We start from the raw sequence: 227981 nt of genomic DNA, 5'->3' as shown, positions 1-227981 counted from the left end.
TCATTGTAGTTCATCATTCTTTAAATCCTTCCAGCCAGTCTTGCAAATAAACACTAAAACGAAAACAAAAACAAACAAACAAAACCCCAGTCCTTAAATGTTTTATTAGTTTGCCCCTCCCTAAGGCCACATAATATATGCAAGTGAGAGACCATGAAATCAATAAAACATTCTAGTTTCCTACGGGTCCTTCCGAATGGCTACTGGATCTGAGCACAGAAGTGCACAAGGACCGGTGAGGTGGCTTTGGTGCTATTTGGTTTGCATGAGCTTAAATTCAAAACTCAACGGGAAGCAGTATTTAGCTGGAGATGATAGCAGATCATTGGGGGTTTGGATTTGTTTGTTTGTCTTGGTTTTCAGGAAGACCAGTCCCGGTGACAGCCACAGTCCACAGAATGGATTTGACTGGCCCATTCTTTTTTAATAAATAAATGACATTAAAGAGTCAGGCAATTCGGAGAGGCAGGGTTTGATGAGCTAATCACACCCCTGGGGGGAATTTGGTTGTGTGTAGTGTAGTCTCACCCTAGGGGTGTGATTACGGTATGGTAACCACACCCACCCGTCATGCTTTATTTCTTAACTAATAAGTCACTACAAATGATGTCATCTGCCCAGCCATATATCTCAGACCTCTCCTTGCACACACAGATAGCCCCCTCCGGTGAAGCCAATGGAGAAAAGTGATGTTCTCTGAATCGATATTTCCCAGCTTGCTCTTTGTGATAAAAATTCTAGAACAGAAGTGTGTTTTAGGTCCACCTATTCTTCCTGTCTTCTCTCAGGACATTCAAAAGAGGCACTGACTCCTTCTTGCCAGTTGAGATCCTATCGGATGAGGAAATCCCTTCAATCCCCCCAGAAGAGAGACCAATCTGGTATTTGGTGGACTCTACTAGATTTAAACATGAGTCTTTCCTTGGAATTCTCATTATTTGTGATCCCAGTGAACGGGAGCAGGCTTTGTGGCCTTGCTTTTTATCAGGGCTTTGCTGGACTGGCACACGTGCTTTTAAAGGTCTTTCCGCATAATCAGTGTCACTCCCATTGTACTTTATTCCTCCAGCCTCTCCCATACCATGTTCCATCTTCCTCAGCAAAGCATTCATTTGGTTTAGCTCCACCTTGTCTAACTGACAGGATCTATTGTCTGCCTACAACTTTTGTTCTTCTGGTCTTTATCCTCCAAAGTAGGAATGCTATGCCCATCCTTTTTTTTTTTTTTTTTTTTTTTAAGATTTCTAGGGCTGGTTCCACACAGGGCAGCATTCTACAAAAAAGGCAATGGTAAACCCAGGACACAGAAACTTACACATCCCAGAAGCCATGCTGGAGCTGGGCACCAACCAGAAAAAAGGCCTACCCATCTGAGGCCTGGCAAAGGTCAAGAAAATACAGCTATGAATTTACAGAGTAATCTTCCTGGGTTTTGCAAAGGGAAGAAAAACATATTTAAATAAGGACATAACTGGTTCTTTATCCACTTGAGACAAATTTTGAGAACTTGCTACCAAAATCTGGGGCAGGAACTATACTGGGGAGGGGGATTCTACCTCCAATATCAGCCCTGAGAGGAAGGAATAATCCTCCCCACCTTAGTGGCCAGGAAATCTGGAAGGTTTGCCTCTTAATATCCAGAATTGCCCTGGCAGTTCTGACCTGGGCTTCCAATCCCAACCTCTAGGCCACGGTTCTGATCCCACGGCCCATGAGATGCAGCGCCTGTTGCATTTGGGCTTGAGGGGTCAGGAGAAGGGTCCGTGAACCGTCACTGGAAGGTAATGAAAAGGGCTCTCCGTATTTTACAGTTATCTAGAGAATCTGATCTCCACTTCTCAAGATGACTTGATATTAGTGACATGTCATCTTCTCGTGGTTGAATTTGGAGCCAAGGGATGTCCATTAGCTTGACTAGTAAAATTTTAATAGTTAATGGATTCTACTAGACATTCTAATTTAGACTTATTCTCTGTTTTATTCTGCACCCTTATACTAAAAATAAATAAATAAATAGTAAAAGGGGGGGAGGATAGATGGAGGATAGTTTGCGAGTTTGGGATTGACACGTACACACTGTTATATTTAAAATAGATAACCAACGAGGACCTACTGTAATACTGTAAAAGAAAGAAAGAAAGATAAGAGTATTAAAAAAAATACACCCTTATTAAGTACAAAAAATTTACCAAACCATTCTCAGCCTCAGAACATACATCTCTGTCCAACAGTAATTTTCATCAAGGAAGTTTTATCTGAGAGCTGCCTGCCATGCTGATTAATTCTCTTCCTCAGCTTCCACAGAGAAGCAATGCAGTCAAGCAGTGTTCTGTGGACCAGTTCTTTTTTTCCATTCAACCTAGGAGGGTACTTCATGCTGACATGCTTCCCCCATGTCTGGAAAAGTGAGCCAGTAAATGCACATTTATCATTCTCTCTAGTTTAACTCCTCCTCAAGTTACATGTCTCCTAAACGCTTTACATTTTCCCTACAATTCACCTCTTTGACTCTCCTCCACCTTTTATATTAAAGTCTAGTTTGTTGGTGATTGGTGCCCAGTGGTAGCAGTGGGCTCACTTCTTGAGGCTGATAGTGTTTACATGTGGCAGCAGAAAGAGCACTGGATCTGGAAATGCAGGACCTGGCTTTGAGCTCCAGCTTCACACATTCTCACTGTGGACAGAGTAGAAGAGGAAGAAATCTCTTATGCAACCTTCTGATTTTTTAAAATATTTATTTATTTATTTGGTCTTAGTTGCGGTACACAAACTCTTAGTTGCAGCACGTGGGATCTAGTTCCCCGACCAGGGATCAAACACGGGCCCCCTGCAGTGGGAGTGCAGAGCCTTAGCCACTGGACCACCAGGGAAGTCTCGTGCAACATTTTGATTTAATTAGGCTGGTTTGGAATCTGAGCCTCGGTACTTTTTACAACTCACTTAGGCATTCTTATGGGCATCAAAGTTTAAGAAACGCTGCTCACACCTTAAGCTTACAAAATGTTATATGTCAATTACATCTAAATAAAACTGGGTTGGGTGGCAGGTGGGGGAGAACCTCTGCTCTATACGGATGCATTGACAGAACACTTGGAGGTCCGGGAAACTACAAGGTCAGGACCCGAAGGGTAAGAAAGCCAGTGGTGGGGCATCTGACTTGGGCTTTTACTTTGTTATACACTTTAAAGAAAAAAAAAATCCTCTTTATGATACTGTTCACGTTTATCATGCACAGTGCCTAGGAACATCCGCTAGAAGAGGAGAAAACGTACATGAGCTGATGTCCAAGTTCTTTTTTTTTTAAATTTTTATTGGAGTATAGTTGATTTACAACGTTATGTTAGTTTCTGCTGTACAGCAAAGTGAATCAGTTATACATATACATATCTCCACTCTTTTTTAGATTCTATTCCCATATAGGTCATTACAGAGTATTGAGTAGAGTTCCCTGTGCTACACAGTAGGTCCTTATTAGTTATCTATTTTACACATAGTATTGTGTATATATCAATACCAATCTCCTAATTTATCCCTCCCCCCCTCAAGTCCGGGTTCTAATATTGCTGCTATGTGACCTTGGACAAGTCACTTTATTTCTCTTGGACCTCAGTTTTCAAAATCTGGCAATGTGGAGATGACAATCTCCAGTGCACAGGATGTTGGAAGACCAAACTACCATAATAACAGCTGCCATTCATCATGGTCTTGCTCTGATGCTCAGGCAGCATCCAAGTGCTTTGTGTGAATTATCTCATCTGACTCTTGCAAAATCCCATCTGAGGAAGGTCTTGTGGGGAGACAGTGCACTGAAAAGTGCTTTGTCATTGGGGAAGCTTTATGAATATATATGTTCATGCTCCGCATGGTTGAAAAAGACATAGAGATCTGATTTGACTGTATTTCTTCCTTATGCCTTAAATTATGAGCCCTTCGTAGTTTTCTAAAATTCTCTGACATATATATTGCTCGAGGCTATATAACTGCAAAGTAGAGACACTAGAATTTACATTTGCCTCTTTTAACACTGAGATCATTGATCTTTCCACTCTACTCGACTAGTTCCTGGTTCATTGCCAAGTACAGCACATTTGAACCCAACTGCCCCTTAGTTCTGCGTTACACAAGGTGCGCTCCACGGACGTACAGCATCAGCTTCACCAAAATCTAGAGAAAGTTCAAAGTTAAAAATGTTTCATTTCAGGACTTCCCTGGTGGTCCAGTGGTTAGGGCTCGGCGCTTTCATTCCCGGGGCCGGGTTCAATCCCCGGTCAGGAACTAAGATCCCACAAGCCACTCAGTGCGGCCCAAAAAAAAAAAAAAAGTGTTTAGTTTCATTTTGTCACTAAGTATAGTTCCTATATTCTGGCAGTGGGGCACATCTGTCCTAGGCCTAAATGTCAATTCTGGGCATATGAAATAGGACCATTTATTTGGATGTGAAGTCTTTCAGATTTGCCAAAATGTGCACTAGTAATCCTGAACTTAAGGATGTACTTCCTATCTGAGAAGTTTACAGATGTTCTGCTTTTACAGCTGCTGTTTTTCTCACCACATCTGAGAGGAGGCAGGAGACGCTAGACACTCTTTGATGAACACGTACATACTATGTACTTGAGGCCTAATTGTCCCACTCATTGTCACTAGTTCTCTTGCTTTTGAATCCTGTTCTGCACAGTGAGTTTTGCTGTGGTCCATTTCACTTCGTAGGGTATGCTTGGCGGCTCATTTATCTGCCCAGCTTTGGGACTGGATTGTAGATTAGTACTTCCTCTTGCTTTCTTGTCTCTTGATCATCCATCTATCAGAGGGTAAGAACAATGACCAATTCTGCTATGTGGCTGTAAGTCTAGTAAATGGTTTATTGAAACTGAAACTAACTTAAAATGTGTGTTTTTTTTTTTTTTTTAATTACAGATTTTATTTATTCTTGTTATTTCTGTCCTTGGTTTTAATGAGTGGACTGCCCCCTGGTGGACAAGAACGGTCAGCTCACATAAAATCTAGTGCTTTTGCTATTTCAGGTCTGAACTATTTTTCTTTAAGTGGTATGAGTTATATTCACACGAACAGTGGAAATTGAATCCATAATGTGTCAAATTCAAAAATATACAGAGCTCTACTATTCCTCCAGATATTCTGGAGACATCCTCAAGTACAAGGACAGGGTCTTTCTTAATCTTTGTACAGCAAATTTCCATTTTCCTGGAGCGATTAAGGAGTTGTGAATTCTAATTAGTAGGTTATCTCACTATCACTGTTACAGCTTACATAGATTAATCATTTGCAAAAAAATTAGTACACCATATGTAATGGAATACATGGACTGTTAAATGTCAACTTCAGTATTGATGGTAATAGCTAATACCTATATAACTTATACTAAGTGCTTAAGATATTTTAATTCCTTTAACTTTCCCTTTCCTAAAAGATAGGTATGGCTGCTGTCCCTCTTGAGCAAGTGAAGGAACAGAACTGCCACGCAGCAAGGAAATGATGGGGCTGGAATTGAAACCCTGGCAATCGGGCTCCAGGGAGCATGGTCTTAACCCGATGCTAAATGGCCTTGCTCAGGAAACGCAGCACACCGCAGGATGCCGCAGGATCTCTCTTCTGAGCAGTGCTGCCAGTACTGTGCGGCCAATGTAGACGTCGTAGAGGTTAAAATTAACCTATGGCAGAGCCGTCCCCCTTTCCCTTCCTGTACTTTCCACTACCCTCACCACTGTGACACCTAGCTTAGCACTGTACGTATTAAGGGTACAATAAATATCCTTATCGATGAGCTTAGATTATTCAAAGTCCTTTTGCCAAAACTGCAGCTCTCAGCTTATTTGTCATTCATTTCTTTTTTTCTTTTTTTTTTTTTAATTTATTTATTTATTTATTTATTTTGGCTGCATTGGGTCTTCGTTGCTACACGTGGGCTTTCTCTAGTTGCGGCAAGCGGGGCTACTCTTCGTTGCGATGCGCGGGCTTCTCATTGCAGTGGCTTCTCCTGTTGTGGAGCATGGGCTCTAGGTGCATGGGCTTCAGTAGTTGTGCCACGTGGGCTCAGTAGTTGTGGCTCGCAGGCTCTAGAGCGCAGGCTCAGTAGTTGTGGCACACGGGCTTAGTTGCTCCATGGCATGTGGGATCTTCCCGGACCAGGGCTCGAACCCGTGTCCCCTGCATTGGCAGGCGGATTCTTAACCACTGCGCCACCAGGGAAGCCCCTGTCATTCATTTCTTTTTCACAAAACCATGGTGGATCCTACATAACCAAAACCTGGCTATTTGACTATCTAATTCAAGATAACGTATTCAATTCTTCACACACATTAGAATCACATGTAGCATACCCAGACCAAAACGGGCCTTACCCAAGTTGGTAAGGAAGGTTTCATCCTCTCCAGGCAATTTCTCTTGTTCAAGTTAGATGAACCCTGTCCACATTTCTTCACATAATACTTTAAAGACGATCTTTGACCTTCATGAAACTCATGAAAAGATTTATTGAAAATTACTGAACTCCAGAATGAGATCTATACAACAAACTCTAATATCCTGCAGGTTCATCCTTCCAAGAATGGCTGTGGAGCATGCCCTGTTCTGAAGCACTCCTTTTCTGGGTGACTCATGCTATTCCTGTCAAAATTTTTTTGTTTTTTTGCCAACTGTGTGCATTTTTAAGTTTTTTAAGTTTTTTAATTTTTTTTTTAAAGAGATTTATCTGAGCTTTCTGGGGTTTTTTTGGTTTTTTTTATTTTTATTTATTTATTTATTTATGGCTGTGTTGGGTCTTTGTTTCTGTGCTAGGGCTTTCTCCAGTTGCGGCAAGTGGGGGCCACTCTTCATCGCGGTGCACGGGCCTCTCACTATCGTGGCCTCTCCCGTTGCGGAGCACAGGCTCCAGACATGCAGGCTCAATAGTTGTGGCGCACGGGCCTAGTTGCTCCGCAGCATGTGGGATCTTCCCAGACCAGGGCTTGAACCCGTGTCCCCTGCGTTGGCAGACAGATTCCCAACAACTGTGCCACCAGGGAAGTCCTGTCAAAATATTAATTCTGGTTTCAGGCTGTTATGAACTTGCTTGTCCACCCAGAGCATGGCAGGCTGGGGCTGCAGCTCTCTGCCTCTCCCACCTGACTGCTTCGTGGCCTTGATCTTCAAAGAGGTTTGATGTCCCTTTTGGTAGCAAGGGCCACTTCCTGTTCAAAGAACCAAAAACATCTCCCTTACCCAGAAACATGGAGCTGGCATCTCCCATGCCACACTATTTAATCACTTTGTGTCTGACACTGGGTGGGTTTCCCTGTACACTGCTCAGTATGCAATATGCATTCATAAATGATGTTGGCTGTTGCACATATCTGGGAGAACTCCACAGACCAATTTTGTGTTTGAACAACTGTTTTCCTAGGAATCAATCAGGCTCTTGGAAACTGCCTCAGGACTCTATATACAATCATATACTTCACAGATATATCTGAAGATACAAGGAGGAGGAGGCTATCTCAGTGGCCTAAGAAGAAGAACGTGGTTTCAAAATACAGTCTAATATATCTAGTAACACAGCATGTTATTTTGTGTTTAAATTAAATATTGATGGGACCAGAAAACTTTCTGCTTATCCCTGCTTCTAATAAAGCTCATTTTATATGGTATTTGGTTGGTTTTTACTAAATCTAGAAAGGGAAAACAGTTTGGTTTCTTTCATTATAACTTTAAAACTTTGCATTTTATGCTCATGTAAAAATGAAGTTCTTATAATCTCAAGCCTGGAGTATTGAGGTAATTAATATTGGCTTTAATTAAGTTTCCTTTTTTCCCCCTAAAAAAAAAAAGTACCATCTGCATTCACCCAGAAGCACATGCATGGTTGAAATCAGACTGTCTGGGTGTTTTGGATACAAAAGGAACCTTTGAAAACTCTGATTTGAGCATATGAGTGTCAAGGATCCCACAACAGAGCCAATCCAAAACGTGCTACAGTGTTTCCATTCAGAGAGCATCAATGTGCCTCTTTAATGGTTTTTCAGAATCCCAGGAAATTGTGATTACATGGCATTAGCTTTTCATTTTCTAAAGACTGGGTGAAAAGCATGAAAGTCCTCTTAACAATGTGAAGAAAAGTATTTTTGGTTCTGGTAAACTTCTGCTGTTCTCTGATAAAAACTACACAGAAATGCCTTTAAGATACCACACAATTATACATACAATTGTAGCTCAGTAGTGCGGGTGCTGAAGAGACGACCACCTTATCTTAGCCTGAAAAAGACCCCCAAATGGCTATTGTTCTCCCCACAGAGTCACTTAGTCAAGGATACTATTCATTCTAGTGATATCATGAATTTATTTTCCTTTCTCTATTAGATGCTCTCATTTTTCCATGGATTTGGGGAAGAAAATATTTCCAAGTAAATCACTGTATGTTTTGGTAGCAATTTACTTCATCTAGTTGATTCTATACTTGCTATACAGAGGAGGGAAGTATTCAATACTCTATTATGTGTACAAATTGTGGAAATAACATTGACTTGGCTATATTGCATATGTATTAGTGGTATTTACCGAATATCAACAAAAAACACCAAGAATAGGACCAGATCGTCAGTGGATTCTAAGCATATTTATATGAACCCAAAGATTCCTTCAAGATTTAGGTAAGAAACCAATGCTGAAATCACAGAATATTTTAGGGCAAGGTAAGGATTGGGGCTACCACCATCACACCGTTATCAATTTAATGTATTGTGAGATCATCACAATACACAATGCAATGTCTTATCAGAGACCTCAAAGTCTCTAAACTCATACTCGTTGAACTTTAATGTGTGTAACAATTGCTTGGATAGGGGTTTCCTTATTAAAGATTCAGATTCACAGGCCCCCTGCAAAGATTGTGATTCATTATACCCGGGGTGGAACCCGGGAGCCAGCATTTGACTAAACATCCCAGATGATTCTGATGCAGTGGTCTATGGTGGATTCAAAGAAATGTAACGTAACCCTTTCGATCCACTTTTAATATTCGCCTCATCTGATGGTCCCCAACTGTCCAAGTGCTCTTACTCATCTTGCTGTGATTAATTTTGTCACCAGGTTTGGATAAGTAATTCATATTTCCTTTCTACGTAGTAATAAACGGCCACTCCATTGTCACCTGGTGGGGGGAGGCTAAGGAAATACATTATGGAGAAACTCTTCCACAGCCACTGATACCTTGAAACAATGCAAGTTAGAGTGGGCTTGCCTAGGCCTGGACATCTGTTTATTTTTCGATATTGAAGAAGAAGTTATATGCCTTTTTTCCCCTCCTCACCCGTGTTGTATATCCTGGCTGCTGAAAGTGGGATCCATGGGCCAGCAGGATCAGCATCAACTGGGAGTTTATTAGAAATGCAGAATCTCAGGCCTCATCCACACCTACTGAGTCAGAATCTGCATTTGACCAAGACCCTGGATGATCCCTATGCACGTGAAAGATGCATATGATGAACAGCCATTTTTGCAAAAGTATGGGTTTCCTGGCACAAAAATAAACATGCCCTAAGTTATATCTCATCACAATAGGATCAAAGAAGTTCTACGGACTAGGTGAACATTTTTTTTTTTTCTTTCCAAGATCACCTATTTGACATGATTGCAAACAGTCAGTCTGAACTCCACCTCCCAACTTTTTGGCCCCTGAAGCCTGAGACAGCCCTAAGAGGTGGATAACCTCAGGAATTCTCCTTGCTGGGGCAGGATTTTACTGCAGTGTACCTCCCCCCAGATCCCTCCAGATGCCAGATCTCACTTCAGCGGACTTGACCAGCCTCTCCTATAAGCAAGGAGTGCAAAAGAGAACCAAGAAGGCCTCTGTTCTCTAGAAGACTGTGATGGTAATAACTAACGGGGCTGTGGTCCAGTGGTTAGGACTCGACGCTTTCACTGCTGAGGGCCCGGGTTCAATCCCTGGTGGGGGAACTAAGATCCCACAAGCCACACGACGTGGCCAAAAAAAACCCCAAAAAAACAAACAAAAAAAACAACTAACGGGGCAAAGGGCACCAGGCCCTGTTGTTGGCACCTCACAACTATTAGCACAACCCCGTGAGGTATGTGACAAGTCACTCGTCAAACACAGCACAACCGGGAAAGGACAGAGGGCTGGCTGCAGAGCCTGGATGGAGCCCCATACAAGAAAAAGGCAGCAGAGCTGAGGGGAGATAGCTGGGGAATTGGGGGCACGTTGAGCTCCTCTGAAACCCCGTCTTCATAATGAAATCGACGATGTCCCAGTCTCACGTAAAGTGTGAAGCAGACACAGCGCCAGCCTCCAAGCTCCCACCTTACCTCGTCTTTCCTTCACTAATTCCTCCTCAAAGGAGGTTCTGGAGTTTCTACTGGACTTTGGGTGTGTTTACAAACCACAACACTGCAAGGTGGATAAGCGCCCTGGAAGGTAAGCAGAGCCCTGTAGGAGCATCCAGAGCGAGAGAGTAGTAGTTCCCGTGAGGGGGTCAGGCTGCAGTGACGCTCCTTTGCAAATTAACTTCTAGGTTTCCTGGAGGAAGTGGCATTGGAGTCAGACCGTGTGGGTCACACAGGTGGCAGCTGAGGGGCAGAAGGCCTTCCAGCTCAGGTCACAGCATGGGACAGGACAACGCTAAGGGCCTCTGAAGGCATGAGCTGTGTTTAGCTGGTGGGGGGAGCAGTAGGAAGGGTTGCCCTTTCCTCAGAGCTGCCTCGTATTGCCCTGTTATGTGGTAAAGAGAGCAAAGTCTCAAGCCCATTCCTAGCTCACGTGCTTGTTCATCAGGGCCTGGTGGCGCCATCAGTGGTTTAGCCAGTAAGGGAGATATTTACCATTGCATCGGAACCCCCTTCCTTGGTCAGAGGCATCTGACCTACCTTTTGAGGCAGAACCTGCCCAGGAATCTGAAAGTATCAGTTACTCACTTTCCCAGCCTCCCTTGCAGCTCAGGCCAGGCCTGCGATGGCATCATGGTCAGAAAAAAAGTGCTGAAAGATGCAGAATCTGAGGAGAATCCTGCGGAAGAGAGTGGCAGCGGGTGGCAGATACGCCCAGTGCGAAACGCTGTCAGTGCCTGTGGTTTTAGCGCAGGCGTTCTGTGCTCTGTGTGGGGCGTGGAGGTGGTTCCAGTGGTGGTATCTGGGCCCAGCATGGCAGCAGTGGTGGCCTCTTGGGACCAATTCCAGAGCATGATCTGGGACATTGTTCCAGCTGTTTAGTCTCTAAGCTTTGACCTTCAGGTGAACTGTTCAATATCTTTTAATAAATTGCCTTTCTTCTTAAAACAGCCGGATTTGATTCCTCTTGCTTTCAATTAAAAATCTTGACCCTTTTCAGTATGTTGGAGGTTGGAGGGAATGCCTACAAGAATTTCAGAATTAACATCACTAATCATTAGAGAAATGCAAATCAAAACTACAATGAGGTATCATCTCACACCAGTCAGAATGGCCATCATCAAAAAATCTACAAACAATAAATGCTGGAGAGAGTGTGGAGAAAAGGGAACCCTCCTGCGCTGTTGGCGGGAATGTAAATTGATACAGCCACTATGCAGAACAGTATGGAGGTTCCTTAAAAAACTAAAAATAGAACTACCATATGACCCAGCAATCCCACTACTGGGCATATACCCTGAGAAAACCATAATTCAAAAAGAGACATGTACCACCATGTTCACTGCAGCTCTATTTACAATAGCCAGGACATGGAAGCAACCTAAGTGTCCATCGACAGGTGAATGGATAAAGAAGATGTGGCACATATATACAATGGAATATTACTCAGCCATAAAAAGAAATGAAATTGAATTACTTGTAGTGAGGTGGATGAACCTAGAGACTCATACAGAGTGAAGTAAGTCAGAAGGAGAAAAACAAATAACATATGCTAACACATATATATATGGTTCTGAAGAACCTAGGGGCAGGACAGGAATAAAGCCGCAGATGTAGAGAATGGACTTGAGGACATGGGGAGGGGGAAGGGTAAGCTGGGACGAAGTGAAACAGTGGCATGGACATATATCACTACCAAATGTAAAATAGATAGCTAGTGGGAAGCAGCCGCATAGCACAGGGAGATCAGCTTGGTGCTTTGTGTCCACCTAGAGGGGTGGGATAGGGAGGGTGGGAGGGAGACGCAAGAGGGAGGAGATATGGTAATATATGTGTATGTATAGCTGATTCACTTTGTTATACAGCAGAAACTAATGCAACAATGTAAAACAATTGTTTTATGCTCCAACACTCCAATAAAGACGTTAAAAAAAAAATAACGTGGTCAGATACAGATGGCCAACAGGTACATGAAAAGATGCTCAACATCACTAATTATTAGAGAAATGCAAATCAAAACTACGATGAGATATCACCTCACACTGGTCAGAATGGCCATCATCAAAAAGTCTACAAATAATAAATGCTGGAGAGGGTGTAGAGAAAAGGGAACCTTCCTACACTCTTGGTGGGAATGTAAATTGGTGCAGCCACTATGGAGAACAGTGTGGAGGTTCCTTAAAAAACAAAAACAGAGTCACCATATGACCCAACAATCCTACTCCTGGACATATACCCAGAGAAAACCATAATTTGAAAAGATATATTCACTGTAATGTTCATAACAGCATTATGTACAATATCCAAGACATGGAAACAACCTAAATGTCCATCAACAGAGGAATGGATAAAGAAGATGTGGTGTATATATATAATGGAATATTACTCAGCTATGGAAAAGAATGAAATAATGCCATTCTCAGCATCACGAATGGATCTAGAGATTATCACACTAAGTGAAGTAAGTCAGACAGAGAAAGACAAATATATGACATCATTTATATGTGGAATCTAAAAAAAGATACAAACGAACTTATTTACAAAACAGAAATAGACTCACAGACATAGAAAACAAACTTATGGTTACCAAAGAGAAAAGGGGGGGGGTGTGTAGAAGAATAAATTAGGAATTAGGAATTTGGGATTAACAGATACACACTGCTATATATAAAATAGATAAACAACAAGGACTAACTATAGTACAGGGAATTATATTCAATATCTTGTAATAACTTATAGTGGAAAAGAATATGAAAAAGTATATATGTATATACGTATGTCTGTGTGTATATATGCATAACTGAATTACTTTGCTGACACCTGAAACATTGCAAGTCAACTATACTTCAAAAATATATATTTTTAAAATAACTTGTTCTGTCAAGAGGCCATTCCTGTCCACCCTAGTTCTGTAGATGATATTAAAAGGTAGATTTGGCAGGAATATTAATTAAGAAATCCATGTCAAGTTCACACATTCTTGGACCAGCTGACTCCTGGTCACCAAATCAAAGGCTGAAAGGTCAATAAAAGTTGGGGAAAAGTTTTAATTTGCTTTGATATATTTCTTCATGAGGTGAAAGAGGATATAGATAAGTATTAAAGAGTAAAATAATTATACCTAAAATCTGCTTGCTTTTTCTGAAAGGTATTAAACCTTCATTTTAGGGGACTTTCCTGGCGATCCAGTGGTTAGGACTTGGCACTTTCACTGCCTGGCCAGGTTCGATCCCTGGTCGGGGAAATAAGATCTCGCAAGCAGCATGGCGTGACAAAAACAAAAACAAAAACAAAAAAACCCCCCTGCATTTTACAAAGAAGGATGTTGACCTCTAGCTCCAAGGGTCTATCTAGTCGCTAATCAGTCTCTTTCTATGAGAATACACAGAGATTGTATTGTCTAGACATGCACTATATCGTATGGTAGTCACTAGTTCTTTGTGGCTACTGAGCACTTGAAATGTGACTAGTCCAAACTAAGATGTGCTCTACGTGTGCTCTAACACACACCAGATTTTGAAGACTTATTTGAGAAAGAGAATGTAAAATATCTCATTAATATCTTGTTATACTGATTACATGATAAAATGATAACATTTTGGATATAGTGGTTAAATAAAATATATTAAAACTAATTTCACGCATCACTTTTTACTTTAGCAGAATTTTTTTTTTTAATTTTATTTTTGGCTGCGTTGGGTCTTTGATGCTGCGCGCGGACTTTCTCTAGCTGTGACGAGCGGGTACTACTCTTCCATGTGGTGCGCGGGCTTCTCATTGTGGTGGCTTCTCTTTTGCAGAGCACGGGATCTAGGCACATGGGCTTCAGTAGTTGTGGTACGTGGGCTTCAGTAGTTGTGGCACGTGGGTTCAGTAGCTCCGTGGCATGTGGGATCTTCCCAAACCAGGGCTCGAACCCATGTACCCTGCATTGGCAGGCGGATTCTTAACCACTGTGCCACCAGGGAAGCCCTAGCAGAATATTTTAAATTATATACATGGCTTGCATTATATTTCTGTTGGTCTGTTCTGATCTATAACCTATTTTAAAGTACTTCAGTAAAGACAACATGATTACACGTGTGTTTATTAGTTTTAATGACACCCTACAAATGGATATTTGAAAGCCAACATTCTAGAGATGTATCTTACAAACATTTCAAATATCTTTATCTCTAATCAACCCCTGAGGGCTTATGAGGTAGACTGTATTATTGTGTCAAATATGTACAGCCATGTTTGGAGTCCTTCACTATTGGAGAACTCTACTTCCCACCTGATTAGCTTCAGGCTTGGTCATGTGACTTGCCTTGACCAATAAAATGTGAGTGGCAATGACATATACCACTCTGAGCAGGTGCTTTAAAAGCCATCTCATGATCTATCAGTTCTCTTTTCCCTGTGCTACAAGATCACATGCTCCTTCAGCCTGGGTGCCAGAATGATGACACCACAGAACAGAGCCACAGCGCTCCCTTGAGGGACATGTAACCTGAATGAGAAGAAAATTTTCCCCCAGAAGGTGGCCAAAAACTAGGGATAGATGTCCCTCCTGCCCCAGAACCGAGTTTAATCTCCTCCAATTTGGCAGGTGAGGGCCAGAAGTTGATGCAACTCTTCAGGAGAGATGCTGTGAAACTCTAGGTAGGAATTCTATGAGGCAACCTGTGTCTGATTTTCTCACTGCTTGTGTTCTCAGCAACAAACAGCACCTGACACATAGTAGGTATACTACAAATATTTGTTGCATAAATGAATGAAGACCAGGTTTTGAGGGACCTGAAGCATATACATATTTGGGGACATTCTCTAAGGAAAAAACCCCACATTACTAATATAAAGTTAGGTTACACAGGGACTTTCCTGGTGGTCCAGTGGTTGGGAGTCTGCCTTCCAATTCAGGGGATGCGAGTTCGATCACTGATTGGGGGAACTGGGATCCCACCTGCTGCAGGGCAGCTGGGCCCACGCACCACAACTAGAGAGCCCAAGTGCCACAACTAGAGAAGCCTGAACACCACAACGAAAGATCCCGCATCTGCATGTCGCAATGAAGATCCCACGTGCCACAACTGAGACCTGACGCAGCCAAATAAATAAATATTAACAAAATAATAAAGTTAGGTTACACAAATGAAAATTTATTTAGAACGTGAAAAAAACTCAAAATATTACAAGACTTTAGGACTAACAAATACCACAAGTATCATTAAAAAAATCTAAGGAAATAACATAGTATGTTTTTTAATTAATTACCTCATACACCTTTCTAATAATTTTTTCCATACATGTTTTGACTGTAAAATCTCTGATATCCTCTTCACAAGAAAACAGTTTTGCAATCTTATTTTCTGCAGCGAGATGAGAAAGATCATTCAGTCTTTCCTTTAGCATGATTGATTGAAAAAAATTGTTACTGATAATTTAGGAAATTTCCTTTCAGATTCATATGACATTCCTGGTAATTAAATTTTTAGAATTATGGTCAAATCTGAGAAAACTGCAATCAAGTTTCTTTCATGTATGAACTATAAGAATATACGAAGGTCTTTCAAATAAGTGTTCTTATGTAGTGAATCCATGATCCTTGAATAGATGAAACTCATGGTAGTTGGACATTATTGAAACTGTGCAACTCAGATTGGGACTTGAACCCTCGGTCTTTTAATTGAGATCACACACCTGGTCTCAGGACTTAATGAAGCTCAGGTTCTTGATGTCTCATCGTAAAAAGAATTCAGTGAGAGACAAAGTGATAGGAGAGAAGTGGAATTATTTAGAGAGAAACGCACTCCACAGACAGAGTATAGGCCATCTCAGAAGGCGAGAGGCCCCAGCATATGCGGTGGTTAGTTTTTATGGGCTGGGTAATTTCATAGGCTAATGAGCAGGAGGATTATTCCAACTATTTTGGGGAAGGGGTGGATATTTCCAGGAATTGGGCTACTGCCCACTTTTTGATCTTTGATGGTTGGCCTTGGAACTGTCCTGGCGCTGGAGGGTGTGTCATTTAGCATGCTAATGGATTACAATCAGCGTATAATGAGGCTCAAGGTCTACTGGAAGTTGACTCGTCTACCATCTTGGACCTAGTTGATTTTAACCAGTTTTTGTCATGTCCTATGGCTATGTCATTCTTTTAAAGGTTGTGCCCTGCCCCCTTCCCTCCTGTTTCATTATGAGTTTTGTGTTATCTTCATTGACAGCAGTATTGCATGTCCAAACAGCAAGAAATTTAAATTTAAATATTTTTCCAAAATATCCATATGATTTACTCCTCTTCATTAATTAGCTTATCAAGTAATCTGTGGTGGCACATTTTTAGTTGCATTAGCTGCATTATCAAGTGTGCTGCTGACAGGAGAGAAATTCCATTTCAACTAAGTCTTGATGAAAACCCAATCATTCACTTACACTTTTGCATGTCAGATGACTGGAAGAATTTTCCATAGAACAACAGAGAATAGTTCTGAAACAGGAGGGAAGGGAGCAGGGCACAACCTTTGAAAGAATGACATAGCCTGAGGACATGACATAAACTGATTAGAGCCAAATGGGTCCAAGATGGTGGACAAGTCAACTTCCACTAGACCTTGAGCCTCAGTATATGGTCACTGTAACACATTAGCAAGCTAAATGACACACCCACAGGCACCATGACAGTTCCAAGGTCAACCATAAAGGTCAAAAAGTGGGCGGTGGCCCAATTCCTGGAAATCCCCTTCCCTTCCCAAAATAGCTGGAATGCTCCTCCCACTCATTAGCCTATGAAATTACCCACTCCTATAAAAACTGACAACCCCATACCCTGGTGCCTTTCTCCTCTTCTGAGATGGCCTACACTCTGTCTGTGGAGTGCGTTTCTCTCTAAATAAATCCACTTCTTACTTATCACTTTGTCTCTCACTGAATTCTTTTTATGATGAGACATCAAGAACCTGAGCTTCATTAAGTCCTAAAACCAGGTGTGTGATCTCGGAAGACCTTGGGTTTTGGCTGGGTTCAAGACCCAGCCACATGGGTTCGAGTCCCAATCAGGGTTTAGGCTGGGTTCGAGTCCCAATCTGAGGTGCACGGTTTCAGTTCCACATATTTTGGTCTTTCTTTTACTGCAAGATGCTGTAAGTCATGTTCAGATCACCTCTACTCTTGCACCTTCATATCACAGCACTAGTAAGTCCACGCAGTGGTAGGAATATTCTTGGAAGCCATTCTTAAGCCTGAATGTCTTAACATAACTAAATACCTATACATCAAGGTGACTAGGGACCACCTAACTATATCCCACTAAACCTAAACTAAGTGTGTTTGCAAATCAACTTTCCTTTTGCTGGATTCTCAAAATTCCTACAGCCACTGGGGCCCTTTGACACAAGGGAGATAAAAAGCTAGAATAGAAAGAGATAGTAGTCTTAATTGTAAACACAGCACAGGGTCTTGGAAAGAGCCCACACAAGTAAAGGAAACTGAAGCATAAGCTTCTTTAACTTCACAGTAAATCCACTTCTGATGAAGACAGAGCTGCTTTGCAAAACCCAATGACCACATGTAATCCAAAGCGGGCACTTTTCCCCACCTCTGTTCACGACAGAGTACTGGCATGTGAGCACCGGAAGGTTGGGAAGGACTGGCGGCTTAGCTGGACAATGCCCTTTGGCATGGACATTGAAGTTTGCATTAAGGACAGTGCCCAAGGCAGAGCTTTGCCAAAGAGGCTTTCAGGCAGAGGATTAGGATTACCGCAGCTGCTGTAAGGCAGAAATTCAGCCATGTGATGACTGAAGCTGATAGACTGGTTTGATAATAACGCTAATGATAATAGATATTGTTGAGTGTTTGTTTTTACTTTCCCCCACTTGGCAAACAAGGAAACTCAGTTCTAAAAAGGGAATTCCTGGGACTTCCGTGGTGGCATAGTGGTTAAGACTCTGTGCTCCCGACGCAGGGGGCCCAGGTTCGCTCCCTGGTCAGGGAACTAGATCCCACATGCATGCTGCAACTAAGAGTTCGAATGCCACAACTAAGGACCCTGTCTGCTGCAACCAAGACCTGGTGCAACCAAATAAATAAGTAAATAAATATTTTTTAAAAAGGGAATTCCCTGGCAGTCCAGTGGTTAGGACTCAGCCCTGTTACTGCCAGGGGAACTAAGAACTCACACGATGTGTGCCGTGGCCAAAATAAATAAATAAATAAAATGGATAAAATGTTTTTTCAAGTATAAGTGAGGTGTTCTTGGAGGACTTCCAGGCAGAACTGGTGAACATATTAAAAGCAAGAGTTTTAGGTTACATGTGATACATGTGCATAGAATAAAATTCTGGGACTATCTCTAGATAGGTTATGGTAGCTCTTTTTTTTTTTTTTTTTTTTTTTTGGCCACTCCGCGTGGCTCGCAAGATCTCAGTTCCCTAACCAGGGACTGAACCTGGGCCATGGCATTGAAAGCCCAGAATCCTAACCACTAGGCCACCAGGGAACTCCCTATGGTAGCTTTTAATAATTATTATTATTGCTTACCTATTATGCTGAAATTTTTTGCAAACAAAATGTATCCCTTTTGTAGATTACTTTCAGAAACATGCTAATTGTTGTACATCTAAAAAGAAATGCATGGGTTTCTCCCAAAATTTTAGGTAGTGCCTGTGGAAAGCTGAACTGGGAGATGTACCCAGAAATAGCATTGTGTGGGAAGATCCAGACCAAAGACCTAGAATCTGCCCCTCATTTACAGAAGTGGAAAACCATTTATGCCTTGTTAAGGCAATGCTGTCAGGTTTCAGCCTCCTGTGGCAGCTCAACTAGAATACAGGGGCATTATTAGACTCAGGAGGTGCTGCTAAACCGCTTGGGGCCAGAGTAAGCCAATATGATTGACCCTTCCCTAGCTTACTGTGGGACAAGGTGAGACTATGGATCACAGGAATTTATCCGTGGCATAACACCTAATAGTTAAAGGTTTCCTTTTTCTTTAATAAAATTTCATTTTGCAGGAAGAGATGTTCTTATTAGTCTACAAGCTATGCAGAACAATAGATTTCCCAGGTTTGGTTAACAGCCCAGAAAGGTAACCTGGAACCCTTGCAGTAAGGATGTCTTAGATTTAATTAACCACTTTCTGGTTTGTTCTCTCTCCCATGCATGCATTTGGCTTGTCTTTGGGTTTTTTGTTTTTTTAATTTATTTATTTTTGACTGCGTTGGGTCTTTGTTGCTGCATGTGAGCTTTCTCTAGTTACGGTGAGCCAGAGCTACTCTTCATTGCGGTGCGTGGGCTTCTCATTGCAGTGGCTTCTCTTGTTGCGGAGCACAGGCTCTAGGTGCGTGGGCTTCAGTAGTTGTGCCACACGGGCTCAGTAGTTGTAGCACACGGGCTCTAGGGCACAGGCTTAGTAGTTGTGGCACACGGGCTTAGTTGCTCCGCAGCATGCAGGATCTTCCCAGACCAGGGCTCAAACCTGTGTCCCCTGCATTGGCAGGCGGATTCTTAACCACTGATCCACCAGGGAAGCCCTGTCTTTTGGGCTTTAATTCTTGCTCTTCTTTTACACATATTCCACACATTAGCCAGTGAACTACCACTAGTTCCCGTGCATGCTCACAATATGCCCTCAGCCTGGAATGCTCACCTACCCAATCTCTGTAAGTTCAAATCTAAATATCTCTCAAGTGCTTGCTCAAATGTCATCCATGAAATCCTCCCTGAGCTGTCATTCCTATGAAACTTCCAAAAGCACTCGATTGGTAATTTTTTATAGCACATGTTCCTTTCTTATTTGCATTAGTTTCTGTATCACACATTGCCTACTAAAAACAAAGTTAAGCATTTTTTGTTACCCCCTCAATACCTAGTTCTGTAAATAGATTAGGTGCTCAACAAATAACTTTTAAGGCTCAAAGGCCTAAGTGTAAGAGCTAAAATTATAAAACTCTTAGAAGAAAACATAGGGGGAAAGCTTCATGACATTGGATTTGGTAATGGTTTCTCAGATATGACATCAAAAGCACATGTAACAAAAGAAAAAATAGATAAATTGGACTTCATTAAAATTAAAAACTTTTGTGCATCAAAGGATACTATCAACAGAGTGAAAAGGCAACCCACTGAATGGGAGAAAAATGTTTGCAAATCATATATCTAATAAGAGATTAATATGTAGGATATATAAAATAACTCTGACAACTCAAAAACAAAAAATCAAACAACCCAATTTAAAAAATGGACAAAGGACTTACATATTAATTTTCCAGAGCTGCCATAACAAATACCACAGGCTAGGTAGCTTAAACAACAGAAATTTATTTTCTCACAGTGCTGGAGGCTGGAAGTCCAGGATCAAGGTGTCTGCAATTTTGGTTTCTCCCAAGGCCTCTCTCTTTGGTTTGCAGATGGCACCTCCTCCCTGTGTTCTTTTCTCTGTGCCCAAACATCCCTGATATCTACCTGGTGTCTTCAAATCTCCTCTTCTTATAAGGATACCAGTCAGATTAGATTAGGGCCCACTCTAATGGCTTCGTTTTAACTTAGTTACCTTTTTAAAGGCTCTATTTACAAATACAGTCACATTCTTAGGAGCTAAGGGTAAGGTTTTCGACATATGAATTTTTTTTTTTTGGTGGGGGGGACACACTTCAGGCCATAACAGACTTGAGTAGACGTTTTTCCAAAGAAGATATATAAATGGCCAATAAGCACATGAAAAGATGCTTGACACCACTAATCATTAAGAAAATGTAAATCAAAGCCAAAATGAGATACCACTTCACATCCGTTAGGATGTTTACTATTAAAAACAAAACAAAACAGAAAACAACAAGTGTTGGAAAGGATAGGGAGAAATTGGAACCCATATGCACTGCTGGTGGGAATGAAAAATGGTGCAGCCACTATGGAAAATAGTATGACATTTCCTCAAAAAATTAAACATAGAATTACTGTATAATCCTACAATTTCATTTCTGGGTATATATCTGAAAGAATTAAAAGCAGGGACTCAGGGCTTCCCTGGTGGCGCAGTGGTTGAGAATCTGCCTGCCAATGCAGGGGACACGGGTTCGAGCACTGGTCTGGGAAGATCCCACATGCCGCAGAGCAACTGGGCCCGTGAGCCACAACTACTGAGCCTGCGCGTCTGGAGCCTGTGCTCCGCAACAAGAGAGGCCGCGATAGTGAGAGGCCCGCGCACCGCGATGAAGAGTGGCCCCCACTCGCCGCGACTAGAGAAAGCCCTCGCACAGAAACGAAGACCCAACACAGCCAAAAATAAATAAATAAATTTATTAAAAAAAAAAAAAAAAAAAGATTTGTTTAAAAAAAAAAAAAAAAAAAAAAAGCAGGGACTCAAACAGATATTTGTACACCACTGTTCATGGTGGTGTCATTCACCATAGCCAAAAGATTGACACAGTCCAAATGTCCATTGATGGGTGAATAGATAAAATGGGGTATATATGCACAATGCAATATATAGCCTTAAAAAGGAATGAAATTCTGATACATGCTACAACATGGATGAACCTTGAAGCATTATGCTAAATGAAACATATCAGATACAAAAGGACAAATAGTGTATTATTCCTTTTATTTTTTTATTAATTTTTTGGGGATCAGTATTTTTTTGTGGTTGTTTTACAATGTTGTGTTAGTTTCTGCTGTACAGCAAAGTGAATCAGTTACACATATAAATATATCCACTCTTTTTTAGATTCCTTTCCCATTTAGGTGACCACAGAGCATTGAGTAGAGTTCCCTGTGCTATACAGTAGGTTCTCATTAGTTACCTATTTTATATATAGTAGTGTATATATGTCAGTCCCAATCTCCCAATTCATCCCACCCTCCTCCCCCTTGGTAACTATAAGTTTGTTTTCTACATCTGTGACTCTATTTCTGTTTTGCAAATAAGTTCATCTGTACCATTTTTCTAGATTCCACATATAAGCAATGTTATATGATATTTGCCTTTCTCTTTCTGACTTAATCACTCTGTATGACAATCTCTAGGTCCATCCGTGTCCCTGCAAATGGCATTATTTCGTTCCTTTTAATGGCTGAGTAATATTCCATTGTAAATATGTACCGCATATTCTTTATCCATTCCTCTGTCAATGGACATTTAGGTTGCTTCCATGTCCTGGCTATTGTAAATAGTGCTGCAATGAACATTGGGGTGTATGCATCTTTTCAAATTATGGTTTTCTCTGGATATATGCCCTGGAGTGGGATTGCTGGATTATATGGTAGCTCTACTTTTAGTTTTTTAAGGAACCTCCATACTGTTCTCCATAGTGGCTGTACCAATAGGATTCCTTTTATATAAGGTACATAGAATAGTCAAATTCATAGAGACAGAAAGAAGAATGATGGTTGCCAGTGGCTGAGGAGGAGGAATAGGGAGTTATTGTTTAGTGGGTACAGAGTTTCAGTTTGGGAAGGTGAAGAATTTCTGGAGATGGATGGTGGTAATGGTTACACAACAATGTGAATGTATTTAATGCCACTGAAATGTACACTTAAAAATGGTAAATTTGGGACTTCCCTGGTGGTGCAGTGGTTAAGAATCTGGCTGCCAATGCAGGGGACATGGGTTCAAGCCCTGGTCCGGGAAGATCCCACATGCCACGGAACAACTAAGCCCGTGCGCCACAACTACTGAGCCTGAGCTCTAGAGGCTGTGAGCCACAACTACTGAGCCTGCATGCCACAACTACTGAAGTCCACACGCCTAGAGCCTGTGCTCCTCAGCAAGAGAAGCCACTGCAACGAGAAGCCCGCGCACCACAACAAAGAGTAGCCACCGCTTGCCGCAACTAGAGAAAGCCCGTGCACAGCAACAAAGACCGAACGCAGCCAAAAAAAATAGATAAATAAATAAATTTATTTTTAAAAAACGGTGAATTTTATGTCACGTATATTTTACCACAGTAAAAAAATTTTTTTGATTAGAGAGAATCATGAAGACAGGGCCTTGGATAGAGCCTCTCTGATTCACACCCCTCACCTTCAGGGGGAGTAAACTTGAGCAATCCTTAAAAACCAGGATTTATCTGGTTCATGAAAATTTGCCAGATGAGCATCTGTTGCCTTTGTTAACCCAGGATATTCTTCTAGAGAGCTAACTTGAATTCTTCACAAATAGTTTCGTTTATTTCCTCCTTCCTTTTCCTTCCTTTCAAAAGGTATTTATTGAGGACCTGTCCTGTGTATGGCACTATTTGGGAGATACGGAGAAAGAATGGCAGTATAGATAGTAAATACACAGACTCCGGATTTAAATGCCAGTTTTGCCCCCCCCCATTATCTAATGGGCACATTACTGTGGGTACCTCAGTTCCCACATCCGTAAAATGGGCACAATAACACTACCCATTTCATAGGGTTTGTGCTGAATATCTTCTCTTTGTCCCTCCAGATCCACTCTCTACCTTTCTCTGCTCAGTTCTTAGCCCTGGGAAGCTGATTACATGAGCTGCATCAATGGTCACCCTTGTTCTTTAGCTTCAATTTGGATTTGGCCAATGCGGATCCCTGGTAGAAGATCAGAGGGAGGTAGGAACAGAGTTGTGTTTTTTTTTTTCTTTTAAATCCCTGGCTTTCTCCCTGTGGGGTTGCTGCAGAATGGCTGCCTCTTAGACCAAAGGTTATAGCTGCTGCCAAGACAGCCCTCTCCACATGGCTTTCTTTTCCTGAGCTTCCATAAACATTACCTCCCTTTACAACGTCAAGTCTAGGAGTAGGAGTGGTCATGTTCATATTAACTAGCTACCACAGAGGACATGAGTGCCAAGAGAGGGGCAGTGCCTTTTGAGTAACTCAGCACAGTGTTCTGATTCTTCATCATTAGCAGCCAGATCCCAGAGGGCATTGAATATGCCATAATAAATAGTTTGAAGACGACCCAGCCAGCCCTAGAATGAAAGCTATAAGAGGACAGGGCCCTCATCTCTTTTATTAACTATCCTCTCTCCAATGTCTGGTACCTAGTTAGTGATCCTTCAATATTCAATGAATAAATGAATGAATATTGAAAAAACAGCTCTGAATAAAATGGAAGGAACTAGTGCTTGAAACTGACTTCCATTTTATTTTTGTATTATATGCTCAGTGCCTATTTTTTTTTCCTGTATTATTATTATTATTATTATTATTATTATTTTGGCTGTGTTGGGTCTTCGTTTCTGTGCGAGGGCTTTCTCCAGTTGCAGCGAGCGGGGGCCACTCTTCATCGCGGTGCGCGGGCCTCTCACTATCGCGGCCTCTCATTGCGGAGCACAGGCTCCAGACGCGCAGGCTCAGTAGTTGTGGCTCACGGGCCCAGTTGCTCCACGGCATGTGGGATCCTCCCAGACCAGGGCTCGAACCCGTGTCCCCTGCATTGGCAGGCAGACTCTCAACCACTGTGCCACCAGGGAGGCCCTCAGTGCCTACTTTTACAAGCTGCTCTTACTAAGCTTATGGTCAGTGATCAATATATGTCTATTGTTATACAGTATGGGTAACAATGATACTGATGTCAAGGAGAAGGAGAATTTCTTATTGTCTTTAAAACTGTAGATGAATTCATGGACAAATAGTCTAGTGATTTGCTTTGAGTTTTAAAGGTTTTTTTAACTTTTTTTATTTTTTGGCTGCATTGGGTCTTCGTTGCTGTGTGCGGGCTTTCTCTAGTTGGGCGAGCAGTGGCTTCTCTTGTTGCGGAGCACGGGCTCTAGGCACGCGGGCTTAGTAGTTGTGGCTCAAAGCCTCTAGAGCGCAGGCTCAGTAGTTGTGGCGCCCGGGCTTAGTTGCTCCACAGCATGTGGGATCTTCCCGGGCCAGGGCTCGAACCCATGTCCCCTGCATTGGCAGGCAGATTCTTAACCACTGCGCCACCAGGGAAGTCCCTGTTTGTTTGTTTTGTTTTTAAGGTTCTACTGCAGAATTTTTTCAATTAAAAAAAAAAAATCTGAATTTTATATTTTGAAAATGTTAACTACAGAATTTTGTTCTTCTTATATGAATTATTTAATTATCAAGCAGTAATTAAAAAATGAATAAATATCTTTTAAGCCACCATAACAGTCAAATTCCTATTATAGCCATAAAGATAACAAATATAACAATATTACTTAAACTATGGAATACCTAGCTGGTGAAATAGTATAGCCAATAAAACTTAAGTAACAATGACATAGGATTGCTTATTGTATTATGTGAAAAGAATAATATAAAAAAATTTTTATATGGATGAATATTACAATGTAAGAGAAAAGTCCAACAAACACTTAGGCATTAATAAAAGCTAATGGTTGTCTGGATGGTTGTACTGTAAATAACTTTTCCTCTTACTTAAAAAATTTTTTTTCCAGTATAAGCATATGTTATTTTCATAATGAAAAAATATTAAAGCATAGTAGGTCTATCACCTAAAATACAAACTATTTTCGTTACTAATGGAGAGAAGATATGCAAATTAAAAAGAAATAAAAATTATTCCTTTGGACTCTGATCAAAAGGATAAATACACTTAAATACCATTTAGAACACAAACTGACTTTTTCAGGTTTCTAACAAGCCTACAAATTCCATTATGTGATACTCATTTTACTATTATTATCATCATCATCATTTATTCTTCATTTTTATTTTACTGAAATTTTGTTATAATTAAAGCACAGATGGGTAGTACAATCTTAATCTATAGAGCTACTGTCTAGTTCCTCTGCATCAAAGTAGCAAATGAAAAGGATTTGGGTTGGTAATGTTAGCCTAAAACAATAAAACAGCCAGTTATTTGACCAGCAAAATAGGTTTATGCAGGAGCAGCAAAGAATTGTTATTTGGGACATGCAACTATGGTGAACTACATGCAAGCCCTTTAAAACAAAGGAGGGGAAACTCATAGAAGAGAAGGGGAAGTTAGGAGGACCTGTTATAAACAAAAAGTACATTGCAGGAAATTGGGAGTTCGAGGTACAGTGGCCTTTCATCGGCTGAGTTGGGACAGTCCGTCACTGGATGAGCTCTTGCCAGGCAAGGAGAATACCTTTCTTCCTCTGGCTGATGATGGTAAAGTAGTGTCAGTTTCTGCTGGAGATGCGAAGTACATCTCTTCCTATTGGAATCAGTATTGATGTTGAGTGGTGTGTGCATGAGAGCTCCCCCTTCTGGCCTCCTGACTCCATTTTAGTGAGCTTTCCCTTTATTAATTTTCACAGTAATAAGGATAGGTCGAGTTTATTGTCTCGTATTTTCCTTGTTTCTTCTAGACTACTGGAAATTTTGATCTATTGGGATGCTGTGTTTCAATAGGTAGGGTAAAGTAAGTTACTCTGTCAGGGTGAGTTTAGGTGCCTGAGATGAAAGAAAATAGAGCTAGGGTAATTGCTACTCATCAGAACAGAGAACTCTCCAACATCCTTGTGAAGAGTAACTGGACTTTACGCTTTTACCCAGAAACGTTTAAATTTTTCATTTAATCTCGCCGAAACACTATTTGTCGGTCAATGACTAGAGGTAGGGTGATAGCTAATTGTCAGCTTTAAGATGTAGATTTTAAAACTTCTGGGATCCAGCTAGAGTAATGAACAGATGATTTGAAACAATTCCCTTGAAGTGATTGTTATACAAACATGAGTTTCTTTCAGCATTAAAATAAATATGATCTTATTTTGTGCCTCAAAAAAAACAAAAAAACAAAAAAAAGTGAGTTTCACGTGTCGGGGGAAGTAACCTGATCTTTGACTTTCAACCAGTAGGCAGTAGAGTCCCAGCCAGGTCCATCTCCTGCCCATGTTGAAATTTATAAGAAGATAGAAGAGGTGGTGGATATCCTCACTTTCTGAAGCCCTAGAACACATCTCTAGTGTGTATATATATGATCAGGCCACCCAAGATGGCTGTTCTCTTGCTCTCTGTCCATCCCCTGCTCGACCAATGCCTGCTTCACCCTACTCACCTGACCGACCTGCCTACGTACTTGCCCCAGGCCCCAGCTAAAGATTGTTCTAACTTTAGCCACCAACATAGCATATCAAAGGGGTGGTGAGGGGCGTACCCCTCTGCTAGTTTCCCTGGTAACCGATGAGCCAACCTGATGTCAACTCCCCCATAACTGGTAACCCCCAATCCCCTCCACGCTCCCCACCTCCACCCCCCAGGAGCAGACACTACTGCCACGTCCTGCCCATTGTCCACGGTAGGGGTGTCGCTCCAGGACCTTGCTTCAGACATGTAAATCCCCCTGTCCATTAAACCACTGAAGTCTCTGTTGCTGACTCCATGCTCTTTCTTCCGTCTTGAAGCTGGGCAAGTGCAGGGCTTCCGAGCCTGCGGGGTGTAGCCCAACATATATATATATATATATATTTTTTTTTTTTTTAATTTCTACCTCTAGTAGCTAAGTGTCTGATATATTTTCAAAACAAGGTAAAACTATGACATATTATAAATGTATAATATTTATAATAAGAAATTATGTGTAAACACATGTCAAAGATTTTCTGTAGCCCATTAAGTGATGAGAGAACTGGGAAATTTCTTAAAAGTGGTTCAAAGGAGAAGTCAAATTTATATGGAGTAAAGAAATGTTGGATGAATTTACAAATGGAAGCAGAACTGGATTTTTCTACAGGAGTGGGTGGGTAGAGAAGTCAATCCCACCTCCACCCAGGCAGAATTTCTTATATGTCTGAGGATGTGAAAGGCAGAATAGTGCTTGTCTCCCCCTACCTCCAAGATGTCCACATTCTCATCCTTAGAACCTGTAAATATGTTAGGTTATATGGCGAAGGGGAATTAAGTTTGCAGATAGAATTAAGATGGCTAATCAGCTGACCTTAGTACAGAGAGAGTAGCCTGGATTATCCAGGTGAGCCCAATGTAATCACAAGGGTCCTTAAAAGTGGAAGAGGATAAGCAAAACAGTCAGAGGGTGCTGTTAACCACAGAAGGATGGTCAGAAAGATGCAACATTGCTGGCTTTGAAGATGGGAAAAGGGGTTCAAGAAGCCAGGAATGGAGTAGCCTCTAAAAGCTGGAAAAGGCAAGGAAATGAATTTCCCCCTACAGTCTCCAAAAAAGGAATAGAGTCCTGCAGATACCTTGATTTTAGCCCAGGGAGACCTATGAGGGACTTCTGACCTCCAGAACTGTAAGATGGTAAATTTGTGCTATTTTAAGGCACCGAATTAGTGGTAATTTCTTTAAGCAGTAATAGAAAACTAAAATAATAAACACTGCTGATTAATTACAGAGATTAAAAATAGCTTAGTCAAGGACAAAGGCAGGCGCATGCGTGCGCACGCGCGCACACACACACACACACACACACACACACGCAAATTAAGACCTCACACTGTAACTGCAGAGCTTATGGAGCTTACTTTGGGGCAGCAAATAAAAGTAGGAATGTATTCCTAATGAGATGAGTGACTCAGCACTTAGCAATTGCAAAAATGCTCTATCCAACCACAGGATCATTAATCACTGCTGGAAGCAGAAATGAGCAAATTGATGACTTGATGGTTCAGTAGAATTCCCCTTGAAAACTGGGGAGAGCCAAATCATCAATAACTCTGGAATCAATTCTTGCTCCATCAGCCAATTTCTAGCCAAATGGAGTAATGGCCTCTTGGTAGCCAACTGCTTCAGCTACAGGGTTTGTGTTACAGCAGAATTTTCTTTCTTTCAATTAAAATAAGCTGGGTAACACTTAGAACTTGACCCTCATCCTATGGAAACTCTTATCAAGTAGAAACTGATTGACAGGCACTGAAAAAAAAAAGCAAAAATATAAAAAGCATGAGCTAAAAAAATGATGATTGAAGTGGAATTATATTGTTTTTGCTTTCCTGGCATTCATACCTCGTTCTTTTCATAGCAACACACTCGGAGTTTCAGATGAGGCTGATGCCACACATATTCCTCTTACTACTCCATTTAAACAAATGTGGGTGAATGACCCAAGCCTGGTCCTTCTGTCTCACTGATTGGTTTAAGAATTTATAGGACCAGACTTGACCCACTGAGAATCAAGCTTGGACCATTATTTGAAAGTACCAGGCAAGAAGCACTTTCTATGGGCTGGTCTTGCTAACCTGGTGGAATATGAATTGGAGTTAAGGGAGGATCAGTTTGACAATGAAGTCAACTCAGAGGTAAGCAGAAACCAGAACACAGATTCCTTTGATATCATTTGTACTCTTAGGTCCAGTCATGCCTGTTACAAGATCATTTAACTCTGGTCTCTTCAGAGTAGCCAAGTATCAATACTTTGTCCCTTTTCCCCCTTAAGTCCGTTTGGGCTTAATTTCTGTTACTTGCAATCAAGAGAGTCCTGACTAAGATGACCATGTAGATTTGGGAAGTTATCTCACTACTGTTAAAAGATAAACTGAGGTATATTAAAAATGTTAAGAGTTTATTTCAGCAAAAATCAATTCTAATCCGGCACTGCCAAACCAGAAGTACTTAGAAGCTCCACTGACAGGAGCTAGGGGAAAGACTTTTATAGAAGAAGGGCAGAAGCAAAGCAAGGAAACTATTTGATAGGCTACAGTTTAAATGTTTGCCTTATCTGGAAAAGCCTAGTTGGCTGTTTGCAATTGGTTTTTCTTAGGTTTTGATTTCTTAACCTTGAGGTATGAACAGGCTTAGGTTTTGGTTTGCTTAGTAGGCTGATAAGGTATTAGAACCACCTTGGTCTAATGGCCTCCTTATTTAATTAACACTACCAAACAGATGGATCAAAGAAGAAAGTAAAGAAATACACTAGGGAAAAAAAAGACAAATTCCAATTGTTAAAAAACAAAAACAAAGAAGGGGGTGAAATATCATTCATACATCAAACATAACACAAATCACAAAACTATTCACAATACTTCCCACAGAAGAAAGATGATAGATGTCATGGCATTCAATAGTCAACATTAACAGCGAAAGCTCTTACGGTACCAAATGTCTTGGCAAAGTGGTTTCAACTTCTCCCACTATGACCTCAGTATATTTTATGCTGTCCCTAAATTTCCTGAAACACTGTCCTGGGATCCATATCAGCGTCTATAGTTTTGCTTGAAGTCTAGGGGAATGACACAGAAATGAAGAAAATACAGTCTGACTTTCAGAGGCTTAAGCTCCAGGGAAAGACAATAGAAAAAGAAAATCTGTCACTAAAAGTGAGCACCATTTGTAAGAATGGTAGTTAGCTCCTTATTTTTATCCATTCAAAAGAAATTATTTCTTCTTTGAAATCTTTCTAGAACCTCCATTGTAGGCTGTACTTGTAGATGTAGATCTGTGGTCCTTTTTAGTGTATTTTCAGCACATCTGAGAATGCAGAAGAGGCAAAGAGAATGAAATCAAAATAACTCAATTGTTAGAATAATATGATTAAGTTGATTCAGTCAGGAAAACAAAGTCAAACTATTAAAAAGAGTTTTGATGGGGAATATCATCTTTCATAAATCAGCAAGATTTGGAAAGCAACCTGGTTTGTGCCCCCTTTTCATTTATCTTAATTTAGCAGCTTCATGGAGCCAGGCCTGGCAGTTTCTAGTTCAGCTTGGGGGCTAAGGTTGTGGGACAGATTGTTCCTCCATCCATCCTCCCTGTATTCACTTAGTATTTTGATTCAGCTTTGAAAGTGAAAGGAAATTTTTCAACTCATAACAAAGGACTGGTATCAAAACATAATTTTAACATTTAAACATAAATTTTTAAAACTCCAACAAATAATAATGGATAATAATAATAAAAGACAAACAACACAATAGAAAGAGAGGCAAAAGAAGAGAAAACCTGAATGGCCAATAAAGTTGTGAAAAGATGCTCAACCTCATTGCTACTTAGGAAAATGCAAATTAAAACAATGATATGCCATTTCATACACGTAAGATTGGTGAGAACTAAAAATAACAAGGGCTTCCCTGGTGGCTCAGTGGTTGGGAGTCCGCCTGCCAGTGCAGGGGACGCGGGTTCGGGCCCTGGTCCGGGAGGATCCCGCGTGTCGTGGAGCGGCTGGGCCCGTGCGTCGCGGCTGCTGAGCCTGCGCTCTGGAGCCCGCGTGCCGCAGCTGCTGGGGCCCACGCACCTAGAGCCCGTGCTCTGCAGCGGGAGGGGCCGCCGCGATGAGAAGCCCGTGCACCGCAACGAGGACCCAATGCAGCCAAAAAAAAAAAAAAAAAAGTGTTGGCAGGGATTAGGGATATTCTCATACACTAAGTACGACCACTCAGAGAAGTAAATTTGCAATTATTATTATTATTTTTTTAAATATTTATTTATTTATTTTTTCGCTGCGTTGGGTCTTTGTTGCTGCACACGGGCTTTTTCTAGTTGCGGCAGGCCCGGGCTACTCTTCGTTGCGGTGCGCAGGCTTCTCATTGCGGTGGCTTCTCTTCTTGCGGAGCACGGGCTCTAGGCGCGCAGGCTTCAGTAGTTGTGGCTCGTGGGCTCTAGAACACAGGCTCAGCAGCCGTGGCGCACGGGCTCAGTCGCTCCGAGGCATGTGGGATCTTCCCGGACCAGGGCTCGAACCCGCGTCCCCTGCCTTGGCAGGCGGATTCCCAACCACTGCGCCACCAGGGAAGTCCCTGCAATTATTTTTATATGTAAGGTTGAAGATACCCTATGGCTTACCCATTCCACTTCAAATATTTACTCTAGATAAACGCTCAGGCAAAGCTGTTCACTGCAGAATTGATTTTAAAGGGAAAAAACTAAATGTTCATCACTGAGATTAATTTTGGTAATTCATAAATATTGTAGGATATAGTAATTATCACTAGAGTAAGTAAACTAAGTCTAGGTGGACTAACGTGGATACAACTTAAGCAAAATGTTGACTGAAAAAAAGTAGGTTTCCAGGAGGATACATGAAGTATGGTACCATCTATTAAAAGTGTAGAAGGATACAAAACTGTACTGTATTTTATTCTCCATGTACCTAGGTAATAAATACACATGCAAGACAAGTATAAGAACATGAACAGAAAGAATATAGTAAGTTCAGTGAAGAGGTAGCTCTGGATAGGATAATGGAATGGGGATGGGTTTCAACTTTATATGTATTGTTTTATAAAAAAGAAACAATATAAAGTAAATATGGCAAATGATTAACTTCTGTGACACATGTACCCCTGAGAGTACAAAAAGGTTTTCTAAAAGATATACCGGCACTGATACTTTTAATGGCATGGACCAAACCATAACTTCCATGTACTTGTTTTCCTAAAAGTTATCTTTCTGAGAACTTGTCACACTGGTTCTTTCTGACCTCCTTTTCACATTTTGAAAGGCATCTTACTCGATCTTCTGAGTCTCAGTAGCTGTCAAATTTTCTAGAGCACTGAACAAAGGGACAATTTAAAATATCAGGTTAGATATTGAGAAAAAATTTGACTCAGTAACCATGTAAACAAATCCTTTTGCAATCTGGGTGACTTTTGCATGGGAGGAAAAAAATCTTTTCCCTCTACCCTTCCTAGTTTCACTGGCTGGGGTCCTATAAATTAGACTGACAAAAAAGAGTAACAAGAAAAACAAACTGAAGTTTATTAACATGATTCATACACATGGGGAATGGTTAGAACTTGGCTTATGTAGCAAGTTGGTTAGAACTTGGGCTTATGTAGCATCTCAACAAAAGAGAAGTGACAAAATAAAGGAAAAGGACTTTTGAGTTTTTAGGGTGGTAAATTGTGGGAAGGCAAATATATACGGGAACTAATGGAAAATAAGGGCTAGTTAGTAAAGTTTGTTATGTACAATAGATTGCTTTGGTGCCATGTCTGGGCTGGTAAGGGTAACTTTTGTCCTTCCTGGTAGAGAGAGGAGGGGGAAGAACTTTACAAATTTATGCTCTGTTTTTAGGCAAATGGAGGAGAGGGCAGAGAGCTTGTACCTACTGCTTCTCAATTGCCTTCAGCTTAAAATAACCCTTATAGCAAAGTGGCATATTCTGCTGCTGTTCACTTTCAATTACTTGTTTTCAATACCAGTGGAGGACCAAATTGAGCTGTCAGTTGATTGATCGTTATATACAATACCTGATAATAAATTACTGTATGATTTTTGGCATATTAAAACTCAGAAGGCATTATATTGCTATAACAAAATCCCTTCTGTTCTAAACTTTTTTTTTTTAATTTTTTTTTTTTTTTTTTTTGGCTGCATTTGGTCCTCGTCGTTGCGCGCGCCTTCTCCAGTTGCGGCGAGCAGGGGCCACTCTTTGCGCAGTGCACGGGCCTCTCATTGTGGTGGCCCCTCCCGTTGCAGAGCATGGGCTCTAGTCGCACGGGCCTCAGTAGTTGTGGCGCGTAGGCTCAGCAGTCATGGCGCACCGGCTCAGTTGCTCCGCGGCATGTGGGATCTTCTGGGACCAGAACTCAAACCCATGTCCCCTGCATTGGCAGGCGGACTCTTAACCACTGTGCAACCAGGGAAGTCCCTTCTAAACTTTTTAATATGGAAAATCTGAACACAGATGAAATCAGAGAATAAGAATGAATACTCATATCTTCCACCTTGATTGAACAATTGTTAACATTTTGCTACATTTGCTTTTGTTCTATCTATCCATCCATCTATCTAGTTTTTTTTTTTTTCTGAAACTTTTGAATACAAGTGGCAGACATCCAGAAACTTTACCTGTAAATCACACACCCCTCAAAAATAATTAACAATAATCACATAATGTCATCTAATATCCATTCCATAATCAAATGTCTATAATTGTCCCCAAATTTCTTTTATTGCTAGTTCCCAATCTAGAATCTAGACAATCAAACCACGCACTTGGCTGTTATGACTTTGTACATGCTTTTAATTTGGAATAACTCTCCCACCTTTTATAATGATACTTACTTTTTAAAAAAGTTTTATTGGAGTATAGTTGATTTACAATGTTGTGTTAGTTTCTGCTGTACAGCAAAGTGAATCAGTTACACATTATACATATATCTACTCTTTTTTAGATTCTTTTCCCATATAGGCCATTACAGAGTATTGAGTAGACCTTCCTGTGCTATACAGTAGATGCTTATGGTTATCTATTTTATTTATAGTAGTCTGTATATGTCAATCCCAATCTCCCAATTTATCCCTTCCACCCTTTCCCCTCTGGTAACCGTAAGTTTGTTTTCTACATCTGTGACTCTATTTCTGTTCTGTAAATAAGTTCATTTGTACCATTTTTTTAGATTCCACATATAAGCGATATCATATGATATTTGTCTTTCTCTGTCTGACTTACTTCACTCAGTATGAAAATCTCTAGGTCTATCCATGTTGCTGCAAATGGCATTATTTTGTTCTTTTTTATGGCTGAGTAATATTCCATTGTACATATGTACCACATCTTCTTTATCCATTCCTCTGTTGATGGGCATTTAGGTTGCTTCCTGATACTTACTTTTTGAAGGGTCCAGGCCAGTTATTCTGTAGAAGGTACTGCGTTTTGATTTTTGTCTCATGGTGTTGTTCAACTTGTTACTCTCTTTACATTTTCTGTAAACTGAAAGTTAGGTCTAGATGGGCTGTATTTGATTTGGAGTAGATAATCTGTCAAGAATTTCTTTAGAGAATGTTGTGAATATTATGCCACATCAGGAGACAGTGTCAAGATAACCCACTACATTCATGGTGCTAAATTTAATCTCTTGATTAAGGTTTAACTGCCATGTTGCTCCATGGAAAAGATTCAATTTTTTTTTTTTTTTAACTAAGGAAAATTCTAATACCTAAAGGAAATGGGAGGAAAGGGCTGAGGGAATGTCATAAACAAAGACACATAGAGGTATGTAGGACCCAGCTCATATTGGCTTGCAAAAGCTGACTATCAAGTTCTTAAGAACTGGTGAGCTGGCTGCTATGCACAACTGTTATTAAAATTTTTAATTGTATACATTTATAATAAGTTATATTAAAAATGATACTATTCAAAACTCAGTTCCTAATTATTTTTACTACATCACTGTATTGTATACCATTATCAATGTTAGATATTTTATTTATTTCTATGGTATCTACACAATGGAAATCTTATATTATGGCGTGTAATGCTCATCTCTTCCCAACTACATGTTCAGTGACATTATGTTGACAGTTTGAAATTGATCACGGTGGGAGCATTTACACCATGGAAGTATCAGCAAACACCATAGATCAGGGCTTGGTTTATTGTATTGTTGATAGTCTAGACTTAAAAGTGATGAAGAGAATGTTAATAATATAGATTAAACTTAAAAGTGTGTTATGTCTGTAGCTGTTACATTGTGAGTAGCATTAAAAAAACTGAGTAAGCAGTCTTCCAATATTCAGAAACTATTATTCAAGTCAGCAAAGAAGCTGATCACATCATTGTTGAAAGAGTAAAGTTTCAATATATGTCACTTTCATCTCACTGCTTAACAAAAATATCTAGCAACGTTCATGGAACTACACCGGCTCATCATTTGCGACCATATGTTGCTATGTATACAAGAGTTCAGCAAAAATCAACAGTATTCTGTGAGAATCAATTGGCTATATGGAATTTACAATAGAAGACACTTATATTTTAGTATTTTTGTAATAAGAGGATCCTTTAAATCAGTAAAACATATATATGGACTGAACTGTGTCCCTCCAAAATTCATATGTTGAAGCCCTAACCCATAATGTGACTATATTTGGAGATAGGATTTTTAGGAGGTAATTAAGGGTGAGGTAATAAGAGTGGACCCCTAGTTTGATGGGACAGGGTGGCCTTATTAAAAAAGGAAGAGATCTCCCCTCTCTCTCCGTCTCTCTCTCCCTCCCTCCCTCCCTCCCTCTCCTTACACATGCACCCACCTGGGAAAGGCCATGTGAGCACATAGTGAAAGGGCAGACACCTACCAGTTAAGAGAAGAGGCCTCAGAATGAATCCTACCTGCTAGCACCTTGATCTCGGACTTATCAGCTTCCAGAACTGTGAGAAATAAATTTCTGTTGTTTAAGCCACCCAGCCTGATGTTTTGTTATGGCAGATCAAGCTTAGAGATACACACATATATATACACACACACACACATACACATGCACTCCTGGTAGGTACACAAATAATTATAAGAAACGTTAGAGAGTGATAACAATCGGGATGGAATAGGATAGTTATACAGGTAGTTGTAGAAATCCCAGTAGGGGATTATAGATAGGGAAACCTAGGGAACTTTCGGAGACCACTGTAAGTTAATAATCGTTCAAGAAACATTGTGGGGACTTCCCTGGTGGCGCAGTGGTTAAGAATCCGCCTGCCAATGCAGGGGACACGGGTTCGAGCCCTGGTCCGGGAAGATCCCACATGCCACGGAGCAACTAAGCCCGTGTGCTACAACTACTGAGCCTGCGCTCTAGAGCCTGCGTGCCACAACTGCTGAGCCCGTGTGCCACAACTACTGAAGCCCGTGCGCCTAGAGCTCGTGCTCCGCAACAGGAGAGGCCACTGCAATGAGAAGCCCGTGCACCGCAATGAAGAGTGGCCCCCGCTCGCCATAGCTAGACAAAGCCCGTGCGCAGCAACGAAGACCCAATGCTGACAAAAATAAATAAATAAAATAAATTAAAAAAAAAAGAAAAGAAAGAAACGTCATGGAACGAAGCAGGCTTGCTTAACTATAAAGCAGGAGATATGCCCCAGGTCATTAAGTGAAAGAAAAATGTTACCACCCCTCTGCTGATTTGAATAAACGCTTATGACAGTCCTAGTTTGACCTCATAAGGTCAGACACTCTCCTGCTCCATAAGAAGGAGGAACTACTGATGTAAACCTGACGGCTACTCGAAGAATGAGGAAGAAGGGGGTCTTTTCTCCCTCCTCCACTTTCCTTTGATTATAAAAATGTAGCCCACTTAATCCTTGGGGCAGAGCCCCCTCACCTACCTGCTTGCATCTCTCACAGACGTCTTATATTAATAAAGCTACTTCTTGCCTATCACTTTGTCTCTCGATGAATTCCTTCTGCACTGAGACACAAGGAACCTGAGCCTCAGTAAGTCCAGACAAGAGTTGACTGATTCTAATTAAAAGTCTGTGGGTTCAAGTCCCATTCTGGGTTTAGGCTGGGTTCGAGTCCCGGCATGTGGGTTCAAGTCCCAATCAGAGGTGAATGGTTTCAATAAGTGCTATAAAAATATGGAGTAAATGATATGTGAGGAGTGCAGAAGATGTGGCATTTTACCTTAGATGGGTAATTCAGGCTGAAGATCCTGAGGACTTGAACTTGGGCAGTGGCCTTAGAAAAACAGAAGTTTACTGTAGCTTCTTTTTTAAAAAAATATTTATTTATCTTTGGCTGCATTGGGTCCTTGCTGCTGTGTGTGGGCTTCCTCTAGTTGCAGAGAGCGGGGACTACTCTTCGTTGCGGTCTGCGGGCTTCTCATTGCGGTGGCTTCTCTTGTTGCGGAGCACGGGCTCTAGGCATACGGGCTTCAGTAGTTGTGGCACGCAGGCTCAGTAGTTGTGGCGCATGGGCTTAGTTGCTCCGTGGCATATGGGATCTTCCCAGACCAGGGCTCGAACCCATGTCCCCTGCATTGGCAAGTGGATTCTTAACCACTGTGCCACCTGGGAAGCCCCTACTGTGATTTCAAGATGGCACCATTTGACTTGTTAGCTACAGTGGACTAGCTCCTAAACCACTCATGGCTACTGGTGGAAATCTACACAGAGTCATGGTTTTCAAGTGGGGTACCAGCTGCCTGTAAATCTCTAGTCAGCTTCCTCCCCCCAAACCCCTCAGATTTTATTCTCAATGTCCTGCTCTTCTAAGTCTTCCTTCTCTACAGCTCTTCTCTAGGTCTCAAAAGATGACCTTTCTTCTCCAGCACACCCATATCTAGTCAGTCACCAAATCTTGGATGGCCTCTCCAAGTCATCTTTCCTCTTCTCTTCCCGCATAACACTGCCTGGTTCAGAATCCCATCACTTCTCTGCTATATATATGCAATGGCCTCCCTATTAAGCACCAGGCTTTTGATTTGCCTCTCTGATCATCCTCTTATCCTGTTTCCAGAGTGATCTTTTTATGTCTCACAATGTCACACTTCTTAAGATTGTACCATGGTTCTCTGGATTTCGGGTCAAGTTCAGATCCTCTCTTTAGCACACCTGCTGGCCTCTCTAACCCAGATCTTGCACAATGCACATCCTCCCCCGAACACACACACACACACACACACATGCCTCCCGCGCCCATCCCCGCCTCCACTGGGATGTTCACTGTGGTTATACTGAACAAGTTCTCTGTCCTGTTGCTTCACGCACTTTCTGTTGCCGTCTGCAATCCCCTCCCCCATGTAGCTACCTTCTCCTTGAACTACCTCAAAACCTAGGGCCAGAAACAGATTTTCCAGGAACCCTTCCCAGATCCCACTGATTAGGGCCTCCTGTGATTAACTCGGCCTCTCCGCATAGGACACAAGCAGTGTGCCGTGATTTCATCTTGCCTATCTCCCCCGCAGTCTGTGTCACAACCATCTTTTTATCTTCCTTGTCAAGTATGGAGCCTGTCACACAGCAGGCCTCAGGAAATGCTTGCTGACATAACTAATGTTAGAAGTAGCACCACAGGGCCTCGTGAGCCCCTGGAACAAAACAGCAAAGAAGACATTTCTGAGGCTTCTATATCAGGGAGTAGAGAGCCTTTGTGGTTTTCCATGGGCAGGGAAGACCATCTTTGAGCTGTGACGATGAGACAAAAGCTGCTTGGCCAGACCCGCTTCTTAGCTTACAGAGCAACGGGCGTGCACGACACGGGAAGCCGAAGCCAGAAAAACGACACTTCCCGTCATGCCTCAGGGCACCGCTGCGGGTTTCCCCTCTGCGTCACCGCCTCTTCCCCACGGAAGTGAGGGGAGCACTTCCGGGTTCGGCAATAAGCTGGAGCCGGCGGCCTTAGCTCGGCCCTTTGGGCCTTCTTCCGAAGCTCCGCCTTCGCTCCGCTCTTTCTAGAAACCCAGCTTTGCTCTTGGTGGTGTCGGACAGGTATTTCCCGGCCGCTGCGGGTACCCGCGGGACAGTCCGCTGCCCTGAAGCGGCGAGTCCTTTGCTCTGTGGAGGCTCGGAAACTCCCGCCGGGAGCAGGAAAGCCAGTTCCCGGTGTCGCGGCCCCGGCGCTGACCTTCCTTCGCTCTTTCCCCTTTCCGATTGCAGCATCCCAGACGCGTGAGATCCCCATGGCGGATACGGCCCCGAACGGCCCCCAAGGGGCGGGCGCAGTGGTAAGTGAGCGGGCAGGGCCGTGTGGCTTGATTTGCAAGTTAGGAAGGAGCAGGAAGTGTTGGGAGTCGGGTCCGAGGCGTTCCAGAGGCTCCTTGCTCTCAGGACTGGGATTACTGGTCCGGGTGGGGGTGGGGAGAGGGCCGACCGTGAGCGAAGACGTTAGAGGGAGCTACAGGTTTCTGTTTCTGAAGCGACAACAGGCCGGCCTGGAGCAGGTGGCCCTCACCTGCATGCCCACCTGTATGCCGCGAAGATTAGGCCTTCTTGCTTCTTCCCACCCCTCGGTCCCTGTCCTGTGTCCTAAGGTTGAAGATGCCACCTGAGATCGAGGCGTGACACACGCCTTGTTCCGCACACGCGTGTTGGCCCAGAACCGTTCTGCCCGTTTTTAAGCCGAAAGAGGGGAGCGGTCGTTTTCTTTTCCTTTCGTCGTTTTACGAAGAGAAATGTTATTATGCTTTTGTAACTTTTTTATTTTTAAGATGCAGATCTGCTGCTTACTAGTTTCTTGTACCAGAAGCATAATTGTCCTCTGCTTTTAAACACTAAGTATGTGAACTGAGCCGAGTGACGTTTTTCTTTTCAAACATTTGCAACGTCTCTTTATATGCACACTTTCTTTTTTTTTTCCCTTAATTTTGCTGAACCATTTGAGAGTTGCTTACATCATGATCATTAACCCATGAGTACTTCAGTATTCTTCTACATGACCACAGTGCAGTTATCACAGCAATTTTTGCAGTTAAATTTGGGAAATTTAACGTTGATAATGTTATCAACCTAATACACAATTTATATTCCGATTTCCTCAGTTGTCCTTTAGAGCAGCTTCCTCCTTATCCAGACTCAATCAGAAAGTGTGCATTGCGTTTCCTGGCCTTTGGTCCCTTTTAGTCTGGAACAGTTCCCTTGTCCTTCTCCCATTTTTGTCTTTGGAGAGTCGAGACCTGTTGTTTTGCAGAACGCTTCTCAAATTGGAGTTGTCTGATTCCCTCCCCCCCTCCCCCTACAGATGACTAGATTCAGGTTAAACATTTTGGTAGGAATATTAAATAAGTGATATTCCGTTCTTTTCAGGGCATTATATATATCAGGAAACATTTTATGTTGATTTATCTCATCATTGGAGATAAGTTTGATCATTTGGTGAAGGTGGTGTCCACCAGATTCTCTATTGTAAAGATAACTTGTTTCCCTTTGTAAATAAAAAGTGTTCTATGTCATGATACTTTAAGATTGTGTGAATAATTTTTCACCTCAATAGTTTTTTCACCCAAAGATGCATTATATTTTTTGCCTGAATTATTTGTAACATAGTCAGTTCACTTTTTTTTTTTTTTAATAAATTTATTTATTTATTTTTAGCTGTGTTGGGTCTTCGTTTCTGTGCGAGGGCTTTCTCTAGTTGCGGCGAGCGGGGGCCACTCTTCATCGCGGTGCGCGGACCTCTCACTATCGCGGCCTCTCTTGTTGCGGAGCACAGGCTCCAGACGCGCAGGCTCAGTAGCTGTGGCTCACGGGCCCAGTTGCTCCGCGGCATGTGGGATCTTCCCAGACCAGGGCTCGAACCCGTGTCCCCTGCATTGGCAGGCAGATTCTCAACCACTGCGCCATCAGGGAAGCCCAGTTCACTCTTAAAATGTAAACCAATACGCTTTTTTAAACCTTTTTTTACTTGTGTAGTAAAATGCACATGCATAAAAGTGTACAAGATGAAATGCACAGTTCAGTGATTTATCACCAAATGAACATCGTAAACAAATAGGTTTTAAAGAAATGTTCTAAAATTAAATTTCAAACTATCATGTAGAGTCTGAATATTTGTAGAGAAACTGAGCACTGTAAGCTGGATTCATGCTTCCGCTTGACTTACTGGTGATCATTTCAATTTAGAAGAGTAACAGTAGTAGAATTGGGTAGAATGAAGTGGAGGCATATGTCTGAAATTACCTGCATGCTGTTAGAAAGCATGCAATAAAATTAAAAGCATCCTTGAATTTCAAAAGATACTTGCATTTTTCCCCAAAGCTTTTTTTATATCTTCTTTCAAATGATAAGTTAGATTGCTTTGAGCAGTGTTTTAGACTCCAGGATAAGACCTATTAGTGAGATTTGAAATCCTTTTTATGGAAACACTGTTTATAAAACATTAAATAGAATACAAAATACCAAAATTTATCACACATAGTAAAGATAAATATTGTTTTTGTGAGGTTTTTGTTTATTTTATATACTCACATGTGTCTGTATTGGGTCTTGATGTAAAAATTGTTCGTGTAGGTTCTATCAAAAAATATAAAAGCCACTTTAGAATTTGAATACACAATACAGTTTGAATGAGAAAACCGATTTTAAGTTATTGCACTCGTGATAATGGACACATCTGTTGGCAAAATGAAGTAAAAGAAAAGATAGAATGAGGAAAAAGTGGAGAAGAAAGTGATATGTGGAAGTTTAATCCAGGGAAATCCACAGAAACCAGGCTAAGACTTGTCAGGGAGCTTCAAGAGGATGAAGAAAGTCATAAAATCTGAGGTGTGAATAATGGCACAATGTCAGGTGCCATTAACACCTGACAGCCATATTTTGAGCCCCTACAGTATGCCAGGCCTTTGTGTGTACGTTGGCAAATCATCCTGAGGCTAAGTGACTATTACCATGGTTTTACATTTCTCCTTTGTAAGGTTGATTTAGTCCAAACTGGCTTTGTGTGATGCCTTTTTACTCAGACCTGAGACTTGCCTGTTTGAATTTGAGATTTTTTTCTAAGAATAGGCATTATGGTTCTCTTGAGAGCAATTAGTTCTTATTTAATGTTCTTTTAAAGTAGGTGAAGCCAGTATTACAAGTGTTGAAGGAATACAGACAATTGTAGTTAAACTTTTCTTGCCTAATTAGTCTTTTTTTTTTAAATGTCAACTGGTATTTTTCTATTTAAGTACTACCTATGCTTTCCATATCAAAACTATAAGGAGGGGACTTCCCTGGTGGCACAGTGGTTAAGAATCCGCCTGCCAGTGCAGGAGACACAAGTTCAAGCCCTGGTCCATGAAGATCCCACATGCTGCGGAGCAACTAAGCCTGTGAGCCACAACTACTGAGCCTGTGCTCTAGACCCCGCGAGCCACAACTACTGAGCCCGAGTGCCACAACTACTGAAGCCCGCGCGCCTAGAGCCCATGCTTTGCAGCAAAGAAGCCACCGCAAACAAACTTATTAAAAAAAAAAAAAACTATAGGGAGTTTGGCTTTGTTACTTAACATAGACATGAAACAGTTGCCCTAAGAGTTTACACTTAATGATCTTAAAAAAACAATTGCTACAGGGGCATTGAGACATTTTGAATAGGAATAAAACTACATAATATTAATCCTTAAAAACATAATTTGCAAGCTTAATTTACTACAGTATTTTTCTTTTTACATTCAGCAATTCTTGATGACCAATAAACTGGACACGGCAATGTGGCTTTCTCGCTTGTTCACAGTTTACTGCTCTGCTTTGTTTGTTCTGCCTCTTCTTGGGTATGTATTATACATGTTTCTGCCTTTGGTATTCACTTGTTCACTTTTTCTGGAATACCTTTTAGGTGTCACACTTGTTAAACTGCAAGGGGTTCAGGGACAAATAAAACACAGGTCTCATCCTTAAGGCACTAATATTCTAGTAATACCAACTGGAGGTATATTTTATATCATGTGTTTTGTGAAAAGTAACATCACATTGAAAATTGAGAGAAAATGGTTGTGGGGATGAGATAAGTTCATGGTTTTTTGCATTTTTGATTGTTAAAAGGAAGAATGACTGCTTTATAAAATTCAGTTGTGTATTGTACATCAACTATGCTTCAATAGAAATAAATAAAAATTCAGTTGGGTATATATATAAAGTGATGCTTCTAAAAAGGTATAGTAGGGTCAAGCAATTTTTTTTTTCTATTGACAAGTAATAGATTTAGGTATTGTGCAATTATGATGCAATTCACAAAGGAGGAAGAGACAAGGTAGTTGTTTACGTCTCATGATAACCTCTCTCCTGGTAATTTGCAGGTTGCATGAAGCAGCAAGCTTTTACCAACGTGCTTTGCTGGCAAATGCTCTGACTAGTGCTCTGAGGCTGCACCAAAGATTACCACACTTCCAGTTAAGCAGAGCATTCCTGGCCCAGGCTTTGTTAGAGGACAGCTGCCACTACCTGTTGTATTCACTCATCTTTGTCAATTCCTACCCTGTTACAAGTATCCTTTTGTACCTTTTTGACAGTGAAATTGCCTACTGAGTGTATAGGAGATCTCTTCTTATTATTTTTTGCTGCAGGAAGGATTCAGCAATGAGGGTGTTCCATGAAGCCTGGGTTGGTTGGTTTGTTGGCGCTTCATTTGCATGAAGATACATTAAGTGTAAGAATTTCTGACTCTGAAATGTGAAGTCCAAATTTTGAAGAGCTGATTGGGAATTTTAAACTTTGTATCTTTGATCTTGCCTCTTGTAAGCTTCTTTATTCGCAATGGATATTTTAAAATTCAGATTCAAAGCACAAGCCTATGGAGGACTTATTTTAATATATGTTTCCTTCATTTAATTCACACATTCTTTGGGAAAATGCCCAGATGCCTTGCCTTAAGAAAAAAGAAATCCTCAGCTCTTTCTTTCAACTCCCAGTGAGCTAGAAACAAATGGAAATTAATCAAGAAATAACTTACTTAAGCTGAGAATGGGATAATTAATCAATAAAATAAATAGAAATTAGGATTTGCTATGGATAGAGTAGAATATAAGGACACATGGATACTCTCTGGAGCCAGTGAGAATTAAATAACTCATTTGGAATTTGTATGTTTATACATTTCAAAAATATGTTGTGGGATAAAAGTACGTATTCTTAAAAAGGAGGGGAAGGGATTCTGCAGTTTGGTATGTTTGGGAAGCAATAGGTTAAACACTGTTGAATAGATTTCTTTACTGTAGGACCTTTGATATGGTAGTGTGCATTGTGAGACCTAAGAGTTATCAGTGTTCCCAAAACTTAATCATTTTAATCGGTGTCCACCCCCCACCCCTGCCCCCCCATGAATCATCCCTCAGGGAGGTATTCTGTACTTTCAGAAGTACTGTTCTTAAGTGTTCTTGAATATTTATGATACAACTGTACATAATGGAAAGCACAATAAAATAATCTCTAACACTAAATACTACCTATTTAGGTAATATTTTCTATGTTCATGAAGTATCAAATTTTAAATAGATTGTTTATAAGTTCTAAGGAAAAGAGAATAGGAGGAAAGTGGCATTTTTTTGAGCACCTATTTTGCCAGTATATACAGACTTGACATACTTAATTCTTGCAACACTCTGAAAAAAATTATGGTGAGCATTATATTATTGATAAGGCTACTGAGGCTCAAAGAGTTTAAAGTAACTTGGTGGCATCACATTGGCAAGTGAGTAGTAATGTAGGTAAAACTCACTAGGTAATTGTTGTACTACAACTGTAAATGATAAGCACATTTGTTTGGCATATCATCGGGTTGACCTGCTTTTGTCAGCCACATTCATTGAGGTCCTTTATAATCACCAATATTAGAATTCTTGCTTTTCTGAGATATAATGGGAAATTATATAGAGGTTCATATTTCTGCCCTTACTAGCTTAAAATTTCTTTGAAAAGAAAAACAAATGATAGAAGCTTTGTTTTCTAGATAATTAATGTAGAGCAAATTGAATACATCAATACTGACCTCTGGGACAGTTTTATTGAGTGAATCCTGAGACGGTGCCAAATGACTCATGACAGTGAAGACAACCTCTCTGCCTTTTCTATCCAATTAGTTAGTTGCTAGGCCATCTCTAGGGAATGTTGGAGATTAAGGATTTAATGTTCTTTAAATTCTTACAGGGAGGGGAGGGGGGAGTATGCAGTGGGAATAACATAAACTATTAATTGGCAAGAAATACTAATCTGATTGCTAAAGTAGTTGGGTATTACGTTAATAAAGGTGATCCCAAAGTCATGTTCTGATCTTTGCTCTTAGAAAGGTGTTGTATTGTCCTTTTTCTATTGTACACTTTTCACCCCTTGTGTTTTCTAAATAGTTTAAACGTAACAGTGAATGCTAAGGTTATGAATCTCTTATTAAGGATTTGTGAACTATAGAATGTTAGAGGTGTAAGACTCATTAGAAATCCCTAGGTTTGATCGCTGCAAATTCATATGACAGAAGATGGAACTTGGCCTTGGGAAATGAAGTCAGTGTCAGAGCCAAGAGTGAAACCCAGATATCTTGACTCTGAATTAAGGATTCTGTTAAAAGTGTAAAACTGTATGTGTGTGTGTGTGTCTGTATATATATGATCTCTACTCAGGAAATTGGCATTTTACTTAATTTTTATGAGTGGCACAGAAGAATTAGGATATTAATCAGAGAACATTTATATTAGAGAGTTAGGATTCTTGTAGTACTTGGCTACAGGTCAGTGTTTTACTAGCCATCTGGAACTTAGGAACCTTTGGGTCTTAAATGATGAGTTATGGTTATAATGAATTTGATACTCAGGTTATGCTGTAGTGGTCATTTCCCTCACACCAAGCTTTCAGTTGGTGTAGAAAAATATAATGGTTTATTTCTTAGAAATTGCTACTATTTTTAGGACAAGTATTTTTGCCCTTCATAATTAACTGTCTATATCATTTCATGGAAATAACTTGGACAAGTGGGGTTTTTTTGTTATCAACCTAGCAGAAATTGTTGTAAAGTCTTTTGAGCAATTTCCATTTTTCAAAAAGCTGAATGAAAATGGTATATTTTATCTATGACATAAAGCCAAACAGTGAAACTCAAGTATAAGGATTCTTTGCTCATGTCTGTAATTAAACTGATGAGACTCTCAGTTGATTAAATACAAAACCAAATATACACTATCTTTTTTATTTGTACAGATTGAGAACACATTAACTGTAAAAGCTTGATTGGAACAATATCTCAAAATAATGGGGTCCTTGTAGGAAAGAAAGAATTAAAGATCTTTAGTTGAGGAAAATTTGAGAACTACTCTTTAAACCATTACTCTATACTCTTTCCTAAGCCATTGAGTTGATGAAAGCAGTACAGAAGACTATTTTGGTATTTGAAGGCTAAGTTATTCTGTCCAGGATGGCCATTGTAGGGTTAAAAGCTGTATTACTTAACGCTTTGAGATGGCCTAGATTTCAACTTAATTTAGCCAATGTTTGCAATATTTTATCCATTAGGAATAGGTGAAAAAGCTTTTTTCACTATTCATAAAAAGAACTACGAGGTTTAAGAAATGAAAGTTGACTTTCTTCTTTACAGATTAAAAAAACCTTCATTTTATGAAGTGTATCAGTAGACCAGAAGCCATCACTGAACTCATTTTAGCAGATGCCATTTTAGATCTGTATATTTGAACATAATACATAGCCTGTTTTACAAAGTGCTTGATGAATTTTTAATGTTTTCCTTAATTATTTTCTTCAGTGAGTATTTTCCCAGTCTTGTTATTTTCTTTACTTCATGCTGCCACATACACGAAAAAGGTCCTCGATGTAAGTAAAACTGTCCTGGCTTTGTTTTTTGTTTTTGACTCCTGGATTTACAGATAGTTGACACAAATTTGAGTTTTAAGACATTTGGGCATTTGTCACAAAAAGGTCCTGTATTCCGTACAAACTTGCTCTAAATTCGTGATTTGAAAGTTTTGATATTTTTTACTGTTTAAGTTTCAATAAAATAGTGCATTTTGTAGATAAGGGGTTGTATTTAAGTTTACCCCCCAGTTCCTGGAGTAATTTCTGAAGTTTGAAATAGATCTTTTTATTAAAAAAAAAAATCATGTCTTTTTGATTTGATAAGTTGTCAGAGATCTCTGTTCTGTCAGTAATTTTAACATACCATGTGTGTAGAGTGTACCAAATTTCTTTTACACTGATGTTCAGAACTGCTACTTTCCTAAAATTTTTTCTTATTACTGGGTTGGAACATTAAGCTTAATAACTTCAGTGTGCCAGGCAGATTGACTGCATATGCACTGAAATTTGAATGAAGATATCCAAAATTTTGCCTTGTGTTGGCCTCATTCCTGTAGTTCTCGGATCACAGCAGTAATTGGACTCTGTAATTTCTACCTTTAATCAACGAAGGAGTCACAGATACTTTAACTGTATTTCTGGGTAGCCAGGTTTTGTTATGGTTGGAGAGAAATAACCACTACTTTTCTTGAAATAATCTAATCTTTCTTAAGGAAGATAAAGTGTCTATGAATGAAAAGGACTTTTATTGAAGTTGTTTCTCTATTTAACTCTACAAATATAGAAAATACAATAAAGCAGGAAAATACATTAACTTTTGTCCCTAAATAATTTGTAAATTTTTATATCATCATTTTCAAATAATTGTCTTTTGGTTGTGTTGTGTATTGGATATGCAATTTATCTAAAGAAAGAAAATAATTGATCGAAAATGCTTTTGTTATTTCTAATGTTTGTTTTCTTATGTTTTAGGCAAAGGGTTCAAATAGTTTACCTCTGCTGAGGTCTCTCTTGGATAAATTAAGCACTAATCAACAGAATATTCTGAAATTCATTGCTTGTAATGAAATATTCTTGATGCCTGCTACAGTTTTTATGCTTTTTAGGTAAGAATAAAAATATATTTATTTTAGGAGGCTGGTGTTTAAGTGAACATAATAAATGTGTCAACTCAAATTTTATCCTGTTTACATCTGTTGAAGTACATACTGAGATTCAGAGCTTAGATGGATCTTAGCAATCATCTTTTCACACGATAGTAGAGAACCTGAGAGTATAGTAAACTCCTGTAGTTTACTATGGTAAACCTAGGCATTTGTCTTCTTTATTGTTCCTTGTGATTTATCATTTAACATTTTGAAAATTAATTTCAGAATAACTATTTTGAAAGAATCTTAGGAAGGCTAGTTTAGTCCGTTCTAACATTATTGAGATGATTTGTCCCATACTAGAGAAAAATCTGAAAAATTAAGGTCTGGTATTGTTAGTTGCTTACTGCCACCTCCATATTTTGTTTTTATGTTAATTATAGAAGGAATGCATGAATAAAGAAAGCCTTCCTTTTAAAAATAGAACATCAGGATAGTATTGACCTCTCTATCTATATTCTTGCATTTAAGTTTTAAAACCACATTTCTGCCCAGATTATTGCTTTTTCAATTTTCAGTTTCTCAAGTAATAGGACATTACAAATAAAAGCTAAAATACCATTTGACTGTGAAGCCTAGTTGCATTCTGTCCTCTCCTTCCCAGAGCTAAGGAGTTTGATACATGTACATGTATGTAGTTCTTTTAAAGTACTTACACAGATGGATAGAAAATATATATTATTATTTTATGGGTGCGGGGCTTTGTTTAGTTTTTTGGGGGTTTTTTAATAAATTTATTTTATTTTTGACTGCATTGGGTCTTCATTGCTGCACGCGGGCTTTCTCTAGTTGAGGCGAGCGGGGGCTACTCTCCGTTGCGGTGTGCTGGCTTCTCATTGTGGTGGCTTCTTTTGTTGCGGAGCATGGGCTCTAGGCGTGCAGGCTTCAGTAGTTGCAGCACACGGGCTCAGTGGTTGTGGCTCGTGGGCTCTAGAGTGCAGGCTCAGTAGTTGTGGCACACAGGCTTAGTTGCTCTGTGGCATGTGGGATCTTCCCGGACCAGGGCTCAAACCCGTGTCCCCTGCATTGGCAGGCAGATTCTTAAGCACTGTGCCACCTGGGAAGTCCCTTTGTTTAGTTTTTATTTTATATCAAAAGCATCAATTGTCTGCATCTTGCTTTTTTCGTTCATACAGTATGTTTTCGTGACCTATTTATATGACATTCATATTTCTGGTTTGTTTCATTTAATGGCTGTATAGTGTTCCATCATATTATGCTACATTTTATTACCCATTCCCCTGATGATGGCCATTTGTTTCCAAATTTTTACTTTTCCAAATGTTGATGCAGTAAACATTTTTTTACCTGTCTGCTTATACTTTTGTGTGCGTCTGTACTTTTGCTGAGTCTAAGCTAGGTGCATTTTATATTTAATAGATCATACCAAATTGTCCTCTAATAGGTCTGTATTATCTGTTTTCCATAATCTCATTAATTTGTAACAAACTTGTTTTTGTCTATGAAATATTTCATTTTAATGTTCATTACCTTGGTTAACTAGTAAGGTTTTTATATACCTGACAGTTACTCCTTTCTTCAGCAGTCTTTCTTTAAGCTGGTAATAGAGTTTTCTAGATTTCCTCATAAATGCATCTGTACCATTCTTATAAATAATATCTTCCTCTGAAAACTCCAGGATCACCACATGTTGCTTAAGTTGTGGGGTTCCAAACTAGATAATATAATCTAAATAGGGTCCTGGAATGATACAATGGGAAGACTTCTTATTGGGTGTTTGGGAGCTAGATTCTGGTTGATTTGACCACTAACTTAGCCTTCTGGGCCTTGATTTTCTACACTTAAAAAATTAGTAGTAGTTGAAATAAGTAATTGCCAAAAATCCTTCTAGTTGTAACGTACCATGAATGTTAGGTATAGAATTTGATTCAACTCTATTTGTCGATTATTCCACTCTGAAATTTTCACCCTAGAAGTTAGTTCATCTCTTTTTTGTGATCCTGATCATACACTTAAACATTTTAATTGGTAAAAGGAACCTTTTGCCCTCTTACTTTCTTGCTCATTTTTCTGTTTCTTGGGTCATCTGGTCTTGAGTCACACGAGGTTCTGTGATTTGTTTCATGTACCTGGGTGAAAGTTAAAATGTAGCTACCAAAACTAACTCTTTATGTGGAGGTAATTGGTGACTATATCTGAAACCTCCAGATTCTGGTTAATAAACAAAATAATTTGTTCTCCTTTTAGGTAAGCTTAAGAGAATTATAATGAAATGCTGAGATGCCATGCACACTTAAACAAAAACCTCATTTTGGGGACTTCCCTGGTGGCGCAGTCGTTAAGACTCCGCCTGCCAATGCAGGGGACACGGGTTTGATCCCTGGTCTGGGAAGATCCCACGTGCCGCGGAGCAACTAAGCCCGTGAGCCACAACTACTGAGCCTGCACTCTAGAGCCCGTGAGCCACAACGAAGAGTAGCCCCCGCTCGCCGCAACTAGAGAAAGCCCACGCGCAGCAGTGAAGACCCAACACAGCCCCCCACCCCGAAAAAAAGCCTCATTTTTGGAACTGTAGTAAATTTTTTGTTGGAACACCAAGTTTTGACTATATTGGTATATTAAGTCAATTGTGCTACTTAATCTTTTATTTAAACACTTATATACAAGTTGATTTTAATTTTTAAGATTGTAAAGGAAATGAGAATTTACCAAAAATATTTAAATAGGGGAATCACTTTGTTATTCTAAAAAATTAAAATTAAGTAATAAAGTTTTATTCAATCCCTAATAAGAAAAGCTATTAATGTTTCAAGTGTGTCACTTGACCACAACACAAACTGTAAAATTAAAAACAATTTTAAGTCATTATTCCTTAAATGCTACCTTTCATGGTAGAAGCACAGTCTGATATTAGAAGGCTTTATTAAGTTAAACTTGTAGCTGTAATGCATAAAGCTCTGTATTTAAAAGTGAACATTCTATGAATTTTCTTATACATGTAGTGTATGAGTTTATCTTACATATACACGCACACATGTGCAAAGACAAGTAAAAGGATGATCGTTGTAGTTTTATTCATTAGTAGAGAGCCTGTTACCTAATAGTACATGCATAAGGTGGAATATTTGAAGCTGTGAAAAGAATGAGGTAATTTATGTGTTGTGATAGGGGATGATCTCCAAGATATAATAAGTTTAAAAGTGGTTGAGAACTGTGTAGGGTATTCCCCATTTATATTTTGGGATGTGTGTGTTTAAAGACATGTATATTTCTTTCTGCCTCAGTTTCTTCATCTTTAAAATCAGAATGATAATACCACTTCCCTCCTAGAGTTAAATGGTTCAGTGCATTACAAAATGAGCACTGTATGTTAGTCATTATATACACTTGTTTATGTAAATTTCTGGAAGGATGTATTAGAGACTGCTATGACTTTGAGGAAGAAACTAACTTGGCTGATGGAAAATTTGTTTTTCATTGAATATTCTTTTCTACTTACATTTTCTGTAATATGTGAATTTCTCAATTTAAAGAGTTAAAGTTTTATGTCATTTATTGGGGAAGGTGGATATAACATTTAATTATAAGTTTGTAATCGTGTAAATTTTTATTATGACAGTAATATCACAAAGTTTAGGGAAAAAAAGGCTAAAAAAGGGACTTCCCTGGTGGTCCAGTGGTTGGGACTCCACGCTTCCACTGCAGGGGCCCAGGTTTGATCCCTGGTTGGGGAACTAAGAATCCGCAAGCCGCACAGTGTGGCCAAAAAAAAAAGGGGGGGTTGGGGGTGAGGGGTGGGACTAAAAAAATTTAACCTAAAAAACAAACCATATTTAGCATCTTAATGCATTTATTCCCCAAAAATGTTTTAAAATATAGTTGTAGTAATATGTATAGCTTTATATTCTGCTTTCTTCAGAGTTACTGTGTAGTTTTCATAGTCAAGATTTTAAGTAGTTGCATACCAAGTCCGTCAAACATATGATTTACTTAGCCCTGCTACCTAACTATCCATGTTAGTTTGTTGCTGCATTTTATCTGTAGTTATTTTAGTGAATATCTTAAGATAGTTTTTCCTAGGAAAGTATTCCAGACTTAGAATTTCATAAACATATATATGACTCTTGAGGTATTGTCATTGTTTTTTAAACCAAGAAAAATAAATAGTGTAGGCTATGTAAATTTACTAGTGACCCTGTGTGGTTTTATTAGTTTTCTTATTTGCTTATATAAAATAAATTACTTTTCATTTTAAATATCTTATAAAGTTTTAAAACTTTATTATCAATTATTAGTGGTAATTGTTGAAACATTTATTTAATATTTGCTGATTTATTTAAAAGCTTTTAAAAATTTTAAAAAAGTAATACCTACATGAATACATGAATAACTTGGATTTAGGTATGATAGATATTACTGTGACCATTTGATGAATGAAGACACACATTCTCCGATTAAATTGCCTTTAAATTTTGAGAGTATACATATGAATTGATGATGTGTATTTATTGCCCTTGTATTTGTTTATTTCAGTGGTCAAGGAAGTTTGCTCCAGCCTTTTATATACTATAGATTCCTTACTCTTCGATACTCCTCTCGAAGAAATCCGTATTGTCGGTAAGCTGGTGATTAGTTTAAACCTGTTTTATTTATTAAGAGTATTGTGAAATACAGTATTTGTAACTTTTAAGAGTTGTTTAACTTTTATGTTAGAATTTAGAAGCAAGCAGTGTTTTTGTGAATTTAAGTTCTAGGCCTTAGAACTACCTAGGATTGATGAGGAGGTGGTTGTACTTCTTTTCAGACACTAAGACTAGACTTTTCTCGACCACTTCTAAAACAGTGCTAAAGCTTAAGGAGTTTTAAAATGTGTAGGACATAAGTCCCACTCTCAAGGCACTTTCCTAGTTGAAGAAACAAAAACACATGTCAAATAATAAGAAAGGAAGCAGTAGTTTAGGATATGGTATTCACGTGTCACTCTATGATGAATTGTGATGTTTATTCTACTATATCAGTACTATAGTCCACAACAGGGGAGAGATCATTGAGCCAGAAGAGAGAAGAGCCCAGGAAAGTTTCACAAAATAGAGATTTTAATTTGTTCTAGAAGGATTAAAGCCTTTGAATAGACAGAATAAGGAAAAGCATTTTAGGTGGGAAAACAGAACAAGTTCAGAGGCAAGAAGATAAAAGCAGAGTTTAAGGGGCATTGAGTAGACCTATTTGACTATAAGGGAAATTTGAATGGTGAGTGGTTGGAGCAAAGATTTAAAAGGTATATTGGAGCCATATCATAAAACTTCTTGAGTTTCAGGGTAAGAAGGATAGCCTTGTACAGAATTGTTTGGAGTGGAAAAATGAAGAAGCAGAGAAATATTTTAGTAAATTATCATAATATTGAGGAACGGAGGCTTAAATTAATGTACAATAAATTATGCCTTCTGATCTCAAAAATTAGAAGAAAACAAAAATGAATAGCTGTTTTTTTTTTCTTTTTTTAAATTTTATTTATTTATTTATTTTGGCGGGCTTTTCATCGTGGTGGCTTCTCTTGCGGAGCACGGGCTCTAGGCGCGCGGGCTCAGTAGTTGTGGCTCACAGGCTCTAGAGCACATGCTCAGTAGTTGTGGCACACGGGCTTACTTGCTCTGTGGCATGTGGGATCTTCCCAGACCAGGGCTCAAATCCATGTCCCCTGCATTGGCAGGCGGATTCTTAACCACTGTGCCACCAGGGAGGTCCCCGAATAGCTGTTTTTAATAGCTTCTTAAATATGTTACTCAGATACTAATGTTAACATAGTTTTTGTTTTCACGTTTAAAATAAATTCATCATGTAATAGAATTCAGCCAGAAATTCAGTGAGTGTGTTAGCATGATCTCTATTATATTTTCACAAGCAAAGTAAAAACTGAATTTGAATGCTGGTCCATCATTTGCCAAGCTTATGACTTCAGGCGAATTACTTAAATTTTAATTTCTTCACTGACAGAGAGAAAAACCTCCTTCTGGAGGTGAAATGAAGTAGTGTTTTTAAAAGTGCTTAGATTCTATTAGGTTCTTAATAAATAGTTTATTTTTCTTTTTTTATGCTTCTGATTCTCCTTTGAAGGGGTTTTTATGCTCTCACAGACAATGTCTTTTTCACAGTACTTCCTAAAATAGAGCTTATTTTCTTTAGACATAGGTTCTTAATGAGTTCCTAGTCAAAGATAAACCTTTAATTTTACTTGATTCCATGAGTTTTTCCCTTTTTCTTTCTGGTTCTTGTATTCATTTTAGACATTATATTCTGGTTCCCTACCCTGGCATCCAGTGTTCATCAGTAGATTTGTTTTTCTCTGCTTCTTTATTTCCTCTTCTTCTCTGCTTCTGTTTTCTCCACATATCCTTAAATCATATCATCACCTATAAAAATGTAGAAGTGTTCAGCGGAATAGAAAAGAAAGGATAGCAGTGCTATAAGATAACACAAATATGTGCTAATAAACATCTCGCATTAGCACACGTTTTAATCAAAACAGTGGAAAGGTAATGGAAAGTATTTGGGCTTATAAATATTGATAAGCAGGATATAAAACTACATTTTCTACACTATACTTTTTTTTATTAAGGGTTATGAGACAGTCTATATAGCCAGTTTGTACCATGTTCACTTACCACGACATTTATTCTCAAGTTAGTGGTATGAGTCCTTTGTTCCTGTCGAGTGTAGATTGTGCAGAGCTGTGCTAATAGAGCAGCCACTAGCCACATTTGACCATTTAAATTTAAATTAATTAAAATTTATAAAATTTAAAACTCAGTTCCTGAGTCAACACTAACCATATTGTTAAGCGCTCAGAAGCCATGCGTGGCTGATGGCCACTGCATGGGACAAACAGATGGACATTTACATCACCACTGAAAGTGCTGTTGTTTATGCCAGGGATAGAACCATGAATACGAGAATGAGGCATGCCTCATCGGTAACCTGAAGGGGTTTAACTAGAGTGTTTTCAGGATGCCCTCTAACTTGATTCATTAGCCTCATTTATTCCGAAGACAGTGATTGTGTGTTGATGATAACAAGTTTAATGTGGGATTGAAATACCTGCTTTCTAGGGACTTAGAGCTGAGTGAATTAGATAGCTACATAAGTCAGTGTGATGATGAAGGTGCTGTGAAGGCACAGAGTGCAGAGGGAGACAGATGAGAATTCACGGAGGAGGTGGTAATAGAAGGCCAAGCCTTCTGAAGTCTGAGTTCTGGCATGTGGGTGCCTGAATGCGCTTGGCATGCCAGTAGTTGTCACTTGAGTTGAGGAAGTATATAGGGAAGTAGTGAAGATCTGTGCCCAGAAAGGGAGACAGGAACTAGATCATGTGGAAGGGTTTGGGCTTTATTCTAAGGTAGGAAGAGCATTTGAAGTTTGTAATGTGGAGGGGTTGAGAACACGATAAGGTCTGATTTAGAAATACTGTTCCAGAAGATGGATTTCAGGCTCACCAAAAGGACAAAAAGACCAATTTGGAAACTGTTAGAGAAGTCCAGAGCCTGAACTACTTCAGTGGTAAAAAAAAGGGATAAATTTGTAAGCTATTTAGGAGGGTTGGAACTTGGGGCTTAGGGAAGAAGAATAAGATAAAGAAGACCTCCAGGTGTCTGGCCTGGGAACCTTGGAGAGTCATGAGTAATGCGGCTGTCACAAAGATAGGAGATACAAGAGGAAGGGCAGGTTTTTAGATAAATGTGCATCTTTCCAAATTTTCTTCCTGTTTTTGTGTGAGAGTGTATTACATCCTTTTAAAAAACAGATTATTGCCTTCTCCTAACCATAAAAATAACACAGAGCATACAAGAAGGTAGAAGTTGTGTCTTTATGTAGGATGAGTCAGCACATAAAAATTATGAACAGCCAAAATTATCCTTGATGATTCTTTAAAGCACTTATAAATTACAGTACAGTATACATGATTTTGTGTCTACTAACCTGTACAATATGTGTGATGTGTGTGTGATTACAGTATGTAATAAAGAGTACTTCATAGGCAAGTGGCACAGTTAAGGCAAGGTCGTGATCCACAACCAGCCTGGGCTCAAAACAGGCAGCGTAACATGGGCATCATGGCAGAGAGTGGTAGGAGATGAAGCAGGAAATTCAACTGAGACAGGATTGCAGAAGGCATGGGATGTTGAGGAGGTGGGATTTAGTCTGAAGGCAAACAAGAGCTTATTTGATCAATGGAATGATCCAGTTGGGAGGTAACATTTATTGAGCATTTTCTGTGTTGTCTCATTTAAACTTCACTATGACTCCAATAAGTACATAACCCCATTTTTCAGATGAGGAAAGCTCTAAGAGGCAGTATGTTCTTTTAAGGAAATAGTAGGTAGGATTGCTCATATTATATAATTTTCACTTTCTTGGTCTCTTTTTTAGAACTAGTTGAATTTGCCTAAGTCAAACGTGAAAATTATGTGACTCAACTGTAAAGAAGATACATATAATCCCTAATCTCAGCCCTCAGAGAGAGCCATTTATTAAATGATTTTGTTGAATGATTTTTTTTTCCCCAAAAAAGTAAACAGGTGTTGATTTGGGGAATTTTACTTTGTATGTTCCCTACAGTGCATCCTGGTTACTTCTTTTACTTCTTCAAATTCTTTAATGGCTGTGGGGAAGTCCTTCATTAGCATTTGCTCTTGCCTTACGTTGCTTTTTCATTGGGTTCCTGAAAGAAAACTATTTTATGTTGCAGGACCTTGTTTAATGAACTGAGGATTGTTGTTGAACATCTAATAATGAAACCTGCTTGCCCACTGTTTGTGAGAAGACTTTGTCTCCAGAGCATTGCCTTTATAAGCAGACTGGCACCAACAGTTGCATAGTTTAACATCCAGCTAAGTTATATATAATATAAATAAGCATTGTTAGCTGCTGGTACTTCTGCTACGGATGGTTAATTCCAGGTGTAAAACTGACCTCAATGCAATTTACATAATTTACATAAATGCATCTCAAAAGAAAAATGATCATTTTCCTGGCATGTTAAATCAAGCCTTTTAAACACTTTCTGAGAAACTTTATTGTAATGTATTGTTAATAGTTAGGGAAGTTTGAATCTTGTGATAAATGTATCAAAAATTCTTTAGATGCTGCTGTGCCTTTATCATGAAGTACATTAATTTCTCTGGTAAAAATAGCTCTAAAATTTGTTTTCATCTCATCTAATTGGTAACCTAAATTTATATCTGGCATGAGTTCATTATAGTAACATTAACATGTAAATTCAGTATATTTTGAGACAGTATTCTTTTGCCATTCAGTAATTTTGGCTGATGATTTTAACAAAAACACTTCCCACTGTATTTAATTTCAAATTGCTTTTAAATTGATTTTGTGCTGCTTTGTTAGGACATTTATTTTGGATATACTGTTATAATAGGAATTCTATATGTATCTTATACTATGACCTTCCAAAATTTTATTTTCATAATTACTTCTGTGGCTTTGAATATTTTTTTTTTTAAAGGCCCAACTGAAAGCTTGTTAACCAATTGGGTAAATATTTGTGGTCACCTAAGCGTTTTACATCAGAGAGCAATACAGTAGTCGGACACTTTTCCTTTCACAGACCCATTGAGTAACATTTCTCAAATAGGAAATCCTTCTTTTAGAAATGTGGGCACATAGGTTTTAGTATTACTGTAATTTATACAATTATTTAGATCAGATTCTTGACTGCCAGTTTTCTCGGTTTCTTAGGCTTGATTTTCATAGACAGTTGCAGCAATTCAGATGCCTTTTGAAAGGAATGTAACTGAAGATTGAGCGTATGACTAAACTTTGTATCTGTTCTGAAATAACGAAGATTATACATACTTACCCATCAAATCTGACTTAAAAGGTTAAATAGAAAGGTTTATAGGAAAGGTTATTGCCTGGGAATGGAGCCAGGGGAGGAGTTGTGGGGGGAATAGTGTGCGTTTCGGTGGTGTAACGCACAGCTGCATTTGGGGGGATTGGATGTATTATGCAACTGTGATTTGAGTTGTATAATATGTTAAATGTGTTCGTTGAGCTTCCATTAACTCCTTTTTAAAATTCATTCTGATCTTTATTGTTGCATGATTGGAAATGTTTAAAACCTTGCAAAATGTAAATACAGAGTAATTAACGGTTTTTTTGTGACCAGTTTTCTTCTATGTGCATGTAACTTGGATTTCTCCAGTATACTCAGTGACTTACCAGTAACATCAGTTTTCTTTTTATTCAACTTTCTGATCTATAGAAATGTGATACCTACTTGATAGCTCAACTGTCACCAGCTATTTTTGTAATTTTGTAATATTTATCTACTAAGTTAGAGAAGCCTCGTAATATACAGTTGATTGTAGGGGTGGGGCAGTCTCACTATCACTATGTATCACTATCTGATGGTTTTAAAAACTAAATTTTCTAGAGCAATAAAGTAATTATAAGGTTAAGTAAACAATATATTATTGATTTCTAATGACGTTTTTAAAAATTTGAATTGTATCAAGAAATTTTGGCAGCTGAAGGCATACTTTTAAGTTACTAGGTGTTTTTGTTTGCTTTTACAATTTTTTTAAATCTTGAGATAATTTTAGATTGTAGAAGAGTTGTAAAAAATAGTAAAGAGAGTTCCTATATACCCTTTACTCAGCTTCTCCTTGTGTTAACAGCTTCCATAACTATACAACATTTATCACAACTAAGAAATTAACCCTGGAACAATGCTATTAACTATTAAGGTACAGAACTTATTCACATTTCACCAGTTTTTCCATTTATTAATTTTCTTTTTGTGTGCTCTGTTTCTACCATGATGTTTCTTTGAATGATCTATAAGTATGCCTCTGTTTTTAGTTTTTCCTCTTTACGTTGAAAATTACTATTGGTCAAAAGGATTTTCCTAAAGGAAATAATTCATGTTTAACAACAAGAATTTAACATTAATACTATTACAATTTAAAACCCTCTGTGCTTCAAAAGTCAGTGCTTTTATCACATAATGGAGTTATATTTCTGATATGCTCATGTTCTTTAAAGGAAGGCTTGATTTATAAACAAAATACTCCTAAACTCATGAAAAAATAAATCTTAAAATTTGAGCATTACTAGATGTTTAGTTAGCATGAACATGTAGTTAGGAATTTTGCAGTATGAATACATACAACTAGCTAATTTGACATCTGAAATTATAGGGTAACTTGCATATCTATCAAATTAAAATTAAGGAAATAGAGTGTATAGAATGAATGTACTAGGAGAAGTTATAGCTGCATAGCTGAATTTATTTTTACTTACAGGTTTAAAAAAAAGTTGATTTAACATCCAGAATATCTAATTCTTTAGGAAGTGGTATAGTGCTGCTGTTCTTCTAGCACTTTTAGATATTAAACCTTCTTGGACAGGTGGAACAAAATCTACTTTATTTCTAACAAAGATTCTATATTCCATTTGTATACTTGACTCCTCATGAATTTTAACTATTTAACATCAGTCTAAAGAGAAATTTCATAAATAACAATTTGTACTTAAATTTTCTTGGGGTAAAATTCACGAAGGTAGATGCTCCTAGAAGAAGTAAGCAAGAAAGAAAGCTAACCTTTTTTAAAAAAAAATTGAATTTAGTTATTTGGGAACCTCCCTTATGGGGAAAATCAAGGCATGCTTAACATTAAACCAGAAGTTGTGAAGGATTTATGGTCTGTTGTATAACTAAGAATTGTAAAGCTATCAGAATACTTCTTTTCCTCCTAAAAATCAGGATCAAAAATCAGTCTAGGTTTGTGAGTTTAGGACATGAATATTATTCATCCTAAAAAGGAAAATAGGTGTGTATATAATGCTGTGAGCAGAACTGAGAGTTTTTGCTTTCTTTAAGTTTGAGATAAGAATGAAATTAATTTTGAGGGATTGTGGTAAAGATCCTTATCTAATGCTAAGGAATCTGTTTTAATATAGTTCTGAAGCTCCCATCCACCCATCTACCCAAATCCCCTTTTGATCTGCTAGCCTCATTGCTGTCATCCAAATTGAGACTGATTTTTATTCTGTAATGAAAACGTCAAGGGAGAAAGTAACCACAGTTATGTTTATGAGCAGTAGGTGGCACTCTTTCCTCAAGTAGTCCTCAGCTGTTTTACGTGCCATGTTGGAAGGTTAAATGCCACTAAATCCTGAGTCAGCATAAAACTAAGGACCTGAATTCCATGACTCTTTAATATGTAATTATTCAATATTCAGTAAATATTTAGTAAGCATTTACTATGAGTACATTTTTAAAATATTGAAATGTTCAAAAGCTGGAAGAAGTACCCTGTTAATATCTGCTTTCTAGGTAAATAATAGAATAGGCCACAATTATTGGTGTTATTCAGATCATGATCTCTCTGCTGTTTTTGTTTTTGTTTTCATAAGTGCCTAAATTACCTAAACACATCAATTATAAAATTGCTCTTTCTCCTTCATTTCAGGTATATAGAAAAATGGTACTTAAAATTTGTTCATGTTCATTTTGTAGGTGTACAAGGTGTAACTAGTTCCATCTCTTAAAATTTAGACTTTTCACAATAATACAAAACCTATTGAAATTTTTGGATATTAGGAATGGTACCTAGATTTGTAAATTCAGTTTGAGTTGCAGAGACAACTATTGTTAGTTTCACTTATCATCTCGTTGGAATTTCTCTAGAGTTAAGAGAATTCTACAGTGGATATATGATAGTGTAGCTCAACAGATAATATACCAAAGGCATATATGTTTTATAAATCCGGGAGTTATTTCCAGAGATTGTTGCAATGAGCAGGCCTGTTACAATATTCTGGGTGGAAAGTTGTGATTAGATCTGATATTAAGGATAAGAAAGGAGCTGCTAAAAGTTTGGGAGGCTTCCTGGTAGTAATTATTCTATGATATGTTTATCTTCAGAGGTGGTATTCGGGAGGGTTCTTAGAAAGGAACACATCCCTGTGTGAGGGATTAACTGTAGAGTAGTCTCTCTCCTGTTGTGCAGTGCAAATAGGAAAACTGACCTGCACTGAATTTGAGTTGATGTGACAAGAGGTAAAGTACAGTATTTTTTTAGTCTAAAACAGATTCTTTTTCTTAGAAAATGATAGAGAAAAATTATTATTAGGTATCTTTGCTGGAATCTAAAAATTAGCTCACATTCCAGAAGAAGGAAAGGCCCAAGAATCATTTCACTTTTTCCATCATAGTTTTCCGGAGCTACTTTTTTGATATGCTCAGTACTTTTAAACTAACCATTTTTTTTTCTTGGTTCATGACAGTTTAGTTCCAACCTAGACTATTTTCTTTTGTAACTTTAAGACAAATGCTTTTGATACGAATTTTTGCTTGCGTATGTATCTGTAAGTTGAGACCAGATGGGCAAAGTCTTGGGCAGGTAACATTTGTGATGTGTATATATTGGAACAAATGTAAAAGGGTCACAAGGATTAGAAAGAGAGTCATAAAAAACTGCTTGATATATAAATGCATTACTTCTGGTGCTCTATATAATGGGATATATTGAACTAAAAAATTTGTATACACAGTATGTCAGCATTTCTTAGTAACTTCTTTTGAATCCATTTTTAATATCTAATATTATACACGTTGGGGAGTTATATACTCTTCAGGCCAATACTATCCAGACTGTATAAATTTATAAAATAAATTGAAAAATTCATCATTCCCCTGTATTCAAGATCAAAGCACATAAATGCTAATGTAGGGCTCAGAGGGGACATAATATTGCTCCTGAATATTTGAGAAAATGTGAACTCCTTTCAAGAAAATCTAATAAACATAATAATCCTAGCCTGCTGACACTAAGGAAAAAGGACCTCATTCACTCTTTCTTTTATGCAGTGATTTACTGGTCCCTACTGATTCTCAAATTGAATCACCGTACTAAATTATCTGTGCTGGTACCTGTGAAAGTAAGCCCTGGGATCCATATTTGTTTTGTGTTCTGCTTAAATCAGCAAGAATGATAAATTTGATGGTGTGAAATTGGAAGTGTCAAGGGCTTTCTTTGGTGATTGAGCAAAATAATGTCTCCACTTGTAATTTATTGTGACCCTTTTTCACTGTATGTGCTTTGTATATCTAATATTTATTTCAATACAAATTAAATTGTTGTTCCCTCATCTGTATTGTTATACCTAAGATTTTATTGATGTAAAAATCAAATTGCATAATAAAAAAAAATTTTCTCTGGATTAAAGCTGATTTAAAAATGTTATGTTGCAAAAAAACATTTACAATTAGAATTTAGCTTTCCATTGCTCTTCCTTGCCTTATTGTTAGAATAAGGTGAATTTGAGCTTCTTTTTTTGTCTTCAGCTCATCACAAACAATAGAACTGGTGTAATTTTGTGATCTAGTATGAGACTGGAAAAAAAAAATGTGGTCTAAGGTGAAACTGGAAAGAAAAGAAAAATTATAGTGCATCTCTCAGCTGTTCGCTTGCTTGCTCTCCTGTATTTCTTTGTCTAGTGAAATTTACAGCCTAGTGTATGAATTATTTGTAACCCTAAAATGATTCACAATATACAATATATTCAGAGTCATAAATCAGCGCAGGATAACATAGAGGAATATATTTCCCTTCCAGATGTTTAGAGTTGGCAGATATTTTATGTGGCAGTTTTAGTAACTGGTACTAAGCAAAACACTGAACAAGCGAGTTAAATCCTTGTCCACTTAGAGATTATAGTCTAAGAGGCATTATGGAAATCAGTTGTATAAAGGCAATTTTGAGAGGTGAATAAATATTGAATTCGTAAATGAGTTGTCCGTGTAAGGGGAAAAGTGTTTGATAGCTCAATAAATTGAGTGTTAGGAGAATTGATTTCCTAAAGATTCAGTGGTATAGGCTCTTAGGAACATATACATTGTTAATTCATAATGCTCTTTCCCTGAGCATATGGGAATATTTGAAGCTGTTTAGGAAATAATTCTGAGCTTTGGGGAAGGAAAAGGTCATCTCATTCCCCAAGCCTGGTTGAATGGAGTGACTCCTCAAAGAAGTGGTCAGCCATCGCTTATCAGGGAAGGAGAGGGAAAGCAGAAACAAAGGGGGAGCAGTCAGGAAACAATCGTGCAGCTGTGGGGCAGGGTCCTGGTTCCTCCTTAAGGAATATAACAGTACCTTTGAGTTCTGTAGGAACTATGGCCCCCACTTGGGTGGAGAATGGTAACTTAAGGCTGAGCACAAGATTCCTTGAACACGGCTCTGTTACCTCACCATAGACCAATCAGAAGAAAGTGCACAGGGGAAGTCAGATCCCTCTTCCCCAAATGATTCTCCCTTTAAAAACTTTCATGGTCGGACTTCCCTGGTGGCGCAGTGGTTGAGAATCTGCCTGCCAATGCAGGGGACACGGGTTCGAGCCCTGGTCTGGGAAGATCCCACATGCCACGGAGCAACTAGACCCGTGAGCCACAGCTACTGAGCCTGCACGTCTGGAGCCTGTGCTCCGCAACGGGAGAGGCCGCGACAGAGAGGCCAGCGCACCGCGATGAAGAGTGGCCCCCGCTCGCCGCAACTGGAGAAAGCCCATGCACAGAAACGAAGACCCAACACAGCCAAAAATAAATAAATAAATAAATTTATTAAAAAAAAAAAAAACTTTCATGATCAAGCAGAATCTTAAAAGTTGATTTTTGGACACCAGTCCGTCTTCCCCGGATTGCTTCCTGAATAAAGCAACTTTTCCTTTCCAACCAGCACTTTCATCTCTTGAGTATTGGCATTCCAGCGGCGAGCAGCAGAACCTGAGTTCTGTAACACCACCACCTTCCTCCTGGGAGAAGAAGCTGGAGATGGAGTTAATAATTGATCATGCCTATATAATGAAGCCTCCATGAAAATCCCTGAACTGTGGGCTTTGGAAAGCTGCCGGATTGGTGAACGAACTCACGTGCTGGGAGGGCAGTGCAACCCAAATCCATGGGGACAGAACCTCCTACACTTGGAACCCTTCTGGACTTTCCTGATGTCTCTTCATCTAGCTGTTCATCTATATCCTTTATTATATGATAAACCAGTAAAGACATTTCCCTGAGTTCTGTGAGCTGTTCTAGCAAAGGATCAAACCTGAGGTGGTGATTATAGGAATGCTGATTTATAGCCAGCCAGTCAGAAGAGTAGGTAGGTGACAACCTGGGACTTGCAATTGGCGTCTGAAGTGGGGGCAGCACCATGAGCCTGAGCCCGTAACTTGTGGGATCAGATGGATAGTGTCAGACTGAACTGAACTGTAGGACACCCAGTTGGTGTCTGCTGAATATCGCAGCATTGCTTGGTGTAGGAAAACCCACACATCTGGCATCTTAAGTATTATGAGTGTGAGTAAAGGAAGAAATAGTGTTTATTTTCCTTTCAGTGGACACGGTTAAGTAATGGCATAGGTAAATAACATATCCAAAGTACAATACAAAAGAATGAGGAGGGGGCTTCCCTGGTGGCGCAGTGGTTGAGAATCTGCCTGCCAATGCAGGGGACGCGGGTTCGAGCCCTGGTCTGGGAAGATCCCACATGCCGCGGAGCAACTAGGCCCGTGAGCCACAACTACTGAGCCTGCGCGTCTGGAGCCTGTGCTCCGCAACAAGAGAGGCCGCCATAGTGAGAGGCCCGCGCACCGCGATGAAGAGTGGTCCCCGCTTGCCGCAACTAGAGAAAGCCCTCGCACAGAAACGAAGACCCAACACAGCCAAAAATTAATTAATTAATTAATTAATTAATTAATTTAAAAAAAAAAGAATGAGGAGGCTCTGTGATGTACTGACATGGAAAAATCTTTGAGATAGAAGATTAAGAGAGAAGCAGATGTATAGTTGCATGTCTGTGTATAGATTTGTTAGCTACCCTGGGGACTAAGGTGAGGGTAATTTCATTATGTACCATTTTATAAATCATGAATTTTCCATCATGCATTATACTACTGATGTATACATTATAGGCAAATAAAATTTAATAAAAGTAATATAAACATTAAAAAAAAAAGTTGTCAGCCAAGATCCTCGAGAGTTATCAGTCTAAACAGGCGATTTGTCAACAAAGGTTTGGTTTTTTTTAAACTTCTTATGGTGAGTTTTGAACATACATAAAAATAGAATAGTATGATGAACCTCCATATTATTATCACCCAGCCCTCATTAATCCTCCACCATGGCTACCCCGGTCTACTTTCACCTCTATTTACTTTTTCTTCCAGTTTAAATAATTCACATTATTCTATATCACTAAGTAAAAATTACATTGTGTTTCTAAAAGATAAGGACCCTTTTTAAGATCAGTATTAAAAAATTAACAGTAATTAACATAGGTCTTTTAGACTGGGTGTCTAGAAGTGATTGACTAACAGTAACGCTCTGACATGACAAAGGCTTAACACAATTTTATAACAATAAGCATAACATGAGGGAAAGGGAAAATTCTAGTGTTTTTCAGTAAAAGGAAGACTTTTTCCCCTGTGTTGCTGCCCACAGAGACCACCACCCTTTAGGGAAAGAGGTAGGGAAGATTTTCCCTTCTCACTTCACTTTCTCCCTCCTAAAGGAGATAGTGTATCCAAGGATTTTTTCCTTGAAAACATGGAGAGTGTGGGACTTTGGCAGTCTTACCGGAAACAGAGAGGGGTTAGGTCAGTGCTTCAAAGGAAGGGAGTGCTGTTAACCAAAGATGGAGATAAATAACATTAGAACCATTGTTCTTATTAAATTGCCTTTAAAACTGTAGATATTTCCAAATAATTAAATAGTGGAATTCAGGTCAATTTATTCCCAATTTTTAAAAAATGATAGCCTTAAAAAAAAAAAAGATAGCCTTTAAAAAGAAAACAGTAGTTTATAGTATTTTTTTCATTTAAATTATTTAAATTTGGAGCTCTACAATTATTTATTCCTAGACTTCCAAGAGTAATAGGCCATTTCATTTAAGTAACAAACCACAAACCCTCAAGACAAAGAAATAAAACTTGCAGTGATCCAGATTAAAATGGGTATCTTTTTTTGTCATTAACTCATAAAAAATACAGTTGTATATGCAGGTTTCTCTGTTCTGAAATAATGGTCCTTGATACTGTGAATTATCACGTTCATGTTTTACAGTTCCATTTAGTAATATACAAAGTATATAGTTCATCTTTTGAGGTATTTAGAAATTACCTTTTACCCCTTTGTCTGAAAGGCTAAAAACTTCCCTTTTGGGCTTACTGTATTATTAGACTTATTTTGAATGAAGTTTTTAGTATGAACTTTATATTTTCCTTTCCTGAGGATGATCTTCAATTTCCAAATAAAAGCAGAACATTTCTTACAAAAATATTGGAACAGTTTTTAGAAAAATAATTTGGGCTCTGATATTTTTAGTTATATGGATATATTGCTGGGAATAAAATATTCTTTCAAAGTGAGTAATTAAACATTTACCCTTATAATTAGAACCTACCAGAGGACTTTTTTTCTTTTTTTTTCTTAACAGAAAGAATATTAACTTACTGTGGTAAAAATGAAAGAATCTGTAAGGTTTATTACAACTCCATTTGAACTTTTATGTTCATTATACTTGCTCTAAAGTGGTTTTGTGCAGCTATAATTAACTATACATATTTATATAGTACTGATATGCTTTTTTAAATATTTATTTATTTATTTATTTATTTGGCTGTGCTGGGTCTTAGTTGCAGCATGTGAGATCTTTGTTGCGGCATGCAAGATCTTCGCTGCCGCATACAGGCTGTTAGCTGCGGTATGTGGCATCTAGTTCCCTGACCAGGGATCGAACCCTGGCCCCCTGCGTTGGGAGCACAGAGGCTTAACCACTGGACCACCAGGGAAGTCCCTGAAATGCTTTTGATAACATCCATATCTTTTAACCTTTCTATAATAAAATGCATAAGCAACTTTGAAGTTAGTTTATAAAATCATTCCTACTCTTTTCTATATAATGGTAGTCATCAGATTCTCAAATTTTAAAACGTTAGAATCTTATTTTAATTGCAGTACAAGCAAAGTGCCCCTTGGTGGCAAGTTTTTGGAAAAATAATTCTATTGGCTCTCATTTTGCCTGTAATAAAAAGCCATGGGCAAGGGGTGGAGGGAGAGAAACATTGCTTGACTTTTGATTTTACTTCCAGTGGTTTTTACATTAAACATCCAATCAAGGATATAAAGGCCTTCTTACTAATGATTTCTACCTTTTAATGTTAAAAAAAGTTTTTAGACCATTTTCATTGGTTAATAATCACTATTAGTTTCCAAGGTGCCTAAGTGAGCTAATGAATTTTTCCATTATATTTATGAAACAAGTAGACTCTGCTTTATGACTGAGAAATCGAATTTCCACAGACAGGTCAGCGGGAATTCCTGACTGATAATTTGTGAAGGAAATCATTAGAGCCCTCATTCAGCCCACGTTCACTGAGTGAGTGCGCATTTTTATAGTCTAAGTAAACAGTCTTATGACAGCTTATGGATGTTCTTTGGGATACCATCATAATTTGGGTATCATAAGATTAGTTCTTTCTTTTTTAAAATTTTGTAAAATAGGGACTTCCCTGGTGGTCCAGTGGGTAAGATTCTGCGCTCCCAATGCAGGGGGCCCAGGTTCAATCCCTGGTCAGGGAACTAGATCCCGCAGGCATGCCGCAACTAAAAAGAGTCCACATGCCACAATTAAGAAGTCAGCATGCCACAACTAAAGATCCTGCATGCCGCAACTAAACCCAGTGCAGCCAAAGTAAATAAATATATATTTTTAAATAAAACAAAAATTTATAGAATAAATGATTCGATACTTAGGAGATGCCTCATACATGTGCTGTTTGTCCGACCTTAAGGAGGTCATCTTGGACACTCCTACATGTCTTCAAAGTTTTGAGCAAGGATAAGAGGAGGTAGATACTCTTCTCCTATAAGTGAACTGTTTTTGGTTGTCATAGGATTCTCTTATAAATGGATCTCTTAACTACCATGCCAAGAAAAAAGTATTGTGTATTAATTACACCAAATACCCATTTTTTTTTAACCTTGAAATAATACATTATCACTCACGGACATCAGTAGAACTTAACACTGGGTAGTTATTTTAGTGTCATTTCTGTATAATCTTTTAGTTAAGATTGTGTAGCCCATCCCCTATATTTTCACTGTTTATTCTTACCATTAAACGGAATATAAAAAAGCCCTTTGAAAAATGCAAAATTAATTTGGGTTGTAATGAACCACTTAGTAAATCTGGTTGTAAATCAGAGTGCAAAGTCACATAGAATCTTTTGAGGATTTTTTGTTTGGTTTTGGTTTTTATTGTTGCTATTGAGGTTGATCAAGGCTCTTAAAAAGAAACAGATGGCCAGGATCCCAGGTTTTCAGCTCAGTATTTACTGTTACCCAAGGAAAATAAACTGAAGGGATAATGCCACAAACACCAGTGTATTTAGTTTTCCTAATGAGAATAGGAATTGGCCTGTGACAGGACTGTCAGGAGCAGTGGGAAGACTGAACTGAGACAGAAGGTTCCCCTAAAGACATTCAAGTTCAAGGTAAGACAATGTTCTAAGCACTGCCAGTCTCACACTGTGGACCCAACCTAGCTATCGGCCACCAGCTTGTGGTCTCTTCCTGAGCCAGTTCACACTGTTAATAGTAACGGGTTCTGTACTAGACCCTTTTGACTTCCGGGCCTGGTGAGTTGGGCTGGGTTACGTTAACCCCAAGGACTCATTCCTTTTGCTGACGAAAACAGGCTTAAAGATCTTCTCTATCTCTTTCCTTTGTGCTCCATCCTTGTCACAGGACTTGTCCCATCTCAGATGCCTTTTGTGAGAGAAAATACCTAGGTTTGAACCCTATAATGCTTCAATCTCCTTCATACTCTCTTGCCAATAATTCTCAATTTTGACCAGAGAGGGTAGGGGAAAGGAAAGGAGAGTAGGCACCTCTTAAGTAAGGAGAGATCCTCAGGCCCCAGTGGCCTAAGGCTTAGTTGAGTGACTCCATGACACCTTTCCTCTCTATACTCTGAGACACAGAAAGACAAATCCAGAAGAAAGAACTCTCTAAGCCTAGAGCTCAGCTTAGGTGAAAAGCCCACCAGCACACTTGGAAGGCCAATGGGCGAAACATCATTCCACAGGCAGTCCTACTTTTTCCCTCTTCCTCACCTTATCCTTGTCTTTATTTCCTTTTTCTCCAAGCACCTTGACATCATTTGAACCTTTCTTTTGACAGTGTCCTCAACACTTGCCCCATGGTCCTGCTGTATCCACCTGGCAAAACCTTAACCTCTAATCTAAAATGATACCTAATACCTCCCCAGCTTCTCTTTCACAGCACACTATTTTTCCTTTACACTTTTTATTAGTGTTGTTCAAATCTCGTATATTCTTTCTTATTTCTCATCTGCTTTTACTATTATTCAGAAAGGTATGTCAGAGTCTCTCACTATGATAACAGATTTGTCAATTTCTCCTGGTAATCCTCTCAATTTTTGCCTTATGTATTTTAAGGCTATATTATTAGGTGTAGGTAACTTTAGAATTTTATCTTCCAGTTGAACGTTTTATATCATGGCCCTCTAACTCTAGAAAACGACTTCTGCTTTAAAATCTGTTTTGTTTGATTTTAATCAAGTACACCAGGTTTCTTTTGCTTAGTTTTTGCCTGATGTGTCTTTTCCCACTCCTGTTCTTTATGCTTTAGATGTGTCTCTTATAAACAGTTATTCTGGATTGTTCTATTGTCAACTCAATCAAGCTGGGAACTACATTTTCCCAGAATTTCCTTTTCTGGGTTAGACTTGGCTCCCAAACGGAATTTGTGTGAGAATTGACAGGTAGATGTGAAGCAGTGGCCTTTACTTTGAAGGTTTGTAGACAGGGTGATGAGTAACTGCAACAGATGCCCAGCAGGGTCCAGCGTGTTTTTCTCTTTGTGCGTCTTACAGCTCTTCCTCCTGAAGGCTGATCCAGGTCGGCCTCCACTGCTTGGCTGTGGACCGAGAGATGGTAGACTCACAGGGGCAATAACTTCCCATAGAACTCTCCACAAATTCCTCTTCCATATCCACTTCGCGATAGATGGGATATACTAGTCAGTATCTTTGATTATCTATCTCCCCTTTCTGGATATTGAGGTCTCCACCTCCTCCCACAATTGTATAAAATCTACTTTCAATATAAATTCCTTGTCTCATAACACAAAGTTCTGCTTCCCTGACTGAAACTTGACTAGCAATAATATATAGCTAAACTTTTAAAAATGGTTCGATAACTTTGTTTTTTAACTGCATAGTTTAGTCCACTTATAATTACTGTTATTACTGACATGTGGGTTTATTTCTAGAGTCTTATTTTGTGCTATTTGTTCTGCCTTTTCTGTTTCTTTTTGCCTCCTTTCTTGCTTGTGTCTTTTGTTGTTTGTGTGGTTTTTTCCCTTAGATTTTTTTTTTTTTCAACCTATTTTTCCCACTCTACCATTTTGGAATTTATACACACTTGCTGCCTTTTTTTTTTCCCATTAAACTTTAGAAATTCGAGCATGCAACAGAGTTTTGGGTTAAAAGAATTTAAATTTGCTTCTGCCAGGTGCCTTGGGGCATAACACACTGGGACCACTTTAAACTCAATTCTTAGCTCTAGATTTTTTTCCCCCACACAGGAAGTGTAAATTTAGGGCACAAATGTTATGAATACTGGCTTGTGGTTATGAATTCTTAGGGAAAATTTTTCTTCCCTCCACCTGGCACCAAGGTAGAAAAAGGCAACTTTCCTAGCTGTCTCTAGACTTCAAATGCAGTTGTTTGTTTTGCAAACTGCTGTTAGATTCCCCTCCTTGGGTGGGACCTCTTCTTTACTTCCTGTCTTCAGTGTCCTGATCTGGCTCCCCCCCCTTACCCTAAGTTTACCAGGAGCTGGAATAGATTACCTGTGTGTATTCACTCATTCTGAAAATTCTTTACATTTTGCCATTTTGGGGTTGCTAAATTTTAAGGTGTGTGTGAGGGGGGAATTTTTTTTTCCTGTTTAACATGTTTTTTTAGGTTGATTTGAGAACTAGTCAGCATTAACAAGAGAAAAATGAAAAAAAGGTTCCTTTGGTGGTGTTGCATTCTGAAAAATCTGAAGGACCCAAAGCCTCCTTCCCAGATAGATGGAAATTAAAGGCTCCTTTATTGCCAGTCCAAGATAATGGGAGGCAGGAGATAGCGAAAGATCTGGGAGAAGGGATGAATAGAGAGGGAAAGTGATGGTGGAGAGGTAGAATCTGTGCTATGATAGGATAAAAGACTCCATGGGAAAAGTAAATAAAGGCTTTGCCACATACTCTGGGCTCTTTTTTATTCAGGATGTCTCTGGTTTTCTTTTTGGTGATGGATTCAGGTGACATACTAGCTCACATGTTAAAACATAATCAAGCAGTTACAAATACATACAACATCAGGAGTAATGTCAAAAAGTCCACACTCGGTGGTTCCAATCTTTACAGACATTCCTTTAATTTCCTTGGGCCTCAGTTTCCTCATTTGTATAATATGGCCAGTAGAGAATTATTTTGAGGATTGTTTGAGGTGAACATGTTTGTACACTGTGAAGTTTTGTACAAATAGCTACATTTTATATTATGCTTCTCATTTTACCTTAAGAGATTCTGGACTCCTGGAATTTAAAGAACTTCCTTCAAAATCCTACTTGATGAGTCAGGGTTGATTAAAATTTATGTTGCCATGTTTTAAGTCAGCACCTTTCAGGGCAAAAAAGAAACTCTGGATCCTTTAAGAGAATGTTGTTCTTTTTCCCTTATTAAAGTACAAAGCCTTATGTTGACAGGTGGATTTTTTTTTTTTTAAACTCTCACAATTCCAGGGACATAAAAGTTTATGCAAGGGACAGAAAGCAAAAGTGCTATTACTTGGCAAAGTCAGATCAGCCTCTGTAATTGTAAGAGTTCTCTCCAGAAGTACTTCTTCAAAATCAGTAAATGATTGAAAGTCCTCTCCAAAACATGCTCTTTCTAAACGATCCCAAATGAATTCTTAAGAAGGATGCAAAAATAGTCTAAGAAATGCTGGAAACTAAATTTATCTGTTAATGTGCAGAGAATGATGCCCAGAATTACAATTCTATTTTCTTTAGATACGGGTATGACCTGAGACACATAGGAAGTAGCAGAGATAAGATCACTGGAAAGCAGTAGAGCACAGCCAGGATCTAGGGCTCTGAGATCGGACAGACCTGGTTTCAGTCACTTCTTAGCTGTGTGATCTCTGTTTCTCCTGTAAAATGGGGATACTAATATCCTATCCATTGTGAAATGATCAAATGAGCTCAAGCATATAGAGTGTTTAGCATACTACTTCACATAAAGGGCTCAAAACATTGTGGCTGTCATTGTCATCTATAATTTAGGACAATTCTGTGGAGTGCTATATTGAATAAATTGAATAGTTGTTAACATAATTTCCCACTTATTTATATCCCAAATAGTCAGAAAATAACTATAATTATTTTCCAGGTACTGTTTAGTAATAATTGATGTTTGTAACAATGACCGCCTCCCATTTTCTCCCCTACCCAGGTACTGTAAAATTTTGAATTGTCACTAAATTTTGGAGATTACATGATATTGTGATATAATGGTAAGAGAACAGAATAAAGCTCAGAACCCAGGTTTCAGTACTAACTACTTCATACAGATCTATGACCTTGGGTAATCCATTTAACCACTTTTGAAGAACAGAGAGTAATATAGGATCCAGATCACTAATGTATGTACGACAGGACTGACTGGGTTTTCTTCCCTACCACTTCCTTCCTTTTTTCTAGAATGTTGAATTCTAAAGCCTACATTAATAGAAGGGTTAAGGTTTTTTGTTTTTTGTGTTTTTGTTGTTAGTTAATTTTCCCAAATAAAGTTCATCATTTTTTTTTTCTTCTGTAGAAGAGTGTTTTTAAAATGTTACCTAAGGCAGTGAAGGAGAACAAGTATCAGTGCAATGAGGAAAGATCTAATTGCAGTAGATATTTTATCTGGGAATCAGCCCCCGTGAGGACTACCCGCCCACCTCAAGCATACTCAGGTTTTGAAACCTGATCACTATCAAAAGCAGAACCACTTGGAGCAGAGAAAGACTGACAACGTCCTTTGAAGGCAAGACCCAGGAAAAACTGGAGCTGAGACTTTAAGGAAAGAGTGACTGTATCAAAAGGACTAAGAGGGACTTCCCTGGTGGCGCAGTGGTTAAGAATCCACCTGCCAATGCAGGGGACTCGGGTTCGAGCCCTGGTCTGGGAAGATCCCACATGTCACGGAGCAACTAAGCCCGTGCACCACAACTACTGAGTCTGTGCTCTAGAGCCCGTGAGCCACAACTACTGAGCCCGCGTGCCACAACTACTGAAGGCTGCGCACCTAGAGCCTGTGCTCCGCAACAAGAGGAGACACCACCATGAGAAACCCACGCACCGCAACGAAGAGTAGCTCCCCACTCGCCGCAACTAGAGAAAGCCCGCGTGCAGCAACAAAGACCCAACACAGCCAAGAGACTGCATGTGTGTATGGAGCGGCACTGTCCAATAGGAATATAATGCAAGGCACACATGCAAGCCACATATATAATTTAAAATGTTCTAGTAGTTGGGAATTCCGTGGTGGTCCGGTGGCTGAGACTTCCTGCTCCCAATGCAGGGGGCCTGGGTTCGATCCCTGGTCAGGGAACTAGATCCCACATACATGCCACAACTAAGAGTTCGCATGCCACAACTAAAGATCCTGCATGCCACAATGAAGATCCCGCATGCCACAACTAAGACGGGGTGCAGCCTAAATAAATAAATATTTAAAAAATAATAATAATAAAAATAAATGTTCTAGTAGTATATTAAAACAGTAAAAAGAAACAGGTGGAATTAATTTTTGTAATATGTTTTATTTAACCCACTATATCTAAAACATTATCAACAGTTATTAATTATTAATAATTTTACATTCTTTTTTTCATATTAAGCCTTCAATATATATTTTATTCTTACAGCACATCTCAATTCAGACTAGCCATATATCAAAGGCTCACTCTCCACATATGACTACTGGTTAGTGTATTCAACAACACAGATATGGAAGGTATGAGGGAGATTGTCAAAGGTTCTCCGGTGACCTTGGTGTTACCACATGCTGTTCCCCCAGAGTCTGGGACTAAGACTCCATTGCTGTGAATGGAGCTTAGGGGCAAGTTGAACAGATGAAAACACTCCACTGGCTTGTGTACTTGTGGACTTTGTGTTGTTTGGATTGCATGGCCTGAAAATGAAGCTGCGATTGAACATCCTTTAGGATTTTGTGTGTATGTTAAATTGACCAACATTAAGACTGCTTTATTATAGAGTAAACCACCTTTCTCTTCCGTTATATGGTGTATTAGTCTGCTCAGGATGCCATAACAAAATATCACAAACTAGGTGACTTAAACAACAGAAATTTATTTTCTCACAGTTCTGCAGGTTGGGAATTCCAAGGTCAAGGTGCCAGCAAAGTAGACTTCATTCTGAGGCCTCTTGGTAGCCACCATCTCACTGTATGGTCAGGTGGCCTTTCTTTGATGTGTGTACTTGGAGGGAGACAGAGAAGGCTATTTCTCTCTTCCTCCTCTTATAAAGCCACCTATTGGCTTAGGGCCTTACCCTTATGACCTCATTTAACCTTAATCCCCTCCTAAAGGTCCTGTCTCCAAATACAGTCACATTGGGGGTAGGACTTTAACATAAAAATTTGAACAAAATCCACCCCAGTTAGTTAAACAGAAAAGGAATTTTTTGAAAGGATATTGGGCAGCTAACAGCATTTTTTAAAAGGAGGGGAGACTCAGGCTTGGAAGCTCTATAACCAGGAACGATGCAGCTTCCTATTTCAGCTTCCATTGACACGGTCGTCACTATTGCTGGGACACGCCCCTGGACTTCTGTCCCTACTGCCTCTGAATTTGTGTATTTGTGCCTCACATCTCTTCGCTCGTCAAAACGTGTTCCATGAGTTGCCATGCTCTTCCCATTATTTTCTTGCAAATTGAGGCCTCTCACAGATTTCTGATGGTTGGTTGGAGCCTCTGTCACATCTGTGGGCCCTAGCTGGAAAGGAGCCTGGGAAAGCAAGTGCCAGCCTTCCACCTTGGGGAGGTAAACCCACAAGGTGGGAGATTCTCCAGATATTGGAACTGTGTTCAAAATATGCTGGGCAGCCACAAAATATAAATGTCCTTCACTGGCACTGAGTTCTATCATTCGAAAAAAAATTCCAGGTCAAGAGGCCTAAATTTAATTTTAAAAACTTTGTTTAATCCAGAATTTGTTTCCAATAGCAACTGTTAAACAATCTGTCTGCTTTCAAATTTACTTTTCTTTATTCCTGACCTTGCTTCTAAGCTTTATCAGTTGCATATTTTCTCATTTGACATGCTGGTAACTAACAGCCAAAATCCATTGCCTCAGTTTCATCATGGACTTGTATTCCTTGGCTGGGGGGTGGAGTGAGTAAACAACGTGATGCTTCACTTATGGAAGAGGAATAAGAGTGTGAGCCCATTATCAAAAAAACAGCAGGGGTGTAAGATATTGGGCCATCTCAGAGCGTCTTGCCTATTACCATGAAATCCACATTATCCAGCAGCAAGGTTGGTGAGCAGCCTGTTGCCCAGTTCAAATGGTATATTAGATTCTGCGACTAGTCTTGACAACACATAACTACTTTTTCGATAACCTTTAATTTTTCTTTCCTTTTCTTTTTTTTTTTTTTGAAAGCAGGAATGACTCTGCTAAATTATTAGATATTTAAGTTTAGAATTCACTGTCATTTCTGCACAATTCAGTTGCTGAAATAACATGTAGCAGATGCTACAGTGCAAATTAATGAATAATTATTTTTTGTACTATGGCCTCTGACTGTAACATCTGTCACAACCATGTGGGTTTGGTAATTATTCTTTTGACATTTTCTCAATTTTTTTTTGGCGGAGCCGAGCGGCATGCGGGATCTTAGTTCCCGGACCGGGGATGGAACCGGTGCCCCCTGCCGTGGAAGCACGGAGTCTTAACCACTGGACTGCCAAGGAAGTCATCTAAAACGTTTACAGCTTTTAAAAAAAAAACAAACTTTTTTTTTAATGTTTTGCTGCAGTCTTTAAATTTTGCTTTTGTTTAATTCTTTTCTATTTATTAAATTCTTCCATTTGTCCTAATTCTTTAGAAAGTGTAGTGGCTCTTTATGGTCTACTTCTGTTTAAGTATAAAGAGGAATGTGAAATTCTTCAGTTGATTTTTTTCTTATCATAAATAAGCCAAAGCCACGGTCAAGCTTATTTACCATTTCATGGGCACAGTTTAGGCTTCAGCTCTCAAGGGCATATTTTCAGCTTGTTACAAGCCATGCTTTGGCTTCCCTTCTTCAAAGTCGGCTCTTTCTTAACCAGGAAACAGGGCAGGGACAGGATTCTTTTCTTCCCATTTCAGTTTCTTTATAACTGCTGTGTCCAGAAGTAAATATGGCATAGCCAAAATTAATACCAGAATTGACTCAATCCAACCTCTTTTAAAAAAAAGGCTAAAAATAAAGGCCTGGATATTTTTAGAAAGATCAAATAATCAGTGTCAAATTTCACAGAAGTCTGATATATATAGATTGATGTCACGCAAAAGTATTTCCAGCAAGCTACTGAAAGACAAAAGAACAAATGTTGGAGGTGTTAGGAGATAGTGGAGTGAAGTTGATGGGAACAAAGCAGCTGTAATGAAGCATGTCCATGCTGCTGAAATATTTGGAGGATGGGTTCACAGAGGCTGAGAATAAAACAGAGCAAGAATCTAGTCCCGTGTATCTTTTTACCTTCCCATCCCCACTTGCATAGATATTGGAGGCAAGAAGATGAGGAGTACTCCCTATTCCTCTCTCCCTAATTCCCCCCAGTGATGCTGAAATGGGGAAGTGGCTTCAGACATGGACAGAGCTGGTGGATGGGAAAACCTGTCAGTATCAAGATGCATATGTGAGGATTTAGGAGTTAAAAAAATACACACACAGGGGCTTCCCTGGTAGCGCAGTGGTTAAGAATCCGCCTGCCAATGCGGGGGACCAGGGTTTGAGCCCTGGTCTGGGAAGATCCCACGTGCCGCGGAGCAACTAAGTCCGTGAACCACAACTACTGAGCCCACGCACCACAACTACTGAGGCCTGCCCACCTAGAGCCCGTGCTCTGCAACAAGAGAAGCCACCGCAATGAGAAACCCATGCACCGCAACGAAGAGTAGCCCCCGCTCGCTGCAACTAGAGAAAGCCCGCATGCAGCAACGAAGACCCAACACAGCCAAAAATAAATAAATAAAAATAAATAAATTTTAAAAAAGAAAAAGGACATCTTTATAGAAAAGAAAACACACATACAAACACACACACGCACATTTGGTAGAAGCTGGTGGGCGTTGCCTTTAATATGTAATTTCGAATTGGGACTCAGAAGTAGAGTTTTTCAACAGCAGCTCTGTTGACATTTCGAGGAGTCTAATTCTTTGTTGTGACAGGCTACCCTGCTTATTGTAGGATGTTTAGCAGCATCTTTGACCTCTACCCACTAGATGCCAGTAGTTACCAGTTGTAACAACCAAAATGTCTCTAGACATTGCCAAAAGTTGCCACTGGTTGAGAATGACTGCTGCAAAGCCAGCATGATGTGGTTAGGTGGGAGAACACGGGACTGAACAGGGGTGGGCAGGCTGGTAAGGCTGGAGGGGCAGAATTGTGAAAGATGGGAGGAGGTGGTGGATGAAGAAATTGAGTGGAATGCTGGGGACGGAGCAAGTAGTTTCCTAAAAGAGAGGGAAAATATCCTAGAGGCTGAGAGAGCCTTTTAGGAATGTAACCAAAAGTCATGTAACATTTAAGGGGAAAGCCTGCTTGCTCTTCTGATGGTGGGGTCAGGAGGTCAAGAAGACTAAAGGGCAATACCTTAAGTATTGCCTAACTGTGGTAAGGTTGCTGTCCCCTTTCTGTAGGTCAGTGTGGCTTATCTTGCTCACTGTCAGGATGAATGGGGATCCCAACAGGCCCCACTGAGGAGAAACTCGATCCCAAGAGCCCCCTATTCTTTGGTAGCTCCTTGCAAGACTTGCTGTATCTGTCAGCTCACTCCCAGCTGGCAGCGGTGAGCTACATTCATCTGAAACATACATACCTCTTGCCCCATGTTGTGTTCCATGGCAAGTCTGCAGGCCTCAATCTCATTTACTCTCGGTGATTCCAACTCTGAGGTCTGTAGGATCAGACGGGATCCATAGTCTACATATCACAGAAATTCTCTCTAGTCGCTGTACCATCTCTCTTCAATGCTCAAAAGCTTCCTCCAAATTCATAGCATTGGGACAGGTCAGTAAGCTTGGTGGCTAAGCAAACATCCAAATGGCGATGGAGATATGTCTCCTCTTCTTGAAGACACCCAAGAAGACATTTTATTCTTGCATGGAAGTGGCAAAAAGTGAACCTAAGTTTAATGGTAGTGGAGTACTCTATGGTTATTTCACAAATAATTGAGAAAAAAAAAACCCACAAGTAACTTCATAGAATAATGCTGGGGCAAAACCCATAAACCTCTGTCCCTCCACCACCTTCACTGAAGTGTATAACACAGATTTGGAGTCGGAGCCTGAGTTGGAGCCTGAGTCTGACTCCAGGTTCTAGCACATCCTTGCTGAGTGATCTTGGGAAAATCAATCACCTTTTCTGAAAAATGGAGATGAAAGTTAGCAAACTGGTCAGAAACTATGTCAATTCCACATTTCACTTCCTGTGCTTCAGCACAGGAGGTTTGCCTATACACGCAACGAGTGTCTGTGCAGACCCCCATTGCTTCTGACCTTGGTTGTATAGCAGGCAATGACACCCTTGGTGTGGTCATTTTCTTTTTGAAGTGTTCAGATAGGCAAACTCCCTCCTTTCTCAACTTCACAGGGAAAAACATCATGACACCAACAAATATATCCGTGTTCAAAATTAAATTTGTGTTCTCAGTAAGCCTCAGGATAAAGCCACTGACTTTATCTTGTAATGGATTATCTAAGTTTTCCAGATAAACAGTTAAGTTGGTCTCATGATCAGAATCACTATTCTCCCAACGCTATAGACAGGATGAAACCAGGGAATAGTCAGCTCAACTATAGAAGCTGTAAGATGTGGAATTTCTGTAAGATGTGGAACTTCTTCAGAGTTAACGGAAAATGTTGCAGGAGTTGTGGTTAATGATAATAATCAAATGACACTTCCCATTTACCTACTTCTATTTCCATCTATCTGACTTAGTATTCCCTATATTTAGGCATCTATTTATATCAAAAATTCTCATGAAACAGACAAATTAATATCATGTTGCTCACACAAAAAAATGGGATATAAAATCTGGGGAAATGCTCTCTCTTGACCTAATGTTCAGAAAACAGCAAAAGACCTTATATTTTCTTCCAAAGGACAAAACCCACTGGCTTAGAAAGTAAAGTTTGGTAGTTAAGAGAGAGATGTGCCTTAGTTTCCTCATCTATAACTTGCTAAGGTGTTATGAATGAGATAATGCAAATAGAGGGTGTGGCAATTAGTAAATGATCAATATTGCTACTACTACTATCAGTATTTGAAATTATATGTGTTTATTTTTAAATTTTCTGTCTCCTCCAATAGAAAATAAGCTTCATGATGCTTACCTGTTTAGTACATATAGACACCTGCTGAATGTGTCTCAATTTGAGCATTAAAGTAAAGGAAGGATGAGATTTCTCAAAGAATTTAGGGTCAGTGGAAATTCCCCTAAGGAACTCTAAAACTGATGCTGTTACTGAAACCATGCAACTCGGATTGGTACTTGAACCCACGGGCAGGGACTCAAACCCAGCCAAAACCCAGATTGGGACTTGAACCCATGATCTTTTAACTGAGATCGCATACCTGGTCTCAGGACTTAATGATGCTCAGGTTCTTGATGTCTCATCGCAGGAAGAATTCAATGAGAGACAAAGCGATAGGTAAGAAATGAATTTATTTAGAGAGAAACACACTCCACAGACAGAGTGTTGTCCATCTCAGAAGGTGAGAAAGGCACCAGGGTATGGGGTTGTCAGTTTTTATAAGGGTGGGTAATTTCATAGGCTAATGAGTGGGAGGAGTATTCCAGCTATTTTGGGGAAGGGGTGGGGACTTCCAGGAATTGGGCCACCGCCTACTTTTTGACCTTTATGGTTGGCCTTGGAACTGTCATGGCGCCTGTGGGTGTGTTACAATGAGCGTCTGTATACTGAGGCTCAAGGTCTAGTGGAAATCAACTTGTCTGCCATCTTGGACCTATTTGGTTCTAATCACTTTATGTCGTGTCCTCAGGCTATGTCATTCTTTTAAAAGTTGTGCCCTGCTCCTTTCCCTCCTGTTTCAGTACCTGAAAACTGGGTTTGCTTCTTGGTGGGTGTCCATCCAAGAGACACAACCAAGCCAAAGAGGGGGAGAAGGAAGGATTTATTACTTGCAGCAAGTAAGGAGAACACTGAGGATCCTTTCCAAAGCAGTGTCTCCCTGAACAGCAAAATTGGGGAATTCTTTAGCGAAGGGTACAGGCATGTTCATGAAGGGGCTTGAGCAGAGGAGAATTCAGTATAGAATTGGGGCAAAGGTTGACAGAGTCCAAACTTTAGTTGATTGAAGTCACAAGGGTCAGGAAAGTTCATCATCATTCCATCCTCCACCTAGGTGGGGGCCTTAGTGCCTACAGAACTCAAAGATAAGTATCAGATTGTTATATATATCCCTTGAGGAGAAACTAGGACTCTGTTTTATCACTGGACTATTGTTTTTTGACTGCTTTTCTTTTGTTTCTGCATTCCCTTGAGATCATTAATTACTAAGACCTGTTTAAGGGCAAACATTGTGACCAGGCTTAGAGCACACCGTGGCTTAGGCCAAAAATGTCATCTCTTATGTCAAGAAAGCCATTCCTGATTCTCTTTTTCCAGGGGCTCCCCGACCCTAACTGCTTACAACATTGCCTCAATTTTCAGCACTTGGGGAAATTTTGGAGCCTATCCAGCAAGACAAATATATGATGACAATATAGGTGTAAATACCAAGACAAGTGCAGAAGTATTTTAATACAAGTCCATGGAGAACTTATTATGTGATACAGCATTGTGAGGGTTAAAAAAGATAACACAGCATGATTCACTTTATTCTTGAAACTTTTGGCAAGTCTTCTAGAGGTTTATTAAAATTAATACAGTGTCTAAGTCAAGTTATACAATGCTATATTACTATGGCATATTGCCCAGCTATATCAGGGGAAAGGAGGGTAGGAAAAAACTAGCACATGGTGAAATTGTGCTATACACCAGCATTATGTTCTTCACATCACACAGGTGTTATTAAAATTATTTTAACAACCCTGCAAAAAAATGTATTTAAAAAATGTTTCTTATCACAAAAGGAATGAATATTCCTCTAAGAATTATTAGAAAATACATATAAACAAAAATTAAAATCCTATTGTACATAAAAGTAAATCCTATGCAGTTTTGACCAGTCTTGATTAAAATGATAGTTGAAACTAGGGGCCAACTTTAAGAATCCAAAGCATTTAAGTTAGCAATATAGTAAAGGCTAATGCAACATATAGTTACCATAAAATTGAAGTTAAGCCTTTATGTATTTTATATCATACAGCTGGATTTCTGCTAAAATCTACTTATAAGGAAAGGATAAGAACTTTCCAGTAATATTCAGATTTTTCAGTAATCTTGAGGTTGTAAATATTTAAGGAACAGCATTTTTTAAAAATAAATTTATTTATTTATTTATTTATGGCTGCATTGGGTCTTTGTTGCTGCGCGCGGGCTTTCTCTAGTTGCGCCGAGTGGGGGCTACTCTTCGTTGTGGTGCTCAAGCTTTTCATTGCGGTGGCTTCTCTTGTGGCGGAGCACGTGGCACAGTGGACTCAGTAGTTGTGGCTCGCGAGCTCTAGAGCGCAGGCTCAGTGGTTGTGGCGCGTGGGCTTAGTTGCTCCGTGGCATGTGGGATCTTCCCGGACCAGGGCTCGAACCGGTGTCCCCTACGTTGGCAGGTGGATTCTTAACCACTGCGCCACCTGGGAAGTCCCAGGAACAGCATTTTTTAATGTTTAACCACTTAATGTTTTAATCTATGTTTGTCATAGGAAGTTAAATTGCTTTCCATTCTTGTGATAATTTAATCACTATGACCTCACTAATCTGGTTGTACTTTCTCAATCAGCATAAAAGACTGTGTTGATTCTCTTAAAATTGGGAACATACTAATTTATTTCCCACTGAATTAGTTATTTTGTAGTGAAACTGAGCAGGACCCTGTGGGGCCTTTCCATGTCCCCGTTTCTTACTTATAGGAAAAAGGCTACAGCCTCCCAGACCCTCTCCAAGTTCCGAAGGGCAGATTCAAACAGTTACTAATTAGGGAAGTGAGGGAATGCAGAAACAAAGGAGGAGCAGTCAAGAAACAATAGTGCAACACTAAAGCAGGGTCCTGGTTCCTCCTCAGTAGATATACATAACAATATATCTCTGAGTTCTTCTACAGGAACTAAGGCTCCCCACCCAGGCGGAGTATGGTAACTTCAGGTTGAGCACAAACCATGTGGACCCCAGACTGGTTGGAACCAGAAGGTTGATGATTGAGATTCTTGGAATCTCAATCTCAACCTGCTACCTCACTACCAACCAGAGGAAGGTTACACATCCTGCAGACCTTCATCTGAATTTTGCCCGTAGAAACTCTTCCCTGAAAACCTTCAGGGAGTTTGGGCTTTGCTTGGCCCTGCAATAAACCTTTCTCTGCTCCAGACTCCTACGTCTTGGTTTGCTTGGCCTCTGTGCATCGGACACACGAACTTGGGTTCGACAACAGTAATACTACAGTTAAATGACTCATTAATTTTAAAACAAACCACCATGCATTCCATTCGATTAATTTATTTGTGTCAGGCACTGTTTTATCCCCTGTAAAACAGCAGTGTGCAAAACACAAGATTCCAGCATCATGATGCTTATTTTTTATTGAGAGACAGAAAATAAAAAAATAAATACATATATAATTTCAAATATCTATAGACATTTTGAAGAAGAGTATACAGGGCAACAGGGTAGAGAATAAACAGGCCTACTATAGCGTCGGGGAGGAAGAAATTTTCCTCTACTCTTCTAAGTTCCAGTGTTACCGAGTCCAAGCTCGCTCTCTGCTCGCCGCACGACAGGCCAATAAATCAGAGACGAGGTGTTGAGGCAAGGAACACGACTTTATTCGGAAAGCTGGCAGACGGAGAAGATGGCAGACTAGTGTCTCAAAATAACCACCTTATGGCATCTGGATGTCAGTTTCTTTTATAGAGTCAGAGAGGGAAGTAAAGTAAAAAGGCAGAATAGAGAGGGAGAGGTGGGAAGGAAGTAAAGTAAAAAGGGCCATCAGTCTTGCAAAACGTCTCCTGGAATGGCCAGCCTCGGGGAGGGGATGTGTTAATTTCTTCTTTCTTGCAGCCATTCACAGGTGGGTAAGGTTCCCTGAGGCAGGCCATCATGTACGATTTTAATAACAAAAGCAACGAAAAGCAAAGGCTAAAGTCAAAGAAACAGATCCAACATGGAGTCAAAATCGGCTCTTCCCTGTTACACTAGCTGGTCTAAGAATTAAATTAATATGAGACAGATTAACAGGAGAAAATCAAACAAAAGTTTAATAACATGTATACATGGGAGAGACCCAGGAAAACTGACTAACTCTACAAAACGGCCAAAACCCTCACCTTGAATACCATCTTCAGCTAAAGAAAAAAGAGGATGTTGTGGGTAGTAGTTCGGGACTTCCAAGGGGAGGAAGGCAACTGGCAAGGAGACAAAAAAGCAAATGTTTGGTAAACAAATGTTTGCTGGGCCCACAGAGACAATAGGCCAGAGAGGAATTTTAACAAAACGACTTTGCTAGGTTCCTCCCTGTCTACAAACCTAGTTTGTACTACAGTTATCTATGGTGATAGTGCCTTCTTGGAACAGGTTCTCTATCTATATTCTTCTAGGCAGGGGAAAGGTCAAAGGTGATGAGTCTTTTGGGCCTTAAAAAAAAAAAAATCAGCCTAAATTAATTCTCTTGCCAAAGAAACTCATTTTGGGGTGGCAAATTTTGCTCCCCTACAATAGCTAGGGTGGTCAAGGCAGGCCTCATTCCAGTTTGAGCTAAGACGTGAATGAGCATGTCAGATAAACAACACAGTTAATGCTTGGTGAATATTGTTCTCGTCTCTTTCTCCCTGGGGCCAGACTGACTCCTGTTTGCATGTCTGCATATCTGCTTTTACCCAGACAAATCCTGAACGTATAAGTCTTAGTATTGTATATTACAGACAGGAATCCGAGGTTCAGACGTTACTAGGGCAAGTTAACTGATTCTGTGGGTACTTGCCTTCACGGTAATGGCTACACAACGCTGTTGTGATGTACTGTGTTCCAGGTTCCGAGGGCACTGAGGACAAATTAGCCTAGGCTTGGGCTTATCCAGAAAGGCTCTGGAGAGGGAGAGGCTCAGAAGGCCACTGTCCTTCCTTCCCACCTTACCTCCCATTTCCAACACCATGGCCCAGGATCTGAGCCCAGAAAAAAGAAAAATAGGCAGAGCCCTCAACGGCTGTCACTTCTCCCAAGGCTTTCCTGGCGGTTAAGAAGCAAACAATTAACTTGTAGATATCCAAGCAAGGTGCAAAAGCAGTACCACGTTAAGACAAGCGGAACACGCCAAATTTTCTGCGCAGCCACGCCCTCCCAAGCTGGTCCGGGGCAAGGTCTCGCGATTCGCGCTCCGCGCGTACGTCATTTCCGCTGCCTCCGCGGCCAGGTCTTTAAATAATGTTACCATTTCCGAGTTCGCTAAGGCCGCCTGCGGCGGCGCAGGCGTCGGTGTTCGGTAGTGTCCGGTCTATGGAGTCAGTTGGTTTCGGCGGCGGCGCGGAGGTAGCGGGCGGTGTCCGAGTGGGGGTCTTTGCCCCGCCAGGATGTTACCGGGCTTGGCCGCCGCCGCCGCGGCCCACAGATGTAGCTGGTCCTCCCTGTGCCGGCTTCGTCTGCGCTGCAGGGCGGTAGCCTGCGGCTCCAGCGACCTCCAGGGTGAGTGTCCTGCGCCGGCCTCTGACTCCGCGGAAGCCGGACTGGAAGACAAGGCCGGCCTCGGCGCCGGGCGCCTGGCCTCGGGAGTATGCCGCCTTGCCCTTTCCCAACCCCAGAACCTTCTTGTCGGGCCTCCGCCTTTGCAGTTCAGCCTGCCCAGCCGGCGGGGGCCCCTACAGGCCTCCCTGATCCTGCTCTCGCCTACGGTTCTAGCACGGCCCCCGCGGGCATTTGGGGGCAATTCTCGGGCCGGGTCGCATCCGTGAAACGGACTACTTCGTTTCAGATAAAACGATACGTGAGCATCGCAGTGCCCGGCGGTGACCGCCCGCCTCCCCGCGCAGGCAGTGCGAAATTGCTGACTCCACAAAGTTCCAGGGTCTTTTGAGCTCACCGCCTTACCTTTTTTGAGCACTTTGACCGAATAGATTTTCTTACCCTGTTCCTTTTCTCGTACTCCCAACCTGTGTTATTAAATTTTCTAAGGAGGAATTTGGGGGTTGCTACGCAACATTTACGAGTCATCCTTTAAGATGGGGGTATGACCATCCTACAATTATTGAATGAGCCCAGTTCGGTTGAACAATATTTTTGGTGAAAAAGTGTCTACTGGAGCTGTAACCCAGAAAAAAGTGGTTATCGGGAGGTTTTATCCCTCTTTTTCAACAGTCTTTTCTGACTCAAATTTAAATTGACAGTTTACAAAATAACCTTGAACTTGCAAGTTTTAATCAGGCTTACCTCCGTTTTTGCCGTCATTGGCATGATGCCATAGGTTGCTTGACACTTGCGAACTGTTAGGAACAATGAGGGAAGAGACAGAACCAAATCCACGCCTGATATAATCCCCCAGAGTCTTGGGGATGAACAGAGTATTTACAGAAACATTTACCCAAAATTTATGTTTGAAAAAACTTGTAGCATGTTTGTGACCTTGCAGTAGAAGTTGGAAGTCGTAGTCATTCAAGTTTATAAGTAACATAAGCTAAAATAATGCCTATCTGTGCAATTATTTTAGAATATGGTCCTATCTTTTATTTGCAATAAATGTAAAAACTGGCTCTTAAAATTTCGCAAGGGTTAATTTTTTTTTTTTAATAAATCAGTTTATTAATTGTCACAATGGTATAATGCAGTATTTTTTTTTTCCATTTTTTAAATTAATTAATTTATTTATTTATGGCTGTGTTGGGTCTTCGTTTCTGTGCGACGGCTTTCTCCAGTTACGGCAAGTGGGGGCCACTCTTCATCTTCATCGCGGTGCGCGGGCCTCTCACTATTGCGGCCTCTCCTGCTGCGGAGCACAAGCTCCAGACGCGCAGGCTCAGTAATTGTGGCTCACGGGCTTAGCTGCTCCGCGGCATGTGGGATCTTCCCAGACCAGGGCTCGAACCCGTGTCCCCTGCATTGGCAGGCAGACTCTCAACCACTGCGCCACCTGGGAAGCCCCCGCAAGGGTTAATTTTAACAGCACTGTTCTTGGGGCTTTTTGGTAGTGATAAAAACGTGTAACTGTGGAGTTTTCCTATAATGGAAATGTACCTGATTCTCTTGTGAACAAAATGATTCATCTGGTTGTACTGTACTCCAAAATCCCCAACTAAACTTTCTGGCCTAGTTGCTTTTATTGACCAAGCAGTTTCGGCATTTTACACTTAAATTACGTGGAGTGGCTGTTGAATTTAGTCTAAACTGCCCTTTAAGAGAGGGTAAAAAGAAGTTGAAATAGTGTAATTTGTAATCCATTATTCTCTGTCGCTGTCAAGTCGAAAATTATGTGCTCTTTGTCTCATCCCTCTGTGAACTACAGATAATAATCACCTATCTCAGCAGTCGGAATGACTGAAAAGTTGTTTGCAGTGTTTATTACCAAAAAATTAAAATGTGTTTTCATGCTTAAAAACAGTAGATGTAAAAAATAACCTTGTTTGTGCAAATTTAGTTTCAAAAATACTGAAACAGTTTTTAAAAGGGCAACCATAATTATGATAAAGCTTAAAAAATTTATTAAGAAAAAGAGTACTAATTTAGAAAAAGAGTACTAAGTACTCTTTAGTACTTAGTACTAAAGAGTACTGAGTACTAACTAAAAAGTACTAAGTTGGATGCACGTATGAAGAAAATATTTGCAGAACTTTTGGGAAAAAATTCTAAAAAATATTTTCTTTATCAAGAAATAAAGTTTAGTTTATGCTTCTAAAACTGCTGTGTGGCTGGGAAAAACTTATAAAGAATAAGTCGGAGGAAATCTTGAAGGAAACAACTGCTTCATTTGCATACTTAAAAATGAGAAATGTCTGTGGGTCAAACTAACACTGAAAACATTTAAAGGCAAAAAGGAAAACAATATTCTAGAGCAGCTCTGTCCAAAAGAACTATAATGCGAACCATGTATGTAATTTTGATTTGTCTGATAGCCATAATTTAAAAATTAAAAACAGATGAAATTAATTTTATTAATATATTTTATCCAGTATATTCAAAATATTTCAACACGTAATCAATATAAAAATTATTGAGATATTTTACATTATCTTTTCTTACCGTTTCTGGAGTCCAGTTTACACTTACAGCACATCTTAGTTCAGACTCCACATTTCAGTAAACAGTGACTACTGTATTGCACAGTGCACTTATAAAGTTAGTATTTCTAATTTATAAAGAGTTTTTACAAACCAACGTACATTCCAGTAGAAAAATGGGCAAAGGAAATGAATGCTTTCATAAAACCATTCGAGTAGCCAATAAAAATGCAAAAATGTTCCATACTTAACTAATAAGCATAGAAATATAAGTCTAAAGGATTTACTACTCATTGTCTCATATTAGCTAAGTTTTTCATAGTGATTCTTCATATTGGGGGTGCAGGAAAGCAGGAACTCTCTTACTGCTGATTGGGACATATAGTTAGTTGAACAGTGTTTTGGAGGTCAGTTATTCTTTATGTTAAAAATAACTTTAGGACTTCCCTGGTGGTTCAGTGGTTAAGAATCCGCTTGCCAACGCAGGGGACACGGGTTAGAGACCTGGTCTGGGAAGATCCCACATGCCACGGAGCAACTAAGCTCGTGTGCCACAACTACTGAGCCTGCGCTCTAAAGCCCGCGAGCCACAACTACTGAAGCCCGCGCGCCTAGAGCCCGGGCTCTGCAACAAGAGAAGCCACTGCAATGAGAAGCCATGCACCGCAACAAAGAGTAGCTCCCACTCGCTGCAACTAGAGAAAGCCCGCGTGCAGCAATGAAGACCCAACGCAGCCAAAAGATAAATAAATAATAAATAAATAAAACCTTACTTTAAAAAAAAAAGAACTTTAAAGGTATATGCCTTCTCACCCAACAATTCTATTTAAAGGGATTTGCTTTCAAGAAATAATCAGATACATATTAAAGTCTGTGCACAAGTTTATTATTAATAGTAGTAAATAGGTAACGTTTACAGTTAAGAAGAGTTGGAAGTGTTATGGTACAATTATTTTTATAAATTTATTTATTTATTTTTGGCTGTGTTGGGTCTTCGTTGCTGCGCGCAGGCTTTCTCTGGTTACAGTGAGTGGGGGCTACTCTTTGTTGCGGTGTGCTGGCTTCTCATTGCGGTGGCTTCTCTTGTGGAGCACGGGCTCTAGGCACACGGGCTCAGTAGTTGTGGCTCACGGGCTCTAGACCGCAGGTTCAGTAGTTGTGGCGCCCGGGCTTAGTTGCTCTGCGGCATGTGGGATCTTCCCAGACCAGGGCTCGAACCCGTGTCCCCTGCATTGGCAGGCGGGTGCTTAACCACTGCGCCACCAGGGAAGCCCTGGTACAGTTATTAAGGGCTGGTGATAGATGCAAACATTTTTTTTTTAAATCATAATTTAGAAGAATATTTAGTGACATGGGAAAATGCTCTTGAAACTAGAAAAAATGTAGTAAGAATATATACTATGATATTACCAGTGACTTTCTCTAGAAAATTTTCTTTATTAACTTTAGTGTTTTTCAAATGATCTACACAAACATGTACTTTTAAATAATAAAAATATTACTTAGTTTCTCTAGTAAATACACCCTTTTTTAAAAAAGTTCTTTTGGCTTTGCATAAGCACTTATTTTATTTTTTCATGTATTTATGTCTTGCCTCATTTGACAATGATTTGAGATGGGAGGATGCTCCTTTAAGGACTACATGCCAAATCAACAGATACGTGCTTTTGCTTAAGTCTGAGATTAATAAAAGTATAGTTTTAAAATAAAAATATAGAAATTGACCTTTGTATTTTTTAATTTCTGTCTGCAATCTGCTAGTATTACCATACGAAAAGTAGAGTGGGAATTTAACCCCTTAAATAACTAATAGGAACATTGACAGTTATAAAAGACCATTTTGGCAGGCTGACAGCATGATTCTGTGTACTTCAGGTTAATAATAGGGTTACCTGTAAAATGAGGTTAACCACGGTATGTGCTTCATAGGGTTTTTGTGAGTGAGGATCATTCAGGAAAGAGGTGCCAGGCATTGTAGTTGCTGGTGGTGCAGTACTGAACAAGACAGACACAGTTTCCACCTTTTCTGGAAATGAGGAATGAGAAAACATATCTAAATGCTATGAAGGAAATAAGCAGAGTGATGGGCTAGAAGGTAGCCAGCAGGGGCCATTTCATTAGCTATGCTGGCCTGGGACTCCAGCTTTTCTGAGGAGGTGGTGACTGAGCCAAGGCATGAAAAGTGAAAATGAGCAAAGCCAGGTGAACATCCGGGGCAAAGAGCAATCCAGGCAGAGCAAATAGAGACCCTAGAGACTAGACTTGTGTTCAGGAGCAGGAGGAAACGTGCTGTGGCTGGAGTATGGTTGGAAGGGGAGGGGTGTGTGAAATGAGATTTGGCAGGTATAGCCTTTTGGGTTGTAGGTTTAAAAAAAAAAGGAAGTGTTTTAAAAATATCATTCTGACTACTGTGTAGAGAATGGATTGGAAAGGGAAGAGTGTAAATAAGGAGATCACTGGGGGCTATTAATTAGAGTTACCTGCGCAAACAGGATTGTGGTTGGGCCATGGTAGTTAGCAGTGGAGATGGAGAGATGTAGATGGCTTTGAGGTATGTTTTGAGATATAAATTATAGTGTGATAATACAGGTAAAGCATTTCATACAGTGGCACTTGGCAAATCCTTAATGTATTCGATATTTTTTTCCCCTTTTCCTAAGCAGATATTTACAAGAATTAAGCAAGGCAGTAGAGTTGGTGTGCCAAGATGCAGTGCAGGAAGTTGTATATTCTTTACATATTCCAAAAAAAAAAAAAAAGGATTCCCTATTGCTTACTCTGTTCTGGTGAAAAATCACATCGGCAATAGTGCTGAAGGTTGAGCCACCTGGTCTAGGTCACCCTTTTGCTTGCCAGATGATTAGACATAAGAGGGATTTTCCTGCATTTTTTGTTAGCTGAAAGCATAAAAGTAAACTAAAGATAGTCAGTGTGTTACTATTAGCAGTATAATATTTGAAATAATTTAACAATGGATGTATTTTTAATTTAAAATTTTAGGCATTTGGGGAAAATACAGAAAAGTATAAGGTATAGAGTAAAAATTATGCATAATCCAGATATTTCACCAGTAGCATTTTTGAATAGTTGAAATCAAGCTGTATTATTTTGTCTCCTGCTTTTTTTAATGCAACATCATGATTCAGTTATACACACACACACGAATATTCTTTTTCAGAATGTATATTTTTCAGAATATACATATATATATTCTTTTTTAGATTCTTTTCCATGGTAGGTTATTACAAGATATTGAATGTAGTTCCCTGTGCTATACAGTAGGTCCTTGTTGTTTATCTGTTTTATATATAGTCGTGTATATATGTTAATCTCAAGGTCCTAATTTATCCCTCCCTTCTTTTCCCCTTTGGTAACCATAAGTATGTTTTCTATATCTGTGAGTCTGTTTCTGTTTTGTAAATAAGTTTATTTGTATCATTTTTTAGATTCCACATATAAGTGATATCATATGACATTTGTCTTTCTCTGTCTGACTTACTTCACTTAGTATGATAATCTCTAGGTCCATCCATCTGCAATGGTCTCTCTTTCTTTTTTTTGTTTTTTAAAAAAATATTTATTTATTTGGCTGTGCTGGATATTAGTTGCGTGCTGCAGGGTCTTCATTGCTGCGTGCGGGATCTTTAGTTGCGGCATGCCGGATCTAGTTCCCTGACCAGGGGTCGAATCTGGGGCCCCTGCATTGGGAGCACGGAGTCTTAACCACTGGACCACCAGGGAAGTCCCTGCAATGGTCTCTTAAGAAAAGAGACTGATCTCTGGAAGACTTAGGTGCAAGTTTGTCTCTGGTCCTGAAATTAGCCTGAAGCAAAACATTTCAAACCATTAAGAAATCTTTTTGTTTGTTTTTAGTTATTATTATTGCAGAAGCAACATGCACAGTAGACAGAATTGTCAGTTTGCATGGGAGAAAAAGAGTTTTTTTGTATTGTTGTAGTCTGAAAAGGCTACATTTCCTCCAAAAGCCAGAGTAAGTGGTAGGTGACAAACAAGATGGGAGAGAGAGGACAAAGGGTGATCAGTAGCAATGTTATTAGGAGTTGCAGAGGCAGTAACAGTAAAATAAAAGCAGAGAAGAGTGATTGTTTCGACTAGACTGAGAAGATACCGTAGCTCTGCAGTCTCGATGAACAGCCTTGTATATGCAGCAAGGAGGAGTGCCTTGTCCAGGCCCGTAGCGTAGTGAGCATCAAGCTGAAGACTCACCTGTACCATAACGCAGCGTGTTTTAGAAGTCCCCTGAAGAAAGGGTATCAGTGGTGGTTAATTTTTTTTGCTGTCTTTCTGCTTCCTAGAATTAATTAACAAATTCAGTAATTTATTCAACAGATGGTTGCGTTTCTACTGCCATGTGTTAGGTATTCTGTTTGTTTTATTGAATCAGATGTGGTCCTGTGTATTTTTTAGAATATGAAATGTTAAAGGTAGAAACATATTCTGCAACTTCTGTGTAATTTTCAATCTTGTATTCATGGCAAATGTGTCCTTTTAAAGCTGATACCTAAAATTCTGCTAAAGTTAAAAATTAATTGCTTTTTGAAACGGTGAGCAAGGAAGCTATCAAGATTACTAAGATAGTGTCAAAGGACACAGGAGTTGGGAATCCCCTGGCGGTCCAGTGGTTAGGACTCTGCGCTTTCACTGTTGAAGTTAAGGGTTCGATCCCTGGTCAGGGAACTAAGATCCCACAAGCCGTGCGGAGAGGCCAAAAAAAGAAAAGGACACAGGAGTCAATTTGAAGAGACCCCTACTGGCCCAAAATGGGATGGACAGTTTGGACATAAATCAGGATAATGACTAAAATGGATTGATATACATCAAATAATGTTTAAATCTATGGAATCATAATGATACATACACATGCAAATTATTGTGTCACTGTTGTAGGATGGTAGGTAGTGAACTCATTATTTTGAGAACTGGTAAATAAAGGGAAAAAATTGAGCATTCAGCCTGACTTTCCTATATGAACTATACTGCTGGATAACCAAATACGTGAAGGGAATTTTCTCTTTGTAGAAGTATTCTGACTAAAAAATGAAGTGATAAAACTATAATATCACCATTTTGTAACCACCTAAGGAATAAATGATTCTAGGCATTGAACAACAGCAGACACTATCACAAATAGAGACAACCAAATATTATGTGGCTCCTGGTTAAAGAACACATCACCACTTAAATCAAGTAGTGTTGTCCTAATAAAAAGGAACCTGAATTTGGATAAAGCCTTTATATCCATCGATTTATAGAACACATAGAAGTACAGGTTAAACAACACCATGGGAATTAAATCAGTAAAATTCAGACTGGAAAACAACCAGGACAAAAATTTAGTACGAACCGCTGGTTTCTTCAATATAAAAATTGCTCTAAAACACATGTCCTGTAGAAAAGAGACTTAAAAGACATCTCAGTCAATTGCAGCATGTGGACCAAATTAGGATCTGTTTACATACACAAAAATTATGACTTGTAACAGTGGAAATTGGAAATTGAGGATATTTCATGATATTAAGGATTTTTTTTTTACTTGCAATGGTGGTATGGCTATGTTTTAAAAAGTTCTTATCTCTTAGAATGCATACTGAAATATTTATGAATGAAACTACTTTATGTCTGAGATTTACATCAAATTAATATGTAGGTGGGGAGATGCTGGTGCAGGCAGAGATGAAACAGGGTTGGCCATGAGTTGATAATTGTTGAAGTAATGAGTATGTGTACGTTTATTGTACTGTTTTTTTCTACCTTTGCATATATTTGAAATTTGCTGTAATAACATGTTTTAAAAATTAAGGAGAACCTTGAAAAAGATCTAGGATCAAGTCATGAAAACATTGTCCTCTTCTGAGGAAGTATTTTTAGACTGTAGTAATCCCTCTTTAAACACCTTAGCACAGTCTCTATAGAAGTGTTTCATCAGTGGGTAAAAAAAATGTTGGTGTCATAGTGTTTTTGTTAGGTAATAATCACAAAAGATATTTTGAATAGGGCTGACAAGTCGGAACACCAGTGGCTGTGGTGAAGAAGATGCTTTCCTGGAGGGTGGGTTTCTTAGGAGAATTTGCTTTAACCCTTTCTTCACTAATTAATTTTGCTGGTAGGCTACATATTTTAACGTGCAAGAAGATACATTGTTATATTCACTTTACTCAGCCTTTAATAAGTAGAGGCAAATGATCAAAAAAACATACTGGGGGACTTCCCTCGTGGTGCAGTGGTTTAAGAATCTGCTTGCCAATCAGGGGACACGGGTTTGATCCCTGGTCCTGGAAGATCCCACATGCCATGGAGCAAGTAAGCCTGTGCACCGCAACTACTGAGCCTGCACTCTAGAGCCTGCGAGCCACAGCTGCTGAGCCCATGTGCCACAACTACTGAAGCCCACGTGCCTAGAGCTCGTGCTCCTCAACAAGAGAAGCCACCGCAATGAAAAGCCCACGCACCGCAACAAAGAGTAGCCCCCGCTCGCTGCAACTAGAGAAAGCCTGTACGCAGCAAGGAAGACCCAACACAGCAAAAAATAAATAAATTTATTAATTAAAAACAACAACAACAACAAAAACATACTGGGCCTTCAACAAATATTTGCCAAATAAGTGAAAGAGTAAGATGGCATCAGAAAGTTTTTGAAGAAAACAAGTTCTAAGCCTGGAATTTGAGTGAATACTTATGCTGCCTTATGTCCCTCATGCTTTTCAGATTATCTTCAGTGTTCACAATAATTGATGTTCCTGATGAATTCTCTGAGCCATTAAAAAATTTATTTTTCTTGATTTTGGAAGGAAATCTACACATGCACATACATGAATTAACATTTTGGGAAGATCATTATTAAGCAGTTAGAAAAGTTTCAACTCTTAAGTGCTTAACCCTCCACTCTTGGAGAAACTTGACTGTTTCTAATGATATAATTTCATTACTTCACCTAAAACTTCAGAAAATATATAAATTATACCTAAACAAGATTTTCGAGTTTTAAGTACTCAGCGTAAAAAAATAAAAGCAAGAGGGTCACATGAGAGTAGAGACAGATAGATTTACTTTTCTACCACTTGGATGCAAATGTGGAATATATTTTCCTTCTGTATTTCAGCCCTCTAAAGCTCACAGTCAACCCAGATGCAACAGCTAAAGTGCTTTGTAATTAGTCTTCTATTCTTCCCTCAATTAGAATTCCCATATACTGAGAAATCTCACCAAATGTTGATCTAATTATCTGATTTAAAAACATCAGTGACAGTATGAATGACTGATTAATATAATTCACATATTGATTGTGAAATGAAAGATGACTCAATCTCCAGCTAGCAGAAGGAAGATGCAGGGTAATTTTGAGTAGGACACACTCCTGACCTTCCCCCTCTCAGAGTTCTTATTCTGAAAAGTACATTATGCCATTTTTTTTTTATCATGCAACCAGCATACAAAATAAAGAATATCTTTTATATGCCAGAGACCTTTCAGAACAGCTGAATAATACGAATATTTTGATTTTATATAATTTTAAAAGTTTCCATGTAAATAAATTTGCAAATTAGGGGAAAAAAAGGAATATTTTATTTTCCTTTACAAAATATAGACCCTGTATACCTAGGGCTCAATGAAACACCTCCACGGAAAGGGTGACTTAGCATTGTGCATTTGGATATTTAACAGGATGAAAGTTTTTACTGTTATTCTGTAAAATTATTCTCTTATCATAGGAGGTATGTTTTATTGGGTATAAAAATCCTTATTATTAGTTTGTTTGAAATTTAAAAAATTTTTTTCTTTTAGAATGGCAGAATTTAGTGACATTTGGAAGCTTTTCAAATATTGTTCCCTGTTGCACACTGAATCAAGTAAAGTTGTATTCCACAAATGTTCAGAAAGAAGGACAGGGATCACAAACTCACAAAATGGAAAAAGTACCATCATTTGATGAAGCAGGTATGTATAAATCTTTTAAAATAGTTTTTTTCTGTGTACCGGGATGGTTTGCATAAGATTATTTGTTCCTTGAATGTTTGATAGAACTTACATGTAAAACCATCTGGGCTAGTGTTTTCTTGGTGAGGAGTCATTAAACTACTAACTTAATTTCTTTTAATTTTTCGATTTCATTTTGACTCTATTTTGGTAAGTTCTGTTTTTTTCTAGGAATTTATCCACTTCAACTAAATTTTTAATTTATTGACATAAAGTTCATGGTACTCTCTGTATACTTTTAGCAGCATATGTAGTTACACCCTTTTTTCCATTCCTAGTGGTGTTTGTCTTATTTTCTTGATTAATTTTGCCAAAGCTTTGTCTATTTTATTATTTTTCCAAGTAATTTTTTTTACTTTATATCATATGTTTGTCTCTTATTTCATTAATTTCTACTCTTACCTTAAATATATTCTCCTTTCTTCTTCCTTTGTATTTACTGTTATTCATTTTTTAACTATCAGTTAGCTATTTTGCTCATTAATTTTGAACCTTTTTTTTCTAAAGTAGGAATTTAAGCCATAGTAACTCTGATGGTAGATTTGACATTCTTTCTTTTAGTTTTACCTAAAATTTTGCATTGTGTATTTTGAAGCTATGTTATTAGATGCATACACATGTAGAATTGTTACATAACACTGATGAATTAGACCTTTTATTGTTACGTAACAACTCTTTTTTTTTTTTTTTAGTGACATCTCCACCAGATTTCATTGGTATTTGCCTGGTATAATTTTTCCTGTCCTTTGGCTTTAACCTTTTTTGTCCTAATTTGATAATCTTTGTCTTTTAACTGAAAGTTTAGTCTGTTTACATTTACTGTAATCATCGATATGTTTGGACATATTTCTGCCATTGTATCATGTGCTTCCCTGTGCGTTTTTTTTTTTTTTTTAATTCCTTTTTTGCCTTCTAAAAAAACCTTTTTTTTTTCTCATTCCATTATCCCCTCTCCCTCATACACAGAAACAACACACACTTGCTTGGGAGTTATATACTTTATGTCTGTACTAAAGTCTAAAGGTAATTGAAAAGTTTACTTTCCTTCGAAAAGTACAAAGAACTTAGAATGTTTTAACTCTGGTCACCCCTTCTGAACTTACATGTGATTTGTTTGCTAGTATTTTGTGTCTATTCTGCTCTCTTTTCCTTCTATAAAATAAACATTGCTATTTGTTTAAATTTATCTAAAATCTTTGTTAACCATCTTTTCTTATTTCTCTGCTCTTTCTGTCTGATGTAGAATACATCCTATAGAAATTCCTTTAGGTGAGGATCTTTCATGGTAAAGGCACATTTTAATATCTTATTCCATTGTCTTTTGGCTTTCACTGTTGCTGTTGAGAAGTCAGATATCATGCCTTTGTTTCCATGTCTTTTCTGTTTGTCTGCTTTTTAAATTTGATTAACTTTATTTTGAAAGTCTTTTTCTTTGGTGTAAACTGCAGTTTTACTATGAAGTGACTAGGTGTGTATTTCTTTATATTTACCCTGCCTGAGATTTGTTGGGCTTCCTGGATCTGAGAATTGGCATTTTTCTATCAATACAATTCTGGAATTCTACAATTCTCTGTCACTGTCCCTTGAAGTATGTATTACCCCCTCTCATTTCTCTTTTATCTCCTTTTGGAACTCTAGTTAGAAATATTTTGGATCTTCCTGCTTTATTTTCCCTGTCTCTAAACCTCTCTGACATACTTTGTATTTCTTTATCTTTCTGGCCTGGATCCTGGATTATTTCCTTAGGTCTACCTAGTTCACTAATTCCCTCTTTAGTTGCCTCTAATCTGCTGGTTGGTACATCTGTTGTGTTTTTAATTTTAATGGTTATATTTTTCATTTCTAGAAATTATTTCTATTTTTCATCTTGCTTGGTTGGTCTCTTGTTCCTTGCTTATGTTTTCAAACTTCTCTATTATTAGGCATATTAAACATAGCTATTTTATAATCTGTGACTGAAAATTCTGCTATCTGAAATCTTTTGGTTCTTACTGTATTATCTTTTTCCTCTGTTTCTTGCTCTCATTCATGATGCCCTATCTGTTTTTAAACTGAGAAGTGTTCATTTTCCATATAGTTTTATATCTTGGAACTATTTGATGTCTCTGATTGAGGATGTGTTCCTGCATAGAGAGTTTGCGTTTGCCTCTGTTAGCTGCTGGGGACACAACTTGGGACCACATTAAATTAAAGTCAGCTTAAGATTTTTGGACCACGTTGGTAGCATGAATTCAGACTATAAACTTGTGTGAGCTGCCTTATCCTTAGGATTTTCAGGGGAGTTTTTTTCTTCTCCACTATGTGACACCAGAGTAGGTGCAGGCTTGCTTCCTTGCTATCCCCTTCTCTGTGTGTTTTTGCTAGGTCACAGTAATGCCAAGTGTCTAGCTTTTTTTCTGGGTATCTCCTGTTAAACTCTCCATCTTTAGCAGAACCTAGTTTTATTCTTTGTTCTCCCATGCCCCTTGCAGCTGTGGAAGTAGAAGCTCAAAGAATGTAAGCTTCAACAGAAATCATCGGGAAAAAACTGGCTTTGGTCTGCTCTCTTATTCTACAGAGGTCCTGCTTTCCCTTCATTTTTGCCCTCTTCACATCATTTTGCTAGCTTAGCAATGCATTTGAAAAGTTTTTTTTCTAGTCTGCTGTGCAGCATTAAAAAGAAGTCCTTTATTCATTCATTTATTCATTAATTTATTCAAGGAATATTTATTGAGCACTTTTTATATGGCAGCAAATGAGAATGACTCTCTGAGTTTATATTCTCTTTATTACTAAAATAGAAAATTAAGCAAAAAAAGTATAGTAAGTACTGTGATAGAAGAAATACTGTGTGCTGGAGGGACACCTAACTGAGTCTTGAGTGGTTGAGGAAGGTTTCCATAGGAAATGATATCTAATTAGTGACCTGAAAGTAGGCATTGGTGTGATGAATGGTGGAGAAAAAAGGTAACACTGCAAGTAACTTAGTGTGACTAGACTAGTGAGTAGAGGACCTCGTGGTGGGGTTGGTAGTTTTGAAAGTACAAGGGGTGAAACTCACGAGGTAAATGGTAGTCAGATTAGGGTTTTGTTCAGGAGTTTGGGCTGTTTTGTAGGCAATGGAAATCTATTGGAGTATTTTAAGTAGAGGAAGTACTTAATCAGACTTAAGATTTTAGAAGGATAACTAGATGCAGACTGGAAAACAGATTGCAAAGGAGGGAGACTGAAAACAGTAATACAAATGAGGCTGTAGTCTAGGTTAATGTCAATGATTTTTTTTTTTTTTTTTTTTTGTGGTTTTTTTTTTTTTTTTTTTTTTAACATCTTTATTGAAGTATAATTGCCTTACAATGGTGTGTTAGCTTCTGCTTTATAACAAAGTGAATCAGTTATACATATACAATATGTTCCCATTTCTCTTCCCTCTTGCATCTCCCTCCCTCCCACCCTCCCCATCAATGATTTTTTTTAAGGGAGTAGGTGAACACAAGAGATTTAGGAGCTGAATAATTAAGACCTCTTGATTGAATTTGGGGGACTGAAATAGAGGGTCAAGTAAAGGACAGTGCATGGTTACTGGATTGGATTGGGTGATTGTGTCAGTGATTTCATTGATTTCTAAAATTAGGGGACTTCTCTGGTGGCGCAGTGGTTAAGAATCTGCCTGCCAATGCAGGGGACGTGGGTTTGATCCCTGGTCTGGGAAGATCCCACATGCCGCAGGGTAACTAAGCCTGTGCGCCACAACTACTGAGCCTGTGTTCTAGAGCCTGTGAGCCACAACTACTGAGCCTGCGTACTGCAACTACTGAAGCCCGTGCGCCTAGAGCCTGTGCTCCGCAACAAGAGAAGCCACCGCAATGAGAAGCCCACGCACCGCAACGAAGAGTAGCCCCCGCTCGCTGCAACTAGAGAAAGCCCGCGTGCAGCAACGAAGACCCAACACAGCCAAAAGTAAATAAATAAAATAATTAATCTATAAAAAATAAAATTAGGAATACCAAAGCTGGAGTATATATTAATGAGAAGGTGAGGATTCAGTCTTGGACATCTGAATCATAGGTGCCTCTGGGGCATCTTAACAGATGACTAGTAGGCAGTTGGTTATACTACTTTTCTACTGTGAGACATGATCTCTTGGCTGGATTACTGCAGTAGCCTCTCCCGGGGCTCCTTGCTTCCATTCTTACTTTCTCATTATATTTCAGCCAAACCAGTCTCCTTTTGGTTCTTAGAAAATACCAAACTTATTCTTGTTTTAGGGTGTTTGCTCTAGTTGCTTTTTCTTTCCAAGATGCCCTTCTTCATGTGGCTGACCCTTTTGGTCATTTACATCTTTTTTTTTTTAAATATAAATTTATATATTTATTTATTTATTTTTTGGCTGCGTTGGGTCTTTGTTGCTGCGTGCGGGCTTTCTCTGGTTGTGGTGAGTGGGGGCTAACTTCGTTGTGGTGCGTGGGCTTCTCATTGCAGTGGCTTCTTGTTGTGGAGCACAGGCTCGAGGCTCGCGGCTTCAGTAGTTGCAGCACTCAGGCTCAGTAGTTGTGGCTCGTGGGCTCTAGAGCACAGGCTCAGTATTGTGGCGCACAGGCTTAGTTGCTCTGCAGCATGTGGGATCTTCCTGGACCAGGGAACCCATGTCCCCTGCATTGGCAGGCAGATTCTAAACCACTGCGCCACCAGGGAAGTCCTGGTCATTTACACCTTAAATGACATGTCAGCTCTGCACACCCAGTCAGTCTTTAATATTACACTCATTTTAATTCTCTGTGTAGCTAACACTTATTACTGACTGTTACTTTCAGTATCTGCTTTATTTTTCTCCCCGTTTCCAAGCCTCGTGATAGCAGGAACTTCAGTGCCTAGAGCAGTGGTTTGCACATAGTAGGGGTTTAATATTTTGTAAATAAGTGAATGCATAGAGTTCTAACCTGGGGATAGAGATTTAGGACTTATTAGCTACACCCAGGTGGTAACTGAAGTCATGAGTGTGTTTGAGACAGTATAGGGAGAGAGTTTAGATTGGGGAGATAAGAGCTAGTACAAAATCCCCAGTGAGTAAAGGACAGGTGGAAGAGGAGGAGCTTGCAAAGAATACTTGAGGAGGTGCAGTCTGGAGAGGTAAGAGAAGAGCCAAGGAGAGTATGGTGTTAGGAGAAGAGAGTATTTGAAGAAGAATAATAAACATTTCAAGACTGTCTTTCCTATAGTTGGATGTCTTTCACCGGGAAGATTTTACAGATTCCTTGAGAAACCTGTGTTTATGTTTATGATGCCTGTTTTTCATCCTTTTCGCTAAGCCTCATCTTCTCTTGGGCTTACTATGCAGTTTTAGCCAGTTTCTTCTCTTTTCTTTGTGGTGATGGAGAACTGCTGGGGTAAATATTGATTGAGAGTTTGATATTAGAGGATGAAGGAATGGAGAGTGTCATGAGTCCCTAAGTTCCAGAAATAAGCATATTTATTAGAACGTTGAAATGGGAGAAGAAACAGGTGATGAAATAATATAATTAAAGGTAAAACATGTTATAATGCTCTTCTGAGGTGAACATGGACTCAGGCAAAAATATTTAATGTTGGTTCCACTATACAAAAGGCTTGAAATTGAAATCTGTGACTAGGTTTCTTTTTTCTCTGCTGACTGAAATTAAGATGTTAGTTTATTTTATTATATTAGGAGTACAGTGTTTATTGATGATTTTATTTTGGGCTCAAGTTTTCAGAATTTGCTTAGGCCAAATTAGACCTTGTTAGCCATCAGATAGACGGCAAGTAATTGCTTGATTGAAAGATAATTTGTATATTTAAGAGTTTGAGATTGACTTCTGAATAATTCAGATCACATGATAAAGTCAGAAACAGCTCATTAAGAGGCAGAGACTTGCTAAGGAATCCTTAAGTTTTTAAGGAGCATTCAGATGTTTTAAATTTTAGTAAAATCAGTTTTAATTTTGCTAATGACAGCAGATGTGTGGCAAACAGCCAGGGCTTGAGCTTAAAACAAATTTCTAGAGATATTCATGGATAGAATGTCTGGTTACTTATTGAAATCATAAAGATTCTACTCCAGTGATCCAGTGTAAGTTTATTAAGATGGTGGTGTACAAAAAAAGTATTCATACATGTGTTTGAGCCATCTACTAGCATTTCTTGTTTGTGATTCTTTTTTGCTGCACTGGGTGGCTTGTGGGATCTCAGTTTCCCAAACCAGGGACTGAACCTGGGCCATGGCAGTGAAAGCCCAGAATCGTAACCACTAGGCTGCCAGAAACCTCCCTGTGATTCGTAACACTATATAATTAGTAATGTCTAGACAGTTTGTGGTGAGAAGAATATCCAGAAGTATCAGTTTTAGAGCAACTTATTTTATGTGATTTGTTTGAATGACTTTGATCATTGTAGAAAGGAGGGTTGTCTGTGAAACTTTAGACAGTAGATTTCAGTTGTTCAGACACTAGGTGAGTGTTGAAAGCTTATTATTCTACCACCCTGTCCCTTCACTTTTCTCTGCCCAAGGCTCTATTCCCCAAAACAAAATTTTTAAGTAATTGATATATAGATTCTATAGATAAAGATGCTTTAGAATTAGTTTGCTGTGTAGGTAGACAAAAATAAAATATCAGTTATTTAACTGATCAGTGTCAAATGTTATAAGCCATAGTTATTAATTAATTAAATAGAAGTGTTTTTAAGCCTTTTTTTTTTTTTTTTCTAATATGCCATCATAACCTACTTAGGATCTGATGAATAGTTAAAATAAAGCCTTTTTGGATTTTCTGTACGTTTTAGTTATCAAAACATACCATGTTGGAAGCAACCTAAGTGTCCATCGACAGATGAATGGATAAAGAAGATGTGGCACATATATACAATGGAATATTACTCAGCCATAAAAAGAAACGAAATTGAGTTATTTGTAGTGAGGCGGATGGACCTAGAGTCTGTCATACAGAGTGAAGTAAGTCATAAAGAGAAAAACAAAACCGTATGTTAACACATATATATGGAATCTGAAAAGAAAAAAAAGGTTCTGATGAACCTAGGGGCAGGACAGGAATAGAGACACAGACGTAGAGAATGGACTTGAGGACACGGGGAGGGGGAACGGTAAGCTGGGACGAAGTGAAAGAGTAGCGTTGACATAGATACACTACCCCATGTAAAATAGATAGCTAGTGGGAAGCAGCTGCATAGCACAGGGAGATCAGCTTGGTGCTCTGTGACCACCTAGAGGGGTGGGATAGGGAGGGTGGGAGGGAGAGGCAAGAGAGAGCAGATACGGGGATATATGTATATGTATAGCTGATTCACTTTGTTATACAGCAGAAACTAACACAACATTGTGAAGCAATCATACTCCAATAAAGATGTTAAAAAAAAAAAAAGAAAAAAAAGTACCATGTTAAGTCATTTCCCCAGTGGCTTTTGCTGAAAAGTAAGAGATATACTAAAAATTACATGTAAGAATTTTTTGCTTTTATTTCAGAGAGTTTTGCTTTTGTTAATGCCTATTCTGTTGACATTTAATTTATACATAAGAGCATTAAAAGAAGGGAAATCAGTGGCTAGGGAGAAATTCTGATCAAGATAGCAATAGCGTTGTTGAATGAATGCTCTGAGGTAACTGTTCTGCTTCTCACTTATTGGAGTGATAGACAAAATATACAAAGAGAAAACTGAAGGAGTAGTTGGACTCAAAAAAAGGTATGTTATGTCCAAGAAGTGGAACAGAACATGCCAGGCTCTGGGTTTGTAAGCAGGCACTGGCAGCCAGGAGTTTGGCTTGTTAGGGCTAATGGATCTATAAGTGCTCCATGCATACCCGGGTACTGGAGTCAGACTCACTGCGTGAACTTAGCCACCCACCCTCAAACAGGAGGCTGAAGCTAGCCTCTCCCATTAGTTACCTGAGGTTCTGTCTTGTAGGAGGCTGTTGGGTAGGGAGGCAAAAGGAAGAAAGTGAACTGAAACCTGCTGTTTGCTGGCTTGGAGACTGAACTGAGGGGTCGGAATTTCAAACTGGCAGTGTGAGGTCTGGTTCAGGACGGAAGGGTCAGATTGAGTTGTGGGCACTAGAGCATGAGGAGGAGAGTGAAAGGATATATCCTTCAGAATAAGTTTGCAAATTCTAAAATTTAAAAGTGCACGAAGGATCATATTGCAATATATAAATGAATCGAATCAATATGTTATATACCTTAAACTTACAAAACATTATGTCAGTTATATCTCAGTAAATCCTAACGCTAAGAAAGCCAGCAAAATCAACAATCAAATATGAATTAACTCCAGATGATGTTAAAATAACAGCCTGAATTGCTTTATTTATTTATTTTTATTAATTAATTTATTTATTTTTGGCTGTGTTGGGTCTTTGTTGCTGTGTGCGGGCTTTCTCTAGTTGTGGCGAGAGGGGGCTACTCTTCGTTGCGGTGCCCGGGCTTCTTATTGTGGTGGCTTCTCTTTTGTTTTTTTTCTTTTGTGGTGGCTTCTCTTGTTGCGGAGCAGGGGCTCTAGGCACGCGGGCTTCAGTAGTTGTGCCTCACGAGCTCAGTAGTTGTGGCTTGCGGGCTCTAGAGCGAAGGCTCAGTAGTTGTGGCGCACGGGCTTAGTTGCTCCGCGGCATACGGGATCTTCCGGGACCAGGGCTCAGACCCATGTCCCCTGCATCGGCAGGCGGATTCTTAACCACTGCACCACCAGGGAGGTCCCCAGAATTGCTTTAAATAAGTTTAATATCCTCAAAAGAATAAATGAAGTACTCATATTTTGAAACGCAAACTGGCAGAAATAAAAGCAGAACGAGGAAATCTGGGAAAGAGCCAACTATAGAGCTTACAAATGAAAGTGTAATCACTAAAGTAAGAATTTAATAAATAGCCATAGTCAAGTAGAGAATTAGTAAATTGAAATTCACCCTGAATGAGCATAGGAAAGCAAAAAGATTTTCCAAGAAAATGAAAAAGCTTTAAAAAGGCATGAAGCTCTAGCCTATATTTAATAGGCATTTCAGAGAGAGAGAGAGAGAGAGAATAGAGAAATGGTGGAGAAATTATATATAAAGAGATAATGGATGAGAATTTTTTAGAATTTGAGAAAAACAAGGATCTTCAGATCAAAAATACACTTTTAGTACTAAACAGGGTAAATGAAAAGAAACCCATAGATTTCAAAACTGAAACAAGAAACAACCCAACTTAAAAGTTTCCAAAGAGAAAGTCAGCCTGCTATCAGTACAATTGTTGCTCTCTTGAAGTAGACTTTTTATCTGCAACAATATGCAGAAAATAAGGGAGAAGTGATTTGGAGTAATAGCCATGAAAGGGTAAGAAGAAAAATAAATGTTACCCTAGAATTTTATACTTGTCTAAATAATCATTCTAGAGGGAAGGCAAAAATAAAAACATTTCACATATATAAAGATGACTATCATTTACTACTAACCTACCCACATTAAGAAAAAACTATTCAAATATGTATTTCTATAAGATGCAGAGTAAACTCAGGGAAAGAAGCGTTGGGATATAAAAGGGACAGTGAAAAGCAAGAAATGGATAAAATGTGTTGGTAAAGTTAATTATTGATAGTAAAAATAATAAACATTTTATATTAAATGCTAAAATTTTAGTCAAGAGTAATAAGATAGGGCTGGCTGCTGGGATGGCAGATGAAGAAGAAGACCCCACCTTTGAGGAAGAAAATGAAGAAATTGGAGGAGGTGCAGAAGGTGGACAGGGTAAAAGAAAGAGACTTTTTTCTAAAGAATTACAGTGTATGATGTATGGATTTGGGGATGACCAGAATCCTTATATTGAGTCAGTAGATATTCTTGAAGACCTTGTCATAGAGTTCATCACTGAAATGACTCACAAGGCAATGTCAATTGGAAGACAAGGTCGGGTACAAGTTGAAGATATCGTCTTCTTGATTCAAAAGGACCCAAGAAAGTTTGCTAGGGTTAAAGACTTGCTTACTATGAATGAAGAATTGAAACGAGCTAGAAAAGCATTTGATGAAGCAAACTATGGATCTTGACACCTTTTGTACTTTCTGAAGCTTCATTATTTTCTGGGGAAACCATATTTAATAACTATATTTTCCACAGTAAGGTTCTGATATCTAGCTATGTCAATGAAAGATAGAGAACCACAAAGTTTTCAGTCTTTATTTTCATGTCTTCAATTTTAGAGTGTTATTTGAGCCTTTAATTGCCTGCCATTATATTACCATACTTTGAATTACTTACTAGATTTTAATGACCACATGTACGTCAAAGTACCTTGCAAACCATTCAGTTCCTTCTGATTTTTTGCCATTGTAGGCTGTACTGTGGCTGTTTAATATGTGAAATCTAAATGGTACCTTTGATAGCTAAGACATGTGTTTCATGTTTCTAAAGTTTTTAGATTACAGTAGTCTAAGTTATTAAAAGATAGTGAACTGGTTTGTGTTTCTTTTAAGGAGAAAATGATAGAAAATACAGCCTTTTTAAAGAGTGTTTATTTGTCTTAAGATAATTTGTTTTAATACTCTTCTTTAGATAACGAGTGATTTTTTTTCTTTTAATTTTTTTATTTTTTGAGAAACTAAAAGTTTCCTATGAGTGCTTCTGTGTTGGAAGACCTATTTGATTTAAAATCTTTGGGGCTTATACTGTTTGTCAGGTTTTAAGAGAACTCATTTTCCCAGGTCAAATTAAAGCTTCTAAATATAAGTGTTTTCAGTAGCAGAATGGCATTGCTGAAAAAGCTGATGGTAGGATAAGCATTTGGGGTAGTGTTTTATTAACATATTTGTTAGTATTTGTTCATTGTGGAAATGTGTACTTGACTAAGACCATGTGTGGCTATGGAAACCACTTTTGTAGTTCAGCATATACAGGTTTTGTGTGTATTTAACTTACTGTATTATTCTTGCACTTAGCGTAAAGTAAGGATTTAAAATTGCATTTAAGGGGATCATTGGATATTACTGTTTGTGAAACTGAATGTTTTGTGTGCTGCTTATAAACATTATCTATGAATCAGTACTTAGGAAAATTTTACTTAACCTATCAATATAAGGAATAAAGTATGAAAAATTAAAAAGATTTAAAAAAAAAAGAGTAATAAGATAGAAGAAGTTTTCAGTGGTTAAAGGTTTTTTTCTTGTTCAGAGGAAGGTAGAGATGGGGAATGACTTAACAGATGGTTAGAAAGATTTATAGGAAAGTATGTATGTTAAATTTCTAAATGGAATCATGAAAACAATAGAACTATAATCTTATAAATTCGAAGCCAGCATGGGCGTGGGGTGAGAGGAGGATATAGAAAACTTTATGAATCTAACAGATGGCAGGATAGGCAAAAGAAAAATAAAAACAGGAAAAAAAGGATGGTAAACTGAAGTCAGACAGTAAGGTGGCAGAAGTCTAAATCAGGTAACCAAGTAGTCAGTCAGGTTTCATGGTGTTGCCTATCATTTATATATACTCATATTCTAAATATGTAGAAGTGGTTCATTTCCATTTATTTCATCATTTCCACCTCTATATAAAATAAAATCAATATCTCCTTGATTCCATTCTCTTTTCCAGCTCTTACTGAAAGTCCAGATATCGCTTTCACTTCCTCATCTCCCATTCTCACCTCAACCTGTTGCTCCGTCCCTACTCTTCCTGCCAAAACTGCTGTTGTCAAAAGGTTGCCAGTGATCTTCATGTTGCTGATCCAGTTTTCACTTCTATCCTCTTTTCCCAAAAATACACAAATATCTACTTACAAATCAATTATTATTTTAAACATAGACGTAATGTAGAAAAGTGGTTAAGAGAGGAGACTAATCGAAATGACTTGGGTTTCAATCCTGACTGTACTTCCATTTTTAAAATACTAGCTGTGTAACTTTGAGGGAAGTTCCAAAACTTCCTGAATAAGATGAAGATAATAACAGTACTTACCTCAGAGCAGTTCTGTGAGGATTAAATGAAATAATGCATGTAAAACATATAGTGTACTCTATGTGGCACATGGTAAATACTTAGTAAATGTTAGCTATTGTTAATAAGCTCCAAAATGTAATATTATTGAATGAAGATATAAATATAATAAGAGAAAAGGTTTTAAGGGTGAGATTTTTATTACAAAATGTTTGATACATATAAAAGAATACATGCTATGTATATGTAAGTTAGAAAGCATAATAAAATCAACGCCTGGGAATTTACCACCTAACCTGAGAACCTTGCATTCTTTTTTTTTTTTAAACTTTTAATTTTATTTATTTATTTATTGTTTATTTGGCTGTGTTGGGTCTTCGTTGCTGCATGTGGGCTTTCTCTAGTTGTGGCGAGAGGGGGCTACTCTTTGTTGTGGTGCACAAGCTTCTCATTGCCGTGACTTCTCTTGTTGCGGAGCACGGGCTCTAGGTGCGCAGGCTTCAGTAGTTGTGGCTCGCGGGCTCTAAAGTGCAGGCTCAGTAGTTGTGGTGCACGGGCTTAGCTGCTCCGCGGCATGTGGGATCTTCCCGGACCAGGGCTCGAACCCATGTCCCCTGCATTGGCAGGCGGATTCTTAACAACTGTGCCACCAGGGAAGCCCCTATTGTATGTATTCTTTTGTGATTTACTTTTTTCATTAAAATTGTTTGCTATGATTTATCTTAATGGTGTATGTGTCTAGTTCATTAATTTTTATGGAGATAATTATAGCATGTACTTTTGGGGGTTGTTGTGTGAATTGAGTTGATGCATGTAAAGTGCTTAGGATAGTGCTTGCTCAAAGAAAGATAGCCATTATGTTTATTCTTCACTGCTGTATGAATTTTTTTTTTTTAATTGGAGTGTAGTTGCTTTACACTGCTATGTCAGTTTCTGCTGTATAGCAAAGTGAATCAGCTATACGTATACATATATCCCCTCTTTTTTGGGTTTCTTTCCCATTTAGGTCACCACAGAGCACCGAGTAGAGTTCCCTGTGCTGTACAGTAGGTTCTCATTAGTTACCTATTTTATACATAGTAGTGTATATATGTCAATCCCAATCTCCCAATTCATCCCCCAACCCCCAAGAAATGTTGTTGTATGAACATAACATGGTTTGTTTATCTGTTCTCATGCTGATGGACATTTGGGTTGTTTCCAGTTTGAAACAACAGAACGCAGTACTGCTTTGAACGAATGTTCATGTACCTCTCTCCTTGTACCCTTGTACAAGTTTCTATGTGCCAAGTATATTGACCTAGCAGTAGAATTGCTAGGTAATAGGTTATGCTTGTGTTCAACTTTATTAGATAGTGCCAACTTGTTTACCAAGGTAATTGTGCCTGTTTATATTTCTACCAGCAGCAGTGTATGAGTTCCCGTTGCTCCATACCCTTGCCAACATTAGGTATTATCATATTTTTTTATTTTTTGTAATCTGATGGCTGTAAAACAGCATCTTGTGATTTCATTTGGATTCTGTTAATAATGAGGCTATCATCTCTTCATATGTTTATTGGTTATTTGTATTTCCTTTCCTGTGCAAGTTTGTTCTTGTCTTCTGCCCTTATTTTTTCTAATTGGTTGTCTTTTTGTTAATAGATCTGGAGGAATTGTTAAATATTCTTGATAGTTATCCTTTGTTGATTATATTTGCTGGATATATCTTCTCCTAATTAAGTCATTAATTTACCTGGAATTGGTTGTTTATGGTGTGAGGTAGATTCCAGTTTTCTTTCATTAAATTTTTTGGAGGGGAGGGAGTTGTACAGTTGTTCCAATAACCACTTAATCGTCATCCTTTCTTCATTGAATAGTACCTATAGAACAGTTTTGGGTGGAAAAATTGACAGCATGTGCCCTTGTTTTAAAGCGATGCATCTAAATTTTCACCATTGAATGAAATGTTTGTTATAGGTTTGCTTTACCCTTTAAGGAAATTCCTTTTTGTCCTAATTTTCTTAAAAAGGTTTGAAACTTGCATGGGTGCTGAATTTTATTAAATGCTCTTTGTTTAGCTCCTGAAATGATTCTATAGTTTTTCTCCTTCAATCTGTTAATGAGGGGAATTAATAGCTTTTCTAACGTTTAACTACTCTTTCATTCCTAGGATAAATCCAACTTGGTCTGTGATAATATTATCTTTTTTATACATTGCCAGATTGTCAGCTAATATTAAGTTTATAGGTTTGTATGAAAACAACTGCTTAATATAACTTTTTAAAAATGAACTTTACAGCAGAGAATATTGGTGCAGAACTGAAAGCTCCACTTATTAAGCAAGAACCTCTCCAAGTAAGAGGTAAATATATTTTATTCTATTTTTTATTATAATGGTGTTTTGAATTAAATATATAAAGTTAGTTTATATAGAGCTCTTTATAGTTATAAGGGTATATTCATTTTTCTTTAAATATATTGACCATAAAGATTTATTCTATTTATAAACTAATTTTCTATTGAAGTTTACTTTACATTTTGGTCATAAATTTTATGGAAGTTCTTTTTTCAAAAGCCCAAAGAAAGGAGTAATGGCAAATAAAAATCATCAATTGCTTTATCATTTTTAGAAAAGTAATGTGATTAATAAAGAACAAGAGGCCAACACCTACAGCTTGTTCAAATCCAGGTAGAGTTTGGACATTCTTGTCTGATTTCCTTTTCTGGGAGTGATTGAGTGATGAAGGAATTCTTGTTTGCAGCTCTCTTCTTTATAACGCGCTATGGCTCCCATCTCCAAAGTAGCATGTTTCACGGAGGTACTAATTCTGTGATTAGGCGCACCATGGCTTTGGTGTCAGACAAAAGTGGATTCAATTTGTAACTTCAGGACATACTAGCTGTATGGCTTTGGGCAGTTTACTTTATTTCCCTGAGCCTTAGTTTCCTCCCTATAAAATCGTGCTAAAAATGGCACTTCTCTTCTAGGATAACTTTGGAGATGATAGTGTACAGTCACAATTAAGAATACTTAATGTTGTCTTATCATCAGTAATCTGGGCTAGGACAGGCCAACAGGGATTTCTAGCTACTTTGAAGAAATTATTAAAAAGTAATGTAGGGCTTCCCTGGTGGCGCAGTGGTTGAGAATCTGCCTGCTAATGCAGGGGACACGGGTTCGAGCCCTGGTCTGGGAAGATCCCACATGCCACAGAGCAACTGGGCCCGTGAGCCACAATTACCGAGCCTGCGCGTCTGGAGCCTGTTCTCCGCAACAAGAGAGGCCGCTATAGTGTAAGGCCCGCGCACCGCCATGAAGAGTGGCCCTTGCTTGCCGCAACTAGAGAAAGCCCTCGCACAGAAACGAAGACCCAACACAGCCATAAATAAATAAATAAATAAATAAATAAATAAATAAATAAATAAATAAATAAATAAATAAATAAAACTGATCGAAGGACTTTATTTAAAAAAAAAAAAAAAGTAATGTAAAAAAAGAACTAATCTTTTTGAAGAGCGATGTAATTCTCCTTTCTGATCCAGAGAAGTTTATTTGGATTTAGAATTTTAGGATTTTTAGAGTAAGGTAGTTTAGAGAAACTCATGCAAAGAGAAACCTGAACTTCTTTATATACTTTTTTTCAAATAAGGTTTTGGTTTTTATATTGAACTTTATTTTTGAAATGTTCTTGTTAACTGTTATTTGTGCATTTGATTTTAATAGTTCGTGTGTTATTTTAAGAGTCTTTTTACCTACTGTAGTGATGGATAATTTTAGTCTTAATTTATTCTTTCAACTTGTAAGTACAATAGAAAACTCAATAGTTACTAGACATTAGAATAGAATATGAAGTGACTAGGTGACAATTTTCAGAGATTTGCTTATGTTATTTATCTATGTTTTGTGACCAAAAGTCTCACTTTATAAAAATGAACAGACCAATGTTGACTGTAATTTTTAATTCGTAAACTATAATTGATGCCAAATTGGTGTTTTATTTTATTATTGATGTCTCTGGCTTTTTCATGAACAGGTTGATACTTGATAATAGGAAAAATTTAGAAGAGAGTATTTTACCTATAGTCTATAATTAACTTCCTATAATTTTTAACTGATAAAAATGTTCCTTATAGTTACTTCATCTTTGTTACATTATGTGAAATTGTCCAATGACTTCCAGACTTTTTTGACTGCAACCCACTTAATAAATACTAATGATCTAGTACATATATATAGATTTTTATATGTAACTGAAACAAAAGTTTTCGCAAAAAGTGCTTATTCTTCATTATGTGGAGTACTCTTTGATTACTTTCTATTTTCATTTTTTATAAAATGCTGGTTTCATCAGTGTTTGTAAAACACCGAACCAGCGTCTAATTTTTTATTGAAACTTCAATTCATTTTCATTTAGACCCTAAGCAATTTAAATTGTACTAGTACGATTTAAACAGACCAGTAATACCTATTTAGACAAAGGGCTGACAGTTTGTCATCAGTTCCCGATGAACTATGGAGATAAACCTGGGTGGTTACAAGTGTAATTCTGTCCTATTCTGTACTTGGAGTAAACTTTTTTTTTCTGACGCCATTCAGTGCATCAGGAAAAACAGTTTTCTTTGGAATTCATTAGTGAATCCACTTAAAACTCAGCATATGTTCATCTTCAAATGTGACTTCCAATGTGCATATTTAGTATGTTTTCCTATATTTTTGGTTTTAGTCAAAGCCGTCCTTAAAAAGAGGGAATATGGACCAAAGTACACTCAGAATAATTTCATCACTGGAGTCAGAGCAATGAATGAGTTCTGCCTCAAATCCAGGTACAGTAATTTTTTAAAAATGGGGTAGTTTGCTCTATCTAATCTAAATAACCAGTTATTTCCTAGAATTTGTTACCCACTACCATCCATGTGGAAACTTTACCATGGCTCCTTCCTAAATTGAAGAAGTATTTTTATTCAGTTAAAAAAATGTTAAAATTGTTAGCTAACTAAACTGAAGGCTGCTCCAGCACTAGCAGTTCCAGTGTTTCTTGGCTCCTTTAACTCAAAAAGGTAGGTTCTTCAATATCTTTGTGTCACACAAGAACCTTAGGAGTTTTACTGTTATGTTAATATGTAGCAAAATTATCAATAAGATTATTTGCATATTTGTATAACTTTAAAATTTTGGGTTTTTTGGTAAAGCAATTTTATTATGTTTATGTTCACACTCCAGCTGTGATTCATGTTGAGTATAAATTATTTTCCTTCTTTCTGGTATCTTGTTATTAATTTTCTTGTAATTAAAGAGATTTAGTGAGGTATTTTTCACAGATTTAATCTTTTCCCCCTCTTTTGTGTGTTTACCTAGAAAAACCATATTTATGTGGAAGATTTCTTGGCAATTTCGACATCAGATGATCTAGCCTCCCCCACCCCACCCCCAGCCCATGGTCATATCTTCTATGGTATAATATCAAGAAATAAGGATTCCTGTAATCAATTTTATAACTTCCGTAACTATTGAAACAACAACCAATTATAATAATGATATAAAACTATATTCTGTTTCACATACAAAAAATTTGTGAGTTAAGTAGGTTAGGTATTGCTATCTCCACATTATAGGCCAGGGAACATAATAAAGAGTGATGACCTAGCTTATTTAGTCAATGACAGAGAGGGAACCAGAATATATATCTTTTGTTACTTGGTCCAGACTTTTTTTTATTGATGTGTGATAGTTGATTGTTGAACTTATTTTATTTTATTTTTACTTTTTATTTATTTATTTTTTGACTGCGCCACACAGCTTGCAGGATCTTATCCCTGACCAGGGATTGAGCCCAGGCCATGGCAGTGAGAGCCTGGAATACTAACCATTAGGCCACCAGGAAACACCCCAGATTTTTATTTATAGGTCTTTTCGTTGCTATTACAAACTTTCCTTAGGAAGACCAATGATCAAATTTAGTATGACTATTTAGCAGTGACTTGATGAATGTATAAACCTTTCAGAATTTAAGAGAAAGGAAAGTAATTAAATAGCATGAAATTGACACATATTCTTTATAACTTGGTATCTATGAATGATATTACCACTTAGTATTAATCTGGATGTAAACAAATGACTGTAAATTTTAAATTTAAATTCTTAAATAGAGGGGTAATACTCTAATCCATGTTCTTTCCACTTTTCACTTTCTTTCTTCATACATCAGACATTGCAATGGTGTGTCCCTAGCAGATAAAATGCAAGCACTAATAAAGGAATTGAATCTCTACATATTATGTTATGGTATCTGTATTGAGCATCGAGAATAATTCTTAGTGTTTCAACTGTCTCTAAGTCACTTTTATGTACAAAATGTCATCTTTAAACTGCTTTTTACAGGCTATACAGATTTAGCTATTAAAATGAGGATGAGTGTAGTGGCTTTTATCTGCCCTTAATCCTTTTAAGTACATGAACCATATGAACCTTGTCTGAATAAATTCAACATGTTTCTTTCTTCAGTGATCTAGAACAACTTCGAAAAATCAGACGACGAAGTCCTCATGAAGATACCGAGTCCTTTACTGTATACTTGAGATCAGATGTGGAGACAAAGTAAGAACATACTTCTTTTAGAATAAAAATACAAGCTGAATTTGGGATTAATAAAAATGTATTCTAGACAGACTCAGAATTTTTAAAATGACATGTTTTAAAAGCAGAATATTTTTACATTTCTAAATTTGTCTGAGAGTTACTAGTATGTACTAGCTAGCAAAAAAAAGTCATAATTTATGAGAAAATTTGCTGTTGAATTCACTCTTATTGTTTAGATTTAATTTAGAAAAATTTAAGTGCTTTATATTTTTCCTAAAGGACCTTATGCTTTGTTGTTAAATTCTCATATAGTTTTAGTTATCTAGATTTAAATATGATTATAATAAGGTCATTAAAATTGTTATTGTTGGTGGTCGTGTGTACACAGATCTTTGGAAGTTTGGGGAAGCCCTGAAGCTCTTGCCAGAGAGAAAAAACTTCGTAATGAAGCAGAAATAGAATATAGAGAAAGTAAGTATATTAAATTTACAGCTGAGTTAACTGAAAAGCAACTTGTAAGTAAGACCTGTGCCTGTAATAACTATGCCCTCCCTAGTGGTTGCCCACCTGTTGGCTTTGGCTTTGTTACTTCTAGCAAATACCAGTTTTCATTTTGGGATTCAGTTATTTTATAAAAACAGTATTATTTCTTTTCTCCTCTATAGCTTTTTAAAGATCATGAGAGCAAGCAAAGCTAGTTTGTGGTTTCTATAAGATATATGAATATTAAAACTTACAGTCTGATTTGAAGATTGTACCTGTTTAAAGGTAAATCCTAGTTTCTAAGGGGTTTTGGCCTCTCAGAAGAAGCAAACAACTGTTGAGCATCTTTATATTCACAGATATTCTAAGTAGAGCTGCACTTAAATCCACAGGAATGAAATGTTTAGTTTCTTTTTTTAAAATTTATTTTTCAGTGAGGTAACATTGGTTTATAACATATTTCATGTGTACAACATTATATTTCTACTTCTGTTTACCCTACAGTGTGATCACCACCAAAAAATTTAGTTTCCATCTGTTACTGTACAGTTGATCCATTTTACCCATTTCACCCTCAAGTAACCACTACTGTTTTCTGTATCTACATTTTTGGTTTGCTTTGGATTGTTCATTTATTTCATTTGTTTGTTTGTTTGTTTTTTATATTCCACATATGAGTGAAATCATATGGTATTTATATCTCTCCATCTGACTTGTCTCACTTAGCAGATGGCAAGAGTTCACCTTTTTTATGACTGAGTAGTATTCCATTGAGTAAAAATACCACATCTTTATCCATTCATCTGTTGTTGGGCACTTAGGTTGTTTCCATATCTTGGCTATTGAAAATAATGCTGCAATGAACATAGAGGTGTGTATATCTTTTCTAATTAGTGTTTTCATATTCTTTGGATTAAATACCCAAAAATGGGATAGCTGGATCATATTGTAATTTTTTTTTTTAATTTTTATTTATTTTTATTTTATTATTTATTTTTTTTGGCTGTGTTGGGTCTTCGTTTCTGTGTGAGGGCTTTCTCCAGTTGTGGCGAGCAGGGGCCACTCCTCATCGCGGTGCGCGGGCCTCTCACTGTCGCGGCCTCTCCCGTTGCGGAGCACAGGCTCCAGACGCGCAGGCTCAGCAGTTGTGGCTCACGGGCCTAGCCGCTCCGCGGCATGTGGGATCTTCCCGGACCGGGGCATGAACCCGTGTCCCCTGCATTGGCAGGCGAATTCCTAACCGCTGTGCCACCAGGGAAGCCCCATATGGTAATTTTATTCTTAATTTTTTGAGGAATCTCCATACTGTTTTCCTTAGTAGACTGCACTAATTTGCATTCCCATCAACAGTGCATATGGTTTTCCTTTTCTCCACATCCTCACCAACACTTGTTTTTTCTTGCCTTTTTGATACTAGCCATTCCAGCAGGCGTGAGGTGATGTCTCATTGTGTTTTGATTTGCATTTCCCTAATAATTAGTGATGTTGAACATCTTTTCATATTCTATTGCCCATCTGTATGAAAAAAATGTCTTTGGAAAAGTGCCTATTCAGCTCCTCTGCATTTTTTAATTGTTTTTTTTTTGTTGTTGTTGTTTAATTGGGTTGTCTATTTTTTTTGGATATTAACCCCTTATCAGATATTTCATTTGTTTTCCCTTACCTGAGGGGAGATATAGCTAGAAAGATAGAGTGAAGACTGATGTCAGAGTGTACTGCTTATGTTTTCTTCTAGGAGTTTTATGGTTTCAAGCCTTACATTGAGGTCTTTAATCCATTTTGTGTTGATTTTTGTTTAGGGTGTGAGATGATGGCCTAGTTTCATCTTTTTGCTTGTAGCTGTCCCAATGTCCCAATTTCCCCAACTAATGAGTTGAAGAGACTGTCCTTCTTCCATTGTATGATATTTGCTCCTTTGTCATAAATTAATTGTCCATATATATGTGGGTTTGTTTCTGGGCTCTAAATTCTGTTCCACTGATGTATGTCTCTGTTTTTCTGCCAATACCATGCTGTTTTGATCACTATGGCTTTGTAATTTAGTTTGAAGTCAGGGCATGTGATACCTCCAGCTTTATTTTTATTCTTTTCTCTCAGTATTGCTTTGACTATTTGGGGTCTTTTGTGGTTTCATAAAACTTTTAGAATTTTTTGGTTCTATTTCTGTGAAAAATGCCCTTGGGGTTTTGATAGGGATGTGTTGAGTCTCTAGCTGAAATTTTTTTTTTTTTTAAATTGGGGTATAGTTGTTTTACAATGTTGTGTTAGTTTCTGCTGTACAGCAAAGTGAAGTAGAGTTCCCTGTGCTATACAGCAGGTTCTCATTAGTTATTTTATACATATTAGTGTATATATGTCAATCCCAATCTCCCAATTCATCCCATCCCTCCTTTCCCCCCTTGATGTCCATACATTTGTTCTCTGTGTCTCTATTTCTGCCTTGCAAACAGGTTCATCTCTACCATTTTTCTAGATTCTACATATATGCATTCATATACAATATTTGTTTTTCTCTTTCTGACTTACTTCACTCTGTATGACAGTCTGTAGGTCCATTCACATCTCTACAAATGACCCAGTTTCGTTCCTTTTTATGGCTGAGTAATATTCCATTGTATATATGTACCTCATCTTCTTTATCCATTCGTCTGTCAACAGGCATTTAGGTTGTTTGCATGACCTGGCTATTGTAAATAGTGCTGCAATGAACATTGGGGTGCATGTGTCTTCTTTTTTTTTAAAATAAATTTATTTATTTTTTTTATTTGTTTTTGGCTCCTTTGGGTCTTGGTTGTGGTGCACGGGCTTCATTGCGGTGGCTTCTCTTGTTGCTGAGCACGGGCTCTAGGCATGCGGGCTCAGTAGTTGTGGCTCGCGGGCTCTAGAGCACAGGCTCAGTAGTTGTGGCACACAGGCTTAATTGCTCCATGGCATGTGGGATCTTCCCGGACCAGGGCTCGAACCCGTGTCCCCTGCATTGGCAGGCGGATTCTTAACCACTGCGCCACCAGGGAAGCCTGCATGTATCTTTTTGAGTTATGGTTTTCTCTGGTTATATGCCCAAGAGTTGGATTGCTGGGTCATATGGTAATCCTATTTTTAGTTTTTTAAGGAACCTCCATACTGTTCTCCATAGCGGTTGTATCAATTTGCATTCCCACCAACAGTGCAAGAGGGTTCCCTTTTCTCTGCACCCTCTCCTGTAGCTGAAATGTTTACTTTTTTTTTTTTTTTTTTTTGGCTGCACTGCACGGCTTATGGGATCTTAGTTCCCTGACCAGGGATTGAACCCGTGCCCTCTGTAGTGGAAGCGCAGATTCCTAACCACTGGACCACCAGGGAATTCCATGAAATGTTTACTTTTGATGAAAGAAATACATGTTGGGGTCAGGGAGCCCCAGAATTGTGGTATCACTATTCAGTTAATGGCTTCCATTGGGTTTCTTTATAGGCAATACAGGTGCTAATATAGGATATGATGAAATCTTCTTTGAGTAGGGCATAATCCATTGGGGAATTAAATACTTGTACTACAGTTACACTTCTGTTACTCTGTGGAACTGAACGGTAATGTGGCAGGATTAAAGTAGAGATAGACGTGCTAGTATCTGCAAAAATTAGACATTTTTTTTTTTTGGTCAGGCTTTATTTAGGAGGATTCTGACTTCTTTAACTATATTTCTAAGTTCTGCATAGGACCAAGGCTTAAAGGTGACAATATTTCCTTCTCCTCATGAGTTGGTGAAGTTTCTAGGTGGAAATTGTGAGACAGTTGTGGTCAGTAACACAGGAAGAAAAGGGGTTGGGAGAGTTTTTTGCGTGTGTGGGTGTTCAGTGTCAAGAGGGACAGCAGTGGGTAGGAAGGAGATCAGGAGATCGGGAAGAACGTGGAGAAGACATGCAAGGAAGGAAAGAACAAAGTAGGCAAAGTCGTGGTGCTCAACTTCACTTTGGCCAGTGGAAACATCTCAAATTGGCTCCGAAGTCCTTTTGTCATAATCCAGATACTGTTGTAGCATCCTTGCTTTTAGGTACAATAAGATGTTTCAGGTTTATTTAGTATATTTCCTGCCCCAGATTGGGAATCAGCCATTTCTAATAGGAGATCCTTTCCTTTTAATAGGAAATAAAATTGAGAGACCTGTGGGCATTAGGGATACTCATTCTTAACAGGGTGATGTATTTTTAAGGTCTTTTCAGTGGACAGAGCTAGGAAGTACTCTTTGTTTCTTAAGAAAAAATACATAGGTTATTCTGATAAACACTGTTTCTTTTCTTTTTGTATCTCTTACACTGAAAATCTTATTTCTTAATTCATTAGCATAATTAATTACATTTTTGGTTTGTTCTTATATGTGTATACACACATATAGAGAGAATACAGTGTAGTTTAAAACTAACAGAATCGATATTGCTATCAAGGTGTTTTAAGATCTCTGTTTTTCTTTTTGTCATTATTATATATCCCACTAGGGATATATAGTCAAATGTCTATACTTTAAAGTCACTTTTAATTTCTCATTGTGTGTATAACCCATCTAACAGATGTAAAATTAGCTTCATTTGTTTCATTTTGCTTTCGATTTTGAGAAATTATTTTTATTTTATAATTTTGTAAAACGTTTACACGATTCCAAAGTGACCTTTACCAGACAAAACACTTCAGAGAAGTTTAGCTCCCATCCCTGTCTTCTCTACCCTACTCCCTCTCTCTAACATAGGTAACTGTTTAAAAAATTAGTTTGAGGTCTTTCCTGGTGGCGCAGTGGTTAAGAATCTGCCTGCCAATGCAGGGGACACTTGTTCGAGTCCTGGTCCGGGAAGATCCCACATGCCACGGAGCAACTAAGCCCATGCACCACAGCTACTGAGCCTGCGCTCTAGAGCCTGCGAGCCACAGCTACTGAAGCCCGCACGCCCAGAGCGCGTGCTCCACAACAAGAGAAGCCACCGCAGTGAGAAGCCCACGCACCGCAACGAAGAGTAGCCCCCGCTCACTGCAACTAGAGAAAACCCGTGCACAGCAACAAAGACCCAACAGCAGCCAAAAATAAACAAAATAAAATAAGTAAATTTAAAAAAAATTTAGTTTGGGGGTTAGTTTTTCCATTTAAAAAAATGCAATAAAATAGCATACGTACTGGTAATTTAGACTCCCCTTTTCATAAATAAGGCATACTATGCATACTTTCTGTGCTTGCTTTTTTTTTTTTTTTTTTTACTTGATAATATGTCCTGGAGAATATTCCATAGCAGGAAATAGAGACATTTCTTCATTTCTTTTATAATACTCCATTTTGGGGGGTACACCATAGTTTATTCAGTTATTTCCTCCTAGGTCATTTCCAGTTTTTTGCTAGTAAAATAATGATACCATGAATAGCCTTGTACATATATTAAAGGAGATATTTAAAGTACAGAATTTGAGAAAGCACAGTAATAGAAAAATATTTTTTCCTGTATTTTTAAACTTTGAGCTAACAATGAAGAATTGGTTCTTATATTTTTTAGTTAATACTGAGAAAGAATCTTAGCAAACTGCCTTTATCTCATTGCAAAAATACAACATAAAATTTATCATTTTAACTGTTTTTATGTGTACAGTTCAGAAGTGGTAAGTATATTAACATTGTTATGAAACATTTCCAGAAAATGTTCTTCTGGAACCTTTTTCATCTTGCAAAACTGAAACTGTACATGTTAAACAATTCCCTTCTCCCTCTCCCTCGAGCCCCTAGTAACTACTATTCTTTTTTCTGCTTCTATGAATTTGACTACTGTAGATACCTCACATAAATGGAATCATACAGTATTTGTCTTTTTGACTAAGTTATTTCACTTAGCATAATGTCCTCAAGGTTCATCCATGTGACAGGATTTCCTTCCTCATAAAGTTTAAATAATAATATTCCATTGTATGCATATACCACATTTTGTTTATCCATTTATTCGTCCATGGATGTTTTGGTTGCTTTCACTTCTTGCCCATTGTGAATGGTGCTGCTGTGTGCTGCTGTGAATTTGGGTGATCATATGGTAGTTTTTAATTTTTTTTTTTTTTGATTTTATTTATTTATTTTTGGCTGCATTGGATCTTCGTTGCTGTGCACCGGCTTTCTCTAGTTGCGGAGAGCAGGGGCTACTCTTCGTTGTGGTACGCGGGCTTCTCATCATGGGGGCTTCTCTTGTTGCAGAGCACAGGCTCTAGGCACGCGGGCTTCAGTAGTTGTGGCTCGTGGGCTCAGTAGTTGTGGTGCACGGGCTTCGTTGCTCCACGGCATGTGGGATCTTCCCGGACCAGGGCTTGAACCCGTGTCCCCTGCATTGGCAGACGGATTCTCAACCACTGCGCCACCAGGGAAGCCCCTGTTTTTAATTTTTTTTTGAAGAACCTCCATGTTTTCCATGGCAGTTGCAATATTTTATTACCCTACCAACATACTCAGGATTTCCAGTTTCTCTACATCCTTGCCTATACTTGTTACTATTATTATTATTTTTTTGGCTGCGCTGTGTGGCGTGCGGGATCTTAGTTCCCTGACCAGTGATCAAACCTGTGCTCCCTGCATTGGGAGTGTGGAGTCTTAACCACTGGACCACCAGGGAAGTCCCTATACTTGTTATTTTTTGTTGTTGTTTTTGTTTTTTTTTGATAGTAGCCATTCTGATGGGTGTGAAGTGATACCCCATTGTGGTTTTGATTTACATTTCTCTGATGATTAGTGATATGAGCATCTTTTCATGTGCCTGTTGGCCATCTGTGTATCATCTTTGGAGGTAGCTAGCTTGTAGAAGATGATTTAACATAGTCTTATTAATCTAAAATGTGACTGATAAGAATATGTATGACCTAAATGTATTGTGTAATTCTTTTCTTATAGGGCTATTTAGAAACCAAAAAATATTGAGAGAATATAGAGAGTTTCTGGGAAATACCAAGGTAAGGATATCTTTCTGTTAATGTTATGTGTGTATGTGTTGCACAGCAAATCCTAGTATCAGTCCATGGTGAAAATCTAGCATGTCTGTGATCCTATACCAAGATTTTCTTAAGTAGATTGTAATCTACTGAATTATAATCTCTTTGCTTCTGTCTGTTTTTCTTAAAGTTAAAAAAATTGGGACATAAGTTCTCTTTAAATTCATAACTGTGTTATAAACCATAAGCATATAGATATAGATGATTTATTTTGTTAGATTTTTAGCAAGATTTAGCTCTTGTATACACCTTTAATTTCCTTTATTCTTTTTCCTTCTACTCTTAACCTTGTTTAACATTCAAAGTGCTAATCCTCTGCTTGTACCCAAGAAGTTCAGCCCTTAGAGGAGAAAATTGCACAGCCATTTTGATGATTTTTTTTTTTTTCTTTATTATATGAGTGTACAAAATCAGTGGACACTCAAAAATCCCACAAGGACTCAGAGGCAAAGAATATACAAATCAATTTTCACTGCAAAGTAAAGGAGCTGTTACAGTGGAGGATTACTGGACTGAATGTCAATATTATGACATAGTATGAGTGTGTTTCATGTTTGGTAATTGCAATCATTGTTGCTTTTGTTGTGGTCATCCATGTACAATGCTTGGTGTCAGTCTATTTATCTCTTGTAAAAATAAAATACAGTGTGTGTGTGTGAAAAAAATAAAAAATAAAAAAAAAAATAAAATAAATAAATAAATAAATAAATAAATCAGTGGACACTCAATATTTGTCAGTCTTACTAAACTTCCATAGTACGTTCACTCTCCCATTCTGTGAGATACTTATTGCGTACCTTTTCCTCTCTTCCCAAACTTCCTGCAGACTCACTTTCCCTCTTCAGCTGATGACCTTGTTTTATATTTCATTGAAAAAATAGATCTAATCTGATAGAAGTACCTTATCTTTCCATTAGCAGATTTACTACCTTATTGACAAGTGTGCCAGAATAACTCTGTTTTCCTTCCTATCAGAAGGAAATTAATATTGGGACCAGTATAGAAAGTTTACCTTTACTGCCCCACTTCTTTATTTTATTTTTTTTAAACTAGATTGCCTGTTTATTATTAAAGGATATATAATTCAGGAACAACCAGATGGAAGAGGTGCAGGAGGCAAGGCATGTGGGAAGGGGCTCAGAACTTCCATGCTCTCTGGGCAGCCACTCTCCCTGAGTCTCCACACATTCACCAAACACCATCCTTTCAGGGTTTTATGGAGGCTTCATTACATAAGCATGATTGATTAAACCACTGGCCATTGGAGGCTGAACTCAATCTCCAGCCTCTTTCCCAGCACTGGAGGTTGGAAAGTTATAACCCTCTAATTACATGGTTAGCTCCTCTGGTGACCAGCCCCAAATCTTACTTTCTTTTTTTTTTTTTTTTTTTAACTAATTTTTATTGGAGTATAGTTGCTTTACAATGTTGTGTTAGTTTCTGCTGTACAGCAAAGTGAATCAGCTATACATAGACATATATCCCCTTTTTTGGATTTCCTTCCCATTTAGGTCACTACAGAGCACTGAGTAGAGTTCTCTGTGCTATACAGTAGGTTCTCACTAGTTATCTATTGATATTTTATACATAGTAGTGTATATATGTCAATCACAATCTTCTAATTCATCCCCCCCCCCTCCCTGCTTGGTGTCCATACGTTTGTTCTCTACGTCTGTGTCTCTATTTTTGCTTTGCAAATAAGTTCATCTGTATCATTTTCCTAGATTCCACATATAAGCGATACTATACAATATTTGTTTTTCTCTTTCTGACTTACTTCACCCTGTATGACAGTCTCTGGGCCCATCCACATCTCTGCAAATGGCACGATTTCATTCCTTTTTATGGCTGAGTAATACTCCATTCTGTATATATACCACATCTCTTTTATCCATTCCTCTGTTGATAGACGTTTAGGTTGCTTCCATGTCCTGGCTATTGTAAATAGTGCTGCAATGAACATTGGGGTGCATGTATCTTTTTGAATTATGGTTCTCTCTGAGTTTATGCCCAGGAGTGGGATTGCTGGGTATATGGTAGTTCTATTTTTAATTTTAAAAAAATATTTATTAAAAAAAGAAATTTATTTATTTATGGCTGTGTTGGGTCCTTGTTGCCGTGCACGGGCTTTCTTTAGTTTCGGGGGCTACTCTTCGTTTTGGTGCACGGGCTTCTCATTGCAGTGGCTTCTCTTATTGTGGAACACAGGCGATGTGCGGGCTTCAGTAGTTGCGGCACGTGGGGTCAGTAGTTGTGGTTCGTGGGCTCTAGAGCGCAGGCTCAGTAGTTGTGGTGCATGGGCTTAGTTGCTCCGTGGCATGTGGGATCTTCCCAGATCAGGACTCGAACCCTTGTCCCCTGCATTGGCAGGCGGATTCTTAACCACTGTGCAAACAGGGAAGTCACCAGCCTTGTTTTTGTCCATTCTTCACACGAAACTTACTTCTGTTTCAGAATCTTTGAGTGTGTTGTATACTCTGCCTAAACCATTTTTCTTCCAAATTTTTCATGGTTGCCTCCTTCTCATCATTGAACTTCTTTCTCTCACTATTCTAACTAAAATAACCCTCTCCATCATACCCCCCCAACACTATTCTCTCAGTCTTTGTTTTAGTTTCTTTATTATATTTATCACGATCAGATATGATGGACTTATTCTCTATCTTCCTATACTAGGCAGTGAGATCTATGAAGGCAGGGACTCTGTTTTGTTTACTGTTGTGCCCCAGCATCTAGAACTGTGCCAGGCATATAGTACTTGTACAATAAATATTTCTTGAATAAATTACATAAGGCAGAATATATGACGTGCTTCAATAGAAAAGTAAAGTACAATAATAAATGTGTAGTAGAGTGAGTGTTCTCTGTGGGGGACCAAGGAAGGCTTTACGTAGAAAGGTGACACTTGGCCAGATGTACAAGAAGATGAGTAAAGCTTGCCCAGGTTGCAGTGGAAGATGATAGCATTCCAAGGAGAGGAAAGAGCAGGAGGAGAAACACAGAAAGTATAAATTCAAGGAATAGCAGAACATTTGACTGAAGAAAAATATTTTCCCTGAATATGTTCTTGTTTGATTTCCTTTTGTTTTGGTGTGTTTTGAAATTAAAGACATTGTTATCACTTGATGTCTTTGGTCTTTAGAGAACAGTCATGAGTTAAATTAGAGCAACAAACTTGTTGGCTTTGGCTGTTCCTTGTACTATAAGTTAAGAAGTTGCTCAAGAAATGGGAAAATTTTAGAGTATTTCAGTGCAGTACATTTTTATCACTTTACTTCTGGTTTTTATGTAACCAACTCAGAATTTTTCCTGAAGTAGGCAGGAAATGAATTACAAGGAAATAAACAATTAAGGTTCTGCAAAAGGACCCACATGTACTTTCAATTTCCGTCTTCTCACATCTTAAACAGGAAATTCTAGAGAAAAAGAATTAAATAAGTAAATCTAGTTGTTTAGAGGCATTGATAAAGGAGGTATTTTCTGGTGTGTCAAGAGTCACTTATTAGCGTCATAATGCTTCTCTGGGAAATGTTAGAGATTTTTTGTTTTTGTTTTTGTCTTACAGCCACGCTCTAGACCGACATCAGTTTTTTTTAAGGGGCCAGGAAAGGTGGTGATGGTTGCCATTTGCATGTAAGTACTGAAATATAAGCCTTCTAAAATAGAAATATTTTTAATGTATATATCCTTGAATGTATAAATTTATTACTTGGTATCTAGATAAAGATAAAGGTGCTATCTGAAAATTTTTCTCTCATTTTCACTGGCATTTATAGAAGTCTTTTTTAAAAAGTTGAACTGGCCAAGGTTATTTTTAGAGTAACTAAAGCAACCTGGGTTATAACTACTGGAGTGTACCTGCGCTTTTATTTTTCTCCCACTTAACCTTGGTAGAACAATTAATGCTTTTGCCTCTTTCTTTTTTCTTCTTTCTTCTTTTTTTTTTTTTTTTAACTCTTTATTTTATATTGGAGTATAGACAGTTAACAATGCTGTGATAGTTTCAGGTGCACAACAAAACGACTCAGCCATACATACACATGTATCCATTCTCCCCCCAAACTCCCCTCCCATCCAGGCTGCCAGATAACACTGAGCAGAGTTCCCTGTGCTATACAGTAGGTTATGCATTTTAAATATAGCAGTGTATACTTCTCTTTCTTCTTGATTCCTATTATTTTGCCTACCTTTTATCTGTTTTACTGAATAATCTAATTTAGGTTGTTTAAGAGCATTAATTCCATAATTCATTAGTTTGTTCTTTTATTTCTAAAATACCTGTGTTACATGTGTCAGGAATTTTGATATGGTCTGGAAATGTAAAGGTAAAATACATAATTCTTATCTTCAAGGATTGGAGGGACACTAGAAGAAGTCATCTGTAATAATACAGAAAAGATAGTGGTAGTAGGGATGGAGAGTCACGGTTAGTTTCAAAAAGTGTTTAGGTGGTCTGGTTAGCGATGGTGCCCAGGTTTCTGGTTTGGACAATTGGATAGATATTGCACCATCACTGAGAGAAGGAACGCTGGAAGGAGGGGGCAGGGTGGGAGCAAAGGAAATAATGAGTTCCTTTTTGAGTTTGAGTTATTTATAGGGCACCCAAGGGGAGCTGGTCAGCAGAATTAATTCTTTTCATCAATAAAACAGGATTAACAATGAAAGCTTTTTACATTAGAGGAATGTATGTAATGTATATAAACTGCTTAGCATAGTACCTGTTACATAATATGTACTTAATAATTATTATTGTTAGTATATATGGCTGTGAAGCTCAGGAGGGAGATCTGGATTAGAGATATAGAATCAAGAGTTATTAGTATATAGATGATAATTAAAGCCATAGGAGTAGTTAAGATCACCTGGAGAATGTGTATGTAGTGTATGAGGAAGGAAAAGCTCTTCAGAAAAAACCTTGAAGAACGCTAACATTTAAGAAATGGGTAGAAGAAAAAGAGCCTGCAGAAGAGACTGAGGAAGAGTAAAGAGAAAGGTAGGAAGAAAACCAGGAGTATTGTGGAAATCAAGGAAGACAGTGTTTTCAGAAAATAGTGGCAAATGCTTCTGTGAGATTAAGGAGAATATTAAAATGTTTTCAGGAATTTAATAGCAAGAAACAGTTGATACACTGATAAAAACAATCTTATGAGGTGTTAGCGGCAGAAGCCACTGTTTAGTGGATTGAAGACTGAGTGCAAAGTGAGGAAAACTGAGACAGCAAGAGTGGATATAATTCTTTCAAGAAATTATTTGAAATGGAGGAGAGGAGAAAAGGGTAGCTGGAAGGGGATGTACAGTTTGCTCATTTATAAAATGAGGATGTAGTAACTACTACAATGTTAGCATTTGTATAACAGAGTTATAATAAAACATGGTAAGTGACTGTAGTATAGTGCCTGAGATAAATTATACTGGTTATTACTGTTGGAATCTGAGCACAGCTGGCTTCCTCAGAGCTAACCATGTTTATTTTAGCATGTATGGCCTTCTCATATGACACAGACTATTTGGTCTAGTTTTGTCTTCACCTCTGGCATCTGCCTAATTAAATAAACGGACCTTCACCAACGTCTTCCCTTTGACACTGGCCTACTGAACAATACCAAGTGCACATAAGACACATAATTTCCTTTCTGATTCCATTTTGTTCATATGTAGAACACCCTCTTTTCTCATCTTTTCAAAACGTACTTAAGTAATTTGCTTGCACGTATCATGCCTCTTTCATTTAAATATTTAATGAAACCATAATCTGTAGTCTTCAAATTTGTACTCCTGTTGCCTAAAACATAGTAAATCTTAAAGGCTAGGGATTCTTTCTAATGTACTTTGAACAGAATCTAGTGTGTGTGTGTGTGTGTGTGTGTGTGTGTGTGTGTGTATAAATTAAGTAAGCTTTTGATGGGAATTTTTATTTAAACCTATGCTAAGTTATTTTCTCTTTCTCTCCTAGCAATGGATTAAACTGTTTCTTCAAATTTCTTGCCTGGATTTATACGGGTTCAGCAAGTATGTTCTCAGAAGCTATACACTCTTTATCTGATACTTGTAATCAGGTAAGGGGTAAAAGCTTCTTTCTTATTAAAGTAATATTTTTTTTGAGGCTTTAGTCTAAAAGTTGACATATTTAAAAACGGAAAGATTCCTATAGTTGGGTTGTGGAAGAAAATGAAAGTTGTTTTACTTTTGAATGATGATGTACATAGAGATATGACATAGTATTTGAAAGCAGGTTGTTACGCTTTAAAAACTTTTAATAATCAAATATGAAGTGTAAGATTATCAGTCACAGAGACTATTGTAGAAGAGATTCTTATATTAGGTAGAAATGTAGTCTGTGAATATGAGTTCTTAAAACTGTAAGAGCCGGTGGATTTAAGTGTTTTGAATAAAGATATAAAATAGTCACATGTGATTGATGAATTATAATGATTTTCACCTTAGACTAGTATTTTGATTTTGAATACTACAAATCTAAGCCTTTTTTAAGAACACAACGTTTCTACTTGTATATCATTTCACACTTTAAAGAATGTGGCCTGTTACAGAGAAAACCTTTTTAGTATTTATTTATTTATTTATTTATACTCCCGTTATGTAAGAACAGATTTGGGAGAACTTACAATAAAAGGCACAGGTATAATAAAAATATTTAAGACAAAGTTAAAAATAATAATAAAATGGTAAGAAGCAGGGAGAGCAATCTTTTTAAAATTAAACCTGAGAACTCATGTAACTCACTGTCAAATGGATTAAAACGTTTTGTAAAAGTAAGGAAAGAATACAGGCATTTGCTATTAGTGCTAACAGTCATTCTCTTGAGGTAAATTTTTATACTCAGTAAATATTTAATAACTACTATTATATAATATTTTGCCTGTTGAGTAGGGGGAGAGGAGGGTGGGAGAGAGATGACACACAGTACCTATTTTGTTGAAAGCTTATGTGAACATAAGAAAATTAAAATGTGAAAATATTTGTACATTTGGCCAAGGAGATACGTACATATTATTAATTTTAGTATTAGTCATTGTTTAAAACATTGAAGACAATTTTTTTTTAACTATTTTATTTTTGGCTGCGTTGGGTCTTTGTTGCTGCCCATGGGCTTTCTCTAGTTGTGGAGAGTGGGGGCTACTCTTCGCTGCGGTGCACGGGCTTCTCATTTGCAGTGGCTTCTCTTTTGGCACTAGGTGCGCAGGCTTCAGTAGTTGTGGCAGATGGGCTTAGTTGCTCCGCGGCATTTGGAATCTTCCTGGACCAGGGCTTGTACCCGTGTCCCCTGCATTGGCAGGCGGATTCTTAACCACTGCGCCACCAGGGAAGCCCTGAAGACAATTTTTAAGTGTCTATACTCTGAAATACTATTTAGGGATTTAAAAGCATGTGGTAGATAGCTATGTACTGATCTGGAATAATAACCATGATATGAATTAAAAAATCAAGTTGCAAAACATTATGTACAGAACTTATGTTTCTAGCCATGATGGACTAATGGGGATTGGACTTAGTCTTTTGCTATAAACAGCTAAAAAACTAGACAAAATATATTAAACAATATTTTCAAACATTGGACAATAGCAATGCAAGACCATGATCCCTGAGGAAGGGGAACAGGTGAATTGAACTCTGATTTCTCTGGTGTTTTGCTTGGAGGCGCATTTGGGATAGTGGAACAGGGTGGGAGACCCATCGTTGAGTTGAGAAGGTAGAAATTAGGGTTAATGAGTCTGAAGTGGCTAGAAATTACAAGGCTACAGAAGTCTACATAGGGTTTTCCTTGAGTTGAATCTTTGCTGAGTGTTAGATTACACATGTGTAGGGTAAAGCTCCATGAGACCAGGCAAAGAACCAGCAGGGAGCGTTAAGCTGAGTAATTCCTCGAGTTCACAAAGGGCTTGGATTAATTAAGTTCTGACGTTCTGAGATAGAGAGTCCTGATTGATTACCCAGGCCAATAGAAGGCTCAGACCTTAGTAGTAGGGCTAAATTATCTTAGTTGTAAAGACTATTCTAGAACAGGGGTCCCCAACTCCTGGGCCGTGGACCAGTACCGATCCTCGGCCTGTTAGGAACCGGTCCACACAGCAGGAGGTGAGCAGTGAGCGAGCAAAGCTTCACCTGCCGCTCCCCATCGCTCGCATCACCGCCTGAACCATCCTCCTCACCCCCCACCCTCCACCGCCCCATCTGTGGAAAAATTGTCTTCCACGAAACTGGTCCCTGGTGCCAAAAAGGTTGGCAACTGCTGTCCTAGAACCTTTCTAACAAAGCTCTAAGGGATCACACTGATTTACAAGTAATTTAATTACCTGTGAGAACAAAGCCCCACATGCTATTATAAGGAAGACAAAATCCAGACACACAGTATAACATTCACAATGTCAGCATCTAATAAAAAATTTATTAGACAACCATGAAGCAGAAAATCTGACTCACAACCAGGAGAAAAATTCGTCAGTAGAAAGACTCAATTGACATATGATAGAATTAGCAGGAAAGGATAAGTGGCTTTTATTATAACTACGTTCATGTATTGAAAAGAAAATATGAACATCATGAAAAGAGAAATGGAAATACAAAGAAGAACCAAATGGAACTTTTAGAGCTGAAAAATATATCCGATGTGAAAAATCCACTATATAGAATTAACAGCAGATTAGACGTCGTGGAAAAAATGATCAGTGAGTTCAAATATGTGACAGTAGAAAACATTCATACTAAAACTAGAGTGAAAAGAGACTAAAAAAGATGAAGGGAGCCTTAGACCTGTGGGACATTATCAAGAGTATTCTATCAAACATTTAAGGGAAAAATAATACCAGTAGTACACAGACTTTCAAATATAGAGTAGAAAGAAACACTTTTCAACTCCTCTAGTAAGGCTAGCATAACCCTGATACCAAAAGCTGAAAGTTATTCCAAGAAAAAAAAAATACAAACCAGTATCTCTCATGAACGTAGATGTAAAAATCCTTAAGATATAATCAAATTGAATCTAGCAGTACACAAAAATGATAATACATCATAATCAAGTGAGTATTATTCAAAGAAGCAAGGTTAGTTTAACATTCAAAATCAGTAGAAGGTTAATATACAAAAATCAGTTGCAGGGGCTTCCCTGGTGGCACAGTGGTTAAGAATCCACCTGCCAATGCAGGAGACACGAGTCCGAGCCCTGGTCCGGGAAGATCCCACATGCCACGGAGCAACTAAGCCCGTGCGCCACAACTACTGAGCCTGCGCTCTAGAGCCCGCGAGCCACAGCTACTGAGGCCCGCTCGCCTAGAGCCTGTGCTCCACAACAAGAGAAGCCACCACGATGAGAAGCCGGTGCACCGCGATGAAGAGTAGCACCCGCTCGCTGCAACTAGAGAAAGCCACGCACAGCAACAAAGACCCAACGCAGCCAAAAATAAATAAATAAATTTATTTTTTAAAAAAATCAATTGCATTTCTACTATCAGGAAACAAATGGAGAATGAAATTTTTTTTTTTTTTTTTTTTAAATAAATTTATTTTTATTTATTATTTTTGGCTGTGTTGGGTCTTCGTTGCTACGCGCGGGGTTTCTCTAGTTGTGGTGAGCTGGGGCTACTCTTCGTTGCGGTGCGTGGGCTTCTCATTGCAGTGGTTTCTCTTGTTGCGGAGCACGGGCTCTAGGCGCGTGGGCTTCAGTAGTTGTGGCTCACGGGCTTCAGTAGTTGTGGCTCACGGGCTCTAGAGCACAGGCTCAGTAGTTGTGGCACATGGGCTTAGTTGCTCCGTGGCATGCGGGATCTTCCCGGACCAGGGCTCGAACCCGTGTCCCCTGCATTGGCAGGCGGATTCTTAACCACTGCGCCACCAAGGAAGTCCTGAAATTTTTAATAAATTCCATTTACGATATTAAATACTTAGGAGTAAATTTAACAAAACATGTGTAAGACTTTAACACTGAAATCTTAAAATGTAACTAGGGGAAATTAAAGATGACCTAAGGAAATGGAGAGAGATACCATGATCATGGATTTGATAACTGCGTTAATATGTCAGATTTCCCTAAATTAATCTATAGATTTCATATAATCCAGCAGATTCTTTTGTAGAAATTGACAAACTGATTAAATTCTAAAATTTATATGGAGGGACTTCCCTGGCGGTCCAGTGGTTAAGACTCCACTCTTCCACTGCAGAGGGTGTGGGTTTGATCCCTGGTTGGGGAACTAAAATCCTGCGTGCCACATGGCGTGGCCAAAAAAATAATAATAATAAAGAAATAAAATTTATATGGAAATGTAAAGAACCTGGAATATTCAAAGCAATCTAAAAAAAAAAAAAGAAAGAAATTTGGAGGACTTTAAGACTTATTTCAGAGCACAGTAATTAAGACAGTTCAGTATTGGCACAAGGACTGAAAGACCAGTGGAACAGAATAGAGGGTCCAGCAACAGACCCTCAGTTACATAGTCAGTTGATTTTTGACAAAGCCACCAAAGCAGTTCAGTGAAGAAAAGAAACTCTTCAACAAACGGTATGGGAAAGATTGGATATCCACATGGATAAAAAAAAACGAAGGACTTTGATTCCCACTCATGCCGTGTACAAATTTAAGGTGGGTCATAGACCCAAATGTACAAGCTAAAACTATGAAAATACTAGAAGGAAACATAGGAGAATATCTTCTAAGCCTTTGGGTAGGGAGAGGTTTCTTAAACAGAACACAGAAACAAAACCATAAAATAAAAAAATTTACAAATTAAACTTCATCAAAATTAAATACTCTTACTTATTAAAGGACACTTTTTTTTTTTGGGCTGCATTGGGTCTTTGTTGCTGCGCATGGGCTTCCTCTAGTTGCAGCGAGCAGGGACTACTCTTCGTTGCAGTGCACGGGCTTCTCATTGCAGTGGCTTCTCATTGCGGAGCACAGGCTCTAGGTGCGCAGGCTTCAGTAGTTGCAGCATGCGAGCTCAGTTGTTGCGGCATGCAGGCCCTAGAGTGCGTGGGCTTCAGTAGTTGCAGTGCATGGGCCCAGTAGTTGGGGCACATGGGCTCAGTAGTTGTGGCTCACAGGCTCTAGAGCGCAGGCTCTAGTAGTTGTGGCATGTGGGCTTAGTTGCTCCGCAGCATGTGGGATCTTCTCAGACCAGGGCTCGAACCCGTGTCCCCTGCATTGGCAGACAGATTCTTAACCACTGCGCCACCAGGGAAGTCCCTGAAGGATACTTTTAAGGCAATAAATAAGCAAGCTGCTCATAGGGAGAAAATATTCACAAAGCATATAATCTGACAAAGGACTGGTATCCAGGATAAATAAAGAACTTGTATAACTCAATATTAAAAAGACAGTCCAATTTTTTTAAGAGGCTGAAGACTTGAAAAGGTACTTCACAATGATACCTGAATGTGGCTGATGGACACACAAAAAGGTGCTCAACTCTATTAATCATCAGGAAATGTATATTTTAACCCCAACAAGACATCTCTATACATCCACTATTATGGCTAAAATTTAAGAGCCTGACAGTCAAATATTGGTGAAGATGTAAAGCACCCAGACTTTTTAGACATTGCTGGTGGAGTATAAAATGTTACAGCCACTCTTAAATTTGTCAGTTTCTTGTAAACATATGCCTACTGTTTGACTTAGCAATTCCACTCCTAAGTATTTACCCAAGAGTAATGGGAACAAATGTCCACAAAGACTTGTATAAGAATGTTTCTAGCACCATAAAGGTGCTATAATGGGCAAAAAACTGGAATCAACCCAAATGTCCATCAACAGTGGGATAAACAAGTTGTTGTATAGTCATACAATAGAATATTATCTAGAAATAAAAAGAAATACTTATCCGTAAGTAGCATATATGCATCTCTAACAGTATGTTGAATAAAAGAAGGCAAATACAGAAGAGTAGTTACTGTGTGATTCCATTTATATTAAGTTCTAGGATAGAACTTCGGCTTTAATCTTTGGGGGAGAACAGTAATTAAGACAGTGCGGTATTGGCACAAGGACTGACAGACCAGTGGAACAGAATAGAGGGTCCAGCAACAGACCCCTTTTTTTAATAAGAAGAACTAATAAATAATGGCCCATATTCAACTTATGAAACATTTGATATCTCACACTTCATTGCACAGCCAACCTGAATATTAAGTATTTTAAAAATAATTGAACACTCATTGACTATTATGTAAATATTATAAACACAGATGCATATATATAGTGTGAATTGATAATGAATATTTCAGTTTTAATATACAGATTTTAAAATTATATGTTCTTAATTTACTCTCATTCTCTTAGTTTAATTCACTGAAAAGCCATCATCTATGTTTTAGGTAGTTTTGACTCTCTTTTCCTTTGGAATCCAGTAGAAAAAAACTTGTAATATTCTGTGTATTTAGGATTGGATTTCCAATATCAAAACTTAAAAGTCAGTATATATTTGTTTTAGCCTTTATTTTTTTTTGGCTGTGCCGCAAGGCATGTATCTTAGTTCTCCGACCAGGGATCGAACCCACGCCCCCTGCGTTGGAAGTGCGGAGTCTTAACCACTGGACCGCCAGGGAAGTCCCTGAATGGACTAGCCATTTGCAAGGTGGTATAATCCCCATATATTTTACAAGAGGGAATGTTTCTATAAATGCCCGGTAACCTACAGAGAAACTTCATCCATGAAGAATTTGGTAATCTTGAAGCCTTACCTATTTGATTATTTGATACCATACTGAAAAAATGCAAAAACCCCAGCTTAGTCGAAAAAAATCACATAGGGTATTCACTCAGGCTTTGTATTTTTATTAAATAAATAATTCTAATAAGGTAATCTTTTTCAGATTTCTAAATTTACATCAAATTAAGAGAAAGGATACTAAGTGCAAGCATAATATTGAGCGGTACCAGTGGATAACTCAATTTTTAACAAAAGATACAATCAAAAAAACAAACAGAAATAAAAGAAAGGAAGAAAAGGTGAAGGCAAGGGAGGAAGGAAGGAGAGAAAGGTAGTAACCAGGATTAAAGACTTGCATTTTTGTTATATTTACTTTAGACTTTTTTTCCCTAGAGAAATAAAATTTTAGTTATAACTAGTCTTCCATCTTTATTTCTTCCTCCCATACCCCAGTCACTGCTATATATACATTGATGTGTATACTTCATGCGCATGGTTTTGCAGTTTTACTAGAAATGTAAATGTATCATGTCCATATACAGTTTGTACTCACTTTTACTGTCTTTGGGACTTACCTGGTGGTCCAGTGGTTGAGACTTCGCCTTCCAATGCAGGTGGTGCGGGTTTGGTCCCTGGTCGGGAAACTAAGATCCCACATGCCTTGCAGCCAAAAAACCAAAACATAAAACAGAAGCAATAGTGTAACAAATTCAATAAAGACTTAAAAAAAAAATGGTCCACATTAAAAAAAAACAAAACAAAAAACTTTCACTGTCTTTTATTTGTGCAGCTATACAAGTTATTCTTCCTGTAAAAAATCAGATATTACACACCACCCTAAACCTACTTCTCTCCTCAGAGGTATAAACAGAGTTAAATGTGAGTTCTTTCAGACCTTTTCCTGTGCTTTACATTATATGTCGTTTACAAAAACTACAAAACATAAGTTCTTTTGTATTGTACATACCGTTCCTAAACTTGCTTTTTTCCCATTCACTGAATGGTATGTCTAGGAGCTTTCACCATGTCAGTACAGAGAGCTCTATCCCCTTTTACACTGTTGTAGAAGTAATTTATGGTTTGGTTATACCATGATTTATTTTGCCACTCCCCATTGAAGGAGTTTTAGGTTGCTTTCACATTTTATGTCATTATTCAGTGTTGTTTTGAACCCCTTTCGGTTCATCTTTATTTCTCTATGGTAAGTATTGGAAACAAGAATTGCTGGGCTATTGGACATACACATGTTAAGTACTTCTTTGTCATTGTCAGGTTGTGCCCTCCAGACTGGCTTATTATATTCCCTATCTTGCTAATGATTATTTACCTTCTTTTCTCCATAGGCCTTACTAGCATTGGGCATCAGTAAGTCTGTTCAAACACCAGATCCTACTCATCCGTAAGGACATTGTCTTTATTTTGTTTTCATTTGTTTTGGCAGAAAGTTGTTGAATTATAGAAATCTCTTGTAGTTTATCGACCTGCAGTTTTGTGTTAAAGATTTGGTTATTTCTTCTGCTGTTGTATGTAAAATGCAGGACTCAACCTCTGTGTCAAAGTAAATTCAAGATATAATTTGAAAATGGGGTTCAAATTATTTTTATGCTTTGTAACATAGGAAAGAGATCTTGTCCTCTTTGTATTTGATAGTTAATAACAAAGCACATGTTTTGATCTTAGAGTTCTGTTTTATTTGGTCAAAGGAGATATATATATTTCACATTTGGACTAATAGGCCACTCAATCTAAAATTTTAGTGATAATTTCTATTAAATTCATGCTTAATGTATTTTAATCTCCCTGTTGTGATTTGGAAATAGGATTCTATTAATATTTCAAAATTACTTATTTGTAAAATGAGTATGCTCTTTAGGATACATTATTTTGAATTATATTAGTTATTTGATACAAAGACTTTTTTTCTGTTGCTTCTACTAACATAACCAGGTAAAATTTTTGAATTCCACGTGTATTATTTTTTTTTAACAAGCTTCAGTAGTAGAATTTGAGCAGTCAGATTTGCCTTAAGGCAAAAAAAATACACTTTTATTTCCATAAAGGAATCTGTCTCTGTGCTTTATATAAATGCCTTTCTTTACTTGAAAGCCAGGCACTCCTGTTTTCTTATAAATAATAGCATATTATTGAATATCCTATAACTATCAGTAAGCTTGTACAGAGAACAGCTAGCTTTCTAGTCTGCTAATTACACATGATTATAGTATTTTACTATGTCAAGAAAAAAAATTTTTCCTGACCAGTTTTATATGCCAGAAATTTAAAAACAGGGTAAAATTTAAAAGTTTTAGGTTGTAAAGATTTCTTCTTGAGATATTTTCAACAGTCTACTTTAGTGCTGCCCAATAGAATTTTCTACAATAATAGAAATAGTTATTTATATCTGTTCAGTGTGATAGTCACTAGCTGCATGTGGCTGTTGAGCACTTGAAATGTGGCTAGTGCGACTGAAGAACTGTATTAAAATTTTATCTAGTTTTAATTAATTTAAATTTAAATAGTCTTATGTAGCTAGCGACTTACATTGGACAGTGCAGATCTACATAGTTAAAAATTTTAATAAGAATCTTCAAATTCCTTGAAAACACATAAAATGAAAGTAATGCCATTTAATTTAGATCTTAATTTACCTTAAATAAATAAATAAATAAATAAATAAATAAATAAATATATCTCCTTTCTTACTTTGGGGGGGAACTTTAGAAGAATATAAATTGTTCTAAATCAAGCTGATAGAACACCGTCACATCTCTAAACTGATAATTTCCTATGGCAAGATTACATATTTGCAAAAAGAATTCAAAAAGTAATTTTAATTCAGAACTCTTGTTTAAATTTGCATCTGCTAGAAGGGTGCCATAGAGTTTGGGTTTGGGAGTAAATTTCCCAGACAATATTTTTATTAATGAATGATTCTTTTCCTCTTGTAATATCCCATATTTTTAAATTTCTTATTACTCAGTATTTTATTGGTACATACAGTAATACAGGATAATGCACACATTGACCAAAAGACTTTTTAAAAAACCTGAGATTTAACAAAAAAAAATTACCATAAAAACACCCAGAAAACTGAAGCTCTTAGTCTTTTAATGATAGTAATTAGTGGCGCTTCCGTGGCGGTCCAGTGGTTAAGACTCTGCACTTCCGCTGAATGGGGTGTGGGTTCGATCCCTGGTCCGGGAACTAAGGTCCCACATGCTGCTCCGTGCAGCCAAAAAAAAAAGATAGTAGTTAGTTACCGTGTGTTACACTATACAGACCCAGCAAAAAGTATCTAGCATCAAATTATAAGTAATATAAACTATAGAAGAAGACAAATATTCAATTAGAAGCTGCATTACAAGGAAATATAAATGTTACCATCTTCATTAAACATCTGAATGCATTTAAAAAATAAATTTTACCTGCATTTATGGTACATAAGAGTAAAGTTGCTCTAGTAAATCAAAGCAAATTATATGAAAGAGGGATTAGAAAATACCTGAATAAATCATATTCACTCTCTTTTTATATAGTTTCAAAGATCTTGCAGTTTTTTCCACTTTATATATTGATTTTCTGATTAGATTTGAGTTTGGCACTTACATTTTACTTGAATATAAAATCATAACATCATGATGTTGTAAGAAGTTTTTTTTTTTTATTGACCTATTAAACATTTTGAGAGGAAATCATTTGTATTTCTTGTAAACTGTATTATCTTTTTTATTTTTCAGGTATGGATTTTCAAATATGCGCTATATTGCTTCACTAATTAGTGGTGTTGGTATTTTCATGATGGGTGCAGGATTATCTTGGTACCATGGAGTCATGGGATTGCTTAATCCTCAACCAATAGAATCTCTTCTATGGGTAATCTTCTCCCCTCCTCCCCCCTCAGTTTCGAAGTAATATGAAACAGTGATTAAGTACAGTAGAATGCCTTTGTCATATTGATGTTAAAGAATGGGACTAAATATACCTTCTTGACTGTAACATAGGGTTATGTGTCTGTAGTTGTGTTTTTTAGAATGGGACTGGACATGACCTCTAAATCCATATGATTCAATGATGTTGAGCAAGAGTATCTCTGTAGGTACAGTTGTTAAACACTTCATCCTTGGTTAAAATTTTGGGCAATTCTGTTAATTTCTGCTGTTACTTTTGAAAAGCAAAAAGACCTCTGTTCACTTTTAGTCCCAAGAATAAATGTCCTATCAGTAGTTAAAATAACCATTCCTTTGTAACAGTCATATGTTAGAATTTTATTTAAAGTTAAACCTTCTCCTTTCCCTCATTCTGGTAGGAAACCTACATTGAGAGAATGGGAGTGTGGTTCCCTTCTGTATTTTTTCACTTAAGGGCTTCTCTTCTTCTCTCGTACTCCATAGGTTGCCTCTGGCAGCACTGAAGGTAGAGATAGGGGGCAGAAAGGTACTACTTTACTGGCACCAACGTCATTTTGCACTGGTTTCCACTGGCCTTTGTAGATACTTAAAGCTGTCTTCTTTTCCTCTCATGGGAACTTCTTGGAGATTACTCTGCTTGGCAGCTCTGATTGTAGCTCCCTTGACAAGTGCACATTGGGCATGTGGCACCCCTGTCAGCTTCTGTATCTCACGGTGTAGTTCCAGACTATTTTTGCTGATGTTGCCAGTAAGATTCAGTGGAAAGAGCCTAGAATTGAGATAGGAAAACCTGTATTCTAGTTCTTATTCCGATACCATTTCTATTTACTCAAGCAAACCACACAGCCTTGAAAGTCTCAATTTCCTTAACAGAATTAAAAGAGTGTTGGACTGGGTTCAAAATTTTTAAACCTCTGTTTCAGGGAAGCCTAGGGTTCCAAAAAGGTAATATTGAAAATTCTACAGATGTTTGATTTGAATTTCATTTAAAATTTTAAAAAATTTGTGTTAATTCTTTCTATATATCTTGGATTAAAACTATTCTTGGTATCTTTATCTAATTCAAGAGTGTCTGGGATTGTAAGGAAAGTGGTGTTATCTTCCTCCCCCAAATTGTTTACCTCTTATAACTGCTTATCTTTCTGAATGAGGGCTGAGGAAGGATTCTCTTGGTGCTGGGCAAACAAACAAAATCAAAAGTTACTGGGTATGGTTGTGTATCTTACTGCATCTGGTATCCACAACCCTAGATTTCAAATGCTTGTGTTCATTTTGAAGTTCAAATTTTTTTTTCTACTAATTAAGTAATTCTTTTATATCATGAATTTAACTTTAGTCATGGTATAACATTCTACACTGGGGGGGGTGTGTGTGTGTGTATTTTTCAAGTATTAAAAAATGAGATGGCCATCAAATTTTTAGCTTTTAATTGTTTCTTCTTATGAAGATACCATCTATTTCATTGTCCTCATTTGAGCTGTTTCCCGTCAAAATCCTTATCTGGCTAGAATTTGAATTTATGTTTCCATCTTAAACATTAAGTGTATGCATGAACTGTTGTAGTTCTTTAGTGAGATATCAACTTATGCTTTATTTTTGTATTTCCTAGGCATATTGTATTTTAGCAGGATCATTAGTATCTGAAGGAGGTATGTGTTATCACAGAATCTTTTTATTCTTAATTTAGTAATATATATTCAGCAGTCTATTTTTATAGATTGCTAAGTTCTCTTGATTAAAGAAAGCTGTGGAAATAGGAATATACGTTTTATCTTCTTTGAGGGAAGAAATTCTTTGTATAATGTACTATGGTTGTTCCTATAAGATGGGGCAAGTTTGGAAAAGCTTTTTATTTTGTTCTTGAGTATCATATCATTTGAAATGGAGTACAAAAACATAACTAACTATATACTGAGTTTTTTTTTTTTTTTGGAAAGTAAAAAGCATTTTTATTTTTTTATACAGCAGGTTCTTATTAGTTGTCTATTTTATACATATTAGTGTATATATGTCAATCCCAATCTCCCAATTCATCACACCACCACCCCACCCCCTGCTTCCCCGCCTTGGTGTCCATACGTTTGTTCTCTACATCTGTCTCTCTATTTCTGCCTTGCAAACCTGTTCATCTGTACCATTTTTCTAGATTCCACATGTATGCATTAATAAACAATATTTTTCTCTTTCTGACTTAACTTCACTCTGTATGACAGTCTCTAGGTCCATGGAGTATAAAAACATAACTAACTGTATACTGAGTTTTTAAAAATCAGGTGTTAGTAACGTTTATCAGGGAGGACTGTCTTTTTGCAGTACAAATATTTTAATGTTTCTGAAAGTTTCAGCTATAGCAGTATTATGACAGAGAAGTGCTAATATCATGTATGAAACCGCCTAATTCACTGCTGTACTCATGGTATGTTTACTTCTAGAACATTGTCATTTTCTATGCATCATCCTTTCATCTTCGGCAGTCTTTATAAAATGGTGATAGCACCACCTGCCTCAGGAAGTTGGGAGGATCAAAGTGATTATGCCTAGTGTGGTGCCTGCCAGCTCGTAGCTGTCTAATAAATTCAGGCTGTTGTGGTGGTAATGATATTTAAATTATTGTGGTTTAGAAATATGGGATTCATTATATCATAATGATTAATTGGGGTCTTGATAGTGACTGGTTTAATATAGAACTTTTCCTTATTGGCAGCCCTTAGCATTAAAGTGTTGTGCCTATTCATTTATCTTTTGAGATTCCATCTTTAAAGTTTGGAGGCATGAAGTTTCTTCCTTGCTGATACGAATGCTTTTCTTTCAGCAACACTTCTTGTTGCTGTAAATGAGCTTCGTAGGAGTGCTCGGGCCAAAGGAATGTCACTTTACAAGTATGGTATGTATTTTGGAAACCTAGGTGTATTGTTTCATCTTCTTTATTTCCTTAAAATTGCCTAGTGCTGTTATTGCTTTGTTCCATATAGACGTGTACAAAATATATCTCAGTGTCTTCCCTATGTGGCTCTTACTTATATATCAGCTCTTTTAAAAAGAGAAATGTAGTGGAATTTGAACAGCAGTACTTTATATTTGGATTTAACGTGTGTGAACTACAGTATTTCTGTGTATGCTTATATAACTTGAGAAAGTAATTTGACTTTAAATATCAGTTATTGTTAACACTTAAACCAAGAAATTATATTTATATTGAACAGGGTTTTAAAAATCAGGATCTCATACATTTTTTAATCTTAATTTTTTTTTTTTTTTTTTTGGCTGCGCTGCACGGCTTGAGGCATCTCAGTTCCCTGACCGGGGATTGAACCCTAGTCACAGCAGTGAGAGCCTGTAATCCTAACCACTAGGCCACTAGGGAACTCCTTCTTAATTTTAATTTTAATTAAATTAAATTAATGGATACTTATTAAAATGTTATCTGATAGTATCAAATTAAGATTTCAAAAGTTTCTTTTCTTGTCTCTACCCCAATGATTAAGTAATGGAAAGTCGTGATCCTAGTACAAATGTTATATTATTGGAGGATACTGCAGCAGTGTTGGGAGTGACAATAGCAGCCACTTGTATGGGCCTTACTTCTATAACAGGTAAATATTTCTCAAATTACAGGTGCTTTATTTGTGCTACTAAAATAATTATCTAATATGTGGGAATTTTCCTTTATATCATTGAACAATTTTAAACCAATAGATTGTTAAATTTGAATTTCATACTAACCATTTACTTGTATAAGACAAGTAAGATGGTAAAAGTGTTCAGATTTTTGAATTAGAATTTTCTCTTAGTTAGAAATAAAGAAGGCTGTTAATGGAGCATTTCTGTAATGCTCTAAGCCTTTCTAGCTGTGACTTAATAAGTTACACAACTACACAGAGCTTTAAGTTCTTTACCTATAAAGATATTAATAATATTTGTCCTAGTGACCTTACAGGTTTAAGATAATATATGAGAGAGAACTTTAATAAACTCTAAAGTTCAAAATAAATATACGTTGTAGCTCATGTCCGTTTGTCTTTTTCTACTATTGGTACCAATAGTAACTGCTGTTGCTTTCCTGTTTCCTTGATTCTTTAGTTGCTTCCATCCTCATTTTGGTAGCTAAATAAATGTTTTGAAGGCCAACACAGCACAGGCGGATAAGAAGACAAAAACCATTTTATTTTTATTTTCTAAAACAAAGGAACCATTTAGTATGAAAAGACTCAATTTCTGAGGTTGGAATTCTCTTGAAATAGTACTACCATTCTTACCTGTTTGTCCTAGCGTATTTTAAATAATTTTAGGTGATGAGCTTCCACAGTTCTGCAGTATTTCTTAAAACAGCCTGAAATATGAATAGGTCTTTCTCATTTTGAATGTATATTTTAAGACTAAACCAGCATTCTCTGATGTTCACTGTGATCCAAAATATTTCTAATTGTTTTGATCGTTTTTCTGGTTGACCTTACCATTTTAGATATTTTTTTAGACCTAAATTATTACTTAGCAAAATTTTAGGCTTAAGGAAAGTGTGACTTGATAGGTAAGTTGACTTTTAATAGACTATTTTTTTTTACATAGTGTTATAAACCAGTCAAATCAAACTTATAAAAAGTTTTGTTTCAAGAAAGTTTCACATTAATTTTTATTTAATTATTTAAATTGTCATTTAAATTAAATAACATGCCAAAAAATAAATAAAATATTTTCCAGCTAATAATTCTGTGATTTCTGTAGGATTATTAATAGATGTATATTTAAAAATAAAAATAATTAATTAAATTTGGATTTCTAAAGGGCAGTATTTGATTTTGAACGCTATAATTTCAAATTTCCTAGTGGATTATGTTTTACAAGTGGATATATTTTTACACTTTAGTAGTACAAAATAAGTCATTCAGTTTTTAGTGTTATATTTTGACTAAATGTTAATAAAACTAAGGTAAATTGAGATTTTTTTAGTAAAACAAATGTATATTTTATCAAGCATTAAGAGAGTTAAATTTAATATTGACATTTTGTCTTTGGAATAAAAAGACTTTATAAAAGCCTTGTGTGTAAAATTTATTATAAAGATTTAAAGTATAATATTTATGTCTGTTATATAAATATTAACCTATGCATTCATAGATAATAAATCAACCCTTCTCATTGGTTCTGGAAGAGAATAAAGCCCTAATAACCTAAGGCAAACTTTAGAATCAGAATCATCTGGCAGGATTGGGAAGGCACAGAATGCTAGACCCACACCCACCCCCACCCCCAACCCCAGATTTCTGATGTAGAGGGTCTTGAGCGACGCCCGAGAATTTGCATTACTGCCGTGTTCTTGAGTGACGCTGATGCTGCTGGTCAAAGGACTGCACTTCGAGAACCACTGCTCTGAGGCAGCCATCAGAGGCAAGGAACTAACTTCCTTTTTTTTTTTTTTTTTTTTAAATCTAGAATGGTGCTAGCTATGTATCATTCTTGGTTGAATGAGATAAGAGTGCCTCATATAATTTTTTGTATGGCTTAGTTCTTTCACAGAATCTTCGTAAGAATAAGACACAAAAATGGTTATTTCTTTTAGCTTTTGATTTTACAATTATTTTGTCAACTTGGGATAGGAAAAGTGCTACTGATATATCAAAAAGAAGTGGACTCTTTATTGTATTATTAGTCTGTCTCTAATTTGAAAATGCTCTGAACCCTCACCCATGTGACCAGGTGCAAGAAACAGATCATAAGTAATTAAACTGCATAGAATAGTAAAACTATTAGGAGAAAGTCATTAAAGAATTAGAAATGAATTTCCAGTCCCTTGATTTACTAATTCTGGTTCTTTGCTCACTAAAGCTCATTGAAATAATAGAAAATGTTAATTTACTGACTTCTTTTGTGCTTTTATTTAGGCAATCCACTGTATGACAGCCTAGGTTCTTTGGGTGTGGGCACCTTATTAGGTGTGGTCTCAGCATTCCTCATCTACACTAACACAGAAGCACTCTTAGGGCGATCCATCCAGCCAGAACAAGTACAGCGGCTTACTGAACTCCTGGAGAACGACCCATCAGTAAGGTCAGCTTATTCCAGTGATGCTGTTAAGGTTTACAAAAACGTATTAAGAAATAGAAATGCTTGTTTTGTAAATACTTCCAGAAGAGGTTTTGAATTCCTAGCCTTTAGAACTTTTTAATCTTATTACTTTGCAGTATTGCAACCTTACAAGAAAGCAAGTGAAAGCATGTAAGAAACTCCCTAAGTTTCCTTTTAAATTCTGTATATCTTTAATTTTTAGAATAAGAAACAGTTAGATGATGTGATGGGAACAGAAGTTTGCAAAGTATTTGCCTCTTTAACGTGGAACCACTTATATGAAACCTTCATATTTATATTTGCCTTATATTTGTATTATAATTACAAATTGAATATATTAAACTTAAGATTTTTATTCATGGGGATATGATTACCAAATTGAATGTAATTTATACTTTTTTGAAAATGGACTTCTTGTTTTAGATTATATTAAATGTTTTTTCCATATAATCTTTGTCTTTAAATGATATAAAAATAAAGAATTGAAGACTTAGGAGGTAATCAGAAGAGATGCAGAGTTCTAACAGGACTTTTTAGTGAACTTCAGCAGCAACATAGTTTCAGAATGAAGGGGAAGGAACAGTCCTTTAAAATGCTGCTTTTGGGGACTTCCCTGGCCGTCCAGTGGTTAAGACTTCACCCTGGTTGGGGAGCTAAGATCCCACATGCTTCGCAGCCAAAAAACCAAAACATAAAACAGAGCAGTATTGTAACAAATTCAATAAAGACATTAAAAATGGTCCACATCCAAAAAAAAAAAAAAAAAATCCTGATTTTCTACTACTTACCTACATACGCATATATTAAACTTTAAAATAAGAATGTATTTTTCCTAATTAAAATCTTTAAGTTAAATCTTTTAAGAATGACCCTAGGACTTCCCTGGTGGCACAGTGGTTAAGAATCCGCCTGCCAATGCAGGGGACACGGGTTCGAGGCCTGGTCCAGGAAGATCCCACATGCCGTGGAGCAGCTAAGCCCGTGAGCCACAACTACTGAGCCCACGTGCCACAACTACTGAAGCCCATGCGCCTAGAGCCCGTGCTCTGCAACAAGAGAAGCCACCGCAATGGGAAGCACGCACACTGCAACAAAGAGTAGCCCCCGCTCACCACAACTAGAGAAAGTCTGTGTGCAGCAAGGAAGACCCAACACAGCCAAAAATAAATAAATAAACTAATTAATTTAAAAAAAAGAATGACCTCTATATCTTCGTCAGTAGAACAAATGAGTATGTGAGTAGTAGATTTATATTCTAAGCTCTATCTGTTTACTCTTAAGAAGTAGTTACCTACCGGATCAAGATTAGAAGTTGAGCATTCTTAGAATCAGTATTAGGCTTAGTAACTTAATGTGAGATACTTCATATTAATATCCTTCCCTTGTGATGTCTTTGTCTGATTTTGTTATCAAGGTAATACTGACCTTAGAGAATGAATTGGGAAATGTTTCCTCCTCTTCTGTTTTTTTAGAAGAGTTTATAAAGAATTGTTATTATTTCTTCTTTAAATGTTTGGTAGAATTCAGCAGTGATGCCATCTGGGCATGGGCTTTTGTGCGTGGTTAGTTTTTTTTTTTTTTTTTTTTTTTAATTTTTATTTATTTATTTATTTTTAATTTATGGCTATGTTGGGTCTTCGTTTCTGTGCGAGGGCTTTCACTAGTTGTGGCAAGTGGGGGCCACTCTTCATCGCTGTGCGCAGGCCTCTCACTATCGCGGCCTCTCTTGTTGCGGAGCACAGGCTCCAGACACGCAGGCTCAGTAATTGTGGCTCACGGGCCCAGCCGCTCCGCGGCACGTGGGATCCTCCCAGACCAGGGCTCGAACCCATGTTCCCTGCATTAGCAGGCAGATTCTCAACCACTGCGCCACCAGGGAAGCCCCGTGGTTAGTTTTTTGATTACTCATTCTATCTCTTGTTATTAGTTTATTCAGATTATCTATTTCTTCTTGTGTCAGTTTCAGTAGTTTGTGTCTTTCTAGAAATTTGTCCATTACTTCTAAGTTATCTAATTTGTTAGTGTACAGCTGTTCCTAGTATTCCTTTGTAATCCTTTTTATTCCTTTAGATTTGGTAGTAATGTCTCCTCTTTCATTTCTGATTCTGGTAATTTGAGTGTTCTTTCTTTTTTCTCTTGGTCAGTCCAGCTAAAGATTTTTCAATTTTCTTGGTCTTTTCAGAGAACGAGCTTTTGGTTTAATTGATTTTCTTTGTTTTTCTCTTCTCTGTTTCATGAGTTCCTGCTCTAATCTGTATTATTTCCTTCCTTCTGCTTGCTTTAGGTTTAGTTTGCTCTTTTTCCAGTGTCTTAAGATGGTAGGTTAAGTTTTTTATTTGATATCCATCTTCTTTTTTAATACAGGCTTTTACATTTATAAATATCCTTCTAAGCCCTGCTTTCACTGCATCCTGTAAATTTTAGTATGTTGTGTCTTCATTTTCATTCATTTCAAAATATTTTCTAATTTCACTTCAGATTTCTTCTTTGGCCATTGGTTAATTAGTGGTGTGTTGTTTAATTTCCACATATTTGTGAGTTTCTCAAATGTCTTTGTTACTTCTTATTTCATTCCATTGTGGTTGCCGAACATTCTTTTTATTATTTCTGTCATTTTAAATTTACTGAGGTTTGTTTTATGGCCTAGCATATGATCTATCTTGGATAATGTTCCATGTGTACTTGAGAATAATGTATATTCTTCTGTTGTATGGAGCATTGTGTCTGTTAGATTTTATAGTGCTCACGTTTTCTAGTTCTTGTTGATCTTCTTGCCTAGTTGTTCTATCCATTATTGAAAGTAGGATGTTGAAGTCTCCTGCTGTTATTGTTGAATTGCCTGTTTCTCCTTTCATTTCTGTCAGTTTTTGCTTCATGTATTTTGGTACCCATTTGCTAGGTATATGTGTGTTTATAATTTTGCATATATTGTTTATAATTAAAGTCTAAAAAAAGAACTGTAAATGGAAAGACTCACTGTGGCAAATTTGAAATTTTCTGGAATAGTGACGATCTGTAGATTAAATTGTTGGAAAAAATAAATGTTAGTATTCCAGAAAGTTCATACAGTTTTTTAATCAGTATATTAGTTATCTATATTGCTCTGTGACAAATTACCCCAAAACTTCGTGATTTAAAACAACATTTATTACCTCACAGCCTCTGTGGGTCAGGAATCTGGGCACGGTTTACCTAGGTCTCTACCTTAGGGTTTCTCATAGACTGCAGTCAAGGTGTTGGCTGGGACTATAGTCATCTCCTGGGGAAGGATCAGCTTCTAAGCTTTCTCATGTAATTATCAACAGGATTTAGTTCCTTGCCATGTGGGACTGTCCAACATGGTAGCTTGCTTAATCAAAGTATGCAGACTGAGAAGACAATAGATATTGAGTGTGAACACGATAAAAGTCACAGGTTCGTCATCTAATCTTGGAAGTGACATCTCATCATTTTGCCATGTTCTGTTGGTTAGAAGCAAATCACTAAGTCTAGCCCGCAGCTGAAGGAGAGAGGGTTGCACAAGGGCCTGAACACAGAAGGGGGTTGGGGGGGATCATTGGGATCATTGGGAACCATGATAGAAGCTGCCTATCACAGTTTTCTGTCTGCAGTTAGTTATGTGTAAGAACATAAGGAAGAAGTATATCAGAACATTTTTATTAACGGCTAATTAAGTATTTGTCAAATAATGAGTATTTAAAATCTTTTGTTAAGACTGAGTTAGATATGCTTTTTTTTTTTTATCGCTTTTTTTTAAATGAGTAAATTATATAACCTCTTACCAATCTGAACAAGTTCTATTTCAATCTGGGCATACATAACTTTATAAATATAAAATCATTAATTCTTATTTTCATCCGTACTTCTTTATTCATATAGATAAAGAATTTTAGACTCAGTATTTAGTAACTTGCTTAAGATCTCTCAGAAATTAGAGTCAGATGTTTTAAGAGTACTTGGAGTCTCACTTAGGCTTGTTTTCCTGGTAGGATATCTCTATGTCCTCAGAATTCAGAGTGTTTTTAATTTTCTTATGTATCCTCTAAAGAAAAGATATTATAATGGTTACTCTAGAAAGAAAGGAATTTCTCAATAGTTTTCTGGAGAAAATTGATTCCTGAGGATTAGGGCAGGAGGTATTGAAAAGCAATTATGCTTGAGCATCTGCTTCCTTTTCTGGCAGGCAGAATGGTATAATGGAAAGACCACTAGGTTTGGGTATCTAAAGATCTGGGGGTGAGTCCTGGCTCTCCTGTTGCCTAGATGAGTTACCTTAGGCAGGTCACTTATGCCCCTCTGGGACTGTTTTATCTGTAAAGTAAAGATGCCATCTTAATCTACTTCATGAATGTCATTGATTAAATGCCTGCTGTGTAATTGGTAGCATATTAAACATTTTATATATGTTGGTTCATTATTCCCCACATCAGTCCCATTAGGCAGTTATTATTAACCTCATGCTAATGGAATACTTCACAGAGTTGTATGAAGACTTTTAAAGGAGCTATTGAAAAAAGGAAAAAAGGATTATAAGATAAAATGACAACATTGTAGAAAAGCAATTTAGAGTTGATTTTTTAATCCACAAACTATGTAGTTCATATATATACAAATTACCATAAAATAGTATTTATTGTTTACACCTTCGTATGGCATTATGCAAAAAGACCTAAATGAACATTTGTTTGGAAAATGATAGGTGGTGCTTAATGGCGAACACTCTGAAAGCCATCTTAGTCCATTTTTCATCACTGGTAGCAAAAAACAAGAATTCTAGACTTTTTGCCATTAAAATGTATGTCTGTGTATATAAATTTATATGTATTGTTATTGGTTGCAGGGCAATTCATGACGTTAAAGCCACAGATCTAGGATTAGGGAAAGTAAGATTTAAGGCAGAAGTAGATTTTGATGGACGAGTTGTTACGAGATCATATTTGGAAAAACAAGATTTTGACCAAATGCTACAAGTAAGTTAAAGTATTTATTGATTTCTTCTTATATAGCCAAGGGTTATAAAAATTACTTCCTAAGTAAATAAAATAAAACTTTTTCTTTTATAAGTCTTAAAGTCACTTCAGGTTTCAACTGGTTCAGAGGAGACAGTAGAAGAGGTAACTTATTATTAAAGTGCTTGTTGTGTGCCACGCGTTTTATATATGTTACTTTATTTACTGTCAACAACCTGTGAGGTAAAGAAATAATATTTTCATTTCTATATATAGGCCAATTCAGACACAGAAAGATTAAGTAACTTGCCTAAAATTGCAGAGCCATCGTATGGAATCAGATGTGAATTCAGAACTCTGTGACTCCAGAATCCATGCTTTTTTTATTAAGAGTACTTTAAAAGAAAATTTATACAGGATAGTATAATGAACAGAGCAGAGGCTACCACTTGCCTTTGTCGAATATTAACATTTTACTCTACTGTACTTGCTTAAGATCTTAAAAAAAGAAAGAAATCATTACAAAAATATTAACAGCCCTTGTTTCTCTTTATAGATCCCATTATCTTTCCTCCATCCCCAGAACTCACAATTATCTTGAATTTAGTACCTGTCATTTCCATTCATTTTTTATACTTTTCAACATATTTTTCTTAGCGTAATATTTAACAACATTTTAGATGTTTAAAAATTGGTATAACTTGTATCATATCATATGGTTTCCTCTATAATTTGCTAAACATCATGTTTTTGAGATTCCTCCTCCGTGTTAATATATATACCTCTGATTAATTTACTTGCTATTTAATAGTCCATCTTACTAATATGCTGCAGTTTGCTAATCCAGTCCCTACTTCACGGACAATTATATTGTTTCAAGTATTAAACTATTGGAAACAGTGCCACAGTGGCATTCTTATACATGCTTCCTTGTTTGCATGTGCAAGAATTTCTTTAGGGCATTACATAGCTAGATTTAAAATATACGTGGGCCATTGGATGAACATGTCTTCTACTTCCTTAGATATTGGCAAATTGTTCTCCAAAGTGTGTCAATTTAACTTCCACAATCAATGTATCAAAGTTTCTATTGCTTCACATGCTCGCTAGATTGTATTGACAGAGTTTTGAAATTTTTATCATTATGATAGATATGAAATAGTATCCTGTTGATTTAATTTATATTTCCTGGTAGTAGTGAGGTTAATAAACATAGAAATTTATTGACCATTGGGATTCCCTGTACTTGCATCTTTGTTCGTTTAATTTCTATTATTCTGACAGATTTGTAAATGTTTTATTTTTAATATGCTGGATACTAATCCTTCCTCAGTTGTGTATATGCAGATAACTTTCTAGTTTATAATTTATCATTCCACTTTGTTGTTGTACAGAAGCCTTAATGTAGTTTTTAATTTTATGTCAAATTTGTAATCTTTTTCTCTATGCTTTTTATTATCTTTCTTGAGAAACCCTTCTGTAGCCCATTATCATAAAAATATTCTGTTTTTCTTCTAAAAATTTTAAGGTTTGTTTTTTACCCGTAGGTTTTCAATCCACTTAGAATTACTTGTTTAATGGTCTGAGGTAGGGATTTAGTATTTTTTTCCTATAAAAAAATAATTTCCCCAGCACTATTTATTGATTAGTCTGTTCTTTTCCCACTGATTTTGCAGTGCTCCCTCTGTAGATCATTGTACTCAATTTTTTCTCAAATTGAGGTTTTTTTTGAAATATGTAGTCCATTGCCTATGGCTTGAAAGTGTTTCATTTTTCATTAAACTTAACAGTGTTGGTTATAATTTTTAAAAGAAATTATCAATGTACCACTATGACTTTTTTAAGAATCTGTTTTATTTTTCTGCTATCGTTTTCTTTATAGGAAATTCAAGAAGTGAAGACTCCTGAAGAACTAGAGACCTTTATGCTTAAACATGGAGAAAATATTATTGATACTTTAGGAGCTGAAGTAGATAGACTTGAGAAGGAACTGAAAGTAAGATATATTCATAATAATAATATAATACAGTGTCAGCTACTTTTTGAGTACTTATCTATGTCAGGCACTGTGCTAATTACATCACTTGTATACTTTTATTTTCTCAGTAACCCCATGATGTATCAGTAGTAATGGGCAAGAAAATGATTGGGTTAGAGAAGTTGGATAATATACTCAAGGTAGTATAGGACTTGGGATTTGAACCTGTGCTGTTCAATTTCAAATTCCATACCTTTTTTTTCTAATTTTTTTTTAAATTTATTGTTATTTATTTATTATTTATTTTTGGCTGTGTTGGGTTTTAGTTTCTGTGCGAGGGCTTTCTCTAGTTGTGGCAAGCGGGGGCCACTCTTCGTCGCGATGCGTGGGCCTCTCACTATCATGGCCTCTCTTGTTGCGGAGCACAGGCTCCACACGTGCAGGCTCAGTAGCTGTGGCTCACGGGCCTAGTTGCTCCGCGGCATGTGGGATCTTCCCAGACCAGGGCTCGAACCCGTGTCCCCTGCATTGGCAGGCAGGTTCTCAACCACTGTGCCACCAGGGAAGCCCTCAAATTCCATACTTTTAACTACTATTCTATACTGCTTGCTTAGTTTCTAAAATAATCAACGGTTTTTTTCTTGTTTGTTTGTCTTTAAATAAGAAGCGTTTCTAACATTTCTAACATTTCTAGAGAAAAGTAAAAGGGAAACTTTAAACTCTGTTCTAAAGTTAAAAAAAGAGTGTGACCTTAAACCTATACATACATACTGCTTTAGCCCGTCTGACATTATTTTATATTTTCTGTTTGTTTCTGTTCAGTTGGAGATCATTACAACCTGTCGGTTTTTTACTGAAATATTACCTAACCAGACTGCCTTTAAAAAAGTCTCAGTGCTCTCAAATTGTCATTTATTGATATTTGAATTCTAATTGTTTGCAATGAAGAAAACTTGTAAATGATCTTCAACGTTTATAACTTGTTGAAGGCAATGTATTTTCTTTAGCTGATGTTGATTTTTGTTTAGTTTTGTTAAAAATTGAAGAGAAACAAAGACAAAAATTGAAGGGAAACATTTCTATCACTATTTTACTACCTTTTAGAATCTAGATATGTGATCAGATTAATAGAAGCAGTTCAAAAAAGATGATTTTGTTAATGTTAATATTATAGTTCATGAGCTTATCAGGCATGATTTTCAGAATTTCTAGATGAACAATTCTCAAATATTTTGATATTAGGATTCTTAAAAATTATTGAGGACTCAAAGAGTTTTTTTTAGTTATATTTATTTATATTTACCAAATTATTAATTAAAATTGAGAAATTTAAAAATATTTATTCATTTAGAAAACATAATAAATGTATTTCATGTTAATATAAATAACAGTTTGAAGGAAAATAACTATAGTTTCCAAAATGAAATAAATAGAAGAGTGGTATTGTTTTACATTTTTACAAAAATCTAAGACAGCTAGATTCCCATTTGTGCTTCTGCATTCAGTCTATTACCATACGTTATTTTGGTTGAAGAATATGAAGAAAAAGGAGGAGCCTTTTTAAGTATTCTTTTAGTCTTTCCAGATAATTTTGATATTGTCTTTTAATATTACACCAAAACCTGACAACCGGTAACCTCTTAAAGCATAGTTGTGATGTGAAATCTGAAACCATATCGATGAACTTTTCATATACTGTTTGTGAAGTTAGGGGGCACAGTCCAGAAGACCACCTTCATTTCTAACACCAGTTGCAAAGTTCAAGTGGTTCCTAAGACCACCCTCAGGTTTGATAATTCACTAGGAGGACTCAGAACTCACTGAATGGTTTATTACAATGAAAGGATACAGATTAAAACTAGCCAAAGGAAGAGGTGCATAGGGCAGAGTTCCAAACCTGGAGTTTCACTTGTCCTCTCCCTGTGGAGTCATGGACGGTGTTATTTTCCTGACAGTGGTGTGTGACAGTTTGCATGGAGTATTGCTAACCACAGAAGCTCAACCGAGCCTTGGTGTCCAGAAATGTTCCTGGGGCTCTGTAGTTGACTGCTTGAGTGGATGACCTTTCATCTCCAGCCCCTCTCAGGAAGAGCCGACACCTTTAGTTTCCACCCGCTTCTGGAGGTAGAGCAGATACTGTGTGGACAAAGATAAACAAAGACCTAATTATCAGGCAGAATATTCCAAGGACCTAGAGATTACCTCCCAATAGCCAAGAGCAAAGGCCAGACCTCTCTCTGAGTATGATTAGCACTCTCCTATACACTATTATATTAAAATCTGTTGGTCTGTCTTTATACTCTGATTGCATCTTTTTTTTTTTTTTTAACATCTTTATTGTCTGATTGAATCTTTTTAACCCATGCTTGATTCTTTAACATTATGAATTGGTCATTTGGAAAATACTGGCTCGCTGAATTTATGCACATCATGCAAATGTTGATACATTTCTAAGTATTGGGAAGCTGTCAGGCCCATGGTGGTGGATATGAGTTTTTCAACATTCTAATTTTGACTTGAAAGCTTGCATTTTATTATTAGCAACAAATATTGTTGTTTTCCTTGAAGTAGTAGACTCATTTTGTTTATTTCTTAAGAAGATGCCTGCCAAATACCCAAATTTGAATAACCATAGTTTGTTAGTTATTCTTTCAAGTAAAAAGGGTGTTCAGATAAAAACCGTCTGATTGAGCTCATTCAAGCAATCACAGGGGTACTTTTCCTTGTGACAGCATCAGACTTCAGCGTGAAGCACAACTTCCCATTTTGTCACCAAATATTTTTTTAAAGTGTATTCAAGGGTTGAGGTTTAATAAATCAATACTTTTTACTACTTCATGAAGGACATTTTAAAGTGAAACTGGCTTTTAAAAAAAAAAACAAAACCAGGTGGCAATAAAGGAACACAATGACTACCAGTATGGTTTGGTGCAAGTTGCCTTGAGTTGTGTGAAGGTGCCAGCAGTTTTATCCATGCCATCAGAGGAAATGTCAGCATAGTAAAAAAGGCAAAAAACATCTTACTGTAATTATGAAAACAGTTTTGACTTCGGAGTCCCCCCCTGAAAATGTCTCAGTAACCCAGTAATCCTTGAACCACGCTTTGAATACCATTGTTCTGAATAAAATGTGAGATGATTATTTTTTTGCAGGGTGATTGGAGAATGAATAAATGTTGCATTTCCATTCTATCTGTTTTTATTTCCCTGGCAAGGAAAATAATGGACTTTTAAAACTAACTATTTTGGCTTTACTCTTTAATAGAAACAATGTCAGAAGCCGATTTAAGAATAATTAACAAGTTGGCCATTCTTAATTGTATTTACTCTTATCACAAGCAGATATGCTTATTATTTTAAGCTAATTTTGTGCTTTAATTAGAAGCTATTAAATCATTAATAGACTGAATTATCTCATGTTTTTGAATTATATGTCTTTCAAACCAAGAAGCCACATTTTGCCTACACTTTCAGGTGGAAACATCCCTAAGGTGGTAATAAGGTATAACTAATCTCAAGTGAAAAGAAAGTTCTTCATAGTTAAGATACCAGACCAAGAGAATGCATGAAAATAAGATGATTTTCTTTTGAAAACAAAAACTTTGTACATTGGTATTTCGCTCCTTTTTAGTATCTAAGCATAGTTGCCTTCTAAGTTTAAATTTTAATAATTATTGAATTACTTTGGAAGGTCACACTCAGTGATAAAATTCTGCAGCATTATAGCCATCTCTTTGAGTAAATACCATTGATCTAAGTATTAGAACAGGCGATATTTTTGGCTTCAAGTCTGTAACTTACATAGTGCTATGTTAAGATGTTAAAAATAATAGAGGCTAATTTATAAAGTCCCATATTATAATGTGAAATACATATTGTTCTTATTTTGAAATTGAATTGTTAACAACAGATTTTTGTTGTTGTTGTTCTACCTCTATATTCAATCAGTAGATAGACCCTTGTCCTATATCTCCATGAAGTTTTTTTGTTTGGGGGGAAATAATTCTATCGGAAATTAATTCAGTGGGAAGATGCCATAGCAAATTTCTAATAAATTCCAGTTAAATGCTCTGCCCTTTACTATGTCTTTTGCATCTCTAATTACATCCTCCTGTAGTATTTTCTTTACTTGAGTCTACAGCATTGTAAAATAAATTATGTAATTTGGTTTTTATCACTGCATAATATGAGTGTTGGAAAAAAATCTGTGATGTGTAAAATATTCCAATTCGCATTGAACAGTGCCTGGGACATAATAGACCAATAAGTATTTGGTGAAAAAATGAATGAAAATTATAAGTTGGACACCAATTATTGATTTTCAGTTCTACTTAACAATTATATATTCATGAATATATGAATATATTAATTTCTGCTATGCACATGATATCTTGTTACGCACTAAACATTAAATTTTAAGGATATTAATCCTATTTTCTCATTCATTCAGTAAACACATTGTGTGTGTCTGCTTTGTAATGGGCACATACATTTTAGGAATTTGGTTAATTTTCTCTCTGAAAACCTGATTTTAAAAAGCAGAGTAAATTAACTTTTTAGTTTCTTTTTCTTAAGATCAGATTTTTATTACACATTTGTTGTATAGTGCTTTTTAGATTGAATAATTTTAAACTTTCCATGAACAGCTAAAATTTTTCAAGTCGTATTGGGATGAGTAAGGGTTGATTGGAATGGGACAATAAAATTCAATTTCATTTCTGTTTGAGGAAGTCTTTTTTATTCCATATTGAATTTAAGAAATTCTAGACAGAGGGAATAGTTTAAGATAAAGAAAACATTGAGAACAAAAGTATCATCCGCCACCCCCTTGTGGGGTCCCTGGTCACTCTTACCTTAGGACCCAAGAGGAAAGCACCCCTAGGTACAGCTGAACAGCACTAGTTGTAAGAAAAATCCCAGTGCACGCTGAACAGAATGAGTGCTCTAGCTGGAGCTACACTCCAGTATTATACCAGGTTTTTGTCTTTATAATTAAATTCGTTTAATATGAATAATATGCAAATGTTCCTGGGATATTATTTTTTAAGCTAGGAGTTATTAATCCTGACTGATTATTAGAATCACTTAGAAGAGCTTTTTTCCCCTTGTTGATTTATTTGTACGGTTTTTATCAAATAATACACATAGTTTACAAAATCAGACAGAACTGAAAAGCTTATACAGAAGTGTCACCTGCCTTGCCTTCCTCAATCGTTAGTTCTACATTTTAGAGATAACCATGTTTAATACTTTTAGTATTTCTTTTATATTTACTGCCGTATTTCTACGTAAGAGTCTTACATTGCTCCTCCTGACTTAAACATTATTTCCTCTTAGGTAGGTACAGATTAGTTATTTTATAAGTCTCTTCTGTCCTACAGTCTTACAAGATCATTATGTTCACTTTATTAAACTTTTAATTCCCCCCCCACATTGTGTTAGATGTCCTTCCTTTATGTATCCATAGGGGAAAAAATCCCCTCAAATCTTTACTTTGCTCTGTAGTAGCAGACTATTATAATCGCCTGCTTACTTACCTGTATTTCCTCACTAGAGATAAGTTCATTCAAGGCAAGTGCTGTTTATTTCCTGTTTATTGTTGTATACTTCAGTGCTTGGTACAGTGTAGGCATATAATAAAGATATTTTTGGGGACTTCCCTGGTGGTCCATTGGCTAAGACTCTGCGCTCCCAATGCAGGGGGCCCAGGTTCGATCCCTGGTCAGGGAACTAGATCCCACATGCTGCAACTAAAGATCCCACACGTGGCAACAAAAATCCCACGTGCTGCAACTAAGACCTGGAGCAGCCAAATAAAGAAAGAAATATTTTTTTAAAAATATGTTTTTCGTTGTTACTGAAATTCCTTAAGATTTTTCACAATCTGGCTTCTGCCTGTCTTTCCAACCTCATTGCTTTTTGCAGCTTCTGTGCTAACTATACCATACTGCTAGTGCATACTTTCCAGGCTCTCTTGACTTTGCTCACGCTATTTCTTTTGTCTAGTCCCTTTTCATCATCCATCTGGAAAATTCACCGTATTCAAACCTTGTTTAGATACTATATTCTCCGTGAATTCTTTCTGGATCTCATGAGCAAAAGTAATAGAGCTCATGTTTTTGTTTCCAGAGTTATTATTTAGTACATTAAAATAGTTAGGAGCCTTGGGGTCTGGAGTCAGGCCTGGAATCTATCCTGGCTCCATCACTTACTAGCTGTGTGACTTTGGACAGGTTAGTTAATTTCTTTAACCTTCATTTTCCCCATATGTAAAATAGAAATAATTGGGTTATTATGAGGATTTTAAACACACACTTTCCGTGAAGCCCCTTACTTATTATTAGCATAGTACTTGACACAAGAGTAACCGCTCAATATATGTTAACTGGTTATTATTATTAACTATAATGCTTTTTTTTTTTTGGCTGTGCCAGGTCTTAGTTGCAGCAGGCAGCCTCCTTAGTTGCAGCTCATGGGTTCCTTAGTTGTAGCATGGAAACTCTTAGTTGCGGCATGCATGTGGGATGTAGTTCCCTGACCAGGGATCAAACCCAGGCCCCCTGCAGTGGGAGCGTGGATTCTTAACTACTGGACCATCAGGGAAGTCCCTCTTAGCTATAATGCTTTTGCTCGTAGAGGCTATTCATACACTTTTCTCTCTGGCTAAACTGAGTCCCTCAGGGTAAGGAGCAGAGTCTTATTTAATAATCATAGCTCTACTTTCTAGCACAGTGCTTAGATCAAGACTATATGGATTGTTACTAGAACATATAAGTTAATATCAGTTTAGTCTTTCGATTATTATTGCTTTGCAGTGATCTTCACCACAAATGAGCATATTTCCAGTGCTTTGCAGTGCTTGGCACATACTAGATTCTTAATCCATTATTGTATTAATGAACATATGGACAAAACTCAGGGAGGCCGGACTACTTACTATATATTTTGTAGTGTATAATTGGTCTATTCATCTATTGATTTATGTTTTTCCCTCTGTAAATATTTCTCTTGCTAGTATGCTACAATGAAATAGTTTGACCAAATGTTTTCATTGGCTTTAGTGATCAAAAGGAATAAAAGGAAACAGAAAATTGTCTTTTGCTATTAATAATGTAGCGGTGATTTTTTTCCTTCCAGAAACGAAATCCTGAAGTTCGACATGTAGATCTGGAGATATTATAGACTTGATGGAATGAATCACCTTGGAGGGAGCCTTGGAAACAAGTTTGCCAAGACTGCTTTCCCACAGTGAAGGAGTCAATGCCATTCAGAAGCCGTTTTGGTTTTTTTTTTTAAGATGGAGGAAATATTTATGTAAAGAGCAATTCAACAGTCCACAGAACTAAGACAACATCTCACTTCTAAGAGACATATTACAAGTTGAATCAATTTGGAAATCATGTTTTTATGTTGCAGCAGGAAACATTTTGGTTACTTAAATTGTTCATAATTTCTCATTTTAGCCTGTCAGTGTGTATTGTACCTTGCAATCATGTTTCCTTTCTTCACATTGGTAAAAAATAAGCAGCATCTGTAAGATTATGATTTTTAACTTTGTTGCCAGTGAAGATTTCACTCCATCAAAACCTGTCAATCTTGAACGTTCTGGCTAAATCTTGGTTTGCAGTCTTTAAAACAGTCACTCCATTTCAAAGTCTGTCTTTCCTTATAGAATGTAGAAATTATTTTAACATACCTTGTGTTTTTTGCCCTGAGCACTAAGAGGAACGCTTTCCTAACCTAGTTATCCATAAATGTTCATTCCAGAAAGGACTTTATTACTGAATTGAAGGAAGAGATTTCAGTACACTCTTTTAGGTCATGCTACTTGCCATTTTGTAAAATTTCTTCTCTCTTCTTTGCTTTTTTTCCCTTATTTAGTTTAATTTTCCTAGTGGTAGGAAATATAAAATAACCCTAGATATTTCCATGGGCCACTGTGATGACTGGTTTTTTGTTTTTGTTTTTTAACTGGCTTCAGTCCCATAATGTGTACTTACTAGGAGATAATGCATTTATAAGCATTTTAACATTATGTAAAGTGGACTAGAAATATTTATAATTTCACAGACAGGACAGCATTTTATTTTTTATTTATTTTAAAAGAGGCACTACTTGTGTAAATCTGAACTGTGGGATAGTTCTTGCTTTGAGAGATAGAGAAGTAAACCTCTTATGCGGGAACTTGTGGCCATGACTTTTGTATAATATCATAGACAGTAGTGTGTCTGTAACATGAGTTTCTTGCAGTTACAAATGGGCATTTAGCATAATGTATGATTATAACATGTGCTAAGTAGCTTTCTAATGATCATAAGGTATCAAGATGAAAAAACATGCAATTCAGTAATTGAAAATTTAGTGCAAAACTACAGCTGTGTCTCCATTCATCAAAAGAATTCATATGCACTTTAAATTGTTCGGGTACCAGTGAGCATTGTCCATGCAAGAGTGGTAGCTGCCTGAATACTCTCTGCTGGATAAGTGAGTGCTTAAGGCCCTAGGTCAGTGTCTAAAAACTTACTTAGATTGAAGTTTATAAATTATAGCAAGTTATAATGCTGGAAACAAAAAATAAACATTTGATTAAAGGGTTTGTAATAGTAATTTTTTGATTCAGAACTGTCATCTACTGGAAAAGTGTGAAAATTTACATTGGTGTACACTTTTTACCATTACAAAACATCTTGTGTGCTGTACATTTTAAGTGAAATAACATTCCAATTTTATTTTTTAAGATACGAAATTGTTTTATACATATATATGTATATACACGCACACAATTTGTTCTTATGGTTTCAAATTCTTCACTCCTAGTTTTTAAAAAACTTTTTTACCCGTTATAATTAACTCTATACTTTCTGTGTCTTCCTCCTTCCCCTTTCCCACCTGCCATTTTGTTTATTCCATGTCAGTGTGCCATGTGGGAAGGTACCAAATTATGTCCAATTTCCTCCTAGTAAAATTACTCTAAAAATTTTCACATAGTTAGACAAGAATATTAACTCATTTTAAAAAAAAACGCAAAAGCTGATGTGCAGTAGTTATTCCAAATGGTAGATTTTTTTAAAGGACTCCCTGAAAGAGGTCAACTCCTGATATTTCTTTGGGTTTTCTAACCTTATTTTGATTGAAGTCATACCTATTCTTAAATAATAATTGAAGGCTTATGTTTCTGTCCTTTCACTGCAGTTCTGTTCTGCACTGATAGCTTAAAGTTTGTTTAAGTGAAATTTGACATAAAGAAGTACAGCCTATCTAGGAATTTAATGTATGACATCACTGGTCCCTTTTTTTTTTTTTTTCCTTCCTTTTAAACTAGAGTCAAATTTGAATTTTGAAACCAGGGAATTTGGTCCCCTTTATTTAAAAATAAGATAATATCTAGTTGTTCAGGTTTCTTATTTTTGTTTTTTTCCAAATTAATACTTCTTACTTTGTCTTACCCTTATGCTTAGTGTTTGAATATTTAAGCATATAAATCTTAATATTTTTAAGGAAAATAACTTCTCTAGTAGAATAATTGCAAAAGTAATGTTGGACAGAGAAGAGGTCAGTCAAGGCCATGACTCCTGTTTGTATTAAGCTGAAATCTGGAAACCAGCAAAGGTGAAGTATATTTGTTTTCAGCTCTGGCTGTAAGTAACAGGCCCCAAACTGTGGAAGCTGGCACATTTTTTAGACCATGGCAGATGGGGGATGAGGGGTGGAGATCTGTTTTTAAGTGGACCGTGTTGGTGGCCAGTAAGTAGTATTCAGTTCCAAAGAGGGAGATTCCTGAACATATACTGAGGAAACTGTAAGATAGAATCAGATTGGAAAATTTTCAGGTTTTTTCAAAAACAAAGTTAATATCTGCATACATCCTCCTACACACCAAATAACCCGGAACAACAAAAGGGCATTAGACTTGAATTTTGGGTATATGATTTTAGTGTTACCTTAATTATCCTGTACTTTGGATAATGGTTTTTGCTAAAATTATACCATCTAAAGGAAACGGCTTAAGTTTTAAATCTGATAACTTTGAGGTAGAATGCTAGGAACTACAGAAAATTGTACAGGCATTTGGAATTTATACTATTTTTCTTAGATTGCATTTGTCATGCTCTGGCATTTCTTTTAAATGTGATGACCCCCAATTTGCCAAACTGTCAGAAGTCAGTGAAGCAAAGAATTGAAGATAAAATGTTGATTCAAAGATTGTCCCCCCTAAATCCCTCATCCTGGTCTCTGAAATGGAAGTTTGGAAGGCATTTATATAGAAGATTGGTCTGGCAGCCTTTATATTTGCATTTAAGTTTACTAGCATCCCTAGAGTTGGTTTCATGGAAAAGAGAAAATTTTTGTTTCTATTACATTGTATTTCATCTGTCTGATTTCTGTGGCAGGTTAAGATTTTCCTGGTCCATCAGGGTGCATCTTTCCTTAATAAATGCTGTATGTGAATAAGAGCAGTTCACTTCTTAGTTTGGGATTTTCCCCGGTGATGAATGTTTGTTAAATACTTCTTTACCCCATGTGCTAACCTTTAAAACTCATGCCTTTGTTTTTGAACAGAATTTATTATTCCTTGAGTATGCTTGTTAGTTTGTGGGTGTACTCATTTTACAAAACCAAGATATAAAAACTCTTAATTGTTTTATGATCCATTTTCAGTATAGAGAGAACTATTATTATTTTTTTTTTCTGAAACATTTATATTAACATATTTCCATACAAATAACCCAAAGAAACTTTAGTATTAGTTGTTGTTTTTTGTTTGTTTTTTTATACAGCAGGTTCTTATTAGTCATCCATTTTATACACATCAGTGTATACATGTCAGTCCCAATCGCCCAATTCAGCACACCACCACCACCACCCCACCGCGGTTTTCCCCCCTTGGTGTGCATACGTTTGTTCTCTACATCTGTGTCTCAACTTCTGCCCTGCAAACCGGTTCATCTGTACCATTTTTCTAGGTTCCACATACATGCGTTAATATACAATATTTGTTTTTGAGAGAACTATTATAAATATACCATTAGGATGTCGTGTAGTTGGTAAAGTGCAAATTCAAAAAATTATATCCCTTAGTGACACATAGTATATGATTACATTTTGACAAAATAAGATTATTTAAACATGTTAGTTGAATTATTTCTTTTGAGATTGTGTCTATATAGTATATTTAGGGGAAAAAATACAAAAATTAAAAACACCAAAAGGTAGAACCTAGAGCCAGCCTGCAGTGGGATCCAGGTTGAATTCTATACTAATCCTGTAGGAATTGCAACTGTGTTTTCTTTTTCACAAGAAACTAAACCAAAGTAATTACTCAAAGTAATTTGGTATTTTGAGAGGGCATATTTCCCACCCCAAAATCAAAATGTATTGAAAATAGAAGCACTGTAGTTTAGAATTTGTGTAGCAAAATACAGAATTGTGTCTGTGTCTTTAAGGGCTTGTAGAGGTTTTAAAATAGACTTAAAAGTAAAAAAAAAAACAACAACAAAAATTGTATATAATAGCTATCAACAGGATAATTTGAAGTGTTTATGCCAGGTACCATTTCATATGTACAAGCATTCCTCACAAATACTGCAGGCTCGGTCCCAGACCGCTGCAATAAAGCAAATATCAAAACAAAGCAAGTCACACAAATTTTTTGGTTTTCCAGTGCATATAAAAGTTATGTTTACACAGTACTGTATGTAGTCTATTAAGTGTGTAATAGCATTATGCCTAAAAGCACAACGTACATACCTTAATTTAAAAGTACTTTATTGCTAAAAAATGCTAACCATCGTCTGGGCCTTTTGAGAGGCTTTTTGCTGGTGGAGCGTCTTGTCTCCACGTTGGTGGCTGTTGAAGGCTGAGGTCGCTGTGGCAATTTCTTAGGATAATGAAGTTTACCGCATCATGTGACTTCCTTTCGTGAACGGTTTCTCTGTAGCATGCAGTGCCATTTGATAGCATTTTACCCACAGCAGAACTTTCAAAATTGGGGTCAATCCTCTCAAACCCGGCCCTGCCTTATCAACTAAGTTTACATAGTATTTTCAATCCTTTGTTGTCATTTCAATAATCTTCACAGCATCTTCACCAGGAGTCAATTCCATCTCGAGAAACCACTTTCTCTGCTCATTCATAAGCAACTTCTCATCTGTTAAAAGTTTTACCATGAGACTGCAGCAATTCAGTCACATCTTTAGGCTCCACTTTGAATTCCAGTTTTCTTGCTGTTTCCACCACACCCGCAGTGGCTTCCTCCACTGAAGTCTTGAATCCCTCAAAGTCATCTACGAGGGTTGGAATCAGCTTCTTCCAAAGTGCTGTTAATATTGATAATTTGTCTTCTTCCCGTGAGCCACTAATGTTCTTTTTTTTTTCTTTAATTTATTTTTGGCTGCGTTGGGTCTTTGTTGCCGCACGTGGGCTTTCTCTAGCTGCGGCGAGCGGGGGCTACTCTTCGTTGCGGTGCGCGGGCTTCTCATTGTAGTGGCTTCTCTTGTTGCAGAGCACGGGCTCTAGGTGCGTGCGGGCTTCAGTAGTTGCAGCACGCAGGCTCAGTAGTTGTGGCACATGGGCTTAGTTGCTCCGCGGCATGTGGGATCTTCCCGGGCCCTTCCTGGGCCGGGGCTCAAACCCGTGTCCCCTGCACTGGCAGGCGGATTCTTAACCAATGCACCACCAGGGAAGTCCAAACCACTAATGTTCTTAATGGTATCTAGAATGGTGAATCCTTTCCAGAAGGTTTTCAATTGACTGTACCCAGATGCATCAGAGGAATCACTGTGGCTTTACGAAATGTATTTCTTAAATAAGAAGATTTGAAAATTGAAATTACTCCTTGATTCATGGACTGCAGAATGGATATTGTATTAGCGGCATGAAAACATTAATCTCGTGGTACATCTCCATCAGAGTTCTTGGGTGACTAGGTGCATTGTCAGTAAGCAGTAATATTTTGCAAGGAACCTTTTTTTCGAGCCGTGGGTCTCAACAGTTGGTTTAAAATATTCAGTAAATCTTGTAAACAGATATGCTGTCATCTAGGGCTTTGTTCTTCCATTTATAGAGCAGATTGAGCCTAACTTTTAAGGACCCTAGGACTTTTGGAATGGTAAGTGGGCGTTGGCTTCAACTTAAAGTCATCAGCTGCATTAGCCTCTAACAAAAGAGTCAGTCTGTCCTTTGAAGCTTAAAAAAAAAAAAAAATTTATTTTGGCTGTGCTGGGTCTCAGCTGCGGCATGCGGGATCTTTGTTGCGGCATGAACCCGGGCCCCCTGCATTGGGAGCGTGGAGTCTTACCCGCTGGACCACCAGGGAAGTCCCTCCTTTGAAGCTTTAAAGCCAGGCACTGACTTCTCTCTAGCTATGAAAGTCCTACATGGCATCTTGCTTAGTGGAGCCACCTTCATTTATTATCTCAGTTAGATCTTCTGGATAACTTGCTGCAGCTTCTACATCAGCACTTGCTGCTTCACCTTGCAGTTTATGTTGTGGAGACGGCTTCTTGCCTTAAACCTCATGAACCAGCCTCTGCCGGCTTCAGACTTCTGCAGCTGCCTCGCCTCTCTCAGCCTTCACAGAACTGAAGAGAGTTAGGGCCTTGCTCTGGATTAGGCTTTGGCTTAAGGGGATGTTGTGGCTCGTTTGTCTTCTATCCAGACCACTACAACTTTCTCCGTATCAGCCATAAGACCGTTCTGCTTTCTTATCAATCATGTTTTCATTGGAGTACCACTTTTAATTTCCTTCAAGAGCTTTTCCTTTGCATCTACGACCTGGCTGTTCGGTGCAAGAGACCTCGCGTTTGTCCGGTTTTGGCTTTTGAGACACCTTCCTCACTAAGCTTAATCATTTCTAGCTTTTGATCTAAAGTGAGAGATGTGCGCCTCTTCCTTTCACTTGAATGCTTGAGGCCATTGTAGGCTTATTCAGTGGCCTAATTCCTACACTGTTGTGTCGGGAGACGGAGGCCTGAGGGGCGGCAGATGGGGGAATGGCTGGTTACAGCAGTCAGAACACACACGACGTTGATCCACTGTTTGCCATCTTGCATGGGCACACCGTGCCTCGTGCCTCAAAACAGTTAAACCAGTAACCTCAAAGATCACTGATCACAGATCACCGTAACAAATATAATAATAATGAAAAAGTCTGAGGCACGCAAGAATTACCAAAATGACACAGAGACACAAAGTGAGTGAATGCTGTTGGAACAATGGTGCTGATAGACTCGCTCGGTGCAGGGTTGCCACAAACCCTCAATCTGTAAGGAACGCAATATCTGTGAAGGCAATAAAGCAAAGCACAATAAAGTAAGGTATGCCTGTTCTAACCCATTTAATCCTTACAAAGAGCCAGTGAAGAGGGAATTATTACTCATTTTTTTGCAGATGAGGAAACTGAGATACAGTAGTTACATGTGTCTGAGGACACTCAGCTGATAAGGGGCAGAGTCAGGATTTGAACTCATATAGTCTGGTTCTCTACAAGTCACTCTGCTAAGCAGAAGAGCCCAAGAAAACTAACACTGTATAGAAAGTGGAGACAAACTTTTCATTTTGGTATAAAATGAGAAAATGAATTAATATTCAGTAGATAGAACAACTAGCTGGATCTAAGTTGAACTGCCTGGACCAGGGGAGTTGGTGGGGTCGGGTGAGGGGTGGGACACTGACATTGTGTGGATGCTGAGGAATTGTGTCTCACCTCGAGATTTATTTTCAAGCATTACTTCAAGGCCACCTTAGAGACATATCCAGAAAACGGTACTTAGTTCACTTGTCAGTCATTGATTTGAACCATGCAGGAAAGAAATTTAGGGAAAGTTACAGAAATTAGCATTAACCAAAATTTTAAAAAAAAATTTTAAACTTATATTTGAATAGACAAAACATATGACCCCAAATTAAGAATGTTCAAACAGATATATAGGGTGGCAGAAAAACAGAAACATAGATCAATGGAACAAGATAGAAAGCCCAGAGGTAAACCCACGCACCTACGGTCAACTAATCTATGACAAAGGAGGCAAGGATATACAATGGAGAAAAGACAGTCTCTTCAATAAGTGGTGCTGGGAAAACTGGACAGCTACATGTAAAAGAATGAAATTAGAACACTCCCTAACACCATACACAAAAATAAACTCAAAATGGATTAGAGACCTAAATGTAAGACCAGACACTATAAAACTCTTAGAGGACAACATAGGAAGAACACACTTTGACATAAATCACAGCAAGATCTTTTTTGATCCACCTCCTAGAGTAATGGAAATAAAAACAAAAATAAACAAATGGGACCTAATGAAACTTAAAAGCTATTGCACAGCAAAGGAAACCATAAACAAGACGAAAAGACAACCCTCAAAATGGGAGAAAATATTTGCAAATGAATCAACGGACAAAGGATTAATCTCCAAAATACATAAACAGCTCATGCAGCTCAATATTAAAAAAACAACCCAATCCAAAAATGGGCAGAAGACCTAAATAGACATTTCTCCGAAGAAGACATACAGATGGCCAAGAAGCACATGAAAAGCTGCTCAACATCACTGATTATTAGAGAAATGCAAATCAAAACTACAATGAGGTATCACCTCACACCAGTTAGAATGGGCATCATCAGAAAATCTACAAGCAATAAATGCGGGAGAGGGCGTGGAGAAAAGGGAACCCCCTTGCACTGTTGGTGGGAATGTAAATTGATACAGCCACTATGGAGAACAGTATGGAGGTTCCTTAAAAAACTAACAATAGAATTACCATATGACCCAGCAATCTCACTACTGGGCATATACCCAGAGAAAACCATAATTCAAAAAGAGTCATGTACCACAATGTTCATTGCAGCTCTATTTACAATAGCCAGGTCATGGAAGCAACCTAAATGCCCATTGACAGATGAATGGATAAAGAAGATGTGGTACATATATACAATGGAATATTACTCAACCATAAAAAGGAACGAAATTGGGTCATTTGTTGAGACATGGATGGATCTAGAGACTGTCATACGGAGTGAAGTAAGTCAGAAAGAGAAAAACAAATATCGTATATTAACGCATATATGTGGAACCTAGAAAAATGGTACAGATGAACCGGTTTGCAGGACAGAAATTGAGACACAGATGTAGAGAACAAACGTATGGACACCAAGGGGAGAAAGAAGCGGGTGGTGGTGGTGGTGTGATGAATTGGGAGATTGGGATTGACATGTATACACTGATGTGTATAAAATGGATGACTAATAAGAACCTGCTGTATAAAAAAATAAATAAAATTAAATTAAAAAAACACAAAAAATACCAGATATATAGGGAATATTCTCTTTCCCAACTCTGACCCCTAGCTACCCATTCTTTTCCCAGAGGCAGCTAATGTTACAGTCTTGTGATGTATCCTTATCGGTACTTGATGTATATATGCACACACACATATATACAAGTTTATAGTATATATTTCCTCTTCTACACAGATGGTAAAATACTTACACGTTAATGAATCTTATAATTTAAAAAGTATGCAGCCAATGGGACTTCCCTGGTGGCCCAGTGGTTAAGACTCTGCACTCCCAATGCAGGGGGCCTGGGTTCCATCCCTGGTCGGGGAACTAGATCCCGAGTGCCGAAACTAAGAGCCTGCATACGGCAATGAAGATCCCAAGTGCCACAACTAAGACCCAGTGCAGCCAAATAAATAAATAAACAAATAAATAAATATTTTTTTTTTTTTTTTTTTTTTTTTTTAAATTATTTATTTATTTATTTATTTATTTATTTATGGCTGTGTTGGTCTTCGTTTCTGTGTGAGGGCTTTCTCTAGTTGCGGCAAGTGGGGACCGCTCTTCATCGCGGTGCGCGGGCCTCTCACTATCGTGGCCTCTCCCGTTGCGGAGCACAGGCTCCAGACGCGCAGGCTCAGCAATTGTGGCTCACGGGCTTAGTCGCTCCGTGGCATGTGGGATCTTCCCAGACCAGGGCTCGAACCCGTGTCCCCTGCATTGGCAGGCAGATTCTCAACCACTGCGCCACCAGGGAAGCCCAATAAATATTTTTTTAAAAAGTTAAAATCATGTGATAAAAAAAAAGTATGCAGCTAATTTTCAAAGTTTTGTGTTCACTGAAAATTACTGTATCAAGAGGATGTAACACAATATAGTGCTGTGCTTTACCATATGGTGGCCATTTGTGACTCTTTACATTTAAATTAATTAAATAAAATAAAAAATTCAGTTCCCCAGCTGCATTAGCCACATTTTCATGTGTTCAATAGCTACGTGTGGTTAGTGGCTACCATGTTGTACAATGCAGATATAGACCATTTCCATTATCACAGAAGGTTCTTTCAGACAGTACTAAAGATATATAATTAGTTATTGGGCTATAACTTAAGGCTACCAACTAGTTAGCATTGCTTTGAACAAGTGAATTTCTCATCTTCAAAATAGTTTGAACTTATCTCTCATTCAAATGCACAGTCAACATTCTGAACATTAGGGAAGAAAACCCTAAAAAAGTGTCCCTCACCACCCTTTATAAAATAGCAAACCCTCTCCATTTCTCTCCATTTGCTATACAATGGACATTCAACCCCTTAGCAAGAACTACTGGCTCTGCCTCCAAAATATATTTGGAATCCATTTCTCCTCATTTCAGTTATTATCTTAATGTTAGCCATCATCATATCGTGCTTGAATTTTCAAAATAGCCTCTTAAGTGATTTCCCCCTAATAGCTCACACATTCTATTTCAACACAGCAGCTTGTGATTTTTTGAAAACATGTCAGATCATGTCCCTTCTCTTCTCAAAGCCCTCCCTATGGTTTCTCATCTCATACAGAATAACATCATCTGTTCTGAGGACGCTTACAAGTTCTCCATGATGAGTTTCTCCACTATCTCTTGGACCCCATTTTCTACTATTCTCTCCCTCACTGTTCCAGCCAGACTGGCCTCCTTTCTGCTTTTCATACATCCTAAGCATGCTCTCAACCCACAGCCTTTGTACTGTCTGAAATACTCTTCCCGCCACATACCTGCACAGCATGCTGCTTTACTTCTTCAAATATCTGTTTAAATGACACCTTATCAGTGAGCTCTTTCCTCACCACCCTTTATAAAATTGCAAACCCTCTCCATTGCTCTCCTTACCCCTCTAATATTTCATTGCTTTGTTTTTGACTATAGCATTTATTACCTGCATACTATAATTTTATTCTTGTTTACTGTCTATCTCCACTAGAATGTAACATCCATTAGAGCTGGATCTCCAGAAACTAGAATGGCATCTGACACATAGTAGGCATTCAATAAATGTATGTTGATAAGTGAATGTTTATGTATGATGCTGTCTCTAGAAGTATAAAGATGAAAAAGACCTAGACTTGGGATTTCCCTGGCGGTTCAGTGGTGAGGACTCCGGGCTTTCACTGCCAAGGGCGTGGGTTCAATCCCTGGTTGGGGAACTAAGATCCTGCACACCACACGGCAGGGCCAAAAAAAAAAGACATAGACACTCACAGTCTAGTTAACTGACAAAGAAGAAGCCCATACAAATAATTACAATACAGTGTAATAATGTGCTTATCCAAAAACATTTAAGTGGAGTAATATCAATCTTCATCAAAACTAGGTTTGTGAGATAGGCATGCTGATATGTTGTTCATGGGAGTGTGAAATGGGGCCTCCTCTCTGGAGGGTACTTTTCTAGTAGGTATCAAGAGTGGAAAATGTTCATACCTTTTGACCCAGTCATTTCACTTGTAGGAATGCAATCTAAGGAAATGGCATTGCTCTAGTATAAAAAAATTTGAAAAAAATTAGGTAAATGGTTAAACAAAGTATGGCGTATTTGTAAGGTAGACAGACCATAATGCAGTCTTTGGAATCATTTTTGGCAGAATACTTAATAAGATGACAAAATGCTTATGATAGAGGAAAAACCTAAGAATACACACCTATCACTTTAAGTTGTTACTGTTAAAGGTTGGGATTGGGGTGGGAGACGTCCTTTATTTTTCATTATTCATACAAAAATATTTTATGATCAAGAATTAGTTTTGCCAACTTTAGAAATGCTTAAGACTAATTTTTTAGTGGAAAAATAAAAATAGGACCCGAGTATATTAAGAATAATTTCAATTTTATGTACATAGAAAAAGGCCTAAAAGGAAATACACACACTAAATAGTAACAATGCTCATACATGATTTTTTTTTGTCATTTAGAGATTTCCTATGATGAACTTGTCTTTTTACATTTTTTAAACATTTTTGACTGTGTTGGGTGTTTGTTGCTGCGTGCAGGCTTTCTCTAGTTGCGGCGAGCAGGGGCTACTCTTCGTTGTGGTGCGCGGGCTTCTCATTGCGGTGGCTTCTCTTGTTGCAGAGCACGGGCTCTAGGCACACAGGCTCAGTAGTTGTGGCGCACGGGCTTCATTACTCAGTGGCATGTGGGATCTTCCCGGACCAGGGTTCGAACCCGTGTCTTCTGCATTGGCAGGTGGATTCTTAACCACTGCGCCACCAGGGAAGCCCTGTAAGTTTGGGTTTTGTTTGTTTTATTTGTTTTGTTTTTTAGATTCCACATATAAATGATATCATATATCATATTTGTCTTTCTCTATCTGACTTATTTCACTGTGCATGACATCCTCCAGGTCCATCCATGTTGCTGCAAACGGCAAGATTTCCTTTTTTATAGAAGAATAACATTCCATTGTGTGTGTATATACATACATACATACATATATATATATATATACACATTTTTTTTTTCTTATTGAGGTAACATTTATCATTATGTAAGTTTCATGTGTACATTATATTTCTACAACATGCTCACCACCAAAAATTTATTTTCCATCTGTCACCATACAGTTGATCCCCTTTACCGATTTCACCCTCCATACCCTTCTTCTCTGGTAGCCACTACTCTGTTCTCTGCATCTGTGTGTTTGTTTTTGTTTGGTTTGTATACCACATTTTCTTTATCCATTTATCCACTGATGAATGCATAGGTTGTTTCCACATCTGGGCTGTGGTAAATAATGATGCCATGAGCGTCATTAGTGTTTTTGTTTTCTTCAAATAAATACACAGAAGTGGAATTGCAGGATCATATGATAGGTCTACTTTTAATTTTTGAGGAACCTCCATACTGTTTTCCACAGTGGCTGCACCAATTTACATTCCCACCAGCAGTGCACAAGGGTTCCTTTTTCTCCACATCCTCACCAATGCCTATTATTTCTTACCTTTTTGACAATACCCATTCTAACAGGTGTGAGGTGGCATCTCATGGTTTTGAGTTGCATTTCCCTGATGATTAGTGAAGTTGAGCACTTTTTCATGTTCCCTGTTGACCATTCGTATGTCTTCTTTGGAAAAATGTCTATTTAGATCCTCTGCTCATTTTTTATCAAGATTTTTTTCTTTCGCTATTGAATTGTATGTGTTCTTTATATATATTCTGGATATTAACCCCTTATCAGATACGTGATTTGCAAACATTTCTCCCATTTGGTAGGTTGCCTTTCCATTTTGTTCATGGTTTCCTTTGTTATGCAGAAGGATTTTAGTTCGATGTAGTCTCACTTGTTTATTTTTGCTTTTGTTGTCTTTGCTTTTGGTGTCAAATCCAAAAAAATCATTGCCAAGACTGAAGTCAAGGAGCTTACTGCCTATGTTTTCTTCTAGGAGTTTTATGGTTTACTTACTTAATTTTTTGAAATTCATCTGTGGTCCACTAAATTCAGCTGAATTCCTCTTGAAGATTTACATTCCTAAAACTTAACTGCAGAATTAACTTTCTCCTTAATAAAGATAGTCATCACTGACTATTCTATCAGAAAAGAGTTTCCTTATCTTCATTAGTTATTTTCATTGGCATTGTAAATTTTGTTGTCTCTTCATAGGATCAGCTAGAGCTGTGTTTTTCAAATTTTAACCTGCATACAAATCACCTGGGAATCTTGTTAAAATGCAGATTTTTTGATCCAGTAGGTATCAATTAATTCTAAAGTAATCAATGCTAAAGCTTCTGGCCCATGGACCACACTTTGACTATCAAAGGCTAAGATTATTTTCAGATGTTGTATATTAAGCCTGCTGGCACAGTAATATCTCATCTTTTACAATAAATGTATCTCTAAAGACATTTGATAGTTACTGTGGTTGTAAAATTGAAACACTTTTTAAAGAGAGATCACTATGAATTCTCATAAAGAATGCATTCTTACATAATTAATTATTGGGAGTAAATCCTGAATTGTATCCAAAGTATGATCGTAAAATAATGTCAACAGCATTTTTAATAAACATTAAAGCTCAACTAAGTGTTCCTTTAAAAATAATCCTTTGTGTAAGCTCTTGCCTTAGTCTAACAATGCTGCCATCTTTAGGATATGTTTGGAACACCTGCTTGGGAGTTAACTATAGTATTTGTAACTCATTTGTAAAAATAGGTCTGATGAAGTGATGGATATCTTTATCTTCTGAGGATAAATGGAATTTCTTGGGAAGCAGTCAAAACTAGCTGGATCCAAGACTGATGAATATGGTGGATGGGTATGCTGGTTATTATTATTTTGGGTTAAAAATAAGGAACACTGTAATGAAATCTATTTTGTGTTTGCAGCTTATCATTTCATTCTGTAGGAGAAGCCCTACAAACAACATGAATATTGTTTTAATGAGTTCATGTCCTTTCAAGGCAATTACTAATTTGAAGAATAATACTTATCTGAAGATATAAATTCTGGTTTCTTGGTTAAAGAAATCAGTCTCATTATCAGAGTTTCAAAATACGTGAGGCAAAACTGATAGAACTGAAAGAGAAATAGATAAATCCACACAACGCCTCTCTCACGATAATCAATAAAAGTAGACTGAAAAATCAGTAAGCATACAGAAGATGTGAACGACACTATCAACTAACTTGACCTATTTGATATTTATAGTACATTCCATCCCCAAACAGAAATGAACATTCTTTTGAAGGTCACTTGGAATATTTACCAATAAAGACCATGTGCTTCGCCATAAAACATGTGTCAATAAAGTTAAAAGGATTTAAATCATACAAAGTATGTTCTTTGACCAAAATGGAATTGAGTTTAAAAACCCATAAAATGTAGAATTAAAATATATGACAGCAATAGCGCAAAGGAAGTGCATTGTTGTAAGATTCTTACACAGTTAATGAAGTGGTATGTCTTTATTTCAAGGCAGACCACGATGTTAAAGATGTATATTGTAAGTCATGGAGCAACTGCTAAAACACGCACACGCGCACACACACACACACACGCACACACACACACGAAGAGGTATAGCTAATAAGCCAACAGTGGAGATAAAATGGAATCATAATAAATAATAAATCCAAAACAAGTCAATAAACAAGGAACAAAGAAAAGATGAGACAAATAGAAAACAAATAGCAAGATGTTAGCTTCAATTCTTACGTTAACTCAAAGAGATAGATATTTTACAGATAAGGAAACTGAGACTTGGAGAGATTTAAGTAATTTGCCTAAGGTGACACAGCCAGTATGTATTGGGGCTGGGATTTCAATTCAGGTCCCCTGTCTTCCAAGGTCTCTGAACTCTATCTAATGCCAAGGTACTGTAGTAGTGTGTGTGTGTATGCATTCTAGCTACCTGTGTGTAGAATAATTTGGAGAACTAAACCCCTATGTCTTCTAAGAGTTGTGAATATGATTGACATTTACATTTCCGCATGCCTGTATAACTAAAATATATTCTTGCTTTTTGAATTACAGTGAAGCTACATTGAATTATTTCTTGAGGGTTTTCCCATCTGTCTTCACTCTCCATCACAGGTCAGGATATGCCTAGATTCTCTGCAATTGAGGGAGTGGGATGAGATGGTGTCAGTGCTGCCACAGTGAGGACAACCTAAGTCATTTCCCACAAACCTCTTCAAATCTTTTAAAAGCTTCTTGCTGTGTTCATTATCTATGTATATACCCATATATGAGCGCAGTACACTACACGTTAAAATATTTTGACACTCCATACAATATGCCAGGTTCTGTGGTAGGCAAAAGATATAAAAAGCTGAAAGAATTAATTATGTCCCCTGATATCCTAGAGTTAAAAGTCTCATGAGGCATACAAACTTTATACAAAGAATCATACAAATATATATAATACTGTCCTAAGTGCTATGAGAGCATCAGGGTACCATGATAGTTAACAGGATGACCTATTTGCAGGTCCTCAATGGAAATAGTCATTTTCTTTTTTTTTAACATCTTTATCGGAGTATAATTGCTTTACAGTCATTTTCTTCTTATTACAAACATATTGAAGACTTTGAAACTATTACAAAGCCACCAAGCTAGAAGTTGACTATAAGTAAGGTAAGTTAGTAATAAAACAATTCTTTCAACTTTAGCGTTCTTGGAGCCACGTGATATATTTCTAACAGAGTCTCTTGAGTATGAAGGGCTGTCACCAGCAATTATGTTGAAAGTTATTCATCCTTTTCTTTCCCATTTGCGAAAAGAATAGTTTTTTAAAAAATATTATTTATTTATTTGGCTGTGCTGGGTCTTAGTTGAGGCATGCGAACTCTTAGTTGCAGCATGTGGGATCTAATTCCCTGACCAGGGATCGAACCTGGGCCCCCTGTATTGGGAGCGTGGAGTCTTAGCCACTGGACCACCAGCAAAGTCCCAGAATGATGGTTTTTTAAGAGTAAAGATTTAACTAGGAATTTTTCATTACAATACAGGCTTTAATCATAGGACTTTAGAAGAAAACTCTTCACTTCCAGCAGTCCTTTAAAAAATGGCTGTGGATGATTTAAAAAGAGCAGTAAAATAAGTTGTAACCAATGTAACCTATAGCGTGTAAGGGGCTCACCCAGATCCTTCTGCGTTCATCCTGAGCTGTGTCCTGGGAGAAGCTGAGCCAGGCATGGTTCTGGGAAGAGCCCGCCTCCCTGTCTCAACAAGCCCAGATCTTGCAGCGGCTATTTCTGATTCTCTCCAGCCAGACCCCCCGGCTGGAGCCCAGTGACCAGCTGCAGCCGGTATGAAAGCTGCCGCCCAGTGTCATTCTGAAAAGACCACAATACTCTTTCCTCTGCATCCCATCTTTTCCTGGTGACAGGGAACCGAAGACCCAAGGGCAGGCCCAGGACCGACCACTTGCATTGTGCCTAGCACACACTAAAGACTCAATAAATGCGTAAAAAAAAAAAAAAAAGAAAGAAGAAGAAATATAAAATAAAATTGGGTGTTTGAATACAGATAGCTCAAAAGGGAGATGGAAATAAAATCAGTTTTTGTTAATTGTTGGATAAGAATCGAGCAGGAAGAGACAAGAAACAATGATTTTAAAGGTACTTTACAAAAACACTGGATCATTATCTGATGACTTGCTTGTAAAAGTTGCTGTATTTCAGGAACAAATTTAAGTGACCGGATTTTAAACATTATGCAAGTATTTTCCTGGTTAGACACTTAGTACCTAGGCGATAGAAACATCTGCTCGCTGAACAGGTATCACTGCAGAGTAAAGGCACTCAAACAATTGCATTTGCTCTTCTGATTAGAGCGAAGGGGAGGGAGGGGAGGCAGGAACATGAAGGGAATGATGTGGGCGGCTGTGTCTGCAGTGCGTGCCTGCCTGCAGTATAAACGGGCAGGCTTGTCTGCTCAACAAAATGGGAAGGATTGTTTCTAGCACAGAATAATTGTCCTTAAAAAATGTTTCCTTATAAATATTTTTATTAGTATACCTTAAAGCTTTTAGTATTAAAGAACCCACCAGATTAAGGCTTGGCATAATTTTGAGAAGGTATATGCATTAGTTTTTAGGGTATTTGGGGGAGAAAAGCTGATTTGTTTCGATAATGATTGTAGCACAGTCCTTTTTGAATAGCGGTATTTCATTTCTGGAACAGGTTCATTCATTTGTCTTTCTGATACCCTCTTTCTAGACTAATAATTTGGGCATTTCATTTTAATATTTTTATTCTTTATTTTTTATTTTTATTTTTATTTTTTTTTGTGGACTGGTGAAATCAGATTTAATTTTTAATATTTTAGAGCAACATATTTTACTCCAAAGCCTTTCTATATAGACAACAAGTACTGTAAGAAGAAACAAAAAAAAAAAAAACTGTAAGGTAAGCTTTCAGGGAAAAAGTGATTCTGAGCTGAGAGAAGGTTCTAGATTAGGAGTTCTTAACATGGGACCATGGGTAAAATTTAGGGGATTCAAGAATCCCTTGGAATTTCCTGGAAAATCCTGAGTGTATCTAGGGAGAGAGTCCTGTGTTTTTATAAGATTTTCAGAGTGGTATTGACCCAAAAGAGTTAGAATCTTGTAGTGTGAGTGTCAGTCAAGATAGCCTAAGTTATGCTGCAGTAACAAAATAACCTTGAGACCTTGGTAGCTTAAAACCACCATGGTTTCTCACTACCTAAAATTACTTCCCCTCCAACTCATGTCAAACAACAGATATTTGTTCAGAGCTAATTCTGCTCAAAGGCTCCTAACTAGGGCCCGAGAGAGAGAGGGATCAGGTCCCCTGGACATTACATGTCTTTACCTCTGAACAAGTTCCTCACTTTCCCTTATCCACCAGATGTTTTCTTTATTTAAATTTTTATTGGAGTATAGTTGATTTAAAAAGTTGTGTTAGTTTCTGCTGTACAGCAAAGTGAATCAGTTATACGTATACATAGATCCACTCTTTTTTAGATTCTTTTCCCATATAGGTCATTACAGAGTATTGAGTAGAGTTCCCTGGGCTATATGGTAGGTCCTTATTCGTTATCTATTTTATATATAGTCGTGTGTGTATGTCAATCCCAATCTCCCAAGTTATCCCTCTCCCTCCCCCTTCCCCGCCACCCCCTCCCCCCCCGTAACCATAAGTTTGTTTTCTACATCTGTGACTCCATTTCTGTTTTGTAAATAAGTTTATCTGTACCATTTTTATTTTTAGATTTCACATACAAGCGATATCATATGATATTTGTCTTTTACGGTCATCCGCCAGATTCTTATCCTCATTGCAGACAGAGAGGGGATAGAACCCTGGAAGGGAAGTGACCACAGGTGGAAAAAATAAAATCCAGATAGATAAGTTGGAACAAACAGTCTGAAATGTTTTCGTCAGTGTTGGGGAGGGGTGGGTGGAGTAGGTGGCAGGGAGGTGTGAAGGAGATTTCTTATTTCTGGGCTTAGCGTTTCAACATGACAATTTACGTTCTAGGAAGCACTCTAATATACTTATCATCCATACTTCATCCATTTCCAGGTAAAAATAGCACATCATAATACAGCGCTGTTACAGTAAACTTTCAAAGATAAATGCAAAATCAAGAACAGAAAAAGATGGTTGGTGGTGGTAGAGAACAAGCAGACAGAAAAGCTGAGCTAAGGGAAGCTGCAGTTGAGATATAACTTAACATCGGGCTTCCTGGCAGCCAAAGAAAAAAGGGAAACACCAACAAGAAATTTGGACAAGTAGCTGTAAAAATCTTACGGTTCTAGGGGACTGTATTGTTTTGATATTCATTTAGGCACTGCTAGTAAATAGCCGCATGAACTTGAACAAGTTACTAGAGTGTTCTAGGCTTTACTTTCCTATAAGTGACAGTAATTGCCTGCTGAATTAGACAATATCTAAATTTCCTTTTCCCATAACTTCTCAGTTGACACTTCAAAGAAATGTCTTCCTTTATACTTTTCATCAGGATTATACACTTCTTCATTAAACACGTGTTTATAGTTCTCTGTAGATTCATGAAGATTTTCCCCTTTAAGTATCCTTAAAGAGAAACGTGACAGAATTCCCTAATCTTTACTAATTTTAAAGCTAACATATATTTCACATGTCACATGCCTAGTTTTGACTTTGACATTCTTCTGCAGTCACAGAAAAAACAGCATATTCAAAAATACACCAGAAATGAAAGGGTAATTATTTTGTACAGAGTGTTAATAGAAAACACAACACAAGCCACAAACACAATTATTATGTTTTTAAAATTGAATTGAAAATGCTTCTATGTTGCCAGAAAGGAGAAAGAATCATAGTTGTTGGTACCCAAAAAGAGACAGACTAGAAGACATTTCCATACCCCTGTTCCTCACATCTTGACAGGGCCTGAATTTCTTCCTAGAATCTGGCAGAGAGTGAAGAATGTTTTAAATCTCACTTATTGCTGGGAAGTGGACCTTCGCTTTTAAAAACTGTCTATATTTATATGTTTTCTGGTTTCTCTGCTTGTATCCAACCACACAGCTTACTGTTCATTATATTTCATTTTCATTAGTGGTATTCTTCAATATTCTTGTGCCTTGATGAATTTTTATTTTTCAAGAGTAAAGAAGGTAGGGCTTCCCTGGTGGCGCAGTGGTTGAGAATCTGCCTGCTAATGCAGGGGACACGGGTTCGAGCCCTGGTCTGGGAAGCTCCCACATGCCGCGGAGCAACTAGGCCCGTGAGCCACAACTACTGAGCCTGCGCGTCTGGAGCCTGTGCCCCGCAACAGGAGGGGCCGCGATAGTGAGAGGCCCGCGCACCGCGATGAAGAGTGGCCCCCGCTTGCCGCAACTAGAGAAAGCCCTCGCACGAACCGAAGACCCAACACAGTCAAAAAAATAAAATAAATAAATAAATAAAGTAGCTATTAAAAAAAAAAAAAATTGGAGTCATCAAAATATTCTTAAAAAAAAAAAAAAAAAGAGTAAAGAAGGTAAAAAAAAAAAAAAATCAGGATTAATCTGGTCCATAACATTTTTTTTTTTCGGCTGTGCTGTGCAACTTGTGGGATCTTAGTTCCCCAACTAGGGATTGAACCCGGGCCCCCGAGAGTGAAAGCCTGGAATTCTAACCACTGTAGTCCATAACATTTTTGTTAGATGAGACTAAAGATAAACATTTTAAAGCTGTATTTCAAAACCATGTTTTAACCTCATTTATTAAAATTTGACAATGCATAAGTACAAGGTCCACAAGATATTCTATTTTGATGTAACTCATCCCACCTTATCTATCTATCTATCATCTATCTATCTCTCCATTCATTCATAGAAGCAAGCATATTTCTTAAACATCAGGATCAATGGATACAGAGGACTACGGACAGAGGCATTGAGACTGTGTCTCTATGGATCTTTAGGACTGAATCAGAACCAAGACTCACCTGGGACCCAGAAACTGCACCAATATTCATCTGGGAATTTTTTCAGGATTTTGAGCAGCAGTCTTCTCAGGCCACATTGAGGAATGAATTATAGTTGGATCAGCCAAAGCTGGGTAGAAGTAAGAAGTAGTTACTGTTTCATCAGCCTCATTGTTGCAACTTCTTTCCTCAGCCTTGCAAATCTTCAAAGATAGTTTTACTGGAGTCAGTGAAACACGGGCTTCTCGCCTGGAGCAGGCCGCCTGGATTAGCATCTGGCCTTTAGCGCTTCACCACCACTAGCTCTGTGACCTTGGGCACATGTCTCTAAGCATCAGTTTACTCATCTGTAGAGCGGGGATAATATTAGAGTTTACCTCATAGGCTGTAAGAAGATTCACTGCGTTAATGATAGTAAAGCATTCAACTACTGACTTAAGAAATAACTATTCAAATTATTAAAAATTAAAAGGTCATTTATGTAAAGAAGTCGACTCTCAGGATTTCAGTGAAGGGGAACCAAAGAGATCTTTGAACTATCTAACTCATCCCCATGATCAATTGTGATTAACTTCTCCCCTTTACTCTGTCTCCACCTTGCTCTACGTCCCAGGGGGCTGACCTGTGTGACATCAAGGTGGTTTCCAGTTGCTCTCAGCTAGAGGGGAGCATCGTAAGGAGACAGAAGTGAGGAGAGAAGTAAGGGTACTGATTCCCCTGGCTCCCTCCCTGCAGGCTCTGCCGACTCTAACCACATTTCCTCACATGGAGATCACATTTCCTAGCAGGGAGCCCTCATTCCAGTACACCCACTGGCTCACCTCCCCTCTTCAGGCCGACGACAGTGCCCTGCCAGTGCACGGTCTGGACACTACACACCCCATCGTAGTTTCAGGCTACCCTGCTCACACCTTTGGACTAAGTGTTTTTATCCAGCTCTTCTCAAATCAACCGTGCCATCTGTTTCCTGACAGACTGGTTGAAACACCAGGTATGTATCACTAGGATGGTGTCTATGTGAGGCCTGAGTAACAGCTTTAAGGGGAGGGGGGAAAAAGGAAAAGAGAAAAAGAGAATGATTCAACCAGGATTTGGGAGCACACCAAATTATATATGAATAATTCTTTCCCTGAATTGGCATGTACTTTGGCTGATATGGTCAAATTGAACTATTTTGGTATGATAGAGACAGACTCAGTGACCTTTATTTTCTCTCATTCTATGCCTGATTCAGCTTTGTAAATACAGCTTTATGGGGGGAACAAGTTGCTCACTGGAACTTGGGATTTTCTCATAATTCATAATAGGTCTTGGCCATTTTTCTCCAACTAGTTATTCAGCCGCTGGCTGTATTTATTTGGTTCTTGGGACACGGTACCTGATACAGGGCCAGGCACGTCAGGCTCTCAGTAAATACATTGCATGAATGTATAATCAACTTTAAAGGGTTCATGCATGTTGTAGTATGTATTAGTATTTCATTCATTTTTTATGACTGAACAACACTCCATTGTGTGGATATACCACATTTTGTTTGTCCATTCATCAATTAATGGACATTTGGATTGATGCCACTTTTTGGTATCATAGGGCTCCTGTGAACATGTGTGTACAAGTTTTTGTGTAGACATGTTTCCAATTCTCTTGGGTATATACCCATGAGTGGAATTGCTGGGTCAAATGATAACCTATATTTAACTTTTTAAGAAATTGCCAAACTGTTTTTCAAAGTGACTGCACCATTTTACATTCCTACCAGCAATGTATGGTTTCAATCTCTCCATATCCTAGCTAGTATTTATTATTGTGTATCTTTTTCATTGGTATTTCACTGTGGTTTAATTTGCATTTCCCTAATAACTGGTGATGTTGAGCATCTTTTCATGTGCCTATTGGCCATTTGTATCTTCCTTGGAGAATGTATATTCAGAACACTTGCCCACTTTTAATTAGTCTATTTGTGTTTATTGTTGAATTGTAAGAGATCTATATATTCTGGCTACAAGTTTCTTATCAGATACATAATTTGCAAATATTTTCTCCCATTCTGTGGGTTATCTTTTTGTTCTTCATGTTCTTGGAAGCACAAAAGTTTTTCATTTTGAAGTATAATTTATCTTTCCTTTTTTTTGTCACTTATGCTTTCCGGTGTCACATTGAAAAAACCATGGCTTAACCCAAGAAGATTCACTCTTGTGTTTTCGTCTAAGAGTTTTATAATTTTAGCTCTTCCATTTAGGTCTATGACCTATTTTCAATTATTTTTTGCACATGGTATAAAAGTAGGGGTCCAACTTCATTCTTTTGGATGTGGATATCCTGTCGTCTCAGCATCATTTGTTGAAATGACTATTCTTTCCCCATTGAATTATCTTGGCACCCTTGTTAAAAATCTATTGACAGCAAATGTATGGATTTTTGTTGGCTATCTGGATTCCTTGCATTTCCATCAGAGCTTTAGGATAAGCTTGTCAATTTGTGCAGAGAAGTCACCTGAGATTTGGATAGAAATTGCAATGGACCAGTAGATCAATTTGGGGAGTATTGCCATCTTAACAATATCGATTCTTCCACTCCATTATCATGGGATATCTTCCCGTTATTTAGATCTTTTAAAATTTCTTCCAATAATGTGTTGTAGTTTGCAGTGTACAAGTCTGGCATTTGTTTTTTAAAATTTATTCCTAAGTATTTTATTCTTTCTGATGTTATTGAAAATAAAATTGTTTTCTTTAATTTCATTTTCAGAGTGTTTATTGCTAGTGTATAGAAATACATTTGATTTTCGTATATCGATCTTGTATCTCACAACCTTGCTGAATTTGTTCCTAATACTTTTTTGATCTGTAGCTTTTACTCTGTGTGACCTGCTACAAAATATTAAAAAACCGAAGTTACTTAATAATCCTCTTTTAATGCTTTAGAATAATAAAATAATTTAAATTTCATTTTAATTGAAATTCCAATTCAAACTCAAATTATTTGGACTAAATTATTATTTTTTCATCCAAAACTACTGTTCAGAACATTGCATCTTGCAGTGCAAAAATAAAACATCTCTTTTCCCTAAAGTGAAAAATGTGTTTTGTCTTAGTTTTTACTGAGTCTAACTTATGAATGACACTTATTCAATTTCGCTGTTCAGTAATGGTTGATACATCAGGTTTGTATTTTACGTAATGACTAAAAGTGGGAAGCCACCACTACGCCACCTTATTTAGCCATAGCTACTTTGCTTTTGTAGTCAGGTCACTGTTCAAAAACCATAAACAAGCAGCGTCTGTTTATTGTTAAAGGTCAAGAGTAGCAGCTGTAGGGTTCCTCCTCTCCCTGATAGAATGGAACTATAGAAGCATGTATGTTTAAAATGTGAATGTAGGGCTTCCCTGGTGGCGCAGTGGTTGAGAGTCTGCCTGCCAATGCCGGGGACGCGGGTTCGAGCCCTGGTCTGGGGGGATCCCACATGCCGTGGAGCAACTCGGCCCGTGAGCCACAATTGCTGAGCCTGCGCGTCTGGAGCCTGTGCTCGGCAACGAGAGGCCGCGATAGTGAGAGGCCCGCAAACCGCAATGAACAGTGGCCCCCGCTTGCCACAACTAGAGAAAGCCCTCACACAGAAACGAAGACCCAACACAGCCATACATACATACATACATACATAAATAAAAAGAATGTAAGCAGACAAGAATATCATTAAAAAAAAAAAAAAAGAAAAAAAAATGTGAATGTACAAAATACTGTACAGAAATCTTGGATTACACTCCTGGATCATCATTGGTTGTCCCTTTCATTCACTAGATCAAGCGAATTTTTGGATGAGTTCTGGTCAGTTCCCTGACATAACTGTCTTTTCTGTTTATACAAACAAAACAAACAAACAAACAAACCAGAAGATCGTCTTGAATTGGAGAAAGATGCAAAAAGCAAGTTAAAACACTTAACAGAGACTTGACATTTATTGTGCAATTTTATCTCCAACAGAACATGTGGCATTCTAGAGGTATATGAGGTAATAAAATCAATACTCCAGTTAGAACACCTGAAATAATTGACTCTAGTAACAAATGTTTCTTATAATTAAAAATATTGAATGTTTAAAAAACTCTTATAACATTTTAAGTTCCCAAAAGAAAAGTGCCTAACACTTAAAAAACAACTTACTCTTCTATATAAATTGTTCACAAAAAATCTTGCTATTCTATATTACACTACGCATTTATAGTTTTATTAACATACCTCTGGTGGGTTTTAACTCTACACAGTACAATCAAATAGAAATTATTCATAGAGAATCAACAAGACTTCAACAATAAAAATATTAGGATCAATGGATTTGTCACAGTTTCTCCACAAGTGTTCATCATAGAAAATAGAGTAAAGGCAAGTTGGCCCCAGTGTTAGGCTGCTACATGAAGTTCCAGAGAGGAGAGACACACAAAGGCAATGCTTAAATGGGGCAGGGTCGGACTAGACCAGTGACCTTGAAGGTTTCAGGACCCCTCTCACGGACCGGCATGCCCTATTCCTTAGAAACAAAGCCAGGCCCTGATGGCCATGGCAAGCTCTTGAACTTAAACACAGCCAGAGATGTTAAAGCCACAACTACAGGAAAGAACAGATTACTGTATTTTCCTACTAAAACTTCACGACAGTTCCCACAGTGACATCATAGATTGAAACCCTCTCTTCCAAACCAGACTCATCAATTCTAAGGCTATGAATACAACAAATGTGAAAAGTGAATGGACACTGGCTAACTGATGTCCAGTGCCATTTCTACCATCTAGCCGTTTCCAAAGACCATCACTTCACTGAGTTCAAAGTTTTGCTTTTATATCCCTGCGTTTTTGTACTGGGAACCTATGACAGAAATGTGAACAAATTCTAATTTATTCACTACTTCAATTAAACAACAAATCCATTCCGAAGTGTTTAAGGGGTTTGAGAACCTTAACTACTAGGGAAAACTGAACTAGTCATTCTGCTTACTAAACCCAAAGATTTCCTCTTATTAGCTGAGTACCTTGGGCAGTGTCCTTATCAATAAAATGGGGTGGTAACAATAACACCCTAGAGGGTGGTTGTGAGGATTAAAATGAGGGGATGCATTAAAGTGCTTACCAAAGTACCTGGCGCGCAAGGCCTCAATGTATATAAGCTATAGCTATTGTTATTGTTAGTGGTTCTGAATGGGCCTAAACAGTTTTCCAATGTGCACAAGACCCATCAGGCTACTTACTTGTAGTAGGGCAATTATTCTGAGAATGAACAGGCTTTTGAATAAGTCATCTTAGCAGATGAATTTTTACTGTAATTTGGGGAATTGTGATTCAGTGAAAACCTAGCCTGTATATTAGCCAGCTATGGATGGTCACGAGGAAATTTAATCTGGTTACTTTTACCACAAAGATTTGGTAATTTAGTGTTTTCAAGAGCCAAGCTTGCCGAGCTGGTCATTAGATGAGTGAAGTCCAGACCTCTCAATGTTTCTTGCAATTGAATATACTGTGCAGGGTAAAAGTGGTCTCTAACGTGTAAACATATCCGTTATAGTTTTGAATTTTAATTAGGAGGCAAGTATTGGTGAGTTATTATTTTTGCACTCCATGTTGTCTGGTATCAATTCTTCACTCTTCTCTAAATAATAACACAAATAGAAGAACTGATGTCACTGGCTGATAATGTAAGTAACTGCGGAGGGCCATCAACTGGGTGACATTTTTCTACATTATTCAAGTGAAGTGGTTATTTTTATCCAGTACTTACACGACTGAAAGAAGCCATCACTATGTTTACAAAAATATATCGTAATGATACATACTGCTGTTTAGACACATTTACACTAGAGTTCTGACTCAAGCATCCTATTTGACATGTTTTGCCAAGCAGTTTTGGCAAGTGTCACCACATTAAACACGCACCAGCAAGACTTGCACCATATGTGCAAAATCACTTTCTATTACATTTCTAAAAACTGGTATATAAGAGCTGTCAAAAGTTACAAACATCTGTACTGTGAAATGAGAAAAGTTTAAATCTTTTTTAAAACGAAGTTATCCAAGAATGAGACTTTTTAAAATGATAGAAATCTAAGAAAAACTAAGGAGGTAGTCAGTGGGTATTAGGTTTAGGTTCTAGAGTACACGCTGAATGACAAAATTCAAATGAGGGCAACGTACGTTTGCTTTCCTGAAAACAGCGCATGCTTCATCCTACTTGATGCTCCATCCATTTTCTGATAGCGACAGGAGGTCAAACCATTAAAGGTGGCAGGAAAATGTAGACATCACGAACCTGTAGATTCCCAAGTTTGTATTATTGTCTAGAGTTTTGGAAAACATCTGATATTACAAGAATATACTGGACTTAACCATTCTATCGATATCTGACACACGGAGGAGCTGGATCAAATAAGATATTGAGTAATTTATATCGCCTTATAATCCTGGTGAACAAATCTCTCAGGTCAATGTGTTTATGACTGATGAAGGGCTAAGAAAGATCCAGAATATAAAATGACCCACTTGCTCTACAGCTATGAAGTAGCCACATGTATAACATATCTCCCAATTCCCCTACCAAAGGAGATGATGACTATTTCCAGCAAATGCTCTAATACTATCCTCTCCATTCCTAGTGAAGCCTTATGAAACATAAATGGTGACAGTAACCGCAGTGCTGTAGTGGAAATTCTCAGCCAAGAGAGTGGTGCCTGGGTTCAGGGCTGAATATTTTCAGTTAACAGTTTTTCTCCAAAGCATTTAATACTGAGGTTAAACCATGAGATCGTGAATGGTGGACCTTCAAAAGAGACCGTGAGAAATGGGACCTTAGTAACTGCTCGCAGAATATGACGCATCCCCCCACCCCATCTCCCGGTTCCTGGCCTACATCCTCCAAACGGATCACTGAAGGGTTATGCTGGGCCAAGCGGAACTGCGCTTGGGGTTCCATTCACTGGGAAAGCAGGCATGCTCTTTGTGATGTGATTTTAATTTGGGGAAACTCAGGACGCATCAAGACACTGTCACTGAGAGTAGGTATGGTCCCCTTGATAGATGGGATTAGGAACCATGCCCAGTCACTGACAAAAATACCAAATTTGGTCTGTGGTGTCAGGCCAGACCTATGACCTTTTCTCTCACCAATGTGGTGGAGCACAGCTGCATCCTGAGCTGTTTTAATTCGATCTATGTTATTCCAGTGCTAAAATGACTCAAGGAAGCTGCTACAAGCTGACATGAGTATGAGTGTCTCCTCAAGAGAGCAATTTGTCCAGCTGCCAGACAAAGATGTAGAAGATCCAATCAAGAAAATATACAGGTCTCCAGGTCTCCCAAGAGATCAACGGAAAGGCCGACAGAGCAGTGACAGCATCCAATCTTCTCACTGGTGAGCTTTTAACCTTGCTACAGAGGCTGCAATGGCCTTACCAAAAAATAAGTGAGCGATCCTTGCAAACCCTGATTTGAAAATCAGGTGAGCATGCAGGCAACCACCACGAGCCAGGTGACATACCAGCCTTAAAGGGGAAGTGCAAATAGCAGCGTGTGACATGGACTAAGGAGAGGACAAAGCAGAACAGCCAAGCAGGCACTGTGTCACAGCCCAGGGGCCATTAGTGCCCGGGTCAGGTGGTGGGCTCAGCTAAAGGAACACAGCGACTACATCAACTGTGAAGAGTGTAACGGAACGTCTGACTGGGGACAGGGGATCGTAGGTCCTAGACCCAGGAGAGGCGTTAGAACTGGCTGTGTGATGCTAAGTCAGTCATCTTTCTGGGCCTTGACTGCTCATGTGCGTAAGAGATGGCCAATGTGCAGCTCTTAACATTTTAGAATTTGTGAAGTATTGGAAAACAGGTGATAGATAATTCACCTGAAAACAGGGGTGGGAGGAAGAGACCAGGTGTACCTTTGAGCAAAGGCTGGTGCAACCACGGGCCTTGAAGGGCAGAGCCTCCTGACCCCAGGAGCCTTCTCAGGGGAGGATAAGAGGAGTGGAGCAAGCACTTGTCGCAAGCATGCCAACCTGTACGGCTATGGAGAGCGAATGCAGAAATGCTCCATCACCACCTTCAGTGAAGATCAGCACAACATACGGCTCCATGATGACGCGTAGATGTGAAGATGTGTGGAATTCGCAAGCTTTCAGGGAAACGATAAGAATTGGATGTTCTTTTGTATTTTTTTTTAAGGCAGTGGTCAAATATTGCTGCTATAGAAAAAAAAAAGGACAGTGAACTCAGCAGTAAGGATAACTAAAGTCCAATGCAAAGAAAGGAAAAGTAAGATGGAAAGACAGGTGAGATTACGGTGGTATTTTTCTCCTGGCCAAGATTTCATGTCACCAAAGATTCTTATAAGATATTGACTTCCTAGACCTTGAAAACTCCTCAGGGAGTATCTTTCTTTCTCGGATAGCCAAAGATACTAGTCTCATCGTTCCCAGAAGCACTGCATTTGCCCTTATCTTTTCCTTTACTTGCAAATTTTAGCTAAGTTGCTCCAAAACAGGATTGAAATATTAGTTCTCCCCATACCATTGAACAGATCTGACAAATGACCATCTCTATAAACAAACTTTTCAGTGGGCGAAACTAATAATCATAACAAAAGCTAAAGAAGGACCTATTGCTAGGGTCATGCACAGAGTTGATGCTAATTATAGAAGATAAAGGGTAATTTATTACTTTACTTTGTCAAAAAGTGGAAAAAACCCTCTTTATGCATGGATGCTCATAAACTTCAAATGAATTTCCAACCCATTTTCAAAACCCTTAGTCATGTTTGTAGATGACATTAGCAGCCTTCACTAACAGCTGTCCATTTAGCCCTCAACTCTACAAAGAATGCAGACATCTGGATTAGGGTGATAAAGGAAGCCTCCCCTCCCACCCAAACCTGAAGCACCCAGAAATAGATCCTAGCATCTCTAGAGCATCTGCTGATAAGAAATGGTTCCAAAGACATTACTACTAACTTCACAGATGAAGCTCCACAAATTAAACCAGGGAAAGTGGGTGGGAGTGGTCACTGCTAACTCAGCCAGAGCCAGTAGTTCAGGGGAATACTGGCGGGAAGGAGGCACACAGCAGTTGGGATGAAACATTTCCATCGGTGACAACAAGAAACAAGATTTATGCAAATTCTAAAGATCAACTCAGCACAAAAAGACCCTCAAATTTCTGAGAAATTACAGACAAGCCCATTGCATAGTTGTCAGAATGGCCTTGAAGCTGTGTGTATACAATTCCAGAACATCTGGTCAATTCAGTGAATACCATCAGTCACATCACTTGTTTGGTCCTCAGTGCACCAAACTGACTGAAATTCTCATTGTTCAACCCATCACTTTGGCATTGTGTCAACAAAGCCCGATTTAAGGCTATGGAAACTGCGGATCTGTGAACTTACAAAATCGAGCATTTGAAAATGGTTTTGAATCTTTGGATGTTTCTTGACTGATACAGTGAAAACTATTACTGTTTGTTAACTTCAGAGATCATATAGTGCCTTCCCGATCAACAGAGTAGAAATTTTTTTTTGTGGTAAAAATAACAGCTGACTCCCAATTAATCATTGTCTACAGGTGGCTTCTGATCTCTGGTTTCTTTTTAATAACAGGCTCCGTCAATGTAGACACAGCATGCAATGTCACCTATCCTATGTCTTTGCTGAGAAGTATAAATTCAAGTCTTTGGAAAACATAAAGACAACTTATTTGAATTAAGTTAAGAGAATGCTTATTCCCTGTCCCTTAAGATAACGCCATGTCTCTACCTTCTCCCATGGGCAGGAACACTAACCCAATCTCTGTGGGGACCAGCTCTGCTCAGGAAACAGCTGACTTGAAGATTTCAGACAGGTGACCAGGAGCTCACCTCTCTTTCCTCACCCTCACCGTCTAACTAGTCATCATTTAAAATCAATTGTCATTTTTTCTTTGTATAATGTGATATTCTGAAAATTTCTGTAGGCTCCATAGACTTCCCAAACAACCCTAAAATGGGTTTGTACTAGGAACTGTGGCAGTTAGGTCAAGAGTTAAGGTTTAGGATATGTAAACCTTAACTCTGTTAGGATGTGACAGAGTGACATGCTTTGGATTCTAAAGTGATGGTAACAGAACATTCACAACTGGAACTCTTGAGAGGACCGGCTGCTAGCGTGGAAAGATTCTGTCCACTAATCACCAGACCCATCCTGGGAATTTCTACTGAAGACTTCATCCTGGGAAGCCTGGTGATCGATCCCTTCATAAAATGAGCCTCCGTTGTGCAGGAAAGTCCCCACTGCCCGCCCCTGCCGGGCGTGACCCACGGCGTCACTGAACACTTTGTTTATCTGTTCCTCCGAGGGCATCCACCAGTCGGGGTTGGAGGTGCAGTGCATCCTAATGAATTCTGTGGGAATACACACAACAGTAAAAAAAAAGAGAGAGAAAAACAGCTGGTTTTGGCAGCGAATGATAGGAAGGCTGCTTAAACTTTAACAGAAGCTCTGTAAGAAAAGCTTTATGGGACATCCAATGTAATGCCATGATGATGTCACTTATTAGACCCAACTTACGCCATACACATTTTCTACTCAGGTGCAGAAGTAAAAATTACATAAGTGAGAGTGGCCCCTCTAAGGCACGACTGCTATGAAAGGTGCATTTGATTTGCGAGGCGTGGCGTGCACCGTGCTTGGTAAAAAAAAGTTAAGAGTGCATTTCAAAACCCTGTTGTTAACGTGCTCACATTCTTAGAATGTTAACTATCCTCAGAAGCACAGCAAGTATCATTAGATGGTATTCTTTAACCAGCTAACGCTTTGTAGATTAAGTGCAAAAAAATAAAATCTCAATGAGTGAGAAATTGCCTAAGTTTTGGTTCAGAAGAGGTTTTCACATTCTTAAAATGTTACTATAGGCTATACTTTATTTCTCTAATTGTGATATCTATAAGTGTACTGACAAATATTTTTTAGATGACTTTTCCTCCAAATATTTAATACCACCAGAAAGCAATTAGCGTGCCTGGAAGAAAGAATACACAAAAAGTAGCTCAGACTCCAATGAAACAAACTCGGCCTCCCTTGGGTTGAGCTCATATTAACCCTTCCTCTATTTTCTCAGGGGGTCAGGGAACATGTGTAGTTCCTACACAGCTATTTTAATAGGGACATCTGTAAACTGAAATGAGCATTCTGGAAAAAGTTCTAAGTCAAACTGTTGTTTTTTTTTCACAGCTGACTGAAAGTTCAAGGTGACTGCCATTTACACACCGTTTCTTCGCCAGCACTGCTCCCTCTACAAGACAATGGTTCTGGTTGTAGGACTGGATTTGCCTGAAATTTATTTGTGAAATCCCAACCCTATTTGCCCATGGAAGCTGATGCTTTTAAGTACTTGGACCAGAAAAATCCCATGAACTGAGCTGCGCCCATCTTAGCAGAGACGCAGGGGCAACCCCTTCAACTCCATGCCTGAGGTGAGAGACTCATTCACCTCGCCTAAGTCCCAGCCCTAGTGGCCTTCCTTGGGGAAACAACTGTGTTTATTCAGCTCCTCGCCCTGGAAAACTGTCAGGAACCAGATGGCTTATGCTGGGGTACAGGCCTAGGAAACGCCGAAGGATGCTTTTCAGACCTAGGTCATGGTCATTATAATGCTGAGCAGAGAGAAAGGAGGTATTCTGGGACCACGAGTGCTCAAATATCGAGTCCTCTCCCTATTATTTTCCTTGCATTCACATCTATTCATTATGTCCGCAGATCATCTGCAGCCAGGCTACCAACTCCAGAATTCAGGCATTCTGTTTTCTATTCCTCTCTGTCTTCCTCAAGCTCCCTACCTCATGTGCTCAGTAAGTATTCAATAACTGTTTAAGTAGTTTATCTCTATCCAGATTCCCCACTCTCATATGAACACGAAGAAATGAAAGACTCAAAGTATCCACGAGAGGAAATCAAGGCTAATTGCTGAGGATGCTGCAGCCCGGCCACTCTAAGAACGTGCTGCTCTGTGACACCTCCCACCTCCTCCCCCTCCTCAGTGCCCACTGCTGCAACAGGACTTTCCCTAACATTGTGCCCGACCACCACAAGCTAAGAGTAGAGCTCATTCTGTTACACGGGTATGAAGCATCCTCACATCATTGACCCCCCTTCCTTCCGGGGTCAAACCACCCTGGGGACAGGCCAGCCTAGAATTTGATTTCATTCCCCGAAGCACCCTGCTTTCCATCCCTCAAGTGTCCCAACTGTCTGAGGCTTCCTTGGCTATTCTAATCTTGCTGACCACAAGGATGTCCACCCTGGGAGTCAGCGAGCATAAACCTGCAGGAAGGGAATCCCATTTAGGTCACAGGAAGGCCCCAGGATTTCAGCCTTTGGGACAGACATAAATGCTCTAACCAGCTGCCCCTGACACAATTAGCAGTTCTTGCCTATGCATTCTCCACCCATGGGCGGGTGGAAGCCTGTGGGTCCTGCCCAGCTCTTCCTGCTGGAGAGTACACATTCTGGTCAGGCAGCCAGCCTGGGCTGCATCGGTGTCACAGTGGGTCCCGCAGCATTGACACTAGTGCTTTGAGATGTATATTAATCCCTCAGTTTCACTGACTTGCTTGTTAAAATATCAATTGTTTAACAAGGATTTCTGGAAAGGGATACCTTGGTGAGGCCCCTTATCCTGATTCCCTTGTAAGCCTCAGGGCAACTTCCAGAGCACTCGCGGAGCGGGCTCTCAGGACAGCCCCCAAGCTCACCACGGCCTCTGCTGCCTCCGTCTGCTCTGATGACGCTGGGGAATAAAGGAAACTGTGGCTAGTTTGCTAAGACAGCCCCTGGAAATTTCCATCGCCCAGTCACTCTGAGTAAGCAGAATTTTCAGACTGGCCAACAGGGGGTGCTCCAGCACACCTGTGCTGAGTTAATACTGGTGCTTTCATTCTAGGTGGTTTTCTCAAGTCTAGGCCACCAGCATCAGTCACCTGGGGTGGTTGTGAGGTGCAGTAATGCGTGCCTCCCCTGTCTTCACCCCAGACCCGCTGAATCAGAAGTTCAGGGTGGGTCTGGGGATCTCCGCTACTAACAAATACTACACAGGCACCTTAGGCACGCTGACGGTCACTGTGGGCATGCCCAGAGGGGTGCAGGAATGAGTGTCCCTTCTGATGACTAAGGCCTTATCAGTGATAAGGTTTTTCACTGTGATTTCTTCACCAGGAAATATTTCGATCCCTGTCCAGAGTAAATCATTATTGTCTTTCCAACCAATAAAATCACTCTTGAACTGTACAGGTTAACATTTGAGCTATCTGATATGGATTTTTCAGGTGTGAATGCGCTTTTGTTGGCACTACAATGTTTCCACTTGTCTGTGTTTATTTATTTGCACCACTGAATCAACCGTATACACCTCCTTACCCTCTGCCTGGCCTATCCACAGTGTGGATCAGCTACAAAGTAATCAGCTGTTAATGCTGAGGAAGTGGTATTATCTGAGTAGTACTTGTTAATACAGAAACTTTAAAAAAAACCGAACAGAATAAAATCTGAGCGGGCGAGAAATACTTTAGGCCTAAGGAAAATTAATTCTAAATACATTTAAGGAGTTGGGGCAAGTATTCTCGAGAAGGTAGCTAGATTGGGGGAGGGCGTCATAGGCTGCAAATGAAATCGGGATAATTTTTGAGGTTCCTCGGCTTCTTTTCCTCTGTGCTTTCCCCAGTGCTCCAGTTCTGCTGGAGGTTGCCTTTCCCGGGCAGCAAAGAGAATCTGAACTTAAAGCGTGAAACATGAGGTGCTGTGCAGTGCTTATGTGCCGTTAAGTGCTAAAGCAAACGAAGAAATTTTAAAGAACTTCTTGATACCAAGGAGATGGGCCACATGAAGCCTATAACGTCTCAGCGGAAAAAAAACCAAAATACAGGAAAGGCTGCACACTTGCACGGGGCGGCCACAGCCAATGCGGTGAAATGAGATCACAGACGGACACTGAGTGGAAGGATGCAGTACCTCGGAGGCATGTTACTTTAACTGGATCCAGAGGGCGTCTTTCAGGACCTGTCTCTCCTGACTGCACTGACCTTTTCCTTTTCCCAAGGCCGCATGAGTACTTAAGCTCATCGGTCGTGAAAACAAATCTGATGAGGTATCGAAGGAGCCGCCTCCCGTCTTTCTTTGAAGAATTTACAGCCTCGTCCCACTGTTTGCTCGTTATGTAGACAGGATAGTTGTTCAACAGCTGCTTGCTTCCCTGGAAAGGCGAAATATTTTCTCATTACCTACTGAGCCGGCCGGCCAGCCAGCAGCCCAGGCGATCTCCATTTCAAAGGCGAACGTGCTTTTTAACCAAGTGGCTATACAGACAATGAACCAGGTACGGAACAGCACAAGTAATTGCTCACACTCAGAACGGGCACTTTTCAAATTACATTTGCATTTTCTGTAACAAGAGCCAATGAGGTATAATGAACACCTTTGAAAGAGGAGCTATTTATAACTTGCGTTTTAACAGGTAGGTTAAAATGTGTCAAGATCCAATGACAGGGAACACTATTTAAATATAACCTGTAACTTTCCTTTTCAGTCTATTAAAATATGCAAAAAATGACTTTGAAGAGTGTGATCAAACAGGTCTCTTCATCCTTTGGTTGGCGGTTAAGTACTTTTAGAAATGATGCTGGTGGGCTACTTCCATAAGGTATTTTTTTGTGTTTCATGCACCTAATATCTGACAGACATTGTATTTCAGTGGAAACAACATTAAAAAGTGAATTTTAAAGAGGGGGAAACTGTGGAAACAGAAAAAAATAATCACTAATAATAATGCAAAACAAGTTTCCTCAAATTATAGCTTCTGCAAATGCCACTATGTCAACTCAAAATTTTTCTTACTTTTCACCTTCATAATTTATGTCTGCTATAAAATTCCCAGACTAAATAGTTGCAGTGGGACTAATTACAGGAATTTCTGTAACATTTATAAGCCATGTTTAGTCAATTGCACCTACACAACCATTATTTTAGTTCTGGTTGTCCATAAAATTCTACAGTCCAGGACAAATTAATTAACCCATGATCTCAGTTTTAATGTACTTCTTCCCCAGTAATTAAGGTGTACAAAATAAAGAAGGGAAACTCACTCAATTTTACAACTCTGCAAATTTACTGCAGGTTATAAATTTGGCAGTATTTGGAACTGATAGGTTTTAATTTTAAAAAGTGCTCTGTTCAGTTAAGCTCTGAGAAGGGCAAACGGTATAGGAGCCAACAGGAAAGAAAGAGGCAGCAGGTATGGCTATGAAACTGTGACTGAATTATACCCATGGAAACTCATCACCACAGCATTCATACTCCCTTGAAATAGCAGGAGTGTGACTTTGTGTCCTTTTTAAGGGAAGCAGCTGAGGGAAGTGGTTTGTGGTTTGAATTTACAGTCAGCCTGGGTTTGAACTAAATCTTGGTTCTGGGTTTTATTTGTCGTTTCTTGAGCAAATTACTTTAACTTGTTGGACCAAAGTTTCCCCATCTATAACATGGGAAGAACTAAATTATCATGGGTTTAATATACGAGTACTCGGGAGCATAAACCAACCCTTGGCTCTGTGTACTATGTATGATCAAAAGATGGGCAGGAGCCCAGAGGTTCCGAAGGGCCCTTCAGCCCAGGCTGCTGTTTCATGGCAGGAGGGGAGAGATGGAGGGACGACTGGAGTGACGGGCAGTGCCGATGGAGAAGTGAGGATGAGAGATGTAAAACCGAGGTGGTCAGGCAACCAATCCACTGAGCCGGGGTATGGGGGACTGAGGAGTGAAGATGATTCCCAGGTGAAACGGGGGTGTCCTCCACAAAGATAAGGAACAGAAGGTTATGGCTGGGGGGAGGAGGAGGCAGATAGCAAGGAAGAACAGTGCCTGACATATACTAGGTGCAATGAACAACCATCGGGTGACTGATGCAGTAAATACTACCGCGGCTGGCACGGAGCAGACACTCAGTGCCGGTGGCTACAATGAAGAGCTCTTACTTTTCTTACTTTTCTTTAAACTTCTGTGGTACTGGGACATTGAAGAGCTTCTACTGTGTATAAATTGGCAAAGTTAAAGAACTTTATTAAGGAGAGCACCGAAGACAAGAGGCCATTAAAAAGGGCTACTGAGGACAGAGGCCTTCCACCGTCCTTAATTTGAAATCATCCTCTTGGTCATTGTCTCTGTAAGTATGCTTGTCAGCCTTACAAAAGGAGACTGTGCAGCTAGTTTTCAAACCTTTTATTTATCTAACGCTGTATGTTTCAAAAACAGCTTTCCCTCGGGTGTGTGAGCTCATCTGGCAAGCCAGGATGCCCGTGGCTGCTTGGCCAAGAAGGTTAAATCCTCTCCCAAAGTCTCACAAGTCAAAAGGCACAGCTGGGAACCCTGTCCCCAAATTCAGAGCTGTCCCTAAAACAAGAGCTGAGGCTATTTCCAGATGGGAGGTACTTGAGATGAGAGAGCTGGAAATCCAGGGAAGGTGCCCTCTCCAAGCTTGAAAGCATCCACTCCTACAGAAGAGCTCAAAAGCTCTTCCAAAATGTAGAAATACCATTTGGAAGTCATTTTCAAGAAAGAAAGAAAGGGAAGAAGGGAGACAGGAAGGAAGGAAGGAAGGAAGGAAGGGAGGGAAGGAGGGAGGGAGGGAGGGAGGGAGGGAAGGAAGGAAGGAAGGAAGGAAGGAAGGAAGGAAGGAAGGAAGGGAGGAAGGAGTAAGAGAGAAAGTCATTTATAGCCCCAAACAACTCAGACTGCTCTCTGTGTTGTGGATGAGGTTACCCATGCTGTTTCAGCACAGCTAATAGAAATCAAATGTGATTGAATAATACGACTGAGAAGATGCTCATTTGCCTGAAATGACAATAAAAATAATATAGTAATAACGATGATGATGGGTAATAAAGGTTTAAATAGTCCTATCTGGAGGAAATGTAGATATTTCCCTTATTTTTATATTTTTATAGAATTCTCTTCATATTAGCCACCAAAAGGGTATTGGTGACCTATACCAACTCTGACCTATTGTCAAGTCACTATGAACAAACCAATTTGAACAGCACTTATTTAATGTCTTCATAGAGTCATATCCAGATGGAAGACGGAGGTGTATATTAACTTTTAAGTAAGTTCTGATTTAGTCTCATGAACAATGTACTCTCTGAGCACAGAGGGGTGTGGCAATCAGGAAGAGCTTCTGGAAGAAGTGGACTTTTCAGATGTGCTTTTTGTATAATAGAAATGTCAAGCTAAAATAAGTGGACCCGGGACTTCCCTGGTGGCACAGTGGGTAGGACGCCGAGCTCCCAATGCAGGGGGCCTGGGTTCGATCCCTGGTCAGGGAACTAGATCCCACATGCATGGTGCAACTAAAAGTTCCCATGCTGCAACTAGGGAGCCCACGAGCTACAACTAAGGAGCCCGCCTGCTGCAGCTAAGACCTGGCGTGACCAAATAAAATAAATAAATTAAAAAAAAAAAAAAAAAGAAAAGAAACTGATTGGAAAGACTTTGGGTTTAAAAGAGGAGTCAGTTAAAAAAAAATTTTAAAAAATGTGGACCCTATTTTAGGGAGCAAAGGATTTTAAGCATGTGATATTTATTTTGGATCTGTATTTTAGAAAAACAACTTTCCAGTGTGGAGCACGGAGAAGAAAGAATCTACTGCAACAGCCCAGGTGAAATGTGATTGAGAGTGAACTAGAGAGAAGAGACTATTCAACATGACCGTCAGGAATGAGGAAGAGGAAGAGTCTGTGATGCCTCGAAAGTTTCTGCCCAGGGTTGGTGCTGCTTTTATTGAAGAGGAAACAGGAGTGAGGGTGGGTATTCAGAGGAGGCATCGTGAGTTCCACTGGTCAGGCAGTAGGACACAATGGTCTGGAGTCGAGTCCTGGGGATTGGGGTCTACATCTAGATTTGGGACTCGCTAACCCACACATGGTTGATGTTCAGAGAGAATGTAACTGAGCAGAGAAAGGCAGTGGAGAGATGAAAGATCAAAGTCCAGAGGACAGTGGTGGGAAAACTCCTTAAAGCTTAATAAGAAAGGGATGGGGAACCACAAGGGAGTCCTGACACAAAGGCCCAGAGAAAGGGAGCACCTGGAGGAGGGGTGAGGCCCTGCGGATGACGAGGGCTGGAAAATGGGCCCCTGGACGGGACAACTGGGAGAGTAGCAGGGTGGGGGGCTCTTGCAGACCATTCGCTGAGTAGTGGAGGTGGAGCCGGATTACGGAGGCAGGGGAGAGCAAATGGGAACTGAGAGTGGAGCAATGAATATACACCAGTCTTTCAAGTGTTTAATCACGGAGAAGAATGAGGTCCCCATTCAGCAAATGCCTTCGATGATGCGCACTGGGGATGCCAATGGGGACAAGACCTGGGCCCAACCTTCAAGGAGCGGGATGTGTCGTGGTGTAGGATGAAGGTGCCGATAGGATGCTTCGGGTGATGGAAGGGGAAAGAAAAGATAATCATTGAGGGACGAAGGGAGAATCAAAGGAGGGCTGATTTTCAGGGTGGGAAGACTTGGAACAAACACTGGCTCTGCCTGAGGGAACGACAGGTGGGTTCTCTGTGCCAAAAGAATGGGGGGAGACTTGCCCACAGGATTTAAACTATTTCTTTTTCTCCCCCTCAGAGTACAGAGTTGAATCTTCGCTATGCGTGATCTTTCTCCGCAGGATGTATACTCACCCATAAACCTCAGAGTCAAACATGTATTTTGCTAGCCAATCTGTTCTGGTGTACATATACCTGGGTATAAACTACCAAGATGCTTCACCCTAAGGAAATTCCAAATGGAATGAGACCTACCTCGGCCGGCTGGTCGGCTGGCTGTGGGATCATGAGCTGGTTGTGGTGTTGAAGCACCGTCTTCAGGTAGTCTAAAACGGTCTGGCAGGGCACTGGGTAGAAGAAATTGCAACAATTGCACATTAGCTATTTTGTGCCAGGAAAATAAAAAGCTTTAAGGTTTAAAAAGATTTTTGATGCAAACTTCTAAAAAAAAAGACTCATTTTCTAAAGGAAATAGAATCTTCTCTCATTTGACATCCGTAGTTATTTCAGTTTGTAAATACAGAACAGATGCTACAGTTTGGGGAGAATTTTTAGGCTCAGCACAGCTCACTGAAAACTTTCAAGTCAAACCTACTCTAAGATGAATTTGGGTTAATAATAATGATATCACACTGAACAACTCACAGAAGAGACATGTCTTCTTTGACTCAAGTTGTAACATTAGCACCCGATGGTACTTTTTAAAATTAAACTGCTGAAAACTTATGTTTCACTGGTTTTAGATCAATGATATAATGCTCATTTGTAGTGCCATTCATTCCTAGTTCTTCAGTAAAGCAGTAAGCCATGCACTTTAGACCTGCTTCCTGACACAGACACACCTGACCATGTAGTTTTTCCGGTAAGTGTCTCACTTCTCCCCTCTCCAGAAACTCACCTGATCTGGTCCAATTCAGATTCAGTTATTATGTATTTCATTAGCTTTTGCACTATATTTTGTGAGGCACAGTCTTACAGAATCACTGAATAATCACAATAAAACTGAACAGATGTTAACCCAACATAGAGTCTGACATTTTTTTATACCATTGCATAAATAATTCTTATATTTTAAGATTTATATTAGAGCCCTTTCCAGAGTATTAACTAATGGCTTTTAAAGGTCTTGGTAACTTAGTAAATAACCTGATACGAATTATTGCCATTATCTGTCTTGGCTGTGTGTTTTCTTAAGATGTTTTTGTCACATTGAAGAAAATAATAAATATTTAACCTAAACCCTAATTTTAAAGTATCACCACTGAGCTTTCTTCACTTCGTTTTTCTCAGCACTTTTTTTTTTAAGAGAGCAAACTGAAATTATCTTTATCCCCTGCTAATAGCTCTGGGTTTTTCAGGTGACATCACATTGCAACATAAATCAAAAACTACATAAACATCCTTTTGAAGAATTTGAATGTTAAGAAGTAGAAGTAGGTTAGGAAATTTTTCTTCTTGCCAAAGAATATTTTCTTAAATAACATCCTTATAGATTTGTGTCTTACAGACCTGTGTCATAGGTCACTCTTGTATAGTCATTTGAATATATTCTTCAAATTAAAGAAGCATTTTCGGGACAACCACAAGATTGTGCCTTCAACAAAAAGAAGGCACGTGTGTATGTTTGAAGTAGGACTTTTATTAAACCAAAGTTTAATAAAACTTGTCAAGTACCTCTAATTTCATCATCCTATTGAAAGACTAACCCACTTTAGAGCCCACCCTGATGTAACTAAACCCTGTGTTTTATTTATAATTTTGCCAGACCTTGCCCAAGTTCCTTTTAAGGGGCGCACTTACTGGCCAACAGTTCTATGTTCCGACAGACACTTTCACCCTGGGTATGGCTGAGTAGAGACTTTGAGTCACTGAGAGCTAGAAAATCCACTTTCTAAACCACACCATTTCTGCTAGGGTATGCAATGTTCACCAAAAAGTTTGAGCAAGTTAACTGAATGGCAAACAATAATTTCCCACATTACTAGAGTTCCACAAACAAACAGCCTAACCCACTTTACTGATGCCACAGTGAGTGAGAATGAATCTTCTGGCAATGGGCACGGATTACAGGAAAAAAGCAGACGACTTGAGAAGCTAACGGAGACAGGAAACAAGTTTGCTGTTGAGTTCTGGCTTTTCATTACCTGTGTGGCCTTTGGGACTCCATTTAACTTCTGTGTGTGAGTCCCTTCTACACATTGCTGAAAAGAAGGATCTCGGTAGCAGCAATGCAACTGTGTATATGTCACTGCTTTTCCAAGTGACATGTGAGAGGTATTACTCTGAATTTAGTTTGGAAGTTTTAGTAAAATTTGTAAATACTCACTGACTGATTAAGATTTGAATGAAACTCCTTCTGATACTTTATCCATATTTTACATATGTTTAGGGAAAAAATGTTTAAGTGAAGCACAAAAACGCTTACAAAACTGAATATTCAGTGTGACCTCAACCATGTTAAAAATAATTATGTGCACAGAGAAGAGATTGGAAAGAAATAAACCAAAGTGTTAGTAATTAAAAATGATTATATTTTGGTAACAGCATTAGGGCAGTTATTATTACCTTTATCCTTTATCATCCTTGTAAAAACCAGTTTAAAAAAATGTCCACAGCGGGCATGGATTACAACTACTTAAAAGTTGCTTGAAGAATGTCTCCATGACTGTTCTCTCCCCTTCCTTTGCTATATAGGACCTTCAGTGTTGCCTGTATAGCCCTGGAAGGGCTTGGAGGACGACTCTCCCATCTCTACGCCCCCAGTATTTAGGCGGCAGTGCTAAGCCCTGAGCGAGGCCGGCTGATGCACACGCGCTGGAAGAAAGTGGAATTTCACGTGCCTTTCCTGGCTGTAAGGCTCTCCTGAAGGCAAGTGGGTCCTGTGGGTGGTATCTGGACACAAGGCTGAAGGCCAGGAAGACCGAAGACAAGGCTCGCATTTAGCTACTGAATTGACTCTGCACAGTTGGCGGCTGTATTGTCTGAGAGACTCTTAAGGGCCTTCCAAGGAGAACTGCTCTGATTCTGTTTTTTGCCCATATTAAGGGTGCTTGGGTCTCGGGTACCTAATTTTCCTGGCAGATCATTGCATTAACATCTTGATCAGTTTCTCTTCTTGTTCCTCAAGCATTATTTAATCTACTTTGTAATTGTTTTTTAAAGACTCAAAACATTTACCTCAAAGTATACCACACACAATTTTATAGGGAGATTGAAATTATTTACTGTCCTCTGACGACCATGCCATCTGTGTGCTTACATCATCAAGTGTCCTATTCATATCGTCTCCGTAAAGTATAAGTTCCTCAATTGTAAATGTCTAGAAATAAACAATGAGCTTTAAGTGTTACTCAGCCTACAGACACATGGTAATTCTCGATTACCACAATGTCCTGTCTCTGTTTAATTTAATTGACGTGTGTAGCTGCTACAACAGAACGTGCCCGACACTGGGCTGGGAATCGGGGTTATGAGGATGACTGTGACTTAGTCTCTGTCCTCAAGGACCTTACACAGCCTGCCTCTCCTCGTATGAAGACCCCAGGAGAGACAGACACACAAGGAGTAAAAACTGGCCCTGGTACAGACTTCAACAGAAGCAAGCATGATGTACTACGGCAAGTGGTTAATTCTGCCTGGGAACTGGGGGAGGGATTTGTTATGGAGGGGTGTCACCTGACCTGGGTACTGATGGATGAGTAGGAGTTTCTCGAGTGGGGAAAAGGAGGGTATGTTGGAAGGACGGCAGGAGTTAAGGGCAGACCAGAAGCAAGTGCACGGCGGCTCAGGAATCAAAAATTGTCCAGAGGGGTTGGAACACTCGGTGTACGGTGGGAACTGAGGGGCGAGTCTCCAAAAATGAACAGGAAGACTCAGGCAGTGAAGGATGTCACATGCCACACTGAGGGGGCTGGAATTTACTCCATGGGCCAACAGAGGCTTTTCAGCAGTGGGTGACGTGGGCCTTTTCAGTTGGCAGAGCCTGGCGTCTGGGGGAGTTGAGTGGCTGTCGCAAGAGTCCGTGTGGTGAGACAGGCCTGGATGAAAGCAGTGGGGAGAGGGAGGAGGACCCCACACCGGTGGGTATGCACGAGCTGGAGTCCAGAGGAGAGGAGGCTGACCTCAAGGAGGGAGAGAGACGGTTATGGATGGAACTGAGGCTCCCCGCCTGGGTGACTAACTGAATGCTGACCTCTTTACGAGGTAAGACCACCGCCAACAATCTGAGAAAACCACTTAAGATTTCTGTACGATCAAGCGCAGGACCTTGTCCCTCTCTGTTTCTTAAGGGCGCTCTTTGTTGAGTGCTTCCTGGAACACCTGGCAGGCACTCAGCTGCTACGTAGCGAACTTAATACTTCCAGCCTTCCGGTATTATCAACCTCACCTTACAGAAAGGGGAAACCGAGGCTCAGAATGGTTAAGTAAGTTGCCTAAAACCACCGATAGCAAGCGGCAGGAGCAGAGATCCAAACCCAGGTTTGACTCCAGGGCCATTTTCTTCAGCCCACGCTGTTCTGTGCCCCTCAGTCTCACAACTACCGCCAACAGTTGTGCTGGCTTTTACCAAATTCTGAGTAAAAGAACTCAGTCCTTTATTGCTCTCTGTTCCTATCACTTGCTCTAGTTTCTTACTCAGAACGTGCATTCTCCTTACAACGCGCACATTAAGTATCATCGATATGTTTCTGGGGACCGGAAGTCGACCTGAGCCTTCTCCCAGGGGCACTCCTGGGCATGTGGGCTGGAGGGTGGCACGAGCACGGGACAGCACTAGCACTGCGACACTGCGCTTACTCCAAGGGCTTTTTGTTCTTACGAAACTACTTATCCAAAAACCGACACTGATTTACCCCTTTAAGATCTTCGTACATAGACTATCCTTACTTAGGATCAGCACTTCGTACGTAATCCAAGGCGAATTCTCTAGTTTGTAGCCTCCTGAGTTGATCCTCATTATTTGCAGGTTCTGGATCTGCAAACTTGCCTACTCGCTAAAATGTATTTGCGATGGTCAAATCTGTATTTGGGCTGCTCTTGCGGTCACTGCGGACTTCGGCTGGTCACTGAGAAATCTGCATTTCCGGAATCACACACTCCCGGCTGAGGTTGAACAAGGTAACACTTGGCCTGCTCGTTTCAGCCCTCATACGATAACAAGGGTTCTTTTCATGTTCTGCTTAGTGCCACGGTTTTTGCATTTTTGTGCTTTTTCTGCTTGGTGATTACGCTGATTAAAAGGAGCCCCAAACGTAGAGTTGAAGTGGTGTCTAGTGTTCCTGAGCGCAAGGCTGGGATGTGCTTCAAGGGGAAAATGCGTGTTAGATAAGCTTTGTTCAGGCTTGAGTCACAGCGTTGCTGGCTGTGAATTCAACGTTAACCAACTAATACTATATATTAAATAAGGGCTCGTTAAACAAAAACATACTTAAAACGAGGTTTTGTGATTGGCTGACGAAAATGTTGCGACCAGAGTCTCTCGGGAACCGAGGTCTGTATTTCCCCTCAGAGTAATGCCTTGCTGATTCAGTGCTCACGGTGACTTTACAGAATAGAACGACTGCGAATAATGAGAATCGACTACATTTTGAGGGTGGAAGAGGGTAATAAACTAGCTCTGGAGTCAAGAGGCTTCGATTCTAATCTGAGGTCTACCACAGACTTTACCTGTCCAAGGTTGCAACCTCTTTGTCTGTAAAATGGGAATATTAATTTTTGTTTGGAGTTATGAAGATAAATTGAGATGATCATAAATGTACTTTTTAGAAAGTAGAAAGTTCTTTAATAATATCAACAATAAGTATATCTTCTCTATATTTGGCACTTAGAAAACTTCAAGGTATTTTTAATGTGTCATAATTATTTTACTTTGGAAGTTATTATTTTTTAAATTTTACTGAAGTATAGTTGATTTACAATGTTGTCTTAGTTTCAGGGGCACAGCACAGTGATTCAGTTTATATACATATATATATATATATATATATATATATATATATAAAATATATTCTTTTTCAGGTTCTTTTCCCTTATAGCTTTTTACAAAATATTGAGTACAGTTCCCTGTGCTATAAAGTAGGTCCTCGCTGATTATCTATTTTATATATAGTAGTGTGGAAGTGATTTTTTAATTATCATACAGTATTTTATATTTCTAACACCCACATTTTATCATATTTTTAAATCTCTGAACTTGGTGTTCAAAGATAATTATAATGTGCAATTACGATCTGCAGTGTTTTTTCTTCTTTCTTAGTGGAACATAAAGTGTTGGTGTGTCTTACATTCAATGGGGGCTTAAATTAGATGAAATATGGTATTTTATAACCACCCTCCCTTATGAGTTCTCTTCACCCAGTGCTGACTGCAAGCTTTCTAAATAAATGTGACTACTCTAACCTGACGTCTTCTCCATAGAGAAGTTTGCCCATAACCATTCTTCTTTTCATAACCTCTCAGCTCTTTGTATTCCTGATACAAATGTCTTCCTTTCGTGACTTCTTTTTCTTTTAACCTATTTTCACTTTCTTTTAAAAAATTTATACTTTTAAACAGACTATTTTCTAGTGTGATAATCTAATGCAAAAGAAAATGTGCTAATGCTATTTCCTGGGATAAAATATTTAATTGCCTATATCTGCAGCTAACTCTGGAAAGTAAGTTAGACAGCACTTTCTAGAAGCCCCTTGTTTGCATGTAGTTGATAATCAATAAGACTTTGTTGAATATTTCACAAATAATACAATAAACAAAGGCCCTCTCGGGTGGTGCCAGAAAGAATACCTCCCCAGTCTCTTTTCTTTCGGTGAGGGCTGTCACCTTCCTTTCCCCCTTTTACAGCTGCCCAAGTGAAAGCATTTTTTCCTGTAGACTAATAGGCTCATTTCTTTTGAACTCTCAGTTCAAGAACTGCTCCCAGGTATAAACGCTTTATTTCAGGGGGAAAAAAAAAAAAAGAAAGAAAGAAACTGGAATCTCAGAGTTGCTCAACAGCCTGACTCTGGAGAGAGAGGGAAGTGCCTGAGGAACACTGCCCCGGAACTGACCCACTGCAGGCGCCCCCATCATCTTGTTCACCTTATTTCCTCTGCTAACTGCTGCACGCTCCTCTCACCTTTGTACTCATCCATGCTGCTTGGCTGTAAGAAGAGGGATCTTACAACATACGGGCAGATTCTACAGGAAGAAAGCCCCAGGTCCTTCCATGGAAATGTACGGCCTCTAGGATAACAGAGGCCTACTGGGATCATTGGGAAGCACGGATACTGCTTAGGGAAAATCGATCCCAAATCTCACAGGAATGTTACCGCTTGCAAAATATTCTTGTTATGTGCAAAACCAGAGTATTATTGCTGTACTTTTCTTCATATGGATAAAAGTAACAGATTCCCCCCGGCCCCGCCCACACCAAAGGCATAGCTTATAGAATGCCAAAGTGGATTCTTGGGTGACCACCCACAGTCTGGTTTGTTGTGTAGCCGAAGGTGGAGGTTGGGAGGTGAGGAGGGCAAGAGGGCAGTGATGTCTCTCTTTGATTCAAGTCTTTCATCTCGAGGGGCACTTTCAACCTGACGCCCAATACTAAGGTATCCCTAGGTAATGAATCCATGAGTTAAGTAATCACAAATAGCTAATCTTTCCTGCATTTCACACTATTTTTTTTTCTATTCATAATTGACAAACTGATTTTCATCTATAGAGTTGAATTTCAGTATGGATTATTTAAAGCAATCATGGCTCTCCACGTAGAATTGGTTCAAGTTCATGGAGGGGACTCTTTACAGTAACAGTGGTGGAATGTTTACAGTAACAGTGGTGATCATTAGCCTAATTTCAACAACTGTCATTCAATGTCTGACCATCAAGAGGACTCAAGAAATTGCAGCATTTTTCGTCTTTCTGGGAAGCAGAGAAGGACAATGATTAGGGCAGGCCAGCAATGAGTTATCCCTGACAGACGTTTCACCTGTAGAGATTCAGGAAACAAGAGGTGGACTGAACCCCAAATTTGCTTGGTAAGTTTACCAAGGACAGACGGCTCACCAAATATTTACGATTAGGAATGAGGCAATAATACTCTGGACATTTGTATCACCTGTCCTTGCACTCTGAAACTCTTCCCCACAGTTCCGAACGGCTGATGTAAGGATCTGCAGTTGGCTGATCTCCAGGACACTATGTTCTCCCCTAATGAAAGAGGACGAGTGGGGAGTAAGATGCAACATACCCTTTTGGGGGTAAAACCAATCGTTAACATAATTTATGAAACTGTGAAAGCTGTAAAATCCCCGTGTGTTAGCTGCACCCGTATCTCTTTGACTTGGAGAAACCAGTAGCGCTCTGGTTCCACTGCATTCTTCTGGGTCCTGCCCCGTCTCTCTGCTGCAGTCAGATCCTGCCTGGCAGGGAAAACGCCAAGACTCTGCATCTAACCCCAGGGCTCAAATGTAACAACAGAGAATGGATTTATTTCACCTCTTGCTTCTCTCCCACAACTGCACTCAATCTAATTCCAAAACATTCTGAGCCAAACCTCAGCTGTATTTGGGCAATTCTCTTAAAATGAAAGGACAGAAGGAAAATAAATTTCTGATTTGGCAATTCTAATAAGCAAATGGGTAACTCTCTTCAACACTTCCTTCTTTTTACATCAGCTGCCAACTTGGGTGGTGCAAAGACATCGAGTTAGGAAAAGAACATAATTTCTATTTCTATTTATGGATCAGCCTTAAAAATTTTAAGTATATTATGTATGCTTTATTTTGAACATATTAGTATGCAAGTATATGTATGTAAATAACCAATGAATGTGTACATTGGCAGATACAAGCTCAAAAATTTTTATCAATGGGCTGCATGATTAAAAAGGTCTTAATGTCTTTTATAAGCCACAGACATGCAGGAATGACCTCAAAGATATAGGCAAAATCAGAAGCATTCCAAATAGGAGAAAAAATGGCTTTGCAACCCAGAGAAGATCTTGCCATAAAGATGAATTTACTACTCCGTAGATCTAGTGTCTCTGCGAGGCGGTAAAACGCCTCATGTTTAGCCAGGAGCACAGCTAGTTTGTGACCAGCCTAATAACTGGTCTGTCTTTGAGCTACTCCTTTCAGTTTACAGTTGCATATGAACTTTAAGGGGGAGTTTGCATGCTAAAAAGAGACCATGCCTGTTGAAACTTAACAAGAAAGGGGAGAAATTAGTGGAAGAGAAGAGACCATTTGTTCTCTGAGCCCTGCCTCTGTAGATATCATTTCATTTTAATTTCTATCATGGACTAATAAAACACATATATCAAAGTCTTTAAAAATACAAAAGCCATTTTAAAGGAACAGGGTCACTTTTTGAAGAAAATTCAAGCTCACGGCACCTGGCCTATTTCAATCTCATTGCACTACATCTAGGAATCACTTTTGTATCAGGGGAGACATCTTTTAATAGGACCGGAGTTTTCAGGCCTACACCCCAGAAGACTGTGGCTTAAACATAGGACAAGGCTAGTGGCTCATCTTGAAACTTCTGTTTGGCACTGGTAGGCTAAAACTGAGCATGCCTGTTTTTCCAACTTTTCTACATTGCCGGCCCAAACAACAACAAAAAAGCCACACGTACACGCACGCATGCATACATACATGCAGACGGACACGGGAAAGGAATGAGCTGCAGGTGGCTTGCAAGTAACAGGGCAGGGTACCTGGGATGCTCTCTAACTTTCTTCTGAGCTCTTCGTTGTCTTGTTGCAGTGAAATCACCTCCTGCTCCAGCTCTTGGCATCGAGGACAGTAGCCCTCCTCTTCCTCCTCCTCTTCTTCCTCAGGCAGCGTAGAAGAGGATGGGTGACCGTGGGATTCGGATGTCGCTGGGGAGGTCCAGCCACCTAGTGTGTGCACGGGGGACGTTGCTAGAGGATCCACATCCGCCAGGTGGCCATACTCACTGACCGAGGAGGGGTTTGCAGTCGGAAAGCTCCCGGAGAGCAGGTAATTTTGCAGGGAGTCAGTGAAAACCCTCAAGAAGGCAGAAGTCTGTTGTTTCCTTTGCATATATTGCATCTCTATGTCTACACTGTCTGAGGTCTGACTGTGGACCCCTTTGCCAACAGGGCACTGCTCCTGTCTTTCAGCGTAACTTGAGCCTTCCTGCTTTACGCAAGAAATCATGGATTGAGAATGGCTGGAGTCCAGAAGCTTTCCTCCACAATTCAAGAGGCTAAGGACTCGGCTGCATTGTTGAGCAAAGGCGTCCAAGATCATACGACTCTCTGAAATACAAGAGAAGACACGTCAGAGACTGACAGCCAAGACAAGGGACAAGTAAGGTCCTCGATCTAGAGTTTAGCATTAAAAAAATGTCAAAAACATGGACTTCTACTCTCTGCTACACACACAGGTGACATGGTGAATCCACTTCTAAGAGGACGCATAGCTTCCTGCTGCTCTGTGGCTGGTGGGGTGCCTGATGAGCTATACCCCTAACTTGACTCTGGGAAATGGCTGGAATGCGAGACTGGGGCACCGGATAGAGACTCCCTCTCCATGGCATTAACTGGCCTGCATAGGTCTGAACTAACACCTTTGGCTTCATTAATATCCTCGCTCTAATGAATCGAGCCAGCCCTGCAGACTCAACTCCTCATTGACAGGAGGGCTTACAGCAATCATTACGTCTATTTCTGGAGTGCCCTCATGCCCTTGCTATTAATCAGCTGATACAATCCCTGCTGAGAGTACGTTGCTCCCAGATGCAAAACGGAGAAGAACGATAAGTCTTTTTGAGGAGCTCACTAAACGTCTAAGGTAAAACAAAGAGTGGGCCTACAAGGCAAACGATGAGGAGCCCCGAGGCAAGACTGTGTCATCCAACATCTGTGTTCACCGTTCTTTTACTTTATCTGCTAACATAGATTTCTTGTCAAGGCCAATGTTTAGCTTGATCTATAGCAGCACCATCTGAAAAGCAATAGTGCCTCTTCTCAGGGCTTCTCCCACCAAATCTCTTACATGGTATGTGCCGAGAGTGCCAGTTAGTTTCCACAGATGTATTCTAAAGCATATTAACTGTCAATCAGTGGAAAGCAAAAAGCAAACAGAAAACAATCGGTTCACTTCAAAAAGAAAGAAAGAAAAAACCCAATGTCGTGAAAATGTGATTTAATGTTGTCAGTCTAAGGGGCTTGAAAATTCACCCTAAATGTAAACGTCACAAGAACATTGTCTTCTTTCTGGACCCCCACCCAGAACGTGCTATTTATATCAATAAATACCCACAGAGAGAGAGAGAGAACTTTTTTAGGGCTTATATAGAGCTATCAGGGTACCTCTCATTTCCTCTCCCACCCTACGCGGAATAATGGCAACAAACAAAATAGTGTAGATTCTAGATGCCGATATCTGTTGTTTATGATAGAAATGTAACTAGTCACTTGCTGTCTCTGGAAATGTTGACTAGCTGTATTTTTTTCTGAGGGGAAAAAAAAAAACCTTTAAAAGTGAAAAGTGGTGAGATGCTGGAGGGTTTCTATGGGGACAACAAACTAGAATAGTTGTGATTAAGAAACTGATTTCTCTAGAAAACCCAGGATGATGACCAACGAAACCAACTTTCAGAAACCTCCAGGTGGTACTTCATCCTCTACTTTGTTTTTTCTTACTGTTCTTCCTGAAGTAACTAAGATATCAGGGGAAGGGGGTACAAGTCTCCTAGTTCACTTATTTAATAAGAATGTACATAAAGCCCAGAGCATATAGGAAGCACCTCTCATATCTCCCAAATCTATAAAATGCTCCCATTCCTAAATCTCTCAGGAAAAATGATAAGTCAGAACACAGAGGCCAGTTCTTTTCACTTCAGGAGAGATTTATAGACTGTATATTCCATGAGTGGACTGGGGTTTGAGGACTAGCACAGAATCTCAAGAAATATTTACTGAATACATGTAGGGACTCTTATAAATAAATAGAGTATCTTAGTTTACAGCATTTGTACCCTTACCCTGAATCCCACAAATATTAAGCACGGGCCTATTTTTTACACGATTATTTTGAGTACTAAAGAAAGAACTAGATGCTAGGTATAGTTTTAGGCTAGAGCTGATTGATGGGCTGGGAACTTGGCTGAAGGAGCAGCCAAGATAAAGTCGGCTTGCTGCCTTGGAGAAAAAGGGATGTGGATATGGGAAGGGTATTTCGCACACCGAACACCGGAAGTGATGATGACTCCGCCCCCAGCCAGGTGGAAAGGAAGAACTGAGCCCACGATTTGAACCAAAACTTAATGGAGAAAGACTTCAAATAGTTGGGTATTATATCTTACAATGACCAAAACCGAATAAACAAGAAAGTAAACAGTTGAACCATACAAGTGGGGAGGTTTAAGATGCTGCATTCTCATTTCTTTACTCCTGGCTTTTTGTTCTTTTATTAGTAAAATCAAAGGACGATATTGATTGGGGATTCTCAATTCTAGCACACTAGCAGTTTTCATTCATTTAATCCTATAATCCCATTCTAGATCTCAAGTTGTATTTACTGTTTGCATTTTAATCAGAATAGTCCCAATTGATTTACAGCCTATACACCTATAACATAACCTTGATGAAAGGAACAAAATATGAAAGGAAAGGCTAAAACAGAATTGCCTAGAAAGAACTGCTCGAATGTATTTTTCCAATGTCCTAAGGAGCTCAGTTGTTTTAATCATATTGATAAATCACGTTAGGGTATAGATTTTAAGGGAAAAAAAATCTGATGTAGAGACAAGCATGATTTGTTTTCTTAACTGAAGGATAAACTCGTAATATGCTGAGAAAAAAATCATTATGTAATATACTACATTATGAAGATAATGTATTAAAGTGCACTCAGAATATCAGAGAATAGTTACAATCATAAAACTGTTCTTGCCTGCGGTTTTTTCAAATGCTTCATTCTGAATTTGTTCTCAGAACTGATATATGTAAAAATGCCAACTGTAGCCCTAAAGCTGAATTCTCTTCTTTTCACTACCTTATATTTGAACAGTATTTTATGTCAATACATTGAAGAGTATGATGAAAAATATTACTATTATACTTGGTGGAAAATGGCAAATCTTTACGCTTAACACATATTGCAGCCAGCAATGCTTCAGCTTTCCATACAGAATATAATTAGAACACAAGTACTGTGCGACGCCCATTATTGCTAAGAAATGGAGAAAAGTTCTGTTTTCATATGAACACGATTGAATGGCCACTGATCCACGATTCTTAACTCAGCAAAGTGTGAACATGTATTTTGAAATTTTTAAACTCTTTTCCCCCCCTAGGCACAGAATGTTCCAGTCAAGTGATGGCAAGGAAGTACAAAGTCAACAGTTTATAGAGAGGCTTTAAAACAAGCTAGTTTATCCCTAACTTCTTTAAAATTAAACACCGTAAAATGTTAATAAATCACAATCACAAAGCACTCTAAAATGACCACATCTCTCTAATTTATTTTGCTTTATTGCGCAATCTGTCAGGATCTAATATCATGTTGCAAATTGTGCCTAGCCTGATTCCAGAATCCGAACCCATGTTATTTTTGTAATTAAAAAATTCATTTCTAGAAATTCTTCAGAATTTAAGTGGTTTAATCCATCCTAAATCTGATAAGTGAAGAAGAGGGATGGGAACTCAGCAACGAAACACAGGCTCCCTACTTTAACATCCTTCTTTGTAAGTAAAGCCTTGAATGGAATTTGCCCATCACAGCAGATCCCCAAGAGTATTCTGTTTCTATGAAGGAGATCACAGTAGTCAAGATTAGTGGTAATCTTTTGATTTTAGCCCACAAAGGGTGAAATACATTAATATTAAAAATGCAGAAGCAGAAAAAAAAATTTTGTGACCTATACTACCATGTATCCATATATTACATCTATCAAAGGATTTGCAACTAGTTCAAAATAGATAATTTCCTTAAAACATTAATATAACTTCTTTTTATGACAGGACTTCATGGCATAGAAAATAGAAGTTAGAAAATGAAAGCATCTTTGGAAGCATCACCCCTGTCTTAAATCAATGAACTACTGTATGTCTTTGAAAAAAATGCCATCCAATTTTTTTTTTCCTAATGGCAAATATCAACACAGCAAAACAGGATGCAATTTTTCTAAATAAATAAATCAATGATGTGTCAAAAATTAACAGATGAGTTAATATACTCGGTGCTATCAAAACCAGATGGTGCTTCCTAATATTCATCCTGCTCAGTCAATCCCTGAATATTTTCTGGACCATCGGTATATAAAATAGGATGCTGCTATTTGTGATGGCAAACAAAAGCAATCATGCCTGCCAAGCACATACTATAACAGGCAGCATTTCAGCTCTGCTAGACAGAAAGTAATTAGAATGCTTTTAATGTCCAAAAGAATGATGCTGATAGGCTGCCACAGATGTGTAGATTTATGAATATTTATATGGTGGTTTATAGCTGACACTTTTATCAGTTGAAGAAGATAAAATATCTGCCTGACTCAAAAGCTTGACAGTCAGGTTAATAAAATCTCATTAAAGAGAATGACCTATGCAATTATATAGGATTTATTGTAATTCATTTTTGATTGTACTCTGCTTAAAGATGCAATTTCCCATTTCCTGATGCCAAATTTAGGCTGCATATCAAGATCTACGTGGGTTTTAACTCTAAGCCTCCCACAGAGGAAAAATATGCTTTTAGAACCATGGCATATTACCGCTTTTAAGGAAAATTATACTCTTCAGGAGATTTTATAAGAATGTTGAAAAATCTATTTTAATCATGTATTTCTCCTCTCGATGGTTTATGGCCCTTAATGGCAAATAAGGTTCACTTCAACCCTTTCATCTTTTCACTGCATTTTCTCTGGACACTCAGTTATCTCTCTCCCATCCTTGACTCATTTCATCTCATCGACATTTTGACTATTTTCAGTTTACGAGGTGGCCTGAGACCCTGCAATACCACTGTTGTGAGGGTGCAACAAGCAAATCACCACCCCTACCCCTACCCCACCCAGTGTGCTAGGATGGCTGTCTGTACACACATGCTTATTGGTTCAAAGTGGAACCACTAGTTCCTCAAAGAGCCAATCAGCTCTTCAGGTGACTGTCCCTCTGACGGCCACTCACATCACTGTGCCTGTTAAGAGATGGCTTTGTCCCCCAATGATTAATAGTATGACCACAATTCATGATGTCTAGTACTATGGTCTTTTTTTTTTTTTTTTTTTTTTTTGCCCCTGACCATTTTCCTCACTGCATGGCAGAAACCTACCATTCAATTCCCATCTTTCCAACAAGCATATGGCATCCTGTTCTTGGGGCTATCAAGCCTACCTCTCTATGACCTCTCTTAAAAAAAAAAAAAAAAGCAGCAGCAGCACTGAAAATAAAAGGAAATAAGAAATATAGGGAGTTGGAGGGGCATCAAAAAGCCCCTTTCCACTCCTTTAGATTCAGTGATATGATTCCACCTGGGGATAGAGACAAACTAAACAGGACATTAGAAGAAACACTGAAAGAGGACATTCAGAACAAGGTAAGAAGGAAACAACAACAAAAACTCCTTATGGATAAAAGAGTGGGGAAACTGCCAGAGTAGAAGGGACCATGGAAAGGATAGCAAGTGACTGGTGCAGAAAAAAGAAATACAGGAAAAATAGCAGGGAAAAGCAAGGTTAAAACTATGGATGAAAATGGAAATGAGAGGGGGCAGATTTATACTGTATTAAAAAAAGTAAAAGACATAAAGAACAACAGTCAGCAAAGACTGAAAGGAGAAAGCAGGATGAGATTAAAGACTGAACTGGGCAGATAAAGAGGGGAAAACGCCAATGAACATGGTGGCACTGAGGCTGTGCAAAGGAGTGAGCAAAATATAGAATGCGGAAAAAGGACCCAAACTTCTGAACAATGTAAAGATAAAGGAAGATAAAGCAGAGCCGGGAAATAAAAAGGAGTGAACAAGAAGTAGTATAGAAGAAAACCAGACCCCAAGCCCAGAAAGCACACAAACCTCACTAAGAAGGGGGGAAACAGAAAAAAAATGAGGTAAGTGAAAGTAGGCTAGCCTCACAATGAACATAAAAGCACAGCGGAATAAAAATACAGGAAAAAAACCACACCTCACAAACAATAAGGACATCCACATAACAACCTCGCCAACATCTCCCAGCCAGTGAGGGATGTGACAGAGCAAGCCTTCACTTATAACCTGTAATTAGATTTTCTTTCTCAAAACCAATCCTTCTTGTGTCAAAATATTGACAAACAACAGAACATGAGCTTAGGCATCTATAACGCATTTCAAGACAATGCTCCTGTTTTCATTAGGAAAAAAGGAAGCCGTGGATTCACTGATATGCAGAATTTGGGGGGCTCCAAAGTGCCGTAAAAGGCCTGAGCAGGAACTTTTCGTTCTGAGCCGCGGGATACACGGGGCTGCGCGTCCTCGGGTAGCAGAGAGCACATTCGGGCGCAGGCCCCAGGCTGTGACCTCTCCACCAGTCCGTCTCCCTCCCCGCCGCCGGGCTAGAGAGCCGGCTTTTCTCAGGAGTCGCGTACCCTGGGGTGGGTGCTCCCCGAAAGGCAGTCATTTCTGCGGGGCCCGGGACCCCGCGGTGCAGCAGCGCCCACCCGGCGGGGCCCAGAGCGCCCGGGGTTCCCGGGGCTGGGGGGAGGGGCGGGAGGTCTCCGTCCCTGAAGTCGCGGCCGCCGGGGCGAGCGCCAGTTCCACCCGCGTGGCTGCTGCAGAGGAGCCCCGCGTCCTACATACACCGGCGGGGACTCTGGCGTGGCCGGGGAAACGGGGGCAAGGAGAGGCAGAGACAGCGCGCGCTCGCCCGGAAAAAAGCAGGAAAGCAGCCCTAGGGCCAGCCGCGTGACCGCGACAGAGTGCGCGAGAAGAAGAGGACCAGAGGGAAAATGAGAAGGGAAAAAGAGAAGGACGAACAAATGGAGGAGAGAGGCAGATAAAGGGAAGAAGCAGAAGGAGAAAGTGAAGCAGCGGAGGGGAAAAGGAGGGCGTCCCCGAGAACCGCCAGAGTAGCGCCAGCTTCTCCCCGCGCCGCCGCCACTGTCACCCCACGGTGTCCCGCCCCCACTCCCCGCCCGCGCGCCGCCCCCGCCCCGCAGATCGCCCCTGCCGCGCTCCCCGGGCGCCGAGCGGGACGCGAGCGGCGGAGCCACCTGTTAAGAGGCGCGCGCGCCATCGGAAGCCCCGGACGCGGCGGCGGTGAACCTCCAGAAGTTGCTGCCGGCGCGTAGAGGCCTCGGGGGTGCGCTCGGACGCCCCGATGCTCCCTCAGCCGGCTCTGCGCGCCTCCCGCTCTCCCCTCCCACCCCCCGCCCCCCGCCCCCCACGCCGGGCTCGGCGCGCGGGAGGCTGTCCTCGGTCCCCGGTTCCTCCTTCCCGGGTCCCACCCCTCCCCCAGCCCGTGGCGGGACGGAAAGTTGCTCCCGAGAGTTGGTACCTGCGCTGAGCTCCAGGCTGGCGCCGTTGCCGCCCGCGCTGCTGCTGCCCGCGGCGGCTGCCGCCGGGCCCGAGCCGTACCTGACGACGGCGGCGAAAGATGAGGACGACGACGCGGCGGGGGCCGCGGGCGGCGGCGCTGGGATCCTCAGGTGGCCCTGGGACGCGGCGGGCGTGCAGGACGGAGATGACGACGAGGCGGCGGCGGCGGCGGCCCGGCCGGGCCCGGGTGGGTAAGAGCTCTGCGCCTGGAACTGCTGCGGTGGTGGCGGCGGCTCGCTGCTGCTGATGGAGACCGCGGCTTGCGGCGCGAAGGCCGGCGGGGGCGGCCGCACGTGCGGCAGCTCCACCAGGGTGGGTCGCTCGTAGCGCTTGGCCAGCGCCGGTCTCTTGCTGGGGAATGTCTTGAGGACGCTGTAGGGGCCGCGCTGCTTGTAGATTTTGGGGACGCTGGGCCCCTCTTCCGCCGGCTGCATCTCCTCCTCCATTCTGCGCCTCTGGGCAGGTCCCGGGTCGCACGCCCCCTCCGCGCCCGGCGCCGGGCTCCGAGGGTGCCTCTGCCGCCCGCCCGCCGGCTCTGCCCGAGTGCGCGCGTGTGGGAGGGTGGCTGTCTGTGCCGTGGCCGCCGTCGCCGCCGCCACTGCCGCCTGTCGCGAAGGCTGGCATCGCCGAGCCCCTGCGCGGGGGGCTGCCGCCCGAGCGCTGATTGACAGGCTGCCTCACCAATGCCTGGAGGGAGAAAGGAGGTAAAGAGCAAGTGTTTAGGGTTATATCTGCTAATGATAATGGGGCCGGGGGCGGGGCCTGGCGCCGCCGCTGCCGCCCGCGTGGTTGCCCAGCCGGGTGTGCGCCTCCGACGGGGGAAGGGAAGGAATGAGCCGGGACCCGGAGGGCCCCCTGGTAACAGCGCGAGGTTCCGGCCGGGACGAGACTTCGGAGCCCCAGACGTGCACTTGAGGCTCCTGCTGCTGTGGGCGGGGTTCAGTTTTAGGAAAGAGCTCTTGGCGCCGCCTTCTTGACCCCGAACTCTCGGGGTTGCCCTGAGGGGCTGGTAGTAGTAGGGGCGGGGGGGTAGCTAGAGTGCGTGTGCGCCTTGGGAAGATATTACAACCCGTTCTTCTGCCGATGGGGAATTGCTCCCCCAACCTTCTGAAAGGAACATCTTCAGAAAGTCTTGACCTAGGTCGCTGCGAGTTGTTTGCGGGCCCGGGGGTTTCTGCCTATACCCAGCTCCGGGCCTTCGAGCTTATGCTGTCCTCAGAGCACACAAAGCATCGGGCTTTCACGTTATTTCAGTTAGTTCCCTACAGGGCCCCTAGAGGGCGTAACAGAATCAGTGTCCCCATTCTACAGATGAGAAAACCGAGGCTCTTGGAGGAAATTACCCAAAGTCAGTCACTCAAGAGTGTGTGGCTGAGTTGCACAGATGTACTCAGATATTCAAATTCACACTTCTCGTAGCACGTAGACTCTGTGCAATTGAGGGAAAAAATATGATCTGATACCTCCTTTTGGGACGGTGGTTAGATACTCTCAACAATGTCATTTGGTATATATATATTTGTAAGTGCTTGTAGCACCAAGATGAGCCGAAAGCTCTTGCTCCCTGCGTTGCCCAGGCAGCTCCTCACTGCACCTGGGGTCACACGGCCAGGGTTTCTGGAGGACACACAATTTCAGTAGTTGTTTGAATGAGGGAAGAGCCTCTGTGGTTTGGAGGAGGATCCCATGAGCTAGAGATGTCTTCAGATCTAGAGGACTGTCGTGGCTTCTCCCAGGCATTTTTGGGAGCAAATCACCCCTCCCCTAGGTCAGCTCCAATACCAGCATACTCCTTTCCCTGGTTTGCTTTCCAGCCTTCAATCTTCACTCTCCAGGTTAGGATTCTGGGTACATCTCCTCCTGGATGTGTGACCGTCATCTCTCCACTCTGAAGTTAGGTTCCTTTTCAGAGCTTTCCTTTTAGACTTGGGAAGGTGACCTATTTTCTTCTGAGGGTTCAGGACCTTGGCCTCTCATTTGCCAGATCTCCCTTCCTTTGGAAGCCTTCTCTCTCTTTGCAGGATCAGCTTCTGTGTTTCTCCACCCTAGATAGTCTCCCTCTCTGCAGCCTCCTCAGATCATGCTGTGGTTTCCCCCCTCCATTTATTAGAGATGAAATAAATAATGCCATAAATAAAAGTATTTGGGAGTCCAGGAACTGTCAGGGCTGATTAGGGCATAGAGGACATTTTCTTTCTCATTATGCAAAAGCATTTCATGGGGAAATAAAAGAGGTTTCATTGTAACTCATGCATGTCATATTTCAAGGAATTCAAGATATTAATCATATTTAACATTATTTGCAACGTTTCTCCCTGGCTTCTGAAAACTGCTAAATGAGGACACGTGGATCGCTAAGAAAAAGGGAGACAAGCATGAGAGGGACAGTTAAGAAATAATGAAATGCTGGTGAGAGACAGGGAGAGAGAATGAGATGCCAGGGAGATGTTTCTTAGGCACATGAGTGAGAAATGGGGAAGCTTCTTCTGAGACGTGAGACAGCTGAAATTGAATGATATACTGGAGGAAATAAATGATAACAAACCTCCCCACACTTTTCTTTATATAAAGCAGTTCTGAATTTTGCATTGAAATGTTTCCCTCCCACTTTACTCCCAGATAATTTGTCAATAAGTCCTGGCTTTTGAAAAGAAATTGGGTGGTGGCAGTGTGTGTGTGTGGTGAGGGGGAAGAGGTTAGAGGGGAGAAATTCTTCAGTCTTTCTACTGAAGAAGTAATTTCCTGTACCTGGGAGCTTTCTCTTCTGCTTATGTATTTTTAATTTGTATCATCCTCACCACTTAAGCACCTTAAGAGACTGGGAACATTATTCTGTTGTTATATTTTACCAATGAAAAGGACCTGGCCACCCTGTATGTCAAAAATGGATGTTTCTATAAAACAGAATGGTAAAATTAGTGATTTGGCTAAAAAAATAAAAAGAGGTCCTAGAGGAAAAATATTAGAATTTTTTAAATGACCAGCTTTTAGATCCTCACGCTAGCAGTCACCTATGTCTGGGTCCATAGCAAAATGAAGTGCTTAATATTCACTCTTTAGAAAATAAAATGGACATTTACTCCAAGTGTGGAATTGAACTCAATTTTAAAATTGTAACTGACCACTATACCCTGGCTGGGGTTGTACTTAGTTGAGTATTGTATATAAATGTAATGTACTGAAGTGTTTATAAAATCATTGGCAGCACTTTGTAAGCATCTTGCTGTAAATTATACTCCAAATTATCAGATAATATCTTCTCTTTAGGGTCTCATAGGGGCTGACAGGATCGTAATTACACCCATTCTTTAAATCTTTTTAGGTATTTACTCTTATTTCCAAAAAAAGAAAAAAAAGATAGCGAACTTTTAAAAGCCGAGTGGCTATTTATGGACAGGGTGATTTTTTGATTGGCAGCATGTCAATTCCTTGAAGCCATCCAGAATATAGCTTTTCAATAATAAGTCAGCCATGGGAAATGCTTTTTATTGCACCAATTTCAATGATATTTAATGAGCTTCTGATTGACTGTTTGATCTCCCAATGTTTTGTGCTACTTTTAATTCATTTCGTATAATAGAAAAAAAAAAGTAATTGGAGTAAAATTTTGTGACAAGATAATGACCTTCCACTTTGAAATTAAATGTCTGATTAGCTTCAACATTTTAATGCTGAGATGATATTGCAGCAGGAACAGGGGTGTGCATACTATCATTCGGTGGAAAATGACTGAGGAATACTCCTTTGCTTTTCCCATTTGCATAGCAGAAAGGGCATGGTGGCCACGGAATCATAAGCTCATAGTCCTAGAAAGGGCCAAAATGGTCTTTTATTCTTGTGACTGAGCATATGCTTTTGTGCTGACCATGGCTTTTCTATGACCCTGTCAAGTGGTTGTACAAACCACGCTTAAATACCTCCAGTGGTGGGAACTTCACTACTGCTGCAAGCATCATTCACCCAGGGATTTCTTCAACAAATATATATTGAGTGCCTACTATGTTTGCTAGGGACCTTTCTAAGCACTGAGGATATAGCAGAGCCAAATTTCAAGATCCTACTATTATAGAATTGGGGTGGGCAGATAAATAAACTAGTAGCTAACTGAACAATATTAATATATTTATATAATAAATACATTGCGAGATTGGGATTGACATATACACACTACTATATATAAAATAGGTAACTAATAAGGACCTACTGTATAGCACAGGGAATTCTACTCAATCCTCTGTAATGGCCTATATGGGGAAAGAATCTAAAAAAAGAGTGGATATATGTATATGTATAACTGATTCACTTTGCTGTACACCTGAAACTAACACAACATTGTAAATGAACTATACTCCCATGAACATTAAAAATAAAAAAAATTTTATAAAATATATAATAAATATATTATGCTTATGTATGTTATAGTATTTAAAAAATGTTAAATAATATATAATACATAATAACACTGTTATTATTATATCAGATAGAAATAATTATGATAAAAAAAATAGGATGGGGATGTTACTTTTGAGAGAGTGCTTGAGAAGATCTCTTCGAGGGTGGAACAGAGCTGACAGTTTACCCTTAAAAAGAGCCGTCCATGAGAAGAGCGGTCCAGGCCGAGGGACAACGGGTGTACGAGCCACAAGGTGGGAACAGACTTGATGTTCTCAGGGAGCTGAAAGAAGGGCCAGTAGTCGGAGTGTCCTGGCAAGGGGCAGAGTGAGGAGACGAGGCCTGAGAGGCAGGCTGGGTCCTGGCTGGGCAGGGCCTTGTCCATCTGGGGAAACATTCGGGATTCATTCGAAATGCAGTGGGAAGCCAGGAAGCGGTTAAGCTGGGGAGTGACATGACCGGATTTATGTTCTTGAGAGAGAGTTTTCCGAAAAGGTAAAATCACGACTCCCATACATAAAAATGAACAGATGTTAAAGATTTTATTTAACTTGCTCAATGCCCTCAGAGTATTCAAAGGACAATTTGATGTGGAATAAAGGAAGGTTGAATTGAATGTGTAAATGGTTTTTTCGTGTGTAAGCTGGTTTTCCCATGAGGGATGTGGATGAGCACTGCCTCTAGCAGGCAGGACGGTTTGTACATCTATCTCTCAGTTATCTAAACATTCGAAGTTGTAAAAGTCGTTCAAAGACAATGAAAGAGTGGAATCAGGTAACTGGGGACGGTGTGCTGTATGTAGACAATGCAGTTTTCCGATGAAACACAATTTCTTTACTACAGCGCTTTAAAAAATAAAACCTTTTAATTTTGACATAATTAGAGATTCTAAACTTATTATTTTGAAATAATTACAGACTCACAGGAAGTTGCAAAGATAGTGCAGAGAGGTGCCAGGTACCCTTCATCCATTTCCCCCAATGGGTACATTTTATGTACCTTTAGTTATGTAAGTGGAATCATGCAATGCACGATCTTTTGAGAGTTTCCACCTACTTTAGTGCCCTTGAGATCCATCCACGTTGTTGTATCAATAGCTTGATCCTTTTCATTGCTGAGTGGTATTCTACAGTGGTTATCCCACACTTTGTTTAACCATTCACCTGTTGTAGGATATTTTGGGTGCTTTCAGTTTGGGACTATTGCAAATAAAGCTGCTCTGAATAGTCAGGTACAGGTTTTTGTGTGGATGTAAGTTTTATTTCTCTGGGAGTAAATGTCCAGGAGTGGATTGCTGGTCTTTCTATAATATTTTAAAAGGTTCATTCTGCTTTGTGGACAATGGACTGTAGAGGATCAGACTGGCAGCAGGGTAACTATTTATTTTCTAAACAGTGACTGAGTAAACTTTTCAAAATATAATCATGTTTCTCCACCACCCTCCATTATCTTCCTCCTCTGTAGAGTAAAATCCAAAGACATGCAATTGCCTACTTAAGGCCCCTCAGGATCTACAACCATCCCTTGCCTCTCGGGCCCCATTCCTTCGTCGCCTCCCTCACTCACTCCATTCCAGCCTCGATGGTCTTGAACAGGCTCCAAATGTCCTGTGTCAGGATTCTTACTCTTAATGTTCCTTCTGCTTAAAATGTTCTTTCCCCAGATGTCTGCATAACTTCCTACCTTATCTCCTTCCAGTCTTTGCTCTAGTGTCTTTCTCAGTGAGCCCTTCACTAATCACCGTATTCACAATTGCAACCCAGCTTCCCCTCCCCCATACTCCCCATCTCCCTATCCAGCACCTATCACCGTCTGTCATGCTATACAGACTACATGCTGTACAATGTCATGTACATTGTACAGTCAGCCCTGCATATCCTTGGGTTGTGCATCTGTGGTTTCAACCAACCATGGATTGAATTCCAAAATTCGATCTGCTGATACCTAGGGCTGACTGTACCACTGCCATTTTATGTAGGGGACTTGAGCAGCCATTTTATGTGAGGACTTGAGTAGCCATTTTATGTAGGGTCTTAAGCAGCCATTTTGTGTAGGGGACTTGAGCAGCCATTTTACATAGGGTCTTTAGCAGCCATTTTATGTGAGGACTTGAGCAGCCATTTTGTGTAGGGGACTTGAGCAGCCATTTTGTGTAGGGACTTGAGCAGCCATTTTATATAGGGACTTGAGCAGCCATTTTACATAAGGGACTTGAGCATCCGAGGAGCTTGGTCTCTGTAGGGCGTCCTGGAACCAATACTGAGAAATTATTTACTTATTTACTGTTTGCTTCTGGGGAGTAGAATGCAAACTACTTGAGGGCAGGGATTTTTTGGTCTGTTCTGTTCCTTGAGTCTGCAGCTTCTAGAATAGCACCTAGCACAGAGTAGAGGCTCAGGAAACATTTGGTGGATGAATGGGTGACTTTAGGAGGCTCTGGCAGTAGGCCAAATCAGAGCTAAGACTGCTTGGACCAGTGCAGTGGTAGTTCCAATGGAAGGAAGTAGATAAATGCAGACTATATTCAAGAGGCAGTCTGCTCCATTTTATACAGCTTTGAACAGCGGAAAGTTTATCCTTATGTCAAGCCCAAATTTGCTTCTTTGCTTCTTCCAACTGTTGGCCCTTGGGGCTATTCAGAAGAAGTTAATCCTCTCCTTAACCTGGCTTTAGAGTGAAATCTACAACATTTTTTCTTTCCTTCCTATGATGGTTTCTAGGACCTTTTTGAAATGGCTCCATCCTTTTAAACAGCAGAATAGAACAGTCATCTTTGCTCTAATTACTGTTTTTCTCACTAATAAGACTCTGTATTCATTAGGACTCTTTCAGTAGAGAGTGACAGAAACCCAGCACAAATGGATTAAGCATAAAGAGCTTATAGCTGACATATCCCTGAAGACTAGAGGTAGGGCTGGTGTAGAGCAGGCATGGACTATTAAGAATCTACCTCCCTCCATTTCTTGCCTGCAGTTTTCCTTCTGTTGATCCATTTTCTGGCAGGTTCTTCCTTTGTGGTGTTCATCTGGCCACCCGCAGTTGTCACTTGTGTGAAAAGAGAGCACCTCTTTCCCATCAGCACCAGGAAAATACCAGAATTAACTATCATTGTCTAATTGTGTCTTGATAATGGATCCGTTTGTTTGTTTGTTGACCCTTCCAATATTGTGATGTTGAGGCTATTTCTCTTAAGGTGAAGAGAACTAGAGAACAAGGAATTGAAGGAATTTCCCCAAAGTCACAAAGCAAGTCATTGAAGAATTTAACTCAAGTCAAGATTCTTCTGTTTAATCAAAGTAGCACATATAACTTATCAAGCTTAGTAAATTTAATCTTTTATTCTCTATTCCTCACTTCCCTCCAATTTCTGAAAGGACATTCCTCCGAAAGAGCTAAAGTCACCCTGGGCAGAAGTATGAGCTTGAGAAAAATAGGAGAATCAAGCTGGATAATAAAGGTGGGAGGGAAAAAGGAGGAGCAAGTCATTAAGAGAAAGTTGAGGAGATGTAGTAACAACAAGTTGAACTGTGGGTGACTCAGTTTCTAAAAAGAGTTTGCAGTCTCCACCAGCAACATCAATTTCCTTTCTACCCTCTCTTAATTTCTTTATATGAGTATTGTATTGCAACAGGACACGATCAGTTCCTGATGTTAATTAGTATTTAAGCCAGAATTTTATTCCATAGTACCACAGGAGGACCAACTTCCACGGAGAAGGTTCTGAAATGAGCCAGTGAAATACAATCTTAAGAATTGGAAGTTAAATGTTGAGGTTTTGTAACATCACACATTATATGCTTTATTGGAATTTTTACAAATTAATCCATACCATATGTCCCCAACCAAGAGAGCAACTGGATTTGTCTGTTGTCTTGGTTGCTTGGAGTATTTCATGGTTTGCTAACAGAGCTTCTTTATTTTTAAAATTTTATTGAAGTACAGCTGATTTACAAAGTTGTGTTAGTTTCTGGTGTACAGCAAAGTGATTCAGTTGTACATATATAAGAGTTTGCATTTGCTAATCCCAAACTCTTAATCCATCCCTCCCTCACCCTCCTCTCCCTTGGCAACCACAGGTCTGTTCTCTATGTCTGTGAGTCTGTTTCTGTTTTGTAGATAAGTTCATTTGTGTCATATTTTAGATTCCACACATAAGTGATATCATAGGGTATTTGTCTTTCTCTTTCTGACTCATTTCACTTAATATGATAATCTCTAGGTCCATCCATGTTGCTGCAAGTGGCATTATTTCATTCTTTTTTATGGCTGAGTAGTACTCCATTGTATATATGTACCACATCTTCTTTATCCATTCATGTGTTGATGGACAATTTAGGTTACTTCCATGTCTTGGCTATTGTAAATAGTGCTGCTATGAACATAGGGGTGCATGCATCTTTTTTGAATTAAAGTTTTGTCTGGATATATGCCCAGGAGTGGGACTGCTGGATCATATGGTAATTCTATTTTTAGTTTTTTTGAGGAACCTCCATACTGTTTTTCATAGTGACTGCACCAATTCACATTCATACCAACAGTGTAGGAGGGTTCCCTTTTCTCCACACCCTCTCCAGCGTTGGTTGTTTGTAGACTTTTTGATGATGGCCATTCTGACCATTGTGAGGTGGTACCTCATTGTAGTTTTGATTTGCATTTCTCTAATAATTAGCAACGTTGAGCATCTTTTCATGTGCCTATTTGTCATCTGTATGTCTTCTTTGGAGAAATGCGTACTTAGGTCTTCTGCCCATTTTTTGATTGAGTTGTTTTTTTCTCTTATTGAGTTGTATGAGCTGTTTGTATATTTTGGAAATTAAGCCCTTAGCAATGCTTATTTAAGCACTCATTTTTGAAAACCAGTAGAAATATGTTTTTGCTGCAGAAATTGTGATAATTTTCTAGCTGACTTCTGTAATGTGCAGGCACCTGGGCTTTTTGTATCTGTTTTCTAGGCTAGGAAACAGGAAAGTTTTATTTTTCCCCCCCTCTTATTTTGTCTTCAAAAAGCAGCTGGTAATAAACATTATGTGTTGTATGAAGATCAACAATAACCCTTTAACTTATTGTTTTAAGGTTAGTCAGACTTCTAGGTCCCCCCTCTCCCCAACAGCTTCAAAGGTGAATGATTACAGAATCATAGACTTTGCTTTTCTGTAAGGGACTATATTAGTTTCCTAGGGCTGTCGTAACAAAGTAGCACAAATTAAGTGGCTTTAACCACAGAAATTCATTGTCTCACAATTTTGGAGGTTGGAAGTCTGAGATCAAGCCAGATTGGTTTTCTTCTGAGGGCAGTGAGGAAGACTGTGGTCCATACTCTCACCTAACTTCTGGTGGTTGGCTTGCTGGCAATCTCTGGTGTTCCTCGGCTTGTAGAAACATCACCTCCATCTCTGCCTTCATCTTCCCATGGCATTCTCCCTGTGTGCCTGTCTGTGTGTTCAAATTTCTGTTTGTGGTACTTTCTTACCTCAGCCCTAGCAAACTAATACATTTACCATATAGGTAGATTATATGATAGTCTCTAGTAACAAAAATGAATTATGGCAGAAAGGTCAAATGTTTGATTTTTTTAAAACAAGTCTACCAGAACTTGTATGATTTAGTATACATTGATAGAAGACTTATTTGCACACAATAGATATGCACACTTGGGCACAAACAGTGGCTTCCCATGAGGTTACAGATCACAGGGCCAATGTGTAAGTGACGTTAAGAGCAGGGACCTTTGATCATTCCTATCATGCTCTTTGAATTTAATGAATTCAGGCACATCCCCAGAAATGCTGAAGGAGAGTTACACAGGGCTAATGCCTCCATGCCTTCTCCAACCCAACCCCCAAAAGCATGGTCAGAAAACAAGTTTAATTAAACATAAAAATTATTAAAAGCATGTATAAATATATTTTTAGTCAGCCAGTCTTAATGTGGGCTGACTTAACTTTGCTGGGAGAATTTTCAGAGATACTGTTGCCCAGATCCTTCCCCAGACCAAATAAAACAGAATCTCTGGTGTGGGACCTTGGCCTTGGTGGTTTAAGAGTCTCTTTGGATGCTTTGAATATACAGCTATCTTGAGACCCACTGACTGAAGCAATGGCAGTGTCCCTAGAATAAACACATCATGGTATCAAGGTAGCCATGTGGAAGACCAGTATACATTGGGATGCTTGAGCATTTTGCTGTTAATGAGAAAACAGGGTATCTCCCTGTCTCCCCCAGCATAGATAAGTGGCTACAGTTAGAGAGCAATCATATTGGCCTGGAGTTCGGGCTAAGCAGGGATTAAAAAAGGGAAGAGGGGCTTCTCTGGTGGCTCGGTGGTTGGGAGTCCGCCTGCCAGTGCAGGGGACACGGGTTTGAACCCTGGTCCGGGAGGATCCCACGTGCCGCGGAGCGGCTGAGCCCGTGCGCCACAACTACTGAGCCTGCGCTCTAGAGCCCGCGAGCCACAACTGCCGAGCCCATGTGCCACAGCTGCTGGGGACCGCGCGCCTGGAACCCGTGCTCCGCAGCGGGGGAGGCCACCGCGGTGAGAGGCCTGCACACGGCGGCGAAGGGTGGCCCCCGCTCGCTGCGACTGGAGAGGGCCCGCGCAGCGGCGGGGACCCAATGCAGCCAAAAGTAAATAAAATAAATTAAAAAAAAAAAAAAAAGGGAAGAAATGGATTGAATGCAGAAGAGGATTGAGACTAGCAAGACAACAGGTTTATTGGGTATGAAAGAAACTCAGTCCTTTGTAAGAGGGGAAAATACACTCAGCTCAGACAGGCACCTTCTGTGAGAGGTCAAGGCAGCGATTTAAACTTTTAGTCTTTTATATTATGACTCTTTTGGTTGCAAGAGACAGAAATCCAACTCAAACCAGATTAAGCACAAAGGGAAGTTTGCTGGCTCATTCAACTCAGAAGCACGCTAAAATATCTTACAGGAAAGGTGAAAGGACTGCAGGAATTAGAGTCTTTGAGATTAGAAAAAGGGGCTCACTGATTCTCGAATTTTCTCTCCATCTAACTCTTATCTCTCCATGTTGCATGATAGGTGGCCTCCAGCAGACACAAAGTGTCATCTTCTCAGCTTAAAATCCACAACAGAAAGTCAGCTGGCACATGCCATCCTTGGACCAGTCTTCATTGTTTGGGAGAGAGGGTTCCAGTATGGGCTAGGCCTGGGTACTGCACGTGGGGAAGTGGTTCCCTGAGGAAGGGATGCAGGTAGACAAAAGCAACTGCTCTCTGCTGCATCTTTGAGAGTGAATTAATAGCTCCTCTTTCAACCTTTCATAAAAGCCATTTCTGTGGGATAAGAATGCTCCCTAAATCAAGGAAAAAGCCTTCTTTGGAAATTCAAGGGAAAAATGAAATGACAAGGGAAGACAATCATGAATGTCAAAAGTGAGAGGCAAATGGTTTTATGCCTAGCTGTCTCTCTTTTCTAGTTAGTGAAATTTAGGAGGATTGATCTGGACTTGTTTGTTCACGGACAGATACACCTGTGCAAACAATGACTTGACTTGCTGTCGGCACACTCTGCTCTGTAAAGCAGGTAATGCATTTTCTGTAACATGCATGACAACAGCTGTTACTTAGGTTACTTTCTCTTTAAAGAAAGAGCCTAGTGGTTTTGTTTTGCTTTTCTCTCCCAGTGGGACTCCAGGCTTCCCAAGAAAGGTCATCCATGAATTTGGAAGATGAGAAACAGACCCATGGGTGTGACCCCCATCTCCATCTTGAACCTGGGGGGCATGTGTTTTCAGCTTGTTGAAACTATCATAGGTGTTTCAGATTTCCAAGAACACCGATATGGTTTCAAGTATATAGATTTGTTTTTCTATGGAGTAAAATTGAAAGAGATCCTATTTTTTTTCTAGAAACTTGTAAGCTTCT

General features: G+C 38.8%; 3 protein-coding genes and 1 pseudogene across 22 annotated transcripts; 3 read left to right on the top strand and 1 right to left on the bottom strand.

Moving 5' to 3' along the window:
• The first annotated feature begins 39167 nt into the window (after positions 1-39167).
• On the top strand, positions 39168-82064 carry TMEM33 (transmembrane protein 33). Of its 6 annotated transcripts, XM_082464303.1 has the most exons (8): positions 39168-39316; positions 39485-39552; positions 42983-43077; positions 43603-43790; positions 47049-47116; positions 48071-48204; positions 52741-52824; positions 56951-63860. In XM_082464303.1, the coding sequence occupies exons 2-8, from the start codon at positions 39508-39510 to the stop codon at positions 57078-57080; spliced, it is 744 nt and encodes a 247-aa protein (XP_082320429.1). In that variant the 5' UTR covers positions 39168-39316; positions 39485-39507; the 3' UTR covers positions 57081-63860. The 6 variants fall into 6 exon arrangements, with proteins under 6 accessions (XP_082320429.1, XP_082320430.1, XP_082320431.1 ...); XM_082464304.1 differs by lacking the exon at positions 56951-63860 and adding an exon at positions 74265-82064 and having other exon boundaries at positions 39171-39552; XM_082464305.1 differs by lacking the exon at positions 56951-63860 and adding an exon at positions 73172-73620 and having other exon boundaries at positions 39172-39552.
• A 3087-nt stretch (positions 82065-85151) lies between these two features.
• Positions 85152-161870, top strand: SLC30A9 (solute carrier family 30 member 9). 10 transcript variants are annotated; one of them, XM_082464238.1, is made up of 20 exons: positions 85155-85419; positions 95745-95897; positions 96629-96663; positions 108845-108884; positions 110120-110182; positions 112545-112644; positions 114323-114417; positions 114770-114868; positions 121762-121820; positions 125425-125492; positions 127813-127915; positions 135865-135920; positions 138259-138394; positions 140039-140078; positions 141242-141313; positions 141915-142022; positions 144309-144474; positions 149333-149462; positions 151324-151437; positions 158556-161870. In XM_082464238.1, the coding sequence occupies exons 1-20, from the start codon at positions 85308-85310 to the stop codon at positions 158598-158600; spliced, it is 1794 nt and encodes a 597-aa protein (XP_082320364.1). In that variant the 5' UTR covers positions 85155-85307; the 3' UTR covers positions 158601-161870. The 10 variants fall into 10 exon arrangements, with proteins under 10 accessions (XP_082320365.1, XP_082320364.1, XP_082320372.1 ...); XM_082464240.1 differs by having other exon boundaries at positions 85156-85419; positions 114323-114415; positions 114786-114868; XM_082464241.1 differs by lacking the exon at positions 108845-108884 and having other exon boundaries at positions 85156-85419; positions 96629-96652.
• On the top strand, positions 105511-107738 carry LOC309661998 (transcription initiation factor TFIID subunit 13 pseudogene; annotated as a pseudogene). Its single transcript has one exon. The product of its transcript is annotated as a transcription initiation factor TFIID subunit 13 pseudogene (transcript).
• On the bottom strand, positions 152194-216246 carry BEND4 (BEN domain containing 4). 5 transcript variants are annotated; one of them, XR_014264399.1, is made up of 7 exons: positions 215663-216246; positions 207879-208445; positions 198437-198528; positions 193601-193841; positions 185774-189999; positions 179616-179941; positions 152194-153555 (listed from the first exon to the last, which is right to left on the bottom strand). XR_014264399.1 is itself a non-coding variant. In XM_082464256.1 (5 exons), the coding sequence occupies exons 1-5, from the start codon at positions 216147-216149 to the stop codon at positions 179938-179940; spliced, it is 1320 nt and encodes a 439-aa protein (XP_082320382.1). In that variant the 5' UTR covers positions 216150-216246; the 3' UTR covers positions 179161-179937. The 5 variants fall into 5 exon arrangements, 4 of the variants coding, with proteins under 4 accessions (XP_082320382.1, XP_082320379.1, XP_082320381.1 ...); XM_082464256.1 differs by lacking the exons at positions 152194-153555; positions 185774-189999 and having other exon boundaries at positions 179161-179941; positions 193672-193841; XM_082464253.1 differs by lacking the exons at positions 152194-153555; positions 179616-179941 and having other exon boundaries at positions 183317-189999.
• Between the last annotated feature and the right edge of the window lie 11735 nt (positions 216247-227981).

The sequence above is a fragment of the Balaenoptera physalus genome (genome assembly GCF_965194825.1).
Source record: "Balaenoptera physalus genome assembly, chromosome: 5".
NCBI classification, from domain to species: Eukaryota; Metazoa; Chordata; class Mammalia; order Artiodactyla; family Balaenopteridae; genus Balaenoptera; species Balaenoptera physalus.
Note: the sequence above shows the minus strand (reverse complement) of the source record. Positions and strands in the feature narration are given on the sequence as shown.

Bases quoted from the DNA above. Each gene is read 5' to 3' on its own strand.
- SLC30A9 (XM_082464238.1), top strand. From the start codon at position 85,308: ATGTTACCGGGCTTGGCCGCCGCCGCCGCGGCCCACAGATGTAGCTGG. The intron at 114,869-121,761 runs GTAAGTATATTA...CTTTTCTTATAG, and splicing joins AGAAATAGAATATAGAGAAA to GGCTATTTAGAAACCAAAAA. The intron at 127,916-135,864 runs GTAAGGGGTAAA...TTTTCTCCATAG, and splicing joins TATCTGATACTTGTAATCAG to GCCTTACTAGCATTGGGCAT.
- TMEM33 (XM_082464303.1), top strand. From the start codon at position 39,508: ATGGCGGATACGGCCCCGAACGGCCCCCAAGGGGCGGGCGCAGTG. The intron at 43,791-47,048 runs GTATCCTTTTGT...TATTTTCTTCAG, and splicing joins CAATTCCTACCCTGTTACAA to TGAGTATTTTCCCAGTCTTG. The intron at 48,205-52,740 runs GTAAGAATAAAA...TGTTTATTTCAG, and splicing joins ACAGTTTTTATGCTTTTTAG to TGGTCAAGGAAGTTTGCTCC.
- BEND4 (XM_082464253.1), bottom strand. From the start codon at position 216,149: ATGGAGGAGGAGATGCAGCCGGCGGAAGAGGGGCCCAGCGTCCCCAAA. The intron at 198,529-207,878 runs GTACCCTGCCCT...TCTTCTACCCAG, and splicing joins AAAGTTAGAGAGCATCCCAG to TGCCCTGCCAGACCGTTTTA. The intron at 190,000-193,600 runs GTACTGCATCCT...GTATTCCCACAG, and splicing joins TAAAGTAACATGCCTCCGAG to AATTCATTAGGATGCACTGC.